The 265,532-nt window shown below is 49.5% G+C and overlaps 3 protein-coding genes and 1 long non-coding RNA gene across 6 annotated transcripts; all 4 read right to left on the reverse strand.

The window, feature by feature from the left end:
- Positions 1–53,684: 53,684 nt before the first annotated feature.
- LOC142920249 (protein phosphatase 1D-like) lies at positions 53,685–62,498 on the reverse strand. Its single transcript, XM_076062758.1, has 4 exons — positions 62,428–62,498; positions 61,615–61,700; positions 56,788–56,995; positions 53,685–53,704 (listed from the first exon to the last, which is right to left on the reverse strand). Exons 2-4 carry the CDS (start codon positions 61,690–61,692, stop codon positions 53,685–53,687), a joined length of 306 nt encoding a protein of 101 aa, XP_075918873.1. The 5' UTR covers positions 61,693–61,700; positions 62,428–62,498.
- Positions 62,499–67,949: 5,451 nt separating this feature from the next.
- LOC142920250 (uncharacterized) lies at positions 67,950–227,999 on the reverse strand. Of its 3 annotated transcripts, XM_076062759.1 has the most exons (9): positions 227,835–227,998; positions 226,701–226,899; positions 225,512–225,690; positions 79,171–79,655; positions 78,794–78,959; positions 77,617–77,976; positions 70,235–70,912; positions 69,069–69,403; positions 67,950–68,900 (listed from the first exon to the last, which is right to left on the reverse strand). In XM_076062759.1, the coding sequence occupies exons 1-9, from the start codon at positions 227,923–227,925 to the stop codon at positions 68,853–68,855; spliced, it is 2,541 nt and encodes an 846-aa protein (XP_075918874.1). In that variant the 5' UTR covers positions 227,926–227,998; the 3' UTR covers positions 67,950–68,852. The 3 variants fall into 3 exon arrangements, with proteins under 3 accessions (XP_075918874.1, XP_075918875.1, XP_075918876.1); XM_076062760.1 differs by lacking the exon at positions 79,171–79,655 and having other exon boundaries at positions 225,588–225,690; positions 227,835–227,999; XM_076062761.1 differs by lacking the exon at positions 70,235–70,912 and having other exon boundaries at positions 227,835–227,997.
- Positions 228,000–229,969: 1,970 nt separating this feature from the next.
- On the reverse strand, positions 229,970–234,875 carry LOC142920251 (uncharacterized). Its single transcript, XM_076062762.1, has 2 exons — positions 234,812–234,875; positions 229,970–233,683 (listed from the first exon to the last, which is right to left on the reverse strand). Exon 2 carries the CDS (start codon positions 233,662–233,664, stop codon positions 232,096–232,098), a length of 1,569 nt encoding a protein of 522 aa, XP_075918877.1. The 5' UTR covers positions 233,665–233,683; positions 234,812–234,875; the 3' UTR covers positions 229,970–232,095.
- A 5,046-nt stretch (positions 234,876–239,921) lies between these two features.
- On the reverse strand, positions 239,922–241,331 carry LOC142920254 (uncharacterized). Its single transcript, XR_012938706.1, has 2 exons — positions 240,698–241,331; positions 239,922–240,517 (listed from the first exon to the last, which is right to left on the reverse strand). It is a non-coding gene; the product is annotated as an uncharacterized LOC142920254 (long non-coding RNA).
- Between the last annotated feature and the right edge of the window lie 24,201 nt (positions 241,332–265,532).

Raw genomic sequence — 265,532 nt, forward strand, 5'->3', positions numbered from 1 at the left:
AGTCTACATTATAGACTGTCAGTACACTCACCATACTTAATAACCATTACAACAGTCTACATTATAGACTGTCAGTACACTCACCATACTTAATAACCATTACTACAGTCTACATTATAGACTGTTAGTACACTCACCATACTTAATAACCATTACTACAGTCTACATTATAGACTGTTAGTACACTCACCATACTTAATAACCACTACTACAGTCTACATTATAGACTGTCAGTACACTCACCATACTTAATAACCACTACTACAGTCTACATTATAGACTGTCAGTACACTCACCATACTTAATAACCATTACTACAGTCTACATTATAGACTGTCAGTACACTCACCATACTTAATAACCATTACTACAGTCTACATTATAGACTGTCAGTAAACTCACCATACTTAACAACCAGGCTACAGTCTACATTATAGACTGTCAGTACACTCATCATACTTAATAACCATTACTACAGTCTACATTATAGACTGTCAGTACACTCACCATACTTAATAACCATTGCTACAGTCTACATTATAGACTGTCAGTACACTCACCATACTTAATAACCATTACTACAGTCTACATTATAGACTGTCAGTACACTCACCATACTTAATAACCATTACTACAGTCTACATTATAGACTGTTAGTACACTCACCATACTTAATAACCATTACTACAGTCTACATTATAGACTGTTAGTACACTCACCATACTTAATAACCACTACTACAGTCTACATTATAGACTGTCAGTACACTCACCATACTTAATAACCACTACTACAGTCTACATTATAGACTGTCAGTACACTCACCATACTTAATAACCATTACTACAGTCTACATTATAGACTGTCAGTACACTCACCATACTTAATAACCATTACTACAGTCTACATTATAGACTGTCAGTAAACTCACCATACTTAACAACCAGGCTACAGTCTACATTATAGACTGTCAGTACACTCATCATACTTAATAACCATTACTACAGTCTACATTATAGACTGTCAGTACACTCACCATACTTAATAACCATTGCTACAGTCTACATTATAGACTGTCAGTACACTCACCATACTTAATAACCATTGCTACAGTCTACATTATAGACTGTCAGTACACTCACCATACTTAATAACCATTACTACAGTCTACATTATAGACTGTCAGTAAACTCACCATACTTAACAACCAGGCTACAGTCTACATTATAGACTGTCAGTACACTCACCATACTTAATTACCATTGCTACAATCTACATTATAGACTGTCAGTACACTCACCATACTTAATAACCATTACTACAGTCTACATTATAGACTGTCAGTATACTCACCATACTTAATAACCATTACAACAGTCTACATTATAGACTGTCAGTACACTCACCATACTTAATAACCATTACTACAGTCTACATTATAGACTGTCAGTACACTCACCATACTTAATAACCATTACTACAGTCTACATTATAGACTGTCAGTACACTCACCATACTTAATAACCACTACTACAGTCTACATTATAGACTGTCAGTAAACTCACCATACTTAATAACCATTGCTACAGTCTACATTATAGACTGTCAGTACACTCACCATACTTAATAACCATTACTACAGTCTACATTATAGACTGTCAGTAAACTCACCATACTTAATAACCATTGCTACAGTCTACATTATAGACTGTCAGTACACTCACCATACTTAATAACCATTACTACAGTCTACATTATAGACTGTCAGTAAACTCACCATACTTAACAACCAGGCTACAGTCTACATTATAGACTGTCAGTACACTCACCATACTTAATAACCATTACTACAGTCTACATTATAGACTGTCAGTACACTCACCATACTTAATAACCATTACTACAGTCTACATTATAGACTGTCAGTACACTCACCATACTTAATAACCATTGCTACAGTCTACATTATAGACTGTCAGTACACTCACTCAGCTTAATAACGATTGCTACAGTCTACATTATAGACTGTCAGTACACTCACCATACTTAATAACCAGGCTACAGTCAACATTATAGACTGTCAGTACACTCACCATACTTAATAACCATTACTACAGTCTACATTATAGACTGTCAGTACACTCACCATACTTAATAACCAGGCTACAGTCAACATTATAGACTGTCAGTACACTCACCATACTTAATAACCATTACTACAGTCTACATTATAGACTGTCAGTACACTCACCATACTTAATAACCATTACTACAGTCTACATTATAGACTGTCAGTACACTCACCATACTTAATAACCATTACTACAGTCTACATTATAGACTGTCAGTACACTCACCATACTTAATAACCATTGCTACAGTCTACATTATAGACTGTCAGTACACTCACCATACTTAATAACCATTACTACAGTCTACATTATAGACTGTCAGTACACTCACCATACTTAATAACCATTACTACAGTCTACATTATAGACTGTCAGTACACTCACCATACTTAATAACCATTACTACAGTCTACATTATAGACTGTCAGTACACTCACCATACTTAATAACCATTGCTACAGTCTACATTATAGACTGTCAGTACACTCACCATACTTAATAACCATTACTACAGTCTACATTATAGACTGTCAGTAAACTCACCATACTTAATAACCATCGCTACAGTCTACATTATAGACTGTCAGTACACTCACCATACTTAATAACCATTGCTACAGTCTACATTATAGACTGTCAGTACACTCACCATACTTAATAACCATTACTACAGTCTACATTATAGACTGTCAGTAAACTCACCATACTTAATAACCATCGCTACAGTCTACATTATAGACTGTCAGTACACTCACCATACTTAATAACCATTAAAACAGTCTACATTATAGACTGTCAGTAAACTCACCATACTTAATAACCATTACTACAGTCTACATTATAGACTGTCAGTACACTCACCATACTTAATAACCATCACTACAGTCTACATTATAGACTGTCAGTACACTCACCATACTTAATAACCATTACTACAGTCTACATTATAGACTGTCAGTACACTCACCATACTTAATAACCATTGCTACAGTCTACATTATAGACTGTCAGTACACTCAACATACTTAATAACCATTACAACAGTCTACATTATAGACTGTCAGTACACTCACCATACTTAATAACCATTGCTACAGTCTACATTATAGACTGTCAGTACACTCACCATACTTAATAACCGTTACTACAGTCTACATTATGGACTGTCAGTAAACTCACCATACTTAATAACCATTGCTACAGTCTACATTATAGACTGTCAGTAAACTCACCATACTTAATAACCATTTCTACAGTCTACATTATAGACTGTCAGTAAACTCACCATACTTAATAACCATTTCTACAGTCTACATTATTGACTGTCAGTAAACTCACCATACTTAATAACCATTACTACAGTATACATTATAGACTGTCAGTACACTCACCATACTTAATAACCAGGCTACAGTCTACATTATAGACTGTCAGTACACTCACCATACTTAATAACCATTGCTACAGTCTACATTATAGACTGTCAGTACACTCACCATACTTAATAACCATTACTACAGTCTACATTATAGACTGTCAGTACACCCACCAGACTTAATAACCATTACTACAGTCTACATTATAGACTGTCAGTAAACTCACCATACTTAAAAACCATTACTACAGTCTACATTATAGACTGTCAGTACACTCACCATACTTAATAACCAGGCTACAGTCTACATTATAGACTGTCAGTACACTCACCATACTTAATAACCATTACTACAGTCTACATTATAGACTGTCAGTACACTCACCATACTTAATAACCAGGCTACAGTCTACATTATAGACTGTCAGTACACTCACCATACTTAATAACCATTACTACAGTCTACATTATAGACTGTCAGTACACTCACCATACTTAATTACCATTGCTACAATCTACATTATAGACTGTCAGTACACTCACCATACTTAATAACCATTACTACAGTCTACATTATAGACTGTCAGTATACTCACCATACTTAATAACCATTACAACAGTCTACATTATAGACTGTCAGTACACTCACCATACTTAATAACCATTACTACAGTCTACATTATAGACTGTCAGTACACTCACCATACTTAATAACCATTACTACAGTCTACATTATAGACTGTCAGTACACTCACCATACTTAATAACCACTACTACAGTCTACATTATAGACTGTCAGTACACTCACCATACTTAATAACCATCGCTACAGTCTACATTATAGACTGTCAGTACACTCACCATACTTAATAACCATTAAAACAGTCTACATTATAGACTGTCAGTAAACTCACCATACTTAATAACCATTACTACAGTCTACATTATAGACTGTCAGTACACTCACCATACTTAATAACCATCACTACAGTCTACATTATAGACTGTCAGTACACTCACCATACTTAATAACCATTACTACAGTCTACATTATAGACTGTCAGTACACTCACCATACTTAATAACCATTGCTACAGTCTACATTATAGACTGTCAGTACACTCAACATACTTAATAACCATTACAACAGTCTACATTATAGACTGTCAGTACACTCACCATACTTAATAACCATTGCTACAGTCTACATTATAGACTGTCAGTACACTCACCATACTTAATAACCGTTACTACAGTCTACATTATGGACTGTCAGTAAACTCACCATACTTAATAACCATTGCTACAGTCTACATTATAGACTGTCAGTAAACTCACCATACTTAATAACCATTTCTACAGTCTACATTATAGACTGTCAGTAAACTCACCATACTTAATAACCATTTCTACAGTCTACATTATTGACTGTCAGTAAACTCACCATACTTAATAACCATTACTACAGTATACATTATAGACTGTCAGTACACTCACCATACTTAATAACCAGGCTACAGTCTACATTATAGACTGTCAGTACACCCACCAGACTTAATAACCATTACTACAGTCTACATTATAGACTGTCAGTAAACTCACCATACTTAAAAACCATTACTACAGTCTACATTATAGACTGTCAGTACACTCACCATACTTAATAACCAGGCTACAGTCTACATTATAGACTGTCAGTACACTCACCATACTTAATAACCATTACTACAGTCTACATTATAGACTGTCAGTACACTCACCATACTTAATAACCAGGCTACAGTCTACATTATAGACTGTCAGTACACTCACCATACTTAATAACCATTACTACAGTCTACATTATAGACTGTCAGTACACCCACCAGACTTAATAACCATTACTACAGTCTACATTATAGACTGTCAGTAAACTCACCATACTTAAAAACCATTACTACAGTCTACATTATAGACTGTCAGTACACTCACCATACTTAATAACCAGGCTACAGTCTACATTATAGACTGTCAGTACACTCACCATACTTAATAACCATTACTACAGTCTACATTATAGACTGTCAGTACACTCACCATACTTAATAACCAGGCTACAGTCTACATTATAGACTGTCAGTACACTCACCATACTTAATAACCATTACTACAGTCTACATTATAGACTGTCAGTACACTCACCATACTTAATTACCATTGCTACAATCTACATTATAGACTGTCAGTACACTCACCATACTTAATAACCATTACTACAGTCTACATTATAGACTGTCAGTATACTCACCATACTTAATAACCATTACAACAGTCTACATTATAGACTGTCAGTACACTCACCATACTTAATAACCATTACTACAGTCTACATTATAGACTGTCAGTACACTCACCATACTTAATAACCATTACTACAGTCTACATTATAGACTGTCAGTACACTCACCATACTTAATAACCACTACTACAGTCTACATTATAGACTGTCAGTACACTCACCATACTTAATAACCATTGCTACAGTCTACATTATAGACTGTCAGTACACTCACCATACTTAATAACCATTACAACAGTCTACATTATAGACTGTCAGTACACTCACCATACTTAATAACCATTACAACAGTCTACATTATAGACTGTCAGTAAACTCACCATACTTAATAACCACTACTACAGTCTACATTATAGACTGTCAGTACACTCACCATACTTAATAACCATTACAACAGTCTACATTATAGACTGTCAGTACACTCACCATACTTAATAACCATTACAACAGTCTACATTATAGACTGTCAGTAAACTCACCATACATAATAACCACTACTACAGTCTACATTATAGACTGTCAGTACACTCACCATACTTAATAACCATTACAACAGTCTACATTATAGACTGTCAGTACACTCACCATACTTAATAACCATTACTACAGTCTACATTATAGACTGTCAGTACACTCACCATACTTAATAACCATTACTACAGTCTACATTATAGACTGTCAGTACACTCACCATACTTAATAACCATTACTACAGTCTACATTATAGACTGTCAGTACTGTCAGTACACTCACCATACTTAATAACCATTACTACAGTCTACATTATAGACTGTCAGTACACTCACCATACTTAATAACCATTACTACAGTCTACATTATAGACTGTCAGTACACTCACCATACTAAATAACCATTACTACAGTCTACATTATAGACTGTCAGTACACTCACCATACTTAATAACCATTACTACAGTCTACATTATAGACTGTCAGTACACTCACCATACTTAATAACCATTACTACAGTCTACATTATAGACTGTCAGTACACTCACCATACTTAATAACCATTACTACAGTCTACATTATAGACTGTCAGTACACTCACCATACTTAATAACCATTGCTACAGTCTACATTATAGACTGTCATTACACTCACCATACTTAAAGCCATTACTACAGTCTACATTATAGACTGTCAGTACACTCACCATACTTAATAACCATTGCTACAGTCTACATTATAGAGTGTCAGTACACTCACCATACTTAATAACCATTACTACAGTCTACATTATAGACTGTCAGTACACTCACCATACTTAATAACCATTGCTACAGTCTACATTATAGACTGTCAGTACACTCAACATACTTAATAACCATTACAACAGTCTACATTATAGACTGTCAGTACACTCACCATACTTAATAACCATTGCTACAGTCTACATTATAGACTGTCAGTACACTCACCATACTTAATAACCGTTACTACAGTCTACATTATGGACTGTCAGTAAACTCTCCATACTTAATAACCATTGCTACAGTCTACATTATAGACTGTCAGTAAACTCACCATACTTAATAACCATTTCTACAGTCTACATTATAGACTGTCAGTAAACTCACCATACTTAATAACCATTTCTACAGTCTACATTATTGACTGTCAGTAAACTCACCATACTTAATAACCATTACTACAGTATACATTATAGACTGTCAGTACACTCACCATACTTAATAACCAGGCTACAGTCTACATTATAGACTGTCAGTACTGTCAGTACACTCACCATACTTAATAACCATTACTACAGTCTACATTATAGACTGTCAGTACACTCACCATACTTAATAACCATTGCTACAGTCTACATTATAGACTGTCATTACACTCACCATACTTAAAGCCATTACTACAGTCTACATTATAGACTGTCATTACACTCACCATACTTAAAGCCATTACTACAGTCTACATTATAGACTGTCAGTACACTCACCATACTTAATAAGTGGAGTGGCCAAACTCCGATACTACAGCAGCGGAAAGAGCGCGCGCCGGCGTAGCTCATCCAGCAGTGGAGGAAACTGCTGTCAGCGAATCAGCACGGGCGCGTTCGCGCATCTTCAAGGAGAAAGAGCGCGGCCAGCAACGCCAAGCAAGAGCGTGCAGCAGCTCAGCCAGCAGTGGAGAGAAACTGCTATCAGCGAACCAGCACGGGCGCATTCGCGCGTCTTCAAGGAGAGGGAGCGCGCGCCACCAGCGTGCCATCAGCACCAGCATCAGCACCAGCGCGTACCAACAGCGCGCCACCAGCGTGCCACCAGCACCAGCGCCACCACGAGCGAATCGTGAGCCTGCAATCTACAACCGCCGACGACGGAGCACCAGCGCGCCGCTGCGGGCGTGCTTCTAACGCCGTCTACCAGACGGTCATCTCAGCTACAACAACGCATCTACTCGTTCACCAACGTCCGTCGAGTCCGAACCAACTACTGAAAGAAGAATCAACTGATACGTATGATACACTGCCCCCCACTACACACAAACCAGACGTCTGCTTGACGCAAAGAATCGATTCTGAACATTGGCCTACTCTTACACCACTCACACCATTCAACACACACACACGGGTCATTAACAAAGCCTAAAAACCTCAAGCCATTGAACCATCCGTGATTGTGGAAACATCGCAACGACCGAGTGAATAATCCATCGTTTTTAAGAGTGTTCATGATTTTTCTCTGTAATATTGTGCTGGGGCTGTACTTCTAACCGCATAAATTACCAACTGACCCATTAACAAGGATTAATTCTTGGCTCCTCACCACGGAGCGCCGCTCGCGGGGATAGAGAGCTTGTTCAACCGGTTCCCTGTCAGGGGTCTGGCCACAATCAATTAAAAGATTGGCCCGAGATAAGGATCTCAAAAGGAAACATCGCCACCCATTGAGTCGCGTTGAGAAGTTGATTAGGAATACTTGAGTCGTTCGTTAATATTTGTCTTTCTGCATAACCTTGCCGGTATCCACGAATGAAATAACGAATTCAAACGCATATTTGTGCCTCCAAGAATAATACTGGTTGGAGTGCCCTGTCAACGAGTAGCATTGCATAATAATCAGTCATCCTATTGTTAACAACGTGACAATAATTGCATTAAGGGCCGCGCATGATCAGTGACCGAATGCTGTTTTGTGTGACAATTCAAGTAACGAAGCATTGTGGCCATCGAGTGGTGTTGATAAGGCAATTAGAAGTATTACAGTCGAACGCTTTAAATTCATAATCGTTATGAATCAATGAACGAACATCAACGTGGTACTGTGCTGACGATTTCAAGCATAATAACTTCGCATATCAGAATGTATTAAGGATTGGATACGAATCAAAGACCAAGTGCCGTGTTGTGTAACAATTCAAGAATACGAGTTTGCATATTATAAAGTTAAGGTTTGATAGAATAGTTCGCATGTTTTTAATCTCTCTCTCAACAACCGATCGATTGCGTTACGCGTCGGGAATTAACCACAGGTGCCGCTATCGAGGTGAAACAACGCAATCGTGATGGTATCATGTTAACGCTGTGTTGAAATTCCAAAATCCCGAGATTGAGTTTTCATATTATCCAAAAATGAAAGTTAGCTAGAAATAAATTTGATTAAAGCAGAAGGTTTGTGTGTGATTCTTCCTGAAATTCTGCATAATATTGTTCTGCGTATGAGATCTGAATCCTGGGGACCTATCATAAGCACACTATCACCACATAATCCATAACACACATAATCCGTAATGTTCAATCGAGAGTAATCGTATCCTTATCGATAATACGGAATTAAAGAGCAGAGTCGAATCGTCTCTCTCTCATTCACGCTCACAATGCCTGCGTCACTCCATACGATTAATTGCGTTATTCCAATTCATAACACAATCCTCGTCACCGAGGCTCGACCTGATAATCCATAACGACCTGCATTATCATAACCACGCCCACTCGCATAAATTAATACGATTATCTCTCGAATCAGCATAATTTATGCGCATAATTACACTAATTAACATAATTTCGGATAAATTCTGCAAATCTCTAATTTCATTTAATTTTCATTATTTTCATCAATTTTCATAACACCTATATATACAACACTACCCACCTCGTGGTATGCCACAGCGCCGGCCTCCATGGGCGCTGCTGCTCGCTACTAACAGCACTTGCCCCTACAATCTGCTGAGGCTACACGGTTGGGGACCTTTGTCTTTGTGTGTATGTGTGTGTGTGTCTGTGTGTGTGTGTCTGTGTGTATCTGTGTGTGTGTATCTGTGTGTGTATCTGTATCTGTGTATCTGTGTGTGTGTGTGTCTGTGTATCTGTGTGTGTGTGTCTGTGTGTATCTGTGTGCGTGTGTCTGTGTGTGTGTCTGTGTGTGTATCTGTGTATCTGTGTGTGTGTGTCTGTGTATCTGTATGTGTGTCTGTGTGTATCTGTGTGTGTGTGTGTGTCTGTGTGTGTGTCTGTGTGTATCTGTGTGTCTGTGTGTGTGTGTCTGTGTGTATCTGTGTGTGTGTATCTGTGTGTGTGTGTCTGTGTGTATCTGTGTCTGTGTGTGTGTGTCTGTGTGTATCTGTGTGTGTATCTGTGTGTATTTGTGTGTATCTGTGTATCTGTGTGTGTCTGTTTATCTGTATGTGTGTCTGTGTGTACCTGTGTGTGTGTCTGTGTGTGTATATCTGTGTCTGTGTGTGGGGAGCGGTAGTGTAGCGGTTAGCGCACTGCGTTACGAACCTACATCTCTGCTTTATTGACCTGGTCAAGGCCTATGATACCATCAGTAGGCCTGGGCTCTGGGTCGTTCTTCGTGCTTTTGGAGTACCTGACCCTCTGCTCACAATCATTAAGGACCTTCATGATGGTGAGCGGGCCCGGGTAAAACTACGTGGCCAGGAGTCAGAGCCATTCCCTGTACACCTTGGGGTGCGACAGGGATGTCCTCTGGCTCCCACATTATTTAACATCTATTTTGACCACGTAGTTCGTGAAGCCTTCAATAGCTGTACCGGGGGAATCTCCATATGGTACAGATATAATGGGAGGCTAATCGATGCCCGGGTGCGGTCAAGGGATGGCTCCCTATTGCTCAACCACGTTATGTATGCTGATGATTTGGTAATAGCTGCTCAGTCAGAGGAGGAGTTGGAGACGCTGCTGTTGAGACTGGAGCGTGCCACTAAGAGGTGGGGCCTTACCATCAGCCCCACCAAAACTAAGCACCTGCCTGGGTATTTTGTACCATCGGACACTCCACCCCCACAACTCCCAATCGGTGATGGGGCAGTTGTGGAGAGAGTGGAGAGTTTCCCATACCTGGGCAGTGTGCTTATGACTGGCTCCAGTTTAACAGCAGAGGTCTCACTCCGAATCAGTCGAGCGGCAATATCTTTTCATCGGTTGCGTAACGCTGTGTGGAAGCTACCTGGTCTGTCGCTCCGCACTAAGCTTCAGGTCTTCTCGGCCACGGTCATTCCCTCCCTTCTCTACGCTTGCGAAACGTGGACCCCCCTAATGGAACATCTTCGCCAGTTAGAAACATTTAGGCTGGCCTGCCTACGATCCATCCCCGGGTTTAACCAGACTGGATTGTGTGAGGAGCTCACAAATCCTTGAAAGATCTGGGCAGGGTCCCATCGGTGAGCTCCTCCGGCAGGCAAGGCTGCGATGGCTGGGTCATGTAGCCCGCATGCCCAGCCACTGCATGCCGAAACAGCTTTTGTTCGGCCGGATTGAGGGGGCTAAGCGGGCGCGGCATGGGCTAGAGAAGAGATGGAGTGATGTGGTACAGGAGGACGTGGAGCTGAGTGGACTTGCCGATGACTGGTAGCAGCGGTGTCAAGATCGGCCTCTGTGGAGGAGGCTCGTGAAGGATGCTACTGGGCAGTTGGAGGCAGTCGCCCTCCAACAACAACGGAGGACGGAGGAGCGACGCTCAGAACAACGAGCGGAGCGCCGGGTGGCTAAAGCACAGCAGGTTGGCACAGTAGGGGGCACAGGTGGTGCATCAGCCAGTCATCTCAGTCAGTCGACCCGTGGCACCTGGGTCTGCCCCGTGACCTCCTGCCAGCGGGCGTTCGACACTTCACGTGGCCTCAGGGTGCACATAGCCTGGCACAAGCGTTGTGGTGATGTCACCACCACTTAGTGGCGAATGGCGGTTGTTGTTGTTGTCTGTGTGTGTGTCTGTGTGTGTGTGTCTGTGTGTGTCTGTGTGTGTGTGTGTCTGTGTGTGTGTGTCTGTGTGTGTCTGTGTATCTCTGTGTGTGTCTGTGTGTGTCTGTGTGTATCTGTGTGTGTCTGTGTGTATCTGTGTGTGTCTGTGTGTATCTGTGTGTGTCAGTGTGTGTCTGTGTGTATCTGTGTGTGTCTGTGTGTATCTGTGTGTGTCTGTGTGTGTCTGTGTGTATCTGTGTATCTGTGTGTCTGTGTGTGTCTGTCTGTCTGTGTGTGTCTGTGTTTCTGTGTGTCTGTGTGTATCTGTGTGTCCGTGTGTGTCTGTGTGTCTGTGTCTGTCTGTGTGTGTCTGTGTGTCTGTGTGTATCTGTGTGTATATATGTGTGTGTCTGTGTGTATCTGTGTGTGTATCTGTATGTGTGTCTGTGTATGCGTGTGTGTCTGTGTGTCTGTATGTGTGTGTCTGTGTGTATCTGTATGTGTGTCTGTGTGTATGTGTGTGTGTATGTGTGTGTGTCTGTGTGTGTGTCTGGGGAGCGGTAGTGTAGTGGTTAGCGCTACGCTGCGCTACGAACCCGGCGACTCGATTCCCGCTCACGGCCAACACCGGTGACGATTATTAGAACCGGTCCCGGTCCTGGGCCTCTCCTAGGTCGACTCAGCCTCAAATGAGTACCTGGTGCTGTGTGTAAACATCGCCACTGGGGAGACAAAGGCGGCCGGGCGTGGTGCTGGCCACCCACCCCCTCGTGTACTGTGCCGGCCTTCATAAGTGCTCACTAACAGCACTCGCCCCTACAGTCTGTTAAGGCTACACGGGGGATCTTTGTCTTTACCTTTGTGCATCTGTGTGTGTGTGTGTGTGCTGCATCAGGACGGCATGGAGCCAGGATGTATTTGCAGCGAGGGCTTTGCTCACCGCTTTCTGGGCTCACCGCAAGCTCCACGCCAGCTACAAGAATGACGGCTGGGACAGGGAGCACTTCCTGTCACAAAGATTCCTCGAGCAGCAGCGGCATCAGCGTCAGCGGCAGCTGTGGCAGCAGTGGCAGCTGTGGCAGCAGTGGCAGCAGTGGCGTCTGTCGCAGCGGCCGCAGTAGCAGTAGGAGCAGTCGTGGCTGTGGCGTTGTTGTTGATTTTGTTGTTGATGTTTATGATGTTGTTGTTGATGATGTTGATTTTGATGATGTTGATGATGTTGATTTTGTTGTTAAAGATGTTGATGTCGTTCGACTGGTGGGCTATGGGAACGAGGTAACGACGGTAGAATCTGCCGGTGGAGCGAGCCTCTGGAACAAGCGAGACCGTTCAGGAATTGGGGAGATGCGTGGGAGAATCGGGGCTGTTGCAGTGGAGGTCTCCGCCTGTTTGAGTGAACGCGTCTCTACAGTAAAGAAACCATCTCAAGATAAGTGTGACAAGTCTTCATCGCACATGCAATGAATGCACTTGGCACACGCCACACACTCAGAATGCAATTTGACTCGACGCAATCCATTCCTAGAATGAAATTGTTCCGCCGTCCACCTGGTCACCAAATAGTCCAGTGGGTTTATGAACAAACACATTCTCTTGCGGAGGGAGCTGGTAGGAACGTTGGGTTGCTCGGTCAATGGCTAGGGTCAACGGCGGCACCACGTGGTGTATTCCGCAAATATGCCCGACTGTGAGGGCGGGCACTAGCTGGCGTGAGTAGGTTACACGTTGAGTTTTATAAGGGCACCACGGGGTGACCAGCCCCTCCCCACCCAGCCCCACCCCTCCCACCCAGCCCCACCCCTCACCCAGCCCCTCCCCACCCTCCCCTCCCCACCCAGCCCCTCCCCACCCTCCCCACCCAGCCCCTCCCCACCCTCCCCTCTCCACCCAGCCCCACCCCTCCCATTTTTGGATGCACGACGGACGGACGGACACAATAATCCCCTGTGGGCTGGTGGTGTAACCAGGAGGTTCCTACCAGTATCATTGAGCTTCAAATCTAATTGATGCGTAGATTCGAATCGCAACCCTTGCAGTCACTAATCTACATAGTCAACACAGTTTGATTGTTTTTTTTTTATATGCCAATTAGGACATAGTTTCATGATGTTTAAGTCTCAGTGCGAGTGATATACGCTCGTCATTGCCTTGCTGCTGCTGCTTGAACGAGCGGTGGGGAGCGGTAGTTGTAGTAGCGGTCAGCACTGTGCCGCGCTACGAACCCCCGGACACCCAAGTTCGATTCCTTCCCACGGCCAACACCCAGTGACCAATTAAAAAAAACGTCTGCAATTCTGTTTAACTTCCAGTAGTAGTAGGCTTCTTTAATAACGAGGAATAACGTGAACAATAAACATCTACATTAACATTCAGAAGTTGTAGGCTTCCGTGACCAATGTTGACCATAATAGACGTTGTTTTTGGGTTAGATCGTGTCGTATTATTGCTCTTTGGTGTTGGCCCCACTTTTGTATGCTCTCGTGGTGTGTGACGTTACGGTGTTGTAATTAAATAAACATTGACGACAATGTAAAATACAGCAGTTTGTTTCGTGTTGTTTCTTTGCTGGTGGGTTGGGGAATTGAGAACATTCCACACATGGAGTTATTTCCTTGACGGTGGCTTTCATAAATAGGTGGGATAGCAAGATGAGTAATTTTATTATCACTTTCATGTGATCACACGACCAGGTTTCACATGTCTGCATGAAGTCTAGGGCAGTAAGACTGTTTTTAGAGTGCTCGACATACAATTTTAAGGTTGGTACCGTATTTTCCCGCATATAGCCCGCAAACGCATATACCCCGCAAAAATAGCATTTTGTGTAAAACAAATTTCAGATATTCTACCGACACTTCTTTCAAATGTTTCTTGCCGTTGGTTTTTCACACCTGATGATAACCGTTTGTGTTATGGCCGAAACGTCGTGAGAATTTTTATTGTTTTATATATATTTTATTATTTTGTTGTTTCCCTTTAACGTGACTTTACCGAAAGAGCTAAGAATATGAATTACTGCAGTCACGAAAGCTTTGAATCAAAATTTCAGACAGCCCGCACCTCCATATACCCCGCATGCATTCATAGATTTAACGTCGTTACCGCAGCTTAATTCCATCATTAAAACGAAGTTTACATTTGTAATACATTACACTATCAATTGTTAACATTAAAATCATAACTTGCACAAAGAAAACAAATTAACCAGAAACGAGTGAACTTAAAACAGTAAATAAGTAAGAAAAGTAAATATCCAATAAATAAATAACACGTAACTGGTAGATAAGTAAGTAGTTTTAGCACTGGTAGATTGCGCACTGCGCAGACAATAGCGGCACTACAGTAACACCGTGGCCTCGCCCACCCCCCACCTCTCCCCCAGCTCCCGTCGCCGGTAAACAAAGTACGCCCACTTCAAACATCATTTCATTGTACAAACAATTCGAATCATTTAAAACCTGATAACGTGCAATATTAGTGTGAGTGGTTTATTCAGCAGTGCTTTAGTCAAAGGTAAGTGTTGCATAGTGGACAGTCCTACCATTAAAAACTGTAAACGAGTCATGATTTGTCACACGTGTAAAATATTTTTGGGATAGCCAGCACCTCCATATACCCCGCAGGGTCTTGTTTGTTTGTAAAAAGTTGTATACCCCGTGGGTTATATGCGGGAAAATGCGGTAGTGTATATACTGATTGGATATCTATTATTTTTTTTAAATTAGTATCACTTTCAAAAACCTAATAGTTGGTTGTTTAAATCGAGACGATTGGCATCCCTTTCTTGAATAAAGAGGGAAACAGGTTAATGACATAACAGTGCACTACACAAATTAATGGTTGTAGAGGATTACTTTATTGTTACAGCTCATTTGAAAGCAGGTCTTGTTCCTTCTGTACTCGGAAACATTTAGCATCCAGTGCCAGTGAATGGCCATTAAAATTCATGGGACCTAGTGTCTGTGACTGCGTTATAAAAGTCCTAATGTGTTCACCGTAATTTTCAGCCACGCTCCACGGTAAACCGCCTACTGGACAAAGGACTTCCCAATGCGGCGCTTTCTCTCGTGATTCTGCAATACAATAATTCACCTGGCGCCTACACAACAGAACGATTTCATTGCCTGATCTTCATTATTAATCACTGAAATTGTATCTCTAATTATTAAATTAATATGTTCACATGCTGGTGAACACTGTAAGACTTTGGTGGAAATCCACAGTGGTTCTCCGATGGAGAATGGCCCCCGTCACAGACGTTGGGATTTTCCTCTCCATTGCCAAGGTCACCAGCATGTGATTGTTGCCCATGCTCGGTTGAACAGCACATTACTTGCCATGTTTTTTTAAGATCTTGGGACACAACGATGCTTCATAGTAAATTGTCACTTGTCCGCTATAGAAGATTACAAAAAGACCAACATTTACAGCTTACTCAGGCTATGCCATGACTAACACCTCCACTATACAACTGGGTCCAGCAACCTTTAAATCTGCATGAAAGTATGAATCCTCGTTTGATGAGTCACGGATTCAAAATAGTTTTTTGGCAGCAATTTAGTACAAATACCTTTTTGAGAAATAATTATAACAAAAAATGCAATAGACCCATTTATAAGTACAGCAATCTTCATTTGAAGCTTTCGTGACTGCAGCAATCCATACCCTTTGGTTCTTTCGGTAAAGTCGTCACGTAGTAGGTAGAAAATAAATAGATCACGTGACATTTCAATGGCAACCCAAGCGACCGTCTTCAGGTGAGACAAACGCAGCAGGAGAACTGCTGACGCACCCACCACCCCCCATCGTCAGACCACAAGCTGGGTCTGATGAAGAACTTTGTCAAAGCCATGGACAAAACACAAGCAACTTCCAAGTACCTCCGTGGAATGATTCTCAAAGTGAAGCGAAGATAAAGGAAGGTGTCTTTGTTGGTCCTCAGATTCGTGAACTTTTTCGGGATGACGCATTTGACAGTGCGCTGCGTGGCAAAGGAAAAGACGGCATGGAAAGCCTTCCGGTTAGTGGCAACATTTTCTCGGAAACAACAAGGCAGGCAACTACAGGGGAGTCGGTGGAAAACCTCAAGGCATACAAAAGCCTTGGTTTGCACCATGTTACTAAAGATACACTTTTTGCACTCTCATCATCTAGATTTTTTCTCACCGAATTGCGGAGCAGCGAGCAACGAGCATCGCGAGCGATTTCACCCAGGACATTGCAATAATGGAGAAACGCTATCGGGGTCAATGGAGCCCCATCAATGCTTGCAGACTATTGCTTGACGGTGTCAAGAGATGCTCCATTTTTTATGAATAAAAGAGACAAGCCAAGAAGCGCCGAGTAGACACTGAACAAGGACTAAACTATGTACTTACTAGCGGTAAGTACCCGGCGTTGCCCGGGCGAAAAAGATTGACACACACATCAAGTTACACACAGACATCGACCCACACACGTAGAAACACATCGACTTACACGCGCACACACATACACATATAGACTCACACAGACAGACATCGACTTAAACACACATATGAACTTACACACACATAGACATCCACTTTAGATACACACACATGGAGTTACACACACATATCGACATACACACATATAGCGACTCACACACACACATCGACTCACACACAGACAAAGGTGAACTCACACACACATTGACGTAAAAACACATGCCATTACACACACACACATATCGAGTAAGACACACACACACGGACGTATATACACACACATGGACCCACGCACACATATCGATTTACACACACACACATAGACTCGCACACACGTAAATAGACTGACACACACATTGCCCTACACACATATGGACTCTGACACACAGAGATCTACTTTAGATACACACACATGTGTATCTAAAGTAGATGTATGGACTTACACACACACACATGTGGATAAACAGAGACATATGGACTGACACACACATACACATGGACGTACACACACACATAGACACACAAACGCACATTGACTTACACACTGACATGGAGCCATGCACACACATTGACTAACACACACACATCAACTAACATACACACAGCGACTGATACACGCACACATGGACTGACACGCACCCTTGGACTGACACACACACACAAACACATCGACCTACACATACACACAGCGACTGATACACACACATGGACTGACGATATCTGTTCCGGTACAATCCTTATTTGAGCAAAGCTACGCCCAGTGACTGGCGGGTCATTAACATAATGAGTTCGTGAAAGCCGTCGCGAGTTGATTGGGACGGGTTCAGCACCCACGCCCCCATCCCTCGACATATGGCCCGAGCTCATTAACATAATTTTATTCAGTTATGGAGCCGCTCGTGGGAGGGGAGTCTTGTACCCCGGACGTGACGTCATGTCACCTGCAGCTGCCGCGTGACGTCACGAGATAACAGGAAGCGATCGCTTCGCTCTTGCACTGAAATCCGAGGTGAGAAATTATCATCGTGTTGGTGGTCGTGGTTGTTGTGGTGGTTGTTGTTGTTTACCAAGGTAGAGCCTCGCTCTCTCGTAGGGATGTCAGTTGAGTAGCAGCGAGCATGGGAATCGATGTCCAGGTTGGAACTTTACAACGCGGGGCCCAGCCATGCATAATTGCGTTTACTTTAATTATCTCGCTTACGTTTAATTTGTCTTCATCCGGCTCGCCACTTTGTAACTTTGTTTTATTGTAAATATTCACGCATCTCTCAGAGACATGATCTAACCCACGACCTCCTGTACACCAGGCGAGGTAGTTAACATCTCTCAGGGACATGATCGAACCCACGACCTCCTGTACACCAGGCGAGGTAGTTAACATCTCCCAGCCACCACTGCGCCCACTACTGACGGTGCTCGTGTGAGTCTCAATGCGTGACGCGTGATTTACCGACGGCGATGTAAAGTGGGGGGTGGGTGGAGGCCTCCGTCCGTTGCTGCATTGAGAATGACCGCAGTGGATATCCAAACCCTTTGTTCTGACTGCTGCAACGTCCCTGCTGCGTTGTGGGAGCGGCGGTGGCGGTGCAGCGATTTGGTGGCGTGGAGCTGCAGCCTCCAGAGGGGTCCTGCTCCCCAAGGGTGAGGGCACGAGCTGGATTGGCTCTTGACCATCACCCCGCTCGTGACCTTGACCCTGATGCTCCTGACTTTGACCTTTACCCCGTGCCTGACCTTGACCCTGTCCCCCCCCCCCCCCCCCCCCGAGGGCGGTGCCGCCGTAGGTGCTGCTGCTCGCTACTAGCACCACTTGCCCCTACAACCTGTTACAGTCTACATGGGGATGGGGGGAGATAGTTGTCTTGGCATTGACATTTTGAGTTTAAGTTTCGAGATACAAAAAAAATAATGAAAGTGAACACAGACATTGGGATGATATTTTATTTTTCTTTGCAACTAATTTTTCTTCGTGAGAATTGTAAAATGCAAAGGGGGGGTGGGGGGTGGTGGGGGGTGCAGTAACGAACAGTCACGTGACAACTCAGTGGCGGTCGATGTTGTCGGAGAGCCGCTGACGTGAAATGAACCAAACGGAAGTCAAAATCGAAATTCATTTATTTTGGGCGACTCCGTCCCCACCGCGCACGTAAACGCCGTGACCCACCTGGCGCTGAGATCATTCTGTCCTTGTCGTGCGTCGTCCAAGCACAGCAGCGAGGACGAATGCGCAGACTGAACAAAACTTTGATTAGCGCATCGTGTAAAGCTCGTCGAGAGGTATAGTTCGCCTTCAACAGATATACAATGGCGTCGCAACGCAGTTCATGCGAGAGCCGGGGGCTTACGGGACCCCGACGTCACACCATGAGGTTCGAATGTGTGAAGGTCTTACCAGATTCAGAGGGCAAGGGGTCCACCCAGTTGAAATGGACGGTGGAGTCTTCCGGACGAGAGAACGAGGCAGGGTGCCCAATGAGACGAAAGAGAGACAACCACGCTGAGAGGTGTCACAGCAACAACAACAACAGCAGAAGCAGCAACAACAATGGCAAGAACAGCGTTAGAGGCACGGTTCCACGTCCACACGGACATCGGTGCCTCGCCGACCACGAGTTTGGGCCTAGTGGGTCGCCCACGTGGAAGAGCCTGGTTCTTGCCTAGTAATGCACGGTGTTGTGTCTGCTGCTATATTAACCAACTGTTCGACCAAAACCATGAAAACACACAAACTGCAGTTATAGTGCGCATTGAATAATCCTTGGCTGAAAGTTACGTAAAGTAGCTTACCTGATAATAGCGAGTGGAGTTTGTATTATATCCTTCTGTTTTGCAAAGTGAGCGAGGGTAGAGTTTGTATGATCTCCCCCTGTTCTAGAGAGTGGAGTTTGTATGATCTCCCCCTGTTCTACAGAGTGAGTGCAGTTTGTATGATATCCCCGTTCTAGAGAGTGGAGTTTGTGTGATCTCCCCCTGTTCTACAGAGTGAGTGGAGTTTGTATGATCTCCCCCTGTTCTACAGAGTGGAGTCTGTATGATCTCCCCCTGTTCTACAGAGTGAGTGGAGTTTGTGTGATCTCCCCCTGTTCTACAGAGTGGAGTTTGTATGATCTCCCCCTCTTCTACAGAGTGAGTGGAGTTTATATGATCTCCCCCTGTTCTACAGAGTGAGTGGAGTTTGTATGATCTCCCCCTGTTGTAAGAGTGTGGAGTTTGTATGATCTCCCCCTGTTCTACAGAGTGAGTGGAGTTTGTGTGATCTCCCCCTGTTCTACAGTGAGTGGAGTTTGTGTGATCTCCCCCTGTTCTACAGAGTGAGTGGAGTTTGTGTGATCTCCCCCTGTTCTACAGAGTGAGTGGAGTTTGTATGATCTCCCCCTGTACTACAGAGTGAGTGGAGTTTGTGTGATCTCCCCCTGTTCTAGAGAGTGAGTGGAGTTTGTATGACCTCCCCCTGTTCTACAGAGTGAGAGAGTGGAATTTGTATGATCTCCCCCTGTTCTAGAGAGTGGAATTTGTATGATCTCCCCCTGTTCTACAAAGTTAAAGAGTGGAATTTGTATAATCTCTCCCTGTTCTACAGAGTGAGTGGAGTTTGTATGATCTCCCCCTGTTCTAGAGAGTGCAGTTTGTATGTTATCCCCCTCTTCTACAGTTGAGTGGAGTTTGTATGATCTCCCCCTGTTCTTCAGAGTGGAGTTTGTATGATATCCCCCTCTTCTACAGAGTGAGTGGAGTTTGTATGATCTCCCCCTGTTCTACAAAGTTAAAGAGTGGAATTTGTATAATCTCTCCCTGTTCTACAGAGTGAGTGGAGTTTGTATGATCTCCCCCTGTACTACAGAGTGAGTGAGTGGAGTTTGTATGATCTCCTGCTGTGCTACTGAGGGAGTGATTGGAGTTTGTATGATCTCCCCCTGTTCTAGAGAGTGATTAGAATTTGTATTATTTCTGCCTGTTCGAGAGAGTGAGTGAGTAGAATTTGTATGATCTCTCCCTGTTCTACAGAGTGAGCGGAGTTTGTATAATCTCACCCTGTTCTACAGAGTGAGTGAGTGGAGTTTGTATGATCTTCCCCTGTTCTACAGAGTGAGTGAGTGGAGTTTGTATGGTCTCCCCCTGTTATACAGAGTGAGTGGAGTTTGTTGAACAGGGGGAGATCATACAAACTCCACTCACTCTGTAGAACAGGGGGAGATCATGCAGAGTGAGAGTGAATGAGTGGAGTGTGTCCTGGAGTTTGCCATCAGACTCGGTTTCAGGTTATTTGCAGTTAAAACACAGGCGTGTGTATTGTTGGTAATGATGATCGCCAAGGTGTTGGAGGTGGTGACTGTGTTGAGGGTGATGGCGGTGAGAGTGGCGATGGCGGCATCGGTAATGGTGACCGTGACGAAGGTGGTGATGGTTGTGACGAAGTTGACGGTTGTGATGATGACGATGCTAATGGTTGCGACGGAGGTGATGGTTGTGATGATGACGATGGTTGTGATGATGACGATGCTGATGGTTGCGATGGAGGTGATGGTTGTAATGACGATGGTGACGGCGGTGGTGACGGTGGCGATGGTTGTGACGGTACAGGGAGGCCCAGCGGTGTCCGGAGGAGCAGCGCAACTGGAGGGCTGCGATGGAGAGCGGCGGCAGAAGGGACGGGAGAGGAGAGGAATTCGTGCAGTCGCGGAGAGACTGAGGCAGTTCATCGTCAGGGACAGACGGGATACAGCTCGACCAGCGGAAGTCCCAGAGGGAGACGAACGGGGCAGACCGGGGGGGGGGGGGGGTGGGTGGGGGGGCAGAGAGTCGTGGGGGGAGAGGGAGGCCGGGAGGCAGTGAGATTTTGACGCAAGGCAGAGGCGGTCGGAGGATTAGACACTTGTGGGAACTGGAGGTGGCCGCATCGATGGCACGGGGAGTGCGGTTGAACGGAGAATCCCTCGATAGGGGACGAGAGATCGCGGAGAGGATGATGGGAAAGAGAGGGGCGCGGGGGGAGGGGTGGCGGCAGGGGTGGGCAGGCAGAGAGAGAGGAGGTGGTGGGGGGGGTCAGAGCGGTGGGGTGGTGGAGAGGATAAAGAATTAAAGCTTTCGTGACTGTATAAAATTACTCATTGGTTTTTTCGGTAAAGTCACGTATGTAGAAATACAATAAAATTATATTAAAACAAAAAACAATCACGACGTTTCGATCACAATGCAAGCGATCTTCATCAGGTGTCAAGAACAAATCACGGAGGTAAATACAACAAAAAGATGAGAGACTAGAATTCAACAAACCTGAAAAAACAATATGTGAAGCACATCCAGTCAGGCCAACAACACAGTTAGACAGTTCCTGGCGGACCACGAATTTCAGAAGAGTGTTAAATTTCGTGTTCAACCTTTGGATTGCAGATACCAGCATAGATAGAATGAAAAATACGAGGTACACGGTCAGTAGAAATACATATACAAGTCCACCAAGAGGTAAGGAGGGAGGAAAGACGGACAGGGAGGCAGAGAGAGAGGGGGGGGAGGGATGAACAGAAGCTTAAATAGGAAATACGGTTGGAAGGGGGGAGGGGCCAGAGCGAGAGCGGCAGCTCAAACACGCAACATCTTACACATACAAAACTGCAGCTCAAAAAAGGACCACCTCTTGTAAATACAAAACGGCAGCTCAAAAAAGGGTACATCTTACACATAATTACAACGGTAACTTGTAATTATGTGCTGTCCTCCAGACAGTCTCGTCCCTTCACCTGATGAAGGCCGCTTGTGTTGTGGCCGAAACGTCGTGATTTTTGTTATTTTATTTTTTACCTACGTGACTTTACCCAATAGAACCAAAGAGTATGGATCCTAGCAGTCACGAAAGCTTTAAAATCTAGAATAGAAATGTAATGCAATACAACACAGAGAGTCGGCCAACATAAGAGTCAACACCCCACCTGGTTGATAACGTTCTTTCAAAGATTGCTCAATTTGAAAGAGAGACAAAACACAGACACGGAGACACATAGACAGAGAGAGATAACACAGAGACACACAGAGAAAGATACATACAGTGAGGGAAAAAAAAGTATTTGATCCCCTGCTGATTTTGTACGTTTGCCCACTGACAAAGAAATGATCAGTCTATAATTTTAATGGAAGGTTTATTTGAACAGTGAGAGACAGAATAACAACAAAAAAATCCAGATAAACGCATGTCAAAAATGTTATAAATTTACTTGCATTTTAATGAGAGAAAAAAGTATTTGACCCCTCTGCAAAACATGACTTAGTACTTGGTGGCTAAACCCTTGTTGGCAATCACAGAGGTCAGACGTTTCTTGTAGTTGGCCACCAAGTTTGCACACATCTCAGGAGGGATTTTGTCCCACTCCTCTTTGCAGATCTTCTCCAAGTCATTAAGGTTTCGAGGCTGACGTTTGGCAACTCGAACCTTCAACTTCCTCCAGATTTCCTATGGGATTAAGGTCAGGAGACTGGCTAGGCCACCCCAGGACCTAAATGTGCTTCTTCTTGAGCCACTCCTTTGTTGCCTTGGCCGTGTGTTTTGGGTCATTGTCATGCTGGAATACCCATCCACCATCCATTTTCAATGCCCTGGCTGAGGGAAGGAGGTTCTCACCCAAGATTTGACGGTACATGGCCCCGTCCATCGTCCCTTTGATGCGGTGAAGTTGTCCTGTCCCCTTAGCAGAAAAACACCCCAAAGCATGTTTCCACCTCCATGTTTGACGGTGGGGATGGTGTTCTTGGGGTCATAGGCAGCATTCCTCCTCCTCCAAACACGGCGAGTTGAGTTGATGCCAAAGAGCTCCATTTTGGTCTAATCCGACCAAAACACTTTCACCCAGTTGTCCTCTGAATCATTCAGATGTTCATTGGCAAACTTCAGACGGGCATGTATACGTGCTTTCTTGAGCAGGGAAACCTTGCAGGTGCTGCAGGATTTCAGTCCTTCACGGTGAAGTGTGTTATCAATTGTTTTCTTGGTGACTATGGTCCCAGCTGCCTTGAGATCATTGACAAGATCCTCCCGTGTAGTTCTGGGCTGATTCCTCACCGTTCTCATGATCATTGCAACTCCACGAGGTGAGATCTTGCATGGAGCCCCAGGCCGAAGGAGATTGACAGTTTTTTTGCATTTCTTCCATTTGCGAATAATCGCACCAACTGTTGTCACCTTCTCACCAAGCTGCTTGGCAATGGTCTTGTAGCCCATTCCAGCCTTGTGTAGGTCTACAATCTTGTCCCTGACATCCTTGGAGAGCTCTTTGGTCTTGGCCATGGTGGAGAGTTTGGGATCTGATTGATTGATTGCTTCTGTGGACAGGTGTATTTTATACAGGTAACGAGCTGAGATAAGGGGCACTCCCTTTAAGAGTGTGCTCCTAATCTCAGCTCGTTACCTGTATAAAAGACACCTGGGAGCCAGAAATCTTTCTGATTGAGAGGGGGTCAAATACTTATTTCCCTCATTAAAATGCGAATCAATTTATAACATTTTTGACATGCGTTTATCCGGTTTTTCTTGTTGTTATCCTGTCTCTCACTGTTCAAATAAACCTACCGTTAAAATTATAGACTGATCATTTTCTTGTCAGTGGGCAAACGTACAAAATCAGCAGGGAATCAAATACTTTTTTCCCTCACTGTAGGCACACAGAGAAACAACGCCTCTGTGTCGAGGCCTTAAAAAGAGAGAGGGGGGCAGAGAGAGAGGGGAGGGGGTGTAGAGAAATCCGCAAGTCAATGCAAGGCCGTAGCCATGGAGTCAACATTGGGGGGGACCAAATCTACCAGGGGCTCTGGGGTCCTCCCCCAGGAAAAAAAAATAATCTCAATTTGAAAACTAATTTCCTAAAATATTAAAAAAATTCACTAACACATGGGATGGAATTTTTTTTTATTATTTGATACAATAATGTATAATATTGTATTGTATTACATTGCTCTGTTGTTTATTTTTTTTTTTCTTGTTTCATAGTATGTAATGGCAGAGATTAGGGGTTCATAAAGTACAAGGCAATCATACAAACAGAAATCTACGCATTGTTATATGAAGACACGTCCACATTTTGTGGCCAAGGTTTAGCAAGTTGTTTTTATTAACATAGCATAGCAATTATTATTTTTAAAAATATATTTTTATAGCAATATATTTGGGGGGGACATTTTGAGCATATTTGATTATTAGGGGGGGGATATGTCCCCCACCAATATATATTATAATTATTATAATATATTATAATTACGGCCTTGTGTTAATGAGAGATTTGGAACTTTGGTGACTGCAGGAAATAATAATAACACGAGGACACGCAGAGAGAGAAAGCACACTTATATTCTTGGTTCTTTCGGTAAAGTCACCACGTAGAAGGGAAACAATAAAAAAAATAAAAATATAAAACAATAAAGAACATTTTCTTGTTGTGGTTTTCACACCTGATGATGATTGCTCGTGTTGCAGTTGAAACGTCGTGAGAATTTTATTGTTTTATATTTTTATTATTTTATTGTTTCCCTTCTACGTGGTGGTGACTTTAACGAAAGAATCAAGAATATGAATCCCTGCAGTCAAGAAAGATTTAAATCAAAAGCTCACTTAATCAAACAAACTGAGTAAAACTTGGAAATGTAATGCAATGCAACACAGAGAGTCGATCAACACACAATAAACACAAAGCCTGGTAGATTACTTTCTTACAAAGATTGCTCAACTAAGCGAGATAATTGAAGCAAACGCGATTAGGCGAGGGCAGGAGGCAAGGCCCCGCGTGGCTAGGCCCCGCGTTGTAAAGCTCCAACTTGGACATCGATTCCCATGCTCGCTGCTACTCAACTGACATCCCTACGAGAGAGAGAGGCTCTACCTTGGTAAACAACAACAACAACCACGACCACCACGAGAATTTCTCACCTCGGATTTCAGTGCAAGCGCGGATCGGCAGCCTCCTGTTACCTCGCGACGTCACGCAGGTAAGCAGGTAACATGACGTCACTTCCGGGGTAAGAGACACGCCCCTCCCATAATGAGCGGCTCTGTAACTGAATAAATTATATTTTGATTTAAAGCTTTCGTGACTGCAGTAATTCATATTCTTAGTTTTTTCGGTAAAGTCACGTTGAAGAGAAACAACAAAATAACAAAATATATATAAAACAATAAAAAATTCTCACGACGTTTCGACCATAACTCAAACGGTCATCATCAGGTGTGTCGGTTTGCATAAATTTATTTTTAAAACGGCTTATTTATTTATAAAAAAAACGTTGCCGTCACGCGCAGCGATTGGCAGTTTGCCCAGGACTAGTCCATCTATTTTTTTGAAAAGAGGAGGGGGGAGACAAAATTTTTTATAATGTATGCTGTCTGAAAGCCACTGTAAGCGTGAACAATCAATCAAGAACTGAAATGATTTATCAAATCTTTCCAATGATAAATCATTTCAGTTCTTGATTGATTGTTCACGCTTACAGTGGCTTTCAGACAGCATACATTATAAAAAATTTCGTCTCCCCCCTCCTCTTTTCAAAAAAATAGATGGAATAGTCCTGGGCAAACTGCCAATCGCTGCGCGTGACGCCAACGTTTTTTTAATAAATAAATAAATGCGCCGTTTTAAAAATACATTTATGCAAACCGACACACCTGATGATGACCGTTTGAGTTATGGTCGAAACGTCGTGAGAATTTTTTATTGTTTTATATATATTTTGTTATTTTGTTGTTTCTCTTCAACGTGACTTTACCGAAAAAACTAAGAATATGAATTACTGCAGTCACGAAAGCTTTAAATCAAAATTTAATCGCCTCTACGGGGAGGGTTTTCACATAACTTTAAGATCCTTCAACAAACTCCGGGATAAGAAAGCTCAGCTGATCGAGTCTCTCACCTTCCTGAAGAGATGCCGCGACTCTGGGGTAATACCAATCGCATTTACACTGACCTCTGCTGCTGTAACTTCTTCTAATGCGAAACGAATTCTTTTCAAAACTAGCTTAGCTCTTATCTCAGAAAAAATCAGACTTATACGCACAGAACTAGATCAGTTAGACAAGACACTCTACAAATCACACTTATCATTGACGGCAATAATGTCCACATCGGATTGGGAACATGTAGACAATATGACTGCCTCTTCAGCTGCTACTATGTCGACCAAATGTAAGGAAAACCTGATTTCCAAATTTAACCTCCTCTTCAACAAAAGACCGGACCCACACACCAAAAAGTTAGACGTTAATAAAGTCGTAATTAATCGCAGTAACAGTTCTATTTCCGATGGTCTGAAATCCGTTTTAGCTAAAGGTCTAAACTTTGCAGTCACACCTAAACACATACCAGTTAATGATATAATTGCCCAAGTAGACGTTGCTCTCAGGGGCCTGGGTCACATCGCTGCAGCCGTAGCAAGATCTGAAATCGCTGCAACCCTCAAAAACGCTAAGATGCCAGCTAGCAACCTCAGCAAAGATGAGCGTTTTGAATTATATAAATTTAAAAAGAGGAATGATATTGTAGTTCTCTCAGCTGACAAAGGCAATGCTACTGTCATCATGGATAAAATAGAATACAACAACAAAATTAAAGAATTACTCGACGATGGTAGTTATACAAAAATAAAAAGAGATCCCACCAACAGCCTCGTCACACAAACCAACAAAATAATTTCTGATTCAACCGCATTAATTGATCAATCTAAACAGTTTTCTTTGAAACCTTCTGCTGCCAGGCCACCAAGATTATACGGCTTACCAAAAATACATAAAGTTGATACACCTCTTCGTCCCATAGTCTCTACTATCAGCTCCCCCACCTACAAACTAGCTCGTTTTTTGTCTGAAATCCTGCGTCCTTTCACTGGAAAGACCACCTCTGCGGTACAAAATTCTACTCACCTGGTATCAACAATCAAGGGTATTTCCCTGTCCCCAGACGACCTGCTTGTCAGTTTTTATGTAGTTTCCTTATTCACCAAGGTTCCTGTAACTGACACCATTGCAATCATTGAAGACTTGGTTCATCAAGGACTAAACACTGAGGTACCCCCCCTGGTGAGACACTGTTTAACCAATACATACTTCACTTGGAATGGAACTTTCTTCAAACAAACTGAGGGCACCCCAATGGGCTCCCCCCTTTCTCCAGTTATAGCTAACATTTTCATGGAGAAATTTGAGACTGACGCCATCCAGACTGCCACTCTGCGCCCAACCTTATGGAAGAGGTACGTTGATGACACTTTTGTCATCTGGCCACATGGCCGGCCTGCTCTAGACCAATTCTTCGACCACATCAATTCCATACACCCAGCCATCAGATTTACCATGGAAGTCGAAATAGATGGCAAGATACCTTTTTTGGATGTCCTAATTAAAAAGAGACCTGATGGTTCAATGAGCCACTCTGTCTACAGGAAAGCTACCCATACGGATGCTTATCTGAAACCGGATTCCCACCACCATCCATCACAGAAGAATTCTCTCATCAAGACTCTGTATCATAGAGCCCAATGCATATCCGACCAGGAACACATAAGCAGTGAACTCAAGCACGTACACCAAGCTCTTAGGGCTAATGGTTACTCCGACTATACAATCCGCAAAGCTATCACTCAAACCATGAAGAAGAACCCTCTTGAGGAGCCTTTCAAAACCATCACTTTACCCTACATTGCTGGGATCACAAAAAAGATCTCCAAAATCTTGAATAAACACAAGATCCAGGTCCGTTTCAACACATTACATAAAATCCGTGATCTGGTTCCGTCTGTAAAAGATGTGATTCCGGACATACAATACCCTGGTGTCTACAAACTAAGTTGCCTCTGTGGTAGTAGTTACATTGGAGAAACCAAACGCCATGTCTGGGACCGCATTCGTGAACATAAAGCAGACCTTAAACACGGTAGGACCAACACCTCGGCCGTAGCAGATCATTGTTCTAATTCAGTAGGCTCACATGCCATTGACTTTTCCAAGACGGAGGTTCTTTGTAAGCCATCTGGCTTCCATGAGAGATTCGTTCATGAGGCTATCCACATATACAAGCACAGAGACAATTTCAACCGAGAAGATGGATTCTATCTTAGCAATCATTGGAAAGATTTGATAAATCATTTCAGTTCTTGATTGATTGTTCACGCTTACAGTGGCTTTCAGACAGCATACATTATAAAAAATGTCGTCTCCCCCCTCCTCTTTTCAAAAAAATAGATGGACTAGTCCTGGGCAAACTGCCAATCGCTGCGCGTGACGGCAACGTTTTTTTAAATAAATAAATGTGCCGTTTTAAAAATAAATTTATGCAAACCGACACACCTGATGATGACCGTTTGAGTTATGGTCGAAACGTCGTGAGAATTTTTTTATTGTTTTATATATATTTTGTTATTTTGTTGTTTCTCTTCAACGTGACTTTACCGAAAAAACTAAGAATATGAATAAATTATGTTAATGAGCCCGGCCCATATGTCGAGGGATGGGGCGTGGCTGCTGAACCCGACGGCAATAACGGACACATTATGTTAATGAACCGCAGTCACTGGGCGTAGCTTTGCCCAAATAAGGATTGGCACTGGATTGATATCGGCAGTGACCCAAGCGGAGGTGACGTCACGCTCAAGAGCGCTGTGGACGGGTTGTGGGGAGTGTGAATAGCTTGGTGACATGATGTCACTAGCGAAGTACACCTCCCGCTGGCACTTCATGCCGATGAGGTCATGCTGAGTGGTGACGTCACAGAGCGGGGATGCAATTTAAGTTGATTTAGATTCATTTTCCATTGCCCCCTCCCTTGGGTGTGTGAACTCAGCAACAACGTGGACATTGTTGTGTATACACTGTGTGTGTGTAGTTGGCCAGTCATCTCAGTCAGTCGACCCGTGGCATCATATCAATTAATATTTAAAAATGTATTATTTTTATTTTTTTGTATTTTTTAAAATCTTTTTTTATCTTTTATTTCGTTTATTTTTTGTTTTCTATCTACGTGACTTTACCGAAAGAACCAGAATTATGGTAGCGCATTCTCTATTTGTTGCAGAGGTTCAAAGTTCAAATCCGACAAGCACACTTGGCTACCCCAGTAACATTCACCACATTATGCGCTGTTCTGCTTCACGGCGGATGTAAAACAGAGAATTGTGTCACTCACAACGCACAGGTCATTGCATGCTGGTGTCACGGTCAAAATTGTGGTAATTCCAAACATTATCCAGAAACTCTACAACGGAAACGTTTGGCTACGTACGGTTTGAAAGAAGTGTTAGTCAAACAGAATGTGTATTTGCGTGCGCGTGTTTAAGCGTATCTTTGTACGAGCGGTAGGGCAGCGGTTAGCGCTACGCTGTGCTATGAACCCGGAGACCCGGGATCGTTTCCCGCTCACGGCCAACACCGCCAGTGACGATTATCTGAACCGGTCCTGGGCCTTCCCTAGGTCGACTCAGCCTAAAAATGAGTACCCAGTGTGATGTGAGCATCGCCACTCGGGAAACAAAGGCGGCCGGGCGCGGTGCTGGCTACCCACCCCCCTCGTGTGCCGTGCCAGCCTTCATAGGTGCTCGCTAACAGCACTTGCCCCTAGAGTCTGTTAATGCTCTACCGGGGATCTTTGTTCTTGTTGTTGTGTACGAGTGGGGAGCGGTAATTTAGTGGCTATCGCACAGCACTCCGTAACCCGGTGACCCAAATTGGATTCCTGCTCATGACACACAACACTGGCAGATATTTAAACCAGTCTTGGGTTTTCCCTACATCGATGTAGCCTTGAATGACTTCCTAGTGTGGTGTGTAAATATCAGGGGAGACAAAGGCGGCCAGGTGCGGTGTTGGCCACCCTCCCCCTCGAGTGCCGTGCGTGCCGGCGTTTATAGGAGCTCACCAACAGCACTTGCCCCAGAAGTCTGTTGCAGGCTGTATGGGGGACATTTGTGTGTGTGTGCAATAAGATCAGGCAACATGACTGGCAGAGAAAATTGCTTGAGATTATATTAAAAGCATGGGTTTAGAAAAGTGTACAAAGCATGTCTCTATTATGTGCATTACCATTGAAGGGTGCATTGGGTTCAAAGCCATCCGCATAGCCTGAAATCTGCATTAATGCCAATTTGTCTCCGTATCTGGTAAGATCATAGTATTACAGGAGGTCCTCTCACGCGCTAACCCAGACTGATGTGAGTGCACGATCTCTGTATTAGTTTTTTTTATTGTCCTTAACTCAAATCAAGCAATATGCAGTTCAGGTCAAATAAGACATTCCTTTTTAACGCTTTCCAACCAAGGTTGAGATATTAATGTATTAGCTCTGTTCGTTCATATCTGCCCATCTGTCTGTACCATGGCATTTCGATAACACTCTTAAAAATGTATGGACTGATGCTGTACAGAAGGATGTGGAGTTGAGTGGACTTGCCGATGACCGGTACCAGCGGTGTCAAGATCGGCCTCTGTGGAGGAGGCTCGTGAAGCACGCTGCTGGGCAGTTGGAGGCAGTCGCCCTCCAGTAACAACGGAGGGCGGATGAGCGACGCTCACGACAACGAGCGGAGCGTCTACCACACCAAGTCGGTGCAGTGGTGCCTCTGTCAGTCATCTTATTGAGCACACGGCACTTGGGTCTGTCCTGTGAGCTGGCAGAGAGCCTTCGACACATCACGTGGCCTCAACACGTAAGACAAAACTATAATTCGTGTTGTAGAGAATGTACCTCCTCCTATACGTGTAGCTTTTAAGTGGTATGCCTTGTAACTGATGAATGATCCGAGTGTGCCACCTATTTCAAAGACAATGAGTTGCTCCAGATGCTTCGTGGAACACAAAAATACCGTTTGACCTGTATCACAAGAACAACGGGTCTCACCTGAGTTCTCCGTACAGGTTACTTTCAAACACACACACTTTGTCCTAACATCACTTATTCAATGTTTGACCCTTACAGATCAAATGTTACAAGTATGCACAAAACCAGACAAGTATTCATTCTAAATTATTGACAGGCATATTAACAAAATTGGATTACTGCAGTGAAATATACTGCATCACATTACATCGTATTAACAAGAAGCTTTAAAAAAAGAGTTGCACAGTCTGCTTCAGTGTATGTAAAACATACCATTGTGTCATTCAAAACGAGTAGGCCATTGCATGCTGGCGTCTGAGTGAAAATGTAGCAAATTCTAAACATTACCTACAAACTACACAACTGAGATGACACATCAATCATCGCCCCCTACAGACAGGCTCTTGTCCACATGCAGGCCGGTGCAGGGCCACCACCTTGTGCGACACAAAACTCCGAGTTGCTGAGGCGATTAAGCCAGCACCATGTAAAAGCAATTATTATAACAGTGAATGCTTAGGAGCTTATTGGCTCTTGCTCCTGGTTAGAGATCTACCCAACCCACAGGCCCACAAAGTGTTCAACTTCACATTCTTGTCATGAAAGGTCTGTGACAAAGATGCATCTATTGTAGCGACATCGTCTCTGGCTTACACATCTACCGGGTCTCCACTTGACTTTGTATTGTCTAGGAGTAAGTCCACCCACACCTCCACTTCCACAAACTGCTGGGAGTTGCCTCACTCTGCCTCACAGTCAGAATTCTCCTCCTGCTTCACGTTGTAAAGGTCCCATTTTGGAGTTGAATCTTCATCTTCACATTTTACCTTCACTTCTTCGCTCATCACTTCTTCACATTTCACCATCACCTCTTCATATTTCACCTTCACCTCTTCATATTTCACCTTTATACCTTTAAAAGTGTCCAAGCTGGGATTTTCGTCCGGTTCTTGTTTCATGAGGGATGGGCTCATTGCGGCACTTTGACTTTCACAAGCTGACTTCAGACTCCGCTCCTTGTGATGCTTTTGTGTTCTCTGGTGTACTTGAAGATTTGATGAATCTGCAAACGGCTTCCCGCACAGAGTACACTTGAAGGGTTTCTCTCCTGTGTGTGTTCTCTGGTGTTTTACAAGATCAGATGAATGTGCAAATGCCTTCACGCACACACTGCACTTGAAGGGTTTCTCTGTGTGTGTTCTCTGGTGTTTTACAAGATCAGATGAATGTGCAAACGCCTTCCCACACACACTGCACTTGAAGGGTTTCTCTCCCGTGTGTGTTCTCTGGTGTACTTTAAGATGTGGTGACTGTGCAAACGCGATCCCGCACAGAGTGCACCTGAAGGGTTTCTCTCCCGTGTGTGTTCTTTGGTGTACATTAAGATTTGATGAATGTGCAAACGCCTTCCCGCACAGAGTGCACCTGAAGGGTTTCTCTCCCGTGTGTGTTCTCTGGTGTGTTACAAGATGACATGAATCTGAAAACGCCTTCCCGCACAGAGTACACTTGAAGGGTTTCTCTCCTGTGTGTGTATTCTGGTGTTGTTTAAGAGTAGATGACCGTGAAAATGCCTTCCAACAAACACTGCACTTGAAGGGTTTCTCTCCCGTGTGTGATCTCTGGTGTGTTAAGAGATTATATGACTGTGTAAATGCCATCCCGCACATTGTGCACGTGAAGGGTTTCTCTCCCGTGTGTGTTCTTTGGTGTATTACAAGTTGACATGAATCTGAAAACGCCTTGCCGCACAGAGTACACTTGAAGGGTTTCTCTCCCGTGTGTATTCTCTGGTGTTTTTTAAGAACAAATGAGCGTGAAAATGCCTTCCCACAAACACTGCACTTGAAGGGTTTCTCTCCCGTGTGTGTTCTCTGGTGTATTACAAGATAACATGAATCTGAAAACGCCTTGCCGCACAGAGTACACTTGAAGGGTTTCTCTCCCGTGTGTGTTCTCTGGTGGGTCTCAAGAACTGATGGCCATGCAAATGCCTTGTCACACACACTGCATTTGAAGGGTTTCTCTCCTGTGTGAGTTCTCTGGTGCTGTGTCAAGTTTCCAGTCCGGTCCGTGCTGTATGCACGCTGGTCGCATTGTTGACTTGTCGTACAGAGCTGCTGCCTTTGCTCCATGAAACCAATTCTGCAGAGGAAGCGTCAGAGGAAGCGTCAGCTGCAGACAGAAAATAAGAATATCCACGCCATTTACAAGTCAGTTTAGAGGCACAGAGGAATGCATATATACACAGTAACACGTGACTTACACGTCTATACTTATTACTATATTCATGATGTAGTGAAAACGTTTCCCAAATTCATCACAATGAGAGGGCAAATGTCTTAAATATGCCTGGAAGCCCTCATATCTTCAAAATGAATGTTAACCCAAAACTCCGAGCACACAATTTCGGCTGTCTGACTACAAAAAGAATATTTAGGAAAGCTAAATTCGACTGACATAGCAAAGGGTGTTGAAAATACTATTTCTGTTATGCAGAAATGCATTAACGTTCAATCGCAACTCACGTGTGAATCCAGGCTCATATGTCCTTGAATGCTGGGATGAACAGTTCCGACTTCAGCTGCATGTATGTGCTGTGTTCACCTCCTGTTTCCATTCTTACAAAGAGTTCCAGAGGAAAACAAAAATAAACTATTGTTTTGATATAACCTCCGTGTTCAACAGAATTAATAGACTTTACTTCAAACACAAACTTGACACTGTCACACACTGCCATCGGTAAACAGGTGGTGCTGTGACCAGAACCATGCCTGGCCACCTTCATCTGCTCAGCATTAATTCTTCCTCACTCCACCAAGTAATGAATCGAGGATCAATCAACATAGCCGAGGCTATCCGTGTCTCTGTCTCTCTCCCCGTGGTGAAGGTGTTCCCCTCCACACATTCAGAGTCAACAGCGGCACACGCTTAGCATCTTTGACCGATAGATACATTGACACACGTATTGTTGGTTCTTTCAGTAAAGTCACGTAGATAGAAAATAAAAATAACAGATTAAATTCAATAAGATAAAGACCACTTGTGTTGCGATCGAAACGTCGTGGGTTTTTTGCTTTATTTTCAGTTTTTTATTTTATTGTTATTTTATTTTATTTTCTATCTTCGTGACTTTACCGAAAGAACCAAGAATATTAATTCCTGCAGTCACCAAAGTTTTAAGTCAAAACATTCACACACGTTGACAAAGCCTCACCTTGTGTTGTTGTGGGCAGGTCGCTTCTGATAACAAGAGCGGTATAGCAGCTCAAGCGGGCTTGGCCTGCTAACAAAAGAAAATAAAAACTGCGTGAATATTTACAATAAAACAAAGTTACAAAGTGGCGAGCCGGGTGAAGACAAATTAAACTTAAGCGAGATAATTAAAGTGAATGCAATCAGGCGAGGGCAGGAGGCAAGGCCACGCGTGGCTAGGCCCCGCGTTGTAAAGTTCCAACCTGGACGTTGATTCCCATGCTCGCTGCTACTCAACTGACATCCCTACGAGAGAGAGAGAGAGGCTCTACCTTGGTAAACAACAACCACCACGACCACCATGAGAATTTCTCATCTCGGATTTCAGTGCAAGCGTGGATCGGTAGCCTCCTGTTACCTAGCCACGTCACAATGAGCGGCTCTGTAACTGAATAAATTATGTTAATGAGCCCAGCCCATATGTCGAGGGAAGGGGCGTGGCTGCTGAACCCGTCGCAATAAACTCTCGACAGCTTCAACGAATACATTATGTTAATGAACCGCCGGAGGTGACGTCACGCTCAAGAGCGCTGTGGACGGAGTTGGGGGAGTGTGAATACCTTGGCGACATGACGTCACTAGCGAGATACACCTCCCGCTGCCACTTCATGCCTATGAGGTCATGGGGATGGAGTTTAAGTTGATTTAGATTCATTTTCCATTGCCCCCTCCCTTGAGTGCGTGAACTCAGCAACAACAACGTGGACATTATTGTGTATACGTACACAATGTGTACACTTTGAGGCCACATGAAGCGTCAAAGGCTCGCTGGAAGGAGGAAGTCGCGTGACAGACTCAGCAGTTGCGATGGGTTAACTGACGGAAGGCTATCGATTAGAAATCACATATCCCTGAGTCTCACCGGTGAGTGGCACCGCCTCACGCTGTTGTGGATCCCCACGTGGCTCGGAGCCTCAAAAGCTCCGTGACTCCTGGGTGGTGATACAAAGACAAAGATCCCCCGTGTAGCCTTAACAGACTGTTGGGGCAAGTGCGGTTAACAAGTAGCAGCACCACCTATGAAGGCCGGCGCGGCACGCGAAGGGAGTTGGTAGGCCAGCACCGCGCCCGACCGCCTTTGTCTCCCCAGTAATGATGTTTGCACACCACACCGGGTACTCACTTGAGGCTGAGTGGACCTAGGGGAGGCCCAGAACCGGTTCAAATAATCGTCACTGGGTGTTGGCTGTGAGCGGGAATCAAACTCGGGTCGTTATGTTCGTAGAGCAGCGTACTAACCGCTGGACTACCGCCGAACACGTTACACACACACACGTTACACACACACACAGTACACACACACACAATACACACACACAGTACACACACACATAGTACAGACACAGTACACACACACGGTGCACACACACACGCACAGTACACACACACACAGCACAAACACAGTACACACACACACGCACAGTACACACGCACGGTACGCACACACACACGCACAGTACACACACACGCACAGTACACACACACACGCACGACACACACACACACGGTACACACACACGCACAGTACACACACACACACACAGTGTACACACACATTGTGTACACACACACATTGTGTACACACACAGTGTACACACAGTGTACACACACACAGTGTACACACACACATTGTACACACACAGTGTACACACAGTGTACACACACAGTGTACACACACACAGTGTACACACACACAGAGTACACACACAGTACTGTGTGTGTACTCTGTGTGTGTGTACACACACACACACAGTGTACACAGACAGTGTACACACACACAGTGTACGCACACACAGTGTATGCACACACAGTGTACGTACGCACAGTGTACACACACACACTGTACACACACACAGAGTACACACAGACAGTGTACACACAGTGTACACACACACACAGTGTAAACACACACACAGTGTACACACAGTGTACACACGCATTGTACACACACAGTGTACACACACACAGTGTACACACACACACAGTGTACACACACACATTGTGTACACACACACAGTGTACACACACACAGTGTACACACAGTGTACACACACACAGTGTACACACACAGTGTACACACACACATTGTGTACATACACACAGTGTACATACACACACAGTGTATACACACAGTGTACACACACAGTATATACACAGAGTGTACACACACACAGTGTACACACACAGTGTACACACACCCACAGTGTACACACACACAGTGTACACACACACACTGTCCACACACACACACACAGTGTACACACACACACAGTGTACACACACAGTGTATACACAGTGTACACACACACACAGTGTACACACACACAGTGTACACACACTGTCCACACACACAGTGTATGCACACAGAGTACACACACACAGTGCACACACACAGTGTACACACACACAGTGTATACACACAGTGCACACACACACAGTGTACACACACAGTACACACACACACAGTATATACACACAGTGTACACACACAGTGTACACACACACACAGTGTACACACACACAGTGTACACACACACACAGTGTATACACAATAATGTCCACGTTGTTGTTGTAGCTGAGCCCACGCACCCAAGGGAGGGAGCAATGGAAATTAATCTAAATCAACTAAAACTCCAATCCCGCTCTGTGACGTCACCTCTCAACATTACTTCATCGGCGTGAAACGCCAGGGGGAGGTGTGACTCGCTAGTGACGTCATGTAACCAAAGTATTCCACCGCGCTCTTGAGCGCGACGTCACCTCCGCTTGGGTCACTGCTGATTGCGTTCCAGTGCCAATCCTTATTTGGGCAAAGCTACGTCCAGTGACTGGTGGCTCATTAACATAATGTATTCGTTAAAGCCGTCGCGAGTTTATTGCGACCAGTTCATTGCCCACGACACATGGGACGGGTCACATTAACATAATATATTAATTCTCTAATTTATTTAGTTACGGAGCAGCTCATTGTGGGAGGAGCGTGTCTTGTACTCCGGAAGTGACGTCACGTCACCTGCTGCCGCGTGACGTCACGAGGTAACAGGAAGCTATCGCTTCCTGCACTGAAATCCGAGGTGAGAAATTCTCATTGCGATTGTGATTGTTGTGGTGGTTGTTGTTGTTTACCAATGTAGAGCCTCTCTCTCGTAGGGATGTCAGTTGAGTAGCAGCGAGCATTGGAATCGATGTCCAGGTTGGAACTTTACAACGCGGGGCCTAGCCACGCGGGGCCTTGCCTCCTGCCCTCGCCTGATTGCGTTTACTTTAATTATCTCGCTTAAGTTTAATTTGTCTTCACCCGGCTCGCCACTTTGTAACTTTGTTTTATTGTAAATATTCACGCAGTTTTTATTTTCGTTGTTTTGTTAGCAGGCCAAGCCCGCTTGAGCTGCTATACCGCTCTTGTTATCAGAAGCGACCTGCCCACAACAACACAAGGTGAGGCTTTGTCAACGTGTGTGAATGTTTTGACTTAAAACTTTGGTGACTGCAGGAATTAATATTCTTGGTTCTTTCGGTAAAGTCACGTAGATAGAAAATAAAATAACAGATAATAATTTTTCTTTTTTACAATGAAGCAAAAAACCCCACAACGTTTCTATGGCAACATTAATGTTGAAGATGCGAGGGCTTACAGGAATATTTATGACATTTGCCCTCTCATTGCGTGCCATGACAGTGCTGTTTGCACAATCACACATAGTCACTGTAAGATGTTTTTCTTGGTCCTGTTTTTGTTTTGTTGCTTGTTGTGGTTGCACCCGATTCAAGAGCCGAATGGCTCACGGGACTATAACCAAAATAAATCAAACTGAAAATCAAAAAACTGAAACCGCGTGATGAATTTTGGGAAAGTTTTTCACTGCATCTCCAAATATATATAAAAGGCAAAGTTGTGATTGTGTGTGTTGTCTGTTCAAAATGTTTAGCGTACTTCCCGACATGCAACAAACTGGAAATTTGCCATGTGGGTACTTTCCAGACTGTACACCGTGCATACATTATACAAATACACTTTTGTTTCTAGGGGTGGGGGGGGGAGCTCAATAATGTATAGATTTTTTGCACGGCAAGTGAGCTGTAACGTCAAATTTGTCACGTGACCCTCGCATGTGGAAGCGTCACGCATTGTAGTGTAGCAGTTAGCGTTGTCTGTGTGTCTGTGTGTGTGTGTCTGTGTGTGTGTGTGTGTCTGTGTGTGTGTCTGTGTGTGTGTGTAAGCGTAACGCATTGCAGTGTAGCGGTTAGCGCTACGCCGCACTACGAACCCGGCGACCCGAGTTCGATTTCCGCTCACGGCCACCACCGGCGACGATTTGAACCGCTTCTGGGCCTCCCCTAGGTCGACTCAGCCTCAAACGAGTAACTGTTGTGGTGTGAACATCGCCACTGGGGAGACAAAGGCGGCCGGACGTGGTGGATCCAAGTCCCGGGCGAAGCCGGGTAGTACAGCTAGTCATGAATACATGAATGAATATAGACGTGTAAGTCACGTGTGACTGTATATATTCATTCCTCCATGGCTCGATACTGACGTGTCGATGGTGTGGATATTCTTATTTTTTGTCTGCAGCTGACCCTGGTCTGATGGAGCAAATGCACTCAGCACAGCAGCTCGGTACGACAAGTCAACAATGCGACCAGCGTGCATACGGCACGGATCGGACTGGAAATTTGACACAGCACCAGAGAACTCGCACAGGAGAGAAACCCTTCAAGTGCACTGTGTGTGACAAGGCATTTTCAGATTCATCGGCTCTTAAAAAACACCAGAGAACACACACGGGAGAGAAACCCTTCAAGTGCACTGTGTGTGGGAAGGCATTTTCAGATTCATTGACTCTTAAAAAACACCAGAGAATACACACGGGAGAGAAACCCTTCAAGTGCACTGTGTGTGGGAAGGCATTTTCACAGTCATCTGCTCTTAAAATTCACCAGAGAACACACACGGGAGAGAAACCCTTCAAGTGCAGTGTGTGTGGGAAGGCATTTTCAGATTCATCTACTCTTAAAAAACACCAGAGAACACACACGGGAGAGAAACCCTTCAAGTGCAGTGTATGTGGGAAGGCATTTTCAGATTCATTTGCTCTTAAAACGCACCAGAGAACACACATGGGAGAGAAACCCTTCAAGTGCAGTGTGTGTGGGAAGGCATTTTCAGATTCATCTCATCTTCAAAGACACCAGAGAACACACACGGGAGAGAAACCCTTCAAGTGCAGTGTATGTGGGAAGGCATTTTCAGATTCATTTGCTCTTAAAACGCACCAGAGAACACACACGGGAGAGAAACCCTTCAAGTGCAGTGTGTGTGGGAAGGCATTTTCAGATTCATCTCATCTTCAAAGACACCAGAGAACACACACGGGAGAGAAACCCTTCAAGTGCAGTGTGTGTGGGAAGACATTTTCAGATTCATTTGCTCTTAAAACACACCAGAGAACACACATGGGAGAGAAATCCTTCAAGTGCAGTGTGTGTGGAAAGGCATTTTCAGATTCATCTCATCTTCAAAGACACCAGAGAACAAACACAGGAGAGAAACCCTTCAAGTGCAGTGTGTGTGGGACGGCATTTTCAGATTCATCTACTCTTAAAAAACACCAGAGAACACACACGGGAGAGAAACCCTTCAAGTGCAGTGTGTGTGGGAAGGCATTTTCACATTCATTTGCTCTTAAAACACACCAGAGAACACACACGGGAGAGAAACCCTTCAAGTGCAGTGTGTGTGGGAAGGCATTTTCAGATTCATCTCATCTTCAAAGACACCAGAGAACACACACGGGAGAGAAACCCTTCAAGTGTAGTGTGTGTGGGAAGACATTTCCAGATTCATTTGCTCTTAAAACACACCAGAGAACACACACGGGAGAGAGACCCTTCATGTGCAGTGTGTGTGGGAAGACATTTTCAGATTCATCTACTCTTAAAACACACCAGAGAACACACATGGGAGAGAAACCCTTCAAGTGCAGTTTGTGTGGAAAGGCATTTTCAGATTCATCTCATCTTCAAAGACACCAGAGAACACACACGGGAGAGAAACCTTTCAAGTGCAGTGTGTGTGGGAAGACATTTTCAGATTCATCTACTCTTAAAACACACCAGAGAACACACATGGGAGAGAAACCCTTCAAGTGCAGTGTATGTGGGAGGACATTTTCAGATTCATCTACTCTTAAAAATCACCAGAGAACACACACGGGAGAGAAACCCTTCAAGTGCAGTGTGTGTGGGAAGGCATTTTCAGATTCATCTCATCTTCAAAGACACCAGAGAACACACACGGGAGAGAAACCCTTCAAGTGTAGTGTGTGTGGGAAGACATTTCCAGATTCATTTGCTCTTAAAACACACCAGAGAACACACACGGGAGAGAGACCCTTCATGTGCAGTGTGTGTGGGAAGACATTTTCAGATTCATCTACTCTTAAAACACACCAGAGAACACACATGGGAGAGAAACCCTTCAAGTGCAGTTTGTGTGGAAAGGCATTTTCAGATTCATCTCATCTTCAAAGACACCAGAGAACACACACGGGAGAGAAACCTTTCAAGTGCAGTGTGTGTGGGAAGACATTTTCAGATTCATCTACTCTTAAAAAACACCAGAGAACACACACGGGGGAGAAACCCTTCTTGTGCAGTGTGTGTGGGAAGACATTTTCTGATTCATCTGCTCTTAAAAAACACCAGAGAACACACACGGGAGAGAAACCCTTCAGGTGCAGTGTGTGTGGGAAGACATTTTCAGATTCATCTACTCTTAAAAAACACCAGAGAACACACAGGAGAGAAACCCTTCAAGTGCAGTGTTTGTGGGAAGACATTTTCACGGTCATCTGCTCTTAAAAAACACCAGAGAACACACGGGAGAGAAACCCTTCAAGTGCAGTGTGTGCGGGAAAGCATTTGCACATTAATCAAATCTTCAAGTACACCAGAGAACACAGACAGGAGAGAAACCGTTGAGGTACACTCTGTGTGGGATAATGTTTGCACAGTCATCACATCTTAAAGTACACCAGAGAACACACGGGAGAGAAACCCTTCAGGTGCACTCTGCGGGAAGGCGTTTGCACATTCATAAAATATTCAAGTACACCAGAGAACACGGAAGCATCAGAAGATCTGCAAGGAGTGGAATCTGAAATCAGCTTGTCAAAGTCAAAGTGCCACAATAAGCCCATCCCTCATGAAACAAGAACCGGACGAAAATACCAGCTTGGACACTTTTAAAGGTTTCGAGGTGAAATATGAAGAGGTGATGGTGAAGAGGGAAGAAGTGATGGTGAAAAGCGAAGAAGTGAAGGTGAAATGTGAAGATGAAGATTCAACTCCAAAATGGGACCTTCACATCGATGGAGGCAACGTAAAGCAGGAGGAGAATTCTGAGTCAGAGTGAGGCAACTCCCAGCAGTTTGTGGAAGTGGAGGTGTGGGTGGACTTCCTCCGAGACAATCCAAAGTCAAGTGGAGACCCGGTAGATGTGTAAGCCAGAGACGATGTCGCTCCAATAGATGCACCTTTGTCAGAGGCCTTTAATGACAAGAATGTGAAGTTGAACACTCAGCTCCTAGGTTCAACTTGCAGAGTAAGAGCGGCCAGTCTTTGTGGACCTGTGGGTTGGGTCGATCTCTCACCAGGAGCGAGAACCAATAAGCTCCCAAGCATTCACGATGTTCTAATGATAATTGCTTTTACATGGTGCTTACTTAATCGCCTCGGCAACTCGGAGTTTTGTATCTCGTCTGAAACTCTCGAAGAGCATCCCCAAGTAGCAGCTGTCCCTGTGTGGCACAGGGTGGTGGCCCTGCACCGGCCTGCATGTGGACAAGAGCCTGTCAGTAGGGGGGGATGATTGATGCGTCATCTCAGTTGTGTAGTTTGTTGACAATCTTGATTCGAAGCTTTTGTGACTGCAGGAATCCACACTCTCTAGTTATTTCGGTAAAGTCACCACGTGGGTAGAAACATAACAGACCACGGCGTTTAGATCACAACACGCACAATCGTCATCAGGTGGGACAACCACAGCAAGAGAAACTGCTGAAGTAGTAGGCGCCTACTCCAGCAGTTTCCTCTTATTGCTGCTGTGCTTGTCCCACCTGATGACGATTGCTTGTGTTGCCATCGAAGCGCCGTCATCTATTATTTGTAGCGTAATGTTTTAAATTTGCTACATTTTGACCCAGACGCCAGCATGCAACGGCCTACTCGTTTTGAATGACGCAACAATAGTACGGTGTACATACACGGTTAAGTAGATGGTGCGTATTTGTAAAATAACTTCTTGTTAATACGATTTAACGTGATGCAGTCAATTTCGCTGCAGTAATTCAATGTTAATATGCCCGTCAATTATTTAGAATGAATACTTGTCTGATTGTGCGCGTAAATGTAACATTTTGTCTGAGGGTCAAACATTGAATAAGTGAAGTTAGGACAAAGTGTGTGTGTGTGTTTTGGAAGTAACCTGTACAGAGAACTCGGGTGAGACCCGTTGTTCTTGTGATACAGGTCAAAGGGTACTTTTGTGTTTCACGAAGCGTCTGCCTCTGGAGCAACTCATTGGCTTTGAAATAGGGAGCACGCTCGGATCATTCATCAGTTGCAAGGCATACCACTTGAAAGTTACACGTATAGGAGGAGGTACATTCTCTACAACACGAATTGTAGTTTTGTCTTACGTGTTGACGTAGAGTTTGTCTAACTGGGACTAGAAATGCTCCTTGCTGATTGACGGCTGGATGTTTGTACCTATCGGTTGAAGCAAACCCCACTGCTGTTGGGGTCCAACACATTGACGGCCTTCAGGCCAGGAAAGTCACAACATTTGCACACGAAGGACGCATTCACGCAAGCACCCCATGCTCCATTTTGAAGTTTTAAAATGAAGCATCTTTGAATTGTGTTGTGTTTTGAATTAGATGAGTTTATTTCTTCATTAAAAGCTTGTATCAATTTACATCTGGAAGACTTCATTGAAAAGGACATTTCGTGTGAATTTTCTCTCGTCATTAAGTAGATGGCCTTGCCGGGGGTTTGGTTCAATGCGGACACAGTGTACACACACAGAGTACACACACACACAGTGTACACACACACAGTGTACACACACACAGTATACACAGTGTACACACAGTGTACACACACACAGTGTACACACAGTATACACAGTGTACGTGTGTGCGTGTGTGTGTACTTGTGTCCGTGTGTGTACGTGAGGAGCCTTTCAAAACCATCAAACCATCACTTTACCCTACAAATCTTGAATAAACACAAGATCCAGGTCCGTTTCAACACATTACATAAAATCCGTGATCTGGTTCCGTCTGTAAAAGATGTGATTCCGGACATACAATACCCTGGTGTCTACAAACGAAGTTGCCTCTGTGGTAGTAGTTACATTGGAGAAACCAAACGCCATATCTCGGACCGCATTCGTGAACATAAAGCAGACCTTAAACACAGTAGGACCAACACCTCGGCCGTAGCAGATCATTGTTCTAATTCAGTAGGCTCACATGCCATTGACTTTTCCAAGACGGAGGTTCTTTGTAAGCCATCTGGCTTCCATGAGAGATTCGTTCATGAGGCTATCCACATATACAAGCACAGAGACAATTTCAACCGAGAAGATGGATTCTATCTTAGCAATCATTGGAAAGATTTGATAAATCATTTCAGTTCTTGATTGATTGTTCACGCTTACAGTGGCTTTCAGACAGCATACATTATTAAAAAAAAAAATTTCGTCTCCCCCCTCCTCTTTTCAAAAAATAGATGGACTAGTCCTGGGCAAACTGCCAATCGCTGCGCGTGACGCAAGCGGTTTTTTTAAAATAAATAAATAGATATGCCGTTTAAAAAATAAATTTATGCAAACCGACACACCTGATGATGACCGTTTGAGTTATGGTCGAAACGTCGTGAGAATTTTTTATTGTTTTATATATATTTTGTTGTTTCTCTTCAACGTGACTTTACCGAAAAAACTAAGAATATCTTCGCCGGTGTGAAACATTTAGGCTGGCCTGCCTACGATCCATCCTGGGTTTAACCAGGCTGGATTGTGTGAGGAGCTCACAAATCCTTGAAAGATCTGGGCAAGGCACCATCGGAGAGCTCCTCCGGCGGGCAAGGCTGCAATGGCTGGGTCATGTAGCCCGCATGCCCAGCCAACGCATGCCGAAACAGCTTTTGTTCGGCCGGATTGAGGGGGCTAAACGAGCGCGGCACGGGCTAGAGAAGAGATGGAGTGATGTGGTACAGGAGGACGTGGAGCTGAGTGGACTTGCCGATGACTGGTACCAGCGGTGTCAAGATCGGCCTCTGTGGAGGAGGCTCGTGAAGGATGCTACTGGGCAGTTGGAGGTAGTCGCCCTCCAACAACAACGGAGGGCGGAGGAGCGACGCTCAGAACAACGAGCGGAGCGCCGGGTGGCTAAAGCACAGCAGGTTGGCACAGTAGGGGGCACAGGTGGTGCATCAGCCAGTCATCTCAGTCGACCCGTGGCACCTGGGTCTGCCCCGTGACCTCCTGCCAGCGGGCGTTCGACACTTCACGTGGCCTCAGGGTGCACATAGCCTGGCACAAGCGTCGTGGTGACATCACAGCCACTTAGTGGCGAATGGCGGTTGTTGTTGTGTAGGTGTGTGTGTAGGTGTGTGTGTAGCTGTGTGTGTGTGTAGGTGTGTGTGTGTGTGTAGGTGTGTGTGTGTAGGTGTGTGTGTAGGTGTGTGTAGGTGTGTGTGTGTGTGTAGGTGTGTGTAGGTGTGTGTGTGTTTAGGTGTGTGTGTAGGTGTGTGTAGGTGTGTATAGGTGTGTGTGTAGGTGTGTGTGTAGGTGTGTGTGTGTGTGTACCGAGGGAGCGTGACACGGCCAGGAAGGGGATGTCCTCCGTGGCTGAGCTTTGCTGCCCAGGGCCGCAGTGAGCCACAAGGGGCCTCCTCCAGGCCACACGGCAAGGCCCCCCTGGCTTCCTCATCACCCTGGTGGGCAGACACACAAAGACAAAGATCCCCCGTGTAGCCTTAACAGACTGTACGGGCAAGTGCTGTTAGCGAGCACACACAAAGACAAAGATCCCCCGTGTAGCCTGTAACAGACTGTAGGGGCAAGTGCTGTTAGCGAGCACACACAAAGACAAAGATCCCCCGTGTAGCCTGTAACAGACTGTAGGGACAAGTGCTGTTAGCGAGCAGCACCTACGGTACACGAGGGGGTGGGTGCCCAGCACCACGCCCGGCCGCCTTTGTCTCCCTAGTGGCGATGTTTACACACCGTACCAGGTATTCATTTGAGGCTTAGTCGACCTAGGGGAGGCCCTGGACCGGTTCAGATAATCGTGACTGGTGTTGGCTGTGAGCGGGAATCGAACCCGGGTCATCAGGTTCGTAGCACAGCGCGCTAACCACTACACTACTCCTCCCCATACACCCATACACACACACATACACATACACCCACATATATACACACACACAACAACAACCGCCATTCGCCACTAAGTGGCGGTGACGTCACCACGACGCTTGTGCCAGGCTATGTGCACCCTGAGGCCACGTGAAGTGTCGAACGCCCGCGGGCAGGAGGTCACTGGGCAGACCCAGGTGCCACGGGTCGACTGATTGAGACGACTGGCTGATGCACCACCTGTGCCCCCTACTGTAGCAACCTGCTGTGCTTTAGCCACCCGGCGTTCCGCTCGTTGTTGTGAGCGTCGCTCCTCCGCCTCCGTTGTTGTTGGAGGGCGACTGCCTCCAACTGCCCAGAAGCGTCCTTCACAAGCCTCCTCCACAGAGGCCGATCTTGACACCGCTGGCACCAGTCATCGGCAAGTCCACTCAGCTCCACGTCCTCCTGTACCACATCACTCCATCTCTTCTCTAGCCCGTGCCGCGCTCGTTTAGCCCCCTCAATCCGGCCGAACAAAAGCTGTTTCGGCATGCGGTGGCTGGGCATGCGGGCTACATGACCCAGCCATCGCAGCCTTGCCTGCCGGAGGAGCTCACCGATGGTGCCTTGCCCAGATCTTTCAAGGATTTGTGAGCTCCTCACACAATCCAGCCTGGTTAAACCCAGGATGGATCGTAGGCAGGCCAGCCTAAATGTTTCACACCGGCGAAGATGTTCCATTAGGGGGGTCCACTTTTTGCAAGCGTAGAGAAGGGAGGGAATGACCGTGGCCGAGAAGACCTGAAGCTTACTGTGGAGCGACAGACCAGGTAGCTTCCACACAGCGTTACACAACCGATGAAAAGATATTGCCGCTCGACTGATTCCGAGTGAGACCTCTGCTGTTAAACTGGAGCCGGTCATAAGCACGCTGCCCAGGTATGGGAACCTCTCCACTCTCTCCACAATTGCCCCATCACCGATTGGGAGTTGTGGGGGTGGAGTGTCCGATGGTACAAAAAACCCAGGCAGGTGCTTAGTTTTGGTGGGGCTGATGGTAAGGCCCCACCTCTTAGTGGCACGCTCCAGTCTCAGCAGCAGCGTCTCCAACTCCTCCTCTGAATGAGCAGCTATTACCAAATCAGCAGACAAAACGTGGTTGAGCAATAGGGAGCCATCCCTTGACCGCACCCGGGCATCGATCAGCCTCCCATTATATCTGTACCATATGGAGATTCCCCCGGTACAGCTATTGAAGGCTTCACGAACTACGTGGTCAAAATAGATGTTAAATAATGTGGGAGCCAGAGGACATCCCTGTCGCACCCCAAGGTGTACAGGGAATGGCTCTGACTCCCGGCCACATAGTTTTACCCGGGCCCGCTCACCATCATGAAGGTCCTTAATGATCTTGAGCAGAGGGTCAGGTACTCCAAAAGCACGAAGAACAACCCAGAGCCCAGGCCTACTGATGGTATCATAGGCCTTGACCAGGTCAAGAAAGCAGAAAAGTAGGTCTTTTTGGAATTCCCTACACCTCTGCTGTAGCAGACGGACAGAAAATATGGCATCTGTGCAGGACTGCCCTTTCCTGAAACCGCATTGGGGCTCCGCAAGCCACTCCTCAGCGTGCCTGGCAAGGCGATGTTGAATAATCCTTGCCAGGACCTTTCCCGGAACACTGAGGAGTGAGATGCCCCTGTAGTTGTTACAGTCTGTGCTGTCCCTCTTCTTAAAAAGGGGGACCACCAGGGCATCCTTCCAATCCTGCGGAACCCGTCCAGTGGTCCAGACTGTTGTTATGATGTCATATAGGGCAGTCTGTGCGCAAACGCCACCCTCCCTCAGCATTTCGCTTGGGAGATCATCTCTGCCCGCTGCCTTTCCTGGTCTCAGACTCCGGATCGCCTTCAGTACTTCCTCAACAGATGGCACCTCAGCCAGCCACTCACAGGGGGTGACTTCTTCCAATATTTGAGGCACCGCAGCCTCAGCAGGGTCATCCTCCCTTTGTGCCACGATGTTTTCCTGGCTGAGGGATTTTCCCTCCCCCAAGACCTCACAGAAATGCTCAGCAAATCTGTAAACCTGTTCCTGGGGGTCGGAGATTGGATCACCGTTTTTTCCCCTAATGATGGTAATAGGTGTGGCGCTGCAGGTTACTTTTTTGATGGAGTTAAATAGAGATTTGTGATCACGGGCCACTGAGGCAGACTCCATCTCCTCAGCAACCCGCGACCACCACCCATCCTTGCAGCGCCTCACGGCTCTCCGAACTTCTGAGCGAAGGCTGCGGTAAGCCTCCTCATTCTCTGACGTGGGATTCTGTAGCCGATGACAGTGGGCCTGTCGCTTTTTCTCAACCATCCTGAACACCTCCTCTGTCAGCCAGGGTCTCTGGGGAGGTCTGGACCGCGTACCCAAAGCAGCCATTGCAGCTACATGAGCCACAGCCCTAAACCTCGCCCATTTACCCTCGACATCAGGAGGAGTCGGGGATGATGCCAATCCCAGCCGCAAGCGATGATGAAATTCTCGCTTGCAACTTTCATCAGATAACTGAGACCAGGCCACTTTAGGTTGGAATGGGGTCCTGGGTGTACACCCACCACCGGAGTGGAAGAATGGCAGGCGCATCTTACAGATGACTAGTCGATGGTCAGAGGGCAGATTAGCTCCATGGTAGGTCCTGGTGTCAAGGACATGGGCTCGCATCTGCTGGTCCGTCACTAGGTAGTCCAGCAGATGTTCTTGCTTGGACCCGGCATGCATCCATGATGCTGTGTGGATGCACCGATGCCGGAACAGCGTGTTGGAAATTACAAGCCCATGGGCTGCACAAAAATCTAGTAGCCTCCTACCGTTGTTATTGAGCTGATCTGGCCCATGCTCTCCAATCACTCCAGACCAGGTGCCAGTATCATGACCAACTCGGGCATTGAAGTCACCCAACATCATGACTCTATCCCGAGGGCCCACTTTAGCCAGCACCTGTGACAGGTCCTAGAAGGCATCTGACTCATCGGCTTTGCCTGCATCCCTCCACGGATGTTCATCTTCGGTGGGGGCATAAGTAACCACGACCACCATTCCTCGCCTCCGGTTGATGGGAAGGCGAGCCCAAAGTAGCCTGGGGCTTACAGCTTCTCACACCTCACCGCCACGCTCCCACGCCCCCTTCATTATTTTGTTCAAAAGAAGAGCCACACCCTGTTGTTTGGCAGTCTGCTGCCCCGAGTATAGGACTGTCCACCCCTCATGGTGGCAGGAGCCAGAGCCGGTCCACCGGATCTCCTGAATGCCACATAGATCCAGGCAGTACCGGTCCAGCTCCCGACAGAGGAGTGGCAGCCTCTCCTCCGCAGTGAGCGTTCGAACATTCCACGTGGCCACCCGTAGTGGTTTTTCGTTGTTTCTGGAGGAGCCCCGAGGGTAGATATTCAATCTCCTGGCTCCACATACACACAACAACCGCCATTCGCCACTAAGTGGCGGTGACGTCATCACGACGCTTGTGCCAGGCTATGTGCACCCTGAGGCCACGTGAAGTGTCGAACGCCCGCTGGCAGGAGGTCACGGGGCAGACCCAGGTGCCACGGGTCGACTGAGATGACTGGCTGATGGAAAAACAACCCCCTACCTCCTCGCGGTGCCGGACGGGCGACTCTGTCGTGGACAGCGCTGTGGGGGGAGATCCAATTTTGATTGGCTCCTCCCCTCATGGCATATGTGTCCACCACAGGGGCTAAACGGGGGCTCTGGACGGGTGCGAGGGGCTGGTAACCCCTCCACCTTCAATTAATTACCACGAAACCACGAATTAAACTGATGGTATCATAGGCACACACACACATACACACGAATGTCTTACCGCCCGCCCAGCCTCTCGATGCGTTCCATCTCCACTGGATCCTCCGGCTTGTGGTCGCGCGTCAACGCCACGGCAAGTAGCGGCACCACCTCGTCCACCACCTCGTCCACCACCTCCTCCTCCACCTCGTCCACCTCCTCATCCACCACCTCGTCCACCTCCTCCACCACCTCGTTCACCTCCACCACCTTGTCCACCTCCTTGTCCACCACCACCTCCTTGTCCACCTCCTCCTCTTCCATCTCGTCCACCTCCTCCTCCACCTCGTCCACCACCTCCTCCTTGTCCACCTCCTGCCGGGGCGGTGGTGGTTGTGACAGTGGTGGCCATGGTGGTGGCGGTGGTTGTGACAGTGGTGGCCGTGGTGGTGGCGGTGGTTGTAGTGGTGGTGGTGGTGGTTGTGACAGTGGTGGTGGTGGCGGTGGTGATGGTGGTTGTGACAGTGGTGGTGGTTGTGACAGTGGTGGTGGTGGTGGTTGTGACAGAGGTGGTGGCCGTGGTGGTGGTGGTGGTTGTGACAGTGGTGGTGGCCGTGGTGGTGATTGTGACAGTGGTGGTGGTGGTGGTTGTGACAGTGGTGGTGGTGGTGGTTGTGACAGTGGTGGCCGTGGTGGTGGTTGTGACAGTGGTGGTGGTTGTGACAGTGGTGGTGGTGGTTGTGACAGTGGTGGTTGTGACAGTGGTGGTGGCCGTGGTGGTGGTGGTTGTGACAGTGGTGGTGGTTGTGACAGTGGTGGTGGCCGTGGTGGTGGTGGTTGTGACAGTGGTGGTGGTGGTTGTGACAGTGGTGGCCGTGGTGGTGGTGGTGGTTGTGACAGTGGTGGTGGTTGTGACAGTGGTGGTTGTGACAGTGGTGGTGGTGGTTGTGACAGTGGTGGTGGTGGTTGTGGTGGTTGTGACAGTGGTGGTTGTGGTTGCAGTTGTGGTGGTTGTGACAGTGGCGGTGGTTGCGATGTTGCCACGGCTTGGCCGATGGCCGCTATGAAGTCCGCCACGACTTGGCCATGCGTAGGTGGGGTTCCGTCCCAGGCTAGGTGGGCCTTCACAGAAGGGGGGCCCATGTCCGAAGGGGGGTCCGCTGAATAAATGGGGCGCAAGGAAGAAGGGGGGCCCGCTGAATAAATGGGTCGCAGTGAGGAAGGGGGGGCCAATGAATAGACGGGGTGCGTTGAAGGGGGGGGAGGTCCGTCTGCGGGGGTGCCCCCTCCCCGGGGGTGCCGCTGGGCGATGACGGCTCGCGAGTCTCCCACGTGGGCGACGTAGAGCTCGTCACCGCCCCTGATGAGGCAGCAGCAAGCCGTGGTGCCTGCCGTGCTGGGATGGCCCTGCGGTGTGCGTGGCCAGTTAACTGTGGGGGGGGGGGGTTAGACAGAGGTGTGGGTGAGTGACTGAGTGGGTGAGTGACTGTGTGGGTGGGTGAGTGATTTAGTGGGTGAGTGACTGTGTGAGTGGGTGGGTGGGTGAGTGACTGAGTAGGTGAGTGAGTGACTGAGTGGGTTAGTGACTGAGTGGGTGGGTGGGTGAGTGATTGAGTGGGTGGGTGGGTGGGTGAGTGACTGTGTGAGTGGGTGGGTGGGTGAGTGATTGAGTGGGTGGGTGAGTGACTGAGTGGGTTAGTGACTGTGTGGGTGGGTGAGTGATTGAGTGGGTGGGTGGATGAGTGAGTGAGTGACTGTGTGAGTGAATGGGTGGGTGAGTGACTGAGTGGGTGAGTGACTGTGTAATTGGGTGGGTGGGTGAGTGACTGTGTGGGTGGGTGAGTGATTGAGTGGGTGAGTGACTGTGTGAGTGAGTGGGTGGGTGAGTGATTGAGTGGGTGGGTGAATTAGTGGGTGAGTGACTGTGTGAGTGGGTGGGTGGATGGGTGAGTGACTGAGTGGGTGGGTGAGTGACTGAGTGGGTTAGTGACTGTGTGGGTGGGTGGGTGAGTGATTGAGTGGGTGGGTGGGTGGGTGAGTGACTGAGTGGGTGAGTGACTGTGTGAGTGAGTGGGTGGGTGAGTGACTGAGTGGGTGAGTGACTGTGTAATTGGGTGGGTGGGTGAGTGACTGTGTGGGTGGGTGGGTGAGTGACTGAGTGGGTGAGTGACTGTGTGGGTGGGTGGGTGAGTGACTGAGTGGGTGAGTGACTGTGTGGGTGGGTGAGTGACTGAGTGGGTGAGTGACTGTGTGAGTGGGTGGGTGGGTGGGTGAGTGATTGAGTGGGTGGGTGAGTGACTGTGTGGGTGGATTAGTGACTGAGTGGGTGAGTGACTGTGTGGGTGGGTGAGTGACTGAGTGGGTGAGTGACTGTGTGAGTGGGTGGGTGAGTGACTGTGTGGGTGGGTTAGTGACTGAGTGGGTGAGTGACTGTGTGAGTGACTGAGTGGGTGAGTGACTGTGTGAGTGGGTGGGTGGGTCAGTGATTGAGTGGGTGGGTGGTGTGCCAAAAAAACCTCTGGAAGGTAAGATGGACAATTGTTGCTCGGAATTTTATGTTATTAAATTTGTTATAACAAAAATTAAATTGTAAAAGTTTTTTTTTGTATTTTGAAACGTTTTACAATTTTCAATGTTATTGAACAAAAATATATCAAATATGAAAAATGTTGCGAGAATCTCTTACACATTAGCCATGGGTGAAATAAATGTATTGTGCAACATTCACTGCCATTAATGCAGTGCTACAGTTAAATGCAGCGAAGTGTTTGATGACATTATTTCTGTCAATATTCCCTGCCATTACATTGAGACAAAATAAAATTAGACTCTGATCAATTTATTGGTAACTCTACCACTTCTCTTTGCTCTTCGTTATTTCCTTCAGACAGCATCAGCCACACTCACGTTTCTTCACTCTCCGCTATCAAGCAGCATCCATCGGAGAAAATCAAATTCATTATGAGACCTCATTTGCCAGTAACAAGATATAGTAATAGGTTTTACCCTTTTAACTGGCAGAAAAACTGACACCTTTATTCAAGGCATCATGTTTGCAATAACCACAACACAAGCAGTCAAAATGCAAACAAAAGAGACAACTCTGATAATAATATTGGCACTGTCCTTGAATTTTATTGGTCCACACCCGAGACGGCTTTTCTTAGAGCCTTCCCTGATCAACAAATTAAACCAATTTCAATGTTTATTTTGCCTCTATCAGCTACATTTGGCCCCAATCACGCGACAAAATGTTGCGCCTTTTGGCGTCATCATCACCTGGTCTAACACCGCAAGTGTGAGACGTCATCATCATCTGGTCTAACACCGCAAGTGTGAGACGTCATCATCACCTGGTCTAACACCGCAAGTGTGAGACGTCATCATCATATGGTCTAACACCGTGTGTGTGACGTCATCATCACCTGGTCTAACACCGCAAGTGTGAGACGTCATCATCACCTGGTCTAACACCGCAAGTGTGAGACGTCATCATCATCATCTGGTCTAATACCGCAAGCGTGAGACGTCATCATCACCTGGTCTAACACCGCCGGTGTGAGACGTCATCATTACCTGGTCTAACACCGCAAGTGTGAGACGTCATCATCACCTGGTCTAACACCGCAAGTGTGAGACGTCATCATCATCACCTGGTCTAACACCGCAAGTGTGAGACGTCATCATCATCACCTGGTCTAACGCTGCAAGTGTGAGACGTCATCATCATCTGGTCTAACATCGGAAGTGTGAGACGTCATCATCATCATCTGGTCTAACACCGCAAGTGTGAGACGTCATCATCATCGCCTGGTCTAACACCGCAAGTGTGAGACGTCATCATCATCTGGTCTAACACCGCAAGTGTGAGACGTCATCATCATCACCTGGTCTAACACCACAAGTGTGAGACGTCATCATCACCTGGTCTAACGCCGCGTGTGTGACGTCATCATCGTCTGGTCTAACACCGCAAGTGTGAGACGTCATCATCACCTGCTCTAACACCGCAAGTCTGAGACGTCATCATCACCTGGTCTAACACCGCAAGTGTGAGACGTCATCATCATCTAGTCTAACACCGCAAGTGTGAGACGTCATCATCACCTGGTCTAACACCGCAAGTGTGAGACGTCATCATCACCTGGTCTAACACCGCAAGTGTGAGACATCATCATCATCTGGTCTAACACTGCGTGTGTGAGACGTCATCATTACCTGGTCTAACACCGCAAGTGTGAGACGTCATCATCACCTGGTCTAACACCGCAAGTGTGAGACGTCATCATCATCACCTGGTCTAACGCTGCAAGTGTGAGACGTCATCATCATCTGGTCTAACATCGGAAGTGTGAGACGTCATCATCATCATCTGGTCTAACACCGCAAGTGTGAGACGTCATCATCATCGCCTGGTCTAACACCGCAAGTGTGAGACGTCATCATCATCTGGTCTAACACCGCAAGTGTGAGACGTCATCATCATCACCTGGTCTAACACCACAAGTGTGAGACGTCATCATCACCTGGTCTAACGCCGCGTGTGTGACATCATCATCGTCTGGTCTAACACCGCAAGTGTGAGACATCATCATCATCGCCTGGTCTAACACCGCAAGTCTGAGACGTCATCATCACCTGGTCTAACACCGCAAGTGTGAGACGTCATCATCATCTAGTCTAACACCGCAAGTGTGAGACGTCATCATCACCTGGTCTAACACCGCGTGTGAGACGAGGCTCTAAGGGAAGCTGTCTCGGGTGTGGACTTATCAATTCCACCGCCAATACATTATCAGAGCTGCCTGTTTTTTGTTTGCATTCCGACCGCAGCTATTGTGCTCAATGCACAAACAATGACTCCTTGTACACGAAAAACATTGGTGTCAGTTTTGTTGCCAGATGAAAGGGTTAAAAAAATTTTTATCATATTGTGCTACAGGCAAACGAGGTTCAAATGGTGGAACAAAACGTTAATTTAGTGTAGTGTATAGTGTAATGTAGTGTGTAGTGTAGTGTGTAGTGTAGTGTATAGTAGTGTATAGTGTAGTGTATAGTGTAGTGTATAGTAGTGTATAGTGTAGTGTATAGTAGTGTAGTGTATAGTAGTGTATAGTAGTGTAGCGTATAGTAGCGTATAGTAGTGTATAGTGTAGTGTATAGTAGTGTAGTGTATAGTAGTGTATAGTGTAGTGTATAGTAGTGTATAGTAGTGTAGTGTATAGTAATGTATAGTAGTGTAGTGTATAGTGTAGTATATAGTGTAGTGTATAGTAGTGTAGTGTATAGTGTAGTGTATAGTGTAGTGTATAGTAGTGTAGTGTATCGTAGTGTAGTGTATAGTGTAGTGTATAGTGTAGTGTATATTGTAGTGTATAGTAGTGCATAGTGTAGTGTATAGTAATGTATAGTAGTGTAGTGTATAGTGTAGTATATAGTGTAGTGCATAGTAGTGTAGTGTATAGTGTAGTGTATAGTGTAGTGTATAGTAGTGTATAGTAGTGTAGTGTATCGTAGTGTAGTGTATAGTGTAGTGTATAGTGTAGTGTATAGTAGTGTGTAGTATATAGTGTAGTGTAGTGTATAGTAGTGTATAGTGTAGTGTATAGTGTAGTGTATAGTAGTGTATAGTAGTGTATAGTGTAGTGTATAGTGTAGCGTATAGTGTAGTGTATAGTAGTGTAGTGTATAGTAGTGTAGTGTATAGTAGTGTAGCGTATAGTAGTGTATAGTAGTGTATAGTGTGGTGTATAGTAGTGTAGTGTATAGTAGTGTATAGTAGTGTATAGTGTAGTGTATAGTAGTGTATAGTAGTGTAGTGTATAGTAATGTATAGTAGTGTATAGTGTAGTGTATAGTGTAGTGTATATAGTAGTGTATAGTAGTGTAGTGTATAGTATAGTAGTGTATAGTGTAGTGTATATAGTAGTGTATAGTAGTGTATAGTGTAGTATATAGTAAAGTAGTGTATAGTGTAGTGTATAGCGCAGCGCGCGTGAGACCCACCCAGCTCCTCCCACATGGCGCGCTGGCACGCCAGGAAGCCGTCACGGATGGCGTGGCAAACTCCCGCGGGGTCGGCGGCGCCCCACAGCCCGGGCTGGGCGCGGATCGAGGGCCAGAGGCAGCGGCGGGCGAATCGAGCGGCCTGGGGGCCGCCGTGGCCGTCGAACACGGCCAGGAAGATGGCATCCCCGTCGCCCTCGGTGGAGACCTGTGGGCACGGGGCGGCAAGGGGAACGTCACGTGACGCGAGCGGTGCATTGTGGGTCGGTCCTAGGCCTCGACCGGCGACCAGGCGGACAAAGAGGACAAAGATCCCCCGTGCAGCCTTAGCGGACCGTGGAGGCAAGTGCCGTTAGCGAGCGGCGCCCGCAATGGCCGCGAGGGCACACGAGGGGGTGGGTGGCCGGCACCACGCCCGGCCGCCTTTGTCTCCCCAGTGGCGATGTTCACGCACCGCACCAGGTACTTGTTTGAGGCCGAATCGACCTAGGGGGAGGCCCAGGACCGGTTGAGATAATCGTCACTGGGCGTTGGCCGTGAGCGGGAATCGAACCCGGGTCGCCAGGTTCATAGTGCAGCGCGCTAACCGCTACACTATCGCTCCCCACACACACAGAGACACACACAGAGACACAGAGACACACACACACAGACACACACAGAGACACACAGAGACACACACACAGAGACACAGAGACACACACAGACACAGACACACACAGAGACACACACAGACACAGACACACAAAGACACACACACAGAGACACACAGACACACACACACAGACACACACAGAGACACACAGAGACACACACACAGAGACACACAGACACACACAGACACACACAGAGACACACAGAGACACACACAGACACACACACATACACACAGACACACACAGAGACACACACACAGAAACACACACAGAGACACACACACAGACACACACACACACAGACACACACAGAGACACACACACAGACACACACACAGACACACACACAGAGACACACACAGAGACACACACACACACAGACACACACACAGACACACACACAGAGACAAACACAGAGACACACAGAGACACGCACAGACACACACACAGAGACACACACACACAGAGACAACAACAACAACCGCCATTCGCCACTAAGTGGCGGTGACGTCACCACGATACTTGTGCCAGGCTATGTGCACCGTGAGGCCACGTGAAGTGTCGAACGCCCGCTGGCAGGAGGTCACGGGGCAGACCCAGGTGCCACGGGTCGACTGACTGAGATGACTGGCTGATGCACCACCTGTGCCCCCTACTGTGCCAACCTGCTGTGCTTTAGCCACCCGGAGCTCCGCTCGTTGTTCTGAGCGTCGCTCCTCCGCCCTCCGTTGTTGTTGGAGGGCGACTGCCTCCAACTGCCCAGTAGCATCCTTCACGAGCCTCCTCCACAGAGGCCGATCTTGACACCGCTGGTACCAGTCATCGGCAAGTCCACTCAGCTCCACGTCCTCCTGTACCACATCACTCCATCTCTTCTCTAGCCCGTGGCGCGCCCGCTTAGACCCCTCAATCCGGCCGAACAAAAGCTGTTTCGGCATGCGGTGGCTGGGCATGCGGGCTACATGACCCAGCCATCGCAGCCTTGCCTGCCGGAGGAGCTCACCGATGGGATCCTGAACAGATCTTTCAAGGATTTGTGAGCTCCTCACACAATCCAGTCTGGTTAAACCCAGGATGGATCGTAGGCAGGCCAGCCTAAATGTTTCTAACCGGCGAAGATGTTCCATTAGGGGGGTCCACGTTTCGCAAGCGTAGAGAAGGGAGGGAATGACCGTGGACGAGAAGACCTGAAGCTTAGTGCGGAGCGACAGACCAGGTAGCTTCCACACAGCGTTACGCAACCGATGAAAAGATATTGCCGCTCGACTGATTCGGAGTGAGACCTCTGCTGTTAAACTGCAGCCAGTCACAAGCACACTGCCCAGGTATGGGAAACTCTCCACTCTCTCCACAACTGCCCCATCACCGATTGGGAGTTGTGGGGGTGGAGTGTCCGATGGTACGCAATACCCAGGCAGGTGCTTAGTTTTGGTGGGGCTGATGGTAAGGCCCCACCTCTTAGTGGCACGCTCCAGTCTCAGCAGCAGCAGCGTCTCCAACTCCTCTTCTGACTGAGCAGCTATTACCAAATCATCAGCATACATAACGTGGTTGAGCAATAGGGAGCCATCCCTTGACCGCACCCGGGCATCGATTAGCCTCCCATTATATCTGTACCATATGGAGATTCCCCCCGTACAGCTATTGAAGGCTTCACGAACTACGTGGTCAAAATAGATGTTAAATAATGTGGGAGCCAGAGGTCATCCCTGTCACACCCCAAGGTGTACAGGGAATGGCTCTGACTCCCGGGCACGTAGTTTTACCCGGGCCCGCTCACCATCATGAAGGTCCTTAATGATCGTGAGCAGAGGGTCAGGTACTCCAAAAGCACGAAGAACGACCCAGAGCCCAGGCCTACTGATGGTATCATAGGCCTTGACCAGGTCAATAAAGCAGAGATGTAGGTCTTGTTGGAATTCCCTACACCTCTGCTGTAGCAGACGGACAGAAAATATGGCATCTGTGCAGGACCGCCCTTTCCTGAAACCGCATTGGGGCTCCGCAAGCCTCTCCTCAGCGTGCCTGGCAAGGCGATGCTGAATAATCCTTGCTAGGACCTTTCCAGGCACACTGAGGAGTGAGATGCCCCTGTAGTTGTTACAGTCTGTGCGGTCCCCCTTCTCAAAAAGGGGGACCACCAGGGCATCCTTCCAATCCTGCGGAACCCGTCCAGTGGTCCAGACTGTTGTTATGATGTCATATAGGGCAGTCTGTGCACAAACGCCACCCTCCCTCAGCATTTCGCTTGGGAGATCATCTCTGCCCGCTGCCTTTCCTGGTCTCAGACTCCATCTGCTGAGGAAGTATTGAAGGATCGCCTTCAATACTTCCTCAGCAGATGGCACCTCAGCCAGCCACTCACAGGGGGTGACTTCTTCCAATATTTGAGGCACCGCAGCCGCAGCAGGGTCATCCTCACTTTGTGCCACGATGTTTTCCCGGCTGAGGGATTTTCCCTCCCCCAGGACCTCACAGAAATGCTCAGCAAATCTGCAAACCTGTTCCTGGGGGTCGGAGATTGGATCACCGTTTTTTCCCCTAATGATGGTAATAGGTGTGGCGCTGCAGGTTACTTTTTTGATGGAGTTAAATAGAGATTTGTGATCACGGGCCACTGAGGCAGACTCCATCTCCTCAGCAACCCGCGACCACCACCCATCCTTGCAGCGCCTCACGGCTCTCCGAACCTCCGAGCGAAGGCTGCGGTAAGCCTCATTCTCTGACGTGGGATTCTGTAGCCGATGACAGTGGGCCTGTCGCTTTTTCTCAACCATCCTGAACACCTCCTCTGTCAGCCAGGGTCTCTGGGGAGGTCTGGACCGCGTACCCAAAGCAGCCATTGAAGCTGCATGAGTCACAGTCCTAAACCTCGCCCATTTACCCTCGACATCAGGAGTCGGGGACGATGCCAATCCCAGCCGCAAGCGATGATGAAATTCTCGCTTGCAACTTTCATCAGATAACTGAGACCAGGCCACTTTATGTTGGAATGGGGTCCTGGGTGTACACCCACCACCGGAGTGGAAGAATAGCAGGCGCATCTTACAGATGACTAGTCGATGGTCAGAGGGCAGATCAGCTCCACGGTAGGTCCTGGTGTCAAGGACATGGGCTCGCATTCGCTGGTCTGTCACTATGTAGTCCAGTAGATGTTCTTGCTTGGACCCGGCATGCATCCATGATGTTGTGTGGATGCGCCGATGCCGGAACTGCGTGTTGGTAATTACAAGCCCATGGGCTTTACAAAAATCTAGCAGCCTCCTACCGTTGTTATTGAGCTGATCTGGCCAATGCCCTCCAATCACTCCAGACCAGGTGCCAGTATCATGACCAACTCGGGCATTGAAGTCACCCAACATGATGACTCTATCCCGAGGGGCCACTTTAGCCAGCACCTGTGACAGGAGGTCATAGAAGGCATCTGACTCATCGGCTTTGCCTGCATCACTCCACGGATGTTCATCTTCGGTGCGGGCATAAGTAACCACAACCACCATTCCTCGCCTCCGGTTGATGGGAAGGCGAGCCCAAAGTAGCCTGGGGCTTACAGCTTCCCAGACCTCACCGCTACACTCCCACGCCCCCTTCATTCTTTTGTTCAAAAGAAGACCCACACCCTGTTGTTTGGCAGTCTGCTGCCCCGAGTAGAGGACTGTCCACCCCTCATGGTGGCAGGAGCCAGAGCCGGTCCACCGAACCTCCTGAATGCCATATAGATCCAGGCGGTACCGGTCCAGCTCCCGACAGAGGAGTGGCAGCCTCTCCTCTGCAGTGAGCGTTCGAACATTCCACGTGGCCACCCGTAGTGGCTTTTAGTTGTTTCTGGAGTAGCCCCGAGGGTAGGTATTCAATCTCCTGGCTCTGCCAATTGGGGTTTGGCCAGGAGACGTCATAGACGCCTGGCCCCCCGGGGCCTCCGGCACAAGCTTATTAGTTACATATTTCAGTTTAATTCGTGGTTTCGTGGTAATTAATTGAAGGTGGAGGGGTTACCAGCCCCTCGCACCCGTCCAGAGCCCCCGTTTAGCCCCTGTGGTGGACACATATGCCATGAGGGGAGGAGCCAATCAAAATTGGATCTCCCCCCACAGCACTGTCCACGACAGAGTTGCCTGTCCGGCACACAGAGACACACACACAGACACACACACACAGAGACTCCGCCCACCTCTGTGATGTCCTCCATGTAGCGCTGCCCCCCACGGTTGGAATCGGCGCTCACGATCAGCTTCAATGGGCTCGACATGGTGCAACCTTAACACACACACAGAGACAGACACATACAGACACACAGAGACACACACACATACACACACACAGACACACACACACAGAGACACACACACACAGACACACACACACAGACACACACAGAGACACACACACACAGACACACAGATACACAAACACAGATACACACAGACACACACACACAACAACCTGTGTCTCTATGTGTGTGTGTGTCTGTGTGTCTTTGGTGCAACCTTACCCCACACATACACACACAATAACCTGTGTGTGTGTCTGTGTGTCTCTGTGTGTCTGTGTGTGTCTGTGTGTGTGTCTCTGTGTGTGTGTCTGTGTGTGTGTCTCTGGTGCAACCTCACCCCACACACACACACAACAACCTCTATGTGTCTGTCTCTCTGTGTGTCTGTGTGTGTGGATCTGTGTGTGTGTCTGTGTGTGTGTGTCTCTGGTGCAACCTCACCCCACACACACAACCACCTCTATGTGTCTGTGTCTCTTGTGCAACCTCACCCCACACACACAACCTGTGTGTCTGTGTGTGTCTCTGTGTGTCTGTGTGTGTCTCTTGTGCAACCTCACCCCACACACACACACAACCTGTGTGTGTGTCTCTGTGTGTCTGTGTGTGTGTCTCTTGTGCAACCTCACCCCACACACACACAGACACACAACCTGCGTGTCTGTGTATGTCTGTGTGTGTGTAGTCGTGCTCTCAGTGCGGGCTACTCACAACACTGATGACAAATGTCGCCGTGACTACCACGTTTTTGCCGTCGTAAAATGACAGATTAATAATAAACAGAAAAGCCTTAAAGCCCTAAGCATGTTGTGGTGGCAGCAGCAGCAGCAGTGACGAGGCACACCACGTGACGTTGCCAGGGCAAGCCAGGGCAACACACGCCTCACACCACACACACAGCCTCACACTACACACACAGCCTCACAGTACACACACAGCCTCACACTACACACACACAGCCTCTCATTTACACACCGACCCCCCTGGTTCCATCTGTGGGGGGCTAGTGCCCCCCTCCACACTCCCCATTAGGTGGGGGGGGACTGATCTCCCCCTCCCCACTCCCCACTAGGTGGGGGGGGGGCTGATCTTCCCCTCCCCCCTCCCCCGCGAGCGGGTGGGGTGACATCAGCACCCCTTCACCCCCCCCACTCGCCGCTGGCGGCTGCTCAGAGTTAATTATTTATTTATACTAAGCCGTTGTGTCAACAGCCAACGGGCGCTGGACGGCCCTCCCCCACCCACGCGACCACCCACGCGCGTGGGTGCGGGCAGCCGTAGTAGGGTAGTTTAATATGCACGCGCTGGGTAAGCAATTAATTAATTAATCTCTGCGCGCGCTCGATAAACAATTAATTAATCTCTGCACGCGCTCGGTAAGCAAATAATGAATTAATCTCTGCGCACGCTCGGTAATCACTTAATTAATCTCTGCGCGCTCGCTCGCGGTGAAAGTCAAACGTCCCTCTGTTTAATTATTTATTTACGGGTGCCTATGCTGATTAAAGCCACCCACACACACGCACAGCGTGGTACGCCGATCGCTGTCCCACCGCTCTTCACAAAGATCCCCCGTATAGCCTTAACAGACTGTAGGGGCAAGTGCTGTTAGCGAGCAGCACCTATGAAGGCCGTAACCGCTCTTCACACACACACGCACACACGCGTCACAAAGTCAGCAGTCTGCGCTAAGATTTATTTCCCGTGTATGTCTCCCTCCAGCCAGCAGCAGCCCTTCCTCCTCTCTCACCTACCCGTCTCAGAGTGCGTCTACCGCCTAAGCCCGAGCCGACCGAACTGGCCTCCCTTGTCCGTGTCCACCGCTCACCTCTGCGGCCGCTGCTGCTGCTGCCCGACGGGGCCAAGGGAGATGTTCTCTCTCTCTCTCTCGCCTTGGAGGACTTTGTCTCGTCGATCGCTCTCAGCTCCACCCTGCGGGCGTCCCGAGCGCGGACCCTGAGGACGGCTAGCTCGTCTCCCGCCACCGCCGCCGCTCCAGAAGGACTCTGCCACAAATTCTCCCTCCTGCACCACCCTTATATATGTCCCAAGCCCCTTAACCCCGCCCCCCACCCCCCCGGGTCATATGACGTCATCCTGTGCATCCAATCGAATCCCCCCCACCCCCTCCCCCGGGTCATGTGACGTCATCCTGCGCATCCAATCGAATCCTCTTTGGGGCCGTTAGGAGCGCTCTGGCCGTTGGGGATGGGGGGAGGGGGTGGTCGCGTCATCCACCCCCCTCCCCATTGTCTCTCTGTGTCTACTTATTATCGGCCCGTTGCTTTAACCCTCCCAGCCCGCTGTTTACTCCGACACTGGGTGCTGGATGAAGTTCCCACCACCCCCACGTGTTGTGTATGCTTCATCGCGGCCGGCCTGTAAAGCTCTAAGCTCTATGCCCCCCTTTTTTGTGGGGGGAGGGCACCACATAATCCTGTCTGGGGGGGCTCGGAAAATTTCCTGGTTCGGGGAAACCGTGGAACGTCCCCGCTAGCGGGGTCCTCGGGTGAAAACCCATCGTACCACGTGATCCCTGCTAGTGGGGTCCTCGGGTGAAAACCCATCGTACCACGTGATCCCTACTAGTGGAGTCCTCGGGTGAAAACCCATCGTACCACGTGATCCCTGCTAGCGGGGTCCTCGGGTGAAAACCCATCGTACCACGTGATCCCTGCTAGCGGGGTCCTCGGGTGAAAACCCATCGTACCACGTGATCCCTGCTAATGGAGTTCTCGGGTGGAAACCCATCATACCACGTGATCCCTCCTCGAGACCCTACGGGGGGCGCATGCGAGTGTTTAGTGGGGGCGTGCGTGCGTTCGTGGGGGGGGGAGGCCGAGCTGCCCCGCTCCGGTGGCACCACACATCACGTCTTCCAATGCCAAACGAATCTTGTTCAGGGGCCTATAGCTTGGCCCCTGATCTAAGAGAGAATTAGACTGCTACGCGCTGAACTAGATCACGCGGACGAGACACTCTGGAAATCGCACTTAACAATAACGGGGGGGAAATAAAATGTCTACGTCTGATTGGGAACATGTAGATAACGTGTCAGCCCTATTTGCAACGGTCTGAAGCCGGCTTTGGCTAACGGTTAAACTTTGTAGTCACCACAAACACAAACCAGCGGATGATATCGTTGCCCAGGTCCATGTCGCTCTTAAGGGTTTGGGGGCACGTCGCTGCAGACGCGACAAGATCTGAGATCGCTGCAACCCTCAAGAGCGCTAAGATGCCAGTCAGCAATGTCAGTAAGGATGAGAGTTTTGAGTTATCTCAATTGAAAAAGAGAGATGATATCATGATCCTCTCAGCCGATAAGGGCAATGCCACGGTCATCATGGACAAAATCACATAGAACAATAACAATTCAGGAGCTACTTAATGATGGTAGCTACACAAAAAAATTAAAGAGATCCCACCAACAGCCTCGTTACAAAAACGAACAGCATCATCACTGATTCAGCTTCATTAATTGAACAGACCAAACGGTTTTCCTTAAAACCTTCTGCTGCTAGACCACCCAGATTATATGGCTTACCAAAAATCCATAAAGAAGGTACACCACTCCGTCCCATCGTCTCCACCATTGGCTCACCCACCTACGAACTGGCCCGATATCTGAGACCTTGCAGCCATTCACTGGTAAGACCACCTCTTCTGTACTTAACTCAGCTCACCTGTCAAGGCGCTTTGTTTCCTCTCACACAGCTTAAAGGTCGTGATCTGAACGTGGCTCTTTCACTCCAGCGCTGTCCTACCAGACAGTCTCGTCCCTTCACCTGATGAAGGCCGCTTGTGTTGTGGCCAAAACGTCGTGAGAATATTATTGTGTTATTTAATTTTATCAATTTATTATTTTATTCTCATTCTACGCGACTTTACCGAAAGAACCAAAGAAGATCACCTGGTATCTTCAATTAAAGACATCTCACTGTCCCCAGGTGACTTACTCGTCAGTTTTGATGTAGTTTCTTTGTTCACCAAAGTTCCTGTGCCCGATACCCATTGCAATCATTGAGGATTTGGTCCATCGAGGATTGAATGTCGATGTACCGGCCCTGGCGAGACACTGCCTCACCAATACTCACCCGGAATGGAACATTCGACAAACAAGTTGAAGGCACCCCAATGGGTTCTCCCTTATTACCGGTTGTGGCAAATATTTTCATGAAAAATTTTGGAGACGGACGCCATCCAGGCATCCACTCTACGTCCGTCCTTGTGGAAGAGCTACGTGGATGACACGTTTGTCATCTGGCCACTTGGCCGACCGGCTCAAAACTAATTCCTCAACCACATCAATTCCATAAACCCAGCCATCAAATTCACCATGGAGGTAGAAACGGATGGCATGCCACCTTTCTTGTATGCCTTAATCAAAGAGAGACCAGATGGCTCAATGAGCCATTCTGTCTACAGGAGAGTAACCCAGACTGACGCCTACCTAAGACCCGATTCCCACCACCATCCATCCCGGAAGAATTCCCTCGTCACAACGCTACACCACAGAGCTCAGTGCATCTCCGGCCACGAACACCTGACCAGTAACTCAAAACACGTACACCAGGACCTCAAGGCGAATGGATATTCTGACTAGACAATCCGCAAAGCAATCACCCCACCCGTGAGGAAGGAGCCATCTGAGGATCCAATAAAAACCATCACCCTGCCATACATAGCAGGGGTAACCAAAAGGATTTCCAAAATCATGAACAAACACAAGATCCAGGTACGATTTAACACAGTACATAAAATTCGCGATCTGATCCCATCTGTGAAAGACAAGATTCCTGACATGTAATATCCCGGCGTCTACAAACTAAGCTGTGTCTGCAGTTACATTGGGGAAACTAAGCGACGTGTCTCGGACCGTGTTCGTGAGCAGAAGGCAGATTTGAAACACGGTAGGACCAACGCTTCTACCGTGGCTGATGATTATTTTAATACTACGGCTGGCTCACACGAAGTTGATTTCTCTAAGACGATGGCCATCAACAAAGATTCGTTCATATTCTTAGCTCTTTCGGTAAAGTCACGTTGAAGGGAAACAATAAAATAATAAAATATATATAAAACATTGTTGAAGGGAAACAATAAAATAATAAAACATATATAAAACAATGTTTTATATTTTTATATATTTTATTATTTTATTGTTTCCCTTCAACGTGACTTTACCGAAAGAGCTAAGAATATGAATTACTGCAGTCACGAAAGCTTTAAATCAAAAAAAGATTCGTTCACGAAGCCATCCATGTACACAGCAGACACAATATCAACCTGTGGAGGATGGTGGTTATAAACTCGGCAATCATTGGAAAGATGTGATCAAACCACTTTGGGTCGTGACTTGACTTGTGTTTTCTTATTCTTAGCTCTTTCGGTAAAGTCACGTTGAAGAGAAACAATAAAAATAATAAAATATATAAACTTTTTATTGTTTCCCTTCAACGTGACTTTACCGAAAGAGCTAAGAATATGAATTACTGCAGTCACGAAAGCTTTGAATCAAAATTTGTGTGTTTCTTGTCAATCAACCTCCACCATCAGCAGCGTGCTGTGTGGAGCAGGGTGCAGTGATATCCTGGCAATCCCTTTGCTACTGCGTCGGCATTGCTGCCGCACCCACGCTGCTGACGCGCTTGGGCTACGCCCATCTGCAAACCTTTATATAAACGGTGAGAACCGCGGAGATGGAACGCCCCAGGACTCGGAATGATTCGGTGATGGAACAAAATTGTTGACCATTTTGTTGCGTAGTGTATAGTAGTGTATAGTGTAGTATATAGTAGTGTATAGTAGTGTATAGTAGTGTAGTGTATAGTGTAGTGTATAGTAGTGTATAGTGTAGTGTAGTATATAGTGTAGTGTATAGTGTAGTGTATAGTGTAGTGTATCATGTAGTGTATAGTGTAGTGTATAGTGTAGTGTATAGTGTAGTGTATAGTAGTGTATAGTGTAGTGTATAGTGTAGTGTGTAGTGTACAGTGTATTGTATAGTGTAGAGTATAGTGTAGTGTATAGTGTAGTGTATAGTGTAATGTATAGTGTAGTGTATAGTGTAGTGTATAGTATAGTGTAGTATATAGTGTAGTGTATAGTAGTATATAGTGTAGTATATAGTGTAATGCATAGTGTAGTGTAGTACACTAGTACAGCACACTGGTGGGTTAGCGAGCACTCTGGATACCGTGACATTTCGCCAGCAATCACAACAACCAGCTTCGTCAGGCGACAGCCACATTTGTGCATTTATTCATTCACACAATCTAACCCGGATGATATCGGCTCGCCGAAAACCAACAGCGTCAAACTACGAAAGTGCTGCGGCATCGTGGGAGCGGCCGATGAAACTGGCCGGGTTCGGGGAGAAATAAAAAAACCGAGACGCTGACGTGGCGCACGAAGGCTCACGACGTTGTACGCGCCATCGTGACGCCGCCTGTCGCCCCGGTAAAACAATAATATAAACACGCGGAACTCCCTCTCGGTGCCGGACGTCGTGACGGACCGTGCCGATGTCGCCGCTCGTCGACCCCCGGCGAGGGCGAATTTAAATTCTCCCCCCACCCCACCCCACCCCCCTGGCTCCCTGGCACGACGCCCAGTCGCCTCCCGTCCAGCGGCACAACGCCGGGGGAAAGCGCTGGGAGGTGAGAGACCGTCGCGAAGGCCAAAATAAAATAACAAAAAACTGCGTCCGGTAACGGAGAGCTCTTTCGTAAAACAAAATTCCCACCCCCACCCCCACCCCACCCAAAAAAAAAAGTGAAAAGCCAAACTCGGGGCACCGATTGTAACCGGCACGAGGCAAATATCCCCCAACGCTGAAAAACATCGCTCAGTTGGGATCAAACAACAACAACAAATATTCTTGCTTCTTTCGGGGGGGGGTTCACCCGCTCGCAAAGCGACAAGCCCCGGCGTTGCCGCCGGCAACCACGGCAAGGCGGAGCACTCCAAGGTGGAGCACGGCAAGGCGGAGCACTCCAAGGTGGAGCACTCCAAGGTGGAGCACTCCAAGGCGGAGCACTCCAAGGTGGAGCACTCCAAGGTGAAGCACTCCAAGGCAGAGCACTCCCAGGTGGAGCACTCTCGTTCCTCCACCCCCCCCCACCCCACCCCGCTTCTCAAAAATCTTCCTCCCTCGCCTCGTCGTCATCTTCGTCTGTGAAAACCTGCGGGGGTCGGAATAAATTAGAGAGACGGTGACCGACCCCACCCCCCCCCCACCCACTGGGGTGGCCAGAAGCAGATCGCTCACTCAGCCTAAGCAGGAGCATCGGTGATGTGGGCGGACACTCACTCGCCGCTCACCGCTCAACTCACCACCCACCCCTCCTCACCGCATAGCCGTAGCTTCCAGCTCCGCCGTCTTGGTGCAGAGGCTGCGGCGGGAACCCGTGCAGCCCCTCATCCGCCTTGTTGCCACTCTCCAGCGCTAGCAAGCAGCCACGGTGGCCCTCCGCGTTTCTCCACGGTGTCTTGGGGAGCGTGGGGGGACCCTCCGTGGGGCCCCAGGGCTCGTGACGACGCCGACGCTGCCGGCAGCGGCGGCGGCGTCGGCGGCGGTAGAGCAGCGGCATCAGCAGCAGCAGCGTGGCCACCAGGGCGAGGCACACGCCGAGGATTGTGGCCGGAGCGGCCCAGCTGGCCCGGCCCGCCGCCGCCGCCGCCTTCCCTGCGTGGCACAACAACGATCCCCCGCGTGGCGTCAGCGTGCCGCCGTAGCACGACGACGACAACCGTCGCGGTGATGACACGCGCCAGGCTAGGTGCGCTTTGAGGCTCGCGGCGCTCGCACCCAGGCGTTGCGGGTCGAGGGAGCGAGACGGAGGGACGGACGCCGTGAAGGCCCTGGCGGACTGTCGGGGCGGGTGCCGTTAGCGAGTGTCAGCAGCTGTGAAGGCCGTGATTGTGACAAACGAGGGGATGGGTGGGCAGAACAGGGACACACACACACACGCACAAACGCACACACACGGACACACACACACACGAACAAGCACGCACACACGCACATGCACACGTGCATGCACGCACACACGCACACACGCACAGATATGCATGCACACGCACACGGACAGACACGCACCAACACACCTGCATGCACACACACACGTACAGACACGCACCAAGACACATACATGCACACACACACACGGACAGACATGCATGCACACGCACACGGACAGACATGTATGCACACGCACACAGACAGACACGCACCAACACACCTGCATGCACACACACACGTACACACACGCACCAACACACACACACATGCATGCACACGTACACACATGCACCAACACACACACACACGTACACGGACACACATGCACCAACACACAAACACACGCACACACACACGTACACGGACACACACGCACCAACACACACACACACGGACACACACACACGTACACGGACACACACACACACGTACACGGACACACACACACGTACACGGACACACACACACGTGCAACACTCAGAGATGCGAACAAACCTGTTCGTGTGTCCAGTTGCCTGTTCGGACCGAAAGTCGTGAGTTCAACCGGCGTGCAACAGACGGCGGTGGTGGCGTCTACATCGGTAGAACGTGAAGATCCAGTGGGATCTACATCTGTAGAACGTGAAGAACCAGTGGCATCTACATCTGTAGAACGTGAAGAACCAGTGGCATCTACATCTCCAGAAGGTGAAGAACCAGTGGCATCTACATCTGTAGAGCGTGAAGAACCAGTGGCGTCTACATCTGTAGAACGTGAAGAACCAGTGGCATCTACATCTGTAGAACGTGAAGAACCAGTGGCATCTACATTTGTAGAACGTGAAGAGCCAGTGGCGTCTACATCTGTAGAACGTGAAGAACCAGTGGCGTCTACATCGGTAGAACGTGAAGAACCAGTGGCATCTACATCTGTAGAACGTGAAGAACCAGTGGCATCTACATCTGCAGAACGTGAAGAACCAGTGGCATCTACATCTGCTGAACGTGAAGAACCAGTGGCGTCTACATCGGTAGAACGTGAAGAACCAGTGGCATCTATGTCTGTAGAACGTGAAGAACCAGTGGCATCTACATTTGTAGAACGTGAAGAACCAGTGGCATCTACATCTGTAGAACGTGAAGAGCCAATGCCATCTACATTTGTAGAATGTGAAGAACCAGTGGCATCTACATCTGCAAAACGAGAAGAACCAGTGACATTAACATCAACAGAATACGAAAAACCAGTGACATGTACATCTGCAGAACGTAAAGAATCAGTGGCATCTACATCTACAGAAGGTGAAGAACCAGTGGCATCTACATCTGTAGAACGTGAAGAACCAGTGGCATCTACATCTGTAGAACGTGAAGAACCAGTGCCATCTACATCTGTAGAACGTGAAGAACCAGTGGCATCTACATTTGTAGAACGTGAAGAACCAGTGGCATCTACATCTCCAGAAGTTGAAGAACCAGTGGCATCTACATCTGCAAAACGAGAAGAACCAGTGACATTAACATCAACAGAATACGAAAAAACAGTGACATGTACATCTGCAGAACGTAAAGAACCAGTGGCATCTACATCTCCAGAAGGTGAAGAACCAGTGGCATCTACATCTGTAGAACGTGAAGAACCAGTGGCATCTACATCTCCAGAAGTTGAAGAACCAGTGGCATCTATATATGTAGAACGTGAAGAACCAGTGGCATCTACATCTCCAGAAGTTGAAGAACCAGTGGCATCTACATTTGTAGAACGTGAAGAACAAGTGCATTCTACATCTCCAGAACGTGAAGAACTAGTGGCATCTACATCTGCAGAACGTGAAGAACAAGTGGCATCTAAATCTGCAGAGCGTGAAGAACCAGCGGCATCTACATCTGTAGAACGTGAAGAACCAGTGGCATCTACATCTGCTGAACATGAAGAATTAGTGGCATCTACATCTGTAGAACGTGAAGAACCAGTGGCATCTACATCTGCAGAACGTGAAGAACCAGTGGCATCTACATCTGGAGAACGTGAAGAACCAGTGGCATCTACATCTGTAGAACGTGAAGAATTAGTGGCATCTACATCTGTAGAACATGAAGAACCAGTGACATCTACATTTGCAGAACGTGAAGAATTAGTGGCATCTACATCTGTAGAACGTGAAGAACCAGTGGCATCTACATCTGCTGAACGTGAAGAACCAGTGGTATCTACATCTGCAGAGCGTGAAGAACCAGTGGCATCTACATCTGCTGAACGTGAAGAACCAGTGGCATCTACATCTGCAGAACGTGAAGAACAAGTGGCATCTACATCTGCTGAACGTGAAGAACCAGTGGCATCTACATCTGCAGAAGATGAGCTTTGGGTCTCTGTGTGAGTCTATGGGTCTCTGTGTGAGTAGTCTATGGGTGTCTGCGTGATGAGTCTATGGGTCTCTGTGTGAGTAGTATATGGGTGTCTGTGTGAGTAGTCTATGGGTCTCTGTGTGAGAAGTCTATGGGTCTCTGTGTGAGTAGTCTATGGGTGTCTGTGTGAGTAGTCTATGGGTGTCTGTGTGAGTAGTCTATGGGTCTCTGTGTGAGAAGTCTATGGGTCTCTGTGTGAGTAGTCTATGGGTGTCTGTGTGAGTAGTCTATGGGTGTCTGTGTGAGTAGTCTATGGGTCTCTGTGTGAGTAGTCTATGGGTGTCTGTGTGAGTAGTCTATGGGTGTCTGTGTGAGTAGTCTATGGCTGTCTGTGTGAGTAGTCTATGGGTCTCTGTGTGAGTAGTCTATGGGTGTCTGTGTGATGAGTCTATGGGTGTCTGTGTGAGTAGTCTATGGGTCTCTGTGTAAGTAGTCTATGGGTCTCTGTGTGAGTAGTCTATGGGTGTCTGTGTGATGAGTCTATGGGTCTCTGTGTGATGAGTCTATGGGTACTCTTTGGTTCTATTGGGTAAAGTCACGTAGGTGAAAATAAAATAACAAAAAATCACGACGTTTCGGCCACAACACAAGCGGCCTTCATCAGGTGAAGGGACGAGACTGTCTGGAGGACAGCGCTGGAGTGAGAGAAGCCACGCTTAGATCACGACCTTTAAGCTGTGTGAGAAGATAAAGAAGACCAAGCGCCTTGACAAAGGAATTAGCATATAATTTAGCAATGAAATGGCTCATTGAAATAGCTAAATTAAAGTATACACATCCACAGAGGTACCCCTTGACAAAGTAATTAGCATAGAATTTAGCATTGAAATAGCTGAGTGATTAGCTTGTAACTGGTCGCAGAAATAGCTATGTTAAAATCAGAGCATATACATTCACCGAGGCACCTAGTACAAATCAAACAGGAGAATTTAGCGAAACACAACCACGCTCAGACAGCGGACCTTTAAGCTGTGTGCGAGCAAACAAGGTGTTCTGACAAAGAAATTAGCATAAAAATTAGCATTTGATTGGCGGATTTTAGGAAAGAGGTGGTGTACGTGCGGGTGGACTTGCCGTTTGGCGCGGGGGGGAAGGGGGGGGAGGGGGAGTTTACCTATTGATGGTGTGAAAAGGGAATTTATAAAAGCTGCGAAAGTTTGGGGTACCACTACTTGAAAAATATACTGTACCATTGAAATTATTTTAATGTTTAGTTCAATTTAGAACATCTTTCCAATGGTTGCTTAATTTGAAACCATCCTCTCGGTTGAAATTGTGTCTGTGTTTGTAGATCTGAATTGCTTCATGAACAAATCTCTGATAAAAGCCCGTGGGATGCAAAGAACCTTGGTATCGGAGAAAATTATATCGTGATCCCCCACAGCGTTGTAACAGTGATCAGCCACGGCAGAAGAATTCGTTTTGCCGTGTTTCAAATCTGATTTGTGCTCGCGAATTCGGTCAGAGACATGTCGCTTTGTCTCCCCGATATAGCAATCACCGCAGGTACAACTCAATTTGTAAACCCCGGGGTACTGTAAATCAGGAATGACATCCTTCACGGATGGGATCAGATCACGAATTTTGTGTACTGTATTGAACCGGACCTGGATCTTATGTTTGTTTAGAATTTTGGAAATCTTTATAGTAACGCCTGTTTGAGTAGTCTATGGGTGTCTGCGTGATGAGTCTCTGGGTCTCTGTGTGAGTAGTCTATGGGTCTCTGTGTGAGTAGTCTATGGGTGTCTGTGTGAGTAGTCTATGAGTCTCTGTGTGACTAGTCTATGGGTCTCTGCGTGATGAGTCTATGGGTCTCTATGTGATCAGTCTATGGGTCTCTGAGTGAGTAGTCTATGGGTCTCTGTGTGAGTAGTCTATGGGTGTCTGCGTGATGAGTCTATGGGTCTCTGTGTGGTGAGTCTATGGGTCTCTGAGTGAGTAGTCTATGGGTGTCTGTGTGAGTAGTCTATGGGTCTCTATGAGTAGTCTATGGGTGTCTGTGTGATGAGTCTATGGGTCTCTGCGTGATGAGTCTATGGGTCTCTGTGTGATGAGTCTATGGGTCTCTGCGTGAGTAGTCTATGGGTCTCTGCGTGATGAGTCTATGGGTCTCTATGTGATGAGTCTATGGGTCTCTGTGTGATGAGTCTATGGGTCTCTGTGTGAGTAGTCTATGGGTCTCTGTGTGAGTAGTCTATGGGTCTCTGTGTGAGTAGTCTATGGGTCTCTATGTGAGTAGTCTATGGGTCTCTGCGTGAGTAGTCTATGGGTGTCTGTGTGATGAGTCTATGGGTCTCTGTGTGGTGAGTCTATGGGTCTCTGAGTGAGTAGACTATGGGTCTCTGTGTGAGTAGTCTATGGGTGTCTGCGTGATGAGTCTATGGGTCTCTGTGTGGTGAGTCTATGGGTCTCTGAGTGAGTAGTCTATGGGTGTCTGTGTGAGTAGTCTATGGGTCTCTATGAGTAGTCTATGGGTGTCTGCGTGAGTAGTCTATGGGTATCTGTGTGATGAGTCTATGGGTCTCTGCGTGATGAGTCTATGGGTCTCTGTGTGATGAGTCTATGGGTCTCTGTGTGAGTAGTCTATGGGTCTCTGTGTGAGTAGTCTATGGGTCTCTGCGTGAGTAGTCTATGGGTCTCTGCGTGAGTAGTCTATGGATCTCTGCGTTCTATGGGTCTCTGCGTGAGTAGTCTATGGGTCTCTGTGTGAGTAGTCTATGGATCTCTGCGTGATGAGTCTATGGGTCTCTGTGTGAGTAGTCTATGGGTCTCTGCGTGAGTAGTCTATGGGTCTCTGCGTGATGAGTCTATGGGTCTCTGTGTGATGAGTCTATGGGTCTCTGTGTGAGTAGTCTATGGGTGTCTGTGTGATGAGTCTATGGGTCTCTGTGTGAGTAGTCTATGGGTGTCTGTGTGAGTAGTCTATGGGTCTCTGTGTGATGAGTCTATGGGTCTCTGTGTGAGTAGTCTATGGGTGACTGTGTGATGAGTCTATGGGTCTCTGTGTGAGTAGTCTATGGGTCTCTGTGTGAGTAGTCTATGGGTCTCTGTGTGAGTAGTCTATGAGTCTCTGTGTGAGTCTATGGGTCTCTGTGTGAGTAGTCTATGGGTCTCTGTGTGAGTAGTCTATGGGTCTCTATGTGATGAGTCTATGGGTCTCTGTGTGAGTAGTCTATGGGTCTCTGTGTGAGTAATGTGTGGGTCTCTGTGTGAGTAGTGTGTGGGTCTCTGTGTGAGTAGTCTATGGGTCTCTGTGTGAGTAGTCTATGGGTCTCTGTGTGAGTAGTCTATGGGTCTCTATGTGAGTAGTCTATGGGTCTCTGCGTGAGTAGTCTATGGGTGTCTGTGTGATGAGTCTATGGGTCTCTGTGTGGTGAGTCTATGGGTCTCTGAGTGAGTAGACTATGGGTCTCTGTGTGAGTAGTCTATGGGTGTCTGCGTGATGAGTCTATGGGTCTCTGTGTGGTGAGTCTATGGGTCTCTGAGTGAGTAGTCTATGGGTGTCTGTGTGAGTAGTCTATGGGTCTCTATGAGTAGTCTATGGGTGTCTGCGTGAGTAGTCTATGGGTATCTGTGTGATGAGTCTATGGGTCTCTGCGTGATGAGTCTATGGGTCTCTGTGTGATGAGTCTATGGGTCTCTGTGTGAGTAGTCTATGGGTCTCTGTGTGAGTAGTCTATGGGTCTCTGCGTGAGTAGTCTATGGGTCTCTGCGTGAGTAGTCTATGGATCTCTGCGTTCTATGGGTCTCTGCGTGAGTAGTCTATGGGTCTCTGTGTGAGTAGTCTATGGATCTCTGCGTGATGAGTCTATGGGTCTCTGTGTGAGTAGTCTATGGGTCTCTGCGTGAGTAGTCTATGGGTCTCTGCGTGATGAGTCTATGGGTCTCTGTGTGATGAGTCTATGGGTCTCTGTGTGAGTAGTCTATGGGTGTCTGTGTGATGAGTCTATGGGTCTCTGTGTGAGTAGTCTATGGGTGTCTGTGTGAGTAGTCTATGGGTCTCTGTGTGATGAGTCTATGGGTCTCTGTGTGAGTAGTCTATGGGTGACTGTGTGATGAGTCTATGGGTCTCTGTGTGAGTAGTCTATGGGTCTCTGTGTGAGTAGTCTATGGGTCTCTGTGTGAGTAGTCTATGAGTCTCTGTGTGAGTCTATGGGTCTCTGTGTGAGTAGTCTATGGGTCTCTGTGTGAGTAGTCTATGGGTCTCTATGTGATGAGTCTATGGGTCTCTGTGTGAGTAGTCTATGGGTCTCTGTGTGAGTAGTCTATGGGTCTCTGTGTGAGTAGTCTATGGGTCTCTATGTGAGTAGTCTATGGGTCTCTGCGTGAGTAGTCTATGGGTGTCTGCGTGATGAGTCTATGGGTCTCTGTGTGGTGAGTCTATGGGTCTCTGAGTGAGTAGTCTATGGGTGTCTGTGTGAGTAGTCTATGGATCTCTATGAGTAGTCTATGGGTGTCTGCGTGAGTAGTCTATGGGTGTCTGTGTGATGAGTCTATGGGTCTCTGTGTGATGAGTCTATGGGTCTCTGTGTGAGTAGTCTATGGGTCTCTGTGTGAGTAGTCTATGGGTCTCTGCGTGAGTAGTCTATGGGTCTCTGCGTGATGAGTCTATGGGTCTCTGTGTGATGAGTCTATGGGTCTCTGTGTGAGTAGTCTATGGGTGTCTGTGTGATGAGTCTATGGGTCTCTGTGTGATGAGTCTATGGGTCTCTGTGTGAGTAGTCTATGGGTGTCTGTGTGATGAGTCTATGGGTCTCTGTGTGAGTAGTCTATGGGTCTCTGTGTGAGTAGTCTATGAGTCTCTGTGTGAGTCTATGGGTCTCTGTGTGAGTAGTCTATGGGTCTCTGTGTGAGTAGTCTATGGGTCTCTGTGTGAGTAGTCTATGGGTCTCTGCGTGAGTAGTCTATGGGTCTCTGCGTGAGTAGTCTATGGATCTCTGCGTGATGAGTCTATGGGTCTCTGCGTGAGTAGTCTATGGGTCTCTGTATGAGTAATCTATGGATCTCTGCGTGATGAGTCTATGGGTCTCTGCGTGAGTAGTCTATGAGTCTCTGTGTGAGTAGTCTATGGATCTCTGCGTGATGAGTCTATGGGTCTCTGTGTGAGTAGTCTATGGGTGTCTGCGTGAGTAGTCTATGGGTCTCTGCGTGATGAGTCTATGGGTCTCTGTGTGATGAGTCTATGGGTCTCTGTGTGAGTAGTCTATGGGTGTCTGTGTGATGAGTCTATGGGTCTCTGTGTGAGTAGTCTATGGGTCTCTGTGTGAGTAGTCGATGGGTCTCTGTGCGAGTAGTCTATGAGTCTCTGTGTGAGTCTATGGGTCTCTGTGTGAGTAGTCTATGGGTCTCTCTGTGAGTAGTCTATGGGTGTCTGCGTGAGTAGTCTATGGGTCTCTGCGTGATGAGTCTATGGGTCTCTGCGTGATGAGTCTATGGGTCTCTGCGTGATGAGTCTATGGGTCTCTGCGTGGGGCAGTGCCAATCCTCACCGATGACAGAGAGGCTGACCCTCCCCTCGTAGTTGCCGTGGGGGAAGGTGGCCACGTGGCAGAGGAAGAGGCCCCCGTCGCCAGCCTGCACGTCCAGCAGCTCCAGCGAGACGTCGCCGGGAGGCCCCCCAACGTGGAACCTTAGTCGGCCCGCGAGGGACGAGTTGGAGTACGCCGTGCCGTGCAGCGGGCTGAGCGTGGCCAAATTGGCCCCCGCCCAGACATAGTCACGGGAGGCCTTCAGCCAGTTGGCCTGCACCACCACCACGGCCGCTCCCCACAGGACGCAGCGCAGCATCGCCACCTTCTGGCCGACGACCGCCGTGACCTGGCCGTCCGTGTCGACACCCACACGAGGGGCTGGGTGGGAAGACCACACAGAGACCCATAGACTACTCATAGAGACCCATAGACTACTCATAGAGACCCATAGACTACTCATAGAGACCCATAAACTACTCACACAGACACCCATAGACTACTCACAGAGACCCATAGACTACTCACACAGAGACCCATAGACTACTCGCACAGAGACCCATAGACTTCTCACGCAGAGACCCAAAGACTACTCATAGAGACCCATAGACCACTCACACAGAGACCCATAGACTAGTCGCACAGAGACCCATAGACTATTCACACAGAGACCCATAGACTACTCACGCAGAGACCCATAGACTACTCACGCAGAGACCCATAGACTACTCACGCAGAGACCCATAGACTACTCATAGAGACCCATAGACTACTCACACAGAGACCCATAGACTACTCACACAGAGACCCATAGACTACTCACGCAGAGACCCATAGATTACTCACGCAGAGACCCATAGACTACTCATAGAGACCCATAGACTACTCACACAGAGACCCATAGACTACTCATAGAGACCCATAGACTACTCACACAGAGACCCATAGACTACTCACACAGAGACCCATAGACTACTCACGCAGAGACCCATAGATTACTCACGCAGAGACCCATAGACTACTCATAGAGACCCATAGACTACTCACACAGAGACCCATAGACTACTCATAGAGACCCATAGACTACTCACACAGAGACCCATAGACCACTCATAGAGACCCACAAGGCTACTCACACAGAGACCCACTTCACACGCACAAAAATACCTCTCACTCATTCACCCAGCCACCCACTCACCCACGGTGCTGTGTGGTGGAGGGACGGAGACACACGACAATGGAGACCACTCCCCTGCCTTCCACCGTGGGAAGTCGGCTACCATTCTCACGCGGACGCAGTACTCATCCTCGCGTCCCGGCAGAAGCATCATTTGGTGTTGGTACCGGCATCCGATGAAGCGCTCCTGGCAGTAAGCATCATCATAATCATCAGTAGTAGCAGCAGTAGTAGTAGCAGCAACAGCATCATCATCAGTAGTAGTAGCATCATCAGTAGTAGTGTCATTGGTAGCATCATCATCATCAGTAGCAGCAGCATCGCCACCCACCCACTCAACCACACACATCTCCCGCCACAACCTCCCGACCCCCGTCACAACTCCGGCAACCTCTCACCGTGCGTCGAACGCCGCCTCTTGTCGAGATGTCAACCTGATGGTGGAACTCCACGTCGTGGGACACCAGCGTCCTCAACCCACGCCCGACGGAGACCAACAACGACAGCCTCCACACCTCCGGCTCTCCGTCAACCACTGCCTCCAACTCCCCAGCCTCCCCAGGACCATCGTCGTCGAGGTTGTCGCCATCGACCTCGACGTCGTCGTCACGGCGGTCATCGTCACCGCCGTCACGGCCATCGTCATCGTCGTCGAAGTCGTCGCCATCGACCTCAACGTTATAGTCACGGCGGTCGTCATCACCGCCGTCACGGACATCGTCATCGTCGTTGTCGTTGTAGCCATCATCGTCGTTGTCTTCATCGTCACCCACAACACCGCACTCCTCATCCTTCTCCTCCTCACCATGACCATCGCCCTCCTTCTCCTTCCCCAGCGTCAGTTTGTCGAGCCTCAGGGTGAACGACGGAGCGCTGAGCACAGCTGAGACACGGGAGAGGGGGGGTCATGGCGAGGGATGTTTGTGTGATCTCCCCCTGTCCTACAGAGTGTGTGGAGTTTGTGTGATCTCCCCCTGTCCTACAGAGTGAGTGAGTGGAGTTTGTGTGATCTCCCCCTGTTCTACAGAGTGAGTGGAGTTTGTGTGATCTCCCCGTGTTCTACAGAGTGAGTGGAGTTTGTGTGATCTCCCCCTGTCCTACAGAGTGAGTGGAGTTTGTGTGATCTCCCCGTGTTCTACAGAGTGTGTGGAGTTTGTGTGATCTCCCCCTGTCCTACAGAGTGTGTGAGTGGAGTTTGTGTGATCTCCCCCTGTTCTACAGAGTGAGTGGAGTTTGTGTGATCTCCCCCTGTCCTACAGAGTGTGTGGAGTTTGTGTGATCTCCCCCTGTCCTACAGAGTGAGTGGAGTTTGTGTGATCTCCCCCTGTCCTACAGAGTGTGTGAGTGGAGTTTGTGTGATCTCCCCCTGTCCTACAGTGAGTGAGTGGAGTTTGTGTGATCTCCCCCTGTCCTACAGAGTGAGTGTGTGGAGTTTGTGTGATCTCCCCCTGTTTTACAGAGTGAGTGGAGTTTGTGTGATCTCCCCCTGTCCTACAGAGTGAGTGAGTGGAGTTTGTGTGATCTCCCCCTGTCCTACAGAGTGTGTGAGTGGAGTTTGTGTGATCTCCCCCTGTCCTACAGTGAGTGAGTGGAGTTTGTGTGATCTCCCCCTGTCCTACAGAGTGAGTGTGTGGAGTTTGTGTGATCTCCCCCTGTTTTACAGAGTGAGTGGAGTTTGTGTGATCTCCCCCTGTCCTACAGAGTGAGTGAGTGGAGTTTGTGTGATCTCCCCCTGTCCTACAGAGTGAGTGAGTGGAGTTTGTGTGATCTCTCCCTGTCCTACAGAGTGAGTGGAGTTTGTGATCTCCCCCTGTCCTACAGAGTGAGTGGAGTTTGTGTGATCTCCCCCTGTTCTACAGAGTGAGTGTGTGGAGTTTGTGTGATCTCCCCCTGTTCTACAGTGTGAGTGGAGTTTGTGTGATCTCCCCCTGTCCTACAGAGTGAGTGAGTGGAGTTTGTGTGATCTCCCCCTGTTCTACAGAGTGAGTGAGTGAAGTTTGTGTGATCTGCCCCTGTTTTACAGAGTGAGTGGAGTTTGTGTGATCTCCCACTGTCCAACAGAGTGAGTGAGTGGAGTTTGTGTGATCTCCCCCTGTCCTACAGAGTGAGTGGAGTTTGTGTGATCTCCCCCTGTCCTACAGAGTGAGTGGAGTTTGTGTGATCTCCCCCTGTCCTACAGAGTGAGTGAGTGGAGTTTGTGTGATCTCCCCCTGTTTTACAGAGTGAGTGGAGTTTGTGTGATCTCCCCCTGTCCTACAGAGTGAGTGAGTGGAGTTTGTGTGATCTCCCCCTGTCCTACAGAGTGAGTGAGTGGAGTTTGTGTGATCTCCCCCTGTCCTACAGAGTGAGTGGAGTTTGTGTGATCTCCCCCAGTCCTACAGAGTGAGTGGAGTTTGTGTGATCTCCCCCTGTCCTACAGAGTGAGTGGAGTTTGTGTGATCTCCCCCTGTCCTACAGAGTGAGTGGAGTTTGTGTGATCTCCCCCTGTTCTACAGTGAGTGAGTGGAGTTTGTATGATCTCCCCCTGTCCTACAGAGTGAGTAGAGTTTGTGTGATCTCCCCCTGTTCTACAGAAGGAGTGTGTGTAGTTTGTGTGATCTCCCCCTGTTTTACAGAGTGAGTGGAGTTTGTATGATCTCCCCCTGTCCTACAGAGTGAATGAGTGGAGTTTGTGTGATCTCCCCCTGTACTACAGAGTGAGTGAGTGGAGTTTGTGTGATCTCTCCCTGTCCTACAGAGTGAGTGGAGTTTGTGTGATCTCCCCCTGTCCGACAGAGTGTGTGAGTGGAGTTTGTGTGATCTCCCCCGGTCCTACAGAGTGAATGAGTGGAGCTTGTGTGATCTCCCCCTGTCCTACAGGGTGAGTGGAGTTTGTGTGATCTCCCCCTTTCCTACAGAGTGTGTGAGTGGAGTTTGTGTGATCTCCCCCTGTCCTACAGAGTGAGTGGAGTTTGTGTGATCTCCCCCTGTCCTACAGAGTGAGTGAGTGGAGTTTGTGTGATCTCCCCCTGTCCTACAGAGTGAGTGGAGTTTGTGTGATCTCCCCCTGTCCTACAGAGTGAGTGGAGTTTGTGTGATCTCCCCCTGTTCTACAGAGTGAGTGGAGTTTGTGTGATCTCCCCCTGTTCTACAGAGTGAGTGGAGTTTGTGTGATCTCCCCCTGTTCCACAGAGTGAGTGTGAGTGGAGTTTGTGTGATCTCCCCCTGTCCTACAGAGTGTGTGAGTGGAGTTTGTATGATCTCCCCCTGTCCTACAGAGTGTGTGAGTGGAGTTTGTGTGATCTCCCCCTGTTCTACAGAGTGAGTGGAGTTTGTGTGATCACCCCCTGTACTACAGAGTGAGTGGAGTTTGTATGATCTCCCCCTGGTCTACAGATTGAGTGAGTGGAGTTTGTGTGATCTCCCCCTGTTCTACAGAGTGAGTGGAGTTTGTGTGATCTCCCCCTGTTCTACAGAGTGAGTGGAGTTTGTGTGATCTCCCCCTGTCCTACAGAGTCAGTGAGTGGAGTTTGTATGATCTCCCCCTGTTCTACAGAGTGAGTGTGTGGAGTTTGTGTGATCTCCCCCTGTTCTACAGTGTGAGTGGAGTTTGTGTGATTTCCCCCTGTCCTACAGAGTGAGTGAGTGGGGTTTGTGTGATTTCCCCCTGTTCTACAGAGTGAGTGAGTGGAGTTTGTGTGATCTCTCCCTGTTCTACAGAGTGAGTGGAGTTTGTGTGATCTCCCCCTGTCCTACAGAGTGAGTGAGTAGAGTTTGTGTGATCTCCCCCTGTTCTACAGAGTGAGTGAGTGAAGTTTGTGTGATCTCCCCCTTTTTTACAGAGTGAGTGGAGTTTGTGTGATCTCCCCCTGTCCTACAGAGTGAGTGAGTGGAGTTTGTGTGATCTCCCCCTGTCCTACAGAGTGAGTGAGTGGAGTTTGTGTGATCTCCCCCTGTCCTACAGAGTGAGTGGAGTTTGTGTGATCTCCCCCTGTCCTACAGAGTGAGTGGAGTTTGTGTGATCTCCCCCTGTCCTACAGAGTGAGTGAGTGGAGTTTGTGTGATCTCCCCCTGTTTTACAGAGTGAGTGGAGTTTGTGTGATCTCCCCCTGTCCTACAGAGTGAGTGAGTGGAGTTTGTGTGATCTCCCCCTGTCCTACAGAGTGAGTGAGTGGAGTTTGTGTGATCTCCCCCTGTCCTACAGAGTGTGTGGAGTTTGTGTGATCTCCCCCTGTCCTACAGAGTGAGTGGAGTTTGTGTGATCTCCCCCTGTCCTACAGAGTGAGTGGAGTTTGTGTGATCTCCCCCTGTCCTACAGAGTGTGTGAGTGGAGTTTGTGTGATCTCCCCCTGTCCTACAGTGAGTGAGTGGAGTTTGTGTGATCTCCCCCTGTCCTACAGAGTGAGTGTGTGGAGTTTGTGTGATCTCCCCCTGTTTTACAGAGTGAGTGGAGTTTGTGTGATCTCCCCCTGTCCTACAGAGTGAGTGAGTGGAGTTTGTGTGATCTCCCCCTGTCCTACAGAGTGAGTGAGTGGAGTTTGTGTGATCTCTCCCTGTCCTACAGAGTGAGTGGAGTTTGTGATCTCCCCCTGTCCTACAGAGTGAGTGGAGTTTGTGTGATCTCCCCCTGTTCTACCGAGTGAGTGTGTGGAGTTTGTGTGATCTCCCCCTGTTCTACAGTGTGAGTGGAGTTTGTGTGATCTCCCCCTGTCCTACAGAGTGAGTGAGTGGAGTTTGTGTGATTTCCCCCTGTTCTACAGAGTGAGTGAGTGGAGTTTGTGTGATCTCTCCCTGTTCTACAGAGTGAGTGGAGTTTGTGTGATCTCCCCCTGTCCTACAGAGTGAGTGAGTGGAGTTTGTGTGATCTCCCCCTGTTCTACAGAGTGAGTGAGTGAAGTTTGTGTGATCTCCCCCTGTTTTACAGAGTGAGTGGAGTTTGTGTGATCTCCCCCTGTCCTACAGAGTGAGTGAGTGGAGTTTGTGTGATCTCCCCCTGTCCTACAGAGTGAGTGAGTGGAGTTTGTGTGATCTACCCCTGTCCTACAGAGTGAGTGAGTGGAGTTTGTGTGATCTCCCCCTGTCCTACAGAGTGAGTGGAGTTTGTGTGATCTCCCCCTGTCCTACAGAGTGAGTGGAGTTTGTGTGATCTCCCCCTGTCCTACAGAGTGAGTGAGTGGAGTTTGTGTGATCTCCCCCTGTTTTACAGAGTGAGTGGAGTTTGTGTGATCTCCCCCTGTCCTACAGAGTGAGTGGAGTTTGTGTGATCTCCCCCTGTCCTACAGAGTGTGTGAGTGGAGTTTGTGTGATCTCCCCCTGTCCTACAGTGAGTGAGTGGAGTTTGTGTGATCTCCCCCTGTCCTACAGAGTGAGTGTGTGGAGTTTGTGTGATCTCCCCCTGTTTTACAGAGTGAGTGGAGTTTGTGTGATCTCCCCCTGTCCTACAGAGTGAGTGGAGTTTGTGTGATCTCCCCCTGTCCTACAGAGTGAGTGAGTGGAGTTTGTGTGATCTCCCCCTGTCCTACAGAGTGAGTGTGTGGAGTTTGTGTGATCTCCCCCTGTTTTACAGAGTGAGTGGAGTTTGTGTGATCTCCCCCTGTCCTACAGAGTGAGTGAGTGGAGTTTGTGTGATCTCCCCCTGTCCTACAGAGTGAGTGAGTGGAGTTTGTGTGATCTCTCCCTGTCCTACAGAGTGAGTGGAGTTTGTGATCTCCCCCTGTCCTACAGAGTGAGTGGAGTTTGTGTGATCTCCCCCTGTTCTACAGAGTGAGTGTGTGGAGTTTGTGTGATCTCCCCCTGTTCTACAGTGTGAGTGGAGTTTGTGTGATCTCCCCCTGTCCTACAGAGTGAGTGAGTGGAGTTTGTGTGATTTCCCCCTGTTCTACAGAGTGAGTGAGTGGAGTTTGTGTGATCTCTCCCTGTTCTACAGAGTGAGTGGAGTTTGTGTGATCTCCCCCTGTCCTACAGAGTGAGTGAGTGGAGTTTGTGTGATCTCCCCCTGTTCTACAGAGTGAGTGAGTGAAGTTTGTGTGATCTCCCCCTGTTTTACAGAGTGAGTGGAGTTTGTGTGATCTCCCCCTGTCCTACAGAGTGAGTGAGTGGAGTTTGTGTGATCTCCCCCTGTCCTACAGAGTGAGTGAGTGGAGTTTGTGTGATCTACCCCTGTCCTACAGAGTGAGTGAGTGGAGTTTGTGTGATCTCCCCCTGTCCTACAGAGTGAGTGAGTGGAGTTTGTGTGATCTCCCCCTGTCCTACAGAGTGTGTGAGTGGAGTTTGTGTGATCTCCCCCTGTTCTACAGAGTGAGTGGAGTTTGTGTGATCTCCCCCTGTCCTACAGAGTGTGTGGAGTTTGTGTGATCTCCCCCTGTCCTACAGAGTGTGTGAGTGGAGTTTGTGTGATCTCCACCTGTCCTACAGTGAGTGAGTGGAGTTTGTGTGATCTCCTCCTGTCCTACAGAGTGAGTGGGTGGAGTTTGTGTGATCTCCCCCTGTTTTACAGAGTGAGTGGAGTTTGTGTGATCTCCCCCTGTCCTACAGAGTGAGTGAGTGGAGTTTGTGTGATCTCCCCCTGTTTTACAGAGTGAGTGGAGTTTGTGTGATCTCCCCCTGTCCTACAGAGTGAGTGAGTGGAGTTTGTGTGATCTCCCCCTGTCCTACAGAGTGAGTGAGTGGAGTTTGTGTGATCTACCCCTGTCCTACAGAGTGAGTGAGTGGAGTTTGTGTGATCTCCCCCTGTCCTACAGAGTGAGTGGAGTTTGTGTGATCTCCCCCTGTCCTACAGAGTGAGTGGAGTTTGTGTGATCTCCCCCTGTCCTACAGAGTGAGTGAGTGGAGTTTGTGTGATCTCCCCCTGTTTTACAGAGTGAGTGGAGTTTGTGTGATCTCCCCCTGTCCTACAGAGTGAGTGAGTGGAGTTTGTGTGATCTCCCCCTGTCCTACAGAGTGAGTGAGTGGAGTTTGTGTGATCTCCCCCTGTCCTACAGAGTGTGTGGAGTTTGTGTGATCTCCCCCTGTCCTACAGAGTGAGTGGAGTTTGTGTGATCTCCCCCTGTCCTACAGAGTGAGTGGAGTTTGTGTGATCTCCCCCTGTCCTACAGAGTGTGTGAGTGGAGTTTGTGTGATCTCCCCCTGTCCTACAGTGAGTGAGTGGAGTTTGTGTGATCTCCCCCTGTCCTACAGAGTGAGTGTGTGGAGTTTGTGTGATCTCCCCCTGTTTTACAGAGTGAGTGGAGTTTGTGTGATCTCCCCCTGTCCTACAGAGTGAGTGAGTGGAGTTTGTGTGATCTCCCCCTGTCCTACAGAGTGAGTGAGTGGAGTTTGTGTGATCTCTCCCTGTCCTACAGAGTGAGTGGAGTTTGTGATCTCCCCCTGTCCTACAGAGTGAGTGGAGTTTGTGTGATCTCCCCCTGTTCTACCGAGTGAGTGTGTGGAGTTTGTGTGATCTCCCCCTGTTCTACAGTGTGAGTGGAGTTTGTGTGATCTCCCCCTGTCCTACAGAGTGAGTGAGTGGAGTTTGTGTGATTTCCCCCTGTTCTACAGAGTGAGTGAGTGGAGTTTGTGTGATCTCTCCCTGTTCTACAGAGTGAGTGGAGTTTGTGTGATCTCCCCCTGTCCTACAGAGTGAGTGAGTGGAGTTTGTGTGATCTCCCCCTGTTCTACAGAGTGAGTGAGTGAAGTTTGTGTGATCTCCCCCTGTTTTACAGAGTGAGTGGAGTTTGTGTGATCTCCCCCTGTCCTACAGAGTGAGTGAGTGGAGTTTGTGTGATCTCCCCCTGTCCTACAGAGTGAGTGAGTGGAGTTTGTGTGATCTACCCCTGTCCTACAGAGTGAGTGAGTGGAGTTTGTGTGATCTCCCCCTGTCCTACAGAGTGAGTGAGTGGAGTTTGTGTGATCTCCCCCTGTCCTACAGAGTGTGTGAGTGGAGTTTGTGTGATCTCCCCCTGTTCTACAGAGTGAGTGGAGTTTGTGTGATCTCCCCCTGTCCTACAGAGTGTGTGGAGTTTGTGTGATCTCCCCCTGTCCTACAGAGTGTGTGAGTGGAGTTTGTGTGATCTCCACCTGTCCTACAGTGAGTGAGTGGAGTTTGTGTGATCTCCCCCTGTCCTACAGAGTGAGTGAGTGGAGTTTGTGTGATCTCCCCCTGTCCTACAGAGTGAGTGAGTGGAGTTTGTGTGATCTCCCCCTGTCCTACAGAGTGTGTGGAGTTTGTGTGATCTCCCCCTGTCCTACAGAGTGAGTGGAGTTTGTGTGATCTCCCCCTGTCCTACAGAGTGAGTGGAGTTTGTGTGATCTCCCCCTGTCCTACAGAGTGTGTGAGTGGAGTTTGTGTGATCTCCCCCTGTCCTACAGTGAGTGAGTGGAGTTTGTGTGATCTCCCCCTGTCCTACAGAGTGAGTGTGTGGAGTTTGTGTGATCTCCCCCTGTTTTACAGAGTGAGTGGAGTTTGTGTGATCTCCCCCTGTCCTACAGAGTGAGTGAGTGGAGTTTGTGTGATCTCCCCCTGTCCTACAGAGTGAGTGAGTGGAGTTTGTGTGATCTCTCCCTGTCCTACAGAGTGAGTGGAGTTTGTGATCTCCCCCTGTCCTACAGAGTGAGTGGAGTTTGTGTGATCTCCCCCTGTTCTACCGAGTGAGTGTGTGGAGTTTGTGTGATCTCCCCCTGTTCTACAGTGTGAGTGGAGTTTGTGTGATCTCCCCCTGTCCTACAGAGTGAGTGAGTGGAGTTTGTGTGATTTCCCCCTGTTCTACAGAGTGAGTGAGTGGAGTTTGTGTGATCTCTCCCTGTTCTACAGAGTGAGTGGAGTTTGTGTGATCTCCCCCTGTCCTACAGAGTGAGTGAGTGGAGTTTGTGTGATCTCCCCCTGTTCTACAGAGTGAGTGAGTGAAGTTTGTGTGATCTCCCCCTGTTTTACAGAGTGAGTGGAGTTTGTGTGATCTCCCCCTGTCCTACAGAGTGAGTGAGTGGAGTTTGTGTGATCTCCCCCTGTCCTACAGAGTGAGTGAGTGGAGTTTGTGTGATCTACCCCTGTCCTACAGAGTGAGTGAGTGGAGTTTGTGTGATCTCCCCCTGTCCTACAGAGTGAGTGGAGTTTGTGTGATCTCCCCCTGTCCTACAGAGTGAGTGGAGTTTGTGTGATCTCCCCCTGCCCTACAGAGTGAGTGAGTGGAGTTTGTGTGATCTCCCCCTGTTTTACAGAGTGAGTGGAGTTTGTGTGATCTCCCCCTGTCCTACAGAGTGAGTGAGTGGAGTTTGTGTGATCTCCCCCTGTCCTACAGAGTGAGTGAGTGGAGTTTGTGTGATCTCCCCCTGTCCTACAGAGTGTGTGGAGTTTGTGTGATCTCCCCCTGTCCTACAGAGTGAGTGGAGTTTGTGTGATCTCCCCCTGTCCTACAGAGTGAGTGGAGTTTGTGTGATCTCCCCCTGTCCTACAGAGTGTGTGAGTGGAGTTTGTGTGATCTCCCCCTGTCCTACAGTGAGTGAGTGGAGTTTGTGTGATCTCCCCCTGTCCTACAGAGTGAGTGTGTGGAGTTTGTGTGATCTCCCCCTGTTTTACAGAGTGAGTGGAGTTTGTGTGATCTCCCCCTGTCCTACAGAGTGAGTGAGTGGAGTTTGTGTGATCTCCCCCTGTCCTACAGAGTGAGTGAGTGGAGTTTGTGTGATCTCTCCCTGTCCTACAGAGTGAGTGGAGTTTGTGATCTCCCCCTGTCCTACAGAGTGAGTGGAGTTTGTGTGATCTCCCCCTGTTCTACCGAGTGAGTGTGTGGAGTTTGTGTGATCTCCCCCTGTTCTACAGTGTGAGTGGAGTTTGTGTGATCTCCCCCTGTCCTACAGAGTGAGTGAGTGGAGTTTGTGTGATTTCCCCCTGTTCTACAGAGTGAGTGAGTGGAGTTTGTGTGATCTCTCCCTGTTCTACAGAGTGAGTGGAGTTTGTGTGATCTCCCCCTGTCCTACAGAGTGAGTGAGTGGAGTTTGTGTGATCTCCCCCTGTTCTACAGAGTGAGTGAGTGAAGTTTGTGTGATCTCCCCCTGTTTTACAGAGTGAGTGGAGTTTGTGTGATCTCCCCCTGTCCTACAGAGTGAGTGAGTGGAGTTTGTGTGATCTCCCCCTGTCCTACAGAGTGAGTGAGTGGAGTTTGTGTGATCTACCCCTGTCCTACAGAGTGAGTGAGTGGAGTTTGTGTGATCTCCCCCTGTCCTACAGAGTGAGTGAGTGGAGTTTGTGTGATCTCCCCCTGTCCTACAGAGTGTGTGAGTGGAGTTTGTGTGATCTCCCCCTGTTCTACAGAGTGAGTGGAGTTTGTGTGATCTCCCCCTGTCCTACAGAGTGTGTGGAGTTTGTGTGATCTCCCCCTGTCCTACAGAGTGTGTGAGTGGAGTTTGTGTGATCTCCACCTGTCCTACAGTGAGTGAGTGGAGTTTGTGTGATCTCCCCCTGTCCTACAGAGTGAGTGGGTGGAGTTTGTGTGATCTCCCCCTGTTTTACAGAGTGAGTGGAGTTTGTGTGATCTCCCCCTGTCCTACAGAGTGAGTGAGTGGAGTTTGTGTGATCTCCCCCTGTCCTACAGAGTGAGTGAGTGGAGTTTGTGTGATCTCTCCCTGTCCTACAGAGAGAGTGGAGTTTGTGATCTCCCCCTGTCCTACAGAGTGAGTGGAGTTTGTGTGATCTCCCCCTGTTCTACAGAGTGAGTGTGTGGAGTTTGTGTGATCTCCCCCTGTTCTATAGTGTGAGTGGAGTTTGTGTGATCTCCCCCTGTCCTACAGAGTGAGTGAGTGGAGTTTGTGTGATTTCCCCCTGTTCTACAGAGTGAGTGAGTGGAGTTTGTGTGATCTCTCCCTGTTCTACAGAGTGAGTGGAGTTTGTGTGATCTCCCCCTGTCCTACAGAGTGAGTGAGTGGAGTTTGTGTGATCTCCCCCTGTCCAACAGAGTGAGTGAGTGGAGTTTGTGTGATCTCCCCCTGTCCTGCAGAGTGAGTGGAGTTTGTGTGATCTCCCCCTGTCCTACAGAGTGAGTGGAGTTTGTGTGATCTCCCCCTGTCCTACAGAGTGAGTGAGTGGAGTTTGTGTGATCTCCCCCTGTCCTACAGAGTGAGTGGAGTTTGTGTGATCTCCCCCAGTCCTACAGAGTGAGTGGAGTTTGTGTGATCTCCCCCAGTCCTACAGAGTGAGTGGAGTTTGTGTGATCTCCCCCTGTCCTACAGAGTGAGTGGAATTTGTGCGATCTCCCCCTGTCCTACAGAGTGAGTGGAGTTTGTGTGATCTCCCCCTGTTCTACAGTGAGTGAGTGGAGTTTGTATGATCTCCCACTGTCCTACAGAGTGAGTAGAGTTTGTGTGATCTCCCCCTGTTCTACAGAAGGAGTGTGTGGAGTTTGTGTGATCTCCCCCTGTTTTACAGAGTGAGTGGAGTTTGTATGATCTCCCCCTGTCCTACAGAGTGAATGAGTGGAGTTTGTGTGATCTCCCCCTGTACTACAGAGTGAGTGAGTGGAGTTTGTGTGATCACTCCCTGTCCTACAGAGTGAGTGGAGTTTGTGTAATCTCCCCCTGTCCGACAGAGTGTGTGAGTGGAGTTTGTGTGATCTCCCCCGGTCCTACAGAGTGAATGAGTGGAGCTTGTGTGATCTCCCCCTGTCCTACAGAGTGAGTGGAGTTTGTGTGATCTCCCCCAGTCCTACAGAGTGAGTGGAGTTTGTGTGATCTCCCCCTGTTCTACAGAGTGAGTGGAGTTTGTGTGATCTCCCCCTGTCCTACAGAGTGAGTGAGTGGAGTTTGTGTGATCTCCCCCTGTTCCACAGAGTGAGTGGAGTTTGTGTGATCTCCCCCTGTCCTACAGAGTGTGTGAGTGGAGTTTGTATGATCTCCCCCTATCCTACAGAGTGTGTGAGTGGAGTTTGTGTGATCTCCCCCTGTTCTACAGAGTGAGTGGAGTTTGTGTGATCTCCCCCTGTACTACAGAGTGAGTGGAGTTTGTATGATCTCCCCCTGTTCTACAGATTGAGTGAGTGGAGTTTGTGTGATCTCCCCCTGTTCTACAGAGTGAGTGGAGTTTGTGTGATCTCCCCCTATCCTACAGAGTGAGTGAGTGGAGTTTGTGTGATCTCCCCCTGTTCTACAGAGTGAGTGAGTGGAGTTTGTGTGATCTCTCCCTGTCCTACAGAGAGAGTGGAGTTTGTGATCTCCCCCTGTCCTACAGAGTGAGTGGAGTTTGTGTGATCCCCCCCTGTTCTACAGAGTGAGTGTGTGGAGTTTGTGTGATCTCCCCCTGTTCTACAGTGTGAGTGGAGTTTGTGTGATCTCCCCCTGTCCTACAGTGTGAGTGAGTGGAGTTTGTGTGATTTCCCCTGTTCTACAGAGTGAGTGAGTGGAGTTTGTGTGATCTCTCCCTGTTCTACAGAGTGAGTGGAGTTTGTGTGATCTCCCCCTGTCCTACAGAGTGAGTGAGTGGAGTTTGTGTGATCTCCCCCTGTCCAACAGAGTGAGTGAGTGGAGTTTGTGTGATCTCCCCCTGTCCTGCAGAGTGAGTGGAGTTTGTGTGATCTCCCCCTGTCCTACAGAGTGAGTGGAGTTTGTGTGATCTCCCCCTGTCCTACAGAGTGAGTGAGTGGAGTTTGTGTGATCTCCCCCTGTCCTACAGAGTGAGTGGAGTTTGTGTGATCTCCCCCAGTCCTACAGAGTGAGTGGAGTTTGTGTGATCTCCCCCTGTCCTACAGAGTGAGTGGAATTTGTGTGATCTCCCCCTGTTCTACAGAGTGAGTGGAGTTTGTGTGATCTCCCCCTGTCCTACAGAGTGAGTGGAGTTTGTGTGATCTCCCCCTGTCCTACAGAGTGAGTGAGTGGAGTTTGTGTGATCTCCCCCTGTTTTACAGAGTGAGTGGAGTTTGTGTGATCTCCCCCTGTCCTACAGAGTGAGTGAGTGGAGTTTGTGTGATCTCCCCCTGTCCTACAGAGTGAGTGAGTGGAGTTTGTGTGATCTCCCCCTGTCCTACAGAGTGTGTGGAGTTTGTGTGATCTCCCCCTGTCCTACAGAGTGAGTGGAGTTTGTGTGATCTCCCCCTGTCCTACAGAGTGAGTGGAGTTTGTGTGATCTCCCCCTGTCCTACAGAGTGTGTGAGTGGAGTTTGTGTGATCTCCCCCTGTCCTACAGTGAGTGAGTGAAGTTTGTGTGATCTCCCCCTGTCCTACAGAGTGAGTGTGTGGAGTTTGTGTGATCTCCCCCTGTTTTACAGAGTGAGTGGAGTTTGTGTGATCTCCCCCTGTCCTACAGAGTGAGTGAGTGGAGTTTGTGTGATCTCCCCCTGTCCTACAGAGTGAGTGAGTGGAGTTTGTGTGATCTCTCCCTGTCCTACAGAGTGAGTGGAGTTTGTGATCTCCCCCTGTCCTACAGAGTGAGTGGAGTTTGTGTGATCTCCCCCTGTTCTACAGAGTGAGTGTGTGGAGTTTGTGTGATCTCCCCCTGTTCTACAGTGTGAGTGGAGTTTGTGTGATCTCCCCCTGTCCTACAGAGTGAGTGAGTGGAGTTTGTGTGATTTCCCCCTGTTCTACAGAGTGAGTGAGTGGAGTTTGTGTGATCTCTCCCTGTTCTACAGAGTGAGTGGAGTTTGTGTGATCTCCCCCTGTCCTACAGAGTGAGTGAGTGGAGTTTGTGTGATCTCCCCCTGTTCTACAGAGTGAGTGAGTGAAGTTTGTGTGATCTCCCCCTGTTTTACAGAGTGAGTGGAGTTTGTGTGATCTCCCCCTGTCCTACAGAGTGAGTGAGTGGAGTTTGTGTGATCTCCCCCTGTCCTACAGAGTGAGTGAGTGGAGTTCGTGTGATCTCCCCCTGTCCTACAGAGTGAGTGAGTGGAGTTTGTGTGATCTCCCCCTGTCCTACAGAGTGAGTGAGTGGAGTTTGTGTGATCTCCCCCTGTCCTACAGAGTGTGTGAGTGGAGTTTGTGTGATCTCCCCCTGTTCTACAGAGTGAGTGGAGTTTGTGTGATCTCCCCCTGTCCTACAGAGTGTGTGGAGTTTGTGTGATCTCCCCCTGTCCTACAGAGTGTGTGAGTGGAGTTTGTCTGATCTCCACCTGTCCCACAGTGAGTGAGTGGAGTTTGTGTGATCTCCCCCTGTCCTACAGAGTGAGTGTGTGGAGTTTGTGTGATCTCCCCCTGTTTTACAGAGTGAGTGGAGTTTGTGTGATCTCCCCCTGTCCTACAGAGTGAGTGAGTGGAGTTTGTGTGATCTCCCCCTGTCCTACAGAGTGAGTGAGTGGAGTTTGTGTGATCTCTCCCTGTCCTACAGAGAGAGTGGAGTTTGTGATCTCCCCCTGTCCTACAGAGTGAGTGGAGTTTGTGTGATCTCCCCCTGTTCTACAGAGTGTGTGGAGTTTGTGTGATCTCCCCCTGTTCTACAGTGTGAGTGGAGTTTGTGTGATCTCCCCCTGTCCTACAGAGTGAGTGAGTGGAGTTTGTGTGATTTCCCCCTGTTCTACAGAGTGAGTGAGTGGAGTTTGTGTGATCTCTCCCTGTTCTACAGAGTGAGTGGAGTTTGTGTGATCTCCCCCTGTCCTACAGAGTGAGTGAGTGGAGTTTGTGTGATCTCCCCCTGTCCAACAGAGTGAGTGAGTGGAGTTTGTGTGATCTCCCCCTGTCCTGCAGAGTGAGTGGAGTTTGTGTGATCTCCCCCTGTCCTACAGAGTGAGTGGAGTTTGTGTGATCTCCCCCTGTCCTACAGAGTGAGTGAGTGGAGTTTGTGTGATCTCCCCCTGTCCTACAGAGTGAGTGGAGTTTGTGTGATCTCCCCCAGTCCTACAGAGTGAGTGGAGTTTGTGTGATCTCCCCCTGTCCTACAGAGTGAGTGGAATTTGTGTGATCTCCCCCTGTCCTACAGAGTGAGTGGAGTTTGTGTGATCTCCCCCTGTTCTACAGTGAGTGAGTGGAGTTTGTATGATCTCCCACTGTCCTACAGAGTGAGTAGAGTTTGTGTGATCTCCCCCTGTTCTACAGAAGGAGTGTGTGGAGTTTGTGTGATCTCCCCCTGTCCTACAGAGTGGAGTTTGTGTGATCTCCCCCTGTCCTACAGAGTGTGTGAGTGGAGTTTGTGTGATCTCCCCCTGTCCTACAGTGAGTGAGTGGAGTTTGTGTGATCTCCCCCTGTCCTACAGAGTGAGTGTGTGGAGTTTGTGTGATCTCCCCCTGTTTTACAGAGTGAGTGGAGTTTGTGTGATCTCCCCCTGTCCTACAGAGTGAGTGGAGTTTGTGTGATCTCCCCCTGTCCTACAGAGTGAGTGAGTGGAGTTTGTGTGATCTCTCCCTGTCCTACAGAGTGAGTGGAGTTTGTGATCTCCCCCTGTCCTACAGAGTGAGTGGAGTTTGTGTGATCTCCCCCTGTTCTACAGAGTGAGTGTGTGGAGTTTGTGTGATCTCCCCCTGTTCTACAGTGTGAGTGGAGTTTGTGTGATCTCCCCCTGTCCTACAGAGTGAGTGAGTGGAGTTTGTGTGATTTCCCCCTGTTCTACAGAGTGAGTGAGTGGAGTTTGTGTGATCTCCCCCTGTTCTACAGAGTGAGTGAGTGAAGTTTGTGTGATCTCCCCCTTTTTTACAGAGTGAGTGGAGTTTGTGTGATCTCCCCCTGTCCTACAGAGTGAGTGAGTGGAGTTTGTGTGATCTCCCCCTGTCCTACAGAGTGAGTGAGTGGAGTTTGTGTGATCTCCCCCTGTCCTACAGAGTGAGTGAAGTTTGTGTGATCTCCCCCTGTCCTACAGAGTGAGTGGAGTTTGTGTGATCTCCCCCTGTCCTACAGAGTGAGTGAGTGGAGTTTGTGTGATCTCCCCCTGTTTTACAGAGTGAGTGGAGTTTGTGTGATCTCCCCCTGTCCTACAGAGTGAGTGAGTGGAGTTTGTGTGATCTCCCCCTGTCCTACAGAGTGAGTGAGTGGAGTTTGTGTGATCTCCCCCTGTCCTACAGAGTGTGTGGAGTTTGTGTGATCTCCCCCTGTCCTACAGAGTGAGTGGAGTTTGTGTGATCTCCCCCTGTCCTACAGAGTGAGTGGAGTTTGTGTGATTTCCCCCTGTCCTACAGAGTGTGTGAGTGGAGTTTGTGTGATCTCCCCCTGTCCTACAGTGAGTGAGTGGAGTTTGTGTGATCTCCCCCTGTCCTACAGAGTGAGTGTGTGGAGTTTGTGTGATCTCCCCCTGTTTTACAGAGTGAGTGGAGTTTGTGTGATCTCCCCCTGTCCTACAGAGTGAGTGAGTGGAGTTTGTGTGATCTCCCCCTGTCCTACAGAGTGAGTGAGTGGAGTTTGTGTGATCTCTCCCTGTCCTACAGAGTGAGTGGAGTTTGTGATCTCCCCCTGTCCTACAGAGTGAGTGGAGTTTGTGTGATCTCCCCCTGTTCTACAGAGTGAGTGTGTGGAGTTTGTGTGATCTCTCCCTGTTCTACAGAGTGAGTGGAGTTTGTGTGATCTCACCCTGTCCTACAGAGTGAGTGAGTAGAGTTTGTGTGATCTCCCCCTGTTCTACAGAGTGAGTGAGTGAAGTTTGTGTGATCTCCCCCTTTTTTACAGAGTGAGTGGAGTTTGTGTGATCTCCCCCTGTCCTACAGAGTGAGTGAGTGGAGTTTGTGTGATCTCCCCCTGTCCTACAGAGTGAGTGAGTGGAGTTTGTGTGATCTCCCCCTGTCCTACAGAGTGAGTGGAGTTTGTGTGATCTCCCTCTGTCCTACAGAGTGAGTGGAGTTTGTGTGATCTCCCCCTGTCCTACAGAGTGAGTGAGTGGAGTTTGTGTGATCTCCCCCTGTTTTACAGAGTGAGTGGAGTTTGTGTGATCTCCCCCTGTCCTACAGAGTGAGTGAGTGGAGTTTGTGTGATCTCCCCCTGTCCTACAGAGTGAGTGAGTGGAGTTTGTGTGATCTCCCCCTGTCCTACAGAGTGTGTGGAGTTTGTGTGATCTCCCCCTGTCCTACAGAGTGAGTGGAGTTTGTGTGATCTCCCCCTGTCCTACAGAGTGAGTGGAGTTTGTGTGATCTCCCCCTGTCCTACAGAGTGTGTGAGTGGAGTTTGTGTGATCTCCCCCTGTCCTACAGTGAGTGAGTGGAGTTTGTGTGATCTCCCCCTGTCCTACAGAGTGAGTGTGTGGAGTTTGTGTGATCTCCCCCTGTTTTACAGAGTGAGTAGAGTTTGTGTGATCTCCCCCTGTCCTACAGAGTGAGTGAGTGGAGTTTGTGTGATCTCCCCCTGTCCTACAGAGTGAGTGAGTGGAGTTTGTGTGATCTCTCCCTGTCCTACAGAGTGAGTGGAGTTTGTGATCTCCCCCTGTCCTACAGAGTGAGTGGAGTTTGTGTGATCTCCCCCTGTTCTACAGAGTGAGTGTGTGGAGTTTGTGTGATCTCCCCCTGTTCTACAGTGTGAGTGGAGTTTGTGTGATCTCCCCCTGTCCTCCAGAGTGAGTGAGTGGAGTTTGTGTGATTTCCCCCTGTTCTACAGAGTGAGTGAGTGGAGTTTGTGTGATCTCTCCCTGTTCTACAGAGTGAGTGGAGTTTGTGTGATCTCCCCCTGTCCTACAGAGTGAGTGAGTGGAGTTTGTGTGATCTCCCCCTGTTCTACAGAGTGAGTGAGTGAAGTTTGTGTGATCTCCCCCTGTTTTACAGAGTGAGTGGAGTTTGTGTGATCTCCCCCTGTCCTACAGAGTGAGTGAGTGGAGTTTGTGTGATCTCCCCCTGTCCTCCAGAGTGAGTGAGTGGAGTTTGTGTGATCTCCCCCTGTCCTACAGAGTGAGTGAGTGGAGTTTGTGTGAACTCCCCCTGTCCTACAGAGTGAGTGAGTGGAGTTTGTGTGATCTCCCCCTGTCCTACAGAGTGTGTGAGTGGAGTTTGTGTGATCTCCCCCTGTTCTACAGAGTGAGTGGAGTTTGTGTGATCTCCCCCTGTCCTACAGAGTGTGTGGAGTTTGTGTGATCTCCCCCTGTCCTACAGAGTGTGTGAGTGGAGTTTGTCTGATCTCCACCTGTCCCACAGTGAGTGAGTGGAGTTTGTGTGATCTCCCCCTGTCCTACAGAGTGAGTGTGTGGAGTTTGTGTGATCTCCCCCTGTTTTACAGAGTGAGTGGAGTTTGTGTGATCTCCCCCTGTCCTACAGCGTGAGTGAGTGGAGTTTGTGTGATCTCCCCCTGTCCTACAGAGTGAGTGAGTGGAGTTTGTGTGATCTCTCCCTGTCCTACAGAGAGAGTGGAGTTTGTGATCTCCCCCTGTCCTACAGAGTGAGTGGAGTTTGTGTGATCTCCCCCTGTTCTACAGAGTGAGTGTGTGGAGTTTGTGTGATCTCGCCCTGTTCTACAGTGTGAGTGGAGTTTGTGTGATCTCCCCCTGTCCTACAGAGTGAGTGAGTGGAGTTTGTGTGATTTCCCCCTGTTCTACAGAGTGAGTGAGTGGAGTTTGTGTGATCTCTCCCTGTTCTACAGAGTGAGTGGAGTTTGTGTGATCTCCCCCTGTCCTACAGAGTGAGTGAGTGGAGTTTGTGTGATCTCCCCCTGTCCAACAGAGTGAGTGAGTGGAGTTTGTGTGATCTCCCCCTGTCCTACAGAGTGTGTGAGTGGAGTTTGTGTGATCTCCCCCTGTCCTACAGTGAGTGAGTGGAGTTTGTGTGATCTCCCCCTGTCCTACAGAGTGAGTGTGTGGAGTTTGTGTGATCTCCCCCTGTTTTACAGAGTGAGTGGAGTTTGTGTGATCTCCCCCTGTCCTACAGAGTGAGTGAGTGGAGTTTGTGTGATCTCCCCCTGTCCTACAGAGTGAGTGAGTGGAGTTTGTGTGATCTCTCCCTGTCCTACAGAGTGAGTGGAGTTTGTGATCTCCCCCTGTCCTACAGAGTGAGTGGAGTTTGTGTGATCTCCCCCTGTTCTACAGAGTGAGTGTGTGGAGTTTGTGATCTCCCCCTGTTCTACAGTGTGAGTGGAGTTTGTGTGATCTCCCCCTGTTCTACAGAGTGAGTGTGTGGAGTTTGTGTGATCTCCCCCTGTTCTACAGTGTGAGTGGAGTTTGTGTGATCTCTCCCTGTTCTACAGAGTGAGTGGAGTTTGTGTGATCTCCCCCTGTCCTACAGAGTGAGTGAGTGGAGTTTGTGTGATCTCCCCCTGTTCTACAGAGTGAGTGAGTGAAGTTTGTGTGATCTCCCCCTGTTTTACAGAGTGAGTGGAGTTTGTGTGATCTCCCCCTGTCCTACAGAGTGAGTGAGTGGAGTTTGTGTGATCTCCCCCTGTCCTACAGAGTGAGTGAGTGGAGTTTGTGTGATCTCCCCCTGTCCTACAGAGTGAGTGAGTGGAGTTTGTGTGATCTCCCCCTGTCCTACAGAGTGAGTGAGTGGAGTTTGTGTGATCTCCCCCTGTCCTACAGAGTGTGTGAGTGGAGTTTGTGTGATCTCCCCCTGTTCTACAGAGTGAGTGGAGTTTGTGTGATCTCCCCCTGTCCTACAGAGTGTGTGGAGTTTGTGTGATCTCCCCCTGTCCTACAGAGTGTGTGAGTGGAGTTTGTCTGATCTCCACCTGTCCCACAGTGAGTGAGTGGAGTTTGTGTGATCTCCCCCTGTCCTACAGAGTGAGTGTGTGGAGTTTGTGTGATCTCCCCCTGTTTTACAGAGTGAGTGGAGTTTGTGTGATCTCCCCCTGTCCTACAGAGTGAGTGAGTGGAGTTTGTGTGATCTCCCCCTGTCCTACAGAGTGAGTGAGTGGAGTTTGTGTGATCTCTCCCTGTCCTACAGAGAGAGTGGAGTTTGTGATCTCCCCCTGTCCTACAGAGTGAGTGGAGTTTGTGTGATCTCCCCCTGTTCTACAGAGTGAGTGTGTGGAGTTTGTGTGATCTCGCCCTGTTCTACAGTGTGAGTGGAGTTTGTGTGATCTCCCCCTGTCCTACAGAGTGAGTGAGTGGAGTTTGTGTGATTTCCCCCTGTTCTACAGAGTGAGTGAGTGGAGTTTGTGTGATCTCTCCCTGTTCTACAGAGTGAGTGGAGTTTGTGTGATCTCCCCCTGTCCTACAGAGTGAGTGAGTGGAGTTTGTGTGATCTCCCCCTGTCCAACAGAGTGAGTGAGTGGAGTTTGTGTGATCTCCCCCTGTCCTGCAGAGTGAGTGGAGTTTGTGTGATCTCCCCCTGTCCTACAGAGTGAGTGGAGTTTGTGTGATCTCCCCCTGTCCTACAGAGTGAGTGAGTGGAGTTTGTGTGATCTCCCCCTGTCCTACAGAGTGAGTGGAGTTTGTGTGATCTCCCCCAGTCCTACAGAGTGAGTGGAGTTTGTGTGATCTCCCCCTGTCCTACAGAGTGAGTGGAATTTGTGTGATCTCCCCCTGTCCTACAGAGTGAGTGGAGTTTGTGTGATCTCCCCCTGTTCTACAGTGAGTGAGTGGAGTTTGTATGATCTCCCACTGTCCTACAGAGTGAGTAGAGTTTGTGTGATCTCCCCCTGTTCTACAGAAGGAGTGTGTGGAGTTTGTGTGATCTCCCCCTGTCCTACAGAGTGGAGTTTGTGTGATCTCCCCCTGTCCTACAGAGTGTGTGAGTGGAGTTTGTGTGATCTCCCCCTGTCCTACAGTGAGTGAGTGGAGTTTGTGTGATCTCCCCCTGTCCTACAGAGTGAGTGTGTGGAGTTTGTGTGATCTCCCCCTGTTTTACAGAGTGAGTGGAGTTTGTGTGATCTCCCCCTGTCCTACAGAGTGAGTGGAGTTTGTGTGATCTCCCCCTGTCCTACAGAGTGAGTGAGTGGAGTTTGTGTGATCTCTCCCTGTCCTACAGAGTGAGTGGAGTTTGTGATCTCCCCCTGTCCTACAGAGTGAGTGGAGTTTGTGTGATCTCCCCCTGTTCTACAGAGTGAGTGTGTGGAGTTTGTGTGATCTCCCCCTGTTCTACAGTGTGAGTGGAGTTTGTGTGATCTCCCCCTGTCCTACAGAGTGAGTGAGTGAAGTTTGTGTGATCTCCCCCTGTTCTACAGAGTGAGTGAGTGAAGTTTGTGTGATCTCCCCCTGTTTTACAGAGTGAGTGGAGTTTGTCTGATCTCCACCTGTCCCACAGTGAGTGAGTGGAGTTTGTGTGATCTCCCCCTGTCCTACAGAGTGAGTGTGTGGAGTTTGTGTGATCTCCCCCTGTTTTACAGAGTGAGTGGAGTTTGTGTGATCTCCCCCTGTCCTACAGAGTGAGTGAGTGGAGTTTGTGTGATCTCCCCCTGTCCTACAGAGTGAGTGAGTGGAGTTTGTGTGATCTCTCCCTGTCCTACAGAGAGAGTGGAGTTTGTGATCTCCCCCTGTCCTACAGAGTGAGTGGAGTTTGTGTGATCTCCCCCTGTTCTACAGAGTGAGTGTGTGGAGTTTGTGTGATCTCCCCCTGTTCTACAGTGTGAGTGGAGTTTGTGTGATCTCCCCCTGTCCTACAGAGTGAGTGAGTGGAGTTTGTGTGATTTCCCCCTGTTCTACAGAGTGAGTGAGTGGAGTTTGTGTGATCTCTCCCTGTTCTACAGAGTGAGTGGAGTTTGTGTGATCTCCCCCTGTCCTACAGAGTGAGTGAGTGGAGTTTGTGTGATCTCCCCCTGTCCAACAGAGTGAGTGAGTGGAGTTTGTGTGATCTCCCCCTGTCCTGCAGAGTGAGTGGAGTTTGTGTGATCTCCCCCTGTCCTACAGAGTGAGTGGAGTTTGTGTGATCTCCCCCTGTCCTACAGAGTGAGTGAGTGGAGTTTGTGTGATCTCCCCCTGTCCTACAGAGTGAGTGGAGTTTGTGTGATCTCCCCCAGTCCTACAGAGTGAGTGGAGTTTGTGTGATCTCCCCCTGTCCTACAGAGTGAGTGGAATTTGTGTGATCTCCCCCTGTCCTACAGAGTGAGTGGAGTTTGTGTGATCTCCCCCTGTCCTACAGTGAGTGAGTGGAGTTTGTATGATCTCCCACTGTCCTACAGAGTGAGTAGAGTTTGTGTGATCTCCCCCTGTTCTACAGAAGGAGTGTGTGGAGTTTGTGTGATCTCCCCCTGTCCTACAGAGTGGAGTTTGTGTGATCTCCCCCTGTCCTACAGAGTGTGTGAGTGGAGTTTGTGTGATCTCCCCCTGTCCTACAGTGAGTGAGTGGAGTTTGTGTGATCTCCCCCTGTCCTACAGAGTGAGTGTGTGGAGTTTGTGTGATCTCCCCCTGTTTTACAGAGTGAGTGGAGTTTGTGTGATCTCCCCCTGTCCTACAGAGTGTGTGAGTGGAGTTTGTGTGATCTCCCCCTGTTCTACAGAGTGAGTGGAGTTTGTGTGATCTCCCCCTGTCCTACAGAGTGTGTGGAGTTTGTGTGATCTCCCCCTGTCCTACAGAGTGTGTGAGTGGAGTTTGTCTGATCTCCACCTGTCCCACAGTGAGTGAGTGGAGTTTGTGTGATCTCCCCCTGTCCTACAGAGTGAGTGTGTGGAGTTTGTGTGATCTCCCCCTGTTTTACAGAGTGAGTGGAGTTTGTGTGATCTCCCCCTGTCCTACAGAGTGAGTGAGTGGAGTTTGTGTGATCTCCCCCTGTCCTACAGAGTGAGTGAGTGGAGTTTGTGTGATCTCTCCCTGTCCTACAGAGAGAGTGGAGTTTGTGATCTCCCCCTGTCCTACAGAGTGAGTGGAGTTTGTGTGATCTCCCCCTGTTCTACAGAGTGAGTGTGTGGAGTTTGTGTGATCTCCCCCTGTTCTACAGTGTGAGTGGAGTTTGTGTGATCTCCCCCTGTCCTACAGAGTGAGTGAGTGGAGTTTGTGTGATTTCCCCCTGTTCTACAGAGTGAGTGAGTGGAGTTTGTGTGATCTCTCCCTGTTCTACAGAGTGAGTGGAGTTTGTGTGATCTCCCCCTGTCCTACAGAGTGAGTGAGTGGAGTTTGTGTGATCTCCCCCTGTCCAACAGAGTGAGTGAGTGGAGTTTGTGTGATCTCCCCCTGTCCTGCAGAGTGAGTGGAGTTTGTGTGATCTCCCCCTGTCCTACAGAGTGAGTGGAGTTTGTGATCTCCCCCTGTCCTACAGAGTGAGTGAGTGGAGTTTGTGTGATCTCCCCCTGTCCTACAGAGTGAGTGGAGTTTGTGTGATCTCCCCCAGTCCTACAGAGTGAGTGGAGTTTGTGTGATCTCCCCCTGTCCTACAGAGTGAGTGGAATTTGTGTGATCTCCCCCTGTCCTACAGAGTGAGTGGAGTTTGTGTGATCTCCCCCTGTTCTACAGTGAGTGAGTGGAGTTTGTATGATCTCCCACTGTCCTACAGAGTGAGTAGAGTTTGTGTGATCTCCCCCTGTTCTACAGAAGGAGTGTGTGGAGTTTGTGTGATCTCCCCCTGTCCTACAGAGTGGAGTTTGTGTGATCTCCCCCTGTCCTACAGAGTGTGTGAGTGGAGTTTGTGTGATCTCCCCCTGTCCTACAGTGAGTGAGTGGAGTTTGTGTGATCTCCCCCTGTCCTACAGAGTGAGTGTGTGGAGTTTGTGTGATCTCCCCCTGTTTTACAGAGTGAGTGGAGTTTGTGTGATCTCCCCCTGTCCTACAGAGTGAGTGAGTGGAGTTTGTGTGATCTCCCCCTGTCCTACAGAGTGAGTGAGTGGAGTTTGTGTGATCTCTCCCTGTCCTACAGAGTGAGTGGAGTTTGTGATCTCCCCCTGTCCTACAGAGTGAGTGGAGTTTGTGTGATCTCCCCCTGTTCTACAGAGTGAGTGTGTGGAGTTTGTGTGATCTCCCCCTGTTCTACAGTGTGAGTGGAGTTTGTGTGATCTCCCCCTGTCCTACAGAGTGAGTGAGTGGAGTTTGTGTGATTTCCCCCTGTTCTACAGAGTGAGTGAGTGGAGTTTGTGTGATCTCTCCCTGTTCTACAGAGTGAGTGGAGTTTGTGTGATCTCCCCCTGTCCTACAGAGTGAGTGAGTGGAGTTTGTGTGATCTCCCCCTGTTCTACAGAGTGAGTGAGTGAAGTTTGTGTGATCTCCCCCTGTTTTACAGAGTGAGTGGAGTTTGTGTGATCTCCCCCTGTCCTACAGAGTGAGTGAGTGGAGTTGGGTGATCTCCCCCTGTCCTACAGAGTGAGTGAGTGGAGTTTGTGTGATCTCCCCCTGTCCTACAGAGTGAGTGAGTGGAGTTTGTGTGATCTCCCCCTGTCCTACAGAGTGAGTGAGTGGAGTTTGTGTGATCTCCCCCTGTCCTACAGAGTGTGTGAGTGGAGTTTGTGTGATCTCCCCCTGTTCTACAGAGTGAGTGGAGTTTGTGTGATCTCCCCCTGTCCTACAGAGTGTGTGGAGTTTGTGTGATCTCCCCCTGTCCTACAGAGTGTGTGAGTGGAGTTTGTGTGATCTCCACCTGTCCCACAGTGAGTGAGTGGAGTTTGTGTGATCTCCCCCTGTCCTACAGAGTGAGTGTGTGGAGTTTGTGTGATCTCCCCCTGTTTTACAGAGTGAGTGGAGTTTGTGTGATCTCCCCCTGTCCTACAGAGTGAGTGAGTGGAGTTTGTGTGATCTCCCCCTGTCCTACAGAGTGAGTGAGTGGAGTTTGTGTGATCTCTCCCTGTCCTACAGAGAGAGTGGAGTTTGTGATCTCCCCCTGTCCTACAGAGTGAGTGGAGTTTGTGTGATCTCCCCCTGTTCTACAGAGTGAGTGTGTGGAGTTTGTGTGATCTCCCCCTGTTCTACAGTGTGAGTGGAGTTTGTGTGATCTCCCCCTGTCCTACAGAGTGAGTGAGTGGAGTTTGTGTGATTTCCCCCTGTTCTACAGAGTGAGTGAGTGGAGTTTGTGTGATCTCTCCCTGTTCTACAGAGTGAGTGGAGTTTGTGTGATCTCCCCCTGTCCTACAGAGTGAGTGAGTGGAGTTTGTGTGATCTCCCCCTGTCCAAAAGAGTGAGTGAGTGGAGTTTGTGTGATCTCCCCCTGTCCTGCAGAGTGAGTGGAGTTTGTGTGATCTCCCCCTGTCCTACAGAGTGAGTGGAGTTTGTGTGATCTCCCCCTGTCCTACAGAGTGAGTGAGTGGAGTTTGTGTGATCTCCCCCTGTCCTACAGAGTGAGTGGAGTTTGTGTGATCTCCCCCAGTCCTACAGAGTGAGTGGAGTTTGTGTGATCTCCCCCTGTCCTACAGAGTGAGTGGAATTTGTGTGATCTCCCCCTGTCCTACAGAGTGAGTGGAGTTTGTGTGATCTCCCCCTGTTCTACAGTGAGTGAGTGGAGTTTGTATGATCTCCCACTGTCCTACAGAGTGAGTAGAGTTTGTGTGATCTCCCCCTGTTCTACAGAAGGAGTGTGTGGAGTTTGTGTGATCTCCCCCTGTTTTACAGAGTGAGTGGAGTTTGTATGATCTCCCCCTGTCCTACAGAGTGAATGAGTGGAGTTTGTGTGATCTCCCCCTGTACTACAGAGTGAGTGAGTGGAGTTTGTGTGATCTCTCCCTGTCCTACAGAGTGAGTGGAGTTTGTGTGATCTCCCCCTGTCCGACAGAGTGTGTGAGTGGAATTTGTGTGATCTCCCCCGGTCCTACAGAGTGAATGAGTGGAGCTTGTGTGATCTCCCCCTGTCCTACAGGGTGAGTGGAGTTTGTGTGATCTCCCCCTTTCCTACAGAGTGTGTGAGTGGAGTTTGTGTGATCTCCCCCTGTCCTACAGAGTGAGTGGAGTTTGTGTGATCTCCCACTGTCCTACAGAGTGAGTGAGTGGAGTTTGTGTGATCTCCCCCTGTCCTACAGAGTGAGTGGAGTTTGTGTGATCTCCCCCTGTCCTACAGAGTGAGTGGAGTTTGTGTGATCTCCCCCTGTTCTACAGAGTGAGTGGAGTTTGTGTGATCTCCCCCTGTTCTACAGAGTGAGTGGAGTTTGTGTGATCTCCCCCTGTTCCACAGAGTGAGTGTGAGTGGAGTTTGCGTGATCTCCCCCTGTCCTACAGAGTGTGTGAGTGGAGTTTGTATGATCTCCCCATGTCCTACAGAGTGTGTGAGTGGAGTTTGTGTGATCTCCCCCTGTTCTACAGAGTGAGTGGAGTTTGTGTGATCTCCCCCTATACTACAGAGTGAGTGGAGTTTGTATGATCTCCCCCTGTTCTACAGATTGAGTGAGTGGAGTTTGTGTGATCTCCCCCTGTTCTACAGAGTGAGTGGAGTTTGTGTGATCTCCCCCTGTTCTACAGAGTGAGTGGAGTTTGTGTGATCTCCCCCTGTTCTATAGAGTGAGTGGAGTTTGTGTGATCTCCCCCTGTCCTACAGAGTGAGTGAGTGGAGTTTGTGTGATCTCCCCCTGTTCCACAGAGTGAGTGGAGTTTGTGTGATCTCCCCCTGTCCTACAGAGTGTGTGAGTGGAGTTTGTCTGATCTCCACCTGTCCCACAGTGAGTGAGTGGAGTTTGTGTGATCTCCCCCTGTCCTACAGAGTGAGTGTGTGGAGTTTGTGTGATCTCCCCCTGTTTTACAGAGTGAGTGGAGTTTGTGTGATCTCCCCCTGTCCTACAGAGTGAGTGAGTGGAGTTTGTGTGATCTCCCCCTGTCCTACAGAGTGAGTGAGTGGAGTTTGTGTGATCTCTCCCTGTCCTACAGAGAGAGTGGAGTTTGTGATCTCCCCCTGTCCTACAGAGTGAGTGGAGTTTGTGTGATCTCCCCCTGTTCTACAGAGTGAGTGTGTGGAGTTTGTGTGATCTCCCCCTGTTCTACAGTGTGAGTGGAGTTTGTGTGATCTCCCCCTGTCCTACAGAGTGAGTGAGTGGAGTTTGTGTGATTTCCCCCTGTTCTACAGAGTGAGTGAGTGGAGTTTGTGTGATCTCTCCCTGTTCTACAGAGTGAGTGGAGTTTGTGTGATCTCCCCCTGTCCTACAGAGTGAGTGAGTGGAGTTTGTGTGATCTCCCCCTGTCCAACAGAGTGAGTGAGTGGAGTTTGTGTGATCTCCCCCTGTCCTGCAGAGTGAGTGGAGTTTGTGTGATCTCCCCCTGTCCTACAGAGTGAGTGGAGTTTGTGTGATCTCCCCCTGTCCTACAGAGTGAGTGAGTGGAGTTTGTGTGATCTCCCCCTGTCCTACAGAGTGAGTGGAGTTTGTGTGATCTCCCCCAGTCCTACAGAGTGAGTGGAGTTTGTGTGATCTCCCCCTGTCCTACAGAGTGAGTGGAATTTGTGTGATCTCCCCCTGTCCTACAGAGTGAGTGGAGTTTGTGTGATCTCCCCCTGTTCTACAGTGAGTGAGTGGAGTTTGTATGATCTCCCACTGTCCTACAGAGTGAGTAGAGTTTGTGTGATCTCCCCCTGTTCTACAGAAGGAGTGTGTGGAGTTTGTGTGATCTCCCCCTGTCCTACAGAGTGGAGTTTGTGTGATCTCCCCCTGTCCTACAGAGTGTGTGAGTGGAGTTTGTGTGATCTCCCCCTGTCCTACAGTGAGTGAGTGGAGTTTGTGTGATCTCCCCCTGTCCTACAGAGTGAGTGTGTGGAGTTTGTGTGATCTCCCCCTGTTTTACAGAGTGAGTGGAGTTTGTGTGATCTCCCCCTGTCCTACAGAGTGAGTGAGTGGAGTTTGTGTGATCTCCCCCTGTCCTACAGAGTGAGTGAGTGGAGTTTGTGTGATCTCTCCCTGTCCTACAGAGTGAGTGGAGTTTGTGATCTCCCCCTGTCCTACAGAGTGAGTGGAGTTTGTGTGATCTCCCCCTGTTCTACAGAGTGAGTGTGTGGAGTTTGTGTGATCTCCCCCTGTTCTACAGTGTGAGTGGAGTTTGTGTGATCTCCCCCTGTCCTACAGAGTGAGTGAGTGGAGTTTGTGTGATTTCCCCCTGTTCTACAGAGTGAGTGAGTGGAGTTTGTGTGATCTCTCCCTGTTCTACAGAGTGAGTGGAGTTTGTGTGATCTCCCCCTGTCCTACAGAGTGAGTGGAGTTTGTGTGATCTCCCCCTGTTCTACAGAGTGAGTGAGTGAAGTTTGTGTGATCTCCCCCTGTTTTACAGAGTGAGTGGAGTTTGTGTGATCTCCCCCTGTCCTACAGAGTGAGTGAGTGGAGTTTGTGTGATCTCCCCCTGTCCTACAGAGTGAGTGAGTGGAGTTTGTGTGATCTCCCCCTGTCCTACAGAGTGAGTGAGTGGAGTTTGTGTGATCTCCCCCTGTCCTACAGAGTGAGTGAGTGGAGTTTGTGTGATCTCCCCCTGTCCTACAGAGTGTGTGAGTGGAGTTTGTGTGATCTCCCCCTGTTCTACAGAGTGAGTGGAGTTTGTGTGATCTCCCCCTGTCCTACAGAGTGTGTGGAGTTTGTGTGATCTCCCCCTGTCCTACAGAGTGTGTGAGTGGAGTTTGTGTGATCTCCACCTGTCCCACAGTGAGTGAGTGGAGTTTGTGTGATCTCCCCCTGTCCTACAGAGTGAGTGTGTGGAGTTTGTGTGATCTCCCCCTGTTTTACAGAGTGAGTGGAGTTTGTGTGATCTCCCCCTGTCCTACAGAGTGAGTGAGTGGAGTTTGTGTGATCTCCCCCTGTCCTACAGAGTGAGTGAGTGGAGTTTGTGTGATCTCTCCCTGTCCTACAGAGAGAGTGGAGTTTGTGATCTCCCCCTGTCCTACAGAGTGAGTGGAGTTTGTGTGATCTCCCCCTGTTCTACAGAGTGAGTGTGTGGAGTTTGTGTGATCTCCCCCTGTTCTACAGTGTGAGTGGAGTTTGTGTGATCTCCCCCTGTCCTACAGAGTGAGTGAGTGGAGTTTGTGTGATTTCCCCCTGTTCTACAGAGTGAGTGAGTGGAGTTTGTGTGATCTCTCCCTGTTCTACAGAGTGAGTGGAGTTTGTGTGATCTCCCCCTGTCCTACAGAGTGAGTGAGTGGAGTTTGTGTGATCTCCCCCTGTCCAACAGAGTGAGTGAGTGGAGTTTGTGTGATCTCCCCCTGTCCTGCAGAGTGAGTGGAGTTTGTGTGATCTCCCCCTGTCCTACAGAGTGAGTGGAGTTTGTGTGATCTCCCCCTGTCCTACAGAGTGAGTGAGTGGAGTTTGTGTGATCTCCCCCTGTCCTACAGAGTGAGTGGAGTTTGTGTGATCTCCCCCAGTCCTACAGAGTGAGTGGAGTTTGTGTGATCTCCCCCTGTCCTACAGAGTGAGTGGAATTTGTGTGATCTCCCCCTGTCCTACAGAGTGAGTGGAGTTTGTGTGATCTCCCCCTGTTCTACAGTGAGTGAGTGGAGTTTGTATGATCTCCCACTGTCCTACAGAGTGAGTAGAGTTTGTGTGATCTCCCCCTGTTCTACAGAAGGAGTGTGTGGAGTTTGTGTGATCTCCCCCTGTTTTACAGAGTGAGTGGAGTTTGTATGATCTCCCCCTGTCCTACAGAGTGAATGAGTGGAGTTTGTGTGATCTCCCCCTGTACTACAGAGTGAGTGAGTGGAGTTTGTGTGATCTCTCCCTGTCCTACAGAGTGAGTGGAGTTTGTGTGATCTCCCCCTGTCCGACAGAGTGTGTGAGTGGAATTTGTGTGATCTCCCCCGGTCCTACAGAGTGAATGAGTGGAGCTTGTGTGATCTCCCCCTGTCCTACAGGGTGAGTGGAGTTTGTGTGATCTCCCCCTTTCCTACAGAGTGTGTGAGTGGAGTTTGTGTGATCTCCCCCTGTCCTACAGAGTGAGTGGAGTTTGTGTGATCTCCCACTGTCCTACAGAGTGAGTGAGTGGAGTTGGGTGATCTCCCCCTGTCCTACAGAGTGAGTGAGTGGAGTTTGTGTGATCTCCCCCTGTCCTACAGAGTGAGTGAGTGGAGTTTGTGTGATCTCCCCCTGTCCTACAGAGTGAGTGAGTGGAGTTTGTGTGATCTCCCCCTGTCCTACAGAGTGTGTGAGTGGAGTTTGTGTGATCTCCCCCTGTTCTACAGAGTGAGTGGAGTTTGTGTGATCTCCCCCTGTCCTACAGAGTGTGTGGAGTTTGTGTGATCTCCCCCTGTCCTACAGAGTGTGTGAGTGGAGTTTGTGTGATCTCCACCTGTCCCACAGTGAGTGAGTGGAGTTTGTGTGATCTCCCCCTGTCCTACAGAGTGAGTGTGTGGAGTTTGTGTGATCTCCCCCTGTTTTACAGAGTGAGTGGAGTTTGTGTGATCTCCCCCTGTCCTACAGAGTGAGTGAGTGGAGTTTGTGTGATCTCCCCCTGTCCTACAGAGTGAGTGAGTGGAGTTTGTGTGATCTCTCCCTGTCCTACAGAGAGAGTGGAGTTTGTGATCTCCCCCTGTCCTACAGAGTGAGTGGAGTTTGTGTGATCTCCCCCTGTTCTACAGAGTGAGTGTGTGGAGTTTGTGTGATCTCCCCCTGTTCTACAGTGTGAGTGGAGTTTGTGTGATCTCCCCCTGTCCTACAGAGTGAGTGAGTGGAGTTTGTGTGATTTCCCCCTGTTCTACAGAGTGAGTGAGTGGAGTTTGTGTGATCTCTCCCTGTTCTACAGAGTGAGTGGAGTTTGTGTGATCTCCCCCTGTCCTACAGAGTGAGTGAGTGGAGTTTGTGTGATCTCCCCCTGTCCAAAAGAGTGAGTGAGTGGAGTTTGTGTGATCTCCCCCTGTCCTGCAGAGTGAGTGGAGTTTGTGTGATCTCCCCCTGTCCTACAGAGTGAGTGGAGTTTGTGTGATCTCCCCCTGTCCTACAGAGTGAGTGAGTGGAGTTTGTGTGATCTCCCCCTGTCCTACAGAGTGAGTGGAGTTTGTGTGATCTCCCCCAGTCCTACAGAGTGAGTGGAGTTTGTGTGATCTCCCCCTGTCCTACAGAGTGAGTGGAATTTGTGTGATCTCCCCCTGTCCTACAGAGTGAGTGGAGTTTGTGTGATCTCCCCCTGTTCTACAGTGAGTGAGTGGAGTTTGTATGATCTCCCACTGTCCTACAGAGTGAGTAGAGTTTGTGTGATCTCCCCCTGTTCTACAGAAGGAGTGTGTGGAGTTTGTGTGATCTCCCCCTGTTTTACAGAGTGAGTGGAGTTTGTATGATCTCCCCCTGTCCTACAGAGTGAATGAGTGGAGTTTGTGTGATCTCCCCCTGTACTACAGAGTGAGTGAGTGGAGTTTGTGTGATCTCTCCCTGTCCTACAGAGTGAGTGGAGTTTGTGTGATCTCCCCCTGTCCGACAGAGTGTGTGAGTGGAATTTGTGTGATCTCCCCCGGTCCTACAGAGTGAATGAGTGGAGCTTGTGTGATCTCCCCCTGTCCTACAGGGTGAGTGGAGTTTGTGTGATCTCCCCCTTTCCTACAGAGTGTGTGAGTGGAGTTTGTGTGATCTCCCCCTGTCCTACAGAGTGAGTGGAGTTTGTGTGATCTCCCACTGTCCTACAGAGTGAGTGAGTGGAGTTTGTGTGATCTCCCCCTGTCCTACAGAGTGAGTGGAGTTTGTGTGATCTCCCCCTGTCCTACAGAGTGAGTGGAGTTTGTGTGATCTCCCCCTGTTCTACAGAGTGAGTGGAGTTTGTGTGATCTCCCCCTGTTCTACAGAGTGAGTGGAGTTTGTGTGATCTCCCCCTGTTCCACAGAGTGAGTGTGAGTGGAGTTTGCGTGATCTCCCCCTGTCCTACAGAGTGTGTGAGTGGAGTTTGTATGATCTCCCCATGTCCTACAGAGTGTGTGAGTGGAGTTTGTGTGATCTCCCCCTGTTCTACAGAGTGAGTGGAGTTTGTGTGATCTCCCCCTATACTACAGAGTGAGTGGAGTTTGTATGATCTCCCCCTGTTCTACAGATTGAGTGAGTGGAGTTTGTGTGATCTCCCCCTGTTCTACAGAGTGAGTGGAGTTTGTGTGATCTCCCCCTGTTCTACAGAGTGAGTGGAGTTTGTGTGATCTCCCCCTGTTCTATAGAGTGAGTGGAGTTTGTGTGATCTCCCCCTGTCCTACAGAGTGAGTGAGTGGAGTTTGTGTGATCTCCCCCTGTTCCACAGAGTGAGTGGAGTTTGTGTGATCTCCCCCTGTCCTACAGAGTGTGTGAGTGGAGTTTGTCTGATCTCCACCTGTCCCACAGTGAGTGAGTGGAGTTTGTGTGATCTCCCCCTGTCCTACAGAGTGAGTGTGTGGAGTTTGTGTGATCTCCCCCTGTTTTACAGAGTGAGTGGAGTTTGTGTGATCTCCCCCTGTCCTACAGAGTGAGTGAGTGGAGTTTGTGTGATCTCCCCCTGTCCTACAGAGTGAGTGAGTGGAGTTTGTGTGATCTCTCCCTGTCCTACAGAGAGAGTGGAGTTTGTGATCTCCCCCTGTCCTACAGAGTGAGTGGAGTTTGTGTGATCTCCCCCTGTTCTACAGAGTGAGTGTGTGGAGTTTGTGTGATCTCCCCCTGTTCTACAGTGTGAGTGGAGTTTGTGTGATCTCCCCCTGTCCTACAGAGTGAGTGAGTGGAGTTTGTGTGATTTCCCCCTGTTCTACAGAGTGAGTGAGTGGAGTTTGTGTGATCTCTCCCTGTTCTACAGAGTGAGTGGAGTTTGTGTGATCTCCCCCTGTCCTACAGAGTGAGTGAGTGGAGTTTGTGTGATCTCCCCCTGTCCAACAGAGTGAGTGAGTGGAGTTTGTGTGATCTCCCCCTGTCCTGCAGAGTGAGTGGAGTTTGTGTGATCTCCCCCTGTCCTACAGAGTGAGTGGAGTTTGTGTGATCTCCCCCTGTCCTACAGAGTGAGTGAGTGGAGTTTGTGTGATCTCCCCCTGTCCTACAGAGTGAGTGGAGTTTGTGTGATCTCCCCCAGTCCTACAGAGTGAGTGGAGTTTGTGTGATCTCCCCCTGTCCTACAGAGTGAGTGGAATTTGTGTGATCTCCCCCTGTCCTACAGAGTGAGTGGAGTTTGTGTGATCTCCCCCTGTTCTACAGTGAGTGAGTGGAGTTTGTATGATCTCCCACTGTCCTACAGAGTGAGTAGAGTTTGTGTGATCTCCCCCTGTTCTACAGAAGGAGTGTGTGGAGTTTGTGTGATCTCCCCCTGTCCTACAGAGTGGAGTTTGTGTGATCTCCCCCTGTCCTACAGAGTGTGTGAGTGGAGTTTGTGTGATCTCCCCCTGTCCTACAGTGAGTGAGTGGAGTTTGTGTGATCTCCCCCTGTCCTACAGAGTGAGTGTGTGGAGTTTGTGTGATCTCCCCCTGTTTTACAGAGTGAGTGGAGTTTGTGTGATCTCCCCCTGTCCTACAGAGTGAGTGAGTGGAGTTTGTGTGATCTCCCCCTGTCCTACAGAGTGAGTGAGTGGAGTTTGTGTGATCTCTCCCTGTCCTACAGAGTGAGTGGAGTTTGTGATCTCCCCCTGTCCTACAGAGTGAGTGGAGTTTGTGTGATCTCCCCCTGTTCTACAGAGTGAGTGTGTGGAGTTTGTGTGATCTCCCCCTGTTCTACAGTGTGAGTGGAGTTTGTGTGATCTCCCCCTGTCCTACAGAGTGAGTGAGTGGAGTTTGTGTGATTTCCCCCTGTTCTACAGAGTGAGTGAGTGGAGTTTGTGTGATCTCTCCCTGTTCTACAGAGTGAGTGGAGTTTGTGTGATCTCCCCCTGTCCTACAGAGTGAGTGGAGTTTGTGTGATCTCCCCCTGTTCTACAGAGTGAGTGAGTGAAGTTTGTGTGATCTCCCCCTGTTTTACAGAGTGAGTGGAGTTTGTGTGATCTCCCCCTGTCCTACAGAGTGAGTGAGTGGAGTTTGTGTGATCTCCCCCTGTCCTACAGAGTGAGTGAGTGGAGTTTGTGTGATCTCCCCCTGTCCTACAGAGTGAGTGAGTGGAGTTTGTGTGATCTCCCCCTGTCCTACAGAGTGAGTGAGTGGAGTTTGTGTGATCTCCCCCTGTCCTACAGAGTGTGTGAGTGGAGTTTGTGTGATCTCCCCCTGTTCTACAGAGTGAGTGGAGTTTGTGTGATCTCCCCCTGTCCTACAGAGTGTGTGGAGTTTGTGTGATCTCCCCCTGTCCTACAGAGTGTGTGAGTGGAGTTTGTGTGATCTCCACCTGTCCCACAGTGAGTGAGTGGAGTTTGTGTGATCTCCCCCTGTCCTACAGAGTGAGTGTGTGGAGTTTGTGTGATCTCCCCCTGTTTTACAGAGTGAGTGGAGTTTGTGTGATCTCCCCCTGTCCTACAGAGTGAGTGAGTGGAGTTTGTGTGATCTCCCCCTGTCCTACAGAGTGAGTGAGTGGAGTTTGTGTGATCTCTCCCTGTCCTACAGAGAGAGTGGAGTTTGTGATCTCCCCCTGTCCTACAGAGTGAGTGGAGTTTGTGTGATCTCCCCCTGTTCTACAGAGTGAGTGTGTGGAGTTTGTGTGATCTCCCCCTGTTCTACAGTGTGAGTGGAGTTTGTGTGATCTCCCCCTGTCCTACAGAGTGAGTGAGTGGAGTTTGTGTGATTTCCCCCTGTTCTACAGAGTGAGTGAGTGGAGTTTGTGTGATCTCTCCCTGTTCTACAGAGTGAGTGGAGTTTGTGTGATCTCCCCCTGTCCTACAGAGTGAGTGAGTGGAGTTTGTGTGATCTCCCCCTGTCCAACAGAGTGAGTGAGTGGAGTTTGTGTGATCTCCCCCTGTCCTGCAGAGTGAGTGGAGTTTGTGTGATCTCCCCCTGTCCTACAGAGTGAGTGGAGTTTGTGTGATCTCCCCCTGTCCTACAGAGTGAGTGAGTGGAGTTTGTGTGATCTCCCCCTGTCCTACAGAGTGAGTGGAGTTTGTGTGATCTCCCCCAGTCCTACAGAGTGAGTGGAGTTTGTGTGATCTCCCCCTGTCCTACAGAGTGAGTGGAATTTGTGTGATCTCCCCCTGTCCTACAGAGTGAGTGGAGTTTGTGTGATCTCCCCCTGTTCTACAGTGAGTGAGTGGAGTTTGTATGATCTCCCACTGTCCTACAGAGTGAGTAGAGTTTGTGTGATCTCCCCCTGTTCTACAGAAGGAGTGTGTGGAGTTTGTGTGATCTCCCCCTGTTTTACAGAGTGAGTGGAGTTTGTATGATCTCCCCCTGTCCTACAGAGTGAATGAGTGGAGTTTGTGTGATCTCCCCCTGTACTACAGAGTGAGTGAGTGGAGTTTGTGTGATCTCTCCCTGTCCTACAGAGTGAGTGGAGTTTGTGTGATCTCCCCCTGTCCGACAGAGTGTGTGAGTGGAATTTGTGTGATCTCCCCCGGTCCTACAGAGTGAATGAGTGGAGCTTGTGTGATCTCCCCCTGTCCTACAGGGTGAGTGGAGTTTGTGTGATCTCCCCCTTTCCTACAGAGTGTGTGAGTGGAGTTTGTGTGATCTCCCCCTGTCCTACAGAGTGAGTGGAGTTTGTGTGATCTCCCACTGTCCTACAGAGTGAGTGAGTGGAGTTTGTGTGATCTCCCCCTGTCCTACAGAGTGAGTGGAGTTTGTGTGATCTCCCCCTGTCCTACAGAGTGAGTGGAGTTTGTGTGATCTCCCCCTGTTCTACAGAGTGAGTGGAGTTTGTGTGATCTCCCCCTGTTCTACAGAGTGAGTGGAGTTTGTGTGATCTCCCCCTGTTCCACAGAGTGAGTGTGAGTGGAGTTTGCGTGATCTCCACCTGTCCTACAGAGTGTGTGAGTGGAGTTTGTATGATCTCCCCATGTCCTACAGAGTGTGTGAGTGGAGTTTGTGTGATCTCCCCCTGTTCTACAGAGTGAGTGGAGTTTGTGTGATCTCCCCCTGTACTACAGAGTGAGTGGAGTTTGTATGATCTCCCCCTGTTCTACAGATTGAGTGAGTGGAGTTTGTGTGATCTCCCCCTGTTCTACAGAGTGAGTGGAGTTTGTGTGATCTCCCCCTGTCCTACAGAGTGAGTGAGTGGAGTTTGTGTGATCTCCCCCTGTTCCACAGAGTGAGTGGAGTTTGTGTGATCTCCCCCTGTCCTACAGAGTGTGTGAGTGGAGTTTGTATGATCTCCCCCTGTCCTACAGAGTGTGTGAGTGGAGTTTGTGTGATCTCCCCCTGTTCTACAGAGTGAGTGGAGTTTGTGTGATCTCCCCCTGTACTACAGAGTGAGTGGAGTTTGTATGATCTCCCCCTGTTCTACAGATTGAGTGAGTGGAGTTTGTGTGATCTCCCCCTGTTCTACAGAGTGAGTGGAGTTTGTGTGATCTCCCCCTGTCCTACAGTGAGTGAGTGGAGTTTGTGTGATCTCCCCCTGTCCTACAGAGTGAGTGTGTGGAGTTTGTGTGATCTCCCCCTGTTTTACAGAGTGAGTGGAGTTTGTGTGATCTCCCCCTGTCCTACAGAGTGAGTGAGTGGAGTTTGTGTGATCTCCCCCTGTCCTACAGAGTGAGTGAGTGGAGTTTGTGTGATCTCTCCCTGTCCTACAGAGTGAGTGGAGTTTGTGATCTCCCCCTGTCCTACAGAGTGAGTGGAGTTTGTGTGATCTCCCCCTGTTCTACAGAGTGAGTGTGTGGAGTTTGTGTGATCTCCCCCTGTTCTACAGTGTGAGTGGAGTTTGTGTGATCTCCCCCTGTCCTACAGAGTGAGTGAGTGGAGTTTGTGTGATTTCCCCCTGTTCTACAGAGTGAGTGAGTGGAGTTTGTGTGATCTCTCCCTGTTCTACAGAGTGAGTGGAGTTTGTGTGATCTCCCCCTGTCCTACAGAGTGAGTGAGTGGAGTTTGTGTGATCTCCCCCTGTTCTACAGAGTGAGTGAGTGAAGTTTGTGTGATCTCCCCCTGTTTTACAGAGTGAGTGGAGTTTGTGTGATCTCCCCCTGTCCTACAGAGTGAGTGAGTGGAGTTTGTGTGATCTCCCCCTGTCCTACAGAGTGAGTGAGTGGAGTTTGTGTGATCTCCCCCTGTCCTACAGAGTGAGTGAGTGGAGTTTGTGTGATCTCCCCCTGTCCTACAGAGTGAGTGAGTGGAGTTTGTGTGATCTCCCCCTGTCCTACAGAGTGTGTGAGTGGAGTTTGTGTGATCTCCCCCTGTTCTACAGAGTGAGTGGAGTTTGTGTGATCTCCCCCTGTCCTACAGAGTGTGTGGAGTTTGTGTGATCTCCCCCTGTCCTACAGAGTGAGTGAGTGGAGTTTGTGTGATCTCCCCCTGTTCTACAGAGTGAGTGAGTGAAGTTTGTGTGATCTCCCCCTGTTCTACAGAGTGAGTGAGTGAAGTTTGTGTGATCTCCCCCTGTTCTACAGACTGAGTTGAGTTTGTGTGATCTCCCCCTGTCCTACAGAGTGTGTGGAGTTTGTGTGATCTCCCCCTGTCCTACAGAGTGTGTGAGTGGAGTTTGTGTGATCTCCACCTGTCCTACAGAGTGAGTGAGTGGAGTTTGTGTGATCTCTCCCTGTCCTACAGAGAGAGTGGAGTTTGTGATCTCCCCCTGTCCTACAGAGTGAGTGGAGTTTGTGTGATTTCCCCCTGTTCTACAGAGTGAGTGAGTGGAGTTTGTGTGATCTCTCCCTGTTCTACAGAGTGAGTGGAGTTTGTGTGATCTCCCCCTGTCCTACAGAGTGAGTGAGTGGAGTTTGTGTGATCTCCCCCTGTCCAACAGAGTGAGTGAGTGGAGTTTGTGTGATCTCCCCCTGTCCTGCAGAGTGAGTGGAGTTTGTGTGATCTCCCCCTGTCCTACAGAGTGAGTGGAGTTTGTGTGATCTCCCCCTGTCCTACAGAGTGAGTGAGTGGAGTTTGTGTGATCTCCCCCTGTCCTACAGAGTGAGTGGAGTTTGTGTGATCTCCCCCAGTCCTACAGAGTGAGTGGAGTTTGTGTGATCTCCCCCTGTCCTACAGAGTGAGTGGAATTTGTGTGATCTCCCCCTGTCCTACAGAGTGAGTGGAGTTTGTGTGATCTCCCCCTGTTCTACAGTGAGTGAGTGGAGTTTGTATGATCTCCCACTGTCCTACAGAGTGAGTAGAGTTTGTGTGATCTCCCCCTGTTCTACAGAAGGAGTGTGTGGAGTTTGTGTGATCTCCCCCTGTTTTACAGAGTGAGTGGAGTTTGTATGATCTCCCCCTGTCCTACAGAGTGAATGAGTGGAGTTTGTGTGATCTCCCCCTGTACTACAGAGTGAGTGAGTGGAGTTTGTGTGATCTCTCCCTGTCCTACAGAGTGAGTGGAGTTTGTGTGATCTCCCCCTGTCCGACAGAGTGTGTGAGTGGAATTTGTGTGATCTCCCCCGGTCCTACAGAGTGAATGAGTGGAGCTTGTGTGATCTCCCCCTGTCCTACAGGGTGAGTGGAGTTTGTGTGATCTCCCCCTTTCCTACAGAGTGTGTGAGTGGAGTTTGTGTGATCTCCCCCTGTCCTACAGAGTGAGTGGAGTTTGTGTGATCTCCCACTGTCCTACAGAGTGAGTGAGTGGAGTTTGTGTGATCTCCCCCTGTCCTACAGAGTGAGTGGAGTTTGTGTGATCTCCCCCTGTCCTACAGAGTGAGTGGAGTTTGTGTGATCTCCCCCTGTACTACAGAGTGAGTGGAGTTTGTATGATCTCCCCCTGTTCTACAGATTGAGTGAGTGGAGTTTGTGTGATCTCCCCCTGTTCTACAGAGTGAGTGGAGTTTGTGTGATCTCCCCCTGTCCTACAGAGTGAGTGGAGTTTGTGTGATCTCCCCCTGTTCCACAGAGTGAGTGTGAGTGGAGTTTGCGTGATCTCCCCCTGTCCTACAGAGTGTGTGAGTGGAGTTTGTATGATCTCCCCATGTCCTACAGAGTGTGTGAGTGGAGTTTGTGTGATCTCCCCCTGTTCTACAGAGTGAGTGGAGTTTGTGTGATCTCCCCCTGTACTACAGAGTGAGTGGAGTTTGTATGATCTCCCCCTGTTCTACAGATTGAGTGAGTGGAGTTTGTGTGATCTCCCCCTGTTCTACAGAGTGAGTGGAGTTTGTGTGATCTCCCCCTGTTCTACAGAGTGAGTGGAGTTTGTGTGATCTCCCCCTGTTCTACAGAGTGAGTGGAGTTTGTGTGATCTCCCCCTGTCCTACAGAGTGAGTGAGTGGAGTTTGTGTGATCTCCCCCTGTTCCACAGAGTGAGTGGAGTTTGTGTGATCTCCCCCTGTCCTACAGAGTGTGTGAGTGGAGTTTGTATGATCTCCCCCTGTCCTACAGAGTGTGTGAGTGGAGTTTGTGTGATCTCCCCCTGTTCTACAGAGTGAGTGGAGTTTGTGTGATCTCCCCCTGTACTACAGAGTGAGTGGAGTTTGTATGATCTCCCCCTGTTCTACAGATTGAGTGAGTGGAGTTTGTGTGATCTCCCCCTGTTCTACAGAGTGAGTGGAGTTTGTGTGATCTCCCCCTGTCCTACAGAGTGAGTGGAGTTTGTGTGATCTCCCCCAGTCCTACAGAGTGAGTGGAGTTTGTGTGATCTCCCCCTGTCCTACAGAGTGAGTGAGTGGAGTTTGTGTGATCTCCCCCTGTCCTACAGAGTGAATGGAGTTTGTGTGATCTCCCCCAGTCCTACAGAGTGAGTGGAGTTTGTGTGATCTCCCCCTGTCCTACAGAGTGAGTGGAATTTGTGTGATCTCCCCCTGTTCTACAGAGTGAGTGGAGTTTGTGTGATCTCCCCCTGTCCTACAGAGTGAGTGGAGTTTGTGTGATCTCCCCCTGTCCTACAGAGTGAGTGAGTGGCGTTTGTATGATCTCCCCCTGTCCTACAGAGTGAGTGGAGTTTGTGTGATCTCCCCCTGTCCTACAGAGTGAGTGAGTGGAGTTTGTGTGATCTCCCCCAGTCCTACAGAGTGAGTGGAGTTTGTGTGATCTCCCCCTGTCCTACAGAGTGAGTGGAGTTTGTGTGATCTCCCCCTGTTCTACAGTGAGTGAGTGGAGTATGTATGATCTCCCCCTGTCCTACAGAGTGAGTGGAGTTTGTGTGATCTCCCCCTGTCCTACAGAGTGAGTGGAGTTTGTGTGATCTCCCCCTGTCCTACAGAGTGAGTGGAGTTTGTGTGATCTCCCCCTGTCCTACAGAGTGAGTGGAGTTTGTGTGATCTCCCCCTGTCCTACAGTGAGTGGAGTTTGTGTGATCTCCCCCTGTTCTACAGTGAGTGAGTGGAGTTTGTATGATCTCCCCCTGTCCTACAGAGTGAGTAGAGTTTGTGTGATCTCCCCCTGTTCTACAGAGTGAGTGTGTGGAGTTTGTGTGATCTCCCCCTGTTTTACAGAGTGGAGTTTGTATGATCTCCCCCTGTCCTACAGAGTGAGTGAGTGGAGTTTGTGTGATCTCCCCCTGTTCTACAGAGTGAGTGAGTGGAGTTTGTGTGATCTCTCCCTGTTCTACAGAGTGAGTGGAGTTTGTGTGATCTCCCCCTGTCCCACAGAGTGAGTGAGTGGAGTTTGTGTGATCTCCCCCTGTCCTACAGAGTGAGTGGAGTTTGTGTGATCTCCCCCTGTCCTACAGAGTGAGTGGAGTTTGTGTGATCTCCCCCTGTCCTACAGAGTGAGTGAGTGGAGTTTGTGTGATCTCCCCCTGTTCTACAGTGAGTGAGTGGAGTTTGTATGATCTGCCCCTGTTCTACAGAGTGTGTGAGTGGAGTTTGTATGATCTCACCCTGTCCTACAGAGTGAGTGAGTGGAGTTTGTATGATCTCCCCCTGTCCTACAGAGTGAGTGGAGTTTGTGTGATCTCCCCCTCTTCTACAGAGTGAGTGTGTGGAGTTTGTGTGATCTCCCCCTGTTTTACAGAGTGGAGTTTGTATGATCTCCCCCTGTCCTACAGAGTGAGTGAGTGGAGTTTGTGTGATCTCCTCCTGTTCTACAGAGTGAGTGAGTGGAGTTTGTGTGATCTCTCCCTGTTCTACAGAGTGAGTGGAGTTTGTGTAATCTCCCCCTGTCCTACAGAGTGAGTGAGTGGGGTTTGTGTGATCTCCCCCTGTTCTACAGAGTGAGTGAGTGGAGTTTGTGTGATCTCCCCCTGGTCTATAGAGTGAGTGTGTGGAGTTTGTGTGATCTCCCCCTGTTCTGCAGTGTGAGCGGAGTTTGTGTGATCCCCCCCTGTCCTACACAGCAAGTGAGTTGAGTTTGTGTGATATCCCCCTGTCCTACAGAGTGAGTGAGTGGAGTTTGTGTGATCTCCCCCTGTCCTACAGAGTGAGTGAGTGAGTTGAGTTTGTATGATCTCCCCCTGTCCTACAGAGTGAGGGAATAGAGTTTGTGATCTCCCCCTGTTCTACAGAGTGAGTGGAGTTTGTGTGATCTCCCCCTGTCCTACACAGCGAGTGAGTGGAGTTTGTGTGATCTCCCCCTGTCCTACAGAGTGAGTGAGTGGAGTTTGTGTGATCTCCCCCTGTCCTACAGAGTGAGTGGAGTTTGTGTGATCTCCCCCTGTTCTACAGAGTGAGTGGAGTTTGTGTGATCTCCCCCTGTCCTACAGAGTCAGTGAGTGGAGTTTGTGTGATCTCCCCCTGTTCTACAGAGTGAGTGTGTGGAGTTTGTGTGATCTCCCCCTGTTCTACAGTGTGAGTGGAGTTTGTGTGATCTCCCCCTGTCCTACAGAGTGAGTGAGTGGAGTTTGTGTGATTTCCCCCTGTTCTACAGAGTGAGTGAGTGGAGTTTGTGTGATCTCTCCCTGTTCTACAGAGTGAGTGGAGTTTGTGTGATCTCCCCCTGTCCTACAGAGTGAGTGAGTGGAGTTTGTGTGATCTCCCCCTGTCCTACAGAGTGAGTGGAGTTTGTGTCATCTCCCCCTGTCCTACAGAGTGAGTGGAGTTTGTGTGATCTCCCCCTGTCCTACAGAGTGAGTGAGTGGAGTTTGTGTGATCTCCCCCTGTTTTACAGAGTGAGTGGAGTTTGTGCGATCTTCCCCTGTCCTACAGAGTGAGTGAGTGGAGTTTGTGTGATCTCCCCCTGTCCTACAGAGTGAGTGAGTGGAGTTTGTGTGATCTCCCCCTGTCCTACAGAGTGAGTGGAGTTTGTGTGATCTCCCCCTGTTCTACAGTGAGTGAGTGGAGTTTGTATGATCTGCCCCTGTTCTACAGAGTGTGTGAGTGGAGTTTGTATGATCTCACCCTGTCCTACAGAGTGAGTGAGTGGCGTTTGTATGATCTCCCCCTGTCCTACAGAGTGAGTGGAGTTTGTGTGATCTCCCCCTGTTCTACAGAGTGAGTGTGTGGAGTTTGTGTGATCTCCCCCTGTTTTACAGAGTGGAGTTTGTATGATCTCCCCCTGTCCTACAGAGTGAGTGAGTGGAGTTTGTGTGATCTCCCCCTGTTCTACAGAGTGAGTGAGTGGAGTTTGTGTGATCTCTCCCTGTTCTACAGAGTGAGTGGAGTTTGTGTGATCTCCCCCTGTCCTACAGAGTGAGTGGAGTTTGTGTGATCTCCCCCTGTCCTACAGAGTGAGTGAGTGGCGTTTGTATGATCTCCCCCTGTCCTACAGAGTGAGTGGAGTTTGTGTGATCTCCCCCTGTCCTACAGAGTGAGTGAGTGGAGTTTGTGTGATCTCCCCCAGTCCTACAGAGTGAGTGGAGTTTGTGTGATCTCCCCCTGTCCTACAGAGTGAGTGGAGTTTGTGTGATCTCCCCCTGTCCTACAGAGTGAGTGGAGTTTGTGTGATCTCCCCCTGTTCTACAGTGAGTGAGTGGAGTATGTATGATCTCCCCCTGTCCTACAGAGTGAGTGGAGTTTGTGTGATCTCCCCCTGTCCTACAGAGTGAGTGGAGTTTGTGTGATCTCCCCCTGTCCTACAGAGTGAGTGGAGTTTGTGTGATCTCCCCCTGTCCTACAGAGTGAGTGGAGTTTGTGTGATCTCCCCCTGTCCTACAGAGTGAGTGGAGTTTGTGTGATCTCCCCCTGTTCTACAGTGAGTGAGTGGAGTTTGTATGATCTCCCCCTGTCCTACAGAGTGAGTAGAGTTTGTGTGATCTCCCCCTGTTCTACAGAGTGAGTGTGTGGAGTTTGTGTGATCTCCCCCTGTTTTACAGAGTGGAGTTTGTATGATCTCCCCCTGTCCTACAGAGTGAGTGAGTGGAGTTTGTGTGATCTCCCCCTGTTCTACAGAGTGAGTGAGTGGAGTTTGTGTGATCTCTCCCTGTTCTACAGAGTGAGTGGAGTTTGTGTGATCTCCCCCTATCCTACAGAGTGAGTGAGTGGAGTTTGTGTGATCTCCCCCTGTCCTACAGAGTGAGTGGAGTTTGTGTGATCTCCCCCTGTCCTACAGAGTGAGTGGAGTTTGTGTGATCTCCCCCTGTCCTACAGAGTGAGTGAGTGGAGTTTGTGTGATCTCCCCCTGTTCTACAGTGAGTGAGTGGAGTTTGTATGATCTGCCCCTGTTCTACAGAGTGTGTGAGTGGAGTTTGTATGATCTCACCCTGTCCTACAGAGTGAGTGAGTGGAGTTTGTATGATCTCCCCCTGTCCTACAGAGTGAGTGGAGTTTGTGTGATCTCCCCCTCTTCTACAGAGTGAGTGTGTGGAGTTTGTGTGATCTCCCCCTGTTTTACAGAGTGGAGTTTGTATGATCTCCCCCTGTCCTACAGAGTGAGTGAGTGGAGTTTGTGTGATCTCCCCCTGTTCTACAGAGTGAGTGAGTGGAGTTTGTGTGATCTCTCCCTGTTCTACAGAGTGAGTGGAGTTTGTGTGATCTCCCCCTGTCCTACAGAGTGAGTGAGTGGGGTTTGTGTGATCTCCCCCTGTTCTACAGAGTGAGTGAGTGGAGTTTGTGTGATCTCCCCCTGGTCTTTAGAGTGAGTGTGTGGAGTTTGTGTGATCTCCCCCTGTTCTGCAGTGTGAGCGGAGTTTGTGTGATCCCCCCCTGTCCTACACAGCAAGTGAGTTGAGTTTGTGTGATATCCCCCTGTCCTACAGAGTGAGTGAGTGGAGTTTGTGTGATCTCCCCCTGTCCTACAGAGTGAGTGAGTGAGTTGAGTTTGTATGATCTCCCCCTGTCCTACAGAGTGAGTGAATAGAGTTTGTGATCTCCCCCTGTTCTACAGAGTGAGTGGAGTTTGTGTGATCTCCCCCTGTCCTACACAGCGAGTGAGTGGAGTTTGTGTGATCTCCCCCTGTCCTACAGAGTGAGTGAGTGGAGTTTGTGTGATCTCCCCCTGTCCTACAGAGTGAGTGGAGTTTGTGTGATCTCCCCCTGTTCTACAGAGTGAGTGGAGTTTGTGTGATCTCCCCCTGTCCTACAGAGTCAGTGAGTGGAGTTTGTGTGATCTCCCCCTGTTCTACAGAGTGAGTGTGTGGAGTTTGTGTGATCTCCCCCTGTTCTACAGTGTGAGTGGAGTTTGTGTGATCTCCCCCTGTCCTACAGAGTGAGTGAGTGGAGTTTGTGTGATTTCCCCCTGTTCTACAGAGTGAGTGAGTGGAGTTTGTGTGATCTCTCCCTGTTCTACAGAGTGAGTGGAGTTTGTGTGATCTCCCCCTGTCCTACAGAGTGAGTGAGTGGAGTTTGTGTGATCTCCCCCTGTCCTACAGAGTGAGTGGAGTTTGTGTGATCTCCCCCTGTCCTACAGAGTGAGTAGAGTTTGTGTGATCTCCCCCTGTTCTACAGAAGGAGTGTGTGTAGTTTGTGTGATCTCCCCCTGTTTTACAGAGTGAGTGGAGTTTGTATGATCTCCCCCTGTCCTACAGAGTGAATGAGTGGAGTTTGTGTGATCTCCCCCTGTACTACAGAGTGAGTGAGTGGAGTTTGTGTGATCTCTCCCTGTCCTACAGAGTGAGTGGAGTTTGTGTGATCTCCCCCTGTCCGACAGAGTGTGTGAGTGGAGTTTGTGTGATCTCCTCCGGTCCTACAGAGTGAATGAGTGGAGCTTGTGTGATCTCCCCCTGTCCTACAGGGTGAGTGGAGTTTGTGTGATCTCCCCCTTTCCTACAGAGTGTGTGAGTGGAGTTTGTGTGATCTCCCCCTGTCCTACAGAGTGAGTGAGTGGAGTTTGTGTGATCTCCCCCTGTCCTACAGAGTGAGTGGAGTTTGTGTGATCTCCCCCTGTCCTACAGAGTGAGTGGAGTTTGTGTGATCTCCCCCTGTTCTACAGAGTGAGTGGAGTTTGTGTGATCTCCCCCTGTTCTACAGAGTGAGTGGAGTTTGTGTGATCTCCCCCTGTTCCACAGAGTGAGTGTGAGTGGAGTTTGTGTGATCTCCCCCTGTCCTACAGAGTGTGTGAGTGGAGTTTGTATGATCTCCCCCTGTCCTACAGAGTGTGTGAGTGGAGTTTGTGTGATCTCCCCCTGTTCTACAGAGTGAGTGGAGTTTGTGTGATCACCCCCTGTACTACAGAGTGAGTGGAGTTTGTATGATCTCCCCCTGGTCTACAGATTGAGTGAGTGGAGTTTGTGTGATCTCCCCCTGTTCTACAGAGTGAGTGGAGTTTGTGTGATCTCCCCCTGTTCTACAGAGTGAGTGGAGTTTGTGTGATCTCCCCCTGTCCTACAGAGTCAGTGAGTGGAGTTTGTATGATCTCCCCCTGTTCTACAGAGTGAGTGTCTGGAGTTTGTGTGATCTCCCCCTGTTCTACAGTGTGAGTGGAGTTTGTGTGATCTCCCCCTGTCCTACAGAGTGAGTGAGTGGGGTTTGTGTGATTTCCCCCTGTTCTACAGAGTGAGTGAGTGGAGTTTGTGCGATCTCTCCCTGTTCTACAGAGTGAGTGGAGTTTGTGTGATCTCCCCCTGTCCTACAGAGTGAGTGAGTAGAGTTTGTGTGATCTCCCCCTGTTCTACAGAGTGAGTGAGTGAAGTTTGTGTGATCTCCCCCTTTTTTACAGAGTGAGTGGAGTTTGTGTGATCTCCCCCTGTCCTACAGAGTGAGTGAGTGGAGTTTGTGTGATCTCCCCCTGTCCTACAGAGTGAGTGAGTGGAGTTTGTGTGATCTCCCCCTGTCCTACAGAGTGAGTGGAGTTTGTGTGATCTCCCCCTGTCCTACAGAGTGAGTGGAGTTTGTGTGATCTCCCCCTGTCCTACAGAGTGAGTGAGTGGAGTTTGTGTGATCTCCCCCTGTTTTACAGAGTGAGTGGAGTTTGTGTGATCTCCCCCTGTCCTACAGAGTGAGTGAGTGGAGTTTGTGTGATCTCCCCCTGTCCTACAGAGTGAGTGAGTGGAGTTTGTGTGATCTCCCCCTGTCCTACAGAGTGTGTGGAGTTTGTGTGATCTCCCCCTGTCCTACAGAGTGAGTGGAGTTTGTGTGATCTCCCCCTGTCCTACAGAGTGAGTGGAGTTTGTGTGATCTCCCCCTGTCCTACAGAGTGTGTGAGTGGAGTTTGTGTGATCTCCCCCTGTCCTACAGTGAGTGAGTGGAGTTTGTGTGATCTCCCCCTGTCCTACAGAGTGAGTGTGTGGAGTTTGTGTGATCTCCCCCTGTTTTACAGAGTGAGTGGAGTTTGTGTGATCTCCCCCTGTCCTACAGAGTGAATGAGTGGAGTTTGTGTGATCTCCCCCTGTCCTACAGAGTGAGTGAGTGGAGTTTGTGTGATCTCTCCCTGTCCTACAGAGTGAGTGGAGTTTGTGATCTCCCCCTGTCCTACAGAGTGAGTGGAGTTTGTGTGATCTCCCCCTGTTCTACAGAGTGAGTGTGTGGAGTTCGTGTGATCTCCCCCTGTTCTACAGTGTGAGTGGAGTTTGTGTGATCTCCCCCTGTCCTACAGAGTGAGTGAGTGGAGTTTGTGTGATTTCCCCCTGTTCTACAGAGTGAGTGAGTGGAGTTTGTGTGATCTCTCCCTGTTCTACAGAGTGAGTGGAGTTTGTGTGATCTCCCCCTGTCCTACAGAGTGAGTGAGTGGAGTTTGTGTGATCTCCCCCTGTTCTACAGAGTGAGTGAGTGAAGTTTGTGTGATCTCCCCCTGTTTTACAGAGTGAGTGGAGTTTGTGTGATCTCCCCCTGTCCTACAGAGTGAGTGAGTGGAGTTTGTGTGATCTCCCCCTGTCCTACAGAGTGAGTGAGTGGAGTTTGTGTGATCTACCCCTGTCCTACAGAGTGAGTGAGTGGAGTTTGTGTGATCTCCCCCTGTCCTACAGAGTGAGTGAGTGGAGTTTGTGTGATCTCCCCCTGTCCTACAGAGTGTGTGAGTGGAGTTTGTGTGATCTCCCCCTGTTCTACAGAGTGAATGGAGTTTGTGTGATCTCCCCCTGTCCTACAGAGTGTGTGGAGTTTGTGTGATCTCCCCCTGTCCTACAGAGTGTGTGAGTGGAGTTTGTGTGATCTCCACCTGTCCTACAGTGAGTGAGTGGAGTTTGTGTGATCTCCCCCTGTCCTACAGAGTGAGTGTGTGGAGTTTGTGTGATCTCCCCCTGTTTTACAGAGTGAGTGGAGTTTGTGTGATCTCCCCCTGTCCTACAGAGTGAGTGAGTGGAGTTTGTGTGATCTCCCCCTGTCCTACAGAGTGAGTGAGTGGAGTTTGTGTGATCTCTCCCTGTCCTACAGAGAGAGTGGAGTTTGTGATCTCCCCCTGTCCTACAGAGTGAGTGGAGTTTGTGTGATCTCCCCCTGTTCTACAGAGTGAGTGTGTGGAGTTTGTGTGATCTCCCCCTGTTCTACAGTGTGAGTGGAGTTTGTGTGATCTCCCCCTGTCCTACAGAGTGAGTGAGTGGAGTTTGTGTGATTTCCCCCTGTTCTACAGAGTGAGTGAGTGGAGTTTGTGTGATCTCTCCCTGTTCTACAGAGTGAGTGGAGTTTGTGTGATCTCCCCCTGTCCTACAGAGTGAGTGAGTGGAGTTTGTGTGATCTCCCCCTGTCCAACAGAGTGAGTGAGTGGGGTTTGTGTGATCTCCCCCTGTCCTGCAGAGTGAGTGGAGTTTGTGTGATCTCCCCCTGTCCTACAGAGTGAGTGGAGTTTGTGTGATCTCCCCCTGTCCTACAGAGTGAGTGAGTGGAGTTTGTGTGATCTCCCCCTGTCCTACAGAGTGAGTGGAGTTTGTGTGATCTCCCCCTGTTCTACAGAGTGAGTGTGTGGAGTTTGTGTGATCTCCCCCTGTCCTACAGAGTGAGTGGAGTTTGTGTGATCTCCCCCTGTCCTACAGAGTGAGTGAGTGGAGTTTGTGTGATCTCCCCCTGTTTTACAGAGTGAGTGGAGTTTGTGTGATCTCCCCCTGTCCTACAGAGTGAGTGAGTGGAGTTTGTGTGATCTCCCCCTGTCCTACAGAGTGAGTGAGTGGAGTTTGTGTGATCTCCCCATGTCCTACAGAGTGTGTGGAGTTTGTGTGATCTCCCCCTGTCCTACAGAGTGAGTGGAGTTTGTGTGATCTCCCCCTGTCCTACAGAGTGAGTGGAGTTTGTGTGATCTCCCCCTGTCCTACAGAGTGTGTGAGTGGAGTTTGTGTGATCTCCCCCTGTCCTACAGTGAGTGAGTGGAGTTTGTGTGATCTCCCCCTGTCCTACAGAGTGAGTGTGTGGAGTTTGTGTGATCTCCCCCTGTTTTACAGAGTGAGTGGAGTTTGTGTGATCTCCCCCTGTCCTACAGAGTGAGTGAGTGGAGTTTGTGTGATCTCCCCCTGTCCTACAGAGTGAGTGAGTGGAGTTTGTGTGATCTCTCCCTGTCCTACAGAGTGAGTGGAGTTTGTGATCTCCCCCTGTCCTACAGAGTGAGTGGAGTTTGTGTGATCTCCCCCTGTTCTACAGAGTGAGTGTGTGGAGTTTGTGTGATCTCCCCCTGTTCTACAGTGTGAGTGGAGTTTGTGTGATCTCCCCCTGTCCTACAGAGTGAGTGAGTGGAGTTTGTGTGATTTCCCCCTGTTCTACAGAGTGAGTGAGTGGAGTTTGTGTGATCTCTCCCTGTTCTACAGAGTGAGTGGAGTTTGTGTGATCTCCCCCTGTCCTACAGAGTGAGTGAGTGGAGTTTGTGTGATCTCCCCCTGTTCTACAGAGTGAGTGAGTGAAGTTTGTGTGATCTCCCCCTGTTTTACAGAGTGAGTGGAGTTTGTGTGATCTCCCCCTGTCCTACAGAGTGAGTGAGTGGAGTTTGTGTGATCTCCCCCTGTCCTACAGAGTGAGTGAGTGGAGTTTGTGTGATCTCCCCCTGTCCTACAGAGTGAGTGAGTGGAGTTTGTGTGATCTCCCCCTGTCCTACAGAGTGAGTGAGTGGAGTTTGTGTGATCTCCCCCTGTCCTACAGAGTGTGTGAGTGGAGTTTGTGTGATCTCCCCCTGTTCTACAGAGTGAGTGGAGTTTGTATGATCTCCCCCTGTCCTACAGAGTGTGTGGAGTTTGTGTGATCTCCCCCTGTCCTACAGAGTGTGTGAGTGGAGTTTGTCTGATCTCCACCTGTCCCACAGTGAGTGAGTGGAGTTTGTGTGATCTCCCCCTGTCCTACAGAGTGAGTGTGTGGAGTTTGTGTGATCTCCCCCTGTTTTACAGAGTGAGTGGAGTTTGTGTGATCTCCCCCTGTCCTACAGAGTGAGTGAGTAGAGTTTGTGTGATCTCCCCCTGTCCTACAGAGTGAGTGAGTGGAGTTTGTGTGATCTCTCCCTGTCCTACAGAGAGAGTGGAGTTTGTGATCTCCCCCTGTCCTACAGAGTGAGTGGAGTTTGTGTGATCTCCCCCTGTTCTACAGAGTGAGTGTGTGGAGTTTGTGTGATCTCCCCCTGTTCTACAGTGTGAGTGGAGTTTGTGTGATCTCCCCCTGTCCTACAGAGTGAGTGAGTGGAGTTTGTGTGATTTCCCCCTGTTCTACAGAGTGAGTGAGTGGAGTTTGTGTGATCTCTCCCTGTTCTACAGAGTGAGTGGAGTTTGTGTGATCTCCCCCTGTCCTACAGAGTGAGTGAGTGGAGTTTGTGTGATCTCCCCCTGTCCAACAAAGTGAGTGAGTGGAGTTTGTGTGATCTCCCCCTGTCCTGCAGAGTGAGTGGAGTTTGTGTGATCTCCCCCTGTCCTACAGAGTGAGTGGAGTTTGTGTGATCTCCCCCTGTCCTACAGAGTGAGTGAGTGGAGTTTGTGTGATCTCCCCCTGTCCTACAGAGTGAGTGGAGTTTGTGTGATCTCCCCCAGTCCTACAGAGTGAGTGGAGTTTGTGTGATCTCCCCCTGTCCTACAGAGTGAGTGGAATTTGTGTGATCTCCCCCTGTCCTACAGAGTGAGTGGAGTTTGTGTGATCTCCCCCTGTTCTACAGTGAGTGAGTGGAGTTTGTATGATCTCCCACTGTCCTACAGAGTGAGTAGAGTTTGTGTGATCTCCCCCTGTTCTACAGAAGGAGTGTGTGGAGTTTGTGTGATCTCCCCCTGTCCTACAGAGTGGAGTTTGTGTGATCTCCCCCTGTCCTACAGAGTGTGTGAGTGGAGTTTGTGTGATCTCCCCCTGTCCTACAGTGAGTGAGTGGAGTTTGTGTGATCTCCCCCTGTTCTACAGAGTGAGTGTGTGGAGTTTGTGTGATCTCCCCCTGTTCTACAGTGTGAGTGGAGTTTGTGTGATCTCCCCCTGTCCTACAGAGTGAGTGAGTGGAGTTTGTGTGATCTCCCCCTGTCCTACAGAGTGAGTGTGTGGAGTTTGTGTGATCTCCCCCTGTTTTACAGAGTGAGTGGAGTTTGTGTGATCTCCCCCTGTCCTACAGAGTGAGTGAGTGGAGTTTGTGTGATCTCCCCCTGTCCTACAGAGTGAGTGAGTGGAGTTTGTGTGATCTCTCCCTGTCCTACAGAGAGAGTGGAGTTTGTGATCTCCCCCTGTCCTACAGAGTGAGTGGAGTTTGTGTGATCTCCCCCTGTTCTACAGAGTGAGTGTGTGGAGTTTGTGTGATCTCCCCCTGTTCTACAGTGTGAGTGGAGTTTGTGTGATCTCCCCCTGTCCTACAGAGTGAGTGAGTGGAGTTTGTGTGATTTCCCCCTGTTCTACAGAGTGAGTGAGTGGAGTTTGTGTGATCTCTCCCTGTTCTACAGAGTGAGTGGAGTTTGTGTGATCTCCCCCTGTCCTACAGAGTGAGTGAGTGGAGTTTGTGTGATCTCCCCCTGTCCAACAGAGTGAGTGAGTGGGGTTTGTGTGATCTCCCCCTGTCCTGCAGAGTGAGTGGAGTTTGTGTGATCTCCCCCTGTCCTACAGAGTGAGTGGAGTTTGTGTGATCTCCCCCTGTCCTACAGAGTGAGTGAGTGGAGTTTGTGTGATCTCCCCCTGTCCTACAGAGTGAGTGGAGTTTGTGTGATCTCCCCCTGTTCTACAGAGTGAGTGTGTGGAGTTTGTGTGATCTCCCCCTGTCCTACAGAGTGAGTGGAGTTTGTGTGATCTCCCCCTGTCCTACAGAGTGAGTGAGTGGAGTTTGTGTGATCTCCCCCTGTTTTACAGAGTGAGTGGAGTTTGTGTGATCTCCCCCTGTCCTACAGAGTGAGTGAGTGGAGTTTGTGTGATCTCCCCCTGTCCTACAGAGTGAGTGAGTGGAGTTTGTGTGATCTCCCCATGTCCTACAGAGTGTGTGGAGTTTGTGTGATCTCCCCCTGTCCTACAGAGTGAGTGGAGTTTGTGTGATCTCCCCCTGTCCTACAGAGTGAGTGGAGTTTGTGTGATCTCCCCCTGTCCTACAGAGTGTGTGAGTGGAGTTTGTGTGATCTCCCCCTGTCCTACAGTGAGTGAGTGGAGTTTGTGTGATCTCCCCCTGTCCTACAGAGTGAGTGTGTGGAGTTTGTGTGATCTCCCCCTGTTTTACAGAGTGAGTGGAGTTTGTGTGATCTCCCCCTGTCCTACAGAGTGAGTGAGTGGAGTTTGTGTGATCTCCCCCTGTCCTACAGAGTGAGTGAGTGGAGTTTGTGTGATCTCTCCCTGTCCTACAGAGTGAGTGGAGTTTGTGATCTCCCCCTGTCCTACAGAGTGAGTGGAGTTTGTGTGATCTCCCCCTGTTCTACAGAGTGAGTGTGTGGAGTTTGTGTGATCTCCCCCTGTTCTACAGTGTGAGTGGAGTTTGTGTGATCTCCCCCTGTCCTACAGAGTGAGTGAGTGGAGTTTGTGTGATTTCCCCCTGTTCTACAGAGTGAGTGAGTGGAGTTTGTGTGATCTCTCCCTGTTCTACAGAGTGAGTGGAGTTTGTGTGATCTCCCCCTGTCCTACAGAGTGAGTGAGTGGAGTTTGTGTGATCTCCCCCTGTTCTACAGAGTGAGTGAGTGAAGTTTGTGTGATCTCCCCCTGTTTTACAGAGTGAGTGGAGTTTGTGTGATCTCCCCCTGTCCTACAGAGTGAGTGAGTGGAGTTTGTGTGATCTCCCCCTGTCCTACAGAGTGAGTGAGTGGAGTTTGTGTGATCTCCCCCTGTCCTACAGAGTGAGTGAGTGGAGTTTGTGTGATCTCCCCCTGTCCTACAGAGTGAGTGAGTGGAGTTTGTGTGATCTCCCCCTGTCCTACAGAGTGTGTGAGTGGAGTTTGTGTGATCTCCCCCTGTTCTACAGAGTGAGTGGAGTTTGTATGATCTCCCCCTGTCCTACAGAGTGTGTGGAGTTTGTGTGATCTCCCCCTGTCCTACAGAGTGTGTGAGTGGAGTTTGTCTGATCTCCACCTGTCCCACAGTGAGTGAGTGGAGTTTGTGTGATCTCCCCCTGTCCTACAGAGTGAGTGTGTGGAGTTTGTGTGATCTCCCCCTGTTTTACAGAGTGAGTGGAGTTTGTGTGATCTCCCCCTGTCCTACAGAGTGAGTGAGTAGAGTTTGTGTGATCTCCCCCTGTCCTACAGAGTGAGTGAGTGGAGTTTGTGTGATCTCTCCCTGTCCTACAGAGAGAGTGGAGTTTGTGATCTCCCCCTGTCCTACAGAGTGAGTGGAGTTTGTGTGATCTCCCCCTGTTCTACAGAGTGAGTGTGTGGAGTTTGTGTGATCTCCCCCTGTTCTACAGTGTGAGTGGAGTTTGTGTGATCTCCCCCTGTCCTACAGAGTGAGTGAGTGGAGTTTGTGTGATTTCCCCCTGTTCTACAGAGTGAGTGAGTGGAGTTTGTGTGATCTCTCCCTGTTCTACAGAGTGAGTGGAGTTTGTGTGATCTCCCCCTGTCCTACAGAGTGAGTGAGTGGAGTTTGTGTGATCTCCCCCTGTCCAACAAAGTGAGTGAGTGGAGTTTGTGTGATCTCCCCCTGTCCTGCAGAGTGAGTGGAGTTTGTGTGATCTCCCCCTGTCCTACAGAGTGAGTGGAGTTTGTGTGATCTCCCCCTGTCCTACAGAGTGAGTGAGTGGAGTTTGTGTGATCTCCCCCTGTCCTACAGAGTGAGTGGAGTTTGTGTGATCTCCCCCAGTCCTACAGAGTGAGTGGAGTTTGTGTGATCTCCCCCTGTCCTACAGAGTGAGTGGAATTTGTGTGATCTCCCCCTGTCCTACAGAGTGAGTGGAGTTTGTGTGATCTCCCCCTGTTCTACAGTGAGTGAGTGGAGTTTGTATGATCTCCCACTGTCCTACAGAGTGAGTAGAGTTTGTGTGATCTCCCCCTGTTCTACAGAAGGAGTGTGTGGAGTTTGTGTGATCTCCCCCTGTCCTACAGAGTGGAGTTTGTGTGATCTCCCCCTGTCCTACAGAGTGTGTGAGTGGAGTTTGTGTGATCTCCCCCTGTCCTACAGTGAGTGAGTGGAGTTTGTGTGATCTCCCCCTGTTCTACAGAGTGAGTGTGTGGAGTTTGTGTGATCTCCCCCTGTTCTACAGTGTGAGTGGAGTTTGTGTGATCTCCCCCTGTCCTACAGAGTGAGTGAGTGGAGTTTGTGTGATCTCCCCCTGTCCTACAGAGTGAGTGAGTGGAGTTTGTGTGATCTCTCCCTGTCCTACAGAGTGAGTGGAGTTTGTGATCTCCCCCTGTCCTACAGAGTGAGTGGAGTTTGTGTGATCTCCCCCTGTTCTACAGAGTGAGTGTGTGGAGTTTGTGTGATCTCCCCCTGTTCTACAGTGTGAGTGGAGTTTGTGTGATCTCCCCCTGTCCTACAGAGTGAGTGAGTGGAGTTTGTGTGATTTCCCCCTGTTCTACAGAGTGAGTGAGTGGAGTTTGTGTGATCTCTCCCTGTTCTACAGAGTGAGTGGAGTTTGTGTGATCTCCCCCTGTCCTACAGAGTGAGTGAGTGGAGTTTGTGTGATCTCCCCCTGTTCTACAGAGTGAGTGAGTGAAGTTTGTGTGATCTCCCCCTGTTTTACAGAGTGAGTGGAGTTTGTGTGATCTCCCCCTGTCCTACAGAGTGAGTGAGTGGAGTTTGTGTGATCTCCCCCTGTCCTACAGAGTGAGTGAGTGGAGTTTGTGTGATCTCCCCCTGTCCTACAGAGTGTGTGAGTGGAGTTTGTGTGATCTCCCCCTGTTCTACAGAGTGAGTGGAGTTTGTGTGATCTCCCCCTGTCCTACAGAGTGTGTGGAGTTTGTGTGATCTCCCCCTGTCCTACAGAGTGTGTGAGTGGAGTTTGCCTGATCTCCACCTGTCCCACAGTGAGTGAGTGGAGTTTGTGTGATCTCCCCCTGTCCTACAGAGTGAGTGTGTGGAGTTTGTGTGATCTCCCCCTGTTTTACAGAGTGAGTGGAGTTTGTGTGATCTCCCCCTGTCCTACAGAGTGAGTGAGTGGAGTTTGTGTGATCTCCCCCTGTCCTACAGAGTGAGTGAGTGGAGTTTGTGTGATCTCTCCCTGTCCTACAGAGAGAGTGGAGTTTGTGATCTCCCCCTGTCCTACAGAGTGAGTGGAGTTTGTGTGATCTCCCCCTGTTCTACAGAGTGAGTGTGTGGAGTTTGTGTGATCTCCCCCTGTTCTACAGTGTGAGTGGAGTTTGTGTGATCTCCCCCTGTCCTACAGAGTGAGTGAGTGGAGTTTGTGTGATTTCCCCCTGTTCTACAGAGTGAGTGAGTGGAGTTTGTGTGATCTCTCCCTGTTCTACAGAGTGAGTGGAGTTTGTGTGATCTCCCCCTGTCCTACAGAGTGAGTGAGTGGAGTTTGTGTGATCTCCCCCTGTCCAACAGAGTGAGTGAGTGGAGTTTGTGTGATCTCCCCCTGTCCTGCAGAGTGAGTGGAGTTTGTGTGATCTCCCCCTGTCCTACAGAGTGAGTGGAGTTTGTGTGATCTCCCCCTGTCCTACAGAGTGAGTGAGTGGAGTTTGTGTGATCTCCCCCTGTCCTACAGAGTGAGTGGAGTTTGTGTGATCTCCCCCAGTCCTACAGAGTGAGTGGAGTTTGTGTGATCTCCCCCTGTCCTACAGAGTGAGTGGAATTTGTGTGATCTCCCCCTGTCCTACAGAGTGAGTGGAGTTTGTGTGATCTCCCCCTGTTCTACAGTGAGTGAGTGGAGTTTGTATGATCTCCCACTGTCCTACAGAGTGAGTAGAGTTTGTGTGATCTCCCCCTGTTCTACAGAAGGAGTGTGTGGAGTTTGTGTGATCTCCCCCTGTCCTACAGTGAGTGAGTGGAGTTTGTGTGATCTCCCCCTGTCCTACAGAGTGAGTGTGTGGAGTTTGTGTGATCTCCCCCTGTTTTACAGAGTGAGTGGAGTTTGTGTGATCTCCCCCTGTCCTACAGAGTGAGTGAGTGGAGTTTGTGTGATCTCCCCCTGTCCTACAGAGTGAGTGAGTGGAGTTTGTGTGATCTCTCCCTGTCCTACAGAGTGAGTGGAGTTTGTGATCTCCCCCTGTCCTACAGAGTGAGTGGAGTTTGTGTGATCTCCCCCTGTTCTACAGAGTGAGTGTGTGGAGTTTGTGTGATCTCCCCCTGTTCTACAGTGTGAGTGGAGTTTGTGTGATCTCCCCCTGTCCTACAGAGTGAGTGAGTGGAATTTGTGTGATCTCCCCCTGTCCTACAGAGTGAGTGGAGTTTGTGTGATCTCCCCCTGTTCTACAGTGAGTGAGTGGAGTTTGTATGATCTCCCACTGTCCTACAGAGTGAGTAGAGTTTGTGTGATCTCCCCCTGTTCTACAGAAGGAGTGTGTGGAGTTTGTGTGATCTCCCCCTGTCCTACAGTGAGTGAGTGGAGTTTGTGTGATCTCCCCCTGTCCTACAGAGTGAGTGTGTGGAGTTTGTGTGATCTCCCCCTGTTTTACAGAGTGAGTGGAGTTTGTGTGATCTCCCCCTGTCCTACAGAGTGAGTGAGTGGAGTTTGTGTGATCTCCCCCTGTCCTACAGAGTGAGTGAGTGGAGTTTGTGTGATCTCTCCCTGTCCTACAGAGTGAGTGGAGTTTGTGATCTCCCCCTGTCCTACAGAGTGAGTGGAGTTTGTGTGATCTCCCCCTGTTCTACAGAGTGAGTGTGTGGAGTTTGTGTGATCTCCCCCTGTTCTACAGTGTGAGTGGAGTTTGTGTGATCTCCCCCTGTCCTACAGAGTGAGTGAGTGGAGTTTGTGTGATCTCCCCCTGTCCTACAGAGTGAGTGGAGTTTGTGTGATCTCCCCCTGTCCTACAGAGTGAGTGAGTGGAGTTTGTGTGATCTCCCCCTGTTTTACAGAGTGAGTGGAGTTTGTGTGATCTCCCCCTGTCCTACAGAGTGAGTGAGTGGAGTTTGTGTGATCTCCCCCTGTCCTACAGAGTGAGTGAGTGGAGTTTGTGTGATCTCCCCATGTCCTACAGAGTGTGTGGAGTTTGTGTGATCTCCCCCTGTCCTACAGAGTGAGTGGAGTTTGTGTGATCTCCCCCTGTCCTACAGAGTGAGTGGAGTTTGTGTGATCTCCCCCTGTCCTACAGAGTGTGTGAGTGGAGTTTGTGTGATCTCCCCCTGTCCTACAGTGAGTGAGTGGAGTTTGTGTGATCTCCCCCTGTCCTACAGAGTGAGTGTGTGGAGTTTGTGTGATCTCCCCCTGTTTTACAGAGTGAGTGGAGTTTGTGTGATCTCCCCCTGTCCTACAGAGTGAGTGAGTGGAGTTTGTGTGATCTCCCCCTGTCCTACAGAGTGAGTGAGTGGAGTTTGTGTGATCTCTCCCTGTCCTACAGAGTGAGTGGAGTTTGTGATCTCCCCCTGTCCTACAGAGTGAGTGGAGTTTGTGTGATCTCCCCCTGTTCTACAGAGTGAGTGTGTGGAGTTTGTGTGATCTCCCCCTGTTCTACAGTGTGAGTGGAGTTTGTGTGATCTCCCCCTGTCCTACAGAGTGAGTGAGTGGAGTTTGTGTGATTTCCCCCTGTTCTACAGAGTGAGTGAGTGGAGTTTGTGTGATCTCTCCCTGTTCTACAGAGTGAGTGGAGTTTGTGTGATCTCCCCCTGTCCTACAGAGTGAGTGAGTGGAGTTTGTGTGATCTCCCCCTGTTCTACAGAGTGAGTGAGTGAAGTTTGTGTGATCTCCCCCTGTTTTACAGAGTGAGTGGAGTTTGTGTGATCTCCCCCTGTCCTACAGAGTGAGTGAGTGGAGTTTGTGTGATCTCCCCCTGTCCTACAGAGTGAGTGAGTGGAGTTTGTGTGATCTCCCCCTGTCCTACAGAGTGAGTGAGTGGAGTTTGTGTGATCTCCCCCTGTCCTACAGAGTGAGTGAGTGGAGTTTGTGTGATCTCCCCCTGTCCTACAGAGTGTGTGAGTGGAGTTTGTGTGATCTCCCCCTGTTCTACAGAGTGAGTGGAGTTTGTATGATCTCCCCCTGTCCTACAGAGTGTGTGGAGTTTGTGTGATCTCCCCCTGTCCTACAGAGTGTGTGAGTGGAGTTTGTCTGATCTCCACCTGTCCCACAGTGAGTGAGTGGAGTTTGTGTGATCTCCCCCTGTCCTACAGAGTGAGTGTGTGGAGTTTGTGTGATCTCCCCCTGTTTTACAGAGTGAGTGGAGTTTGTGTGATCTCCCCCTGTCCTACAGAGTGAGTGAGTAGAGTTTGTGTGATCTCCCCCTGTCCTACAGAGTGAGTGAGTGGAGTTTGTGTGATCTCTCCCTGTCCTACAGAGAGAGTGGAGTTTGTGATCTCCCCCTGTCCTACAGAGTGAGTGGAGTTTGTGTGATCTCCCCCTGTTCTACAGAGTGAGTGTGTGGAGTTTGTGTGATCTCCCCCTGTTCTACAGTGTGAGTGGAGTTTGTGTGATCTCCCCCTGTCCTACAGAGTGAGTGAGTGGAGTTTGTGTGATTTCCCCCTGTTCTACAGAGTGAGTGAGTGGAGTTTGTGTGATCTCTCCCTGTTCTACAGAGTGAGTGGAGTTTGTGTGATCTCCCCCTGTCCTACAGAGTGAGTGAGTGGAGTTTGTGTGATCTCCCCCTGTCCAACAAAGTGAGTGAGTGGAGTTTGTGTGATCTCCCCCTGTCCTGCAGAGTGAGTGGAGTTTGTGTGATCTCCCCCTGTCCTACAGAGTGAGTGGAGTTTGTGTGATCTCCCCCTGTCCTACAGAGTGAGTGAGTGGAGTTTGTGTGATCTCCCCCTGTCCTACATAGTGAGTGGAGTTTGTGTGATCTCCCCCAGTCCTACAGAGTGAGTGGAGTTTGTGTGATCTCCCCCTGTCCTACAGAGTGAGTGGAATTTGTGTGATCTCCCCCTGTCCTACAGAGTGAGTGGAGTTTGTGTGATCTCCCCCTGTTCTACAGTGAGTGAGTGGAGTTTGTATGATCTCCCACTGTCCTACAGAGTGAGTAGAGTTTGTGTGATCTCCCCCTGTTCTACAGAAGGAGTGTGTGGAGTTTGTGTGATCTCCCCCTGTCCTACAGAGTGGAGTTTGTGTGATCTCCCCCTGTCCTACAGAGTGTGTGAGTGGAGTTTGTGTGATCTCCCCCTGTCCTACAGTGAGTGAGTGGAGTTTGTGTGATCTCCCCCTGTTCTACAGAGTGAGTGTGTGGAGTTTGTGTGATCTCCCCCTGTTCTACAGTGTGAGTGGAGTTTGTGTGATCTCCCCCTGTCCTACAGAGTGAGTGAGTGGAGTTTGTGTGATCTCCCCCTGTCCTACAGAGTGAGTGAGTGGAGTTTGTGTGATCTCTCCCTGTCCTACAGAGTGAGTGGAGTTTGTGATCTCCCCCTGTCCTACAGAGTGAGTGGAGTTTGTGTGATCTCCCCCTGTTCTACAGAGTGAGTGTGTGGAGTTTGTGTGATCTCCCCCTGTTCTACAGTGTGAGTGGAGTTTGTGTGATCTCCCCCTGTCCTACAGAGTGAGTGAGTGGAGTTTGTGTGATTTCCCCCTGTTCTACAGAGTGAGTGAGTGGAGTTTGTGTGATCTCTCCCTGTTCTACAGAGTGAGTGGAGTTTGTGTGATCTCCCCCTGTCCTACAGAGTGAGTGAGTGGAGTTTGTGTGATCTCCCCCTGTTCTACAGAGTGAGTGAGTGAAGTTTGTGTGATCTCCCCCTGTTTTACAGAGTGAGTGGAGTTTGTGTGATCTCCCCCTGTCCTACAGAGTGAGTGAGTGGAGTTTGTGTGATCTCCCCCTGTCCTACAGAGTGAGTGAGTGGAGTTTGTGTGATCTCCCCCTGTCCTACAGAGTGTGTGAGTGGAGTTTGTGTGATCTCCCCCTGTTCTACAGAGTGAGTGGAGTTTGTGTGATCTCCCCCTGTCCTACAGAGTGTGTGGAGTTTGTGTGATCTCCCCCTGTCCTACAGAGTGTGTGAGTGGAGTTTGCCTGATCTCCACCTGTCCCACAGTGAGTGAGTGGAGTTTGTGTGATCTCCCCCTGTCCTACAGAGTGAGTGTGTGGAGTTTGTGTGATCTCCCCCTGTTTTACAGAGTGAGTGGAGTTTGTGTGATCTCCCCCTGTCCTACAGAGTGAGTGAGTGGAGTTTGTGTGATCTCCCCCTGTCCTACAGAGTGAGTGAGTGGAGTTTGTGTGATCTCTCCCTGTCCTACAGAGAGAGTGGAGTTTGTGATCTCCCCCTGTCCTACAGAGTGAGTGGAGTTTGTGTGATCTCCCCCTGTTCTACAGAGTGAGTGTGTGGAGTTTGTGTGATCTCCCCCTGTTCTACAGTGTGAGTGGAGTTTGTGTGATCTCCCCCTGTCCTACAGAGTGAGTGAGTGGAGTTTGTGTGATTTCCCCCTGTTCTACAGAGTGAGTGAGTGGAGTTTGTGTGATCTCTCCCTGTTCTACAGAGTGAGTGGAGTTTGTGTGATCTCCCCCTGTCCTACAGAGTGAGTGAGTGGAGTTTGTGTGATCTCCCCCTGTCCAACAGAGTGAGTGAGTGGAGTTTGTGTGATCTCCCCCTGTCCTGCAGAGTGAGTGGAGTTTGTGTGATCTCCCCCTGTCCTACAGAGTGAGTGGAGTTTGTGTGATCTCCCCCTGTCCTACAGAGTGAGTGAGTGGAGTTTGTGTGATCTCCCCCTGTCCTACAGAGTGAGTGGAGTTTGTGTGATCTCCCCCAGTCCTACAGAGTGAGTGGAGTTTGTGTGATCTCCCCCTGTCCTACAGAGTGAGTGGAATTTGTGTGATCTCCCCCTGTCCTACAGAGTGAGTGGAGTTTGTGTGATCTCCCCCTGTTCTACAGTGAGTGAGTGGAGTTTGTATGATCTCCCACTGTCCTACAGAGTGAGTAGAGTTTGTGTGATCTCCCCCTGTTCTACAGAAGGAGTGTGTGGAGTTTGTGTGATCTCCCCCTGTCCTACAGTGAGTGAGTGGAGTTTGTGTGATCTCCCCCTGTCCTACAGAGTGAGTGTGTGGAGTTTGTGTGATCTCCCCCTGTTTTACAGAGTGAGTGGAGTTTGTGTGATCTCCCCCTGTCCTACAGAGTGAGTGAGTGGAGTTTGTGTGATCTCCCCCTGTCCTACAGAGTGAGTGAGTGGAGTTTGTGTGATCTCTCCCTGTCCTACAGAGTGAGTGGAGTTTGTGATCTCCCCCTGTCCTACAGAGTGAGTGGAGTTTGTGTGATCTCCCCCTGTTCTACAGAGTGAGTGTGTGGAGTTTGTGTGATCTCCCCCTGTTCTACAGTGTGAGTGGAGTTTGTGTGATCTCCCCCTGTCCTACAGAGTGAGTGAGTGGAATTTGTGTGATCTCCCCCTGTCCTACAGAGTGAGTGAGTGGAGTTTGTGTGATCTCTCCCTGTTCTACAGAGTGAGTGGAGTTTGTGTGATCTCCCCCTGTCCTACAGAGTGAGTGAGTGGAGTTTGTGTGATCTCCCCCTGTTCTACAGAGTGAGTGAGTGAAGTTTGTGTGATCTCCCCCTGTTTTACAGAGTGAGTGGAGTTTGTGTGATCTCCCCCTGTCCTACAGAGTGAGTGAGTGGAGTTTGTGTGATCTCCCCCTGTCCTACAGAGTGAGTGAGTGGAGTTTGTGTGATCTCCCCCTGTCCTACAGAGTGTGTGAGTGGAGTTTGTGTGATCTCCCCCTGTTCTACAGAGTGAGTGGAGTTTGTGTGATCTCCCCCTGTCCTACAGAGTGTGTGGAGTTTGTGTGATCTCCCCCTGTCCTACAGAGTGTGTGAGTGGAGTTTGTGTGATCTCCACCTGTCCCACAGTGAGTGAGTGGAGTTTGTGTGATCTCCCCCTGTCCTACAGAGTGAGTGTGTGGAGTTTGTGTGATCTCCCCCTGTTTTACAGAGTGAGTGGAGTTTGTGTGATCTCCCCCTGTCCTACAGAGTGAGTGAGTGGAGTTTGTGTGATCTCCCCCTGTCCTACAGAGTGAGTGAGTGGAGTTTGTGTGATCTCTCCCTGTCCTACAGAGAGAGTGGAGTTTGTGATCTCCCCCTGTCCTACAGAGTGAGTGGAGTTTGTGTGATCTCCCCCTGTTCTACAGAGTGAGTGTGTGGAGTTTGTGTGATCTCCCCCTGTTCTACAGTGTGAGTGGAGTTTGTGTGATCTCCCCCTGTCCTACAGAGTGAGTGAGTGGAGTTTGTGTGATTTCCCCCTGTTCTACAGAGTGAGTGAGTGGAGTTTGTGTGATCTCTCCCTGTTCTACAGAGTGAGTGGAGTTTGTGTGATCTCCCCCTGTCCTACAGAGTGAGTGAGTGGAGTTTGTGTGATCTCCCCCTGTCCAACAGAGTGAGTGAGTGGAGTTTGTGTGATCTCCCCCTGTCCTGCAGAGTGAGTGGAGTTTGTGTGATCTCCCCCTGTCCTACAGAGTGAGTGGAGTTTGTGTGATCTCCCCCTGTCCTACAGAGTGAGTGAGTGGAGTTTGTGTGATCTCCCCCTGTCCTACAGAGTGAGTGGAGTTTGTGTGATCTCCCCCAGTCCTACAGAGTGAGTGGAGTTTGTGTGATCTCCCCCTGTCCTACAGAGTGTGTGGAGTTTGTGTGATCTCCCCCTGTCCTACAGAGTGTGTGAGTGGAGTTTGTGTGATCTCCACCTGTCCCACAGTGAGTGAGTGGAGTTTGTGTGATCTCCCCCTGTCCTACAGAGTGAGTGTGTGGAGTTTGTGTGATCTCCCCCTGTTTTACAGAGTGAGTGGAGTTTGTGTGATCTCCCCCTGTCCTACAGAGTGAGTGAGTGGAGTTTGTGTGATCTCCCCCTGTCCTACAGAGTGAGTGAGTGGAGTTTGTGTGATCTCTCCCTGTCCTACAGAGAGAGTGGAGTTTGTGATCTCCCCCTGTCCTACAGAGTGAGTGGAGTTTGTGTGATCTCCCCCTGTTCTACAGAGTGAGTGTGTGGAGTTTGTGTGATCTCCCCCTGTTCTACAGTGTGAGTGGAGTTTGTGTGATCTCCCCCTGTCCTACAGAGTGAGTGAGTGGAGTTTGTGTGATTTCCCCCTGTTCTACAGAGTGAGTGAGTGGAGTTTGTGTGATCTCTCCCTGTTCTACAGAGTGAGTGGAGTTTGTGTGATCTCCCCCTGTCCTACAGAGTGAGTGAGTGGAGTTTGTGTGATCTCCCCCTGTCCAACAGAGTGAGTGAGTGGAGTTTGTGTGATCTCCCCCTGTCCTGCAGAGTGAGTGGAGTTTGTGTGATCTCCCCCTGTCCTACAGAGTGAGTGGAGTTTGTGTGATCTCCCCCTGTCCTACAGAGTGAGTGAGTGGAGTTTGTGTGATCTCCCCCTGTCCTACAGAGTGAGTGGAGTTTGTGTGATCTCCCCCAGTCCTACAGAGTGAGTGGAGTTTGTGTGATCTCCCCCTGTCCTACAGAGTGAGTGGAATTTGTGTGATCTCCCCCTGTCCTACAGAGTGAGTGGAGTTTGTGTGATCTCCCCCTGTTCTACAGTGAGTGAGTGGAGTTTGTATGATCTCCCACTGTCCTACAGAGTGAGTAGAGTTTGTGTGATCTCCCCCTGTTCTACAGAAGGAGTGTGTGGAGTTTGTGTGATCTCCCCCTGTTTTACAGAGTGAGTGGAGTTTGTATGATCTCCCCCTGTCCTACAGAGTGAATGAGTGGAGTTTGTGTGATCTCCCCCTGTACTACAGAGTGAGTGAGTGGAGTTTGTGTGATCTCTCCCTGTCCTACAGAGTGAGTGGAGTTTGTGTGATCTCCCCCTGTCCGACAGAGTGTGTGAGTGGAATTTGTGTGATCTCCCCCGGTCCTACAGAGTGAATGAGTGGAGCTTGTGTGATCTCCCCCTGTCCTACAGGGTGAGTGGAGTTTGTGTGATCTCCCCCTTTCCTACAGAGTGTGTGAGTGGAGTTTGTGTGATCTCCCCCTGTCCTACAGAGTGAGTGGAGTTTGTGTGATCTCCCACTGTCCTACAGAGTGAGTGAGTGGAGTTTGTGTGATCTCCCCCTGTCCTACAGAGTGAGTGGAGTTTGTGTGATCTCCGCCTGTCCTACAGAGTGAGTGGAGTTTGTGTGATCTCCCCCTGTTCTACAGAGTGAGTGGAGTTTGTGTGATCTCCCCCTGTTCTACAGAGTGAGTGGAGTTTGTGTGATCTCCCCCTGTTCCACAGAGTGAGTGTGAGTGGAGTTTGCGTGATCTCCCCCTGTCCTACAGAGTGTGTGAGTGGAGTTTGTATGATCTCCCCATGTCCTACAGAGTGTGTGAGTGGAGTTTGTGTGATCTCCCCCTGTTCTACAGAGTGAGTGGAGTTTGTGTGATCTCCCCCTGTACTACAGAGTGAGTGGAGTTTGTATGATCTCCCCCTGTTCTACAGATTGAGTGAGTGGAGTTTGTGTGATCTCCCCCTGTTCTACAGAGTGAGTGGAGTTTGTGTGATCTCCCCCTGTTCTACAGAGTGAGTGGAGTTTGTGTGATCTCCCCCTGTTCTACAGAGTGAGTGGAGTTTGTGTGATCTCCCCCTGTCCTACAGAGTGAGTGAGTGGAGTTTGTGTGATCTCCCCCTGTTCCACAGAGTGAGTGGAGTTTGTGTGATCTCCCACTGTCCTACAGAGTGTGTGAGTGGAGTTTGTATGATCTCCCCCTGTCCTACAGAGTGTGTGAGTGGAGTTTGTGTGATCTCCCCCTGTTCTACAGAGTGAGTGGAGTTTGTGTGATCTCCCCCTGTACTACAGAGTGAGTGGAGTTTGTATGATCTCCCCCTGTTCTACAGATTGAGTGAGTGGAGTTTGTGTGATCTCCCCCTGTTCTACAGAGTGAGTGGAGTTTGTGTGATCTCCCCCTGTCCTACAGAGTGAGTGGAGTTTGTGTGATCTCCCCCAGTCCTACAGAGTGAGTGGAGTTTGTGTGATCTCCCCCTGTCCTACAGAGTGAGTGAGTGGAGTTTGTGTGATCTCCCCCTGTCCTACAGAGTGAATGGAGTTTGTGTGATCTCCCCCAGTCCTACAGAGTGAGTGGAGTTTGTGTGATCTCCCCCTGTCCTACAGAGTGAGTGGAATTTGTGTGATCTCCCCCTGTTCTACAGAGTGAGTGGAGTTTGTATGATCTCCCCCTGTCCTACAGAGTGAGTGGAGTTTGTGTGATCTCCCCCTGTCCTACAGAGTGAGTGAGTGGCGTTTGTATGATCTCCCCCTGTCCTACAGAGTGAGTGGAGTTTGTGTGATCTCCCCCTGTCCTACAGAGTGAGTGAGTGGAGTTTGTGTGATCTCCCCCAGTCCTACAGAGTGAGTGGAGTTTGTGTGATCTCCCCCTGTCCTACAGAGTGAGTGGAGTTTGTGTGATCTCCCCCTGTCCTACAGAGTGAGTGGAGTTTGTGTGATCTCCCCCTGTTCTACAGTGAGTGAGTGGAGTATGTATGATCTCCCCCTGTCCTACAGAGTGAGTGGAGTTTGTGTGATCTCCCCCTGTCCTACAGAGTGAGTGGAGTTTGTGTGATCTCCCCCTGTCCTACAGAGAGAGTGGAGTTTGTGTGATCTCCCCCTGTCCTACAGAGTGAGTGGAGTTTGTGTGATCTCCCCCTGTCCTACAGTGAGTGGAGTTTGTGTGATCTCCCCCTGTTCTACAGTGAGTGAGTGGAGTTTGTATGATCTCCCCCTGTCCTACAGAGTGAGTAGAGTTTGTGTGATCTCCCCCTGTTCTACAGAGTGAGTGTGTGGAGTTTGTGTGATCTCCCCCTGTTTTACAGAGTGGAGTTTGTATGATCTCCCCCTGTCCTACAGAGTGAGTGAGTGGAGTTTGTGTGATCTCCCCCTGTTCTACAGAGTGAGTGAGTGGAGTTTGTGTGATCTCTCCCTGTTCTACAGAGTGAGTGGAGTTTGTGTGATCTCCCCCTGTCCTACAGAGTGAGTGAGTGGAGTTTGTGTGATCTCTCCCTGTTCTACAGAGTGAGTGGAGTTTGTGTGATCTCCCCCTGGTCTATAGAGTGAGTGTGTGGAGTTTGTGTGATCTCCCCCTGTTCTGCAGTGTGAGCGGAGTTTGTGTGATCCCCCCCTGTCCTACACAGCAAGTGAGTTGAGTTTGTGTGATATCCCCCTGTCCTACAGAGTGAGTGAGTGGAGTTTGTGTGATCTCCCCCTGTCCTACAGAGTGAGTGAGTGAGTTGAGTTTGTATGATCTCCCCCTGTCCTACAGAGTGAGTGAATAGAGTTTGTGATCTCCCCCTGTTCTACAGAGTGAGTGGAGTTTGTGTGATCTCCCCCTGTCCTACACAGCGAGTGAGTGGAGTTTGTGTGATCTCCCCCTGTCCTACAGAGTGAGTGAGTGGAGTTTGTGTGATCTCCCCCTGTCCTACAGAGTGAGTGGAGTTTGTGTGATCTCCCCCTGTTCTACAGAGTGAGTGGAGTTTGTGTGATCTCCCCCTGTCCTACAGAGTCAGTGAGTGGAGTTTGTGTGATCTCCCCCTGTTCTACAGAGTGAGTGTGTGGAGTTTGTGTGATCTCCCCCTGTTCTACAGTGTGAGTGGAGTTTGTGTGATCTCCCCCTGTCCTACAGAGTGAGTGAGTGGAGTTTGTGTGATTTCCCCCTGTTCTACAGAGTGAGTGAGTGGAGTTTGTGTGATCTCTCCCTGTTCTACAGAGTGAGTGGAGTTTGTGTGATCTCCCCCTGTCCTACAGAGTGAGTGAGTGGAGTTTGTGTGATCTCCCCCTGTCCTACAGAGTGAGTGGAGTTTGTGTGATCTCCCCCTGTCCTACAGAGTGAGTGGAGTTTGTGTGATCTCCCCCTGTCCTACAGAGTGAGTGAGTGGAGTTTGTGTGATCTCCCCCTGTTTTACAGAGTGAGTGGAGTTTGTGTGATCTTCCCCTGTCCTACAGAGTGAGTGAGTGGAGTTTGTGTGATCTCCCCCTGTCTTACAGAGTGAGTGAGTGGAGTTTGTGTGATCTCCCCCTGTCCTACAGAGTGAGTGGAGTTTGTGTGATCTCCCCCTGTTCTACAGTGAGTGAGTGGAGTTTGTATGATCTGCCCCTGTTCTACAGAGTGTGTGAGTGGAGTTTGTATGATCTCACCCTGTCCTACAGAGTGAGTGAGTGGCGTTTGTATGATCTCCCCCTGTCCTACAGAGTGAGTGGAGTTTGTGTGATCTCCCCCTGTTCTACAGAGTGAGTGTGTGGAGTTTGTGTGATCTCCCCCTTTTTTACAGAGTGGAGTTTGTATGATCTCCCCCTGTCCTACAGAGTGAGTGAGTGGAGTTTGTGTGATCTCCCCCTGTTCTACAGAGTGAGTGAGTGGAGTTTGTGTGATCTCTCCCTGTTCTACAGAGTGAATGGAGTTTGTGTGATCTCCCCCTGTCCTACAGAGTGAGTGGAGTTTGTGTGATCTCCCCCTGTCCTACAGAGTGAGTGAGTGGCGTTTGTATGATCTCCCCCTGTCCTACAGAGTGAGTGGAGTTTGTGTGATCTCCCCCTGTCCTACAGAGTGAGTGAGTGGAGTTTGTGTGATCTCCCCCAGTCCTACAGAGTGAGTGGAGTTTGTGTGATCTCCCCCTGTCCTACAGAGTGAGTGGAGTTTGTGTGATCTCCCCCTGTCCTACAGAGTGAGTGGAGTTTGTGTGATCTCCCCCTGTTCTACAGTGAGTGAGTGGAGTATGTATGATCTCCCCCTGTCCTACAGAGTGAGTGGAGTTTGTGTGATCTCCCCCTGTCCTACAGAGTGAGTGGAGTTTGTGTGATCTCCCCCTGTCCTACAGAGTGAGTGGAGTTTGTGTGATCTCCCCCTGTCCTACAGAGTGAGTGGAGTTTGTGTGATCTCCCCCTGTCCTACAGAGTGAGTGGAGTTTGTGTGATCTCCCCCTGTTCTACAGTGAGTGAGTGGAGTTTGTATGATCTCCCCCTGTCCTACAGAGTGAGTAGAGTTTGTGTGATCTCCCCCTGTTCTACAGAGTGAGTGTGTGGAGTTTGTGTGATCTCCCCCTGTTTTACAGAGTGGAGTTTGTATGATCTCCCCCTGTCCTACAGAGTGAGTGAGTGGAGTTTGTGTGATCTCCCCCTGTTCTACAGAGTGAGTGAGTGGAGTTTGTGTGATCTCTCCCTGTTCTACAGAGTGAGTGGAGTTTGTGTGATCTCCCCCTGTCCTACAGAGTGAGTGAGTGGAGTTTGTGTGATCTCCCCCTGTCCTACAGAGTGAGTGGAGTTTGTGTGATCTCCCCCTGTCCTACAGAGTGAGTGGAGTTTGTGTGATCTCCCCCTGTCCTACAGAGTGAGTGAGTGGAGTTTGTGTGATCTCCCCCTGTTCTACAGTGAGTGAGTGGAGTTTGTATGATCTGCCCCTGTTCTACAGAGTGTGTGAGTGGAGTTTGTATGATCTCACCCTGTCCTACAGAGTGAGTGAGTGGAGTTTGTATGATCTCCCCCTGTCCTACAGAGTGAGTGGAGTTTGTGTGATCTCCCCCTGTTCTACAGAGTGAGTGGAGTTTGTGTGATCTCCCCCTGTCCTACAGAGTGAGTGAGTGGAGTTTGTGTGATCTCCCCCTGTTCCACAGAGTGAGTGGAGTTTGTGTGATCTCCCACTGTCCTACAGAGTGTGTGAGTGGAGTTTGTATGATCTCCCCCTGTCCTACAGAGTGTGTGAGTGGAGTTTGTGTGATCTCCCCCTGTTCTACAGAGTGAGTGGAGTTTGTGTGATCTCCCCCTGTACTACAGAGTGAGTGGAGTTTGTATGATCTCCCCCTGTTCTACAGATTGAGTGAGTGGAGTTTGTGTGATCTCCCCCTGTTCTACAGAGTGAGTGGAGTTTGTGTGATCTCCCCCTGTCCTACAGAGTGAGTGGAGTTTGTGTGATCTCCCCCAGTCCTACAGAGTGAGTGGAGTTTGTGTGATCTCCCCCTGTCCTACAGAGTGAGTGAGTGGAGTTTGTGTGATCTCCCCCTGTCCTACAGAGTGAATGGAGTTTGTGTGATCTCCCCCAGTCCTACAGAGTGAGTGGAGTTTGTGTGATCTCCCCCTGTCCTACAGAGTGAGTGGAATTTGTGTGATCTCCCCCTGTTCTACAGAGTGAGTGGAGTTTGTATGATCTCCCCCTGTCCTACAGAGTGAGTGGAGTTTGTGTGATCTCCCCCTGTCCTACAGAGTGAGTGAGTGGCGTTTGTATGATCTCCCCCTGTCCTACAGAGTGAGTGGAGTTTGTGTGATCTCCCCCTGTCCTACAGAGTGAGTGAGTGGAGTTTGTGTGATCTCCCCCAGTCCTACAGAGTGAGTGGAGTTTGTGTGATCTCCCCCTGTCCTACAGAGTGAGTGGAGTTTGTGTGATCTCCCCCTGTCCTACAGAGTGAGTGGAGTTTGTGTGATCTCCCCCTGTTCTACAGTGAGTGAGTGGAGTATGTATGATCTCCCCCTGTCCTACAGAGTGAGTGGAGTTTGTGTGATCTCCCCCTGTCCTACAGAGTGAGTGGAGTTTGTGTGATCTCCCCCTGTCCTACAGAGAGAGTGGAGTTTGTGTGATCTCCCCCTGTCCTACAGAGTGAGTGGAGTTTGTGTGATCTCCCCCTGTCCTACAGTGAGTGGAGTTTGTGTGATCTCCCCCTGTTCTACAGTGAGTGAGTGGAGTTTGTATGATCTCCCCCTGTCCTACAGAGTGAGTAGAGTTTGTGTGATCTCCCCCTGTTCTACAGAGTGAGTGTGTGGAGTTTGTGTGATCTCCCCCTGTTTTACAGAGTGGAGTTTGTATGATCTCCCCCTGTCCTACAGAGTGAGTGAGTGGAGTTTGTGTGATCTCCCCCTGTTCTACAGAGTGAGTGAGTGGAGTTTGTGTGATCTCTCCCTGTTCTACAGAGTGAGTGGAGTTTGTGTGATCTCCCCCTGTCCTACAGAGTGAGTGAGTGGAGTTTGTGTGATCTCTCCCTGTTCTACAGAGTGAGTGGAGTTTGTGTGATCTCCCCCTGGTCTATAGAGTGAGTGTGTGGAGTTTGTGTGATCTCCCCCTGTTCTGCAGTGTGAGCGGAGTTTGTGTGATCCCCCCCTGTCCTACACAGCAAGTGAGTTGAGTTTGTGTGATATCCCCCTGTCCTACAGAGTGAGTGAGTGGAGTTTGTGTGATCTCCCCCTGTCCTACAGAGTGAGTGAGTGAGTTGAGTTTGTATGATCTCCCCCTGTCCTACAGAGTGAGTGAATAGAGTTTGTGATCTCCCCCTGTTCTACAGAGTGAGTGGAGTTTGTGTGATCTCCCCCTGTCCTACACAGCGAGTGAGTGGAGTTTGTGTGATCTCCCCCTGTCCTACAGAGTGAGTGAGTGGAGTTTGTGTGATCTCCCCCTGTCCTACAGAGTGAGTGGAGTTTGTGTGATCTCCCCCTGTTCTACAGAGTGAGTGGAGTTTGTGTGATCTCCCCCTGTCCTACAGAGTCAGTGAGTGGAGTTTGTGTGATCTCCCCCTGTTCTACAGAGTGAGTGTGTGGAGTTTGTGTGATCTCCCCCTGTTCTACAGTGTGAGTGGAGTTTGTGTGATCTCCCCCTGTCCTACAGAGTGAGTGAGTGGAGTTTGTGTGATTTCCCCCTGTTCTACAGAGTGAGTGAGTGGAGTTTGTGTGATCTCTCCCTGTTCTACAGAGTGAGTGGAGTTTGTGTGATCTCCCCCTGTCCTACAGAGTGAGTGAGTGGAGTTTGTGTGATCTCCCCCTGTCCTACAGAGTGAGTGGAGTTTGTGTGATCTCCCCCTGTCCTACAGAGTGAGTGGAGTTTGTGTGATCTCCCCCTGTCCTACAGAGTGAGTGAGTGGAGTTTGTGTGATCTCCCCCTGTTTTACAGAGTGAGTGGAGTTTGTGTGATCTTCCCCTGTCCTACAGAGTGAGTGAGTGGAGTTTGTGTGATCTCCCCCTGTCTTACAGAGTGAGTGAGTGGAGTTTGTGTGATCTCCCCCTGTCCTACAGAGTGAGTGGAGTTTGTGTGATCTCCCCCTGTTCTACAGTGAGTGAGTGGAGTTTGTATGATCTGCCCCTGTTCTACAGAGTGTGTGAGTGGAGTTTGTATGATCTCACCCTGTCCTACAGAGTGAGTGAGTGGCGTTTGTATGATCTCCCCCTGTCCTACAGAGTGAGTGGAGTTTGTGTGATCTCCCCCTGTTCTACAGAGTGAGTGTGTGGAGTTTGTGTGATCTCCCCCTTTTTTACAGAGTGGAGTTTGTATGATCTCCCCCTGTCCTACAGAGTGAGTGAGTGGAGTTTGTGTGATCTCCCCCTGTTCTACAGAGTGAGTGAGTGGAGTTTGTGTGATCTCTCCCTGTTCTACAGAGTGAATGGAGTTTGTGTGATCTCCCCCTGTCCTACAGAGTGAGTGGAGTTTGTGTGATCTCCCCCTGTCCTACAGAGTGAGTGAGTGGCGTTTGTATGATCTCCCCCTGTCCTACAGAGTGAGTGGAGTTTGTGTGATCTCCCCCTGTCCTACAGAGTGAGTGAGTGGAGTTTGTGTGATCTCCCCCAGTCCTACAGAGTGAGTGGAGTTTGTGTGATCTCCCCCTGTCCTACAGAGTGAGTGGAGTTTGTGTGATCTCCCCCTGTCCTACAGAGTGAGTGGAGTTTGTGTGATCTCCCCCTGTTCTACAGTGAGTGAGTGGAGTATGTATGATCTCCCCCTGTCCTACAGAGTGAGTGGAGTTTGTGTGATCTCCCCCTGTCCTACAGAGTGAGTGGAGTTTGTGTGATCTCCCCCTGTCCTACAGAGTGAGTGGAGTTTGTGTGATCTCCCCCTGTCCTACAGAGTGAGTGGAGTTTGTGTGATCTCCCCCTGTCCTACAGAGTGAGTGGAGTTTGTGTGATCTCCCCCTGTTCTACAGTGAGTGAGTGGAGTTTGTATGATCTCCCCCTGTCCTACAGAGTGAGTAGAGTTTGTGTGATCTCCCCCTGTTCTACAGAGTGAGTGTGTGGAGTTTGTGTGATCTCCCCCTGTTTTACAGAGTGGAGTTTGTATGATCTCCCCCTGTCCTACAGAGTGAGTGAGTGGAGTTTGTGTGATCTCCCCCTGTTCTACAGAGTGAGTGAGTGGAGTTTGTGTGATCTCTCCCTGTTCTACAGAGTGAGTGGAGTTTGTGTGATCTCCCCCTGTCCTACAGAGTGAGTGAGTGGAGTTTGTGTGATCTCCCCCTGTCCTACAGAGTGAGTGGAGTTTGTGTGATCTCCCCCTGTCCTACAGAGTGAGTGGAGTTTGTGTGATCTCCCCCTGTCCTACAGAGTGAGTGAGTGGAGTTTGTGTGATCTCCCCCTGTTCTACAGTGAGTGAGTGGAGTTTGTATGATCTGCCCCTGTTCTACAGAGTGTGTGAGTGGAGTTTGTATGATCTCACCCTGTCCTACAGAGTGAGTGAGTGGAGTTTGTATGATCTCCCCCTGTCCTACAGAGTGAGTGGAGTTTGTGTGATCTCCCCCTCTTCTACAGAGTGAGTGTGTGGAGTTTGTTTGATCTCCCCCTGTTTTACAGAGTGGAGTTTGTATGATCTCCCCCTGTCCTACAGAGTGAGTGAGTGGAGTTTGTGTGATCTCCCCCTGTTCTACAGAGTGAGTGAGTGGAGTTTGTGTGATCTCTCCCTGTTCCACAGAGTGAGTGGAGTTTGTGTGATCTCCCCCTGTCCTACAGAGTGAGTGAGTGGGGTTTGTGTGATCTCCCCCTGTTCTACAGAGTGAGTGAGTGGAGTTTGTGTGATCTCCCCCTGGTCTATAGAGTGAGTGTGTGGAGTTTGTGTGATCTCCCCCTGTTCTGCAGTGTGAGCGGAGTTTGTGTGATCCCCCCCTGTCCTACACAGCAAGTGAGTTGAGTTTGTGTGATATCCCCCTGTCCTACAGAGTGAGTGAGTGGAGTTTGTGTGATCTCCCCCTGTCCTACAGAGTGAGTGAGTGAGTTGAGTTTGTATGATCTCCCCCTGTCCTACAGAGTGAGTGAATAGAGTTTGTGATCTCCCCCTGTTCTACAGAGTGAGTGGAGTTTGTGTGATCTCCCCCTGTCCTACACAGCGAGTGAGTGGAGTTTGTGTGATCTCCCCCTGTCCTACAGAGTGAGTGAGTGGAGTTTGTGTGATCTCCCCCTGTCCTACAGAGTGAGTGGAGTTTGTGTGATCTCCCCCTGTTCTACAGAGTGAGTGGAGTTTGTGTGATCTCCCCCTGTCCTACAGAGTCAGTGAGTGGAGTTTGTGTGATCTCCCCCTGTTCTACAGAGTGAGTGTGTGGAGTTTGTGTGATCTCCCCCTGTTCTACAGTGTGAGTGGAGTTTGTGTGATCTCCCCCTGTCCTACAGAGTGAGTGAGTGGAGTTTGTGTGATTTCCCCCTGTTCTACAGAGTGAGTGAGTGGAGTTTGTGTGATCTCTCCCTGTTCTACAGAGTGAGTGGAGTTTGTGTGATCTCCCCCTGTCCTACAGAGTGAGTGAGTGGAGTTTGTGTGATCTCCCCCTGTCCTACAGAGTGAGTGGAGTTTGTGTGATCTCCCCCTGTCCTACAGAGTGAGTGGAGTTTGTGTGATCTCCCCCTGTCCTACAGAGTGAGTGAGTGGAGTTTGTGTGATCTCCCCCTGTTTTACAGAGTGAGTGGAGTTTGTGTGATCTTCCCCTGTCCTACAGAGTGAGTGAGTGGAGTTTGTGTGATCTCCCCCTGTCCTACAGAGTGAGTGAGTGGAGTTTGTGTGATCTCCCCCTGTCCTACAGAGTGAGTGGAGTTTGTGTGATCTCCCCCTGTTCTACAGTGAGTGAGTGGAGTTTGTATGATCTGCCCCTGTTCTACAGAGTGTGTGAGTGGAGTTTGTATGATCTCACCCTGTCCTACAGAGTGAGTGAGTGGCGTTTGTATGATCTCCCCCTGTCCTACAGAGTGAGTGGAGTTTGTGTGATCTCCCCCTGTTCTACAGAGTGAGTGTGTGGAGTTTGTGTGATCTCCCCCTGTTTTACAGAGTGGAGTTTGTATGATCTCCCCCTGTCCTACAGAGTGAGTGAGTGGAGTTTGTGTGATCTCCCCCTGTTCTACAGAGTGAGTGAAGTTTGTGTGATCTCTCCCTGTTCTACAGAGTGAGTGGAGTTTGTGTGATCTCCCCCTGTCCTACAGAGTGAGTGAGTGGGGTTTGTGTGATCTCCCCCTGTTCTACAGAGTGAGTGAGTGGAGTTTGTGTGATCTCCCCCTGGTCTATAGAGTGAGTGTGTGGAGTTTGTGTGATCTCCCCCTGTTCTACAGTGTGAGCGGAGTTTGTGTGATCCCCCCCTGTCCTACACAGCAAGTGAGTTGAGTTTGTGTGATCTCCCCCTGTCCTACAGAGTGAGTGAGTGGAGTTTGTGTGATCTCCCCCTGTCCTACAGAGTGAGTGAGTGAGTTGAGTTTGTATGATCTCCCCCTGTCCTACAGAGTGAGTGAATAGAGTTTGTGATCTCCCCCTGTTCTACAGAGTGAGTGGAGTTTGTGTGATCTCCCCCTGTCCTACACAGCGAGTGAGTGGAGTTTGTGTGATCTCCCCCTGTCCTACAGAGTGAGTGAGTGGAGTTTGTGTGATCTCCCCCTGTCCTACAGAGTGAGTGAGTGGAGTTTGTGTGATCTCCCCCTGTCCTACAGAGTGAGTGGAGTTTGTGTGATCTCCCCCTGTCCTACAGAGTGAGTGGAGTTTGTGTGATCTCCCCCTGTTCTACAGAGTGAGTGAGTGGAGTTTGTGTGATCTCCCCCTGGTCTATAGAGTGAGTGTGTGGAGTTTGTGTGATCTCCCCCTGTTCTACAGTGTGAGCGGAGTTTGTGTGATCCCCCCCTGTCCTACACAGCAAGTGAGTTGAGTTTGTGTGATCTCCCCCTGTCCTACAGAGTGAGTGAGTGGAGTTTGTGTGATCTCCCCCTGTCCTACAGAGTGAGTGGAGTTTGTGTGATCTCCCCCTGTCCTACAGAGTGAGTGGAGTTTGTGTGATCTCCCCCTGTCCTACAGAGTGAGTGAGTGGAGTTTGTGTGATCTCCCCCTGTTCTACAGTGAGTGAGTGGAGTTTGTATGATCTGCCCCTGTTCTACAGAGTGTGTGAGTGGAGTTTGTATGATCTCACCCTGTCCTACAGAGTGAGTGAGTGGAGTTTGTATGATCTCCCCCTGTCCTACAGAGTGAGTGGAGTTTGTGTGATCTCCCCCTCTTCTACAGAGTGAGTGTGTGGAGTTTGTGTGATCTCCCCCTGTTTTACAGAGTGGAGTTTGTATGATCTCCCCCTGTCCTACAGAGTGAGTGAGTGGAGTTTGTGTGATCTCCCCCTGTTCTACAGAGTGAGTGAGTGGAGTTTGTGTGATCTCTCCCTTTTCTACAGAGTGAGTGGAGTTTGTGTAATCTCCCCCTGTCCTACAGAGTGAGTGAGTGGGGTTTGTGTGATCTCCCCCTGTTCTACAGAGTGAGTGAGTGGAGTTTGTGTGATCTCCCCCTGGTCTATAGAGTGAGTGTGTGGAGTTTGTGTGATCTCCCCCTGTTCTGCAGTGTGAGCGGAGTTTGTGTGATCCCCCCCTGTCCTACACAGCAAGTGAGTTGAGTTTGTGTGATATCCCCCTGTCCTACAGAGTGAGTGAGTGGAGTTTGTGTGATCTCCCCCTGTCCTACAGAGTGAGTGAGTGAGTTGAGTTTGTATGATCTCCCCCTGTCCTACAGAGTGAGTGAATAGAGTTTGTGATCTCCCCCTGTTCTACAGAGTGAGTGGAGTTTGTGTGATCTCCCCCTGTCCTACACAGCGAGTGAGTGGAGTTTGTGTGATCTCCCCCTGTCCTACAGAGTGAGTGAGTGGAGTTTGTGTGATCTCCCCCTGTCCTACAGAGTGAGTGGAGTTTGTGTGATCTCCCCCTGTTCTACAGAGTGAGTGGAGTTTGTGTGATCTCCCCCTGTCCTACAGAGTCAGTGAGTGGAGTTTGTGTGATCTCCCCCTGTTCTACAGAGTGAGTGTGTGGAGTTTGTGTGATCTCCCCCTGTTCTACAGTGTGAGTGGAGTTTGTGTGATCTCCCCCTGTCCTACAGAGTGAGTGAGTGGAGTTTGTGTGATTTCCCCCTGTTCTACAGAGTGAGTGAGTGGAGTTTGTGTGATCTCTCCCTGTTCTACAGAGTGGGTGGAGTTTGTGTGATCTCCCCCTGTCCTACAGAGTGAGTGGAGTTTGTGTGATCTCCCCCTGTCCTACAGAGTGAGTGAGTGGAGTTTGTGTGATCTCCCCCTGTTTTACAGAGTGAGTGGAGTTTGTGTGATCTTCCCCTGTCCTACAGAGTGAGTGAGTGGAGTTTGTGTGATCTCCCCCTGTCCTACAGAGTGAGTGAGTGGAGTTTGTGTGATCTCCCCCTGTCCTACAGAGTGAGTGGAGTTTGTGTGATCTCCCCCTGTTCTACAGTGAGTGAGTGGAGTTTGTATGATCTGCCCCTGTTCTACAGAGTGTGTGAGTGGAGTTTGTATGATCTCACCCTGTCCTACAGAGTGAGTGAGTGGCGTTTGTATGATCTCCCCCTGTCCTACAGAGTGAGTGGAGTTTGTGTGATCTCCCCCTGTTCTACAGAGTGAGTGTGTGGAGTTTGTGTGATCTCCCCCTGTTTTACAGAGTGGAGTTTGTATGATCTCCCCCTGTCCTACAGAGTGAGTGAGTGGAGTTTGTGTGATCTCCCCCTGTCCTACAGAGTGAGTGGAGTTTGTGTGATCTCCCCCTGTTCTACAGAGTGAGTGGAGTTTGTGTGATCTCCCCCTGTCCTACAGAGTCAGTGAGTGGAGTTTGTGTGATCTCCCCCTGTTCTACAGAGTGAGTGTGTGGAGTTTGTGTGATCTCCCCCTGTTCTACAGTGTGAGTGGAGTTTGTGTGATCTCCCCCTGTCCTACAGAGTGAGTGAGTGGAGTTTGTGTGATTTCCCCCTGTTCTACAGAGTGAGTGAGTGGAGTTTGTGTGATCTCTCCCTGTTCTACAGAGTGAGTGGAGTTTGTGTGATCTCCCCCTGTCCTACAGAGTGAGTGGAGTTTGTGTGATCTCCCCCTGTCCTACAGAGTGAGTGAGTGGAGTTTGTGTGATCTCCCCCTGTTTTACAGAGTGAGTGGAGTTTGTGTGATCTTCCCCTGTCCTACAGAGTGAGTGAGTGGAGTTTGTGTGATCTCCCCCTGTCCTACAGAGTGAGTGAGTGGAGTTTGTGTGATCTCCCCCTGTCCTACAGAGTGAGTGGAGTTTGTGTGATCTCCCCCTGTTCTACAGTGAGTGAGTGGAGTTTGTATGATCTGCCCCTGTTCTACAGAGTGTGTGAGTGGAGTTTGTATGATCTCACCCTGTCCTACAGAGTGAGTGAGTGGCGTTTGTATGATCTCCCCCTGTCCTACAGAGTGAGTGGAGTTTGTGTGATCTCCCCCTGTTCTACAGAGTGAGTGTGTGGAGTTTGTGTGATCTCCCCCTGTTTTACAGAGTGGAGTTTGTATGATCTCCCCCTGTCCTACAGAGTGAGTGAGTGGAGTTTGTGTGATCTCCCCCTGTTCTACAGAGTGAGTGGAGTTTGTGTGATCTCCCCCTGTCCTACACAGCGAGTGAGTGGAGTTTGTGTGATCTCCCCCTGTCCTACAGAGTGAGTGAGTGGAGTTTGTGTGATCTCCCCCTGTCCTACAGAGTGAGTGAGTGGAGTTTGTGTGATCTCCCCCTGTCCTACAGAGTGAGTGGAGTTTGTGTGATCTCCCCCTGTCCTACAGAGTGAGTGGAGTTTGTGTGATCTCCCCCTGTTCTACAGAGTGAGTGAGTGGAGTTTGTGTGATCTCCCCCTGGTCTATAGAGTGAGTGTGTGGAGTTTGTGTGATCTCCCCCTGTTCTACAGTGTGAGCGGAGTTTGTGTGATCCCCCCCTGTCCTACACAGCAAGTGAGTTGAGTTTGTGTGATCTCCCCCTGTCCTACAGAGTGAGTGAGTGGAGTTTGTGTGATCTCCCCCTGTCCTACAGAGTGAGTGGAGTTTGTGTGATCTCCCCCTGTCCTACAGAGTGAGTGGAGTTTGTGTGATCTCCCCCTGTCCTACAGAGTGAGTGAGTGGAGTTTGTGTGATCTCCCCCTGTTCTACAGTGAGTGAGTGGAGTTTGTATGATCTGCCCCTGTTCTACAGAGTGTGTGAGTGGAGTTTGTATGATCTCACCCTGTCCTACAGAGTGAGTGAGTGGAGTTTGTATGATCTCCCCCTGTCCTACAGAGTGAGTGGAGTTTGTGTGATCTCCCCCTCTTCTACAGAGTGAGTGTGTGGAGTTTGTGTGATCTCCCCCTGTTTTACAGAGTGGAGTTTGTATGATCTCCCCCTGTCCTACAGAGTGAGTGAGTGGAGTTTGTGTGATCTCCCCCTGTTCTACAGAGTGAGTGAGTGGAGTTTGTGTGATCTCTCCCTTTTCTACAGAGTGAGTGGAGTTTGTGTAATCTCCCCCTGTCCTACAGAGTGAGTGAGTGGGGTTTGTGTGATCTCCCCCTGTTCTACAGAGTGAGTGAGTGGAGTTTGTGTGATCTCCCCCTGGTCTATAGAGTGAGTGTGTGGAGTTTGTGTGATCTCCCCCTGTTCTGCAGTGTGAGCGGAGTTTGTGTGATCCCCCCCTGTCCTACACAGCAAGTGAGTTGAGTTTGTGTGATATCCCCCTGTCCTACAGAGTGAGTGAGTGGAGTTTGTGTGATCTCCCCCTGTCCTACAGAGTGAGTGAGTGAGTTGAGTTTGTATGATCTCCCCCTGTCCTACAGAGTGAGTGAATAGAGTTTGTGATCTCCCCCTGTTCTACAGAGTGAGTGGAGTTTGTGTGATCTCCCCCTGTCCTACACAGCGAGTGAGTGGAGTTTGTGTGATCTCCCCCTGTCCTACAGAGTGAGTGAGTGGAGTTTGTGTGATCTCCCCCTGTCCTACAGAGTGAGTGGAGTTTGTGTGATCTCCCCCTGTTCTACAGAGTGAGTGGAGTTTGTGTGATCTCCCCCTGTCCTACAGAGTCAGTGAGTGGAGTTTGTGTGATCTCCCCCTGTTCTACAGAGTGAGTGTGTGGAGTTTGTGTGATCTCCCCCTGTTCTACAGTGTGAGTGGAGTTTGTGTGATCTCCCCCTGTCCTACAGAGTGAGTGAGTGGAGTTTGTGTGATTTCCCCCTGTTCTACAGAGTGAGTGAGTGGAGTTTGTGTGATCTCTCCCTGTTCTACAGAGTGGGTGGAGTTTGTGTGATCTCCCCCTGTCCTACAGAGTGAGTGGAGTTTGTGTGATCTCCCCCTGTCCTACAGAGTGAGTGAGTGGAGTTTGTGTGATCTCCCCCTGTTTTACAGAGTGAGTGGAGTTTGTGTGATCTTCCCCTGTCCTACAGAGTGAGTGAGTGGAGTTTGTGTGATCTCCCCCTGTCCTACAGAGTGAGTGAGTGGAGTTTGTGTGATCTCCCCCTGTCCTACAGAGTGAGTGGAGTTTGTGTGATCTCCCCCTGTTCTACAGTGAGTGAGTGGAGTTTGTATGATCTGCCCCTGTTCTACAGAGTGTGTGAGTGGAGTTTGTATGATCTCACCCTGTCCTACAGAGTGAGTGAGTGGCGTTTGTATGATCTCCCCCTGTCCTACAGAGTGAGTGGAGTTTGTGTGATCTCCCCCTGTTCTACAGAGTGAGTGTGTGGAGTTTGTGTGATCTCCCCCTGTTTTACAGAGTGGAGTTTGTATGATCTCCCCCTGTCCTACAGAGTGAGTGAGTGGAGTTTGTGTGATCTCCCCCTGTCCTACAGAGTGAGTGGAGTTTGTGTGATCTCCCCCTGTCCTACAGAGTCAGTGAGTGGAGTTTGTGTGATCTCCCCCTGTTCTACAGAGTGAGTGTGTGGAGTTTGTGTGATCTCCCCCTGTTCTACAGTGTGAGTGGAGTTTGTGTGATCTCCCCCTGTCCTACAGAGTGAGTGAGTGGAGTTTGTGTGATTTCCCCCTGTTCTACAGAGTGAGTGAGTGGAGTTTGTGTGATCTCTCCCTGTTCTACAGAGTGAGTGGAGTTTGTGTGATCTCCCCCTGTCCTACAGAGTGAGTGGAGTTTGTGTGATCTCCCCCTGTCCTACAGAGTGAGTGAGTGGAGTTTGTGTGATCTCCCCCTGTTTTACAGAGTGAGTGGAGTTTGTGTGATCTTCCCCTGTCCTACAGAGTGAGTGAGTGGAGTTTGTGTGATCTCCCCCTGTCCTACAGAGTGAGTGAGTGGAGTTTGTGTGATCTCCCCCTGTCCTACAGAGTGAGTGGAGTTTGTGTGATCTCCCCCTGTTCTACAGTGAGTGAGTGGAGTTTGTATGATCTGCCCCTGTTCTACAGAGTGTGTGAGTGGAGTTTGTATGATCTCACCCTGTCCTACAGAGTGAGTGAGTGGCGTTTGTATGATCTCCCCCTGTCCTACAGAGTGAGTGGAGTTTGTGTGATCTCCCCCTGTTCTACAGAGTGAGTGTGTGGAGTTTGTGTGATCTCCCCCTGTTTTACAGAGTGGAGTTTGTATGATCTCCCCCTGTCCTACAGAGTGAGTGAGTGGAGTTTGTGTGATCTCCCCCTGTTCTACAGAGTGAGTGAGTGGAGTTTGTGTGATCTCTCCCTGTTCTACAGAGTGAGTGGAGTTTGTGTGATCTCCCCCTGTCCTACAGAGTGAGTGGAGTTTGTGTGATCTCCCCCTGTCCTACAGAGTGAGTGAGTGGCGTTTGTATGATCTCCCCCTGTCCTACAGAGTGAGTGGAGTTTGTGTGATCTCCCCCTGTCCTACAGAGTGAGTGGAGTTTGTGTGATCTCCCCCTGTCCTACAGAGTGAGTGGAGTTTGTGTGATCTCCCCCTGTCCTACAGAGTGAGTGGAGTTTGTGTGATCTCCCCCTGTTCTACAGTGAGTGAGTGGAGTATGTATGATCTCCCCCTGTCCTACAGAGTGAGTGGAGTTTGTGTGATCTCCCCCTGTCCTACAGAGTGAGTGGAGTTTGTGTGATCTCCCCCTGTCCTACAGAGTGAGTGGAGTTTGTGTGATCTCCCCCTGTCCTACAGAGTGAGTGGAGTTTGTGTGATCTCCCCCTGTCCTACAGAGTGAGTGGAGTTTGTGTGATCTCCCCCTGTTCTACAGTGAGTGAGTGGAGTTTGTATGATCTCCCCCTGTCCTACAGAGTGAGTAGAGTTTGTGTGATCTCCCCCTGTTCTACAGAGTGAGTGAGTAGAGTTTGTGTGATCTCCCCCTGTTTTACAGAGTGGAGTTTGTATGATCTCCCCCTGTCCTACAGAGTGAGTGAATGGAGTTTGTGTGATCTCCCCCTGTTCTACAGAGTGAGTGAGTGGAGTTTGTGTGATCTCTCCCTGTTCTACAGAGTGAGTGGAGTTTGTGTGATCTCCCCCTGTCCTACAGAGTGAGTGAGTGGAGTTTGTGTGATCTCCCCCTGTCCTACAGAGTGAGTGGAGTTTGTGTGATCTCCCCCTGTCCTACAGAGTGAGTGGAGTTTGTGTGATCTCCCCCTGTCCTACAGAGTGAGTGAGTGGAGTTTGTGTGATCTCCCCCTGTTCTACAGTGAGTGAGTGGAGTTTGTATGATCTGCCCCTGTTCTACAGAGTGTGTGAGTGGAATTTGTATGATCTCACCCTGTCCTACAGAGTGAGTGAGTGGAGTTTGTATGATCTCCCCCTGTCCTACAGAGTGAGTGGAGTTTGTGTGATCTCCCCCTCTTCTACAGAGTGAGTGTGTGGAGTTTGTGTGATCTCCCCCTGTTTTACAGAGTGGAGTTTGTGTGATCTCCCCCTGTCCTACAGAGTGAGTGGAGTTTGTGTGATCTCCCCCTGTCCTACAGAGTGAGTGGAGTTTGTGTGATCTCCCCCTGTCCTACAGAGTGAGTGAGTGGAGTTTGTGTGATCTCCCCCTGTTCTACAGTGAGTGAGTGGAGTTTGTATGATCTGCCCCTGTTCTACAGAGTGTGTGAGTGGAGTTTGTATGATCTCACCCTGTCCTACAGAGTGAGTGAGTGGAGTTTGTATGATCTCCCCCTGTCCTACAGAGTGAGTGGAGTTTGTGTGATCTCCCCCTCTTCTACAGAGTGAGTGTGTGGAGTTTGTGTGATCTCCCCCTGTTTTACAGAGTGGAGTTTGTATGATCTCCCCCTGTCCTACAGAGTGAGTGAGTGGAGTTTGTGTGATCTCCCCCTGTTCTACAGAGTGAGTGAGTGGAGTTTGTGTGATCTCTCCCTTTTCTACAGAGTGAGTGGAGTTTGTGTAATCTCCCCCTGTCCTACAGAGTGAGTGAGTGGGGTTTGTGTGATCTCCCCCTGTTCTACAGAGTGAGTGAGTGGAGTTTGTGTGATCTCCCCCTGGTCTATAGAGTGAGTGTGTGGAGTTTGTGTGATCTCCCCCTGTTCTGCAGTGTGAGCGGAGTTTGTGTGATCCCCCCCTGTCCTACACAGCAAGTGAGTTGAGTTTGTGTGATATCCCCCTGTCCTACAGAGTGAGTGAGTGGAGTTTGTGTGATCTCCCCCTGTCCTACAGAGTGAGTGAGTGAGTTGAGTTTGTATGATCTCCCCCTGTCCTACAGAGTGAGTGAATAGAGTTTGTGATCTCCCCCTGTTCTACAGAGTGAGTGGAGTTTGTGTGATCTCCCCCTGTCCTACACAGCGAGTGAGTGGAGTTTGTGTGATCTCCCCCTGTCCTACAGAGTGAGTGAGTGGAGTTTGTGTGATCTCCCCCTGTCCTACAGAGTGAGTGGAGTTTGTGTGATCTCCCCCTGTTCTACAGAGTGAGTGGAGTTTGTGTGATCTCCCCCTGTCCTACAGACTCAGTGAGTGGAGTTTGTGTGATCTCCCCCTGTTCTACAGAGTGAGTGTGTGGAGTTTGTGTGATCTCCCCCTGTTCTACAGTGTGAGTGGAGTTTGTGTGATCTCCCCCTGTCCTACAGAGTGAGTGAGTGGAGTTTGTGTGATTTCCCCCTGTTCTACAGAGTGAGTGAGTGGAGTTTGTGTGATCTCTCCCTGTTCTACAGAGTGAGTGGAGTTTGTGTGATCTCCCCCTGTCCTACAGAGTGAGTGGAGTTTGTGTGATCTCCCCCTGTTCTACAGTGAGTGAGTGGAGTATGTATGATCTCCCCCTGTCCTACAGAGTGAGTGGAGTTTGTGTGATCTCCCCCTGTCCTACAGAGTGAGTGGAGTTTGTGTGATCTCCCCCTGTCCTACAGAGTGAGTGGAGTTTGTGTGATCTCCCCCTGTCCTACAGAGTGAGTGGAGTTTGTGTGATCTCCCCCTGTCCTACAGAGTGAGTGGAGTTTGTGTGATCTCCCCCTGTTCTACAGTGAGTGAGTGGAGTTTGTATGATCTCCCCCTGTCCTACAGAGTGAGTAGAGTTTGTGTGATCTCCCCCTGTTCTACAGAGTGAGTGAGTAGAGTTTGTGTGATCTCCCCCTGTTTTACAGAGTGGAGTTTGTATGATCTCCCCCTGTCCTACAGAGTGAGTGAATGGAGTTTGTGTGATCTCCCCCTGTTCTACAGAGTGAGTGAGTGGAGTTTGTGTGATCTCTCCCTGTTCTACAGAGTGAGTGGAGTTTGTGTGATCTCCCCCTGTCCTACAGAGTGAGTGAGTGGAGTTTGTGTGATCTCCCCCTGTCCTACAGAGTGAGTGGAGTTTGTGTGATCTCCCCCTGTCCTACAGAGTGAGTGGAGTTTGTGTGATCTCCCCCTGTCCTACAGAGTGAGTGAGTGGAGTTTGTGTGATCTCCCCCTGTTCTACAGTGAGTGAGTGGAGTTTGTATGATCTGCCCCTGTTCTACAGAGTGTGTGAGTGAAGTTTGTATGATCTCACCCTGTCCTACAGAGTGAGTGAGTGGAGTTTGTATGATCTCCCCCTGTCCTACAGAGTGAGTGGAGTTTGTGTGATCTCCCCCTCTTCTACAGAGTGAGTGTGTGGAGTTTGTGTGATCTCCCCCTGTTTTACAGAGTGGAGTTTGTGTGATCTCCCCCTGTCCTACAGAGTGAGTGGAGTTTGTGTGATCTCCCCCTGTCCTACAGAGTGAGTGGAGTTTGTGTGATCTCCCCCTGTCCTACAGAGTGAGTGAGTGGAGTTTGTGTGATCTCCCCCTGTTCTACAGTGAGTGAGTGGAGTTTGTATGATCTGCCCCTGTTCTACAGAGTGTGTGAGTGGAGTTTGTATGATCTCACCCTGTCCTACAGAGTGAGTGAGTGGAGTTTGTATGATCTCCCCCTGTCCTACAGAGTGAGTGGAGTTTGTGTGATCTCCCCCTCTTCTACAGAGTGAGTGTGTGGAGTTTGTGTGATCTCCCCCTGTTTTACAGAGTGGAGTTTGTATGATCTCCCCCTGTCCTACAGAGTGAGTGAGTGGAGTTTGTGTGATCTCCCCCTGTTCTACAGAGTGAGTGAGTGGAGTTTGTGTGATCTCTCCCTTTTCTACAGAGTGAGTGGAGTTTGTGTAATCTCCCCCTGTCCTACAGAGTGAGTGAGTGGGGTTTGTGTGATCTCCCCCTGTTCTACAGAGTGAGTGAGTGGAGTTTGTGTGATCTCCCCCTGGTCTATAGAGTGAGTGTGTGGAGTTTGTGTGATCTCCCCCTGTTCTGCAGTGTGAGCGGAGTTTGTGTGATCCCCCCCTGTCCTACACAGCAAGTGAGTTGAGTTTGTGTGATATCCCCCTGTCCTACAGAGTGAGTGAGTGGAGTTTGTGTGATCTCCCCCTGTCCTACAGAGTGAGTGAGTGAGTTGAGTTTGTATGATCTCCCCCTGTCCTACAGAGTGAGTGAATAGAGTTTGTGATCTCCCCCTGTTCTACAGAGTGAGTGGAGTTTGTGTGATCTCCCCCTGTCCTACACAGCGAGTGAGTGGAGTTTGTGTGATCTCCCCCTGTCCTACAGAGTGAGTGAGTGGAGTTTGTGTGATCTCCCCCTGTCCTACAGAGTGAGTGGAGTTTGTGTGATCTCCCCCTGTTCTACAGAGTGAGTGGAGTTTGTGTGATCTCCCCCTGTCCTACAGACTCAGTGAGTGGAGTTTGTGTGATCTCCCCCTGTTCTACAGAGTGAGTGTGTGGAGTTTGTGTGATCTCCCCCTGTTCTACAGTGTGAGTGGAGTTTGTGTGATCTCCCCCTGTCCTGCAGAGTGAGTGAGTGGAGTTTGTGTGATTTCCCCCTGTTCTACAGAGTGAGTGAGTGGAGTTTGTGTGATCTCTCCCTGTTCTACAGAGTGAGTGGAGTTTGTGTGATCTCCCCCTGTCCTACAGAGTGAGTGAGTGGAGTTTGTGTGATCTCCCCCTGTCCTACAGAGTGAGTGGAGTTTGTGTGATCTCCCCCTGTCCTACAGAGTGAGTGGAGTTTGTGTGATCTCCCCCTGTCCTACAGAGTGAGTGAGTGGAGTTTGTGTGATCTCCCCCTGTTTTACAGATTGAGTGGAGTTTGTGTGATCTTCCCCTGTCCTACAGAGTGAGTGAGTGGAGTTTGTGTGATCTCCCCCTGTCCTACAGAGTGAGTGAGTGGAGTTTGTGTGATCTCCCCCTGTCCTACAGAGTGAGTGGAGTTTGTGTGATCTCCCCCTGTTCTACAGTGAGTGAGTGGAGTTTGTATGATCTGCCCCTGTTCTACAGAGTGTGTGAGTGGAGTTTGTATGATCTCACCCTGTCCTACAGAGTGAGTGAGTGGCGTTTGTATGATCTCCCCCTGTCCTACAGAGTGAGTGGAGTTTGTGTGATCTCCCCCTGTTCTACAGAGTGAGTGTGTGGAGTTTGTGTGATCTCCCCCTGTTTTACAGAGTGGAGTTTGTATGATCTCCCCCTGTCCTACAGAGTGAGTGAGTGGAGTTTGTGTGATCTCCCCCTGTTCTACAGAGTGAGTGAGTGGAGTTTGTGTGATCTCTCCCTGTTCTACAGAGTGAGTGGAGTTTGTGTGATCTCCCCCTGTCCTACAGAGTGAGTGGAGTTTGTGTGATCTCCCCCTGTCCTACAGAGTGAGTGAGTGGCGTTTGTATGATCTCCCCCTGTCCTACAGAGTGAGTGGAGTTTGTGTGATCTCCCCCTGTCCTACAGAGTGAGTGAGTGGAGTTTGTGTGATCTCCCCCAGTCCTACAGAGTGAGTGGAGTTTGTGTGATCTCCCCCTGTCCTACAGAGTGAGTGGAGTTTGTGTGATCTCCCCCTGTCCTACAGAGTGAGTGGAGTTTGTGTGATCTCCCCCTGTCCTACAGAGTGAGTGGAGTTTGTGTGATCTCCCCCTGTCCTACAGAGTGAGTGAGTGGAGTTTGTGTGATTTCCCCCTGTTCTACAGAGTGAGTGAGTGGAGTTTGTGTGATCTCTCCCTGTTCTACAGAGTGAGTGGAGTTTGTGTGATCTCCCCCTGTCCTACAGAGTGAGTGAGTGGAGTTTGTGTGATCTCCCCCTGTCCTACAGAGTGAGTGGAGTTTGTGTGATCTCCCCCTGTCCTACAGAGTGAGTGGAGTTTGTGTGATCTCCCCCTGTCCTACAGAGTGAGTGAGTGGAGTTTGTGTGATCTCCCCCTGTTTTACAGAGTGAGTGGAGTTTGTGTGATCTTCCCCTGTCCTACAGAGTGAGTGAGTGGAGTTTGTGTGATCTCCCCCTGTCCTACAGAGTGAGTGAGTGGAGTTTGTGTGATCTCCCCCTGTCCTACAGAGTGAGTGGAGTTTGTGTGATCTCCCCCTGTTCTACAGTGAGTGAGTGGAGTTTGTATGATCTGCCCCTGTTCTACAGAGTGTGTGAGTGGAGTTTGTATGATCTCACCCTGTCCTACAGAGTGAGTGAGTGGCGTTTGTATGATCTCCCCCTGTCCTACAGAGTGAGTGGAGTTTGTGTGATCTCCCCCTGTTCTACAGAGTGAGTGTGTGGAGTTTGTGTGATCTCCCCCTGTTTTACAGAGTGGAGTTTGTATGATCTCCCCCTGTCCTACAGAGTGAGTGAGTGGAGTTTGTGTGATCTCCCCCTGTTCTACAGAGTGAGTGAGTGGAGTTTGTGTGATCTCTCCCTGTTCTACAGAGTGAGTGGAGTTTGTGTGATCTCCCCCTGTCCTACAGAGTGAGTGGAGTTTGTGTGATCTCCCCCTGTCCTACAGAGTGAGTGAGTGGCGTTTGTATGATCTCCCCCTGTCCTACAGAGTGAGTGGAGTTTGTGTGATCTCCCCCTGTCCTACAGAGTGAGTGAGTGGAGTTTGTGTGATCTCCCCCAGTCCTACAGAGTGAGTGGAGTTTGTGTGATCTCCCCCTGTCCTACAGAGTGAGTGGAGTTTGTGTGATCTCCCCCTGTCCTACAGAGTGAGTGGAGTTTGTGTGATCTCCCCCTGTCCTACAGAGTGAGTGGAGTTTGTGTGATCTCCCCCTGTCCTACAGAGTGAGTGGAGTTTGTGTGATCTCCCCCTGTCCTACAGAGTGAGTGGAGTTTGTGTGATCTCCCCCTGTTCTACAGTGAGTGAGTGGAGTTTGTATGATCTCCCCCTGTCCTACAGAGTGAGTAGAGTTTGTGTGATCTCCCCCTGTTCTACAGAGTGAGTGAGTAGAGTTTGTGTGATCTCCCCCTGTTTTACAGAGTGGAGTTTGTATGATCTCCCCCTGTCCTACAGAGTGAGTGAATGGAGTTTGTGTGATCTCCCCCTGTTCTACAGAGTGAGTGAGTGGAATTTGTGTGATCTCTCCCTGTTCTACAGAGTGAGTGGAGTTTGTGTGATCTCCCCCTGTCCTACAGAGTGAGTGAGTGGAGTTTGTGTGATCTCCCCCTGTCCTACAGAGTGAGTGGAGTTTGTGTGATCTCCCCCTGTCCTACAGAGTGAGTGGAGTTTGTGTGATCTCCCCCTGTCCTACAGAGTGAGTGAGTGGAGTTTGTGTGATCTCCCCCTGTTCTACAGTGAGTGAGTGGAGTTTGTATGATCTGCCCCTGTTCTACAGAGTGTGTGAGTGGAGTTTGTATGATCTCACCCTGTCCTACAGAGTGAGTGAGTGGAGTTTGTATGATCTCCCCCTGTCCTACAGAGTGAGTGGAGTTTGTGTGATCTCCCCCTCTTCTACAGAGTGAGTGTGTGGAGTTTGTGTGATCTCCCCCTGTTTTACAGAGTGGAGTTTGTGTGATCTCCCCCTGTCCTACAGAGTGAGTGGAGTTTGTGTGATCTCCCCCTGTCCTACAGAGTGAGTGGAGTTTGTGTGATCTCCCCCTGTCCTACAGAGTGAGTGAGTGGAGTTTGTGTGATCTCCCCCTGTTCTACAGTGAGTGAGTGGAGTTTGTATGATCTGCCCCTGTTCTACAGAGTGTGTGAGTGGAGTTTGTATGATCTCACCCTGTCCTACAGAGTGAGTGAGTGGAGTTTGTATGATCTCCCCCTGTCCTACAGAGTGAGTGGAGTTTGTGTGATCTCCCCCTCTTCTACAGAGTGAGTGTGTGGAGTTTGTGTGATCTCCCCCTGTTTTACAGAGTGGAGTTTGTATGATCTCCCCCTGTCCTACAGAGTGAGTGAGTGGAGTTTGTGTGATCTCCCCCTGTTCTACAGAGTGAGTGAGTGGAGTTTGTGTGATCTCTCCCTTTTCTACAGAGTGAGTGGAGTTTGTGTAATCTCCCCCTGTCCTACAGAGTGAGTGAGTGGGGTTTGTGTGATCTCCCCCTGTTCTACAGAGTGAGTGAGTGGAGTTTGTGTGATCTCCCCCTGGTCTATAGAGTGAGTGTGTGGAGTTTGTGTGATCTCCCCCTGTTCTGCAGTGTGAGCGGAGTTTGTGTGATCCCCCCCTGTCCTACACAGCAAGTGAGTTGAGTTTGTGTGATATCCCCCTGTCCTACAGAGTGAGTGAGTGGAGTTTGTGTGATCTCCCCCTGTCCTACAGAGTGAGTGAGTGAGTTGAGTTTGTATGATCTCCCCCTGTCCTACAGAGTGAGTGAATAGAGTTTGTGATCTCCCCCTGTTCTACAGAGTGAGTGGAGTTTGTGTGATCTCCCCCTGTCCTACACAGCGAGTGAGTGGAGTTTGTGTGATCTCCCCCTGTCCTACAGAGTGAGTGAGTGGAGTTTGTGTGATCTCCCCCTGTCCTACAGAGTGAGTGGAGTTTGTGTGATCTCCCCCTGTTCTACAGAGTGAGTGGAGTTTGTGTGATCTCCCCCTGTCCTACAGAGTCAGTGAGTGGAGTTTGTGTGATCTCCCCCTGTTCTACAGAGTGAGTGTGTGGAGTTTTTGTGATCTCCCCCTGTTCTACAGTGTGAGTGGAGTTTGTGTGATCTCCCCCTGTCCTACAGAGTGAGTGAGTGGAGTTTGTGTGATTTCCCCCTGTTCTACAGAGTGAGTGAGTGGAGTTTGTGTGATCTCTCCCTGTTCTACAGAGTGAGTGGAGTTTGTGTGATCTCCCCCTGTCCTACAGAGTGAGTGAGTGGAGTTTGTGTGATCTCCCCCTGTCCTACAGAGTGAGTGGAGTTTGTGTGATCTCCCCCTGTCCTACAGAGTGAGTGGAGTTTGTGTGATCTCCCCCTGTCCTACAGAGTGAGTGAGTGGAGTTTGTGTGATCTCCCCCTGTTTTACAGAGTGAGTGGAGTTTGTGTGATCTTCCCCTGTCCTACAGAGTGAGTGAGTGGAGTTTGTGTGATCTCCCCCTGTCCTACAGAGTGAGTGAGTGGAGTTTGTGTGATCTCCCCCTGTCCTACAGAGTGAGTGGAGTTTGTGTGATCTCCCCCTGTTCTACAGTGAGTGAGTGGAGTTTGTATGATCTGCCCCTGTTCTACAGAGTGTGTGAGTGGAGTTTGTATGATCTCACCCTGTCCTACAGAGTGAGTGAGTGGCGTTTGTATGATCTCCCCCTGTCCTACAGAGTGAGTGGAGTTTGTGTGATCTCCCCCTGTTCTACAGAGTGAGTGTGTGGAGTTTGTGTGATCTCCCCCTGTTTTACAGAGTGGAGTTTGTATGATCTCCCCCTGTCCTACAGAGTGAGTGAGTGGAGTTTGTGTGATCTCCCCCTGTTCTACAGAGTGAGTGAGTGGAGTTTGTGTGATCTCTCCCTGTTCTACAGAGTGAGTGGAGTTTGTGTGATCTCCCCCTGTCCTACAGAGTGAGTGGAGTTTGTGTGATCTCCCCCTGTCCTACAGAGTGAGTGAGTGGCGTTTGTATGATCTCCCCCTGTCCTACAGAGTGAGTGGAGTTTGTGTGATCTCCCACTGTCCTACAGAGTGAGTGAGTGGAGTTTGTGTGATCTCCCCCAGTCCTACAGAGTGAGTGGAGTTTGTGTGATCTCCCCCTGTCCTACAGAGTGAGTGGAGTTTGTGTGATCTCCCCCTGTCCTACAGAGTGAGTGGAGTTTGTGTGATCTCCCCCTGTTCTACAGTGAGTGAGTGGAGTATGTATGATCTCCCCCTGTCCTACAGAGTGAGTGGAGTTTGTGTGATCTCCCCCTGTCCTACAGAGTGAGTGGAGTTTGTGTGATCTCCCCCTGTCCTACAGAGTGAGTGGAGTTTGTGTGATCTCCCCCTGTCCTACAGAGTGAGTGGAGTTTGTGTGATCTCCCCCTGTCCTACAGAGTGAGTGGAGTTTGTGTGATCTCCCCCTGTTCTACAGTGAGTGAGTGGAGTTTGTATGATCTCCCCCTGTCCTACAGAGTGAGTAGAGTTTGTGTGATCTCCCCCTGTTCTACAGAGTGAGTGAGTAGAGTTTGTGTGATCTCCCCCTGTTTTACAGAGTGGAGTTTGTATGATCTCCCCCTGTCCTACAGAGTGAGTGAATGGAGTTTGTGTGATCTCCCCCTGTTCTACAGAGTGAGTGAGTGGAATTTGTGTGATCTCTCCCTGTTCTACAGAGTGAGTGGAGTTTGTGTGATCTCCCCCTGTCCTACAGAGTGAGTGAGTGGAGTTTGTGTGATCTCCCCCTGTCCTACAGAGTGAGTGGAGTTTGTGTGATCTCCCCCTGTCCTACAGAGTGAGTGGAGTTTGTGTGATCTCCCCCTGTCCTACAGAGTGAGTGAGTGGAGTTTGTGTGATCTCCCCCTGTTCTACAGTGAGTGAGTGGAGTTTGTATGATCTGCCCCTGTTCTACAGAGTGTGTGAGTGGAGTTTGTATGATCTCACCCTGTCCTACAGAGTGAGTGAGTGGAGTTTGTATGATCTCCCCCTGTCCTACAGAGTGAGTGGAGTTTGTGTGATCTCCCCCTCTTCTACAGAGTGAGTGTGTGGAGTTTGTGTGATCTCCCCCTGTTTTACAGAGTGGAGTTTGTATGATCTCCCCCTGTCCTACAGAGTGAGTGAGTGGAGTTTGTGTGATCTCCCCCTGTTCTACAGAGTGAGTGAGTGGAGTTTGTGTGATCTCTCCCTTTTCTACAGAGTGAGTGGAGTTTGTGTAATCTCCCCCTGTCCTACAGAGTGAGTGAGTGGGGTTTGTGTGATCTCCCCCTGTTCTACAGAGTGAGTGAGTGGAGTTTGTGTGATCTCCCCCTGGTCTATAGAGTGAGTGTGTGGAGTTTGTGTGATCTCCCCCTGTTCTGCAGTGTGAGCGGAGTTTGTGTGATCCCCCCCTGTCCTACACAGCAAGTGAGTTGAGTTTGTGTGATATCCCCCTGTCCTACAGAGTGAGTGAGTGGAGTTTGTGTGATCTCCCCCTGTCCTACAGAGTGAGTGAGTGAGTTGAGTTTGTATGATCTCCCCCTGTCCTACAGAGTGAGTGAATAGAGTTTGTGATCTCCCCCTGTTCTACAGAGTGAGTGGAGTTTGTGTGATCTCCCCCTGTCCTACACAGCGAGTGAGTGGAGTTTGTGTGATCTCCCCCTGTCCTACAGAGTGAGTGAGTGGAGTTTGTGTGATCTCCCCCTGTCCTACAGAGTGAGTGGAGTTTGTGTGATCTCCCCCTGTTCTACAGAGTGAGTGGAGTTTGTGTGATCTCCCCCTGTCCTACAGAGTCAGTGAGTGGAGTTTGTGTGATCTCCCCCTGTTCTACAGAGTGAGTGTGTGGAGTTTGTGTGATCTCCCCCTGTTCTACAGTGTGAGTGGAGTTTGTGTGATCTCCCCCTGTCCTACAGAGTGAGTGAGTGGAGTTTGTGTGATTTCCCCCTGTTCTACAGAGTGAGTGAGTGGAGTTTGTGTGATCTCTCCCTGTTCTACAGAGTGAGTGGAGTTTGTGTGATCTCCCCCTGTCCTACAGAGTGAGTGAGTGGAGTTTGTGTGATCTCCCCCTGTCCTACAGAGTGAGTGGAGTTTGTGTGATCTCCCCCTGTCCTACAGAGTGAGTGGAGTTTGTGTGATCTCCCCCTGTCCTACAGAGTGAGTGAGTGGAGTTTGTGTGATCTCCCCCTGTTTTACAGAGTGAGTGGAGTTTGTGTGATCTTCCCCTGTCCTACAGAGTGAGTGAGTGGAGTTTGTGTGATCTCCCCCTGTCCTACAGAGTGAGTGAGTGGAGTTTGTGTGATCTCCCCCTGTCCTACAGAGTGAGTGGAGTTTGTGTGATCTCCCCCTGTTCTACAGTGAGTGAGTGGAGTTTGTATGATCTGCCCCTGTTCTACAGAGTGTGTGAGTGGAGTTTGTATGATCTCACCCTGTCCTACAGAGTGAGTGAGTGGCGTTTGTATGATCTCCCCCTGTCCTACAGAGTGAGTGGAGTTTGTGTGATCTCCCCCTGTTCTACAGAGTGAGTGTGTGGAGTTTGTGTGATCTCCCCCTGTTTTACAGAGTGGAGTTTGTATGATCTCCCCCTGTCCTACAGAGTGAGTGAGTGGAGTTTGTGTGATCTCCCCCTGTTCTACAGAGTGAGTGAGTGGAGTTTGTGTGATCTCTCCCTGTTCTACAGAGTGAGTGGAGTTTGTGTGATCTCCCCCTGTCCTACAGAGTGAGTGGAGTTTGTGTGATCTCCCCCTGTCCTACAGAGTGAGTGAGTGGCGTTTGTATGATCTCCCCCTGTCCTACAGAGTGAGTGGAGTTTGTGTGATCTCCCCCTGTCCTACAGAGTGAGTGAGTGGAGTTTGTGTGATCTCCCCCAGTCCTACAGAGTGAGTGGAGTTTGTGTGATCTCCCCCTGTCCTACAGAGTGAGTGGAGTTTGTGTGATCTCCCCCTGTCCTACAGAGTGAGTGGAGTTTGTGTGATCTCCCCCTGTTCTACAGTGAGTGAGTGGAGTATGTATGATCTCCCCCTGTCCTACAGAGTGAGTGGAGTTTGTGTGATCTCCCCCTGTCCTACAGAGTGAGTGGAGTTTGTGTGATCTCCCCCTGTCCTACAGAGTGAGTGGAGTTTGTGTGATCTCCCCCTGTCCTACAGAGTGAGTGGAGTTTGTGTGATCTCCCCCTGTCCTACAGAGTGAGTGGAGTTTGTGTGATCTCCCCCTGTTCTACAGTGAGTGAGTGGAGTTTGTATGATCTCCCCCTGTCCTACAGAGTGAGTAGAGTTTGTGTGATCTCCCCCTGTTCTACAGAGTGAGTGAGTAGAGTTTGTGTGATCTCCCCCTGTTTTACAGAGTGGAGTTTGTATGATCTCCCCCTGTCCTACAGAGTGAGTGAATGGAGTTTGTGTGATCTCCCCCTGTTCTACAGAGTGAGTGAGTGGAGTTTGTGTGATCTCTCCCTGTTCTACAGAGTGAGTGGAGTTTGTGTGATCTCCCCCTGTCCTACAGAGTGAGTGAGTGGAGTTTGTGTGATCTCCCCCTGTCCTACAGAGTGAGTGGAGTTTGTGTGATCTCCCCCTGTCCTACAGAGTGAGTGGAGTTTGTGTGATCTCCCCCTGTCCTACAGAGTGAGTGAGTGGAGTTTGTGTGATCTCCCCCTGTTCTACAGTGAGTGAGTGGAGTTTGTATGATCTGCCCCTGTTCTACAGAGTGTGTGAGTGGAGTTTGTATGATCTCACCCTGTCCTACAGAGTGAGTGAGTGGAGTTTGTATGATCTCCCCCTGTCCTACAGAGTGAGTGGAGTTTGTGTGATCTCCCCCTCTTCTACAGAGTGAGTGTGTGGAGTTTGTGTGATCTCCCCCTGTTTTACAGAGTGGAGTTTGTATGATCTCCCCCTGTCCTACAGAGTGAGTGAGTGGAGTTTGTGTGATCTCCCCCTGTTCTACAGAGTGAGTGAGTGGAGTTTGTGTGATCTCTCCCTGTTCTACAGAGTGAGTGGAGTTTGTGTGATCTCCCCCTGTCCTACAGAGTGAGTGAGTGGGGTTTGTGTGATCTCCCCCTGTTCTACAGAGTGAGTGAGTGGAGTTTGTGTGATCTCCCCCTGGTCTATAGAGTGAGTGTGTGGAGTTTGTGTGATCTCCCCCTGTTCTGCAGTGTGAGCGGAGTTTGTGTGATCCCCCCCTGTCCTACACAGCAAGTGAGTTGAGTTTGTGTGATATCCCCCTGTCCTACAGAGTGAGTGAGTGGAGTTTGTGTGATCTCCCCCTGTCCTACAGAGTGAGTGAGTGAGTTGAGTTTGTATGATCTCCCCCTGTCCTACAGAGTGAGTGAATAGAGTTTGTGATCTCCCCCTGTTCTACAGAGTGAGTGGAGTTTGTGTGATCTCCCCCTGTCCTACACAGCGAGTGAGTGGAGTTTGTGTGATCTCCCCCTGTCCTACAGAGTGAGTGAGTGGAGTTTGTGTGATCTCCCCCTGTCCTACAGAGTGAGTGGAGTTTGTGTGATCTCCCCCTGTTCTACAGAGTGAGTGGAGTTTGTGTGATCTCCCCCTGTCCTACAGAGTCAGTGAGTGGAGTTTGTGTGATCTCCCCCTGTTCTACAGAGTGAGTGTGTGGAGTTTGTGTGATCTCCCCCTTTTCTACAGTGTGAGTGGAGTTTGTGTGATCTCCCCCTGTCCTACAGAGTGAGTGAGTGGAGTTTGTGTGATTTCCCCCTGTTCTACAGAGTGAGTGAGTGGAGTTTGTGTGATCTCCCCCTGTCCTACAGAGTCAGTGAGTGGAGTTTGTGTGATCTCCCCCTGTTCTACAGAGTGAGTGTGTGGAGTTTGTGTGATCTCCCCCTGTTCTACAGTGTGAGTGGAGTTTGTGTGATCTCCCCCTGTCCTACAGAGTGAGTGAGTGGAGTTTGTGTGATTTCCCCCTGTTCTACAGAGTGAGTGAGTGGAGTTTGTGTGATCTCTCCCTGTTCTACAGAGTGAGTGGAGTTTGTGTGATCTCCCCCTGTCCTACAGAGTGAGTGAGTGGAGTTTGTGTGATCTCCCCCTGTCCTACAGAGTGAGTGGAGTTTGTGTGATCTCCCCCTGTCCTACAGAGTGAGTGGAGTTTGTGTGATCTCCCCCTGTCCTACAGAGTGAGTGAGTGGAGTTTGTGTGATCTCCCCCTGTTTTACAGAGTGAGTGGAGTTTGTGTGATCTTCCCCTGTCCTACAGAGTGAGTGAGTGGAGTTTGTGTGATCTCCCCCTGTCCTACAGAGTGAGTGAGTGGAGTTTGTGTGATCTCCCCCTGTCCTACAGAGTGAGTGGAGTTTGTGTGATCTCCCCCTGTTCTACAGTGAGTGAGTGGAGTTTGTATGATCTGCCCCTGTTCTACAGAGTGTGTGAGTGGAGTTTGTATGATCTCACCCTGTCCTACAGAGTGAGTGAGTGGCGTTTGTATGATCTCCCCCTGTCCTACAGAGTGAGTGGAGTTTGTGTGATCTCCCCCTGTTCTACAGAGTGAGTGTGTGGAGTTTGTGTGATCTCCCCCTGTTTTACAGAGTGGAGTTTGTATGATCTCCCCCTGTCCTACAGAGTGAGTGAGTGGAGTTTGTGTGATCTCCCCCTGTTCTACAGAGTGAGTGAGTGGAGTTTGTGTGATCTCTCCCTGTTCTACAGAGTGAGTGGAGTTTGTGTGATCTCCCCCTGTCCTACAGAGTGAGTGGAGTTTGTGTGATCTCCCCCTGTCCTACAGAGTGAGTGAGTGGCGTTTGTATGATCTCCCCCTGTCCTACAGAGTGAGTGGAGTTTGTGTGATCTCCCCCTGTCCTACAGAGTGAGTGAGTGGAGTTTGTGTGATCTCCCCCAGTCCTACAGAGTGAGTGGAGTTTGTGTGATCTCCCCCTGTCCTACAGAGTGAGTGGAGTTTGTGTGATCTCCCCCTGTCCTACAGAGTGAGTGGAGTTTGTGTGATCTCCCCCTGTTCTACAGTGAGTGAGTGGAGTATGTATGATCTCCCCCTGTCCTACAGAGTGAGTGGAGTTTGTGTGATCTCCCCCTGTCCTACAGAGTGAGTGGAGTTTGTGTGATCTCCCCCTGTCCTACAGAGTGAGTGGAGTTTGTGTGATCTCCCCCTGTCCTACAGAGTGAGTGGAGTTTGTGTGATCTCCCCCTGTCCTACAGAGTGAGTGGAGTTTGTGTGATCTCCCCCTGTTCTACAGTGAGTGAGTGGAGTTTGTATGATCTCCCCCTGTCCTACAGAGTGAGTAGAGTTTGTGTGATCTCCCCCTGTTCTACAGAGTGAGTGAGTAGAGTTTGTGTGATCTCCCCCTGTTTTACAGAGTGGAGTTTGTATGATCTCCCCCTGTCCTACAGAGTGAGTGAATGGAGTTTGTGTGATCTCCCCCTGTTCTACAGAGTGAGTGAGTGGAGTTTGTGTGATCTCTCCCTGTTCTACAGAGTGAGTGGAGTTTGTGTGATCTCCCCCTGTCCTACAGAGTGAGTGAGTGGAGTTTGTGTGATCTCCCCCTGTCCTACAGAGTGAGTGGAGTTTGTGTGATCTCCCCCTGTCCTACAGAGTGAGTGGAGTTTGTGTGATCTCCCCCTGTCCTACAGAGTGAGTGAGTGGAGTTTGTGTGATCTCCCCCTGTTCTACAGTGAGTGAGTGGAGTTTGTATGATCTGCCCCTGTTCTACAGAGTGTGTGAGTGGAGTTTGTATGATCTCACCCTGTCCTACAGAGTGAGTGAGTGGAGTTTGTATGATCTCCCCCTGTCCTACAGAGTGAGTGGAGTTTGTGTGATCTCCCCCTCTTCTACAGAGTGAGTGTGTGGAGTTTGTGTGATCTCCCCCTGTTTTACAGAGTGGAGTTTGTATGATCTCCCCCTGTCCTACAGAGTGAGTGAGTGGAGTTTGTGTGATCTCCCCCTGTTCTACAGAGTGAGTGAGTGGAGTTTGTGTGATCTCTCCCTGTTCTACAGAGTGAGTGGAGTTTGTGTGATCTCCCCCTGTCCTACAGAGTGAGTGAGTGGGGTTTGTGTGATCTCCCCCTGTTCTACAGAGTGAGTGAGTGGAGTTTGTGTGATCTCCCCCTGGTCTATAGAGTGAGTGTGTGGAGTTTGTGTGATCTCCCCCTGTTCTGCAGTGTGAGCGGAGTTTGTGTGATCCCCCCCTGTCCTACACAGCAAGTGAGTTGAGTTTGTGTGATATCCCCCTGTCCTACAGAGTGAGTGAGTGGAGTTTGTGTGATCTCCCCCTGTCCTACAGAGTGAGTGAGTGAGTTGAGTTTGTATGATCTCCCCCTGTCCTACAGAGTGAGTGAATAGAGTTTGTGATCTCCCCCTGTTCTACAGAGTGAGTGGAGTTTGTGTGATCTCCCCCTGTCCTACACAGCGAGTGAGTGGAGTTTGTGTGATCTCCCCCTGTCCTACAGAGTGAGTGAGTGGAGTTTGTGTGATCTCCCCCTGTCCTACAGAGTGAGTGGAGTTTGTGTGATCTCCCCCTGTTCTACAGAGTGAGTGGAGTTTGTGTGATCTCCCCCTGTCCTACAGAGTCAGTGAGTGGAGTTTGTGTGATCTCCCCCTGTTCTACAGAGTGAGTGTGTGGAGTTTGTGTGATCTCCCCCTTTTCTACAGTGTGAGTGGAGTTTGTGTGATCTCCCCCTGTCCTACAGAGTGAGTGAGTGGAGTTTGTGTGATTTCCCCCTGTTCTACAGAGTGAGTGAGTGGAGTTTGTGTGATCTCTCCCTGTTCTACAGAGTGAGTGGAGTTTGTGTGATCTCCCCCTGTCCTACAGAGTGAGTGAGTGGAGTTTGTGTGATCTCCCCCTGTCCTACAGAGTGAGTGGAGTTTGTGTGATCTCCCCCTGTCCTACAGAGTGAGTGGAGTTTGTGTGATCTCCCCCTGTCCTACAGAGTGAGTGAGTGGAGTTTGTGTGATCTCCCCCTGTTTTACAGAGTGAGTGGAGTTTGTGTGATCTTCCCCTGTCCTACAGAGTGAGTGAGTGGAGTTTGTGTGATCTCCCCCTGTCCTACAGAGTGAGTGAGTGGAGTTTGTGTGATCTCCCCCTGTCCTACAGAGTGAGTGGAGTTTGTGTGATCTCCCCCTGTTCTACAGTGAGTGAGTGGAGTTTGTATGATCTGCCCCTGTTCTACAGAGTGTGTGAGTGGAGTTTGTATGATCTCACCCTGTCCTACAGAGTGAGTGAGTGGCGTTTGTATGATCTCCCCCTGTCCTACAGAGTGAGTGGAGTTTGTGTGATCTCCCCCTCTTCTACAGAGTGAGTGTGTGGAGTTTGTGTGATCTCCCCCTGTTTTACAGAGTGGAGTTTGTATGATCTCCCCCTGTCCTACAGAGTGAGTGAGTGGAGTTTGTGTGATCTCCCCCTGTTCTACAGAGTGAGTGAGTGGAGTTTGTGTGATCTCTCCCTGTTCTACAGAGTGAGTGGAGTTTGTGTGATCTCCCCCTGTCCTACAGAGTGAGTGAGTGGGGTTTGTGTGATCTCCCCCTGTTCTACAGAGTGAGTGAGTGGAGTTTGTGTGATCTCCCCCTGGTCTATAGAGTGAGTGTGTGGAGTTTGTGTGATCTCCCCCTGTTCTACAGTGTGAGCGGAGTTTGTGTGATCCCCCCCTGTCCTACACAGCAAGTGAGTTGAGTTTGTGTGATCTCCCCCTGTCCTACAGAGTGAGTGAGTGGAGTTTGTGTGATCTCCCCCTGTCCTACAGAGTGAGTGAGTGAGTTGAGTTTGTATGATCTCCCCCTGTCCTACAGAGTGAGTGAATAGAGTTTGTGATCTCCCCCTGTTCTACAGAGTGAGTGGAGTTTGTGTGATCTCCCCCTGTCCTACACAGCGAGTGAGTGGAGTTTGTGTGATCTCCCCCTGTCCTACAGAGTGAGTGAGTGGAGTTTGTGTGATCTCCCCCTGTCCTACAGAGTGAGTGAGTGGAGTTTGTGTGATCTCCCCCTGTCCTACAGAGTGAGTGGAGTTTGTGTGATCTCCCCCTGTCCTACACAGCGAGTGAGTGGAGTTTGTGTGATCTCCCCCTGTCCTACAGAGTGAGTGAGTGGAGTTTGTGTGATCTCCCCCTGTCCTACAGAGTGAGTGAGTGGAGTTTGTGTGATCTCCCCCTGTCCTACAGAGTGAGTGGAGTTTGTGTGATCTCCCCCAGTCCTACAGAGTGAGTGGAGTTTGTGTGATCTCCCCCTGTCCTACAGAGTGAGTGGAGTTTGTGTGATCTCCCCCTGTCCTACAGAGTGAGTGGAGTTTGTGTGATCTCCCCCTGTTCTACAGAGTGAGTGAGTGGAGTTTGTGTGATCTCCCCCTGGTCTATAGAGTGAGTGTGTGGAGTTTGTGTGATCTCCCCCTGTTCTACAGTGTGAGCGGAGTTTGTGTGATCCCCCCCTGTCCTACACAGCAAGTGAGTTGAGTTTGTGTGATCTCCCCCTGTCCTACAGAGTGAGTGAGTGGAGTTTGTGTGATCTCCCCCTGTCCTACAGAGTGAGTGAGTGAGTTGAGTTTGTATGATATCCCCCTGTCCTACAGAGTGAGTGAATAGAGTTTGTGATCTCCCCCTGTTCTACAGAGTGAGTGGAGTTTGTGTGATCTCCCCCTGTTCTACACAGCGAGTGAGTGGAGTTTGTGTGATCTCCCCCTGTCCTACAGAGTGAGTGAGTGGAGTTTGTGTGATCTCCCCCTGTCCTACAGAGTGAGTGAGTGGAGTTTGTGTGATCTCCCCCTGTCCTACAGAGTGAGTGGAGTTTGTGTGATCTCCCCCAGTCCTACAGAGTGAGTGGAGTTTGTGTGATCTCCCCCTGTCCTACAGAGTGAGTGGAGTTTGTGTGATCTCCCCCTGTCCTACAGAGTGAGTGGAGTTTGTGTGATCTCCCCCTGTTCTACAGTGAGTGAGTGGAGTATGTATGATCTCCCCCTGTCCTACAGAGTGAGTGGAGTTTGTGTGATCTCCCCCTGTCCTACAGAGTGAGTGGAGTTTGTGTGATCTCCCCCTGTCCTACAGAGTGAGTGGAGTTTGTGTGATCTCCCCCTGTCCTACAGAGTGAGTGGAGTTTGTGTGATCTCCCCCTGTTCTACAGAGTGAGTGAGTGGAGTTTGTGTGATCTCCCCCTGGTCTATAGAGTGAGTGTGTGGAGTTTGTGTGATCTCCCCCTGTTCTACAGTGTGAGCGGAGTTTGTGTGATCCCCCCCTGTCCTACACAGCAAGTGAGTTGAGTTTGTGTGATCTCCCCCTGTCCTACAGAGTGAGTGAGTGGAGTTTGTGTGATCTCCCCCTGTCCTACAGAGTGAGTGAGTGAGTTGAGTTTGTATGATATCCCCCTGTCCTACAGAGTGAGTGAATAGAGTTTGTGATCTCCCCCTGTTCTACAGAGTGAGTGGAGTTTGTGTGATCTCCCCCTGTCCTACACAGCGAGTGAGTGGAGTTTGTGTGATCTCCCCCTGTCCTACAGAGTGAGTGAGTGGAGTTTGTGTGATCTCCCCCTGTCCTACAGAGTGAGTGGAGTTTGTGTGATCTCCCCCAGTCCTACAGAGTGAGTGGAGTTTGTGTGATCTCCCCCTGTCCTACAGAGTGAGTGGAGTTTGTGTGATCTCCCCCTGTCCTACAGAGTGAGTGGAGTTTGTGTGATCTCCCCCTGTTCTACAGTGAGTGAGTGGAGTATGTATGATCTCCCCCTGTCCTACAGAGTGAGTGGAGTTTGTGTGATCTCCCCCTGTCCTACAGAGTGAGTGGAGTTTGTGTGATCTCCCCCTGTCCTACAGAGTGAGTGGAGTTTGTGTGATCTCCCCCTGTCCTACAGAGTGAGTGGAGTTTGTGTGATCTCCCCCTGTCCTACAGAGTGAGTGGAGTTTGTGTGATCTCCCCCTGTTCTACAGTGAGTGAGTGGAGTTTGTATGATCTCCCCCTGTCCTACAGAGTGAGTAGAGTTTGTGTGATCTCCCCCTGTTCTACAGAAGGAGTGTGTGGAGTTTGTGTGATCTCCCCCTGTTTTACAGAGTGAGTGGAGTTTGTATGATCTCCCCCTGTCCTACAGAGTGAATGAGTGGAGTTTGTGTGATCTCCCCCTGTACTACAGAGTGAGTGAGTGGAGTTTGTGTGATCTCTCCCTGTCCTACAGAGTGAGTGGAGTTTGTGTGATCTCCCGCTGTCCGACAGAGTGTGTGAGTGGAGTTTGTGTGATCTCCCCCTGTCCTACAGAGTGAGTGGAGTTTGTGTGATCTCCCCCTGTCCTACAGAGTGAGTGGAGTTTGTGTGATCTCCCCCTGCCCTACAGAGTGAGTGGAGTTTGTGTGATCTCCCCCTGTCCTACAGAGTGAGTGGAGTTTGTGTGATCTCCCCCTGTTCTACAGAGTGAGTGGAGTTTGTGTGAACTCCCCCTGTTCTACAGAGTGAGTGAGTGGAGTTTGTGTGATCTCTCCCTGTTCTACAGAGTGAGTGGAGTTTGTGTGATCTCCCCCTGTCCTACAGAGTGAGTGAGTGGGGTTTGTGTGATCTCCCCCTGTTCTACAGAGTGAGTGAGTGGAGTTTGTGTGATCTCCCCCTGGTCTATAGAGTGAGTGTGTGTAGTTTGTGTGATCTCCCCCTGTTCTACAGTGTGAGTGGAGTTTGTGTGATCCCCCCCTGTCCTACACAGCAAGTGAGTTGAGTTTGTGTGATCTCCCCCTGTCCTACAGAGTGAGTGAGTGGAGTTTGTGTGATCTCCCCCTGTCCTACAGAGTGAGTGAGTGAGTTGAGTTTGTATGATCTCCCCCTGTTCTACAGAGTGAGTGAGTGGAGTTTGTGTGATCTCCCCCTGGTCTATAGAGTGAGTGTGTGGAGTTTGTGTGATCTCCCCCTGTTCTACAGTGTGAGTGGAGTTTGTGTGATCCCCCCCTGTCCTACACAGCAAGTGAGTTGAGTTTGTGTGATCTCCCCCTGTCCTACAGAGTGAGTGAGTGGAGTTTGTGTGATCTCCCCCTGTCCTACACAGCGAGTGAGTGGAGTTTGTGTGATCTCCCCCTGTCCTACAGAGTGAGTGAGTGGAGTTTGTGTGATCTCGCCCTGTCCTACAGAGTGAGTGGAGTTTGTGTGGTCTCCCCCTGTCCTACAGAGTCAGTGAGTGGAGTTTGTGTGATCTCCCCCTGTCCTACAGAGTGAGTGGAGTTTGTGTGATCTCCCCCTGTTCTACAGTGAGTGAGTGGAGTTTGTATGATCTCCCCCTGTCCTACAGAGTGAGTAGAGTTTGTGTGATCTCCCCCTGTTCTACAGTGAGTGAGTGGAGTTTGTATGATCTCCCCCTGTCCTACAGAGTGAGTAGAGTTTGTGTGATCTCCCCCTGTTCTATAGAAGGAGTGTGTGGAGTTTGTGTGATCTCCCCCTGTTTTACAGAGTGAGTGGAGTTTGTATGATCTCCCCCTGTCCTACAGAGTGAATGAGTGGAGTTTGTGTGATCTCCCCCTGTACTACAGAGTGAGTGAGTGGAGTTTGTGTGATCTCTCCCTGTCCTACAGAGTGAGTGGAGTTTGTGTGATCTCCCCCTGTCCTACAGAGTGAGTGGAGTTTGTGTGATCTCCCCCTGTTCTACAGTGAGTGAGTGGAGTTTGTATGATCTGCCCCTGTTCTACAGAGTGTGTGAGTGGAGTTTGTATGATCTCACCCTGTCCTACAGAGTGAGTGAGTGGCGTTTGTATGATCTCCCCCTGTCCTACAGAGTGAGTGGAGTTTGTGTGATCTCCCCCTGTTCTACAGAGTGAGTGTGTGGAGTTTGTGTGATCTCCCCCTGTTTTACAGAGTGGAGTTTGTATGATCTCCCCCTGTCCTACAGAGTGAGTGAGTGGAGTTTGTGTGATCTCCCCCTGTTCTACAGAGTGAGTGAGTGGAGTTTGTGTGATCTCTCCCTGTTCTACAGAGTGAGTGGAGTTTGTGTGATCTCCCCCTGTCCTACAGAGTGAGTGGAGTTTGTGTGATCTCCCCCTGTCCTACAGAGTGAGTGAGTGGCGTTTGTATGATCTCCCCCTGTCCTACAGAGTGAGTGGAGTTTGTGTGATCTCCCCCTGTCCTACAGAGTGAGTGGAGTTTGTGTGATCTCCCCCTGTCCTACAGAGTGAGTGGAGTTTGTGTGATCTCCCCCTGTTCTACAGAGTGAGTGAGTGGAGTTTGTGTGATCTCCCCCTGGTCTATAGAGTGAGTGTGTGGAGTTTGTGTGATCTCCCCCTGTTCTACAGTGTGAGCGGAGTTTGTGTGATCCCCCCCTGTCCTACACAGCAAGTGAGTTGAGTTTGTGTGATCTCCCCCTGTCCTACAGAGTGAGTGAGTGGAGTTTGTGTGATCTCCCCCTGTCCTACAGAGTGAGTGAGTGAGTTGAGTTTGTATGATATCCCCCTGTCCTACAGAGTGAGTGAATAGAGTTTGTGATCTCCCCCTGTTCTACAGAGTGAGTGGAGTTTGTGTGATCTCCCCCTGTCCTACACAGCGAGTGAGTGGAGTTTGTGTGATCTCCCCCTGTCCTACAGAGTGAGTGAGTGGAGTTTGTGTGATCTCCCCCTGTCCTACAGAGTGAGTGAGTGGAGTTTGTGTGATCTCCCCCTGTCCTACAGAGTGAGTGGAGTTTGTGTGATCTCCCCCAGTCCTACAGAGTGAGTGGAGTTTGTGTGATCTCCCCCTGTCCTACAGAGTGAGTGGAGTTTGTGTGATCTCCCCCTGTCCTACAGAGTGAGTGGAGTTTGTGTGATCTCCCCCTGTTCTACAGTGAGTGAGTGGAGTATGTATGATCTCCCCCTGTCCTACAGAGTGAGTGGAGTTTGTGTGATCTCCCCCTGTCCTACAGAGTGAGTGGAGTTTGTGTGATCTCCCCCTGTCCTACAGAGTGAGTGGAGTTTGTGTGATCTCCCCCTGTCCTACAGAGTGAGTGGAGTTTGTGTGATCTCCCCCTGTCCTACAGAGTGAGTGGAGTTTGTGTGATCTCCCCCTGTTCTACAGTGAGTGAGTGGAGTTTGTATGATCTCCCCCTGTCCTACAGAGTGAGTAGAGTTTGTGTGATCTCCCCCTGTTCTACAGAAGGAGTGTGTGGAGTTTGTGTGATCTCCCCCTGTTTTACAGAGTGAGTGGAGTTTGTATGATCTCCCCCTGTCCTACAGAGTGAATGAGTGGAGTTTGTGTGATCTCCCCCTGTACTACAGAGTGAGTGAGTGGAGTTTGTGTGATCTCTCCCTGTCCTACAGAGTGAGTGGAGTTTGTGTGATCTCCCGCTGTCCGACAGAGTGTGTGAGTGGAGTTTGTGTGATCTCCCCCTGTCCTACAGAGTGAGTGGAGTTTGTGTGATCTCCCCCTGTCCTACAGAGTGAGTGGAGTTTGTGTGATCTCCCCCTGCCCTACAGAGTGAGTGGAGTTTGTGTGATCTCCCCCTGTCCTACAGAGTGAGTGGAGTTTGTGTGATCTCCCCCTGTTCTACAGAGTGAGTGGAGTTTGTGTGAACTCCCCCTGTTCTACAGAGTGAGTGAGTGGAGTTTGTGTGATCTCTCCCTGTTCTACAGAGTGAGTGGAGTTTGTGTGATCTCCCCCTGTCCTACAGAGTGAGTGAGTGGGGTTTGTGTGATCTCCCCCTGTTCTACAGAGTGAGTGAGTGGAGTTTGTGTGATCTCCCCCTGGTCTATAGAGTGAGTGTGTGTAGTTTGTGTGATCTCCCCCTGTTCTACAGTGTGAGTGGAGTTTGTGTGATCCCCCCCTGTCCTACACAGCAAGTGAGTTGAGTTTGTGTGATCTCCCCCTGTCCTACAGAGTGAGTGAGTGGAGTTTGTGTGATCTCCCCCTGTCCTACAGAGTGAGTGAGTGAGTTGAGTTTGTATGATCTCCCCCTGTTCTACAGAGTGAGTGAGTGGAGTTTGTGTGATCTCCCCCTGGTCTATAGAGTGAGTGTGTGGAGTTTGTGTGATCTCCCCCTGTTCTACAGTGTGAGTGGAGTTTGTGTGATCCCCCCCTGTCCTACACAGCAAGTGAGTTGAGTTTGTGTGATCTCCCCCTGTCCTACAGAGTGAGTGAGTGGAGTTTGTGTGATCTCCCCCTGTCCTACACAGCGAGTGAGTGGAGTTTGTGTGATCTCCCCCTGTCCTACAGAGTGAGTGAGTGGAGTTTGTGTGATCTCGCCCTGTCCTACAGAGTGAGTGGAGTTTGTGTGGTCTCCCCCTGTCCTACAGAGTCAGTGAGTGGAGTTTGTGTGATCTCCCCCTGTCCTACAGAGTGAGTGGAGTTTGTGTGATCTCCCCCTGTTCTACAGTGAGTGAGTGGAGTTTGTATGATCTCCCCCTGTCCTACAGAGTGAGTAGAGTTTGTGTGATCTCCCCCTGTTCTACAGTGAGTGAGTGGAGTTTGTATGATCTCCCCCTGTCCTACAGAGTGAGTAGAGTTTGTGTGATCTCCCCCTGTTCTATAGAAGGAGTGTGTGGAGTTTGTGTGATCTCCCCCTGTTTTACAGAGTGAGTGGAGTTTGTATGATCTCCCCCTGTCCTACAGAGTGAATGAGTGGAGTTTGTGTGATCTCCCCCTGTACTACAGAGTGAGTGAGTGGAGTTTGTGTGATATCTCCCTGTCCTACAGAGTGAGTGGAGTTTGTGTGATCTCCCCCTGTCCTACAGAGTGAGTGGAGTTTGTGTGATCTCCCCCTGTTCTACAGTGAGTGAGTGGAGTTTGTATGATCTGCCCCTGTTCTACAGAGTGTGTGAGTGGAGTTTGTATGATCTCACCCTGTCCTACAGAGTGAGTGAGTGGCGTTTGTATGATCTCCCCCTGTCCTACAGAGTGAGTGGAGTTTGTGTGATCTCCCCCTGTTCTACAGAGTGAGTGTGTGGAGTTTGTGTGATCTCCCCCTGTTTTACAGAGTGGAGTTTGTATGATCTCCCCCTGTCCTACAGAGTGAGTGAGTGGAGTTTGTGTGATCTCCCCCTGTTCTACAGAGTGAGTGAGTGGAGTTTGTGTGATCTCTCCCTGTTCTACAGAGTGAGTGGAGTTTGTGTGATCTCCCCCTGTCCTACAGAGTGAGTGGAGTTTGTGTGATCTCCCCCTGTCCTACAGAGTGAGTGAGTGGCGTTTGTATGATCTCCCCCTGTCCTACAGAGTGAGTGGAGTTTGTGTGATCTCCCCCTGTCCTACAGAGTGAGTGAGTGGAGTTTGTGTGATCTCCCCCAGTCCTACAGAGTGAGTGGAGTTTGTGTGATCTCCCCCTGTCCTACAGAGTGAGTGGAGTTTGTGTGATCTCCCCCTGTCCTACAGAGTGAGTGGAGTTTGTGTGATCTCCCCCTGTTCTACAGTGAGTGAGTGGAGTATGTATGATCTCCCCCTGTCCTACAGAGTGAGTGGAGTTTGTGTGATCTCCCCCTGTCCTACAGAGTGAGTGGAGTTTGTGTGATCTCCCCCTGTCCTACAGAGTGAGTGGAGTTTGTGTGATCTCCCCCTGTCCTACAGAGTGAGTGGAGTTTGTGTGATCTCCCCCTGTCCTACAGAGTGAGTGGAGTTTGTGTGATCTCCCCCTGTTCTACAGTGAGTGAGTGGAGTTTGTATGATCTCCCCCTGTCCTACAGAGTGAGTAGAGTTTGTGTGATCTCCCCCTGTTCTACAGAGTGAGTGAGTAGAGTTTGTGTGATCTCCCCCTGTTTTACAGAGTGGAGTTTGTATGATCTCCCCCTGTCCTACAGAGTGAGTGAATGGAGTTTGTGTGATCTCCCCCTGTTCTACAGAGTGAGTGAGTGGAGTTTGTGTGATCTCTCCCTGTTCTACAGAGTGAGTGGAGTTTGTGTGATCTCCCCCTGTCCTACAGAGTGAGTGAGTGGAGTTTGTGTGATCTCCCCCTGTCCTACAGAGTGAGTGGAGTTTGTGTGATCTCCCCCTGTCCTACAGAGTGAGTGGAGTTTGTGTGATCTCCCCCTGTCCTACAGAGTGAGTGAGTGGAGTTTGTGTGATCTCCCCCTGTTCTACAGTGAGTGAGTGGAGTTTGTATGATCTGCCCCTGTTCTACAGAGTGTGTGAGTGGAGTTTGTATGATCTCACCCTGTCCTACAGAGTGAGTGAGTGGAGTTTGTATGATCTCCCCCTGTCCTACAGAGTGAGTGGAGTTTGTGTGATCTCCCCCTCTTCTACAGAGTGAGTGTGTGGAGTTTGTGTGATCTCCCCCTGTTTTACAGAGTGGAGTTTGTATGATCTCCCCCTGTCCTACAGAGTGAGTGAGTGGAGTTTGTGTGATCTCCCCCTGTTCTACAGAGTGAGTGAGTGGAGTTTGTGTGATCTCTCCCTGTTCTACAGAGTGAGTGGAGTTTGTGTGATCTCCCCCTGTCCTACAGAGTGAGTGAGTGGGGTTTGTGTGATCTCCCCCTGTTCTACAGAGTGAGTGAGTGGAGTTTGTGTGATCTCCCCCTGGTCTATAGAGTGAGTGTGTGGAGTTTGTGTGATCTCCCCCTGTTCTGCAGTGTGAGCGGAGTTTGTGTGATCCCCCCCTGTCCTACACAGCAAGTGAGTTGAGTTTGTGTGATATCCCCCTGTCCTACAGAGTGAGTGAGTGGAGTTTGTGTGATCTCCCCCTGTCCTACAGAGTGAGTGAGTGAGTTGAGTTTGTATGATCTCCCCCTGTCCTACAGAGTGAGTGAATAGAGTTTGTGATCTCCCCCTGTTCTACAGAGTGAGTGGAGTTTGTGTGATCTCCCCCTGTCCTACACAGCGAGTGAGTGGAGTTTGTGTGATCTCCCCCTGTCCTACAGAGTGAGTGAGTGGAGTTTGTGTGATCTCCCCCTGTCCTACAGAGTGAGTGGAGTTTGTGTGATCTCCCCCTGTTCTACAGAGTGAGTGGAGTTTGTGTGATCTCCCCCTGTCCTACAGAGTCAGTGAGTGGAGTTTGTGTGATCTCCCCCTGTTCTACAGAGTGAGTGTGTGGAGTTTGTGTGATCTCCCCCTTTTCTACAGTGTGAGTGGAGTTTGTGTGATCTCCCCCTGTCCTACAGAGTGAGTGAGTGGAGTTTGTGTGATTTCCCCCTGTTCTACAGAGTGAGTGAGTGGAGTTTGTGTGATCTCTCCCTGTTCTACAGAGTGAGTGGAGTTTGTGTGATCTCCCCCTGTCCTACAGAGTGAGTGAGTGGAGTTTGTGTGATCTCCCCCTGTCCTACAGAGTGAGTGGAGTTTGTGTGATCTCCCCCTGTCCTACAGAGTGAGTGGAGTTTGTGTGATCTCCCCCTGTCCTACAGAGTGAGTGAGTGGAGTTTGTGTGATCTCCCCCTGTTTTACAGAGTGAGTGGAGTTTGTGTGATCTTCCCCTGTCCTACAGAGTGAGTGAGTGGAGTTTGTGTGATCTCCCCCTGTCCTACAGAGTGAGTGAGTGGAGTTTGTGTGATCTCCCCCTGTCCTACAGAGTGAGTGGAGTTTGTGTGATCTCCCCCTGTTCTACAGTGAGTGAGTGGAGTTTGTATGATCTGCCCCTGTTCTACAGAGTGTGTGAGTGGAGTTTGTATGATCTCACCCTGTCCTACAGAGTGAGTGAGTGGCGTTTGTATGATCTCCCCCTGTCCTACAGAGTGAGTGGAGTTTGTGTGATCTCCCCCTCTTCTACAGAGTGAGTGTGTGGAGTTTGTGTGATCTCCCCCTGTTTTACAGAGTGGAGTTTGTATGATCTCCCCCTGTCCTACAGAGTGAGTGAGTGGAGTTTGTGTGATCTCCACCTGTTCTACAGAGTGAGTGGAGTTTGTGTGATCTCCCCCTGTCCTACAGAGTGAGTGGAGTTTGTGTGATCTCCCCCTGCCCTACAGAGTGAGTGGAGTTTGTGTGATCTCCCCCTGTCCTACAGAGTGAGTGGAGTTTATGTGATCTCCCCCTGTTCTACAGAGTGAGTGGAGTTTGTGTGAACTCCCCCTGTTCTACAGAGTGAGTGAGTGGAGTTTGTGTGATCTCTCCCTGTTCTACAGAGTGAGTGGAGTTTGTGTGATCTCCCCCTGTCCTACAGAGTGAGTGAGTGGGGTTTGTGTGATCTCCCCCTGTTCTACAGAGTGAGTGAGTGGAGTTTGTGTGATCTCCCCCTGGTCTATAGAGTGAGTGTGTGTAGTTTGTGTGATCTCCCCCTGTTCTACAGTGTGAGTGGAGTTTGTGTGATCCCCCCCTGTCCTACACAGCAAGTGAGTTGAGTTTGTGTGATCTCCCCCTGTCCTACAGAGTGAGTGAGTGGAGTTTGTGTGATCTCCCCCTGTCCTACAGAGTGAGTGAGTGAGTTGAGTTTGTATGATCTCCCCCTGTTCTACAGAGTGAGTGAGTGGAGTTTGTGTGATCTCCCCCTGGTCTATAGAGTGAGTGTGTGGAGTTTGTGTGATCTCCCCCTGTTCTACAGTGTGAGTGGAGTTTGTGTGATCCCCCCCTGTCCTACACAGCAAGTGAGTTGAGTTTGTGTGATCTCCCCCTGTCCTACAGAGTGAGTGAGTGGAGTTTGTGTGATCTCCCCCTGTCCTACACAGCGAGTGAGTGGAGTTTGTGTGATCTCCCCCTGTCCTACAGAGTGAGTGAGTGGAGTTTGTGTGATCTCGCCCTGTCCTACAGAGTGAGTGGAGTTTGTGTGGTCTCCCCCTGTCCTACAGAGTCAGTGAGTGGAGTTTGTGTGATCTCCCCCTGTCCTACAGAGTGAGTGGAGTTTGTGTGATCTCCCCCTGTTCTACAGTGAGTGAGTGGAGTTTGTATGATCTCCCCCTGTCCTACAGAGTGAGTAGAGTTTGTGTGATCTCCCCCTGTTCTACAGTGAGTGAGTGGAGTTTGTATGATCTCCCCCTGTCCTACAGAGTGAGTAGAGTTTGTGTGATCTCCCCCTGTTCTATAGAAGGAGTGTGTGGAGTTTGTGTGATCTCCCCCTGTTTTACAGAGTGAGTGGAGTTTGTATGATCTCCCCCTGTCCTACAGAGTGAATGAGTGGAGTTTGTGTGATCTCCCCCTGTACTACAGAGTGAGTGAGTGGAGTTTGTGTGATATCTCCCTGTCCTACAGAGTGAGTGGAGTTTGTGTGATCTCCCCCTGTCCTACAGAGTGAGTGGAGTTTGTGTGATCTCCCCCTGTTCTACAGTGAGTGAGTGGAGTTTGTATGATCTGCCCCTGTTCTACAGAGTGTGTGAGTGGAGTTTGTATGATCTCACCCTGTCCTACAGAGTGAGTGAGTGGCGTTTGTATGATCTCCCCCTGTCCTACAGAGTGAGTGGAGTTTGTGTGATCTCCCCCTGTTCTACAGAGTGAGTGTGTGGAGTTTGTGTGATCTCCCCCTGTTTTACAGAGTGGAGTTTGTATGATCTCCCCCTGTCCTACAGAGTGAGTGAGTGGAGTTTGTGTGATCTCCCCCTGTTCTACAGAGTGAGTGAGTGGAGTTTGTGTGATCTCTCCCTGTTCTACAGAGTGAGTGGAGTTTGTGTGATCTCCCCCTGTCCTACAGAGTGAGTGGAGTTTGTGTGATCTCCCCCTGTCCTACAGAGTGAGTGAGTGGCGTTTGTATGATCTCCCCCTGTCCTACAGAGTGAGTGGAGTTTGTGTGATCTCCCCCTGTCCTACAGAGTGAGTGAGTGGAGTTTGTGTGATCTCCCCCAGTCCTACAGAGTGAGTGGAGTTTGTGTGATCTCCCCCTGTCCTACAGAGTGAGTGGAGTTTGTGTGATCTCCCCCTGTCCTACAGAGTGAGTGGAGTTTGTGTGATCTCCCCCTGTTCTACAGTGAGTGAGTGGAGTATGTATGATCTCCCCCTGTCCTACAGAGTGAGTGGAGTTTGTGTGATCTCCCCCTGTCCTACAGAGTGAGTGGAGTTTGTGTGATCTCCCCCTGTCCTACAGAGTGAGTGGAGTTTGTGTGATCTCCCCCTGTCCTACAGAGTGAGTGGAGTTTGTGTGATCTCCCCCTGTCCTACAGAGTGAGTGGAGTTTGTGTGATCTCCCCCTGTTCTACAGTGAGTGAGTGGAGTTTGTATGATCTCCCCCTGTCCTACAGAGTGAGTAGAGTTTGTGTGATCTCCCCCTGTTCTACAGAGTGAGTGAGTAGAGTTTGTGTGATCTCCCCCTGTTTTACAGAGTGGAGTTTGTATGATCTCCCCCTGTCCTACAGAGTGAGTGAATGGAGTTTGTGTGATCTCCCCCTGTTCTACAGAGTGAGTGAGTGGAGTTTGTGTGATCTCTCCCTGTTCTACAGAGTGAGTGGAGTTTGTGTGATCTCCCCCTGTCCTACAGAGTGAGTGAGTGGAGTTTGTGTGATCTCCCCCTGTCCTACAGAGTGAGTGGAGTTTGTGTGATCTCCCCCTGTCCTACAGAGTGAGTGGAGTTTGTGTGATCTCCCCCTGTCCTACAGAGTGAGTGAGTGGAGTTTGTGTGATCTCCCCCTGTTCTACAGTGAGTGAGTGGAGTTTGTATGATCTGCCCCTGTTCTACAGAGTGTGTGAGTGGAGTTTGTATGATCTCACCCTGTCCTACAGAGTGAGTGAGTGGAGTTTGTATGATCTCCCCCTGTCCTACAGAGTGAGTGGAGTTTGTGTGATCTCCCCCTCTTCTACAGAGTGAGTGTGTGGAGTTTGTGTGATCTCCCCCTGTTTTACAGAGTGGAGTTTGTATGATCTCCCCCTGTCCTACAGAGTGAGTGAGTGGAGTTTGTGTGATCTCCCCCTGTTCTACAGAGTGAGTGAGTGGAGTTTGTGTGATCTCTCCCTGTTCTACAGAGTGAGTGGAGTTTGTGTGATCTCCCCCTGTCCTACAGAGTGAGTGAGTGGGGTTTGTGTGATCTCCCCCTGTTCTACAGAGTGAGTGAGTGGAGTTTGTGTGATCTCCCCCTGGTCTATAGAGTGAGTGTGTGGAGTTTGTGTGATCTCCCCCTGTTCTGCAGTGTGAGCGGAGTTTGTGTGATCCCCCCCTGTCCTACACAGCAAGTGAGTTGAGTTTGTGTGATATCCCCCTGTCCTACAGAGTGAGTGAGTGGAGTTTGTGTGATCTCCCCCTGTCCTACAGAGTGAGTGAGTGAGTTGAGTTTGTATGATCTCCCCCTGTCCTACAGAGTGAGTGAATAGAGTTTGTGATCTCCCCCTGTTCTACAGAGTGAGTGGAGTTTGTGTGATCTCCCCCTGTCCTACACAGCGAGTGAGTGGAGTTTGTGTGATCTCCCCCTGTCCTACAGAGTGAGTGAGTGGAGTTTGTGTGATCTCCCCCTGTCCTACAGAGTGAGTGGAGTTTGTGTGATCTCCCCCTGTTCTACAGAGTGAGTGGAGTTTGTGTGATCTCCCCCTGTCCTACAGAGTCAGTGAGTGGAGTTTGTGTGATCTCCCCCTGTTCTACAGAGTGAGTGTGTGGAGTTTGTGTGATCTCCCCCTTTTCTACAGTGTGAGTGGAGTTTGTGTGATCTCCCCCTGTCCTACAGAGTGAGTGAGTGGAGTTTGTGTGATTTCCCCCTGTTCTACAGAGTGAGTGAGTGGAGTTTGTGTGATCTCTCCCTGTTCTACAGAGTGAGTGGAGTTTGTGTGATCTCCCCCTGTCCTACAGAGTGAGTGAGTGGAGTTTGTGTGATCTCCCCCTGTCCTACAGAGTGAGTGGAGTTTGTGTGATCTCCCCCTGTCCTACAGAGTGAGTGGAGTTTGTGTGATCTCCCCCTGTCCTACAGAGTGAGTGAGTGGAGTTTGTGTGATCTCCCCCTGTTTTACAGAGTGAGTGGAGTTTGTGTGATCTTCCCCTGTCCTACAGAGTGAGTGAGTGGAGTTTGTGTGATCTCCCCCTGTCCTACAGAGTGAGTGAGTGGAGTTTGTGTGATCTCCCCCTGTCCTACAGAGTGAGTGGAGTTTGTGTGATCTCCCCCTGTTCTACAGTGAGTGAGTGGAGTTTGTATGATCTGCCCCTGTTCTACAGAGTGTGTGAGTGGAGTTTGTATGATCTCACCCTGTCCTACAGAGTGAGTGAGTGGCGTTTGTATGATCTCCCCCTGTCCTACAGAGTGAGTGGAGTTTGTGTGATCTCCCCCTCTTCTACAGAGTGAGTGTGTGGAGTTTGTGTGATCTCCCCCTGTTTTACAGAGTGGAGTTTGTATGATCTCCCCCTGTCCTACAGAGTGAGTGAGTGGAGTTTGTGTGATCTCCACCTGTTCTACAGAGTGAGTGAGTGGAGTTTGTGTGATCTCTCCCTGTTCTACAGAGTGAGTGGAGTTTGTGTGATCTCCCCCTGTCCTACAGAGTGAGTGAGTGGGGTTTGTGTGATCTCCCCCTGTTCTACAGAGTGAGTGAGTGGAGTTTGTGTGATCTCCCCCTGGTCTATAGAGTGAGTGTGTGGAGTTTGTGTGATCTCCCCCTGTTCTACAGTGTGAGCGGAGTTTGTGTGATCCCCCCCTGTCCTACACAGCAAGTGAGTTGAGTTTGTGTGATCTCCCCCTGTCCTACAGAGTGAGTGAGTGGAGTTTGTGTGATCTCCCCCTGTCCTACAGAGTGAGTGAGTGAGTTGAGTTTGTATGATCTCCCCCTGTCCTACAGAGTGAGTGAATAGAGTTTGTGATCTCCCCCTGTTCTACAGAGTGAGTGGAGTTTGTGTGATCTCCCCCTGTTCTACACAGCGAGTGAGTGGAGTTTGTGTGATCTCCCCCTGTCCTACAGAGTGAGTGAGTGGAGTTTGTGTGATCTCCCCCTGTCCTACAGAGTGAGTGAGTGGAGTTTGTGTGATCTCCCCCTGTCCTACAGAGTGAGTGGAGTTTGTGTGATCTCCCCCTGTCCTACACAGCGAGTGAGTGGAGTTTGTGTGATCTCCCCCTGTCCTACAGAGTGAGTGAGTGGAGTTTGTGTGATCTCCCCCTGTCCTACAGAGTGAGTGAGTGGAGTTTGTGTGATCTCCCCCTGTCCTACAGAGTGAGTGGAGTTTGTGTGATCTCCCCCAGTCCTACAGAGTGAGTGGAGTTTGTGTGATCTCCCCCTGTCCTACAGAGTGAGTGGAGTTTGTGTGATCTCCCCCTGTCCTACAGAGTGAGTGGAGTTTGTGTGATCTCCCCCTGTTCTACAGAGTGAGTGAGTGGAGTTTGTGTGATCTCCCCCTGGTCTATAGAGTGAGTGTGTGGAGTTTGTGTGATCTCCCCCTGTTCTACAGTGTGAGCGGAGTTTGTGTGATCCCCCCCTGTCCTACACAGCAAGTGAGTTGAGTTTGTGTGATCTCCCCCTGTCCTACAGAGTGAGTGAGTGGAGTTTGTGTGATCTCCCCCTGTCCTACAGAGTGAGTGAGTGAGTTGAGTTTGTATGATATCCCCCTGTCCTACAGAGTGAGTGAATAGAGTTTGTGATCTCCCCCTGTTCTACAGAGTGAGTGGAGTTTGTGTGATCTCCCCCTGTCCTACACAGCGAGTGAGTGGAGTTTGTGTGATCTCCCCCTGTCCTACAGAGTGAGTGAGTGGAGTTTGTGTGATCTCCCCCTGTCCTACAGAGTGAGTGAGTGGAGTTTGTGTGATCTCCCCCTGTCCTACAGAGTGAGTGGAGTTTGTGTGATCTCCCCCAGTCCTACAGAGTGAGTGGAGTTTGTGTGATCTCCCCCTGTCCTACAGAGTGAGTGGAGTTTGTGTGATCTCCCCCTGTCCTACAGAGTGAGTGGAGTTTGTGTGATCTCCCCCTGTTCTACAGTGAGTGAGTGGAGTATGTATGATCTCCCCCTGTCCTACAGAGTGAGTGGAGTTTGTGTGATCTCCCCCTGTCCTACAGAGTGAGTGGAGTTTGTGTGATCTCCCCCTGTCCTACAGAGTGAGTGGAGTTTGTGTGATCTCCCCCTGTCCTACAGAATGAGTGGAGTTTGTGTGATCTCCCCCTGTTCTACAGAGTGAGTGAGTGGAGTTTGTGTGATCTCCCCCTGGTCTATAGAGTGAGTGTGTGGAGTTTGTGTGATCTCCCCCTGTTCTACAGTGTGAGCGGAGTTTGTGTGATCCCCCCCTGTCCTACACAGCAAGTGAGTTGAGTTTGTGTGATCTCCCCCTGTCCTACAGAGTGAGTGAGTGGAGTTTGTGTGATCTCCCCCTGTCCTACAGAGTGAGTGAGTGAGTTGAGTTTGTATGATATCCCCCTGTCCTACAGAGTGAGTGAATAGAGTTTGTGATCTCCCCCTGTTCTACAGAGTGAGTGGAGTTTGTGTGATCTCCCCCTGTCCTACACAGCGAGTGAGTGGAGTTTGTGTGATCTCCCCCTGTCCTACAGAGCGAGTGAGTGGAGTTTGTGTGATCTCCCCCTGTCCTACAGAGTGAGTGAGTGGAGTTTGTGTGATCTCCCCCTGTCCTACAGAGTGAGTGGAGTTTGTGTGATCTCCCCCAGTCCTACAGAGTGAGTGGAGTTTGTGTGATCTCCCCCTGTCCTACAGAGTGAGTGGAGTTTGTGTGATCTCCCCCTGTCCTACAGAGTGAGTGGAGTTTGTGTGATCTCCCCCTGTTCTACAGTGAGTGAGTGGAGTATGTATGATCTCCCCCTGTCCTACAGAGTGAGTGGAGTTTGTGTGATCTCCCCCTGTCCTACAGAGTGAGTGGAGTTTGTGTGATCTCCCCCTGTCCTACAGAGTGAGTGGAGTTTGTGTGATCTCCCCCTGTCCTACAGAGTGAGTGGAGTTTGTGTGATCTCCCCCTGTCCTACAGAGTGAGTGGAGTTTGTGTGATCTCCCCCTGTTCTACAGTGAGTGAGTGGAGTTTGTATGATCTCCCCCTGTCCTACAGAGTGAGTAGAGTTTGTGTGATCTCCTCCTGTTCTACAGAAGGAGTGTGTGGAGTTTGTGTGATCTCCCCCTGTTTTACAGAGTGAGTGGAGTTTGTATGATCTCCCCCTGTCCTACAGAGTGAATGAGTGGAGTTTGTGTGATCTCCCCCTGTACTACAGAGTGAGTGAGTGGAGTTTGTGTGATCTCTCCCTGTCCTACAGAGTGAGTGGAGTTTGTGTGATCTCCCGCTGTCCGACAGAGTGTGTGAGTGGAGTTTGTGTGATCTCCCCCTGTCCTACAGAGTGAGTGGAGTTTGTGTGATCTCCCCCTGTCCTACACAGCGAGTGAGTGGAGTTTGTGTGATCTCCCCCTGTCCTACAGAGTGAGTGAGTGGAGTTTGTGTGATCTCCCCCTGTCCTACAGAGTGAGTGAGTGGAGTTTGTGTGATCTCCCCCTGTCCTACAGAGTGAGTGGAGTTTGTGTGATCTCCCCCAGTCCTACAGAGTGAGTGGAGTTTGTGTGATCTCCCCCTGTCCTACAGAGTGAGTGGAGTTTGTGTGATCTCCCCCTGTCCTACAGAGTGAGTGGAGTTTGTGTGATCTCCCCCTGTTCTACAGTGAGTGAGTGGAGTATGTATGATCTCCCCCTGTCCTACAGAGTGAGTGGAGTTTGTGTGATCTCCCCCTGTCCTACAGAGTGAGTGGAGTTTGTGTGATCTCCCCCTGTCCTACAGAGTGAGTGGAGTTTGTGTGATCTCCCCCTGTCCTACAGAATGAGTGGAGTTTGTGTGATCTCCCCCTGTTCTACAGAGTGAGTGAGTGGAGTTTGTGTGATCTCCCCCTGGTCTATAGAGTGAGTGTGTGGAGTTTGTGTGATCTCCCCCTGTTCTACAGTGTGAGCGGAGTTTGTGTGATCCCCCCCTGTCCTACACAGCAAGTGAGTTGAGTTTGTGTGATCTCCCCCTGTCCTACAGAGTGAGTGAGTGGAGTTTGTGTGATCTCCCCCTGTCCTACAGAGTGAGTGAGTGAGTTGAGTTTGTATGATATCCCCCTGTCCTACAGAGTGAGTGAATAGAGTTTGTGATCTCCCCCTGTTCTACAGAGTGAGTGGAGTTTGTGTGATCTCCCCCTGTCCTACACAGCGAGTGAGTGGAGTTTGTGTGATCTCCCCCTGTCCTACAGAGCGAGTGAGTGGAGTTTGTGTGATCTCCCCCTGTCCTACAGAGTGAGTGAGTGGAGTTTGTGTGATCTCCCCCTGTCCTACAGAGTGAGTGGAGTTTGTGTGATCTCCCCCAGTCCTACAGAGTGAGTGGAGTTTGTGTGATCTCCCCCTGTCCTACAGAGTGAGTGGAGTTTGTGTGATCTCCCCCTGTCCTACAGAGTGAGTGGAGTTTGTGTGATCTCCCCCTGTTCTACAGTGAGTGAGTGGAGTATGTATGATCTCCCCCTGTCCTACAGAGTGAGTGGAGTTTGTGTGATCTCCCCCTGTCCTACAGAGTGAGTGGAGTTTGTGTGATCTCCCCCTGTCCTACAGAGTGAGTGGAGTTTGTGTGATCTCCCCCTGTCCTACAGAGTGAGTGGAGTTTGTGTGATCTCCCCCTGTCCTACAGAGTGAGTGGAGTTTGTGTGATCTCCCCCTGTTCTACAGTGAGTGAGTGGAGTTTGTATGATCTCCCCCTGTCCTACAGAGTGAGTAGAGTTTGTGTGATCTCCTCCTGTTCTACAGAAGGAGTGTGTGGAGTTTGTGTGATCTCCCCCTGTTTTACAGAGTGAGTGGAGTTTGTATGATCTCCCCCTGTCCTACAGAGTGAATGAGTGGAGTTTGTGTGATCTCCCCCTGTACTACAGAGTGAGTGAGTGGAGTTTGTGTGATCTCTCCCTGTCCTACAGAGTGAGTGGAGTTTGTGTGATCTCCCGCTGTCCGACAGAGTGTGTGAGTGGAGTTTGTGTGATCTCCCCCTGTCCTACAGAGTGAGTGGAGTTTGTGTGATCTCCCCCTGTCCTACAGAGTGAGTGGAGTTTGTGTGATCTCCCCCTGCCCTACAGAGTGAGTGGAGTTTGTGTGATCTCCCCCTGTCCTACAGAGTGAGTGGAGTTTGTGTGATCTCCCCCTGTTCTACAGAGTGAGTGGAGTTTGTGTGAACTCCGCCTGTTCTACAGAGTGAGTGAGTGGAGTTTGTGTGATCTCTCCCTGTTCTACAGAGTGAGTGGAGTTTGTGTGATCTCCCCCTGTCCTACAGAGTGAGTGAGTGGGGTTTGTGTGATCTCCCCCTGTTCTACAGAGTGAGTGAGTGGAGTTTGTGTGATCTCCCCCTGGTCTATAGAGTGAGTGTGTGTAGTTTGTGTGATCTCCCCCTGTTCTACAGTGTGAGTGGAGTTTGTGTGATCCCCCCCTGTCCTACACAGCAAGTGAGTTGAGTTTGTGTGATCTCCCCCTGTCCTACAGAGTGAGTGAGTGGAGTTTGTGTGATCTCCCCCTGTCCTACAGAGTGAGTGAGTGAGTTGAGTTTGTATGATCTCCCCCTGTTCTACAGAGTGAGTGAGTGGAGTTTGTGTGATCTCCCCCTGGTCTATAGAGTGAGTGTGTGGAGTTTGTGTGATCTCCCCCTGTTCTACAGTGTGAGTGGAGTTTGTGTGATCCCCCCCTGTCCTACACAGCAAGTGAGTTGAGTTTGTGTGATCTCCCCCTGTCCTACAGAGTGAGTGAGTGGAGTTTGTGTGATCTCCCCCTGTCCTACACAGCGAGTGAGTGGAGTTTGTGTGATCTCCCCCTGTCCTACAGAGTGAGTGAGTGGAGTTTGTGTGATCTCGCCCTGTCCTACAGAGTGAGTGGAGTTTGTGTGGTCTCCCCCTGTCCTACAGAGTCAGTGAGTGGAGTTTGTGTGATCTCCCCCTGTCCTACAGAGTGAGTGGAGTTTGTGTGATCTCCCCCTGTTCTACAGTGAGTGAGTGGAGTTTGTATGATCTCCCCCTGTCCTACAGAGTGAGTAGAGTTTGTGTGATCTCCCCCTGTTCTACAGTGAGTGAGTGGAGTTTGTATGATCTCCCCCTGTCCTACAGAGTGAGTAGAGTTTGTGTAATCTCCCTCTGTTCTATAGAAGGAGTGTGTGGAGTTTGTGTGATCTCCCCCTGTTTTACAGAGTGAGTGGAGTTTGTATGATCTCCCCCTGTCCTACAGAGTGAATGAGTGGAGTTTGTGTGATCTCCCCCTGTACTACAGAGTGAGTGAGTGGAGTTTGTGTGATCTCTCCCTGTCCTACAGAGTGAGTGGAGTTTGTGTGATCTCCCCCTGTCCGACAGAGTGTGTGAGTGGAGTTTTTGTGATCTCCCCCTGTTCTACAGAGTGAATGAGTGGAGCTTGTGTGATCTCCCCCTGTCCTACAGTGTGTGAGTGGAGTTTGTGTGATCTCCCCCTGTCCTATAGAGTGAGTGGAGTTTGTGTGATCTCCCCCTGTTCTACAGTGTGAGTGGAGTTTGTGTGATCTTCCCCTGTCCTACAGAGCAAGTGAGTGGAGTTTGTGTGATCTCCCCCTGTCCTACAGAGTGTGTGAGTGGAGTTTGTGTGATCTCCCCCTGTTCTACAGTGAGTGAGTGGAGTTTGTATGATCTCCCCCTGTCCTACAGAGTGAGTAGAGTTTGTGTGATCTCCCCCTGTTCTATAGAAGGAGTGTGTGGAGTTTGTGTGATCTCCCCCTGTTTTACAGAGTGAGTGGAGTTTGTATGATCTCCCCCTGTCCTACAGAGTGAATGAGTGGAGTTTGTGTGATCTCCCCCTGTACTACAGAGTGAGTGAGTGGAGTTTGTGTGATCTCTCCCTGTCCTACAGAGTGAGTGGAGTTTGTGTGATCTCCCCCTGTCCGACAGAGTGTGTGAGTGGAGTTTTTGTGATCTCCCCCTGTCCTACAGAGTGAATGAGTGGAGCTTGTGTGATCTCCCCCTGTCCTACAGAGTGTGTGAGTGGAGTTTGTGTGATCTCCCCCTGTCCTATAGAGTGAGTGGAGTTTGTGTGATCTCCCCCTGTTCTACAGTGTGAGTGGAGTTTGTGTGATCTTCCCCTGTCCTACAGAGCAAGTGAGTGGAGTTTGTGTGATCTCCCCCTGTCCTACAGAGTGTGTGAGTGGAGTTTGTGTGATCTCCCCCTGTTCTACAGTGAGTGAGTGGAGTTTGTATGATCTCCCCCTGTCCTACAGAGTGAGTGGAGTTTGTGTGATCTCCCCCTGTTCTACAGTGAGTGAGTGGAGTTTGTATGATCTCCCCCTGTCCTACAGAGTGAGTAGAGTTTGTGTGATCTCCCCCTGTTCTATAGAAGGAGTGTGTGGAGTTTGTGTGATCTCCCCCTGTTTTACAGAGTGAGTGGAGTTTGTATGATCTCCCCCTGTCCTACAGAGTGAATGAGTGGAGTTTGTGTGATCTCCCCCTGTACTACAGAGTGAGTGAGTGGAGTTTGTGTGATCTCTCCCTGTCCTACAGAGTGAGTGGAGTTTGTGTGATCTCCCCCTGTCCGACAGAGTGTGTGAGTGGAGTTTTTGTGATCTCCCCCTGTCCTACAGAGTGAATGAGTGGAGCTTGTGTGATCTCCCCCTGTCCTACAGAGTGAGTGGAGTTTGTGTGATCTCCCCCTGTCCTACAGAGTGAGTGGAGTTTGTGTGATCTCCCCCTGTTCTACAGAGTGAGTGGAGTTTGTGTGAACTCCCCCTGTTCTACAGAGTGAGTGAGTGGAGTTTGTGTGATCTCTCCCTGTTCTACAGAGTGAGTGGAGTTTGTGTGATCTCCCCCTGTCCTACAGAGTGAGTGAGTGGGGTTTGTGTGATCTCCCCCTGTTCTACAGAGTGAGTGAGTGGAGTTTGTGTGATCTCCCCCTGGTCTATAGAGTGAGTATGTGGAGTTTGTGTGATCTCCCCCTGTTCTACAGTGTGAGTGGAGTTTGTGTGATCCCCCCCTGTCCTACACAGCAAGTGAGTTGAGTTTGTGTGATCTCCCCCTGTCCTACAGAGTGAGTGAGTGGAGTTTGTGTGATCTCCCCCTGTCCTACAGAGTGAGTGAGTGAGTTGAGTTTGTATGATCTCCCCCTGTTCTACAGAGTGAGTGAGTGGAGTTTGTGTGATCTCCCCCTGGTCTATAGAGTGAGTGTGTGGAGTTTGTGTGATCTCCCCCTGTTCTACAGTGTGAGTGGAGTTTGTGTGATCCCCCCCTGTCCTACACAGCAAGTGAGTTGAGTTTGTGTGATCTCCCCCTGTCCTACAGAGTGAGTGAGTGGAGTTTGTGTGATCTCCCCCTGTCCTACACAGCGAGTGAGTGGAGTTTGTGTGATCTCCCCCTGTCCTACAGAGTGAGTGAGTGGAGTTTGTGTGATCTCGCCCTGTCCTACAGAGTGAGTGGAGTTTGTGTGGTCTCCCCCTGTCCTACAGAGTCAGTGAGTGGAGTTTGTGTGATCTCCCCCTGTCCTACAGAGTGAGTGGAGTTTGTGTGATCTCCCCCTGTTCTACAGTGAGTGAGTGGAGTTTGTATGATCTCCCCCTGTCCTAGAGAGTGAGTAGAGTTTGCGTGATCTCCCCCTGTTCTACAGTGAGTGAGTGGAGTTTGTGTGATCTCCCCCTGTTCTACAGTGTGAGTGGAGTTTGTGTGATCTCCCCCTGTCCTACAGAGTGAGTGAGTGGAGTTTGTGTGATTTCCCCCTGTTCTACAGAGTGTGTGAGTGGAGTTTTTGTGATCTCCCCCTGTCCTACAGAGTGAATGAGTGGAGCTTGTGTGATCTCCCCCTGTCCTACAGAGTGAGTGGAGTTTGTGTGATCTCCCCCTGTCCTACAGAGTGAGTGGAGTTTGTGTGATCTCCCCCTGTTCTACAGAGTGAGTGGAGTTTGTGTGAACTCCCCCTGTTCTACAGAGTGAGTGAGTGGAGTTTGTGTGATCTCTCCCTGTTCTACAGAGTGAGTGGAGTTTGTGTGATCTCCCCCTGTCCTACAGAGTGAGTGAGTGGGGTTTGTGTGATCTCCCCCTGTTCTACAGAGTGAGTGAGTGGAGTTTGTGTGATCTCCCCCTGGTCTATAGAGTGAGTATGTGGAGTTTGTGTGATCTCCCCCTGTTCTACAGTGTGAGTGGAGTTTGTGTGATCCCCCCCTGTCCTACACAGCAAGTGAGTTGAGTTTGTGTGATCTCCCCCTGTCCTACAGAGTGAGTGAGTGGAGTTTGTGTGATCTCCCCCTGTCCTACAGAGTGAGTGAGTGAGTTGAGTTTGTATGATCTCCCCCTGTTCTACAGAGTGAGTGAGTGGAGTTTGTGTGATCTCCCCCTGGTCTATAGAGTGAGTGTGTGGAGTTTGTGTGATCTCCCCCTGTTCTACAGTGTGAGTGGAGTTTGTGTGATCCCCCCCTGTCCTACACAGCAAGTGAGTTGAGTTTGTGTGATCTCCCCCTGTCCTACAGAGTGAGTGAGTGGAGTTTGTGTGATCTCCCCCTGTCCTACACAGCGAGTGAGTGGAGTTTGTGTGATCTCCCCCTGTCCTACAGAGTGAGTGAGTGGAGTTTGTGTGATCTCGCCCTGTCCTACAGAGTGAGTGGAGTTTGTGTGGTCTCCCCCTGTCCTACAGAGTCAGTGAGTGGAGTTTGTGTGATCTCCCCCTGTCCTACAGAGTGAGTGGAGTTTGTGTGATCTCCCCCTGTTCTACAGTGAGTGAGTGGAGTTTGTATGATCTCCCCCTGTCCTAGAGAGTGAGTAGAGTTTGCGTGATCTCCCCCTGTTCTACAGTGAGTGAGTGGAGTTTGTGTGATCTCCCCCTGTTCTACAGTGTGAGTGGAGTTTGTGTGATCTCCCCCTGTCCTACAGAGTGAGTGAGTGGAGTTTGTGTGATTTCCCCCTGTTCTACAGAGTGAGTGAGTGGAGTTTGTGTGATCTCTCCCTGTTCTACAGAGTGAGTGGAGTTTGTCTGATCTCCCCCTGTCCTACAGAGTGAGTGAGTGGAGTTTGTGTGATCTCCCCCTGTCCTACAGAGTGAGTGGAGTTTGTGTGATCTCCCCCTGTCCTACAGAGTGAGTGGAGTTTGTGTGATCTCCCCCTGTCCTACAGAGTGAGTGAGTGGAGTTTGTGTGATCTCCCCCTGTTTTACAGAGTGAGTGGAGTTTGTGTGATCTTCCCCTGTCCTACAGAGTGAGTGAGTGGAGTTTGTGTGATCTCCCCCTGTCCTACAGAGTGAGTGAGTGGAGTTTGTGTGATCTCCCCCTGTCCTACAGAGTGAGTGGAGTTTGTGTGATCTCCCCCTGTTCTACAGTGAGTGAGTGGAGTTTGTATGATCTGCCCCTGTTCTACAGAGTGTGTGAGTGGAGTTTGTATGATCTCACCCTGTCCTACAGAGTGAGTGAGTGGCGTTTGTATGATCTCCCCCTGTCCTACAGAGTGAGTGGAGTTTGTGTGATCTCCCCCTGTTCTACAGAGTGAGTGTGTGGAGTTTGTGTGATCTCCCCCTGTTTTACAGAGTGGAGTTTGTATGATCTCCCCCTGTCCTACAGAGTGAGTGAGTGGAGTTTGTGTGATCTCCCCCTGTTCTACAGAGTGAGTGAGTGGAGTTTGTGTGATCTCTCCCTGTTCTACAGAGTGAGTGGAGTTTGTGTGATCTCCCCCTGTCCTACAGAGTGAGTGGAGTTTGTGTGATCTCCCCCTGTCCTACAGAGTGAGTGAGTGGCGTTTGTATGATCTCCCCCTGTCCTACAGAGTGAGTGGAGTTTGTGTGATCTCCCCCTGTCCTACAGAGTGAGTGAGTGGAGTTTGTGTGATCTCCCCCAGTCCTACAGAGTGAGTGGAGTTTGTGTGATCTCCCCCTGTCCTACAGAGTGAGTGGAGTTTGTGTGATCTCCCCCTGTCCTACAGAGTGAGTGGAGTTTGTGTGATCTCCCCCTGTTCTACAGTGAGTGAGTGGAGTATGTATGATCTCCCCCTGTCCTACAGAGTGAGTGGAGTTTGTGTGATCTCCCCCTGTCCTACAGAGTGAGTGGAGTTTGTGTGATCTCCCCCTGTCCTACAGAGTGAGTGGAGTTTGTGTGATCTCCCCCTGTCCTACAGAGTGAGTGGAGTTTGTGTGATCTCCCCCTGTCCTACAGAGTGAGTGGAGTTTGTGTGATCTCCCCCTGTTCTACAGTGAGTGAGTGGAGTTTGTATGATCTCCCCCTGTCCTACAGAGTGAGTAGAGTTTGTGTGATCTCCCCCTGTTCTACAGAGTGAGTGTGTGGAGTTTGTGTGATCTCCCCCTGTTTTACAGAGTGGAGTTTGTATGATCTCCCCCTGTCCTACAGAGTGAGTGAGTGGAGTTTGTGTGATCTCCCCCTGTTCTACAGAGTGAGTGAGTGGAGTTTGTGTGATCTCTCCCTGTTCTACAGAGTGAGTGGAGTTTGTGTGATCTCCCCCTGTCCTACAGAGTGAGTGAGTGGAGTTTGTGTGATCTCCCCCTGTCCTACAGAGTGAGTGGAGTTTGTGTGATCTCCCCCTGTCCTACAGAGTGAGTGGAGTTTGTGTGATCTCCCCCTGTCCTACAGAGTGAGTGAGTGGAGTTTGTGTGATCTCCCCCTGTTCTACAGTGAGTGAGTGGAGTTTGTATGATCTGCCCCTGTTCTACAGAGTGTGTGAGTGGAGTTTGTATGATCTCACCCTGTCCTACAGAGTGAGTGAGTGGAGTTTGTATGATCTCCCCCTGTCCTACAGAGTGAGTGGAGTTTGTGTGATCTCCCCCTCTTCTACAGAGTGAGTGTGTGGAGTTTGTGTGATCTCCCCCTGTTTTACAGAGTGGAGTTTGTATGATCTCCCCCTGTCCTACAGAGTGAGTGAGTGGAGTTTGTGTGATCTCCCCCTGTTCTACAGAGTGAGTGAGTGGAGTTTGTGTGATCTCTCCCTGTTCTACAGAGTGAGTGGAGTTTGTGTGATCTCCCCCTGTCCTACAGAGTGAGTGAGTGGGGTTTGTGTGATCTCCCCCTGTTCTACAGAGTGAGTGAGTGGAGTTTGTGTGATCTCCCCCTGGTCTATAGAGTGAGTGTGTGGAGTTTGTGTGATCTCCCCCTGTTCTGCAGTGTGAGCGGAGTTTGTGTGATCCCCCCCTGTCCTACACAGCAAGTGAGTTGAGTTTGTGTGATATCCCCCTGTCCTACAGAGTGAGTGAGTGGAGTTTGTGTGATCTCCCCCTGTCCTACAGAGTGAGTGAGTGAGTTGAGTTTGTATGATCTCCCCCTGTCCTACAGAGTGAGTGAATAGAGTTTGTGATCTCCCCCTGTTCTACAGAGTGAGTGGAGTTTGTGTGATCTCCCCCTGTCCTACACAGCGAGTGAGTGGAGTTTGTGTGATCTCCCCCTGTCCTACAGAGTGAGTGAGTGGAGTTTGTGTGATCTCCCCCTGTCCTACAGAGTGAGTGGAGTTTGTGTGATCTCCCCCTGTTCTACAGAGTGAGTGGAGTTTGTGTGATCTCTCCCTGTCCTACAGAGTCAGTGAGTGGAGTTTGTGTGATCTCCCCCTGTTCTACAGAGTGAGTGTGTGGAGTTTGTGTGATCTCCCCCTGTTCTACAGTGTGAGTGGAGTTTGTGTGATCTCCCCCTGTCCTACAGAGTGAGTGAGTGGAGTTTGTGTGATTTCCCCCTGTTCTACAGAGTGAGTGAGTGGAGTTTGTGTGATCTCTCCCTGTTCTACAGAGTGAGTGGAGTTTGTGTGATCTCCCCCTGTCCTACAGAGTGAGTGAGTGGAGTTTGTGTGATCTCCCCCTGTCCTACAGAGTGAGTGGAGTTTGTGTGATCTCCCCCTGTCCTACAGAGTGAGTGGAGTTTGTGTGATCTCCCCCTGTCCTACAGAGTGAGTGAGTGGAGTTTGTGTGATCTCCCCCTGTTTTACAGAGTGAGTGGAGTTTGTGTGATCTTCCCCTGTCCTACAGAGTGAGTGAGTGGAGTTTGTGTGATCTCCCCCTGTCCTACAGAGTGAGTGAGTGGAGTTTGTGTGATCTCCCCCTGTCCTACAGAGTGAGTGGAGTTTGTGTGATCTCCCCCTGTTCTACAGTGAGTGAGTGGAGTTTGCATGATCTGCCCCTGTTCTACAGAGTGTGTGAGTGGAGTTTGTATGATCTCACCCTGTCCTACAGAGTGAGTGAGTGGCGTTTGTATGATCTCCCCCTGTCCTACAGAGTGAGTGGAGTTTGTGTGATCTCCCCCTGTTCTACAGAGTGAGTGTGTGGAGTTTGTGTGATCTCCCCCTGTTTTACAGAGTGGAGTTTGTATGATCTCCCCCTGTCCTACAGAGTGAGTGAGTGGAGTTTGTGTGATCTCCCCCTGTTCTACAGAGTGAGTGAGTGGAGTTTGTGTGATCTCTCCCTGTTCTACAGAGTGAGTGGAGTTTGTGTGATCTCCCCCTGTCCTACAGAGTGAGTGAGTGGGGTTTGTGTGATCTCCCCCTGTTCTACAGAGTGAGTGAGTGGAGTTTGTGTGATCTCCCCCTGGTCTATAGAGTGAGTGTGTGGAGTTTGTGTGATCTCCCCCTGTCCTACAGAGTGAGTGAGTGAGTTGAGTTTGTATGATCTCCCCCTGTCCTACAGAGTGAGTGAATAGAGTTTGTGATCTCCCCCTGTTCTACAGAGTGAGTGGAGTTTGTGTGATCTCCCCCTGTCCTACACAGCGAGTGAGTGGAGTTTGTGTGATCTCCCCCTGTCCTACAGAGTGAGTGAGTGGAGTTTGTGTGATCTCCCCCTGTCCTACAGAGTGAGTGGAGTTTGTATGATCTCCCCCTGTCCTACAGAGTGAATGAGTGGAGTTTGTGTGATCTCCCCCTGTACTACAGAGTGAGTGAGTGGAGTTTGTGTGATCTCTCCCTGTCCTACAGAGTGAGTGGAGTTTGTGTGATCTCCCCCTGTCCGACAGAGTGTGTGAGTGGAGTTTTTGTGATCTCCCCCTGTCCTACAGAGTGAATGAGTGGAGCTTGTGTGATCTCCCCCTGTCCTACAGAGTGTGTGAGTGGAGTTTGTGTGATCTCCCCCTGTCCTATAGAGTGAGTGGAGTTTGTGTGATCTCCCCCTGTTCTACAGTGTGAGTGGAGTTTGTGTGATCTTCCCCTGTCCTACAGAGCAAGTGAGTGGAGTTTGTGTGATCTCCCCCTGTCCTACAGAGTGTGTGAGTGGAGTTTGTGTGATCTCCCCCTGTTCTACAGTGAGTGAGTGGAGTTTGTATGATCTCCCCCTGTCCGACAGAGTGTGTGAGTGGAGTTTTTGTGATCTCCCCCTGTCCTACAGAGTGAATGAGTGGAGCTTGTGTGATCTCCCCCTGTCCTACAGAGTGTGTGAGTGGAGTTTGTGTGATCTCCCCCTGTCCTATAGAGTGAGTGGAGTTTGTGTGATCTCCCCCTGTTCTACAGTGTGAGTGGAGTTTGTGTGATCTTCCCCTGTCCTACAGAGCAAGTGAGTGGAGTTTGTGTGATCTCCCCCTGTCCTACAGAGTGTGTGAGTGGAGTTTGTGTGATCTCCCCCTGTTCTACAGTGAGTGAGTGGAGTTTGTATGATCTCCCCCTGTCCTACAGAGTGAGTGGAGTTTGTGTGATCTCCCCCTGTTCTACAGTGAGTGAGTGGAGTTTGTATGATCTCCCCCTGTCCTACAGAGTGAGTAGAGTTTGTGTGATCTCCCCCTGTTCTATAGAAGGAGTGTGTGGAGTTTGTGTGATCTCCCCCTGTTTTACAGAGTGAGTGGAGTTTGTATGATCTCCCCCTGTCCTACAGAGTGAATGAGTGGAGTTTGTGTGATCTCCCCCTGTACTACAGAGTGAGTGAGTGGAGTTTGTGTGATCTCTCCCTGTCCTACAGAGTGAGTGGAGTTTGTGTGATCTCCCCCTGTCCGACAGAGTGTGTGAGTGGAGTTTTTGTGATCTCCCCCTGTCCTACAGAGTGAATGAGTGGAGCTTGTGTGATCTCCCCCTGTCCTACAGAGTGTGTGAGTGGAGTTTGTGTGATCTCCCCCTGTCCTATAGAGTGAGTGGAGTTTGTGTGATCTCCCCCTGTTCTACAGTGTGAGTGGAGTTTGTGTGATCTTCCCCCGTCCTACAGAGCAAGTGAGTGGAGTTTGTGTGATCTCCCCCTGTCCTACAGAGTGTGTGAGTGGAGTTTGTGTGATCTCCCCCTGTTCTACAGTGAGTGAGTGGAGTTTGTATGATCTCCCCCTGTCCTACAGAGTGAGTGGAGTTTGTGTGATCTCCCCCTGTTCTACAGTGAGTGAGTGGAGTTTGTATGATCTCCCCCTGTCCTACAGAGTGAGTAGAGTTTGTGTGATCTCCCCCTGTTCTATAGAAGGAGTGTGTGGAGTTTGTGTGATCTCCCCCTGTTTTACAGAGTGAGTGGAGTTTGTATGATCTCCCCCTGTCCTACAGAGTGAATGAGTGGAGTTTGTGTGATCTCCCCCTGTACTACAGAGTGAGTGAGTGGAGTTTGTGTGATCTCTCCCTGTCCTACAGAGTGAGTGGAGTTTGTGTGATCTCCCCCTGTCCGACAGAGTGTGTGAGTGGAGTTTTTGTGATCTCCCCCTGTCCTACAGAGTGAATGAGTGGAGCTTGTGTGATCTCCCCCTGTCCTACAGAGTGAGTGGAGTTTGTGTGATCTCCCCCTGTCCTACAGAGTGAGTGGAGTTTGTGTGATCTCCCCCTGTCCTACAGAGTGAGTGGAGTTTGTGTGATCTCCCCCTGTCCTACAGAGTGAGTGGAGTTTGTGTGATCTCCCCCTGTCCTACAGAGTGAGTGGAGTTTGTGTGATCTCCCCCTGTTCTACAGTGAGTGAGTGGAGTTTGTATGATCTCCCCCTGTCCTACAGAGTGAGTAGAGTTTGTGTGATCTCCCCCTGTTCTACAGAGTGAGTGTGTGGAGTTTGTGTGATCTCCCCCTGTTTTACAGAGTGGAGTTTGTATGATCTCCCCCTGTCCTACAGAGTGAGTGAGTGGAGTTTGTGTGATCTCCCCCTGTTCTACAGAGTGAGTGAGTGGAGTTTGTGTGATCTCTCCCTGTTCTACAGAGTGAGTGGAGTTTGTGTGATCTCCCCCTGTCCTACAGAGTGAGTGAGTGGAGTTTGTGTGATCTCCCCCTGTCCTACAGAGTGAGTGGAGTTTGTGTGATCTCCCCCTGTCCTACAGAGTGAGTGGAGTTTGTGTGATCTCCCCCTGTCCTACAGAGTGAGTGAGTGGAGTTTGTGTGATCTCCCCCTGTTCTACAGTGAGTGAGTGGAGTTTGTATGATCTGCCCCTGTTCTACAGAGTGTGTGAGTGGAGTTTGTATGATCTCACCCTGTCCTACAGAGTGAGTGAGTGGAGTTTGTATGATCTCCCCCTGTCCTACAGAGTGAGTGGAGTTTGTGTGATCTCCCCCTCTTCTACAGAGTGAGTGTGTGGAGTTTGTGTGATCTCCCCCTGTTTTACAGAGTGGAGTTTGTATGATCTCCCCCTGTCCTACAGAGTGAGTGAGTGGAGTTTGTGTGATCTCCCCCTGTTCTACAGAGTGAGTGAGTGGAGTTTGTGTGATCTCTCCCTGTTCTACAGAGTGAGTGGAGTTTGTGTGATCTCCCCCTGTCCTACAGAGTGAGTGAGTGGGGTTTGTGTGATCTCCCCCTGTTCTACAGAGTGAGTGAGTGGAGTTTGTGTGATCTCCCCCTGGTCTATAGAGTGAGTGTGTGGAGTTTGTGTGATCTCCCCCTGTTCTGCAGTGTGAGCGGAGTTTGTGTGATCCCCCCCTGTCCTACACAGCAAGTGAGTTGAGTTTGTGTGATATCCCCCTGTCCTACAGAGTGAGTGAGTGGAGTTTGTGTGATCTCCCCCTGTCCTACAGAGTGAGTGAGTGAGTTGAGTTTGTATGATCTCCCCCTGTCCTACAGAGTGAGTGAATAGAGTTTGTGATCTCCCCCTGTTCTACAGAGTGAGTGGAGTTTGTGTGATCTCCCCCTGTCCTACACAGCGAGTGAGTGGAGTTTGTGTGATCTCCCCCTGTCCTACAGAGTGAGTGAGTGGAGTTTGTGTGATCTCCCCCTGTCCTACAGAGTGAGTGGAGTTTGTGTGATCTCCCCCTGTTCTACAGAGTGAGTGGAGTTTGTGTGATCTCTCCCTGTCCTACAGAGTCAGTGAGTGGAGTTTGTGTGATCTCCCCCTGTTCTACAGAGTGAGTGTGTGGAGTTTGTGTGATCTCCCCCTGTTCTACAGTGTGAGTGGAGTTTGTGTGATCTCCCCCTGTCCTACAGAGTGAGTGAGTGGAGTTTGTGTGATTTCCCCCTGTTCTACAGAGTGAGTGAGTGGAGTTTGTGTGATCTCTCCCTGTTCTACAGAGTGAGTGGAGTTTGTGTGATCTCCCCCTGTCCTACAGAGTGAGTGAGTGGAGTTTGTGTGATCTCCCCCTGTCCTACAGAGTGAGTGGAGTTTGTGTGATCTCCCCCTGTCCTACAGAGTGAGTGGAGTTTGTGTGATCTCCCCCTGTCCTACAGAGTGAGTGAGTGGAGTTTGTGTGATCTCCCCTTGTTTTACAGAGTGAGTGGAGTTTGTGTGATCTTCCCCTGTCCTACAGAGTGAGTGAGTGGAGTTTGTGTGATCTCCCCCTGTCCTACAGAGTGAGTGAGTGGAGTTTGTGTGATCTCCCCCTGTCCTACAGAGTGAGTGGAGTTTGTGTGATCTCCCCCTGTTCTACAGTGAGTGAGTGGAGTTTGTATGATCTGCCCCTGTTCTACAGAGTGTGTGAGTGGAGTTTGTATGATCTCACCCTGTCCTACAGAGTGAGTGAGTGGCGTTTGTATGATCTCCCCCTGTCCTACAGAGTGAGTGGAGTTTGTGTGATCTCCCCCTGTTCTACAGAGTGAGTGTGTGGAGTTTGTGTGATCTCCCCCTGTTTTACAGAGTGGAGTTTGTATGATCTCCCCCTGTCCTACAGAGTGAGTGAGTGGAGTTTGTGTGATCTCCCCCTGTTCTACAGAGTGAGTGAGTGGAGTTTGTGTGATCTCTCCCTGTTCTACAGAGTGAGTGGAGTTTGTGTGATCTCCCCCTGTCCTACAGAGTGAGTGAGTGGGGTTTGTGTGATCTCCCCCTGTTCTACAGAGTGAGTGAGTGGAGTTTGTGTGATCTCCCCCTGGTCTATAGAGTGAGTGTGTGGAGTTTGTGTGATCTCCCCCTGTCCTACAGAGTGAGTGAGTGAGTTGAGTTTGTATGATCTCCCCCTGTCCTACAGAGTGAGTGAATAGAGTTTGTGATCTCCCCCTGTTCTACAGAGTGAGTGGAGTTTGTGTGATCTCCCCCTGTCCTACACAGCGAGTGAGTGGAGTTTGTGTGATCTCGCCCTGTCCTACAGAGTGAGTGAGTGGAGTTTGTGTGATCTCCCCCTGTCCTACAGAGTGAGTGGAGTTTGTATGATCTCCCCCTGTCCTACAGAGTGAATGAGTGGAGTTTGTGTGATCTCCCCCTGTACTACAGAGTGAGTGAGTGGAGTTTGTGTGATCTCTCCCTGTCCTACAGAGTGAGTGGAGTTTGTGTGATCTCCCCCTGTCCGACAGAGTGTGTGAGTGGAGTTTTTGTGATCTCCCCCTGTCCTACAGAGTGAATGAGTGGAGCTTGTGTGATCTCCCCCTGTCCTACAGAGTGTGTGAGTGGAGTTTGTGTGATCTCCCCCTGTCCTATAGAGTGAGTGGAGTTTGTGTGATCCCCCCCTGTTCTACAGTGTGAGTGGAGTTTGTGTGATCTTCCCCTGTCCTACAGAGCAAGTGAGTGGAGTTTGTGTGATCTCCCCCTGTCCTACAGAGTGTGTGAGTGGAGTTTGTGTGATCTCCCCCTGTTCTACAGTGAGTGAGTGGAGTTTGTATGATCTCCCCCTGTCCGACAGAGTGTGTGAGTGGAGTTTTTGTGATCTCCCCCTGTCCTACAGAGTGAATGAGTGGAGCTTGTGTGATCTCCCCCTGTCCTACAGAGTGTGTGAGTGGAGTTTGTGTGATCTCCCCCTGTCCTATAGAGTGAGTGGAGTTTGTGTGATCTCCCCCTGTTCTACAGTGTGAGTGGAGTTTGTGTGATCTTCCCCTGTCCTACAGAGCAAGTGAGTGGAGTTTGTGTGATCTCCCCCTGTCCTACAGAGTGTGTGAGTGGAGTTTGTGTGATCTCCCCCTGTTCTACAGTGAGTGAGTGGAGTTTGTATGATCTCCCCCTGTCCTACAGAGTGAGTGGAGTTTGTGTGATCTCCCCCTGTTCTACAGTGAGTGAGTGGAGTTTGTATGATCTCCCCCTGTCCTACAGAGTGAGTAGAGTTTGTGTGATCTCCCCCTGTTCTATAGAAGGAGTGTGTGGAGTTTGTGTGATCTCCCCCTGTTTTACAGAGTGAGTGGAGTTTGTATGATCTCCCCCTGTCCTACAGAGTGAATGAGTGGAGTTTGTGTGATCTCCCCCTGTACTACAGAGTGAGTGAGTGGAGTTTGTGTGATCTCTCCCTGTCCTACAGAGTGAGTGGAGTTTGTGTGATCTCCCCCTGTCCGACAGAGTGTGTGAGTGGAGTTTTTGTGATCTCCCCCTGTCCTACAGAGTGAATGAGTGGAGCTTGTGTGATCTCCCCCTGTCCTACAGAGTGTGTGAGTGGAGTTTGTGTGATCTCCCCCTGTCCTATAGAGTGAGTGGAGTTTGTGTGATCTCCCCCTGTTCTACAGTGTGAGTGGAGTTTGTGTGATCTTCCCCCGTCCTACAGAGCAAGTGAGTGGAGTTTGTGTGATCTCCCCCTGTCCTACAGAGTGTGTGAGTGGAGTTTGTGTGATCTCCCCCTGTTCTACAGTGAGTGAGTGGAGTTTGTATGATCTCCCCCTGTCCTACAGAGTGAGTGGAGTTTGTGTGATCTCCCCCTGTTCTACAGTGAGTGAGTGGAGTTTGTATGATCTCCCCCTGTCCTACAGAGTGAGTAGAGTTTGTGTGATCTCCCCCTGTTCTATAGAAGGAGTGTGTGGAGTTTGTGTGATCTCCCCCTGTTTTACAGAGTGAGTGGAGTTTGTATGATCTCCCCCTGTCCTACAGAGTGAATGAGTGGAGTTTGTGTGATCTCCCCCTGTACTACAGAGTGAGTGAGTGGAGTTTGTGTGATCTCTCCCTGTCCTACAGAGTGAGTGGAGTTTGTGTGATCTCCCCCTGTCCGACAGAGTGTGTGAGTGGAGTTTTTGTGATCTCCCCCTGTCCTACAGAGTGAATGAGTGGAGCTTGTGTGATCTCCCCCTGTCCTACAGAGTGAGTGGAGTTTGTGTGATCTCCCCCTGTCCTACAGAGTGAGTGGAGTTTGTGTGATCTCCCCCTGTTCTACAGAGTGAGTGGAGTTTGTGTGAACTCCCCCTGTTCTACAGAGTGAGTGAGTGGAGTTTGTGTGATCTCTCCCTGTTCTACAGAGTGAGTGGAGTTTGTGTGATCTCCCCCTGTCCTACAGAGTGAGTGAGTGGGGTTTGTGTGATCTCCCCCTGTTCTACAGAGTGAGTGAGTGGAGTTTGTGTGATCTCCCCCTGGTCTATAGAGTGAGTGTGTGGAGTTTGTGTGATCTCCCCCTGTTCTACAGTGTGAGTGGAGTTTGTGTGATCCCCCCCTGTCCTACACAGCAAGTGAGTTGAGTTTGTGTGATCTCCCCCTGTCCTACAGAGTGAGTGAGTGGAGTTTGTGTGATCTCCCCCTGTCCTACAGAGTGAGTGAGTGAGTTGAGTTTGTATGATCTCCCCCTGTTCTACAGAGTGAGTGAGTGGAGTTTGTGTGATCTCCCCCTGGTCTATAGAGTGAGTGTGTGGAGTTTGTGTGATCTCCCCCTGTTCTACAGTGTGAGTGGAGTTTGTGTGATCCCCCCCTGTCCTACACAGCAAGTGAGTTGAGTTTGTGTGATCTCCCCCTGTCCTACAGAGTGAGTGAGTGGAGTTTGTGTGATCTCCCCCTGTCCTACACAGCGAGTGAGTGGAGTTTGTGTGATCTCCCCCTGTCCTACAGAGTGAGTGAGTGGAGTTTGTGTGATCTCTCCCTGTCCTACAGAGTGAGTGGAGTTTGTGTGATCTCCCCCTGTCCGACAGAGTGTGTGAGTGGAGTTTTTGTGATCTCCCCCTGTCCTACAGAGTGAATGAGTGGAGCTTGTGTGATCTCCCCCTGTCCTACAGAGTGTGTGAGTGGAGTTTGTGTGATCTCCCCCTGTCCTATAGAGTGAGTGGAGTTTGTGTGATCTCCCCCTGTTCTACAGTGTGAGTGGAGTTTGTGTGATCTTCCCCCGTCCTACAGAGCAAGTGAGTGGAGTTTGTGTGATCTCCCCCTGTCCTACAGAGTGTGTGAGTGGAGTTTGTGTGATCTCCCCCTGTTCTACAGTGAGTGAGTGGAGTTTGTATGATCTCCCCCTGTCCTACAGAGTGAGTGGAGTTTGTGTGATCTCCCCCTGTTCTACAGTGAGTGAGTGGAGTTTGTATGATCTCCCCCTGTCCTACAGAGTGAGTAGAGTTTGTGTGATCTCCCCCTGTTCTATAGAAGGAGTGTGTGGAGTTTGTGTGATCTCCCCCTGTTTTACAGAGTGAGTGGAGTTTGTATGATCTCCCCCTGTCCTACAGAGTGAATGAGTGGAGCTTGTGTGATCTCCCCCTGTCCTACAGAGTGTGTGAGTGGAGTTTGTGTGATCTCTCCCTGTCCTACAGAGTGAGTGGAGTTTGTGTGATCTCCCCCTGTCCGACAGAGTGTGTGAGTGGAGTTTTTGTGATCTCCCCCTGTCCTACAGAGTGAATGAGTGGAGCTTGTGTGATCTCCCCCTGTCCTACAGAGTGTGTGAGTGGAGTTTGTGTGATCTCCCCCTGTCCTATAGAGTGAGTGGAGTTTGTGTGATCTCCCCCTGTTCTACAGTGTGAGTGGAGTTTGTGTGATCTTCCCCTGTCCTACAGAGCAAGTGAGTGGAGTTTGTGTGATCTCCCCCTGTCCTACAGAGTGTGTGAGTGGAGTTTGTGTGATCTCCCCCTGTTCTACAGTGAGTGAGTGGAGTTTGTATGATCTCCCCCTGTCCTACAGAGTGAGTGGAGTTTGTGTGATCTCCCCCTGTTCTACAGTGAGTGAGTGGAGTTTGTATGATCTCCCCCTGTCCTACAGAGTGAGTAGAGTTTGTGTGATCTCCCCCTGTTCTATAGAAGGAGTGTGTGGAGTTTGTGTGATCTCCCCCTGTTTTACAGAGTGAGTGGAGTTTGTATGATCTCCCCCTGTCCTACAGAGTGAATGAGTGGAGTTTGTGTGATCTCCCCCTGTACTACAGAGTGAGTGAGTGGAGTTTGTGTGATCTCTCCCTGTCCTACAGAGTGAGTGGAGTTTGTGTGATCTCCCCCTGTCCGACAGAGTGTGTGAGTGGAGTTTTTGTGATCTCCCCCTGTCCTACAGAGTGAATGAGTGGAGCTTGTGTGATCTCGCCCTGTCCTACAGAGTGAGTGGAGTTTGTGTGGTCTCCCCCTGTCCTACAGAGTCAGTGAGTGGAGTTTGTGTGATCTCCCCCTGTCCTACAGAGTGAGTGGAGTTTGTGTGATCTCCCCCTGTTCTACAGTGAGTGAGTGGAGTTTGTATGATCTCCCCCTGTCCTACAGAGTGAGTAGAGTTTGTGTGATCTCCCCCTGTTCTACAGTGAGTGAGTGGAGTTTGTATGATCTCCCCCTGTCCTACAGAGTGAGTAGAGTTTGTGTGATCTCCCCCTGTTCTATAGAAGGAGTGTGTGGAGTTTGTGTGATCTCCCCCTGTTTTACAGAGTGAGTGGAGTTTGTATGATCTCCCCCTGTCCTACAGAGTGAATGAGTGGAGTTTGTGTGATCTCCCCCTGTACTACAGAGTGAGTGAGTGGAGTTTGTGTGATCTCTCCCTGTCCTACAGAGTGAGTGGAGTTTGTGTGATCTCCCCCTGTCCGACAGAGTGTGTGAGTGGAGTTTTTGTGATCTCCCCCTGTCCTACAGAGTGAGTAGAGTTTGTGTGATCTCCCCCTGTTCTATAGAAGGAGTGTGTGGAGTTTGTGTGAACTCCCCCTGTTCTACAGAGTGAGTGAGTGGAGTTTGTGTGATCTCTCCCTGTTCTACAGAGTGAGTGGAGTTTGTGTGATCTCCCCCTGTCCTACAGAGTGAGTGAGTGGGGTTTGTGTGATCTCCCCCTGTTCTACAGAGTGAGTGAGTGGAGTTTGTGTGATCTCCCCCTGGTCTATAGAGTGAGTGTGTGGAGTTTGTGTGATCTCCCCCTGTTCTACAGTGTGAGTGGAGTTTGTGTGATCCCCCCCTGTCCTACACAGCAAGTGAGTTGAGTTTGTGTGATCTCCCCCTGTCCTACAGAGTGAGTGAGTGGAGTTTGTGTGATCTCCCCCTGTCCTACAGAGTGAGTGAGTGAGTTGAGTTTGTATGATCTCCCCCTGTTCTACAGAGTGAGTGAGTGGAGTTTGTGTGATCTCCCCCTGGTCTATAGAGTGAGTGTGTGGAGTTTGTGTGATCTCCCCCTGTTCTACAGTGTGAGTGGAGTTTGTGTGATCCCCCCCTGTCCTACACAGCAAGTGAGTTGAGTTTGTGTGATCTCCCCCTGTCCTACAGAGTGAGTGAGTGGAGTTTGTGTGATCTCCCCCTGTCCTACACAGCGAGTGAGTGGAGTTTGTGTGATCTCCCCCTGTCCTACAGAGTGAGTGAGTGGAGTTTGTGTGATCTCTCCCTGTCCTACAGAGTGAGTGGAGTTTGTGTGATCTCCCCCTGTCCGACAGAGTGTGTGAGTGGAGTTTTTGTGATCTCCCCCTGTCCTACAGAGTGAATGAGTGGAGCTTGTGTGATCTCCCCCTGTCCTACAGAGTGTGTGAGTGGAGTTTGTGTGATCTCCCCCTGTCCTATAGAGTGAGTGGAGTTTGTGTGATCTCCCCCTGTTCTACAGTGTGAGTGGAGTTTGTGTGATCTTCCCCCGTCCTACAGAGCAAGTGAGTGGAGTTTGTGTGATCTCCCCCTGTCCTACAGAGTGTGTGAGTGGAGTTTGTGTGATCTCCCCCTGTTCTACAGTGAGTGAGTGGAGTTTGTATGATCTCCCCCTGTCCTACAGAGTGAGTGGAGTTTGTGTGATCTCCCCCTGTTCTACAGTGAGTGAGTGGAGTTTGTATGATCTCCCCCTGTCCTACAGAGTGAGTAGAGTTTGTGTGATCTCCCCCTGTTCTATAGAAGGAGTGTGTGGAGTTTGTGTGATCTCCCCCTGTTTTACAGAGTGAGTGGAGTTTGTATGATCTCCCCCTGTCCTACAGAGTGAATGAGTGGAGCTTGTGTGATCTCCCCCTGTCCTACAGAGTGTGTGAGTGGAGTTTGTGTGATCTCTCCCTGTCCTACAGAGTGAGTGGAGTTTGTGTGATCTCCCCCTGTCCGACAGAGTGTGTGAGTGGAGTTTTTGTGATCTCCCCCTGTCCTACAGAGTGAATGAGTGGAGCTTGTGTGATCTCCCCCTGTCCTACAGAGTGTGTGAGTGGAGTTTGTGTGATCTCCCCCTGTCCTATAGAGTGAGTGGAGTTTGTGTGATCTCCCCCTGTTCTACAGTGTGAGTGGAGTTTGTGTGATCTTCCCCTGTCCTACAGAGCAAGTGAGTGGAGTTTGTGTGATCTCCCCCTGTCCTACAGAGTGTGTGAGTGGAGTTTGTGTGATCTCCCCCTGTTCTACAGTGAGTGAGTGGAGTTTGTATGATCTCCCCCTGTCCTACAGAGTGAGTGGAGTTTGTGTGATCTCCCCCTGTTCTACAGTGAGTGAGTGGAGTTTGTATGATCTCCCCCTGTCCTACAGAGTGAGTAGAGTTTGTGTGATCTCCCCCTGTTCTATAGAAGGAGTGTGTGGAGTTTGTGTGATCTCCCCCTGTTTTACAGAGTGAGTGGAGTTTGTATGATCTCCCCCTGTCCTACAGAGTGAATGAGTGGAGTTTGTGTGATCTCCCCCTGTACTACAGAGTGAGTGAGTGGAGTTTGTGTGATCTCTCCCTGTCCTACAGAGTGAGTGGAGTTTGTGTGATCTCCCCCTGTCCGACAGAGTGTGTGAGTGGAGTTTTTGTGATCTCCCCCTGTCCTACAGAGTGAATGAGTGGAGCTTGTGTGATCTCGCCCTGTCCTACAGAGTGAGTGGAGTTTGTGTGGTCTCCCCCTGTCCTACAGAGTCAGTGAGTGGAGTTTGTGTGATCTCCCCCTGTCCTACAGAGTGAGTGGAGTTTGTGTGATCTCCCCCTGTTCTACAGTGAGTGAGTGGAGTTTGTATGATCTCCCCCTGTCCTACAGAGTGAGTAGAGTTTGTGTGATCTCCCCCTGTTCTACAGTGAGTGAGTGGAGTTTGTATGATCTCCCCCTGTCCTACAGAGTGAATGAGTGGAGTTTGTGTGATCTCCCCCTGTACTACAGAGTGAGTGAGTGGAGTTTGTGTGATCTCTCCCTGTCCTACAGAGTGAGTGGAGTTTGTGTGATCTCCCCCTGTCCGACAGAGTGTGTGAGTGGAGTTTTTGTGATCTCCCCCTGTCCTACAGAGTGAATGAGTGGAGCTTGTGTGATCTCCCCCTGTCCTACAGAGTGTGTGAGTGGAGTTTGTGTGATCTCCCCCTGTCCTATAGAGTGAGTGGAGTTTGTGTGATCTCCCCCTGTTCTACAGTGTGAGTGGAGTTTGTGTGATCTTCCCCTGTCCTACAGAGCAAGTGAGTGGAGTTTGTGTGATCTCCCCCTGTCCTACAGAGTGTGTGAGTGGAGTTTGTGTGATCTCCCCCTGTTCTACAGTGAGTGAGTGGAGTTTGTATGATCTCCCCCTGTCCTACAGAGTGAGTGGAGTTTGTGTGATCTCCCCCTGTTCTACAGTGAGTGAGTGGAGTTTGTATGATCTCCCCCTGTCCTACAGAGTGAGTAGAGTTTGTGTGATCTCCCCCTGTTCTATAGAAGGAGTGTGTGGAGTTTGTGTGATCTCCCCCTGTTTTACAGAGTGAGTGGAGTTTGTATGATCTCCCCCTGTCCTACAGAGTGAATGAGTGGAGTTTGTGTGATCTCCCCCTGTACTACAGAGTGAGTGAGTGGAGTTTGTGTGATCTCTCCCTGTCCTACAGAGTGAGTGGAGTTTGTGTGATCTCCCCCTGTCCGACAGAGTGTGTGAGTGGAGTTTTTGTGATCTCCCCCTGTCCTACAGAGTGAATGAGTGGAGCTTGTGTGATCTCCCCCTGTCCTACAGAGTGTGTGAGTGGAGTTTGTGTGATCTCCCCCTGTCCTATAGAGTGAGTGGAGTTTGTGTGATCTCCCCCTGTTCTACAGTGTGAGTGGAGTTTGTGTGATCTTCCCCCGTCCTACAGAGCAAGTGAGTGGAGTTTGTGTGATCTCCCCCTGTCCTACAGAGTGTGTGAGTGGAGTTTGTGTGATCTCCCCCTGTTCTACAGTGAGTGAGTGGAGTTTGTATGATCTCCCCCTGTCCTACAGAGTGAGTGGAGTTTGTGTGATCTCCCCCTGTTCTACAGTGAGTGAGTGGAGTTTGTATGATCTCCCCCTGTCCTACAGAGTGAGTAGAGTTTGTGTGATCTCCCCCTGTTCTATAGAAGGAGTGTGTGGAGTTTGTGTGATCTCCCCCTGTTTTACAGAGTGAGTGGAGTTTGTATGATCTCCCCCTGTCCTACAGAGTGAATGAGTGGAGTTTGTGTGATCTCCCCCTGTACTACAGAGTGAGTGAGTGGAGTTTGTGTGATCTCTCCCTGTCCTACAGAGTGAGTGGAGTTTGTGTGATCTCCCCCTGTCCGACAGAGTGTGTGAGTGGAGTTTTTGTGATCTCCCCCTGTCCTACAGAGTGAATGAGTGGAGCTTGTGTGATCTCCCCCTGTCCTACAGAGTGAGTGGAGTTTGTGTGATCTCCCCCTGTCCTACAGAGTGAGTGGAGTTTGTGTGATCTCCCCCTGTTCTACAGAGTGAGTGGAGTTTGTGTGAACTCCCCCTGTTCTACAGAGTGAGTGAGTGGAGTTTGTGTGATCTCTCCCTGTTCTACAGAGTGAGTGGAGTTTGTGTGATCTCCCCCTGTCCTACAGAGTGAGTGAGTGGGGTTTGTGTGATCTCCCCCTGTTCTACAGAGTGAGTGAGTGGAGTTTGTGTGATCTCCCCCTGGTCTATAGAGTGAGTGTGTGGAGTTTGTGTGATCTCCCCCTGTTCTACAGTGTGAGTGGAGTTTGTGTGATCCCCCCCTGTCCTACACAGCAAGTGAGTTGAGTTTGTGTGATCTCCCCCTGTCCTACAGAGTGAGTGAGTGGAGTTTGTGTGATCTCCCCCTGTCCTACAGAGTGAGTGAGTGAGTTGAGTTTGTATGATCTCGCCCTGTTCTACAGAGTGAGTGAGTGGAGTTTGTGTGATCTCCCCCTGGTCTATAGAGTGAGTGTGTGGAGTTTGTGTGATCTCCCCCTGTTCTACAGTGTGAGTGGAGTTTGTGTGATCCCCCCCTGTCCTACACAGCAAGTGAGTTGAGTTTGTGTGATCTCCCCCTGTCCTACAGAGTGAGTGAGTGGAGTTTGTGTGATCTCCCCCTGTCCTACACAGCGAGTGAGTGGAGTTTGTGTGATCTCCCCCTGTACTACAGAGTGAGTGAGTGGAGTTTGTGTGATCTCTCCCTGTCCTACAGAGTGAGTGGAGTTTGTGTGATCTCCCCCTGTCCGACAGAGTGTGTGAGTGGAGTTTTTGTGATCTCCCCCTGTCCTACAGAGTGAATGAGTGGAGCTTGTGTGATCTCCCCCTGTCCTACAGAGTGTGTGAGTGGAGTTTGTGTGATCTCCCCCTGTCCTATAGAGTGAGTGGAGTTTGTGTGATCTCCCCCTGTTCTACAGTGTGAGTGGAGTTTGTGTGATCTTCCCCCGTCCTACAGAGCAAGTGAGTGGAGTTTGTGTGATCTCCCCCTGTCCTACAGAGTGTGTGAGTGGAGTTTGTGTGATCTCCCCCTGTTCTACAGTGAGTGAGTGGAGTTTGTATGATCTCCCCCTGTCCTACAGAGTGAGTGGAGTTTGTGTGATCTCCCCCTGTTCTACAGTGAGTGAGTGGAGTTTGTATGATCTCCCCCTATCCTACAGAGTGAGTAGAGTTTGTGTGATCTCCCCCTGTTCTATAGAAGGAGTGTGTGGAGTTTGTGTGATCTCCCCCTGTTTTACAGAGTGAGTGGAGTTTGTATGATCTCCCCCTGTCCTACAGAGTGAATGAGTGGAGTTTGTGTGATCTCCCCCTGTACTACAGAGTGAGTGAGTGGAGTTTGTGTGATCTCTCCCTGTCCTACAGAGTGAGTGGAGTTTGTGTGATCTCCCCCTGTCCGACAGAGTGTGTGAGTGGAGTTTTTGTGATCTCCCCCTGTCCTACAGAGTGAATGAGTGGAGCTTGTGTGATCTCCCCCTGTCCTACAGAGTGAGTGGAGTTTGTGTGATCTCCCCCTGTCCTACAGAGTGAGTGGAGTTTGTGTGATCTCCCCCTGTTCTACAGAGTGAGTGGAGTTTGTGTGAACTCCCCCTGTTCTACAGAGTGAGTGAGTGGAGTTTGTGTGATCTCTCCCTGTTCTACAGAGTGAGTGGAGTTTGTGTGATCTCCCCCTGTCCTACAGAGTGAGTGAGTGGGGTTTGTGTGATCTCCCCCTGTTCTACAGAGTGAGTGAGTGGAGTTTGTGTGATCTCCCCCTGGTCTATAGAGTGAGTGTGTGGAGTTTGTGTGATCTCCCCCTGTTCTACAGTGTGAGTGGAGTTTGTGTGATCCCCCCCTGTCCTACACAGCAAGTGAGTTGAGTTTGTGTGATCTCCCCCTGTCCTACAGAGTGAGTGAGTGGAGTTTGTGTGATCTCCCCCTGTCCTACAGAGTGAGTGAGTGAGTTGAGTTTGTATGATCTCCCCCTGTTCTACAGAGTGAGTGAGTGGAGTTTGGTGTGATCTCCCCCTGGTCTATAGAGTGAGTGTGTGGAGTTTGTGTGATCTCCCCCTGTTCTACAGTGTGAGTGGAGTTTGTGTGATCCCCCCCTGTCCTACACAGCAAGTGAGTTGAGTTTGTGTGATCTCCCCCTGTCCTACAGAGTGAGTGAGTGGAGTTTGTGTGATCTCCCCCTGTCCTACACAGCGAGTGAGTGGAGTTTTTGTGATCTCCCCCTGTCCTACAGAGTGAGTGAGTGGAGTTTGTGTGATCTCGCCCTGTCCTACAGAGTGAGTGGAGTTTGTGTGGTCTCCCCCTGTCCTACAGAGTCAGTGAGTGGAGTTTGTGTGATCTCCCCCTGTCCTACAGAGTGAGTGGAGTTTGTGTGATCTCCCCCTGTTCTACAGTGAGTGAGTGGAGTTTGTATGATCTCCCCCTGTCCTACAGAGTGAGTAGAGTTTGTGTGATCTCCCCCTGTTCTACAGTGAGTGAGTGGAGTTTGTATGATCTCCCCCTGTCCTACAGAGTGAGTAGAGTTTGTGTGATCTCCCCCTGTTCTATAGAAGGAGTGTGTGGAGTTTGTGTGATCTCCCCCTGTTTTACAGAGTGAGTGGAGTTTGTATGATCTCCCCCTGTCCTACAGAGTGAATGAGTGGAGTTTGTGTGATCTCCCCCTGTACTACAGAGTGAGTGAGTGGAGTTTGTGTGATCTCTCCCTGTCCTACAGAGTGAGTGGAGTTTGTGTGATCTCCCCCTGTCTGACAGAGTGTGTGAGTGGAGTTTTTGTGATCTCCCCCTGTCCTACAGAGTGAATGAGTGGAGCTTGTGTGATCTCCCCCTGTCCTACAGAGTGTGTGAGTGGAGTTTGTGTGATCTCCCCCTGTCCTATAGAGTGAGTGGAGTTTGTGTGATCTCCCCCTGTTCTACAGTGTGAGTGGAGTTTGTGTGATCTTCCCCTGTCCTACAGAGCAAGTGAGTGGAGTTTGTGTGATCTCCCCCTGTCCTACAGAGTGTGTGAGTGGAGTTTGTGTGATCTCCCCCTGTTCTACAGTGAGTGAGTGGAGTTTGTACGATCTCCCCCTGTCCTACAGAGTGAGTGGAGTTTGTGTGATCTCCCCCTGTTCTACAGTGAGTGAGTGGAGTTTGTATGATCTCCCCCTGTCCTACAGAGTGAGTAGAGTTTGTGTGATCTCCCCCTGTTCTATAGAAGGAGTGTGTGGAGTTTGTGTGATCTCCCCCTGTTTTACAGAGTGAGTGGAGTTTGTATGATCTCCCCCTGTCCTACAGAGTGAATGAGTGGAGTTTGTGTGATCTCCCCCTGTACTACAGAGTGAGTGAGTGGAGTTTGTGTGATCTCTCCCTGTCCTACAGAGTGAGTGGAGTTTGTGTGATCTCCCCCTGTCCGACAGAGTGTGTGAGTGGAGTTTTTGTGATCTCCCCCTGTCCTATAGAGTGAGTGGAGTTTGTGTGATCTCCCCCTGTTCTACAGTGTGAGTGGAGTTTTTGTGATCTCCCCCTGTCCTACAGAGTGAATGAGTGGAGCTTGTGTGATCTCCCCCTGTCCTACAGAGTGAGTGGAGTTTGTGTGATCTCCCCCTGTCCTACAGAGTGAGTGGAGTTTGTGTGATCTCCCCCTGTTCTACAGAGTGAGTGGAGTTTGTGTGAACTCCCCCTGTTCTACAGAGTGAGTGAGTGGAGTTTGTGTGATCTCTCCCTGTTCTACAGAGTGAGTGGAGTTTGTGTGATCTCCCCCTGTCCTACAGAGTGAGTGAGTGGGGTTTGTGTGATCTCCCCCTGTTCTACAGAGTGAGTGAGTGGAGTTTGTGTGATCTCCCCCTGGTCTATAGAGTGAGTGTGTGGAGTTTGTGTGATCTCCCCCTGTTCTACAGTGTGAGTGGAGTTTGTGTGATCCCCCCCTGTCCTACACAGCAAGTGAGTTGAGTTTGTGTGATCTCCCCCTGTCCTACAGAGTGAGTGAGTGGAGTTTGTGTGATCTCCCCCTGTCCTACAGAGTGAGTGAGTGAGTTGAGTTTGTATGATCTCCCCCTGTTCTACAGAGTGAGTGAGTGGAGTTTGTGTGATCTCCCCCTGGTCTATAGAGTGAGTGTGTGGAGTTTGTGTGATCTCCCCCTGTTCTACAGTGTGAGTGGAGTTTGTGTGATCCCCCCCTGTCCTACACAGCAAGTGAGTTGAGTTTGTGTGATCTCCCCCTGTCCTACAGAGTGAGTGAGTGGAGTTTGTGTGATCTCCCCCTGTCCTACACAGCGAGTGAGTGGAGTTTGTGTGATCTCCCCCTGTCCTACAGAGTGAGTGAGTGGAGTTTGTGTGATCTCTCCCTGTCCTACAGAGTGAGTGGAGTTTGTGTGATCTCCCCCTGTCCGACAGAGTGTGTGAGTGGAGTTTTTGTGATCTCCCCCTGTCCTACAGAGTGAATGAGTGGAGCTTGTGTGATCTCCCCCTGTCCTACAGAGTGTGTGAGTGGAGTTTGTGTGATCTCCCCCTGTCCTATAGAGTGAGTGGAGTTTGTGTGATCTCCCCCTGTTCTACAGTGTGAGTGGAGTTTGTGTGATCTTCCCCCGTCCTACAGAGCAAGTGAGTGGAGTTTGTGTGATCTCCCCCTGTCCTACAGAGTGTGTGAGTGGAGTTTGTGTGATCTCCCCCTGTTCTACAGTGAGTGAGTGGAGTTTGTATGATCTCCCCCTGTCCTACAGAGTGAGTGGAGTTTGTGTGATCTCCCCCTGTTCTACAGTGAGTGAGTGGAGTTTGTATGATCTCCCCCTGTCCTACAGAGTGAGTAGAGTTTGTGTGATCTCCCCCTGTTCTATAGAAGGAGTGTGTGGAGTTTGTGTGATCTCCCCCTGTTTTACAGAGTGAGTGGAGTTTGTATGATCTCCCCCTGTCCTACAGAGTGAATGAGTGGAGTTTGTGTGATCTCCCCCTGTACTACAGAGTGAGTGAGTGGAGTTTGTGTGATCTCTCCCTGTCCTACAGAGTGAGTGGAGTTTGTGTGATCTCCCCCTGTCCGACAGAGTGTGTGAGTGGAGTTTTTGTGATCTCCCCCTGTCCTACAGAGTGAATGAGTGGAGCTTGTGTGATCTCCCCGCGTCCTACAGAGTGAGTGGAGTTTGTGTGATCTCCCCCTGTCCTACAGAGTGAGTGGAGTTTGTGTGATCTCCCCCTGTTCTACAGAGTGAGTGGAGTTTGTGTGAACTCCCCCTGTTCTACAGAGTGAGTGAGTGGAGTTTGTGTGATCTCTCCCTGTTCTACAGAGTGAGTGGAGTTTGTGTGATCTCCCCCTGTCCTACAGAGTGAGTGAGTGGGGTTTGTGTGATCTCCCCCTGTTCTACAGAGTGAGTGAGTGGAGTTTGTGTGATCTCCCCCTGGTCTATAGAGTGAGTGTGTGGAGTTTGTGTGATCTCCCCCTGTTCTACAGTGTGAGTGGAGTTTGTGTGATCCCCCCCTGTCCTACACAGCAAGTGAGTTGAGTTTGTGTGATCTCCCCCTGTCCTACAGAGTGAGTGAGTGGAGTTTGTGTGATCTCCCCCTGTCCTACAGAGTGAGTGAGTGAGTTGAGTTTGTATGATCTCCCCCTGTTCTACAGAGTGAGTGAGTGGAGTTTGTGTGATCTCCCCCTGGTCTATAGAGTGAGTGTGTGGAGTTTGTGTGATCTCCCCCTGTCCTACAGAGTGAGTGAGTGGAGTTTGTGTGATCTCCCCCTGTCCTACACAGCGAGTGAGTGGAGTTTTTGTGATCTCCCCCTGTCCTACAGAGTGAGTGAGTGGAGTTTGTGTGATCTCGCCCTGTCCTACAGAGTGAGTGGAGTTTGTGTGGTCTCCCCCTGTCCTACAGAGTCAGTGAGTGGAGTTTGTGTGATCTCCCCCTGTCCTACAGAGTGAGTGGAGTTTGTGTGATCTCCCCCTGTTCTACAGTGAGTGAGTGGAGTTTGTATGATCTCCCCCTGTCCTACAGAGTGAGTAGAGTTTGTGTGATCTCCCCCTGTTCTACAGTGAGTGAGTGGAGTTTGTATGATCTCCCCCTGTCCTACAGAGTGAGTAGAGTTTGTGTGATCTCCCCCTGTTCTATAGAAGGAGTGTGTGGAGTTTGTGTGATCTCCCCCTGTTTTACAGAGTGAGTGGAGTTTGTATGATCTCCCCCTGTCCTACAGAGTGAATGAGTGGAGTTTGTGTGATCTCCCCCTGTACTACAGAGTGAGTGAGTGGAGTTTGTGTGATCTCTCCCTGTCCTACAGAGTGAGTGGAGTTTGTGTGATCTCCCCCTGTCCGACAGAGTGTGTGAGTGGAGTTTGTGTGATCTCCCCCTGTCCTATAGAGTGAGTGGAGTTTGTGTGATCTCCCCCTGTTCTACAGTGTGAGTGGAGTTTGTGTGATCTTCCCCTGTCCTACAGAGCAAGTGAGTGGAGTTTGTGTGATCTCCCCCTGTCCTACAGAGTGTGTGAGTGGAGTTTGTGTGATCTCCCCCTGTTCTACAGTGAGTGAGTGGAGTTTGTATGATCTCCCCCTGTCCTACAGAGTGAGTGGAGTTTGTGTGATCTCCCCCTGTTCTACAGTGAGTGAGTGGAGTTTGTATGATCTCCCCCTGTCCTACAGAGTGAGTAGAGTTTGTGTGATCTCCCCCTGTTCTATAGAAGGAGTGTGTGGAGTTTGTGTGATCTCCCCCTGTTTTACAGAGTGAGTGGAGTTTGTATGATCTCCCCCTGTCCTACAGAGTGAATGAGTGGAGTTTGTGTGATCTCCCCCTGTACTACAGAGTGAGTGAGTGGAGTTTGTGTGATCTCTCCCTGTCCTACAGAGTGAGTGGAGTTTGTGTGATCTCCCCCTGTCCGACAGAGTGTGTGAGTGGAGTTTTTGTGATCTCCCCCTGTCCTACAGAGTGAATGAGTGGAGCTTGTGTGATCTCCCCCTGTCCTACAGAGTGTGTGAGTGGAGTTTGTGTGATCTCCCCCTGTCCTATAGAGTGAGTGGAGTTTGTGTGATCTCCCCCTGTTCTACAGTGTGAGTGGAGTTTGTGTGATCTTCCCCTGTCCTACAGAGCAAGTGAGTGGAGTTTGTGTGATCTCCCCCTGTCCTACAGAGTGTGTGAGTGGAGTTTGTGTGATCTCCCCCTGTTCTACAGTGAGTGAGTGGAGTTTGTATGATCTCCCCCTGTCCTACAGAGTGAGTGGAGTTTGTGTGATCTCCCCCTGTTCTACAGTGAGTGAGTGGAGTTTGTATGATCTCCCCCTGTCCTACAGAGTGAGTAGAGTTTGTGTGATCTCCCCCTGTTCTATAGAAGGAGTGTGTGGAGTTTGTGTGATCTCCCCCTGTTTTACAGAGTGAGTGGAGTTTGTATGATCTCCCCCTGTCCTACAGAGTGAATGAGTGGAGTTTGTGTGATCTCCCCCTGTACTACAGAGTGAGTGAGTGGAGTTTGTGTGATCTCTCCCTGTCCTACAGAGTGAGTGGAGTTTGTGTGATCTCCCCCTGTCCGACAGAGTGTGTGAGTGGAGTTTTTGTGATCTCCCCCTGTCCTACAGAGTGAATGAGTGGAGCTTGTGTGATCTCCCCCTGTCCTACAGAGTGTGTGAGTGGAGTTTGTGTGATCTCCCCCTGTCCTATAGAGTGAGTGGAGTTTGTGTGATCTCCCCCTGTTCTACAGTGTGAGTGGAGTTTGTGTGATCTTCCCCTGTCCTACAGAGCAAGTGAGTGGAGTTTGTGTGATCTCCCCCTGTCCTACAGAGTGTGTGAGTGGAGTTTGTGTGATCTCCCCCTGTCCTACACAGCGAGTGAGTGGAGTTTGTGTGATCTCCCCCTGTTCTACAGTGTGAGTGGAGTTTGTGTGATCTTCCCCTGTCCTACAGAGCAAGTGAGTGGAGTTTGTGTGATCTCCCCCTGTTCTACAGAGCAAGTGAGTGGAGTTTGTGTGATCTTCCCCTGTCCTACACAGCGAGTGAGTGGAGTTTGTGTGATCTCCCCCTGTGAGCCGAAGACACACACACAGGCAGAAAAAGTCACAGACATACACAGAGACACAAACACACAGAGAGACACACAGAGACAAAGATGACAAAGATCCTCCGTGTAGCCTGAAAAACACCGTTGGGGCAAGTGCTGTTAGTGAGCACCAGACAGGCACGGACAAAGAGAGACACAGAGAGAGAGACACAGAGAGAGACACACACACACAGACACAGAGAGAGACACACACACAGAGACACAGAGAGAGAGACACACACAAAGACACAGGCATATGTACAATCTCGTGCCACTCACTTTCCCTCAAGGGCACGACCACAACCGCTACCCAGGGTGAGGATCGCGATGGCGAGGATGAGAAGGAGAATCTCACACGGAGGAGGTAGCGGCCACCGGGATCGTCCAGCGCCGAGGAGACGTCGCACCGCGTCTCCGTTGTGGCAGCGCAGACGGTCTGCCAGCGGGCTCGTCTGAAGCTGCGCAGACAGAGACACAGGGAGGAGTGGTGAGGGTGGTGAGGAGCCAGTGGGTGAGAGAGACGTGTGTGTGTGTGTGTGAGTGGGTTGGTGGGTGAGTGGGTTGGTGAGTGAGTGGGTGAATGGGTGTGTGTGTGAGTGAGTGGGTTGGTGGGTGAGTGGGTTGGTGAGTGAGTGGGTGAGTGGGTTGGTGAGTGGGTGAATGGGTTTGTGAGTGAGTGGGTGAATGGGTGATTGAGTGGGTGAGTGAGTGGGTGATTGAGTGGGTTGGTAAGTGAGTGGGTGAGGGGGTTGGTGAGTGGGTTGGTGAGTGAGTGGGTGAGTGAGTGGGTTGGTCAGTGAGTGGGTTGGTGAGTGGGTTGGTGAGTGAGTGGGTGAGTGGGTGGGTGAGTGGGTTGGTGAGTGAGTGGGTAAGTTGGTTGGTGAGTGGATGAGTGAGTGGGTTGGTGAGTGAGTGGGTGAGTGAGTGGGTTGGTGAGTGAGTGGGTTGGTGAGTGGGTTGGTGAGTGAGTGGGTGAGTGGGTGGGTGAGTGGGGTGGTGAGTGAGTGGGTGAGTGAGTGGGCTGGTGAGTGAGTGGGTTGGTGAGTGGGTTGGTGAGTGAGTGGGTGGGTGAGTGGGGTGGTGAGTGAGTGGGTAAGTTGGTTGGTGAGTGGGTGAGTGAGTGGGTTGGTGAGTGAGTGGGTGAGTGAGTGGGTTGGTGAGTGAGTGGGTTGGTGAGTGGGTTGGTGAGTGAGTGGGTGGGTGAGTGGGTTGGTGAGTGAGTGGGTAATTGGTTGGTGAGTGGGTGAGTGAGTGGGTTGGTGAGTGAGTGGGTGAGTGAGTAGGTTGGTGAGTGAGTGAGTGGGTAAGTGAGTGGGTGAGTGAGTGGGTGAGTGGGTTGGTGAGTGGGTTGGTGATTGAGTGGGTGAGTGAGTGGGTTGGTGAGTGAGTGGCTGAGTGAGTGGGTGAGTGAATGGGTTGGTGAGTGGGTTGGTGAGTGAGTGGCTGAGTGAGTGAGTGAGCATCTCACAGTTTGCTCTGAACTGTGTATGTAACATTCAGGAACGTTGAGTTGGTCGTGGTCGTGGTGGTCGAGTTGATGGTGAAAGGATCAACAAGTGGGGGTCTATCCCCTCCATCCCCACTGGGAGCCGCTTCAACGGGGTCCCAGTAAAGGGTCGCCAGGAGGTCTCGAGACTCCAAACGAACATTCAGTGGGAACAGCGGAGCTGGGCAGATGGGGAAAAACACTCAAGAGTGCGCTAACCACTGCACCACCACTCCTCACACACACAGTGCGTTAACCACTGCACCACCACTCCTCACACACACACACACAGTGCGCTAACCACTGCACCACCACTCCCCACACACACACACAGTGCGCTAACCACTGCACCACCACTCCCCACTCACACTTACACACACAGTGTGCTAACCACTGCACCACCACTCCACACACACACAGTGCGTTAACCACTGCACCACCACTCCCCACTCACACCCACACAGTGCGCTAACCACTGCACCACCACTCCCCACTCACACACACAGAGCGCTAACCACTGCACCACCACTCCCCACACACACACACACAGTGCGCTAACCACTACACCACCACTCCCCACTCACACACACAGTGCGCTAACCACTGCACCACCACTCCCCACTCACACACAGTGCGCTAACCACTGCACCACCACTCCCCACACACTCACACACAGTGCGCTAACCACTGCACCACCACTCCTCACTCACACACACGGTGCGCTAACCACTGCACCACCACTCCTCACACAGTGCGCTAACCACTGCACCACCACTCCCCACTCACACACACAGTGACCTAACCACTGCACCACCACTCCCCACACTCACACAGTGTGCTAACCACTGCACCACCACTCCCCACACTCACACAGTGCGCTAACCACTGCACCACCACTCCCCACACACACACAGTGCTCTAACCACTGCACCACCACTCCCCACACTCACACAGTGCGCTAACCACTGCACCACCACTCCCCACACTCACACAGTGCGTTAACCACTGCACCACCACTCCCCACTCACACACAGTGCGCTAACCACTGCACCACCACTCCCCACACAATCACACAACCTGGCACCCGATTTATCGACCACCTCGGGCTCTGCTCACCGTGGCTGCTGCACGTGACGGGGTGGTGGTGGAGGAGAGGCAGGATGAAGGGGAAGAGTAGGCCAAGTTTGTAGAGTTTCGACATCGCCATTAACCCCACACGCAGCCACGCGCCCGCCTCACCCAAGTCACGTGCTGAGGAAATCGATTCAAGGTTAAATTAAAAACTCGGATCGATTCCTGTGGGGATAACAAATGCGAATCGATAGTGGTCAAAAATGTAGCCGATGGCATCGATCCACATTGGGACTGCATTGGAATTGACGTTGGTCGTGAGTGTAAAATGGAATCGAATACATTTTCGATAACATGGGAATTGATTATGGCGATTTGTTCTAATAACATAGGAATCGATCTAGCTAGGGATTTAAAGCGCATAAAATCGAATCCCATTGGGATACCTACCATGAGAATCGATTGTGTTAGAAAAGGAGAGCGTTTAGAATCGATTCCTATTGAGAATGAATCAGAATCAGAAAGGGTTTTATTCGCCATGAAAGTTCACACCGACACGGAATTTACTTTGGCAGGATGGTGCATACATTCAACATATAGGAATCTAAAATCTTAAATAAGTTTTAAACAAGTCTTACTATAATAATAAGGGTTAAAAGTCTAACTAACGCCAAGGGGCTGAATTATATAAAATTGAATAAATATCGAATATAAAATAGCTTTAAGATATAATTTTAAAATAAAAAATAGAAATAGGTTAACATAGTTAATATCGGCAAGGTGTCATTATGTAGATAAAATGTTAAAATCAGTGTAAGCCCTTGGCCTTGTTTAACAGGCCAGCAGCAGATGGGAAGAAACTGTTTTTGTGGCGTGAGGTTTTGGTCCTGATGGACCGAAGCCTTCTGCCGGAGGGGAGTAGCTGAAACAGAGAGTGTCCAGGGTGGGAGAAATCGGCCACAATCTTCCTCGCTCGCCTCATGGTCCTTGTCGTGTGCAGGTCCTCGAGGGTTGGTAGATTGCAGGCAATTACCTTCTCAGCAGTGTGGATGATACGCTGCAGTCTGCTCTTGTCCTTGGCAGTGGCAGCAGCGTACCAGACGGTTATGGAGGTGAGGATGGATTCAATGATCGCTTTATAGAATTGCACCATCATTGTCTTTGGCAGGTTGAATTTCTTCAGCTGCCGTAGAAAGTACATCCTCTGTGCAGTCTGCTTAACAGCGGATGTCAAACAAGCCACTGTGTCACTCACAACGCACATTGCATGTTGGTGTCACGGTCAAAATTGTGGCAATTCCAGTAACACTATCCAGAAACTCCACAGGGAGATGACGCGTCAATGATCGCCCCCTACCGACAGACTCATGCCACGTGCAGGCCGGTGCAGGGCCACCTTGTGCCACACAGGGGCAGCTGCCACTAGGGGGCGCCCTTCGATTGTTTGAGATGAGGTTCGATACGAAACACCGAGTTGCTGAGGCAATTAGGCAAGCGACTTATGAGTGCAAATATGTTTATAACGTAGTGAATGCTTGGGAGCTTAATTGTCTCTCGCTCCTGCTCACAGATTTACACAGCCCACAGGTCCACAGATACCAGCCGCTCCTCCTGGGCAGGTTCGGTTACGTACGGTGCGAAATAAGTTCCAGATACACACACACTCACACAGAAACCCATCGATTATCACGGTTGGCTACGTACAGTGCGAAATAAGTTCCAGATACACACACAGAGACTCACACAGATACACACACAGAGACTCACACAGAGACTCACACAGATACACACACAGACTCACACAGATACACACACAGAGACTCACACAGAGACCCATAGATTATCACGGTTGGCTACGTACGGTGCGAAAGAAGTTCCAGAGACTCACACAGAGACCCATAGATTAACACGGTTGGCTACGTACGGTGCGAAAGTTACAGATAAACAAGTTTGAGTCGCGAGCCGTGCAAGTTGACCGGGCGCGTGTTGCTACTGACAGTCGTTGAATACGGTTGGATAGACGCTGATAGAGAGACACACACACAGACAAGACAGGCGGACAAACAGACAAGAGGAACACAAAGACCACAGAGAGACACAGGCAGAAAGAAACACAGAGGCAAACAGATGACACAGACGGACAGAGAGATGTTGAATCGAACACACTTAACTCGCTCCATTGAAAGAGATTCCTCGATCTTCGCAATGCCCGGAAGTCGTTCTTATTTTTATTGATTTAATTGCGTGTGGTGTGTACGTACAAGAAATGTGGGATATCGATGTACACAGATATGAACAAGATCAGCAGACAAGACGTCTTTAATTTAATCGGTCTCTCCACGAAACAAAGGAATGTTGAACACGAAATATAAATCCCACGACCTTCGTGCGAGTCCATAATTACTGCAGCATTGATTCAGTGCAAGCCAACTGTGGACCGGTTTTGGTGGACAATGTCTCAACAGCAGTGAGGTGTGGCTTCAAGCCATGGTTGTGAACATCCAGACGTGAATCAGCAAGGAGCATTTCTAGTCCGAGTTCGACAAAATCTACGTCAACACGTAAGACAAAATTATAATTCGTGTTTTAGAGAATGTATCTCCTCTGCGTGTAACTTTAAGGTGGTATGCCTTGTAACTGATGAATGATCCGAGTGTGCTTCCTATGTCAAAGACAATGAGTTGCTCCAGATGCTTCCTGAAACACAAAAATACCCTTTGACCTGTATCACAAGAACATCGGGTCTCACCTGAGTTATCTGTACAGGTTGCTTTCAAAACACACACACACTTTGTCCTAACATCACTTATTCAATGTTTGACCCTTATAAAAAATAAAGTGATGCATGTACACACAAAATCAGACAAGTGTTCATTCTAAATTTCGATTTAAAGCTTTCGTGACTGCAAGGATTCATCTTAAGTCACGTAGACTGAGAATAAAATAATAAATTAATAAAATAACACAATAAAGCAATTTCTATGACCAGTCTATTTCTATGACCAGTCACAAGCTAATCACTCAGCTATTTCAATGCTAAATTCTCCTGTTTTATATGTAAACCCCTTTGTCAAGGTTGCTCACCTCTCTAAACCAGCTTAAAAGACGCTACGAATCTTAACAGCGTTCATTGAAGCTCTGTCGTCCCGACAGGTCTGTTCCTTTCACCTGAAAGCCACTTGTGTTGTGGCCGAAACGTCGTGAGAATTTTATTGTTATTTGATTTTATTATTATAATCCCATTCTACGTGACTTTACCGAAAGAACCAAAGAAAATGTTCATTCTAAATTATTGACTGGAGTTTTAACAAAATTTAATTACTGCAGTAAAATCTACTGCATCAGATAACATCTGATTAAAAAGCTATTTGAAAAAATATGCACCGTCTGCTTAAAAGTGGATATAAAACATACTATTGTGTCATTCAAAACGAGTAGGCCATTGCATGCTGGCGAATTCTAAACATTAGCGACAAATTACAAAACTGAGATGAAACATCAATCATCGCCCCCTACTGACAGCCTCTTGTTCACATACTCTTTGGTTCTTTCAGTAACGTCACGTAGGTAGACAAAATAATAATAGATCACGACGTTTCGATTGCAACACGAGCGGTCGTCCTCAGGCGGAAAACAAAATAAATGCAGGCCGGTGCAGGGCCACCACCCTGTGCCACACAGGGGCAGCTGCTACTTGGGGATGCTCTTCGAGTGTTTCAGACGAGATACAAAACTCCTAGTTGCCGAGACGATTAAGCAAGCACCGAGTAAATGCAATTATTATAACATAGTGAATGCTTGGGGGCTTATTGTCTCTCGCTCCTGGTTAAAGATCTACCCAACCCACGGGCCCACAAAGACTGGCCGCTCTTACTCTGCAGGTTGAACCTAGAAACTGAGTGTCCAACTTCACGTTCTTGTCATTAAAGGCCTGTGACAAAGGTCTATTGTAGCGACATCGTCTCTGGCTTACACATCTACCGGGTCTCCACTTGACTTTGTATTGCCTCGGAGGAAGTCCACCCACAACTCCACTTCCACAAACTGCTGGGAGTTGCCTCGCTCTGCCTCACAGTCAGAATTCTCCTCCTGCTTCACGTTGCCTCCATCAATGTGAAGGTCCCATTTTGGAGTTGAATCTTCATCTTCACTTTTCACCTTCACTTCTTCCCTCTTCACCATCACTTCTTCCCTCTTCACCATCACCTCTTCATATTTCACCTCGATACCTTTAAAAGTGTCCAAGCTGGAATTTTCTTCCGGTTCGTGTTTCATGAGGGATGGGCTTATTGTGGCACTTTGACTTTCACAAGCTGATTTCAGATTCCACTCCTTGTGGATCTTCTGATGCTTCTGTGTTCTCTGGTGTACTTGAAGATTTTATGAATGTGCAAACGCCTTCTTGCAGAGTGCACCTGAAGGGTTTCTTTCCTGTGTGTGTTCTCTGGTGTACTTGAAGATTTGATGAATGTGCAAACATCCCGCACAAAATGCACCTGAAGGGTTTCTCTCCCGTGTGTGTTCTCTGGTGTACTTTAAGATGTGTTGACTGTGAAAACGCCTTCCCGCACAGAGTGCACTTGAAGGGTTTCTCTCCCGTGTGTGTTCTCTCGTGTACTTTAAGATTTGATGAATGTGCAAACATCATCCCGCACAAAATGCACCTGAAGGGTTTCTCTCCTGTGTGTGTTCTCTGGTGTTTTTTAACAACAGATGACCGTGAAAATGCCTTCCCACACACAGTGCACTTGAATGGTTTCTCTCCTGTGTGTGTTCTCTGGTGTTTTTTAAGAACAGATGAGAGTGAAAATGCCTTCCCACACACACTGCACTTGAAGGGTTTCTCTCCCGTGTGTGTTCTCTGGTGTTCTACAAGAGTAGATGAATGTGCAAATGCCTTCCCACACATCGTGCACCTGAAGGGTTTCACTCCCGTATATGTTCTCTGGTGTGTTACAAGAGCAGATGAATGTGCAAACGCCTTCCCACACACACTGCACTTGAAGGGTTTCTCTCCCGTGTGTGTTCTCTGGTGTATTACAAGAGCAGATGAACGTGCAAACGCCTTCCCACACACACTGCACTTGAAGGGTTTCTCTCCCGTGTGTGTTCTCTGGTGTTCTACAAGAGTAGATGAATGTGCAAACGCCTTCCCACACACACTGCACCTGAAGGGTTTCTCTCCCGTGTGTGTTCTCTGGTGTATTACAAGAGTAGATGAACGTGCAAACGCCTTCCCACACACAGTGCACTTGAAGGGTTTCTCTCCCGTGGGAATTCTCTGGTGGGTCTGAAGAACTGATGGCCATGCAAATGCCTTCTCAGACACAGTGCACTTAAAGGGTTTCTCTCCCGTGTGTGTTCTCTCGTGTACTACAAGAGTAGATGAATGTGCAAACGCCTTCCCACACATCGTGCACCTGAAGGGTTTCTCTCCTGTGTGAGTTCTCTGGTTTGTTACAAGAGCAGATGAACGTGCAAACGCCTTCCCACACACACTGCACTTGAAGGGTTTCTCTCCTGTGTGTGTTCTCTGGTGTTCTTTAAGAACAGATGACTGTGAAAATGCCTTCCCACACACAGTGCACTTGAAGGGTTTCTCTCCCGTGTGTGTTCTCTGGTGTATTTTAAGAGCAAATGACCGTGTAAATGCCTTGTTACACACATTGCACTTGAAGGGTTTCTCTCCCGTGTGTGTTCTCTGGTGTCTTTGCAGCTGTGATGAATGTGCAAATGCCTTCCCGCACATCGTGCACTTGAAGGGTTTCTCTCCTGTGTGAGTTCTCTGGTGCCGTGTCAAATTTCCAGTCCGATCCGTGCTGTATGCACGCTGGTCGCATTGTTGACTTGTCATACCGAGCTGCGCTGAGTGCATTTGCTCTATCAGACCAATTCTGCGGAGGAAGCGTCAGAGGAAGCGTCAGCTGCAGACAGAAAAAAATAATATCCACACCATCTACACGTCAGTATCGAGGCACAGAGGAATGCATATATAGTCACATGTGACTTACACGTCTACATTCATATATTCATGATGTAGTAAAAACGTTTCCCAAATTCATCACACGGGCTGTTATGGCACACAATGAGAGGGCAAATGGTCATAAATATGCCTGGAAGCCCTCGTATCTTCAAAATGAATGTTCACCCAAAACTCCGAGGACACAATTTCAGCTGTCTGGCTACAAAAGGAATATTTATCAGAGCTAAATTCAGCTCACATAGCAAAAGGTGTTGAAAACAATACTATTTGTGTTATGCAGAAATTCATAAATTAACGTTCAATCGCAACTTAGAGGTGTGAATCCAGGCTCAGATGTCCTTGAATGCTGGGATGAACAGTTCCGATTTCAGCTGCATGTGCGTGCTGTGTTAACTTCCTGTTTCCATTCGTATAAAGAGTTCCAGAGGAAAACAAAAGTAAACTATTGTTATGAGATAACCTCCGTGTTCAACAGATTTAATAGACGTTACTGCAAACACAAACTGTACACTGTCACTGGGTAAACAGGCGGTGGCGTGTCTAGAATCACGCCTGGCCACCTTCATCTGCTTGGCATGAATGCTTCCTCACTGCACCAAGTAATTAATTGAGGATCAACGAACACAGCCGAGGCTAACTGGAGTTTGCGTGTCTCTCTCCGTGGTGAGATGTTAACTACCTCACCTGGTATACAGGAAGTCGTGGGTTCGATCCCGACCCTGACGCCTGCTGTATATTTGGAGTTTGTGTCACTCCGTTTAGCGTCTTTGACCGATAGACATTGACACACGTATTCTTGTTTCTTTCAGTAAAGTTACGTAGATAGAAAATAACAATAACAGATAATACAATTACATTAAATAAAGACCACTTGTGTTGCGATCAAAACGACGTGAGTTTTTTTGCTTTATTTACATTTTTTTGTTATTTTCATTTTATTTTCTATCTACGTGACTTTACCGAAAGAACCAAGAATATTAATTCCTGCAGTCACCAAAGTTTTAAGTCAAAACATTCACACACGTTGACAAAGCCTCACCTTGTGTTGTTGTGGGCAGGTCGCTTCTGATAACAAGAGCGGTATAGCAGCTCAAGTAGGCTTGGCCTGGTGAAAAAAATAAAAAAAAACTGCGTGAATATTTACAATAAAACAAAGTTACAAAGTGGCGAGCCGGGTGAAGACAAATTAAACTTAAGCGAGATAATTAAAGTAAATGCAATCAGGCGAGGGCAGGAGGCAAGGCCCCGCGTGGCTAGGCCCCGCGTTATAAAGTTCCAACCTGGACATCGATTCCCATGCTCGCTGCTACTCAACTGACATCCCTACGAGAGAGAGCGAGGCTCTACCTTGGTAAACAACAACCACCACCACCACCACCATGAGAATTTCTCACCTCGGATTTCAGTGCAAGCGCGGATCGGCAGCCTCCTGTTACCTCGCGACATCACGCGGGTCAGCAGGTAACATGACGTCACTTCCGGGGTAAGAGACACGCCCCTCCCATAATGAGCGGCTCTGTTACTGAATAAATTATGTTAATGTTCACTGGCCATACGTCAGGGGATGGGGCGTGGCTGCTGAACCCGAAGGCTTTAACGGATACATTATATTCTTAGTTTTTTTCGGTAAAGTCACGTTGAAGAGAAACAACAAAATATATATAAAACAATAAAAAATTCTCACGACGTTTCGACCATAACTCAAACGGTCATCATCAGGTGTGTCGGTTTGCATAAATTTATTTTGAAAACGGCATATTTATTTATTTATATATAAAAAAATAACGTTTGCGTCACGCGCAGCGATTGGCAGTTTGCCCAGGACTAGTCCATCTATTTTTTGAAAAGAGGAGGGGGGAGACGAAATTTGTTTTTATGTATGCTGTCTGAAAGCCACTGTAAGCGTGAACAATCAATCAAGAACTGAAATGATTTATCAAATCTTTCCAATGATTGCTAAGATAGAATCCATCTTCTCGGTTGAAATTGTCTCTGTGCTTGTATATGTGGATAGCCTCATGAACGAATCTCTCATGGAAGCCAGATGGCTTACAAAGAACCTCCGTCTTGGAAAAGTCAATGGCATGTGAGCCTACTGAATTAGAACAATGATCTGCTACGGCCGAGGTGTTGGTCCTACCGTGTTTAAGGTCATTGTTCTAATTCAGTAGGCTCACATGCCATTGACTTTTCCAAGACGGAGGTTCTTTGTAAGCCATCTGGCTTCCATGAGAGATTCGTTCATGAGGCTATCCACATATACAAGCACAGAGACAATTTCAACCGAGAAGATGGATTCTATCTTAGCAATCATTGGAAAGATTTGATAAATCATTTCAGTTCTTGATTGATTGTTCACGCTTACAGTGGCTTTCAGACAGCATACATAAAAACAAATTTCGTCTCCCCCCTCTTTTCAAAAAATAGATGGACTAGTCCTGGGCAAACTGCCAATCGCTGCGCGTGACGCAAACGTTATATTTTTTATATAAATAAATAAATATGCCTTTTCAAAATAAATTTATGCAAACCGACACACCTGATGATGACCGTTTGAGTTATGGTCGAAACGTCGTGAGAATTTTTTATTGTTTTATATATATTTTGTTATTTTGTTGTTTCTCTTCAACGTGACTTTACCGAAAAAACTAAGAATATGAATTACTGCAGTCACGAAAGCTTTAAATCAAAATTTCGGACACATTATGTTAATGATTCGCCAGTCACTGGGCGTAGCTTTGCCCAAATAAGGATTGCCACTGGAACGATATCGGCAGTGATCTGAGCGGAGGTGACGTCACGCTCAAGAGCGCCGTGGACGGGGGTTGGGGGAGTGTGGATGCCTTGGTGACATGACGTCACTAGCGAGGTATACCTCCCGCTGGCACTTCATGCCGATGAGGTCTGCTGAGTGGTGACGTCACAGAGCGGGGATGGAGTTTAAGTTGATTTAGATTCATTTTCCATTGCCCCCTCCCTTGGGTGCGTGAACTCAGCAACAACAACGTTGACATTATTGTGTGTACAGTGTGTGTGTGTACACACTGTGTGTGTGTACGTACACACTGTGTGTGTACACACTGTGTACGTACACACTGTCTGTGTGTATACACACAGTGTGTATGTGTGTGTGTACGTACACAGTGTGATTTGGCCTATGAGGGTCGACTGACTGAGATGACTGGCCAATGCACCGCCTTTGCCCCCCACTACACACACACAGTGTGTACGTACACACACACGCACACACTGTGTGTGTGTAGTGGGGAGCAAAGGCGGTGCATTGGCCAGTCATCTCAGTCAGTCGACCCTCATAGGCCAAATCGCTTCTGTAAAATGAGTGAATAGCACCTCAGTGGGCTTTGCCTGGTAGGACGGGGATGGTTTAGTTGCGTGCGTGTGTTTGGGCGATTTATTTACCATTGTTGTACTTTGCACTACCATCACGTGTTCTACTTTGTGTTGTTTTAACGTTCTTACCCCGTGCGCCTACTGGACATCTGTGAAAAAGAGCTTCATAGCTCATCGGATTTCTCCAGTACAAATAAACATTCTGCTTCCGAGGTGCTCGCTAACGGGCACTTGCCCCAACAGTCTGTTAAAGGTTACCACGGAGGGGGATCTGCGTCTTTTGTTGGCCGGGCTAACGCTACGTTCATTCACGATGCTTCAGAGACATTGCACACGAGGTTTCTTTGCTAGTGGGAGTCATCAAGTGAGTACCTCTCAGTCAAGCGTCTCAGCCGTGCCGCTGCAAACTGCAAGGGAGGTCCCCCCCCCCCACAAGACTTGTCGGTCAAATCATTGCGGTGTGTCACGATATTTGTTGCAATATTTCAGATTTGTTCATGCGTGTTTGATTTTCGCGAATGTGTATTGTGTGCACATTTGGAATACGGTTCGTTTTTCGAGAGAGAGGAAAATATAAAATGACGTATTTAATTTGTTGTTGATAGCTGAGGATATATTTGACGCGGTTTGTTGGCGGAAAATAAAAACTATAACTGATGTAGCACAGCAACACTGAGTGTACGGCGTCTCGCTGCACGTGGTCTGTGCCCGCCAGACCAGAGACACGTGACTAGTGTAGCTAGCCAGGTGGTGACCACCAGGCTAGCTACACTAGTTACCACGTGACTAGTGTAGCTAGCCAGGTGGTGACCATGTGACTAGTGTACCTAGCCAGGTGGTGACCACCAGGCTAGCTACACTAGTTATCACGTGACTAGTGTAGCTAGCCAGGTGGTGACCACCAGGCTAGCTACACTAGTTACCACGTGACTAGTGTAGCTAGCCAGGTGGTGACCATGTGACTAGTGTACCTAGCCAGTTGGTGACCACCAGGCTAGCTACACTAGTTATCACGTGACTAGTGTAGCTAGCCAGGTGGTGACCAACAGGCTAGCTACACTAGTTATCACGTGACTAGTGTATCTAGCCAGGTGATGACCACCAGGCTAGCTACACTAGGTACCACGTGACTAGTGTAGCTAGCCAGGTGGTGACCACCAGGCTAGCTACACTAGTTACCACGTGACTAGTGTAGCTAGCTAGGTGGTGACCACCAGGCTAGCTACACTAGTTACCACGTGACTAGTGTATCTAGCCAGGTGATGACCACCAGGCTAGCTACACTAGTTACCACGTGACTGGTGTAGCTAGCCAGGTCGTGATCACCAGGCTAGCTACACTAGTTATCACGTGACTAGTGTAGCTAGCCAGGTGGTGACCACTGAGTGTACGGCGTTTCGCTGCACGTGGTCTATGCCCGCCAGACCAGAGACATCAATCGCACGCCCGACCCGACCCACGATTAGACAGGCTAAAAAGCTGCGTGCGTTATATCGTTGTTGATTCAAATGTCACAAGCAGTAAACAATTGAAACGGCGCATATGTTTGATAGTTCAACATGTTTATAACATTTCATGTTAATGTTATTTGAGGATATTGCCACGAATTTAACCTACCATATATAAAATCAAACGTAGCAACGCAACGTTTTGATTGGCCATCGAACAAAGACGGCCACCGCATCGCACGCTTTCAGATGCACTGCCGCGGCCGTCTGGAACGCTCTTCCTTCCGATATTAGGAAGCCACTGGAGCTATGCGCTTTTAAATCATCTGGATTTAAAATTTATTTCTTTAGAACTAAACTTGGTTCGAAGCTTTTGTGACTGCAGGAATTAATCTTTGTTTTTTTCGGTAAAGTCACGTATACATAAGAAATAATAAAATAACATAATAGCGTACGACGTTTCGGTTGCAACACAAGCAGCCATCATCAGGTACAGAAGAGCTAAATTTACGAGAGAGGGGAAACACATAACCCCAGATGTATACACAGACACCCAAGTAGGGGGAACTAACACCGACACAATAGGGGACACAGCGAGAGTACCGTGTGCAAAATGTGGAATTGATTGGACGGCGGGAAGTGGACAAAATTTATATCACAACATTTGACCACGACAAACAGAGGAATCAAGTTAAGTAAAACCATTTTGAACGCGAATGAGAAATCCCCCCCCACCATCCACCGATGACGCGCGAGCATTGCTAGGGGCAACCCCCGGGCAGCTTTAGCGGAGCAAGGAAATACTTAAATACTGCGAAATAGCAATAAATTGTTAATTTAACAATTTTAAAGTTTACGGATGGGAAAACGGAATGGTGCTGGCTCACCACGGGGCTTGCGGCGTGGTACCCGGCTACTTTTTTTAAACGTAAACTCCACGGTTCACGAGCAAGTGTGCGTCCACATAGAGACAGACGGACAGACACACAGAAAAAAAATGCCTTTTATAGGTAAGAAAAGAAAAACGATGATGAGACTCAATGTGTGAAGAACACAGGATTTATTCGGCTCTCAAGTCAACGGATATAACTTCAAAACACTTTTATCGGTCATCTCTTTCTCGAGACAGCGTTCCCGTGGGATTATTTCCAAGTCGATAGACGACACCTTTTTTTACTTATCCTGGCAGACACACAGACACGCCTGTCTATATGTGTCTGTGTCTCTGTGTGTGTGTCTATGTGTCTGTATGTCTGTTTGTGTGTGTCTGTGTGTGTCTGTGTCTCTGCGTGTGTCTGTGTGTCTCTGCATGTGCCTGTGTCTCTGTGTGTGTCTGTCTCTGCGTGTGTCTGTGTCTTGTGTGTGTCTGTGTCTATGTATCTCTGCGTGTGTCTGTGTCTTTGTGTGTGTGTGTCTATGTGTCTCTGCGTGTGTGTCTGTGTGTCTCTGCATGTGCCTGTGTCTCTGTGTGTCTGTGTCTCTGCGTGTGTCTATGTGTCTTGTGTGTGTCTGTGTCTATGTATCTCTGCGTGTGTCTGTGTCTTTGTGTGTGTCTATGTGTCTCTGCGTGTGTGTCTGTGTCTCTGCGTGTGCCCATGTGTCTCTGTGTGTCTGTGTCTCTGCGTGTGTCTATGTGTCTTGTGTGTGTCTGTGTCTATATATCTCTGCGTGTGTCTGTCTTTGTGTGTTTGTCTATGTCTGTGTCTATGTGTCTCTGTGCGTGTCTATGTGTCTGCGTGTGTCTGTGTCTGTGTGTGTCTACAGTGACGCGCGGTGGTGGTAGTGATGGCGGTAGTGGTGGCGGCCGTGTGGTGCGTGTCGAACTTCTTTCACGCCGTACGTATCGTGAACATCGCCACTGGGGAGATTAAGGTGGCTGCGGGTGCTGGCGATGATTACTGGGCGCCCCCCCTGCCCGCCTTCGCCGCTAAACGTCGCTCGCCAGTCTGTTCCAAGCCATAGGGTAGGGGGAGCGAGATAGAGAGGGGGGGGGGGGGTGGTGGTGGTGGACCTTTGTCTTGCGGCGTGTAAATATTGTTGCGTGCGTGCGGGGTTTGTCCATGTGGTGGCGGTAATGGTGAGTCGAGCAAAAGTGGTGAAAGTTTGTGGGGTCGCTCCGAGCTCACCCTGTCACCCATCGCTCTCGAGCTCCCTCCTAGGGGAAGATGATGAGGTTGACGAGGTTGATGATCCTCATCGTTTGTGAATGCAGAAATAAACATCAGAATCTGGTGGTTTCATTCTGACCTCCGATCCTGGTCAGCAATTGAACGTCGGGAAACCCTCGCGCCGAGGGGCCCCACTAGTGGGCGTGGCCGTGCCCCACCAGTGGGCGTGGCAGTGCCCCCACCAGTGGGCGTGGCCGTGCCCCCATCACGTGGCGTGTGTAGTGACGGCAGCTACGCTCGGAGTGGCTGGATAATAAAGCTTGAAACGCACAGCAAACCACGTGGCCTCGGTGACACGCGATGCGAGGAGGACAGGCAGCCTATACAAAGACAAAGGCACCCCCAGTAGCCTCAGCACACTTTTGTGGCAAGTTCTGTTGGGAGTAGCAATTAAGGGCAGCACTGTAGGGCACTCCGGGGTGGGGAGATAGGGGGGTGGACAGCACCACAGGCCATCAGCCAGCTGCAGAAACATTCCCCTCCTCCACTCATCTCACTCACCCAGTCACCCCTCCACTCACCCCTCCACTCACCCCACCACTCATCTCACTCACCCCTCCATTCATCTCACTCACCCAGTCACCCCATTCACCCCCCCACTCACCCCTCCACTCACCCCTCCACTCACCGCTCCACTCATCTCACTCAGCCCTCCACTCACCCCTCCACTCATCTCACTCACCCCTCCACTCACTCCTCCACTCATCTCACTCACCCATCCACTCACCCCTCCACTCACCCCTCCACTCACCCCTCCGCTCACCCCTCCACTCATCTCACTCACCCAGTTACCCACTCACCCCTCCACTCACCCCTCCGCTCACCCCTCCGCTCACCCCTCCACTCATCTCACTCACCCCTCCACTCACCACTCCGCTCACCCCTCCGCTCACCCATCCACTCACCCCACTCACCCCTCCACTCATCTCACTCACCCAGTCACCCACTCACCCCTCCACTCACCCCTCCGCTCACCCTCCGCTCACCCCTCCGCTCACCCCTCCACTCATCTCACTCACCCCTCCACTCACCCCTCCGCTCACCCCTCCACTCATCTCACTCACCCCTCCACTCATCCCTCCACTGATCTCACTCACCCCTCCACTCACCCCTCCACTCACCCCTCCGCTCACCCCTCCGCTCACCCCTCCACTCATCTCACTCACCCCTCCACTCACCCCACTCACCCCTCCGCTCATCTCACTCACCCCTCCACTCACCCCACTCACCCCTCCACTCATCTCACTCACCCAGTCACCCACTCACCCCTCCACTTATCCCACTCACCCCTCCACTCACCCCACTCACCCCTCCACTCATCTCACTCACCCACTCACCCCTCCACTCACCCCACCACTCACCCCTCCACTCATCTCACTCACTCACCCCTCCACTCACCCCACTCACCCCTCCATTCATCTCACTCACCCAGTCACCCACTCACCCCTCCACTCACCCCACTCACCCCTCCACTCATCTCACTCACCCACTCACCCCTCCGCTCACCCCTCCGCTCACCCCTCCACTCATCTCACTCACCCCTTCGCTCACCCCTCCGCTCACCCCTCCACTCACCCCTCCGCTCACCCCACCACTCATCTCACTCCGCTCACCGCCCAGCCCCCCAGTAGCCCGAGCTGCTGCTGCTGCTGGGGGGCGTTGTCCCCCAGCGCCGCGTTGGCCCTCAGCAGGAACCTCGTGCGGTGACGCCGCCTCTCCCCCCCCCCTCCCTCCCCTGCCAGCAGCGCCCTCCTGCACCACCACCTCGTCCGCCTCCTCCTCCTCCGCGTAGGCCGCTGCCAGCAGCAGCTCCGCAATGCCTCCCACCGTGTCGCCGTCCCTCAGGGCCCTCCCCGGGGGGGTCGCCCCCCCCCCCCACCGCCCCCCCCCGCCGCGTGGATCCGCGCCGAGCGGCGCACCGGCGTCACGAGCCAGACATACAGTACCCGGGCGTTTACAAACTAAAGTGCCTCTGTGGTAGTAGCTACATTGGAGAAACCAAACGACATATCTCGGACCGCATCCGCGAACATAAAGCAGACTTGAAACACGGTAGGACGAACTCCTCTGCCGTGGCAGATCACTGTTATAATTCAGTGGGCTCACATGACATTGACTTCTCCAAGACGGAGGTTCTTTGCAAACCAACCGGCTACCATGATTCGTTCATGAGGCCATTCACATATACAAGCACAGAGACAATTTCAACCGAGATGGATTCTGGCTTAGTAACAACTGGAAAGATGTTTTAAACCATTTCTGTTCTTAATTTATTTATTTTTACGATGACCTTCAGACCGCAGCTCTTTCGCCAGCATTGACTCTTAATACCTCTCACACCACGGTTAATGGTATGGTTTACAACATGGAGTATAATAGCGCCTCGCAGCTGTCTCTCTCCCCCTCCTCTGTTCCGACCATGGATGAACTCGTCCGTCTGAACGGGGCCCATAGCTATCCGTGGTGCTAAAGTTGAGGGTAAGAATCCACCCATTTTTTCGCCATATAGCATTGTGATATATAACGACTTATTGTTGGAAGCTTAGCTGATTGGAGAATATAGAGTTTATTGATAACATTAAGGTAATTTATTTTAGTTTTTTATTGGTTCACTATATAGTACTGTGAATAGCTCAGATGTGTAGGCCTTGACTTCAACATAGTCATTTCTGTGACCAGTCACTAGCTAATCACTCAGTTATTTCAATGCTAAATTCGCCTAGTTATTTCAATGCTAAATTCTCCTGTTTGATTTGTACTAAGTGCCTCGGTGAATGTGTATGCTCTGACTTTAACGTAGCTATTTCTGTGACCAGTTACAAGCTAATCACTCAGCTATTTCAATGCTAAATTCTATGCTAATTCCTTTGTCAAGGGGTGCCTCTGCGGATGTGTATGCTTTAACTTAGCTATTTCAATGCTAAATTCTATGCTAATTCCTTTATCAAGGGATGCCTCTGCGGATGTGTATGCTTTAACTTTTAACATAGCTATTTCTGTGACCAGTCACAAGCTAATCATTCAGCCATTTCAATGCTAAATTATATGCTAATTCCTTTGTCAAGGCGCTTTGTTCCTCTCACACAGCTCAAAGGCCGTGATCTGAACGTGGCTCTTTCACTCCAGCGCTGTCCTACCAGACAGTCTCGTCCCTTCACCTGATGAAGGCCGCTTGTGTTGTGGCCGAAACGTCGTGAGAATATTGTGTTATTTTATCAATTTATTATTTTATTCTCATTCTACGTGACTTTACCGAAAGAACCAAAGATGAATCATTGCAGTCACGAAAGCTTTAAATCGAAATTTAATGTCTAAGAGTGTTATTCTATTACGTTGCTCTGTTTTTTCTTCATAACCACAATCATATAAACAGAAATCTATGCATTGTTACATGAAGACAAGTCCACATATTGTGGCCAAGGTTTAGAAAATTGTTATTTTTATTTACATAGCATAGCAATTATTTTTGTTTAAATATTTTGAATAGCAATATATGGGGGGGGGGGCATTTTGAGCAATATTTTTTTGGGGGAAATCTTTTTTTATTCTTCTACATGTACACTTAGCCAGCTCTTACAATGAACAATACTTTACAATGGTACGTGTTGAAACTTAAGCCTAAGGTGTTTCTCCCCTCTGAGAAACACTTTCAAGGTCCCTCTTGTCATTTCAATATATCGTTGATACAGAAGAAATAAACTCCGCCCATCTCATTCCACCAATGGATGAAGGCTTCCCCAACTCCATGGCGATAATGGGGAGGAGGTTGTTTGACCATACTTCACCACTGCGGGTCATGTACAAAGCTTCATTTCAGCCAGATCTGTCCCCAAGTCGGCTGGGCACGCCGCATCCGCCACGCTTGTCACCCACAGCTGTGACCACGAGCCACGTGCCTACTCCAGTCCACCAGAGACACGGAGAATATTCTTCAGCGTGATGCTCTTTGGTCCTTTCAGGTTAAAGTCATCACGTGGTAGGTACAAAATAAATCACGTTTCGGGCGCAACACAAGCTAAATTTTGATTTAAAGCTTTCGTGACTGCAGTAATTTATATTCAATATATAAAATATATAAAACGTGAGAATTTTTATTGTTTTATAAATTTATTATTTTATTATTGTTTCCCTTCAACGTGACTTTACCGAAAGAGCTAAGAATATAAGGGACAAGTCCTTAGTAACAACTCCTTACGAACTCCCTACTTACTAACAACTCCCTACTAACAACTCCTTATGTACTAACAACTCCCTACTAACAACTCCTTACTTACTAACTCATCATTTTTCATTGCTGAAGGGGTTGCCCCTCCTACCTGAAAATCCTGGCTCCACCTCTGAGTGTGTGACAGGGTCAAGTTTGTATTTGCAGTAAAGTCTAACTCAATTGAGCACGGAGGTTATATAAAAACAGTAGTTTATTTTTGTTTTCCTCTACTACTCTTTCTAAGAATGTAGTCGGGAAGTTATCACAGCACACGTGCAGCTGGTCGGAACTGTTCATCCCAGCATTCAAGGACATCTGTGCCTGGCTTCACACCTCTAAGTTGCGATTGAACATTAATTTATGCATTTCTGCATAACACAAATAGTATTATTTTCAACACCCTTTGCTATGTCAGCTGAATTTAGCTTTCATAAATATTCATTTTGAAGCCAGACAGCCGAAATTGTGTGCTCGGAGTTTTGGGTTAACATTCATTTTGAAGATACGAGCGCTTCCAGGCACGTTTATGACATTTGCCCTCATTGCGTGCCATAACAGCTCGTGTGATGAATTTGGGACACTTTTTCACTATAACATGAATATATGAATAAGTATAGACGTGTTAGTCACGTGTGACTGTATATATGCATTCCTCTGTGCATCGATACTGACATGTAGATGGTGTGGATATTATTTTTTTCTCTCTGCAGCTGTCGCTTCCTCTGCAGAATTTTACTGATGGAGCAAAGGCACTCGGTGCAGCTCGGTGCAAAAAGGCATCAATGCGACCGGTGTCCATACAGCACGGATCGTACTGAACATTTGACATTGCACCAGAGAACTCACACAGGGGAGAAACCCTTCAAGTGCAGTGTGTGTGGGAAGGCGTTTTCACGTTCATCTACTCTTGTAACACACCAGAGAACACACACGGGAGAGAAAACCTTCAAGTGCAGTGTGTGTGGGAAGGCGTTTTCACAGTCATCAAATCTTCAAAGACACCAGAGAAGACACACGGGAGAGAAACCCTTCAAGTGCGGGGTGTGTGGAAAGGCGTTTGCACAGTCACCACATCTTCATGTACACCAGAGAACTCACACAGGAGATAAACCCTTCAAGTGCAGTGTGTGTGGGAAGGCCTTTTCAGTTTCATCTGCTCTTGTAACACACCAGAGAACACACACGGGAGAGAAACCCTTCAAGTGCAGTGTATGTGGGAAGGCGTTTGCACATTCATCTACTCTTGTAAAACACCAGAGAACACACACGGGAGAGAAAACCTTCAAGTGCAGTGTGTGTGGGAAGGCGTTTTCACAGTCACCAAATCTTCAAAGACACCAGAGAACACACACGGGAGAAAAACCCTTCAAGTGCGGGGTGTGTGGGAAGGCGTTTGCACAGTCACCACATCTTCATGTACACCAGAGAACTCACACAGGAGATAAACCCTTCAAGTGCAGTGTGTGTGGGAAGGCGTTTTCAGTTTCATCTGCTCTTGTAACACACCAGAGAACACACACGGGAGAGAAACCCTTCAAGTGCAGTGTATGTGGGAAGGCGTTTGCACATTCATCTACTCTTGTAAAACACCAGAGAACACACACGGGAGAGAAAACCTTCAAGTGCAGTGTGTGTGGGAAGGCGTTTTCACAGTCACCAAATCTTCAAAGACACCAGAGAACACACACGGGAGAAAAACCCTTCAAGTGCGGGGTGTGTGGGAAGGCATTTGCACAGTCACCACATCTTCATGTACACCAGAGAACTCATACAGGAGATAAACCCTTCAAGTGCAGTGTGTGTGGGAAGGCGTTTTCAGTTTCATCTGCTCTTGTAACACACCAGAGAACACACACGGGAGAGAAACCCTTCAAGTGCAGCGTGTGTGGGAAGGTGTTTGCACATTCATCTTCTCTTGTAACACCCCAGAGAACACACACAGGAGAGAAACCCTTCAAGTGCAGTGTGTGTGGGAAGGCGTTTTCACAGTCATCAACTCTTCATGGACACCAGACAACACACAAGCATCAGAAGATCAACAAGGAGTGGAGTCTGAAATCAGCTTGTGAAAGTCAAAGTGCCGCAATGAGCCCATCCCTCATGAAACAAGAACCGGAAGAAAATCCCAGCTTGGACACTTTTAAAGATATCGAGGTGAAATATGAAGAGGTGAAGGTGAAATGTGAAGAAGTGATGGTGAAGAGTGAAGAAGTGATGGTGAAGAGCGAAGAAGTGAAGGTGAAATGTGAAGATGAAGATTCAACTCCACAATGGGACCTTCACATCGATGGAGGCTCATGCCCGAACCGCTCCTGGGCCTCCCTTTCGCCAACCCGCGTGCTCAAACATGCGCCCCCCCGTCTCGAGAGAAGGGGCTGGCAATTTCCAATTAACATCGTCCAGACAAATCGCAGCGGCGTACGCAGCCGCTGCAAGAAAACCTGACAGTTTTTTCAGCTCTCCTTTAACGAACACGTGGAAGTTATCGAACAGTGACATTTTATCTTTCCAAACATCGCCAGGCCCCTCGGTGGACATCGACGGCGAATCGCCCCGCCGGCCGTCCCGAGTTCTCGCCGCCGTCCATCATCGGCCTCGGCCTGGCGAAGAATCTCGGCGCCGCGGGCGCCCTCCTCGACTCCGGCTCTCCCTGCCGCGGCGCCGAGTCGCCCTCTGGCCTCCGCTCGAGCCGGCGCCCCGAGCGCGAGCCGGGGCCGCCCCTCCCAGCCGGCGCTCGCATCGGACGGCGGCGCTCGCACGCGCGAGAGACGAGAGATGCCCCGTTTACCGTGCGAGCGGTGAATGGGGCACACCTAGCTTGGCGCGAGCGCCGGAGGCCACTGCGCTAGTAGTCCGGCTTCGGCCGTGCCCTCCCCGCGGTCGAGCACGCGGCCCGAGGTCCGGCCGCCGGCCTCGCGTTTCTGTTTGTCGTCGTTCAATTTCCGCTCGGCACGTGCGCCGGTCCGGTTCCCGTTCACTTTAAGATATTTTCATGTTTTTTTTTTATGTTCGTTGCGGTTGTACCCGATTAACAAAAAATAAATGAAACTAAAACAAAATCAATCGTGCGCTGTGCATGGTGCTGGTTAGAGCCCTGCGAGTCTCGATATGAGGGGGCGGCGGTGGTGGTGGTTCTGTAACCGCGAGCGTGGTTCACTCACCGAGCGTGGTTCCATTACGACGCGAGGGCCTCTAGCACCACGGTCCAATCGGTGTCGGCGCGCGGCTCACGTCGACGTGGTGACGTCGCCACGGGCAGCTCCATCGCCGTGGTTTTACGTTGCCGCGGTTACGTCGCACCGCCGTGGCGGCTACGTCACCGCGAGCGGTTCCGCCTGGCTCTGTGACGGCAAGCGGTTCTGCCTGGCTCTGTGACGGCAAGCAGTTCCGCCCGGCTCTGTGACGGCAAGCGGTTCTGCCTGGCTCTGTGACGGCAAGCAGTTCCGCCCGGCTCTGTGACGGCAAGCGGCTCCGTCTCCGCGGGGCGCGGTTGCTGCCACGGCCGGCTCACCGCCCCACCCACCGCTCCGCCCCCACCCCCCCCCCCCCGCCATGCCCCCTGGCACGGCAGCTCTGCTGAGCCGGCGCCCAGTGCTGAACCCAAATAGGCACTTAAATAAATGTTGTACTCGGCAAGTTAACAGCTACAGAGGCCAAGCTCAAATCAACATGGTTATTATTATTTTAATATATATAAAGCTTATATTTCCACAGCGCTGAAAACGGGGCAGGAGGCCTCATTGCTTGCTGCCCCAACTCCACCGCCTAAAAGTGATTAGTCGTGATTAGAGTCGTGATTAGAGTCGTGATTAGTCGTGATTAGTCGTGATTATAGTCGTGATTAGTCGTGATTAGTTGAACCATTCAAAACGCAGGCGGTGGCACACCGCAAGGTTGCACATCACCGCCTGCTGGCAACCACGTCTGTCGGTAGAGCCCCGACACCCCCCCCTCCCACCCCCCGGCTGACGTGATTGGTTGGTACAGTCCCATAAACTCATTATCCATGCGACTATACTGGCAGGGGCGGGGGTGGGGTAAGAGGAGAGACGTCATTGTCTCGGCCAACGATGGTTCATGAGGCTGGAGTTGTGGAGTACGTGTGTGTGTGTGTGTTTGGAAGTAACCTGTACAGAGAACTCAGGTGAGACCCGTTGTTCTTGTGATACAGGTCAAAGGGTACTTTTGTGTTTCACGAAGCGTCTGCCTCTGGAGCAACTCATCGTCTTTGAAATAGGAAGCACGCTCGGATCATTCATCAGTTACAAGGCATACCACTTACAAGCTACACGTATAGGAGGAGGTACATTCTCTACATCACAAATTGTAGTTTTGTCTTGCGTGTTGACGTAGATTTTGTCTAACTAGGGCTAGAAATAGTCCTTGCTGATTCACGTCTGGATGTTCGTTACCTATTGATTGAAGCAAACCCCACTGCTGTTGTTGAGACGCTGTGCACCATTTAAGCCACCCGGCGCTCCGCTCGTTGTTGTGAGCATCGCTCCTCCGCCCTCCGTTGGAGGGCGACCGCCTCCAACTGCCCAATAGCGTCCTTCACGAGCCTCCTCCACAGAGGCCGATCTTGACACCGCTGGTACCAGTCATCGGCAAGTCCACTCAGCTCCACGTCCTCCTGTACCACATCACTCCATCTCTTCTCTAGCCCGTGCCGCGCCCGCTTTGCCCCCTCAATCCGGCCGAACAAAAGCTGTTTCGGCATGTGGTGGCTGGGCATGCGGGCTACATGACCCAGCCATCGCAGCCTTGCCCGCCGGAGCTCACCGATGGGATCTTGCCCAGATCTTTCAAGGATTTGTGAGCTCCTCACACAATCCAGTCTGGTTAAACCCAGGATGGATCGTAGGCAGGCCAGCCTAAATGTTTCTAACCGGCGAAGATGTTCCATTAGGGGGGTCCACGTTTCGCAAGCGTAGAGAAGGGAGGGAATGACCGTGGCCGAGAAGATCTGAAGCTTAGTGCGGAGCGACAGACCAGGTAGCTACCACACAGCGTTACGCAACTGATGAAATATATTGCCGCTCGACTGATTCGGAGTGAGACCTCTGCTGTAAAACTGGAGCCAGTCATAAGCACACTGCCCAGGTGTGGGAAACTCTCCACTCTCTCCACAACTGCCCCATCACCGATCGGGAGTTGTGGGGGTGGAGTGTCCGATGGTACAAAATACCCAGGCAGGTGCTTAGTTTTGGTGGGGCTGATGGTAAGGCCCCACCTCTTAGTGGCACGCTCCAGTCTCAGCAGCAGCGTCTCCAACTGCTCCTCTGAATGAGCAGCTATTACCATATCATCAGCATACATAACGTGGTTGAGCAATAAGGAGCCATCCCTTGACCGCACCCGGGCGTCGATCAGCCTCCCATTATATCTGTACCATACGGAGATTCCCCCGGTACAGCTATTGAAGGCTTCACGAACTACGTGGTCAAAATAGATGTTAAATAATGTGGGAGGCAGAGGACATCCCTGTCGCACCCCAAGGTGTACAGGGAATGGCTCTGACTCCCGGCCACGTAGTTTTACCCGGGCCCGCTCACCATCATGAAAGTCCTTAATGATCGTGAGCAGAGGGTCAGGTACTCCAAAAGCACGAAGAACGACCCAAAGCCCAGGCTTACTGATGGTATCACAGGCCTTGACAAGGTCAATAAGGCAAAGATTTAGGTCTTGTTGGAATTCCCTAGACCTCTGCTGTAGCAGACGGACAGAAAATATGGCATCTGTGCAGGACCGCCCTATCCTGAAACCGCATTGGGGCTCTGCAAGCCTCTCCTCAGCGTGCCTGGCAAGGCGATGCTGAATAATCCTTGCCAGGACCTTTCCCGGCACACTGAGGAGTGAGATGCCCCTGTAGTTGTTACAGTCTGTGCGGTCCCCCTTCTTATAAAGTGGGACCACCAGGGCATCCTCCCAATCCTGCGGAACCCGTCCAGTGGTCCAGACTGTTGTTATGATGTCATATAGGGCAGTCTGTGCACAAACGCCACCCTCCCTCAGCATTTCACTTGGGAGATCATCTCTGCCCGCTGCCTTTCCTGGTCTCAGACTCCGGATCGCCTTCAGTACTTCCTCAACAGATGGCACCTCAGCCAGCCACTCACAGGGGGTGACTTCTTCCAATATTTGAGGCACCGCAGCCTCAGCAGGGTCATCCTCACTTTGTGCCACGATGTTTTCCTGGCTGAGGGATTTTCCCTCCCCCAGGACCTCACAGAAATGCTCAGCAAATCTGCAAACCAGTTCCTGGGGGTCGGAGATTGGATCACCGTTTTTTCCCCTAATGCTGGTAATAGGTGTGGCGCTGCAGGTTACTTTTTTGATGGAGTTAAATAGAGATTTGTGATCACGGGCCACTGAGGCAGACTCCATCTCCTCAGCAACCCGCGACCACCACCCATCCTTGCAGCGCCTCACGGCTCTCCGAACCTCCGAGTGAAGGCTGCGGTAAGCCTCCTCATTCTCTGACGTGGGATTCTGTAGCCGATGGCAGTGGGCCTGTCGCTTTTTCTCAACCATCCTGAACACCTCCTCTGTCAGCCAGGGTCTCTGGGGAGGTCTGGACTTGTGTACCCAAAGAAGCCATTGCAGCTGCATGAGTCACAGTCCTAAACATCGCCCATTTACCCTCGACATCAGGAGGAGTCGGGGACGATGCCAATCCCAGCTGCAAGCGATGATGAAATTCTCGCTTGCAACTTTCATCAGATAACTGAGATCAGGCCACTTTAGGTCGGAATGGGGCCCTGGGTGTACACCCACCACCGGAGTGGAAGAATGGCAGGCACATCTTACAGATGACTAGTCGATGGTCAGAGGGCAGATCAGCTCCACGGTAGGTCCTGGTGTCAAGGACATGGGCTCACATCCGCTGGTCCGTCACTATGTAGTCCAGCAGATGTTCTTGCTTGGACCCGGCATGCATCCATGATGTTGTGTCGATGCGCCGATGCCGGAACAGCGTGTTGGTAATTACAAGCCCATGGGCTGCACAAAAATCTAGCAGCCTCCTACCGTTGTTATTGAGCTGATCTGGCCCATGCCCTCCAATCACTCCAGACCAGGTGCCAGTATCATGACCAACTCGGGCATTGAAGTCACCCAACATGATGACTCTATCCCAAGGGGCCACTTTAGCCAGCACCTGTGACAGGAGGTCATAGAAGGCATCTGACTCATCGGCTTTGCCTGCATCCCTCCACGGATGTTCATCTTCGGTGGGGGCATAAGTAACCACGACCACCATTCCTCGCCTCCGGTTGATGGGAAGGCGAGCCCAAAGTAGCCTGGGGCTTACAGCTTCCCACACCTCACCGCCACGCTCCCACACCCCCTTCATTCTTTTGTTCAAAAGAAGAGCCACACCCTGTTGTTTGGCAGTCTGCTGCCCCGAGGAGAGGACTGTCCACCCCTCATGATGGCAGGATCCAGAGCCGGTCCACCGGACCTCCTGAATGCCGCATAGATCCAGGCGGTACCGGTCCAGCTCCCGACAGAGGAGTGGCAGCCTCTCCTCCGCAGTGAGCGTTCGAACATTCCACGTGGCCACCCGTAGTGGCTTTTTGTTGTTTCTGGAGTAGCCCCGAGGGTAGGTATTCAATCTCCTGGCTCCGCCAATTGGGGTTTGGCCAGGAGACGTCATAGACGCCTGCCCCCCCGGGGCCTCCGGCACAAGCTTATTAGTTACATATTTCAGTTTAACTCGTGGTTTCGTGGTAATTAATTGAAGGTGCAGGGGTTACCAGCCCCTCGCACCCGTCCAGAGCCCTCGTTTAGCCCCTGTGGTGGTGACAGACGCCATGAGGAGAGGAGCCAATCAAAATTGGATCTCCCCCCACAGCACTGTCCACGATAGAGTTGCCCGTCCGGCACCGCGAGGAGGTAGGGGGTTGTTTTGCCGGACTACAGACACACACACAGACACACACACACAGACACACACACAGACACACACACACACAGACAACAACAACAACAACAACCGCCATTCGCCACTAAGTGGCGGTGACGTCACCACGACGCTTGTGCCAGGCTATGAGCACCCTGAGGCCACGTGAAGTGTCGAACGCCCGCTGGCAGGAGGTCACGGGGCAGACCCAGGTGCCACGGGTCGACTGACTGAGATGACTGGCTGATGCACCACCTGTGCCCCCTACTGTGCCAACCTGCTGTGCTTTAGCCACCCGGCGCTCCGCTCGCTGTTGTGAGCGTCGCTCCTCCGCCCTCCGTTGTTGTTGGAGGGCGACTGCCTCCAACTGCCCAGTAGCATCCTTCACGAGCCTCCTCCACAGAGGCCGATCTTGACACCGCTGGTACCAGTCATCGGCAAGTCCACTCAGCTCCACGTCCTCCTGTACCACTTCACTCCATCTCTTCTCTAGCCCGTGCCGCGCCCGCTTAGCCCCCTCAATCCGGCCAAACAAAAGCTGTTTCGGCATGCGGTGGCTGGGCATGCGGGCTACATGACCCAGCCATCGCAGCCTTGCCTGCCGGAGGAGCTCACCGATGGGACCCTGCCCAGATCTTTCAAGGATTTGTGAGCTCCTCACACAATCCAGTCTGGTTAAACCCAGGATGGATCGTAGGCAGGCCAGCCTAAATGTTTCTAACCGGCGAAGATGTTCCATTAGGGGGGTCCACGTTTTGCAAGCATAGAGAAGGGAGGGAATGACCGTGGCCGAGAAGACCTGAAGCTTAGTGCGGAGCGACAGACCAGGTAGCTTCCACACAGCGTTACGCAACCGATGAAAAGATATTGCCGCTCGACTGATTCGGAGTGAGACCTCTGCTGTTAAACTGGAGCCAGTCATAAGCACACTGCCCAGGTATGGGAAACTCTCCACTCTCTCCACAACTGCCCCATCACCGATTGGGAGTTGTGGGGGTGGAGTGTCCGATGGTACAAAATACCCAGGCAGGTGCTTAGTTTTGGTGGGGCTGATGGTAAGGCCCCACCTCTTAGTGGCATGCTCCAGTCTCAGCAGCAGCGTCTCCAACTCCTCCTCTGACTGAGCAGCTATTACCAAGTCATCAGCATACATAACGTGGTTGAGCAATAGGGAGCCATCCCTTGACCGCACCCGGGCATCGATTAGCCTCCCATTATATCTGTACCATATGGAGATTCCCCCGGTACAGCTATTGAAGGCTTCACGAACTACGTGGTCAAAATAGATGTTAAATAATGTGGGAGCCAGAGGACATCCCTGTCGCACCCCAAGGTGTACAGGGAATGGCTCTGACTCCCGGCCACGTAGTTTTACCCGGGCCCGCTCACCATCATGAAGGTCCTTAATGATCGTGAGCAGAGGGTCAGGTACTCCAAAAGCACGAAGAACGACCCAGAGCCCAGGCCTACTGATGGTATCATAGGCCTTGACCAGGTCAATAAAGCAGAGATGTAGGTCTTGTTGGAATTCCCTACACCTCTGCTGTAGCAGACGGACAGAAAATATGGCATCTGTGCAGGACCGCCCTTTCCTGAAACCGCATTGGGGCTCCGCAAGCCTCTCCTCAGCGTGCCTGGCAAGGCGATGCTGAATAATCCTTGCCAGGACCTTTCCCGGCACACTGAGGAGTGAGATGCCCCTGTAGTTGTTACAGTCTGTGCGGTCCCCCTTCTTAAAAAGGGGGACCACCAGGGCATCCTTCCAATCCTGCGGAACCCGTCCAGTGGTCCAGACTGTTGTTATGATGTCATATAGGGCAGTCTGTGCACAAACGCCACCCTCCCTCAGCATTTCGCTTGGGAGATCATCTCTGCCCGCTGCCTTTCCTGGTCTCAGACTCCGGATCGCCTTCAATACTTCCTCAGCAGATGGCACCTCAGCCAGCCACTCACAGGGGGTGACTTCATCCAATATTTGAGGCACCGCAGCCTCAGCAGGGTCATCCTCACTTTGTGCCGCGATGTTTTCCTGGCTGAGGGATTTTCCCTCCCCCAGGACCTCACAGAAATGCTCAGCAAATCTGCGAACCTGTTCCTGGGGGTCGGAAATTGGATCACCGTTTTTTCCCCTAATGATGGTAATAGGTGTGGCGCTGCAGGTTACTTTTTTGATGGAGTTAAATAGAGATTTGTGATCACGGGCCACTGAGGCAGACTCCATCTCCTCAGCAACCCGCGACCACCACCCATCCTTGCAGCGCCTCACGGCTCTCCGAACCTCCGAGCGAAGGCTGCGGTAAGCCTCCTCATTCTCTGACGTGGGATTCTGTAGCCGATGACAGTGGGCCTGTCGCTTTTTCTCAACCATCCTGAACAACTCCTCTGTCATCCAGGGTGTCTGGGGAGGTCTGGACCGCGTACCCAAAGCAGCCATTGCAGCTGCATGAGTCACAGTCCTAAACCTCGCCCATTTACCCTCGACATCAGGAGGAGTCGGCGACGATGCCAATCCCAGCCGCAAGCGATGATGAAATTCTCGCTTGCAACTTTCATCAGATAACTGAGACCAGGCCACTTTAGGTTGGAATGGGGTCCTGGGTGTACACCCACCACCGGAGTGGAAGAATGGCAGGCGCATCTTACAGATGACTAGTCGATGGTCAGAGGGCAGATCAGCTCCACGGTAGGTCCTGGTGTCAAGGACATGGGCTCGCATTCGCTGGTCCGTCACTATGTAGTCCAGCAGATGTTCTTGCTTGGACCCGGCATGCATCCATGATGTTGTGTGGATGCGCCGATGCCGGAACAGCGTGTTGGTAATTACAAGCCCATGGGCTGCACAAAAATCTAGCAGCCTCCTACCGTTGTTATTGAGCTGATCTGGCCCATGCCCTCCAATCACTCCAGACCAGGTGCCAGTATCATGACCAACTCGGGCATTGAAGTCACCCAACATGATGACTCTATCCCGAGGGGCCACTTTAGCCAGCACCTGTGACAGGAGGTCATAGAAGGCATCTGACTCATCGGCTTTGCCTGCATCCCTCCACGGATGTTCATCTTCGGTGGGGGCATAAGTAACCACGACCACCATTCCTCGCCTCCGGTTGATGGGAAGGCGAGCCCAAAGTAGCCTGGGGCTTACAGCTTCCCACACCTCACCGCCACGCTCCCACGCCCCCTTCATTCTTTTGTTCAAAAGAAGACCCACACCCTGTTGTTTGGCAGTCTGCTGCCCCGAGTAGAGGACTGTCCACCCCTCATGGTGGCAGGAGCCAGAGCCGGTCCACCGGACCTCCTGAATGCCGCATAGATCCAGGCGGTACCGGTCCAGCTCCCGACAGAGGAGTGGCAGCCTCTCCTCTGCAGTGAGCGTTCGAACATTCCACGTGGCCAACCGTAGTGGCTTTTCGTTGTTTCTGGAGTAGCCCCGAGGGTAGGTATTCAATCTCCTGGCTCCGCCAATTGGGGTTTGGCCAGGAGACGTCATAGACGCCTGGCCCCCCGGGGCCTCCGGCACAAGCTTAGTTGTTACATATTTCAGTTTAATTCGTAGTTTCGTGGTAATTAATTGAAGGTGGAGGGGTTACCAGCCCCTCGCACCCGTCCAGAGCCCCCGTTTAGCCCCTGTGGTGGACACATATGCCATGAGGGGAGGAGCCAATCAAAATTGGATCTCCCCCCACAGCGCTGTCCACGACAGAGTTGCCCGTCCGGCACCGCGAGGAGGTACACACACACAGACACACACACAGACACACACAGACACACACACAGACACACACACAGACACACACAGACACACACACACAGACACACACACAGACAACGCTAACCGCTACACTACAATGCGTGACGCTTCCACGTGCGCGGGTCACGTGACAGATTTGACGTCACAGCTCACTTGCCGTGCAAAAAATCTATACATTATTGAGCTCCCCCCCCCCCCCCAACAAAAACACAAAAGTGTATTTGTATAATGTTTGTACGGTATACAGTCTGGAAAGTACCCACATGGCAAATTTCCAGTTTGTTGCATGTCAGGAAGTACGCTAAACATTTTGAACAGACAACACACACAATCACAACTTTGCCTTTCATATATATTTGGAGATGCAGTGAAAAACGTTCCCAAAATTCATCGCGCGGTTTCAGTTTTTTGATTTTCAGTTTGATTTATTTTGGTTATAGTCCCGTGAGCCATTCGGCTCTTGAATCGGGTGCAACCACAACAAGCAACAAAACAAAAACAGGACCAAGAAAAACATCTTACAGTGACTATGTGTGATTGTGCAAACAGCACTGTCATGGCACGCAATGAGAGGGCAAATGTCATAAATATTCCTGTAAGCCCTCGCATCTTCAACATTAATGTTGCCATAGAAACGTTGTGGGGTGTTTTGCTTCATTGTAAAAAAAGAAAAATTATTATCTGTTATTTTAATTTTATTTTCTATCTACGTGACTTTACCGAAAGAACCAAGAATATTAATTCCTGCAGTCACCAAAGTTTTAAGTCAAAACATTCACACACGTTGACAAAGCCTCACCTTGTGTTGTTGTGGGCAGGTCGCTTCTGATAACAAGAGCGGTATAGCAGCTCAAGCGGGCTTGGCCTGCTAACAAAAGAACGAAAATAAAAACTGCGTGAATATTTACAATAAAACAAAGTTACAAAGTGGCGAGCCGGGTGAAGACAAATTAAACTTAAGCGAGATAATTAAAGTGAATGCAATTAGGCGAGGGCAGGAGGCAAGGCCCCGCGTGGCTAGGCCCTGCGTTGTAAAGTTCCAACCTGGACATCGATTCCCATGCTCGCTGCTACTCAACTGACATCCCTACGAGAGAGAGCGAGGCTCTACCTTGGTAAACAACAACAACAACCACCACTACCACCACCACAACGATGAGAATTTCTCACCTCGGATTTCAGTGCAAGCGCGCACACGGCAGCTTCCTGTTACCTCGCGACAGCAGGAAGTAGTATGACGTCACTTCCCTCCCACGAGCGGCTCTGTAACTGAATAAATTATGTTAATGAGGCCGGCCCATATGTCGAGGGCTGGGTGCGTGGTCGCTCAACCCGTCGCAATAAACACGCCACGGCTTTAACGGATACATTATGTTAATGAACCACCAGTCACTGGGCGTTGCTTAGCCCTAATAAGGATTGCCACTGGAACGATATCGGCAGTGACACAAGCGGAGGTGACGTCACGCTTAAGAGCGCAGTGATGTCACTAGCGAGGTACACCTCCCCCTGGCGTTTCACGCCGATGAGGGAATGCAGAGTGGTCACGTCACAGAGTTGAAGTCTAAGTTGATTTAGATTCATTTTACATTGCTCCCTCCCTTGGGTGTGTGAGCTCAGCAACAACAACGTGGACATTATTGTGTATACACTGTGTGTGTGGACACTATGTGTGTCACTGTGTGTATACACTGTGTGTGTGTACACTGTGTGTGTGTGTACACTGTGTGTCTGTGTCACTGTGCCTGGCACAAACGTCGTGGTGACGTCACCGCCACTTAGTGGCGAATGGCGTTTGTTGTTGTGTCACTGTCACTGTGTGTATGTGTACACTGTGTATCTACACTGTGTGTGTACACTGTCACTGTGTGTACACTGTGTGTGTGTACACTGTGTGTACACTGTGTGTGTGTCACTGTCACTGTGTGTACACTGTGTGTGTGTCCACTGTGTACCCTGTGTGTACACTATGTGTGTACACTGTATGTGTGTACAGTGTGTACACTATGTGTACACTGTGTGTGTACACTGTGTGTGTACACTGTGTGTGTATACACTGTGTGTGTGCACTGTGTGTGTGTACACTGTGTGTACACTGTGTATACACTGTGTGTGTACACTGTCTGTGTACAGTGTGTACATTGTGTGTACACTGTGTATAAACTGTGTGTGTACATTGTGTGTGTACACTGTGTGTACTCTGTGTGTACACTGTGTGTGTACACTGTTTGTGTCCGCATTGAACCGAACCCCTGGCAAGGCCATCTACTTAATGACGAGAGAAAATTCACACGAAATGTCCTGTTCAATGAAGTCTTCCAGATGTAAATTGATACAAGCTTTTAATGAGGAAATAAAATCATCTAATTCAAAACACAACACAATTCAAAGATGTTTCATTTTAAAACTTCAAAACGGAGCATGGGGTACTTGCGTGAATGCGTCCTTCGTGTGCAAATGTTGTGACTTTCCTGGCCTGAAGGCCGTCAACGTGTTGGACCCTTATTGGTGCACAGCGTCTCAACAACAGCAGTGGGGTTTGCTTCAACCGATGGTTACGAACATCCAGACGTGAATCAGCAAGGTGCACTTCTAGGCCCAGTTAGAGAAAATCTACGTCAACACGTAAGACAAAACTACTTCGTGTTGTAGAAAATGTATCTCCTCCTATACGTGTAACTTTCAAGTGGTATGCCTTGTAACTGATGAATGATCCGAGTGTGCTCCCTATTTCAAAGACGATGAGTTGCTCCAGAGGCAGACGCTTCGTGGAACACAAAAGTACCCTTTGACCTGTATCACAAGAACAACGGGTCTCACCCGAGTTCTCTGTACAGGTTACTTCCAAACACACACACACTTTGTCCTAACATCACTTATTCAATGTTTGACCCTTACAGATCAAATGTTACAAGTATGCAAGTATGCACAAAATCAGACAAGTATTCATTCTAAATTATTGACAGGCATATTAACAAAACTGGATTACTTCAGTGAAATATACTGCATCACGTTACATCGTATTAACAAGAAGCATTTAAAAAAAAGTTGCAGTCTGCTTAACAGTGTATGTAAAACATACTATTGTGTCATTCAAAACGAGGCCATTGCATGCTGGCGTCTGAGTGAAAATGTAGCAAATTCTAAACATTACCTACAAACTACACAACTGAGATGACACATCAATCATCGCCCCCTACTGACAGGCTCTTGTCCACATGCAGGCGGGTGCAAGGCCACCACCTTGTGCCACACAGGGGCAGCTGCTACTTGGGGGTGCTCTTTGAGTGTTTCAGACGAGGTACGACACAAAATTCCGAGTTGCTGAGGCGATTAAGCAAGCACCATGTAAAAGCAATTATTATAACATAGTGAATGCTTGGGAACTTATTGGCTCTTGCTCCTGGTTAGAGATTGACCCAACCCACGGGCCCACAAAGACTGGCCGCTCTTACTCTGCAGGATGAACCTAGAAACTGATGTTCAACTTCACGTTCTTGTCATTAAAGGCCTGTGACAAAGGTGCATCTATTGTAGCGACATCGTCTCTGGCTTACACATCTACCGGGTCTCCACTTGACTTTGTATTGTCTAGGAGCAAGTCCACCCACACCTCCACTTCCACAAACTGCTGGGAGTTGCCTCGCTCTGCCTCACAGTCAGAATTCTCCTCCTGCTTCACGATGTGAAGGTCCCACTTTGGAGTTGAATCTTCATCTTCACATTTTACCTTCACTTCTTCGCTCATCACTTCTTCACATTTCACCATCACCTCTTCATATTTCACCTCGATACCTTTAAAAGCGTCCAAGCTGGGATTTTCTTCCGGTTCGTGTTTCATGAGGGATGGGCTCATTGCGGCACTTTGACTTTCACAAGTTGATTTCAGACTCCGACTCCGCTCCTTGTGGATCTTCCGATGCTTTTGTGTTCTCTGGTGTCTTCGAAGATTTGATGAATCTGCAAACGGCTTCCTGCACAGAGTGCACCTGAAGGGTTTCTCTCCTGTGTGTGTTCTCTGGTGTTTTACAAGATCAGATGAATGTGCAAACGCCTTCACGCACACACTGCACTTGAAGGGTTTCTCTCCCGTGTGTGTTCTCTGGTGTACTTGAAGATGTGATGAATCTGCAAACGCCTTCCCACACAGAGTGCACCTGAAGGGTTTCTCTCCCGTGTGTGTTCTCTGGTGTTGTTTAAGAGCAGATGACCGTGAAAATGCCTTCCCACAAACACTGCACTTGAAGGGTTTCTCTCCCGTGTGTGTTATCTGGTGTATTACAAGATTACATGACTGTGTAAACGCCATCCTGCACATCGTGCACCTGAAGGGTTTCTCTCCCGTGTGTGTTCTCTGGTGTGCTACAAGATTACATGAATCTGAAAATGTCTTCCCACACACACTGCACTTGAAGGGTTTCTCTCCCGTGTGTGTTCTCTGGTGTACTTTAAGATGTGGTGACTGTGCAAATGCCTTCCCGCACACAGTGCACTTGAAGGGTTTATCTCCCGTGTGTGTTCTCTGGTGTGTTTTAAGAGTAGATGAATCTGAAAATGTCTTCCCACACACACTGCACCTGAAGGGTTTCTCTCCTCTGTGTGTTCTCTGGTGTTTAAGAGCAGATGTCCATGAAAATGCCTTCCCACACACAGTGCACTTGAAGGGTTTCTCTCCTGTGTGAGTTCTCTGGTGCCGTGTCAAGTTTCCAGTCCGGTCCGTGCTGTATGCACGCTGGTCACATTGTTGACTTGTCGTACCGAGCTGCTGCCTTTGCTCCATGAAACCAATTCTGCAGAGGAAGCGTCAGAGGAAGCGTCAGCTGCAGACAGAAAATAAGAATATCCACGCCATTTACAAGTCAGTTTCGAGGCACAGAGGAATGCATATATACACAGTGACTTACACATGTATACTTATTACTATATTCATGATGTAGTGAAAACGTTTCCCAAATTCATCAGAATGAGAGGGGAAATGTCATAAATATGCCTGGAAGCCTTCATATCTGCAAAATGAATGTTAACCCAAAACTCCGAGCGCACAATTTCGGCTGTCTGACTACAAAGGAATATTTATGAAAGCTAAATTCGGCTGACATAGCAAAGGGTGTTGAAAACAATACTATTTGTGTTATGCAGAAATGCATAAATCAATGTTCAATCGCAACTTAGAGGTGTGAATCCAGGCTCAGATGTCCTTGAATGCTGGGATGAACAGTTCCGAATTCAGCTGCATGTGTGTGCTGTGTTCACCTCCTGTTTCCATTCTTAGTAAGAGTTCCAGAGGAAAACAAAAATAAACTATTGTTTTGATATAACCTCCGTGTTCAACAGAGTTAATAGACTTTACTACAAACACAAACTTGACACTGTCACACACTGCCATGAGTAAACAGGTGGTGGTGTGACCAGAACCATGCCTGGCCACCTTCATCTGCTCAGCATTAATTCTTCCTCACTCCACCAAGTAATGAATCGAGGATCAATCAACATAGCCGAGGCTATCCGTGTCTCTGTCTCTCTCTCCCCGTGCTGAAGGTGTTCCCCTCCACACATTCAGAGTCAACAGCGGCACGCGCTTAGCGTCTTTGACCGATAGATACATTGACGCACGTATTGTTGGTTCTTTCAGTAAAGTCACGTAGATAGAAAATACAAATAACAGATTAAATTTAATAAAGACCACTTGTGTTGCGATCGAAACGTCGTGGGTTTATTACTTTATTTTCAATTTTTTATTTTTCATTTAATTTATAATCTGTTATTTTCATTTAATTTTCTATCTATGTGACTTTACCGAAAGAACCAAGAATATTAATTCCTGCAGTCACCAAAGTTTTAAGTCAAAATATTCACACACGTTGACAAAGCCTCACCTTGTGTTGTTGTGGGCAGGTCGCTTCTGATAACAAGAGCGGTATAGCAGCTCAAGCGGGCTTGGCCTGGTAACAAAATAACGAAAATAAAAACTGCGTGAATATTTACAATAAAACAAAGTTACAAAGTGGCGAGCAGGGTGAAGACAAATTTAACTTAAGCGAGATAATTAAAGTGAATGCAATCAGGCGAGGGCAGGAGGCAAGGCCCCGCGTGGCTAGGCACCGCGTTGTAAAGTTCCAACCTGGACATCGATTCCCATGCTCGCTGCTACTCAACTGACATCCCTACGTGAGAGAGAGGCTCTACCTTGGTAAACAACAACAACAACCACAACAACCACGACCACCAACACGATGATAATTTCTCACCTCGGATTTCAGTGCAAGAGCGAAGCGATCGCTTCCTGTTACTTCGTGACTATATGCGGCAGCTGCAAGTGACATGACGTCACGTCCGGGGGTACAAGACACTCCCCTCCCACGAGCGGCTCTGTAACTGAATAAATTATGTTAATGAGCCAGGGCCATATGTCGAAGGATGGGGGCGTGAGTGCTGAACCCGTCCCAATCAACTCGCGACGGCTTTTCACGAACTCAATATGTTAATGACCCGCCAGTCACTGGGCGTAGCTTTGCCCAAATAAGGATTGTACTGGAACAGATATCGGCAGTGACCAAGCAGAGCTGACGTCACGCTCAAGCGGTGGACGGGGGTGAGGTGAAAACCTTGGTGACATGACGTCACTAGCGAGGCACACCTCCCCCTGGCGTTTCACACCGATGAGGTCATGCTGAGTAGTGACGTCACAGAGCGGAAATGGAGTTTAAGTTGATTTAGATTCATTTTCCATTGCTCCATCTCTTGAACAGAAACCCCTTGGGTGCATGAGCTCAGCAACTACAACGTGGACATTACTGTGTGTACACACTGTTTCTGTGTGTACACACTGTTTCTGTGTGTACACACTGTGTGCGTGTACACTATGTGTATACACTGTGTGTGTACACTGTGTGTGTATACACTGTCTACACTGTGTGCGTATACACTATGTATGTACACTGTGTGTGTGTACACAGTGTGTGTGCCTGTATCTCTGTGTGCCTGTGTCTCTGCGTGTGTGCCTGTGTGTGACACCTGATGATGATTGCTTGTGTTGCAGTCAAAATGTCGCGAGAATGTAATTGTTTTATATTTTTGTTATTTTATTGTTTCCCTTCTACGTGACTTTACCGAAAGAACCAAGAATACATATCAGCTCTATGTTTTCAAGTAAATACAGTTTGGGTAGTGAATAAATTATAGTCTAAATAAGCTACACATGACGAATTGTAGGCAATTATAGTTATAATCAAAGACATTTTTAAACAATCACGTAGTCCCTGTAGTCGCCGTTAGAGACACAAAATCTGCTTGAAAACAGTTAATCAACATATATGAATATTGATTCAAATAAGCAGAGTTAATTTCCTATTTATGGCATGCCAGCTATGTGTCAGTTTTCGATATCAACATCACCTTATAAAAGAATAACATTTAAAATATAAGCGCACAACTTTATCCGTGATGAACGCTGCACTTTGTCGTTTTCCTGCAGGGGGCGCTGTAAACCTACACGCACCCCCTGCATGCGAACGACGGAGGCGCAGGGACAGACGCTCGATTACGTTGGAATCGATCTGCAGACGACCAGCAGCTCCGTGTCGCCTTATCTCGATCCCGCGATCCCCTACCAGGTGAAAGTCCGCATCGAACCGAACCCCCGGCAAGGCCATCTACTTAACGGGATAAAATTCACGCGAAATATCCTTTGCAACGAAGTCTTCCAGATGTAAAATGAACTTTTAATGAAGAAATAATGTAAACCAAAACACAACACAATTCAAAAATGTTTCATTTTAAAACTTCAAAACGGAGCATGGGGTACTTGCGTGAATGCGTCCTTCGTGTGCCGTAAATGTTGTGACTTTCCTGGCCTGAAGGCCGTCAATGTGTTGGACCCTTATTGGTGTACAGCGTCTCAACAAGAGCAGTGGGGTTTGCTTCAAGCGATAGGTAACGAACATCCAGACGTCAATCAGCAAGGAGCATTTCTAGTCCCAGTTAGACAAAATTTACGTCAACACGTAAGACAAAACTACAATTCGTGTTGTAGAGAATGTACCTCCTCCTATACATGTAACTTTCAAGTGGTATGCCTTGTAACTGATGAATGATCCGAGCGTGCTCCCTATTTCAAAGACAATGAGTTGCTGCAGAGGCAAACGCTTCGTGAAACACAAAAGTACCCTTTGACCTGTATCACAAGAACAACGGGTCTCACCTGACTTCTCTGTACAGGTTACTTCCAAAAAACACACACACACTTTGTCCTAACATCACTTATTCAATGTGTGACCCTCAGACAAAATGTTACATGCACGCGCACAATCAGACAAGTATTAATTCTAAATCATTGGCGGGCATATTACAACATTGAATTACTGCAGCAAAATTGACTGCATCACGTTACATCGTATTAACAAGAAGTTATTTTACAAATACGCACCGTCTGCTTAACAGTGTATGTACAACGTACTATTGTTGCGTTATTCAAAACGAGTAGGCCGTTGCATGCTGGCGTCTGGGTCAAAATGCAGCAAATTCTAAACATTACGCTACAAATAATAGATCACGGCGTTTAGATCACAACACAAGCAATCGTCATCAGGTGGGACAAGCACAGCAGCAAGAAGAAGAAACTGCTGGAGTAGGCGCCTACTTCAGCAGTTTCTCTTGCTGTGGTTGTCCCACCTGATGACGATTGCTTGTGTTGTGATCTAAACGCCGTGATCTGTTGTTTCTACCCACGTGGTGACTTTACCAAAAGAACTCGAGAGTGTGGATTCCTGCAGTCACGAAAGCTTCGAATCAAGATTGCCTACAAACTACACAACTGGGATGACGCATCAATCATCGCCCCCTACTGACAGGCTCTTCTCCACATGCAGGCCGATGCAGGGCCACCACCTTGTGCCACACAGGGGCAGCTGCTACTTGGGGATGCTCTTCGAGT

The sequence above is a fragment of the Petromyzon marinus genome, unplaced genomic scaffold (assembly GCF_048934315.1).
Source record: "Petromyzon marinus isolate PM22_M1 ecotype Great Lakes invasive population unplaced genomic scaffold, UKy_Petmar_22M1.pri1.0 PM_G_Scaffold_70, whole genome shotgun sequence".
NCBI classification, from domain to species: Eukaryota; Metazoa; Chordata; class Hyperoartia; order Petromyzontiformes; family Petromyzontidae; genus Petromyzon; species Petromyzon marinus.

What these genes read in the sequence shown, in the direction of transcription:
- LOC142920249 (XM_076062758.1), bottom strand. Translation starts at nt 61,692, where the DNA reads ATGTCGAGCCCATTGAAGCTGATCGTGAGCGCCGATTCCAACCGTGGG. An exon ending in ACATGGAGGACATCACAGAG is followed by an intron (nt 56,996 to 61,614) that starts GTGGGCGGAGTC and finishes CCGTGCCCACAG; the next exon opens with GTCTCCACCGAGGGCGACGG. An exon ending in CGCCATGTGGGAGGAGCTGG is followed by an intron (nt 53,705 to 56,787) that starts GTGGGTCTCACG and finishes GCTGCTTGATAG; the next exon opens with CGGAGAGTGAAGAAACGTGA.
- LOC142920250 (XM_076062759.1), bottom strand. Translation starts at nt 227,925, where the DNA reads ATGGCGATGTCGAAACTCTACAAACTTGGCCTACTCTTCCCCTTCATC. An exon ending in TACACAGTTCAGAGCAAACT is followed by an intron (nt 225,691 to 226,700) that starts GTGAGATGCTCA and finishes CTGTCTGCGCAG; the next exon opens with CTTCAGACGAGCCCGCTGGC. An exon ending in GGTCAGCCTCTCTGTCATCG is followed by an intron (nt 70,913 to 77,616) that starts GTGAGGATTGGC and finishes CTCGTTTTGCAG; the next exon opens with ATGTAGATGCCACTGGTTCT.
- LOC142920251 (XM_076062762.1), bottom strand. Translation starts at nt 233,664, where the DNA reads ATGCACTCAGCGCAGCTCGGTATGACAAGTCAACAATGCGACCAGCGT.